General features: G+C 42.0%; 11 protein-coding genes, 1 long non-coding RNA gene and 1 other non-coding gene across 32 annotated transcripts in view; 4 read left to right on the top strand and 9 right to left on the bottom strand.

The window, feature by feature from the left end:
* The first annotated feature begins 60,567 nt into the window (after positions 1-60,567).
* Positions 60,568-62,614, top strand: nkx2-5 (NK2 homeobox 5). Of its 2 annotated transcripts, none has more exons than XM_086023393.1 (2): positions 60,568-60,898; positions 61,874-62,614. In XM_086023393.1, the coding sequence occupies exons 1-2, from the start codon at positions 60,568-60,570 to the stop codon at positions 62,482-62,484; spliced, it is 942 nt and encodes a 313-aa protein (XP_085879519.1). In that variant the 3' UTR covers positions 62,485-62,614. The 2 variants fall into 2 exon arrangements, with proteins under 2 accessions (XP_085879519.1, XP_085879518.1); XM_086023392.1 differs by having other exon boundaries at positions 60,568-60,906; positions 61,876-62,614.
* A 997-nt stretch (positions 62,615-63,611) lies between these two features.
* On the bottom strand, positions 63,612-69,727 carry bnip1a (BCL2 interacting protein 1a). The gene is made up of 6 exons (XM_086024574.1): positions 69,576-69,727; positions 67,171-67,263; positions 67,005-67,096; positions 66,562-66,666; positions 64,814-64,932; positions 63,612-64,698 (listed from the first exon to the last, which is right to left on the bottom strand). The coding sequence occupies exons 1-6, from the start codon at positions 69,720-69,722 to the stop codon at positions 64,502-64,504; spliced, it is 753 nt and encodes a 250-aa protein (XP_085880700.1). The 5' UTR covers positions 69,723-69,727; the 3' UTR covers positions 63,612-64,501.
* A 1,595-nt stretch (positions 69,728-71,322) lies between these two features.
* atp6v0e1 (ATPase H+ transporting V0 subunit e1) lies at positions 71,323-73,820 on the bottom strand. 2 transcript variants are annotated; one of them, XM_086023886.1, is made up of 4 exons: positions 73,572-73,820; positions 73,102-73,149; positions 71,631-71,732; positions 71,323-71,422 (listed from the first exon to the last, which is right to left on the bottom strand). In XM_086023886.1, exons 1-3 carry the CDS (start codon positions 73,673-73,675, stop codon positions 71,639-71,641), a joined length of 246 nt encoding a protein of 81 aa, XP_085880012.1. In that variant the 5' UTR covers positions 73,676-73,820; the 3' UTR covers positions 71,323-71,422; positions 71,631-71,638. The 2 variants fall into 2 exon arrangements, with proteins under 2 accessions (XP_085880012.1, XP_085880010.1); XM_086023884.1 differs by having other exon boundaries at positions 71,323-71,531; positions 73,572-73,818.
* Positions 73,821-74,933: 1,113 nt separating this feature from the next.
* Positions 74,934-82,188, bottom strand: rpl26 (ribosomal protein L26). Its single transcript, XM_086023883.1, has 4 exons — positions 82,069-82,188; positions 81,145-81,316; positions 80,906-81,046; positions 74,934-75,098 (listed from the first exon to the last, which is right to left on the bottom strand). The coding sequence occupies exons 2-4, from the start codon at positions 81,310-81,312 to the stop codon at positions 74,970-74,972; spliced, it is 438 nt and encodes a 145-aa protein (XP_085880009.1). The 5' UTR covers positions 81,313-81,316; positions 82,069-82,188; the 3' UTR covers positions 74,934-74,969.
* Positions 82,189-82,697: 509 nt separating this feature from the next.
* On the top strand, positions 82,698-146,158 carry ppp2r2ba (protein phosphatase 2, regulatory subunit B, beta a). Of its 3 annotated transcripts, none has more exons than XM_086023882.1 (10): positions 82,698-82,935; positions 129,379-129,476; positions 131,254-131,419; positions 132,087-132,199; positions 134,924-135,101; positions 135,221-135,385; positions 139,270-139,439; positions 142,697-142,788; positions 142,870-142,993; positions 144,336-146,158. In XM_086023882.1, the coding sequence occupies exons 1-10, from the start codon at positions 82,857-82,859 to the stop codon at positions 144,489-144,491; spliced, it is 1,341 nt and encodes a 446-aa protein (XP_085880008.1). In that variant the 5' UTR covers positions 82,698-82,856; the 3' UTR covers positions 144,492-146,158. The 3 variants fall into 3 exon arrangements, with proteins under 3 accessions (XP_085880008.1, XP_085880006.1, XP_085880007.1); XM_086023880.1 differs by lacking the exon at positions 82,698-82,935 and adding an exon at positions 116,464-117,198; XM_086023881.1 differs by lacking the exon at positions 82,698-82,935 and adding an exon at positions 126,769-126,883.
* Positions 107,159-107,457, bottom strand: LOC147152207 (signal recognition particle RNA). Its single transcript, XR_015085963.1, has one exon.
* On the bottom strand, positions 122,525-123,926 carry LOC147152206 (uncharacterized). The gene is made up of 3 exons (XR_015085732.1): positions 123,115-123,926; positions 122,914-123,030; positions 122,525-122,835 (listed from the first exon to the last, which is right to left on the bottom strand). It is a non-coding gene; the product is annotated as an uncharacterized LOC147152206 (long non-coding RNA).
* Positions 146,159-147,751: 1,593 nt separating the features above from the next.
* gpr151 (G protein-coupled receptor 151) lies at positions 147,752-152,097 on the top strand. 2 transcript variants are annotated; one of them, XM_086022988.1, is made up of 2 exons: positions 147,752-148,003; positions 150,240-152,097. In XM_086022988.1, exons 1-2 carry the CDS (start codon positions 147,916-147,918, stop codon positions 151,565-151,567), a joined length of 1,416 nt encoding a protein of 471 aa, XP_085879114.1. In that variant the 5' UTR covers positions 147,752-147,915; the 3' UTR covers positions 151,568-152,097. The 2 variants fall into 2 exon arrangements, with proteins under 2 accessions (XP_085879114.1, XP_085879120.1); XM_086022994.1 differs by lacking the exon at positions 147,752-148,003 and adding an exon at positions 150,021-150,147.
* Positions 152,098-155,178: 3,081 nt separating this feature from the next.
* On the bottom strand, positions 155,179-185,406 carry adam19b (ADAM metallopeptidase domain 19b). 7 transcript variants are annotated; one of them, XM_086024000.1, is made up of 23 exons: positions 185,137-185,404; positions 181,712-181,797; positions 181,561-181,631; positions 173,559-173,637; positions 173,308-173,384; positions 171,209-171,395; positions 171,055-171,120; positions 169,913-169,984; positions 169,632-169,798; positions 169,407-169,491; positions 166,525-166,664; positions 164,377-164,554; positions 164,214-164,303; positions 163,940-164,135; positions 162,342-162,450; positions 161,992-162,208; positions 161,804-161,881; positions 161,206-161,314; positions 161,002-161,128; positions 160,805-160,907; positions 157,443-157,712; positions 157,267-157,358; positions 155,179-156,189 (listed from the first exon to the last, which is right to left on the bottom strand). In XM_086024000.1, exons 1-23 carry the CDS (start codon positions 185,243-185,245, stop codon positions 156,180-156,182), a joined length of 2,718 nt encoding a protein of 905 aa, XP_085880126.1. In that variant the 5' UTR covers positions 185,246-185,404; the 3' UTR covers positions 155,179-156,179. The 7 variants fall into 7 exon arrangements, with proteins under 7 accessions (XP_085880126.1, XP_085880128.1, XP_085880129.1 ...); XM_086024002.1 differs by having other exon boundaries at positions 181,728-181,797; positions 185,137-185,277; XM_086024003.1 differs by lacking the exon at positions 185,137-185,404 and adding an exon at positions 182,617-182,640 and having other exon boundaries at positions 181,728-181,797.
* Positions 185,407-191,511: 6,105 nt separating this feature from the next.
* On the bottom strand, positions 191,512-197,801 carry thg1l (tRNA-histidine guanylyltransferase 1-like). Of its 5 annotated transcripts, none has more exons than XM_086024137.1 (7): positions 197,741-197,801; positions 195,797-196,000; positions 195,522-195,698; positions 195,289-195,458; positions 195,102-195,190; positions 193,666-193,773; positions 191,512-192,343 (listed from the first exon to the last, which is right to left on the bottom strand). In XM_086024137.1, exons 2-7 carry the CDS (start codon positions 195,988-195,990, stop codon positions 192,182-192,184), a joined length of 900 nt encoding a protein of 299 aa, XP_085880263.1. In that variant the 5' UTR covers positions 195,991-196,000; positions 197,741-197,801; the 3' UTR covers positions 191,512-192,181. The 5 variants fall into 5 exon arrangements, with proteins under 5 accessions (XP_085880263.1, XP_085880260.1, XP_085880258.1 ...); XM_086024134.1 differs by lacking the exon at positions 197,741-197,801 and adding an exon at positions 196,907-197,278; XM_086024132.1 differs by lacking the exon at positions 197,741-197,801 and adding an exon at positions 196,652-196,687.
* Positions 196,700-204,387, top strand: lsm11 (LSM11, U7 small nuclear RNA associated). Its single transcript, XM_086024131.1, has 4 exons — positions 196,700-197,188; positions 199,601-199,740; positions 199,818-199,901; positions 202,316-204,387. The coding sequence occupies exons 1-4, from the start codon at positions 196,705-196,707 to the stop codon at positions 202,586-202,588; spliced, it is 981 nt and encodes a 326-aa protein (XP_085880257.1). The 5' UTR covers positions 196,700-196,704; the 3' UTR covers positions 202,589-204,387.
* Positions 204,388-206,729: 2,342 nt separating this feature from the next.
* On the bottom strand, positions 206,730-228,536 carry clint1a (clathrin interactor 1a). The gene is made up of 12 exons (XM_086023867.1): positions 228,231-228,536; positions 223,461-223,565; positions 220,823-220,919; positions 220,407-220,515; positions 219,812-219,976; positions 219,519-219,702; positions 217,649-217,868; positions 217,473-217,560; positions 216,152-216,217; positions 215,405-215,703; positions 210,451-210,643; positions 206,730-208,715 (listed from the first exon to the last, which is right to left on the bottom strand). The coding sequence occupies exons 1-12, from the start codon at positions 228,269-228,271 to the stop codon at positions 208,372-208,374; spliced, it is 1,911 nt and encodes a 636-aa protein (XP_085879993.1). The 5' UTR covers positions 228,272-228,536; the 3' UTR covers positions 206,730-208,371.
* A 45,607-nt stretch (positions 228,537-274,143) lies between these two features.
* Positions 274,144-288,358, bottom strand: part of LOC147152199 (transcription factor COE1) — a 77,457-nt gene continuing 63,242 nt past the window's right edge. The window contains exons 14-17 of one of the 5 annotated variants that reach the window (XM_086023863.1): positions 285,953-286,132; positions 279,146-279,343; positions 278,849-278,917; positions 274,144-276,340 (exon numbers count right to left, since the gene is read on the bottom strand). In XM_086023863.1, the coding sequence (XP_085879989.1) occupies positions 278,850-278,917; positions 279,146-279,343; positions 285,953-286,132 (446 nt within the window). In that variant the 3' untranslated portion in view covers positions 274,144-276,340; position 278,849. Of the gene's footprint in view, positions 276,341-278,848; positions 278,918-279,145; positions 279,344-279,379; positions 279,517-285,952; positions 286,133-288,358 lie in introns of those variants that run through there. The other 4 variants (XM_086023862.1, XM_086023864.1, XM_086023866.1 and 1 more) reach the window with 4 other exon arrangements.

Genomic DNA, 288,358 nt, shown 5'->3' with positions numbered 1-288,358 from the left:
CGAGGATTAGTTTTTCAACAGCCACAACGTAACCGAGGAACATCTCTCAAGGGTCAGTGAGTAAATTTCCCTGTCAGTAACTCTGCACCCACCATTTACTACACACACACAAACAACACACCATGCTCCTCACCACACTGCGTACACTAATTTTTCCAATAAAGTCTCAGAGCTCAGCCAACTGCTGCACTCAAGCCAGCAGACAGGAACGTTCAGGAATACTTAGAGGCACATTGTTCACGTACACAACTCCAAAACACACACACACCTTTAATTTAAGTACCGAACATTGAGGGATAGAATGCTTTGAACCTAAAATCTATTTCTAAAGGCTGATGTGAGTCTTTCTTTACCTCATATTTATGTTGTCAAATGAGTTGACTACTGCACACAAAATTAAAGGATGCCTGCAACAACCCGTTCATGTCAATTACAAGCACTAGGCTGTCAAGAACTTCATGTCCCATGAGTACATCATTACCATTAGCGTGCTTGACAGATTGGATGCACTGCCATTGTAATGCAGGGGTGCCAAACTCATTCTAATTGCAGGCCACATAATAGTTATGGCTTGCCTCACATGGCCATTATGAATGTGAAAGTCTGGGGTGTCATTAGGCCTATTTTTTTTAGGCTGTAGCTAGTGACGTCCACTAGCATGATAGCAAGATAGCAACCGGTGCTTGCAAATTTACCATTGAAATTGCAGAGGTAAGATGATATTTAAAGGTTGAAATAAAGAGTCACTTTAGCAGACAGCTTGTGAACTTAGAATTTGACAGGGATGTCTACATATCAACTTGCAACACGTAAGTGCTGCTTGCATTGAAACAGAGCATATGTCTATGCATAGCCATGTATGGAGACTGAGCTGTGACAGTTGGCTGTGACGTTGATCGTCTCTGGCGCTGGAATGTAGCGCCCCAATTTGGCCCTATCTCTTGCATTTAAGAGGAGCTGCTGTGCAGCTCAAACTTTTGTTGAGAGCCACGTGAAAATATTTTTGCACCCCAGATCAGAAATACGTCATAATTTCAGCCAATTGTTAACTGTGTAGTATTTGTCCTGCTCATCAAAAAACAGAAATAGCCTACTTTTTTTTTTTTTTACTGTCAATATTCTTACTTATTTTTTCGTTTTCAAGGAAAGTAAGGTGGGGCTGTAACCCTAAGCGCCCTTGATTGACCTGCCACCACTTCAGAAGCTCATTGACTGCTAAAGCATGCATATCAAAAATAGAGTACAATTTTAGAATATACACTCCCTTGTGAAATGCAAAGGCCTGATTTTTGTATATCACCAGCATTATCCTGAGCGATTATCTTGTGATGTAGGGCTTGTTCAGACTACGGTAATTATTCCTCCCCGAGCTGCTCGGAAAATGGATCTTGACACCCCTAAAATGTGGGTGTGACCTGTCGTCTTCCGGGGGAATCCCAAGGCATTCCCATGCCAGGCAGGAAACATCGTCACTCCAGCGTGTCCTGGGTTATTCCCAGGGCCTTCTCCTGGTGGAACGTGCATGGAACACCTCATTAAGGAGGCATCCTATCCAGATACCCAAGCCACCTCATCTGGCTCCTTTCAATGGGGAGGAGCAGTGGCTCAACTCTGAGCCCCTTCCGGATGACCGAGCTTCTCACCCTCTCTCTGAGAGAGAGCACGGACACCCGCAAGAAACTAATTTCGGCCGCTTGTATCCGGAATAAGTTCTTTCAGTCACGACCCACAGCTTGTAAACATAGGTGAGGGTAGATACCCCAAGATACTTGAGCTCCTCCAATTGGGGAAGGATCTCATCCCTGACCTGGAGAGGAACTCCACCCTTTTCTGAGGATTGTAGTCTCAGATTTGGAGGTGCTGACCTTCATCCCAACCGCTTCACATGTAGCTGTGGACCACTCAAGTGAAAGCAAACAAAAAAACAAACTTAAATCACTGCAGAGTTTTTCAAGGGGAGGGGGGTATTTTAGTTCTGACATCATTTTTACGCATATTATATAAGTGAAAATGTTTAGCCCAATCAAGTGCCACTTTAACACTTAAAGTATTTTGTTGTCCCCAACCGCTTTCTGAGCATATCAAAGAAGGAAAAGTACTTTTAGCACTACCCTCACCACAGGACAATTGTTCTGGAAAATCTTTTAGAGTGACCTTTGATGGCTTTTATAGGAAGATGGGGGAGAAAACTCAAAGTCAACCAGATTATAGGACTGTGTTTTACTTGGTTAAGTGAAATTTGGAAGACAGCGTTGTAATGACCAAACAGGCAGGAGTACTCTAATTTACACACAAGTAACTACCCCTATCTGATAATCCCTGATATTGCAGGACACCATCTGAGGAAAGTAGATTTTTATACTCATTTTGTTATGCATGCCAAGTCAAACAAAGCATGAAGGGGTAACTATGATAAGAATAAACAATAATAAGAATGCAATATGACATTTTTTCACATCACGTAAACTCGAACAATGCAACGGAGAACATGTTGCTTCTGTGAAAAAAATACAATGTTAATTTAGCAATGATTTTATAGTGTCACACTCAAGCGTGAAGCCATACTGGACCTCTTCAAATCAAATACACTGTATATGTGACGTAAAAAGTTGAAGTACAGATATCAATCAGCTACCACTCCTATCCACCATATTCCTACGCCCCATGAGCCTTTGTGTGAAATATGGGTGGGACTTCTGGTATAGCGAAACAGGTGTTTGTTTACATGGAAACTGTTAGTGCGAGTCCACTTTCTATGAGAGTTACAGACTTTAACAATGTGGGAACTGCAATCAATCTCCAAAATTTACGTGAACGTCTCTAATTATGTCAACTTCAACCGCTGCAAATATTTTAACAACAGCCCTAATATTTTGGATTTTATGAGTTTAGGCGCTCACTGCATCTTAATGACAAAACCGCTTTACTGTCCATAAAATCTAAAAATTGTGGCGATCCTTCTAATAATTTCAGAGGGTGACTAATACTAAAGTGTGGTGTCTCCCACTCACCTAAAAACACTACCTGATGCTGCTGTGGCACTTAATGGCACCCGGCGAATCTTATCTGAGGTCTGTCGCAGTGCAAGCAGCAAGCACATAAGCACCAAGATCAAAGTGCGTGTTGCGGTGCCGTCCTCTTTCTCCACAAAATGAAAAAGAGCACAGGTACAACGTTGAGGTGGTGGTCTTTTCAAACGAAGACTTTCAGACTATTTTTTTCTGTGATCCTCATTCCCAGGAAATGCGCTGAAAACCCGCGCAACAATCTCTCGTCCTCATCCGGGCAGCCAGTTCAGAACATTGCTCTTGTAGACATAGATTCAACTTCTTCTGCTTGTTAGTACAACTACCGACAGCACAAGAACTTCCCAAGCCGTGCAAGATATTTTTCAATGCAATGGGGGCTTATGATCGCTCAGAAAAGGGCAGAGCAGGGCATTTTACTAAAAATTGAGCATCCATTATTCGTCATCTGTCTGCAGCGGTACCCTTCCGTTGTCCGTCATTCGCTTTTTTTTCGGGGCGGTGGATAGTACCTGTCTATAGGCCGGTCCGCCACTTGGAAGCCTCTTTACAGCCTGGTCCCTCACTCAAATCAGTCCCCCAAACAACGACAGCTCACTATTTTCCTCCCCGCGCTCGCCGCAGCCATCAAAGCCTCGCCACAAAAAATAGACAAATGACAGACTGCAGACAAATAGACTAAATAAAGGGGCTTTCGTCTATGCTTAATCCGTCCATTTTGAAATTTTTCCCGTCATTCGTCAACCGTCAGCAAAACGGGTGTCCGTCAGTGACTGATAGACCGGTCCGTCACATAGACAGAATGCCCAGCTCTGGAAAAGGGTGGTGGGAAAAAAACATTCAAATAATCCACTCAGTGAAATGAAACCCGCTGTAACCAATATCAAATTCTTACCAGAAGTTGCTAACATACTCATTTCCCCATGACAGCTCTCAGGAATAAGGTTACTCATTTTCCGTTACTGTGTAGGATCACAATGGATGATTATGATGAATGTTCTTACTACTGTTTCCATGACAGTGATAGATTTTCCTGCAGATATGATGTGGTGCCATAGAGGAGGTCTGTGGATGAAGGCATATAAAGACAATTGGGTTGTTTTTCTTGCGACAAAGGCCTTCAAATGCCCATATCATATGCCTTCCAACAGTGGTTCTTAACCTTTTTTCAATGATGTAGCCCCTGTGAAATATTTTTTTCAGCCAAGTACTACTAACTAGCGCAAAGCAGTTTTGGATGAAAAAACAAAAAGACTTAAAACAGCGTGCTATGCCATCAATGTCTGATTTATTAAACTTTGGAACTCCATTTGGAGTCATATCTATTATTAACTATTTGGAAAGCAAAAGATGTAACTTGAAAAAAAGAGAACTAACTTAAGATTTGTTCACACAAGAACAATTATCAATATAGTGTCCTCCTTTGCAATCACAGAAAGAATCCATTCTGCAAAAGAAACCTTGCAAAAAAAATGCTAGAAATAAACATTTTTTCTGATGAAAGAGAGTCTAATCTTCTTTATGCTAGCTCCCATCTCTTTATAGTCTGGAATTACCTCCCATTGGTTGTTAGGCAAGCCCCCTCTTGACTGTCCATTTTTAAAACCCGGTTAAAGACACATTTCTTTTCTCTGGCTTTTGATCAGACCTGAAATTTTCGGCTCTTTTCCGGCGTCAATTGTATATAGTGTTTTATGTTAATTTATGGCTTTATTTATTCATATTTTTATTATCTATATGTATTAATACGTGTATCACAGCCTTTTATTGTTTTTTATTTATTGTATTGTTTGTAAAGTGCTTTGTTACAGCTCTAGCTGTTATGAAATGCGTTGCATGAATAAAATTGTATTGTATAAAACACCATATTCAGTGGGCCTTCAAAGATGGGTCAAAATCCTCAAAAATGGCTGGCACTCAGGAGCTTAGCTGCGCTTAGGAATCGCTGGCATTTAGTGAGTTAAAATCCTGCTCACAGTTTTAACAAGGCAAACTACCCCTATAAAGCATTCACACATAAAGTTTCTAATGTGTTTGTCTATTATACAAGATGCCTCCCGTCTCCACAGAAGACTACCACAAAATCCTTCCCAAGATGGCAGTGCTAGAGGCAAAAATACATTGCCTCAAAGTGTTTGTGGATGTGAATGGAAAATCAGGCGATGAGACTACGCTACCAGTGTCTCCAAACAGTTGACACACGCATGCTAGCAGACAGCTAGCTCCATCCATCAGCCCTCCCTGGAATTTTCTGGCAAAGCCAAAAGTGAAGAGTTTTCGCCCAACAACCAGACCTGACCGCGAACAAATTGTTCTCATGCAAGAGGTTGCATTGACACCAAGAAATCGGTCTTGGACTTTGGCACCAGCAAGAAAAAGGAAACCATCTGATGGACAATGAAAATAAAACACGGGCATTGAACTGAGAAACAGGTTTGCCCTTCTGTCATCTGACAAGCAAGCTTTGGTGGATCACAGCACCAATGAAAGGTATGAAAGTGGACCCTCTCACCATGTGAGAAATCTACAATTATAGCATCCATCCATTTTTGGAACCGCTTATCCTCACGTGCAGGAGCCTATCCCAGCTGTCTTCATGTGGTAGGCGGAGTACATACTGAACTGGTTGCCAGCCAATCGCAGATATTAAATGATATTATTCATCTATCCATCCATTTGCTATCGCTTATCCAGGGAGAGATTGCGGGGACAGCAGCTTTAGCAGGGAAGCTCAGACTCTCCTCAGTCCACTACTTCCAGGTCGTCCCAAGGGCCTCCTGCCAGTAGGACATGCCTGGAACACCTCACCAGGGAGGCATACAGGAGGCATCCTATCCAGATACCCGAGCCACCTCATCTGACTCCCTCTTGAGGAGCAGCGGCTCGATTCTGAGTCCCTCCCGGATGACAACCTATCTCTCAGGGAGAGCCTGCAGAGGAAACTCATTTCAGCCACTTGTATCCAGGATCTCGTTCTTTCGGTCACGTCCTACAGCTCATGACCAGTTGAGCAAAGGAACCTAGATCTAATGGTAAATCACTACAACAGACTGATACAGAGCCTGCATCACAGCAGACGCTGCACTGATGCCCAAGACCCCAAGATACTTAAACTTCACCACTTGGGGCAGAATCCGGACCCGTAGCAGGAACTCCACCCTTTTCTGATTTGGAGGTGCTCCAGTGAGAGTTGGAGATCATAGCTTGAGGAAGCATAAAGTACCACATCATCTGCAAAAAGCAGAGATGCAATAGTGAGACCACCAAACCGGACCCCCTCAACGCCTTGTCACCTAGAAATTCTGTCCAAAAAGGTTATCAACAAAATCTGTAACTAGGGCAGCCTTAAATGCATCAGCTGATAGTGTTTAGACGCCTGCGGCTCAGCTTCTGCTTTGCTTGCGTTCTTTTTGCTGATAACTGCTTTGTTTTTTCTCTCTGGACTTCTTCTGGATTTTTTCAACTTTTTTAGTTGCCTCCTCACGATAACGTCAGCACGGCCTGCTAATTATCGCAATACTTCTAGTAGCAAGAAGGCTGCAGGCAAGATGCGTCCCGTCTCCACAGAAGACTACCACAAAATCCTTCTCAAGATGGCAGTGCTAGAGGCAAAAATGCATCAAAAAGTGTTTGTGGATGTGAATGGAAAATCAGGCAATGAGACTACGCTACCAGTGTCTCCAAACAGTTGACACAATCATGCTAACAGACAGCTAGCTCCATCCACCAGCCCTCCCTAGAATTTTCTGGGAGCAACGCCAAAAGTGAGGAGTTTTCACCCAACAGCCAGACCTTACCACGAACAAATTGTTCTCATGCAAGAGGTTGCATCTACACCAAGAAATCAGTCTTGGACTTTGGCACAGCGCTGATAGTGTAGTGGTACACACGCCTGAGTTGTGTGCGGGCAGCGTGGGATCGATTCCCGCTCAGTGACAGTGTCTGTGTGCCCTGCGACTGGCTGGCGACCAGTTCGGGGTGTAGTCTGCCTTCGCCCATTGACGGCTGGGATAGGCTCCAGCAACTCCCCGCGACCCTATATAGGATAAGCGGTTTGGAAGATGACATGACATGACATGACTTTGGCACAGGCAAGAAAAAGGAAACCATCTGATGGACAACGAAAACACGGGCATTGAACTGAGAAACAGGTTTGCCCAGCAAGCTTCGGTGGATCACAGCACCAATGAAAGGTATGAAAGTGGACCCTCTCACCATTTCAGATCAGCTACTGGGCCACAAACAATGATAATAGGCGATAACGCCTTATTTGGCATCAAAAGACTATGCAGCAGAAGGCACACAAAAGTTCGGTGTTTTGCTAATGACATGGTTTCTGATATTTCTGAAAAGGTCAAGAAGATTGCTGCTGAGCATTCGACTGTCAGATCGGTTATAATTCACACAGGAGCATTTGATGTGTTGAAAAAACAATCCGAGAAACTTAAACAAGACTTTGTTGACCTACAAAAAATGCAATCTCTCAATGCAGAGGTATTTTTAAGTGGACCCCTGACTTCAGTCCGACAAGGGTGTGAGCGTTTCAGGCAGATAATGTCCTTGTCAAGATGGCTGAGAAGCGTCTGTGCTTCTCATTCTGTGAATTTTATTGATAATTTTTCCATTTTTTTGGGAACGTCACCATCTTTTCCAACACGATGGAATTAATTTTAATAAATAAATTAAAATAATTTTATCAAATTCAAATTACTGACTGCCATCATTGTCCAAAGTGTGCGTCACTGGGACGTGACAGGATTTTGCCTTGACTCCGAAGGACCATCAAGCACCCTGACTACACAAAACCCGTTGTCTATGAACAACTCCCTCACAGATTTCACCGACAAAATGAACAAGCTTGTCAATATTGGAATTCAACTGACACCACTTCCATCCCCCATGTTCACACCTCTTACTCCTGATCGCCCTTTGCCCACACCCACCCTAAAACTCACCAAACAGGTATCTACCAAACTGCTGACTCCACCAAGACTCAGCAAACCGGCATTTACCTGCCGATCTCCCTCCTTGCTCATGATGAAACTTAACTCCAGTCCGGTCTGATATGCTCTGGGTCCAGACTGCATATCCGCTACAAACAATGCTTGTCCCCATAAAAAGTCAGGACCCTATGAAATTAGCAAAGCTTGTATAGCTGTGATTACAAGTGACAGAAAGCCAGCTAAAGAACTGAGAAGAAATAAGTCTAGAGCTACTAACGTAGTTAGGATATCTTGTCAACCTCTGAGCAAGCCACTGTCTCCCAATATCATTGCAAGATTAGCTCTATTTAATATTAGATCACTAGTTAACAAATCACTATTGATTTATAGCATAATTGTCTTATGATCTTGACTTAGCCATGTGTCGCTGACGAAAATTAACAGAAGGTTGCCAAAACACTATTATGAATGAGGCAACACCAACAAATGTTAGTTTCCTGAATAATTGTCGCAGTGGCAAAAAAGGTGGCGAAGTTGCTTTCATTTTTAAATAATTATTTCAGTGTAAAGAAATTTTATAGGGTGATTTTAATTCATTTGAACATCTCAGTTTTTTAGTAAAAGGTGATCCAAAGATTGTTGGAATCATTTATAGACTTCCAAGACAAAAAGGCAAGTTGATGGAGGAATATGAAGAAATAATGTCATGTCATGTCATCTTCCAAACCGCTTATCCTATATAGGGTCGCGGGGAGTTGCTGGAGCCTATCCCAGCCGTCAATGGGCGAAGGCAGACTACACCCCGAACTGGTCGCCAGCCAGTCGCAGGGCACACATAGACACTGTCACTGAGCGGGAATTGATCCCACGCTGCCCGCACACAACTCAGGCGTGTGTACCACTACACTATCAGCGGACTGCGAAATAATGTCAAATCAAATCAAATTTTATTTATATAGCACTTTTCACACATAGGATGCAACTCAAAGTGCTGTACATTAAAAACGTCAAAATACAACATAAAAGAAGAACCCGCTCCCGCCTTCCCTCCCTCCCTCACAATATACGCAAAGACAGACATCCACAAGCACACCTGCACCCACACACACACACACACACACACATATAACCCTAAAAAGCATGGCAAGGCACAGAGAAACCATATGAGGAAAGAGTACCCAAGGGGAGCTTGCCCACGCTGAGAGGGATGATAACCCATGGCTACGGGTAGCACCACCACCAAAGAGACCCCCGCGGCAGACCCTAAAAGTAGCGCATGGAGGCCAGCCATAACTCCCAGTATGGAGGCCCCCTTGAGGAAACACTGGAGGTAAAAACTGGATGAAGCTAAAAGACAATGACAATGAAGCTAAAAAGACAAAGCAATAAAAGAAGCTAAAAGCTATAAAACAATGAGATTGGATAAAAATAGTAAGAGACTAAAAACAATTATTTAAAAGATAAACTACAAGATATGTCTTGAGCTTCCCCTTAGAAATATCAACAGTATCTGCGGACCTGACGCCCTCTGGCAGGCTATTCCAAAGTTGAGGACCAAAATGGCTGAATGCAGCCTCGCCATGCGTTTTGGTCCTCACCCTAGGAATAATTAAAAGGCCGGTGCCAGACAACCTCAGGATCCGCGAGGTTTGGTGTGACAAAAGCAAGTCAGATAGATAAGATGGGCCAAGACCATTAAGACATTTATAAACTAATAAAAGTACCTTAAAATCGATCCTGAAACACACGGGGAGCCAATGCAGCAATTTTAAAACTGGTGTAATGTGCTCCCGCCCTCTGGTTCTTGTCAGCACCCGAGCGGCTGAGTTCTGCAGTAGTTGTAGGGAAGAAATACTCTTTTTGGGGAGACCAGAGAACAGGGCGTTACAATAATCTAAACGACATGATATAAAAGTATGCATCAGCACCTCCGTATTAGCCTGAGAGAGAAACGGGCGGACTCTGGCAATATTATTAAGATGATAAAAAACTATCTTGGTTACATTTTTAATGTGAGGAATAAAACTGAGCTCAGAGTCAAAAATGATGCCCAGGTTCTTTACACATTGTGACGGTTTAAAATCTGGTAATTTTGGTAAAAGTTTCTCTCTCTGACCTTCAGGGCCGATAACTAAAACCTCTGTTTTGTCCTGATTGAGCTGTAGGAAATTCTCTACCATCTATGACTTAATATCTAAAATACAATTTAAAAGGGTATCAATAGGAGACCAGGGTGTGTGTGGAGGTGCCCACCAGCTCAGGCTATTTCCCTGCCAGAGGGGTGACATTCCATGCCCCTAGAGCTAGCTTCTGTAGCTGACGATCGGACCACCAAGGTCCGGCTCACAAAGCACCTGGCTCCTTTGGCCCCTTCCACAGGTGGTGAGCCCCATGGGAAGGGGGACCCACGATGCCTCTTGGGGTTGAGCCCAGCCAGTCCCCATGGGTGCAGGCCCGGCCAACAGGCACTGGCCAACGACCCCCACTCCAGGCCTGACTCCATAGTGGGGCCCCAGTGACCCATTTTCGTGCAAGAGAAAACTAAATCAATTTGTGTGATTCATCATAAGGGGTCATACAAACCGTGTTTTGTCTGGTCCCACCCCTAGGATCTGTTAGCCATGGGTGACCCTATCAGGGGCATAAAGCATAAAGGATCACTGGGACACAAAACTCCTCCACCACGGTAAGGTGGCTCACAGAGGATTGTATTGTAGTGTATTGTATTGTATTGTATTGTTTTGTATTGTCCATCCATCCATCCATTATCCGAACCACTTATCCTTACAAGGGTTGCGGGCATGCTGGAGCCCATTCCAGCTGACTTCGGGCAGTAGGCGGGGTACACCCTGAATTGGTTGCCAGCCAATCGCAGGGCACTCACAGACAAACAAACATTCACACTCACAATCATTATTATATTTTATTATATTATATTATATTATATTATATTATATTATATTATATTATATTATATTATATTATATTATATTATATTATATTATACTATATTATATTATATTATATGATGTGGCATTTTCAGACACATGGACCAGCCACAACATTATGACCATATGCACAATGTAATATTATCCAATATTCCAATATAAGAGCCTTAGCCAAAAGAATGCAGGTCAGCCTACAATATGTCCACGCCAAAGTGTGACCAGTTCACCGCCGAAAAATGTGCCACATATCATTCATAGTGCCTAACAGCTGCTTTACGCATCAAGCAAGCACATACAAGCAATCATCACCCTCCTTAAAACTCTGGTCTGGTTTACTGCGATGATCCATCATGTTCCACATATGTAAGGGGAAATGCATAAGCAGTTATAAATAGTGACACATAGTAAATGACATTAAATAGTAAGTGCAATCAAGAATAATTTGTATTTATTAAATACAATGCACAGAGATGTATGCTGTATTTTTTTTTGTCTCACTATACCCAGAGGTGACAATCTTGCAAACATGTAAACAAAACATAAGTTGTGTGCATGTGTGTTATTGTGTTGAAATGCATGACCAGTGTTGTTAAAATGAGAGAAACCCATGGTAGTAAAGTTTGTGCATCACAGCCTACATAACACGAGCCATCACTCTGAGCCTGGCGGTGAGGTGGTGGGGTTTGAGGTTGGTGAGGTTTTTGCTAAACGGAAAAATATAGGAACATGACTTGAACATGAGCAAAGATATAATTGAGTTATGAATAACTAATTCATTAATTAAAAACAAATATCCAGCAACTTGTCTACTATGTGCGGTGCATGCAGGAAGGCTGTGGAGTATTGGACTGACCCGACGGCAGTCTGCTAGCGACTACTAGCCTTTAGTAGCTGGCCAATCGCAGTGGAGACATCCATTTCACCATTGTTTTGCTCGTGGCATAGCACTTCAGGGAAGATGCCAAAGTAGGAAATAGGCCAAAGTTTTAAGTAATTTGAAATTGCGACAGATAGCCACTGATAAAATGATGGCGCTCAGTACTTCCTGTATATGGTAGCAGAGGGCTGACTCATGGACAGAAAGAATGACCTGCCCCAAAAATCCATACAATTTAGATGGTGAAAAATATTTGCTTGGGCGAAAGTCTAGCACAAAGCACAGTATAACTGTGCGCATGAGTGGAATTTTTGTCATGTGAGGAGCGAGATTTGGACCCATATGCAGATATGGCACGAAGTTGAAGAATAAAAAGTCTTTATCAACAAAAATACAAAGAAACAACAGAGATCAAGACTGGAAGAGAGTTCGCATCCTCACTCCAAGAAGGTTTGACGTACTGACAATGTGTCAGTGTTTAACTCTAAGTGTTAAACTGTAAGACTTCAGGCCTATAACAAAAAAAGAAAAACAATCAGAAAATATGAAACTAAATCAAAACCAAAATCAAGAACAGATCAGAGAAGGCCAGACAAGAGGTTCCCCGGCGGAACCAGTCCGGTGGGCGTCCAGAAGGCCAGACGAGAGGATCTTGGCAGGACCAGTCCGGTGGGCGACCCGGAGGCCAGACAAGAGGGTCGTGGCGGGGATAATCTAGTGGCCCTCCGGAAGGCCAGACACGAGGTTCTTGGCGGGGCCAGTCCGGTGGGCGTCCAGGAGGCCAGACGAGAAGGTCTTGGCAGGACCAGTCTGGTGGGCGACCCGGAGTCCAGACGAGAGGGTCTTGGTGGGGCCAGTCCGGTGGGCGTCCAGGGGGCCACACAGGGAATGAAGGCAGCCTCAGGCCTTGCACAGCTGGAGCAGAATCCAAGAGCAGCCGCAGAGGTTGAGCCGCCAGAGCCGAGTCAGAGAGCAGTCGAAGGTCTTGCCCCATCGTAGCAGAACCCAAGGGCAGCCGCAGAGCTTGCACTGCCAGAGCTGTCGTAGCGGAATCCAAGGGCAGCCGCAGAGGTTGCTCCACCAGAACAGAATCGAAGGGCAGCCAAAGGCCTTGCGCAGCTGGAGCAGAGTCCAAGAGCAGCCACAAAGGTTGAGCCGCAAGAGCTGAGTCAGAGGGCAGTCGAAGGCCTTGCGCCATTGTAGCAGAATCCAAGGGCAGCCGCAGAGGTTGCGCTGCCAGAGCCGTCGTAGCAGAATCCAAGGGCAGCCACAGAGGTTGCTCCACCAGAACAGAATCAAAGGGCAGCCAAAGGCCTTGTGCCAATGGAGCAGAATCAGAGAGCAGCCGAAGGCCTTGCGCCGTCGTAGCAGAATTCAAGGGCAACAGCAGAGGTTGCGCCGCAGGAACAGAGTCAGAGGGCAGCCAAAGGCCTTGCCCCGCCAGAGCAGGATCGGAAGGAGGCTGCAAAGCTTGTGCCGCTGGGGAAGAGTCAGAGCCTGGTGGTGCTGAGGAGCCAGGATGGGGGCCTTCATTTGCTGAGGTGCCGGGAAGAGGGCCTGACACTGCAGAAGAGCCGGCATGGGAGCCTGTAGTTGCCGAACTGCTGGGAAGAGGGCCTGGCACTGCAGAGGAGCCGGCATGGGAGCCTGTAGAGGGCATGGCACTGCTGAGGCATCGGGTGCAGAGGAGCTGGCATGGGAGCCTGTAGTTGCCAGGGTGCCAGAAAGGGGGCCTGGCACTGCAGAGGAGCCAGCATGGGAGCCTGTCGTTGTCAAGGTGCCAGGAAGGGTGCCTGGCACTACCGAGACATTAGGACGGGGGCCCGCATTTGCTGAGGCGCCGGGAAGATGAGCCTGGCACTGCAGAGGCACTGGGACGGGCGCCGGCATTTGCTGAGGTGCCGGGAAGGGGGCCTGGCACTGCAGAGGAGCCGGCATGGGAGCCTGTAGTTGCTGAGGTGCCTGGAAGAGGGCCTGGCACTGCTGAGGTACGAGTTGCAGAGGAGCAGGCATGGGAGCCTGTAGTTGCTGAGGTGCCAGAAAGGGGGCCTGACACTGCCGAGGCACCGGGACGGGGGACGGCATTTGCTGAGGCACCGGGAACGGGGCCTGAAACTGCCAGGGGGGCCTGTAGATGCCAAGGTGCCGGCAAGGGGGCCTGCATTTGGTGAAGCACCAGGAACAGGGCCTGTAACTGCCAAGGAGCTGGCATGGGAGCCTGCCACCATAGAGGTTGGGACACGTACGAGTCACGAGGGGCTGAGAGAACAGATAGTGAGGAAGGTAAACCAGAAGAAACGTGATGAACAGGAATAGGTGAAGAAGTACGTAGTGAACGAGATGCCGAGGGTAGTGGCTTTGGTATAGGTTCGTAAAGATGTGACTTGAAAAAAAGCTGAGGAGGAACCAGAATCTCTACTCGGACACCTACGTTGGCCACCCCACGGGGGTCCCGTGTGAATGGCCAAACGGGCACCCAAAGAAGGGTCTGAAGGGAAGGGTTCAGTGGTGGACTCTAACGGTACAGGTTCGGAGTGACGCGACTTGGAAAAAGCCAACCCGGTGCCCAAGCCAGAGTCTGATGGTAAGGGTTCTAGAGTGGACACTAAGGGATCATCATCAGAAAAACGTGACAGAAAACTGACAAGGGCTTGAATAATGACTGGGGAAGGGACTGGGAAAACCAAAATCAGTATGAAAATCTGAATTGCAACCTAAGGAATAATACAAAAATTGAGGAGGGGTTGAAAAAGCAGGAAGCCCAAAATCAGTGTCGGAATCAGAATCAGAAAGGAGATTAACCAAATCATGGCCATCTTCACAGTCAGAAAAATCTGAGTCTAAAAACAAAACATCGGGTGTCAAACTAGAAGGGGAATATCCAAAACTAGGACAAGTAGATGGCAAAGATGAGAGAGGGGTGGAAGAAAAGACAGAGCTTACACAAAGGGTTTGGGGGTGGTCAGCAGGCTGAGGGCAGTGGGAGGCAGACTGGGACTTGCGACGGCTTGAGCAACCCATCGTGGATGAGCGACACGAGAGGTTCCCAGTCAAAAGGCAAACAAGCAGACTCGGACACAATCCCTCAAGCCGAAGACGTCACCACCTGCTCCAAACTATCCCTCCACCTCCAATCATCTGTCATGTGAGGAGCGAGATTTGGACCCATAAGCAGATACGACACGAAGTTGACGAATAAAAAGTCTTTATCAACAAAAATACAAAGTAATAACAGAGATCCGGACTGGAAGAGAGTTCGCATCCGCACTCCAAGAAGGTTTGACGTACTGACAATGTGTCAGTGTTTAACTCAAAACCTTTAAACTAAAAGACTTCAGGCCTATACGACATCATAAAGCACAAAGAATAAAAGAACCATAACATCTGCAGAGCAACTGATACAACACGTAAACAACCAGTTATAACAGTTTTCTTCCTTTTGGTATTTTGTTTGACTTGGGCGTAATGCGGCGTTTGTGCCTTTATGCATCATTGTGGGATGGAATGTAGTGTTTTTCCGGCCAGCCCTCGCGGCATCCCTCATTTGCATCAAAATGAGGGCAATATGGGGTGCACGCCTGACTATGCTGTGACATTGCGGAAACGGAAATTAGAGTAGCTGGAGTTCATGCATGACATTGGCACGTAAAATGCAATATCTACCCTTTTGGATGATGTAGTAGGCCGTGTGTGCGATGTGGGCAATTGGAGGCCACCTTGCACCTCTGGATCGTGCATCCATCCATGTGTGAACCCCGCGCACCCCCCAACCTCCAATAGTAACGGGGGTGCTATTAACATATTTTTGATTATAATTGGTTCAATGAATTGATTTCTACAATGATTCAGAGGGATTGCCCCATGCTTTTGTCATATTTATGAATGAAATACAATGAGGCCCACACGCACGTCCATGGAGCGGCGAACTGTCTGCCTGTGCCTCGATTAAAAACGCTCAAATCGCGTTAGACCACCTGCGCTGCAAAATAGACTACCCTTTAGCCCAGAACGGGCCAACCCGTGGCTTGCGAGTCGCATGCGGCTCTTTGGCCGGTTTCATGCGGCTCCTGGGAGCCCTTTTCGAAAATGAGCTTAGCGCAGCGTGCCGTCAACCCCATTATTGTGTATGTGGTGAGGGGTGGGGAGCACGGAATGGTGCGGTAAAAGTTCCTTGCTATCGTCCTGGTTTTGTTTCACTGCAAAATAATGAGCCGTTCTTCTTAAAATATAATTTTACTCGCAGTATGACCTTTCAGCACCTCACTTCCGGGTTTGTGTTTTATAAACTAAGCGTAGTTTGTGTTACGCAGCCAAGCGTAACCCACGTGGTAATTTGACACGTCTGAAGAAATGCACTGATGATTGGCTGACTGGTGGATGTAACAGTTCTGCCTTGGAGCTATGTAAACATAAGCCAGCTGCGTACACTCGGAGCTACAGTACATTACCTTGACAAAAAAAAAAACAGATATGTCACCGCAACGTGCCTTCGTCTGGTGGGGAGCAGTGTCCCTGGTGGAGACTTCCACTTCGCCTGACTTCCACCACTTGCCTCGGACAACACATTAGAGAGTTAAGTTGCCCTCCATATTTAAGCATTTCAGTCAGTACAGGAAAAGAAACAAATAAGGTGATTATTTTATTGCTGCTGTCCCCCAAAACAAGAACAAAGCACTTTGACAGGGGAAAAAGAAAAGAGCATACTAAATTTGGCTGGCTTACTTTAACATGTTCATGCAAGTGAAACCTTGTGTATGCCAATTAAAATACTGTGATCTGGATGGAATAAATGATGAACAGCCAGTAGGAAATTCAATAGCTCATGTTAACATTTTGTTCAATGTAATATCTAGCCCAGGGGTCACCAACTCCAGTACTTGAGAGTAGTGTGTCATTGCAGTGATTGTTTAAAGTTGTGTTGATAAGCCATCTGAGGTGGGTCCCAGCAGCCAGTGTGTGGTACTAAGGGTCCCCTTTACTGCTAACTGCCACACGTCGTGGCAGCATTAAAAACAGTGCTTCTATTTAATGAAATGGGCCGATGTCATTTCTCCCGTGGGGTGCCCCTTTAGCTCGGGGCTCTAAGCAATTGCCTTCCTTGCCTAACGTGTTGTGGCGCCTCTGCTCTTACGCCAGTGTGAGTGCTAAAGGGCCACATACAATAATTAGATGAAATATCATGGCTGATTTGTGCTGGGATCTTGTTGCACAGCCACAGAATGCTGCAGGGTGTTTGTTTCCACCCACTGGTCTCAGGTCAGGTCCATGGGCCCCAAACACATTTCTTTGCTTGGGATTTGGAGAGGCGAAAGTGATACTGTGGGTATTATTCCCCAACTTATTGATGGCGTAAATAGATGTGGAGGTTTGCACTCTTGCAGGAATCTGCAGCTCCGAGCCAATTGTCCATGTGGCGACAGTTTCAACTTCACACAGAAATGAGAAGCATGCAGCAGACAGCAGGCAGCGCTGGCTGTGGCAGCAGGCCAACCATACCAGGTGCTCTCTGGGTCCCTGATGCAGTGTGCTCGCTGTGCTGAATGTGTTCAACTCCTTCCTCGCTTGTGGGATGATAACACACAAAGATTGCCTTCGTCTCTCCTTTTATAGTTACTTTTGTATTAGTTTCATCCCAAGTAAGCTGTTCATTAATCACTCCCTTTCACGGGCATGTCAGTGTTGCTCCTAAAATGGAGGAATTTAAATGGAATGGTTTTTACTTTAACAACAGGCAGGCATCTGGTTGATGCAGCTATCCATTAGAAAGTGTTTAGTTTCACTATCTTCATTTGAGAGCTGAGGTTCTCATTGTATTCAAGCCAATTTGGAGATTAACTGTGAATTCCATTTACTGTTAGAGGACGCAAGACTTTCATAAGTAGGACAGACTGATAACTGTGCAAGGGTTAGGGTTAGTTTTCTTGTTGCCTTACATGAACAAAATTAAAGCATTGAGAGAAGTTGAGCAGTCTATGCCATCAACATTATGTCGACAACTGCGTTATGATTTTACAGCTGGACAGCAATTAGTGAGTAATTATAGAAAAAAAAGAAAGTCTTATGTAAATGAATTAGTGGCAACTCACTCTCAAATAAATATGTCGTGAAAGACAGGCTGCTTTTTAATTGCATGGCAGTTTGAAAAGACCACAGCAAGTACACTGCGTCCCTTCTTCCAACATGTCCCTTTGTAATGACATGAGGTTTCTCCTTGGGATTGGGAACTGAGGTCCAAATAAAGTTCTCTGTGACCCAGATGGGACTGGACTGGCCTTCGCTAACATCAAAACATATATATATTTTTTTGTTCTTTTAACATTAGACGGCATGCCTGTATTTAGGGATGGTCATGGTCTACCGCCACACTATCTCACAAGCAGCCTTGCATTATTGTGTTGGTGATAACCTCACTCGATCTTGCATCATCTCTGGTCCTAGATGTGCTGAAAAGTGACCTGGATGAGATGGGGATGTTCTTTTTAGTGACATCAGCAAAACACTGACTGCTTTCAATCCAGTTTTAAGTCCTCAATAGTTCTTGTTATTGCCAAATGCCCACCTAATGGATATAAGTGACTATTCTTCCGACCATATATTCAGAGTCTGCACTTTCTGAACAGTTTATAAAAGAAAATGTACAAGCAGTGCAGTGATTCTGTTTCCCTGCTTCATAAATGCTGACCTAAGCCTGGGTGTTTTTAAGGGCCTTGCTCCAAACTGTTTCTATCCATACCGTTCCCAGATTTGCAAATTCAACTCATTTGGTGAGACTAATCATCTGACATGTAGGATTAAATCAGAATGAAAACATTTGATTTCATCTTGGTTTCGTATTTTTGAATGCTGACGCTTTGACAGTAGAGTGCTGATTTAAATTTCTACTGTAGTTGCCATGCTAATAAAGTGCCTGGTTAATCAATCTCATCCAGGTGTTGTATGTGTCTCCCTTGGGTTGTGAGCACCTGTCCCAACACTGAGAGAGGGTCAGATTATTCTTTGGAATGCGTGCCCATTCCGTAGTATCTTCAAGTGGCGTTGAAGTAACATGCCCCAAGTGGTTCTCCTCCAGTAGCAAAAAGGCATCCCAATGGTACCCTAGGTACAGTATTTTCCTCAGGGACGTGGTAACAAAGGAAACCTGTCTGTCTTTTAGGTTACTGGGTATTGTCCAGGTTATGCAACCATAAAGCATGACTGTAAGCAGCAGGGCTCTAAATATTTGTCCTTGGGTGTAAATATCTGGACCGCCAAACACGCTGGTTCAGTAACTTCATTACCCCCCATGCTCGGCCCAGACGTCTGTTTACCTCATGAGCAAAGTCACCAGAAGAATGAATGTCGCTGCCAAAGTAAGTGAATCTCTTTAAACTCATAGCACCCACAGATTTAGGGCTGGGAGCAGTAACCAAGAAGTCAGTTTGATCATGTTTTATAGTGTGGCTCTCTGCGGCTGCTTACAGTATGTGATACTTTGTTTCTTTTCATTTTTAGATTTTATGTATTTATTTTTTAGGAATGTTTCTATTCCCATTTAGTTTTTAATGTAAATGTACATTTTTGCTTTAATTCGGTGTTTGCTTTGACCATGAATTAAACTCAAGACCAAGCCATGAATTGCCTGGATTTTGATCAGGACTCAGGTAATCTACAGCACTACAATCACCTTCTCATGTTCTGTGTGCAACGACTCCACAAATATCACAGCAGCATCAGCAAAGTCAGGATCAGTGAGTCTCCCTTCAGCTAACGACGCACCCACTTCAGTCCCAATTATCTATAGCTATAAATTTCATGATGAGGAATGTTTCCCAGAAAAGACAAATGATAAACAACTGTGTCAGCAATAACTCTTCTTGACCCTTGACTTTAAAAATGAAAACAACATGCAGACAGAAGAGGATTCCAGGACTGGACCTATAAACAGAATATAAAAAAGATAAAGTATGTGCTGTTGTAATAAAAGTCTCCAAGAATTCAACACCTCTGTTTGTTTTTTGAGCAGTTGACAAAGTTGCCACACAATTTTTCTGTTTTTATAGCTTACTCACACAAGCTATTTATGCAGCACTCCTGTCAAGTTTGAAGCCCCATTTCAGAATGTTATTATTTTAATTGCATTTATTTTGTATTCTGTCCAAAATGAATGCACTCCCATGTTAAATTTGGGAAGCATCACAGAGTGCGATTCAGCAAAGACCACTTCCAAGGCAAAGACCACCATTGGCTGTTTATTAATGCTACATTTTCAAAGAAGAGTCTTACTTCCAAATGGGAATTATATGTTGGATGCAATGAGCCAAGGGGGAGACACAAGTCTGGTGTTACAGTATGCTGATTCAGCTGTACGTCTTTACATTGTCTTTGAGAAAGAGCATGCTGTTGTGCTGTCGAAGGATAATGCATGGTGCCTAACTTTTGCTGTGTTTAACGACTGTTTACCATCCCCATTACGTATGGCACTGGTTCAGCTTTAAAGTCGTTTCACCATCTGGGGACAACATTAACAAGGACTTGCAACATCTTCCTCACGCAAACGCCACAGACTAAGCAATAGTAGTTGAGTGCTTAGTGCCACATAGCAGGTAAATTGTCTGTTCGTTATAGTATGTGTTTCTTCCACTAATTAGCATTTTATGAAGACTTTTTATTGAAGTAACTTGTTGGATGACTTAGTGACAAAAGCTCACTAATTGTGTTAGTGATGGCAAAGAATTATGAATAGTAACTCTACATAAAATTACAGCAATCAATATGGAATCTGCATGTGTCAACCACCAAAAAAGGTGGGTGATAACTCAACTCAACAGCAAATGCATCAACCATCAAATATGATCTAATAAAAGGATATGAAACTGTCATTTCACTCTTATCAACACCCATCCATCCATTATCTGCTGCTTATTCAAGGTCGGGTCGCGGAGGCAGCACCTTCAGCAGGGAAGCCCAGACTTCCCTCTCCCAAGCCACGTCTTGCAGCCCTTCCGGTGGGATGCCAAGGTGTTCCCAGGTCAACCGGGAGACATAGTCTCTCCAGGGTGTCCTGGGTCGTCCTCAGGGCCGGCTGCCGGTGGGACATGCCTGAAACAGCTCACCAGAGAGGCGTCTAGGAGAAATCCTAATCAGATGCCCGAGCCACCTCAGCTGGCTCCTCTTAACGTGGAGGAGCAGCGGCTCAACTCTGAGTCCCTCCCGGATGACCGATCTTCTCACCCTATCTCTAAGGTAGAGCCGGACACCCTGCGGAGGAAACCCATTTCGGCTGCTTGTATAGATCTTGAGATCTTGTTTCGCTCAAACCCACAGCTCGTGACCATAGGTGAGGGTAGGAACGTAGATCAACCAGTAAATCGAGAGTGTCGCCTTTTGGCTTAGCTCCTTCTTCACCATGACAGACCGATACGGAGTCCGTATCACAGCAGATGTTGACCGATCCGCCTGTCTATTTCCCGTTGCATCCTACCCTCACTCGTGAACAAAGGCCCCATGATACTTGAACTCCTCCACTTGGGGCTGGATCTCATCTCCGACCTAGAACGGGCACTCCACCCTTTTCCGACTGAGGACCATGGTCTCAGATTTGGAGGTGCTGATTTTCATCCCAACCGCTTCATACTTGGCTGCAAACCACTCCAGGCAGAGTTGGAGATAGCGGTTTGAAGAAGCCAACAGTACCACATCACTTGCAAAAAGCAGATATGCAATACTGAGGCCACCAAAACGGACTCCCTCGACACCTCGGCTGTGCCTAGAAATTCTGTCCATAAAAGTTATGAACAGAATCGGTGACAAAGGGCAGCCTTGACGGAGACCAAACCTCACTGGAAACAAATCCGACTTACTGCCGGCAATGCGGACCAAACTCTGACATTGGTGGTACAGGGACCGAACAGCCTGTATCAGGGGGCTCAGTACCCCCCAACAAGGCACCCCCCACAGAACTGCCCAAGGGACACGCCCAGCACAAACGCCTTCTCCAAGTCTACAAAACACATGTAGAATGGTTGGGCCAATTCCCATGCACCCTCGAGGACTCTGTTGAGGGTGTAGAGCTTATACACTGTTCCACGGCCGGGACAAAAAACACATTGATCCTCCTGAATCTGAGATTCAACCTCCCGATGGACCCTCCTCTCCAGCACCCCTGAATAGACCTTACCAGGGAGGCTGAGGTGTGTGTTTCCTCTGTAATTGGAACACAGCCTCCGGTCTCCCTTCTTTTAAAGGGGGACCACCACCCCGGTCTGCCAATCCAGAAGCACTGTCCCCGATGTCCACGCGATGTTGTAGAGGCGTGTCAACCATGACAGCCCCACAATATCCAGAGCCTTTAGGAACTCCGGGCGTGAGATCTCATCCAACCCCCAGGGCTTTGCCACCAAGGAGCTTTTTAACTACCTTGGTTACTTCAACCCCAGCGATAGGAGAGCCCACCTTGGAGTCTCCAGGCTCTGCTTCCTCAGTGGAAGGCGTGTCAGTGGAATTGAGGAGTTCTCCGAAGTATTCTTCCCACCGACCCAAATGTACTGAGTCGAGATCAGCAGCACCCCATCTCCACTATACACAGTGTTAATGGTGCACTGCTTTCCTCTCCTGAGACACCGGATGGTGGACCAGAATTTCCTCGAAGTCGTCCGAAAGTAATTTTCCATGGCCTCACCAAACTCCTCCCAGACCCGAGTTTTTGCCTTAGCAACCGCCGAAGCTGCATTCTGCTTGGCCAGCCGGAATCTGTCAGCTGCCTCTAGAGTCCAGGAGGCCAAAAAGGCCCGATAGGACTCCTTTTTCAGCTTGACGGCATCCCTCACCGCTGATGTCCACCAACGGGTTCGGGGATTGCCACTACGACAGACACCGACCACCTTACGGCCACAGCTCTGGTCGGCCACCTCAACAATGGAGGCATGAAACATGGACTCAATGTGCCCTACCTCCCCCGGGGACGTGGGCAAAGTTCTGCCGGAGGTGGGAGTTGAAGCTCCTTCTGACAGAGGATTCTGACAGATGTTCCAAGCAAACCCTCACAATACGTTTGGGTCTTCCGGGTCGGACCGGCATCTTCCCTCACCATCAGAGCCAAGACACCACCAGGTGGTGATCAGTTGACAGCTCCGCCCCTCTCTTCACCCGAGTGTCCAACACATGTGGCCATAAATCTGATGATACGACTACAAAGTCGATCATCAAACTGCGGCCTAGGGTGTCCTGGTGCCAAGTGCACGTCTGCACACCCTTATGTTTGAACATGGTGTTCTCATTATGGATAATCTGTGATGAGCACAGAAGTCCAATAACAGAACACCACTCGGGTTCAGACGGGGGGGCCGTTCCTCCCAATCACACCCTTCCAGGTCTCACTGTCATTGCCCACGTGAGCATTGAAGTCCCCCAGCAGAACGATGCAGTCCCCAGGTAGAGCGCTCTCCAGCACACCCTCCAAAGACTACAAAAAGGGTGGGTACTCTGCACTGCTGTTTGGTGCATAGGCACAAACAACAGTCAGGACCCATCCCACCACCCTAAGGTGGAGGGAGGCTACCCACTTGCCCACTAAACCGCAATGTACAGGCGCCAAGCCGGGGCAATAAGTATGCCCACACCTGCTCAGCGCCTCACACCTTGGGCAACTCCAGAGTGGAAGATTGTCCAACCCCTCTCGAGAGGACTGGTACCAGAGCCCAAGCTGTGTGTGGAGGTGAGCCCAACTATATCTAGACGGAACTGCTCAGCCTCACACACCAGCTCAGGCTCCTTTCCTGTCAGAGAGGTGACATTCCATGTCCCAAGAGCTAGTATCTGTCGCCGGGGATTGGACCGCCAAGGTTCCAGTCTTGTACCACCGCCCAGCTCACAGGGCACCCGATCCATTTGGCCCCTCCCACAGGTGGTGAGCCCATGGGAAGGGGGACCCATGTTGCCTTTTCGGGCTAGGCCCGGCCACCGGCACTCGCCAACGAGCCCCATCTCCAGGCCTGGCTCCAGAGGGGGGCGCCGGTGACCCACATCCGGGCAAGGGAAAACATTGTCCAATTTTGTTGTACATCATATGGGGTCTTAGAGCCATGCTTTGTCTGGTCCCTCCCCTAGGACCTGGTTGCCATGGGTGACCCTGCCAGGGGCATAAAGCCCTAGACAACTTAGCTCCCAGGCTTATTGGGACATGCAAACCCATCCACCACGATAAGGTGACGGCTCATGGAGGGGATCAACATCCAAATCATCACTATTATATTGTATTTTAATGATATTACCATATTATAAAATCACCCACTCCATGTACTGTGGGCAAAAGTAATTTTAAAGTGAATTTCCATTCATGCAAGACTCTGTGAGATTTACTTAAAAGTGGAACTAATTGCAAGATGTCAAAACTTTTCTATAATCTAAATTTGCGTATCATCGTTATCATTAGCTGTTTACTTAAGGAGACACTTGGGTGATCTTAACATTGGCACTTATATAATATGTTTGCGTGTAAAAATGACATCAGTACTAAAGTGCCCCCCCAAAAGACTCTGTAGTGATTTAAGGTCTTTTTTTGTGATTTGATGTACGACAAATTTCCCCGCCCACTTTCGGGGCGTGGCTTATGTTATGTTTTCGGTCTCAGCGGTCTACGTCACGGGAGGGAGCCAAGCGCGGTAATATTGCTCGCTTTGTCAGTTCTGTTGTCTAAAACGGCGACCAATCGCCAACAAAATGCCAATGCACATTACTACTCTTGTCCACTTCAACCTGTGAAAGTATAAAAGTGTTCTGCACAATAGTTTGGATTTATTGACATAAAACATGATCTCATCATGATCACCTCCACAAAAAACCAAAAATACTGTGGCGATTGCTCCTCCACTTTCACAAGCTGAAGCGAGCGAGAGCATGAATGCGCACACAAACCCGACTGGTTATATTTCGGACATTTAGCGACGCTAAACTCGTGTCAACTCTCAGGAGGGAGACGGCGGCTTGCAGCAGCAGCAGGCAGATTGAAGCTTTACGCCCAACCCTTCCCTCCCCGGCTAAAGGTAGAATAATGGGACGGCTAATAGCAACAACTAGCTTCAGGTCGTTAAAACAAAAGGTGCTAGCACAACAACATTAGCTCCTTACTCTGCGTTCATGTCGCGGGGTTGCCTCGCGGGGTTGCCTCCTAAGCAGTCGCCAAGACACCGCTTGCAGCCGCCAGAGAGTGAGGTAAGCCCTCATCGAACAAGCGTCAATGTTCAGCAAACAAAAAGTTCCAGGGAGGCTGACTCCACAACCGAGTGTGGCCGCATTGGAACGTACCTTTTCGGCTGTTTATGTTCCAAATTGGACAGCGTGTTGTCGATCGAGAAAATGGGGCCATTTGTCATCCAAATAAATGTGCATGTTTGCTCATTTCCACTAGAGTCTCTGTAAATATTCTGACTGGTGTTAAATGCCTCGCTCGTCCTAACCGTAATCAGCAAAGAAGCAGTGTTTCTTTTTTTTTTTCAAGCAAAGAAGCAGTGTACACTGGTCCCAGCCTAAATCTGTGTAGCTCTGCTCACTTTCACATGTCCTCATTCTTATATAAGTCAGCCATGGAGAGGTTAATCCTTTTTATATGTTGAAGTGGGCATTAGTAGAGATGTCCACATAAATTATGGTGCCAATTGATCGCCGTTTTTGGACCTTATAAGCAATGAAAGTACAATGATTTCCAATGGAGAGTTTGGAATCGGTTCCTCCAGTGGCTCCGACCGAACAGGGATAGAACGCTAGGGGGCGCGGCAATTCTCCTCATTAACAAGGGGCGTTATTCATGGAGTCACTTATTTCCTAGTTACTCCCAAATGTATTGATAAAAATAGAAAATGACAACTCTTTTCATTTTCCTGATCAAAAAATATATAAAATGAACTTGTTAGTGAAAACATGGCCATCGTCCCTTTAAGGTCCTCTTTCAGAATTTAAATCACACATTTTGAAATGATCTATTCCTTGATGTCCTTTTATCATTTTAGCAAGATAATTTGAGTTGGAAATGAGCAGGATGCCCTTTTTCAAGCTATTTTTATTTGATCAGAAATGTCTGTGCTTTTCAAAGGGCTGTTTTCTCACCAATCAATCCATCCATTTTCAATATCGCTTATCCTATTCAGGGTCACGGGTGCTGGAGCCTATTCCAACTGAATTAGGGCAAAAGGTGCACAACACCCTGAGGGGCCTGATCAAAGTGTGTCAATGTGTGTCTATGTGTTGCTTAAAACTCAAAAATTGATATTTCTGTGTGAAAGTTTACGTTCACAAACTCACCCAACGTGAAATGTGCCCAAACATAGCACAATTCTGGTTCTGAAATGCTTATGAGTTTATTCTTCAACTCAATATGCAAGTGCGTTATAGCCGTCAGTCACTTTTCCTTAGTTCCTGAGTGGGAGTGGAGCAACCGCAAAGTGGGTAGGTACTAGGGCAGGATGACTAATCAAAATTTAAATGGTGATTAGGGTTTTGGCTTCTCTCGATGTAACGTGCAAGCGACTGTTGATCGGGGCTTTTTAATCCAGCCCGTCGAACTTGTCCAACTAAAAAAATGAAATCTAAATCATTCAATCATTTCATCTTGTCCCTGCAGTGCCCGCATTTCCCCAGTAGATGGTGCACTGACCATTGATGGACCATTTGTGGGAGTCAAGCCACACCCACTTGCTTTCTGCACGAAAGAAATGGGCCTAGTCTCGTGATGATGTCCTTCAGTCAAGCAGAGCGTAGGCCATCACACACGCTAAATATACATTTTCGGGTCTAGAACGAGCGAGATTTGCCCGCCGCCACTCCAAATAAATAAATTTAATGAAGTAGATTCTAGCGATGGAGAGCCTCACACTTCCTAGCATGCTTGGGTTCAGCGTGGACGGGGGGACTATATCTAGGCTATGTGGAATGTTTGAGTGTATGTGTGTGAAAAGTTCTTTGAGCATACCCGACACGGTTTGATGTTGATAGTGCACTCCGTTTACCCTTTGAATCAAATCGGTTCAGATAATGGATGAATGGATATTTTGCTTTTTTACGGACTGTCGACTAACGGATTGGCGGAGCGGTGACGTTTACTGACGGAAGCACAGTTAAAATAGCATGACGGGCTGACGATTATAGTTTGGTTTGGCTTGAAAAATGACATATGACAGACAGTCCCCAGGCCGCGAAAGGATGACGAATGACGGAGCGGCAAACTTTAGTAAAATGCCCACCTCTGATATTAATAGAGTTCAATCACAACTTCTCATTTAAGTGTGTATTTAATCCATGCCGGGCACCACACTACCCTTAAGAGGAAAACACATGCAGGAACAGCCACTATTTGTTTTGTTTTTTTCCCCCATTGCTATTATCGGATTATTCTTTTTTTACTTTCGTGCTAATTTATTTTCTCCTTTAAAGTTATATTTAAAGTTGCGTTTTCAAGGAATTTTCCTTTCCTATGAGCAGATCACATAATGGATGGATTGATTCAAATTCAAGGATACAAAGATCCAAGGATTTTTTTTGTTGTTGTACCAAAACACAATTCCACATGTCATGGCATGAAGTACAATCCCCAAGGTCCCAGGTTAGCCCAGTAAGTCAGAAAATAACGTAAGATAAAATAAATATGATAAAGAGATAAGGGTAATGCTTATTCAAGGCTTCAATGAGTGCAAAGATGCAAGGCATCAAAGGTGTGGATGTAGCAGAATGAAAATTCAAGAGGCTAGAATTTCACATATTTACAATGTCATTTTGTGCTTGACAAAAAAATAGTTTTCTCAAGAATAAACTGTTCAATGTGCAGGTATGAATGGGCATTAGGCTCTGATGACAGTTTGTAGACGTTGAGTTTCAGTAGTTAAATAAATACAGTTTTGAAATCAATAAGTTTTTAAATCAATGAGTAATTGTTTTAATAATTGTGATTCTCATTCTCAATCAAAATACTATCATGATTATAATTTTTCCATACAGGTTTTTGCATTTCAAAGGCTATTGCTTGCAAATGACAAACTGTACAAATGTCAAACCTAAACCACGTCACAGACTCATTTTAACCTATGTTATGCATAAAACAGTGAGAAAAAAAGACCTTTGATGGCATTTGACTTTTACATTTACAAAGGATGTTTGAAAGGTTGGTTATCTTGTTCCTTGCCCATTTTGTTTATTGAAAACAACGCACTGAGTTAGTAACCATTCAGCACTGACAAGTTACTAACTTATCAGTTCTTTTAAATGAACGGAATCATCAGAATCAGTTCATCAAAAAGATCCGTTCAGAAGATTTGTTCACCGAATCCTGTTCACTCACTGACTCGTTCGTGAACGGGAACTTACGTCACTGATTCCTTTGTGAATGGGAAGTTACCTTCCTGATTCCTTCATGAATGCCAATATTGTGGCAGTATGTTCATAAAATCCCTCCATCTGACACCGGCTGCTGATTGGTTGTATGCGAAGATTGACGACATGCATGTGGCTGAGCTCAAATGAACTGAGAGAAGAACGGATCACTATGTTCTGTACTTGTTCTTTGCCTAAATAAAGATATATTGAAAAAAAAAAATGAAGAACGAATCCTTCTAGAATGACCCAGCACTACAAGTTAGACCAGTGGTCTCAAAGTCCAGTCCCCAAGGGCCGCGTTTCTGCATGTTTTAGAAGTTTCCCACCTGCAACTGATTCAAATGATCAGCTCATTAACAAGTTCTGGAGGGGCCTGATGATGATCCCAATCATTTGAATCAGGTGTGTTGCAGGAGGAAAGCTGAAAAACATGCAGGAAAGCGGCCATCGAGGACTGGAGTTTGAGACCCCTGAGTTAGACAAGCGGCAAAAAGGAAGGTCTGGAGCCAAGGTTTAATGAAAGCACTCGTGCAGCTAAACAGGAATGCCACAGAGCTGAACGCAGGTGGAAAAAGAGACAGGCTGCAGGTCTCTTATCAAATCCTGCTCTTATCAAAGGACTGCTGCCGTCATTACCAGAGAAAGCTGAAGGAGTCCAAGAGAGTCACACCTGATTCAAGCAAATTGCCCAAAACCACGTGCTCTATTTAAAACAATTGACTCTGAACTGAAACCCCGTCAACCGATTTGCACGGACTCGTCCCCTGAAATGTGTGCTAGATTCTTGCAGTTTTTCATTGACAAGGTTGCTACAGCTAGGGCTCTTGTTTCGAACGCCACATTTGACCCCTCTGTCCACGTTCCTTCCTCAGCAATGCTCAAGTCCTTTAAGCCGTTTTTTTTTTTACATTTTTGGACGATGTGGTTTGCCATATTAAGATGGCTCCCCTTATGACTCCGTTCCTCCACACTTCTTTAAGGAGATTCTCCCGAGTATTGTTAAATCGGTTTTGGCCATTATCAACAGCAGCGTGTCTTCTGGTGTATTCCCCCAACATTTTAAACATGCTGTAGTGCAACCCTATCTTAAAACACCTGGCCTTGATCAAGCTGTGCTATCCAATTTTAGACCCATTTCCAAGCTGACTTTTATTTCCAAAATACTGGAAAAAGTGGTGCACTCACAGTTAAGATCTTTCTTGGATGATCATAATGTTAGGGAGGTCTTTCAGCCAGGCTTCAAGAAGATGCATAGCACAGAGTCAGCCGTGTTACGTGTTTTTAATGACATCCTCTGGCAAATGGCACTGGAGACTATGTATGTCTCGTTTTCTTGGATTTGACTGCAGCATTCGATACGGTAGACCACAGTATTCTTTTGACTCATTTTCAACACCAAGTGGGCATTAGTGGATGCGCTCTAGAGTGGTTTAGATCCTCTTTGGCTGGCAGGACTTTTTCTGTAAGCCTAGGTCCCTCTGAGTCCCGCTATGCCCCTCTATCGTATGGTGTTCCACAGGGTTATATTATGGGGCCATTGATGTTCTCTTTGTATTTGCTGCCCCTGGTATCCATCCTTCGGAAACATGGTATTTCCTTCCACTGCTACGCGGACGACTGTCAAATCTATGTCCCGCTGAGCAAAAATGATGCTTTCTCCATAAGACCCCGTTTTTCTGACATCAAAGCATGGATGTCACTGAGTTTCTTAAATTTCAATGAAAAGAAAACAGAAGTTATGGTGTTCGGTCCCAGGGGCTCTTCTACATCCCACCTTGTTGACCAACAGTCTTACACAGTGATCTTAAATTGGACCAGCAAATCAGGGCTGTTGTAAAGTCGAGCTTCTTTCACCTTAGACAGCTGGCTAAGGTAAAGCCCCTCCTTTCCCATCAGCACTTAGAAACAGTCATCCATGCCCTTGTTACATTCGATTACTGTAATGCACTTTATTTTGGCATCGGGCAGTCCTCTCTCAAACGTCTCCAGTCCGTCCAAAATGCACATAACACCAATTCTGGCCTCCCTTCACTGGCTCCCAGTGCATTTTAGGGTTCAATTTAAGATTTTCCTATTTGTCTATAAGTCATTAAATAGCCTGGCCCTGGCATACCTCTCCGAGCCACTCCACTCCTACACACCTTCCAACAGCCTCTGTTCTGTGGACCATTCGTTGCTCGAAGTGCCGAGGACTAAGTGGAGCCTCAGAGGGGATCACGCCTTTTGGGCTGCTGCCTTCCCTTTGGAATGACCTCCCATTGGATGTTAGGCAAGCCCCCTCTCAGTCAACTTTTAAAACCCGGTTGAAGACGCATTTCTATTCGCTGGATTTTGATCCGACCTGAGACCTGAAATTTTTGGCTCTTTTCCGGTGTCTATTGTATATAGTGTTTCATGTTAATTTATTGATTTCACTTGTTGTATTATGGCTATTTTGTTGTTTGTACGTAAAGTGCTTTGTTACAGCTCTAGCTGTTGTGAAATGTGCTATACAAAAACATTTTTTATTGTATTGTATAGACGGACAGATCCACTTAATCCAGCCAGCTAATGACATCATCCTGGCTGACGATTGTTCTCGTATTGTTCAAGTTGGTATCCTATCTTATATTGCCACCAACTTCCACACATCATCCCGAAATGATGCTCAATCGCTAATTATCAAGCTAAAAATAATTGGGAGTTAATAATGCCATCACTGATTAAAATGTACAACACAGTTTCTGGCTAGTGGCTAGCTGCTTGGCACACGGCTTTTAACGTTTGTTCCATATTTACATTTTCCAACACTCTGTAGAAAGCAGTACCGATTTGTTACAGGTAACCATGTTTTTCCTAGCTAACTAGCACAACATTTTGAGTATTTTGCACTCCCTAATCAAAAAGTATATCAAATAACATTTCACTAGCAGTAACAGTTGCCACAAAATGCAGGCTAGTGGAGGAAATACTGTGTAAGGCAAGGCAAGGCAGTTTTATTTATATATATATATATATATATATATATATATATATATATATATATATATATATATATATATATATATATATATATATATATAGCATATTTCATACACAAGGCAACTCAATCTGCTTCACACAAGCAAAGACAACACCTACAAGCATTTACAGACACAACAGTTAACAACATTTCAAAAGTAAAGCAGAGAAAACAAAAGCAGCCAACAAAACTACTAGAATGTATGTTGACAACATTTAAGCACATTAGCAGAAAACTTTAAAAACATTTACAAAGGTAAGGAATTAAAGTAGGTTTCTAAAATATCCATCTCATCCATTATCTGTACCGCTTCTCCTCACAAGGGCGTGCTGGAGCCTATCCCAGCTGTCTTGGGCAGTAGGCGGGGGACACCCTGAACTGGTTGCCAGCCAATCGCAGGGCACACAGAGACAAACATCCGCACTCACAATCACACCTAGGGGCAATTTAGAGTATCCAATCAACTTATCATGCATGTTTTTGGAATGTAGGAGGAAACCGGAGTGCCCGGAGAAAACCCACGCAGGCACGGGGAGAACATGCAAACTCCACACAGGGAGGCCGGAACCGGGATCGAACCCACGACCTCTGAACTGTGAGGCGGACGTGCTAACCAGTCGATCACCGTGCCGCCAGTTTCTAAAATATAAAAGGTAAAAAAAGATTGAACATTGTTTAGAGGACCTTAATAAAAGGTATGAGAAAAAAGCAAAGTTTTTAACCTGGATTTAAAAGCATTTACACTCTGGGCTTACTTTACTTCTGTTGGCAGCTTATTCCTTTTGTGTGCAGCGTAACAACTAATGCAGCTTCACCATGTTTACCTTGAACTCTTTCCACTAATCGACCCAAGTCTGCAGATGTCAGAGCCCTACGGGGTTTATATTCAATCAGCATTTCATTAATGTATACAGGACCCAAGCCATTAACTGATTTATAGACCAGTAGCAAAATTTTAAAATCTATTCTACACTTAATTGGGAGCCCGTGTAAAGACTTTAGGACAGGAGTAAAATGTTCCGATCTCTTTGTTCTGGTAAGAACCCGAGCTGCAGCATTCTGAATGAGCTGCAGCTGATTGATGCTCTTTTGAGGGAGACCAGTAAGAAGAATGTTACAATAATCAAGTTTACTGGAGATTAAAGCATGGATAAGATTCTCCTGGTCTGATCGCAGTATGCAACCCTTCAGTCTAGATATATTTTTCAGCTGATAAAAGGTTGTTTTTTGTGATTGATTGAATATGATTGCTGAAAGTCAGGTCTGAGTCTATCAGCACCCCAAGATTATGGACTTGGTCTTTGGTTTCTCAATACAGTGACTCCAGGTGTTTTCGAAAAGATATCCCCCTTTCTTTATTGCCGAGAACAATTACCTCTGCCTTGTTTTGGTTTAGCTGAGGGAAATTTTGATTCATCCAGTTGTAAATTTGCTCAAGACGCAATATGCTGATTGAACTGGTGTTGTTTGGGGACATTGATATATATAGCTGTGTGTCATCTGCATAACTGTGATAGCCAACATTGGTGTTCTGAAGCATTTGACCCAAAGGTAACATACAGACTGAACAGAAGGGGCCCAAGAACTGACCCTTGAGGAACCCCACATGTCAAGGCCATCCAATCTGATTCAAAACATACAATGGTCACAGAGTAACTCCTTTCCTTTAAGTAAGACCTAAACCATTTTAGGACTGTTTCATTTAATCCCACCTATGTTTACAACCTGATCAACAGCCTATAAGCCTGATGTCGAAGAATATGAAGATACATTTTGAAAAGACTTACCATCGGCAGTTACTATAGGCCTAATGCTAATCAGTCTTTGCACTCCACAAGGTGCAAAATGAAAGTAGATGCAGCCGTGGACCGCAAGTGATGCTGAGAGTTAAAGTGTTGTTCCCATCTCAACAAATTACCTCTGCCCTCTGTTGACAACTTTGCTCTACTGAAGAAAAAAAACAGAATTACTGAGTAAAAGGGAAAATAGAGCAAATAACAGCTCTTCGAATGTTTGGATTATGAAACCAGAACATTAGTGCAAACCATAAAGGCTGGCCAAGCAACTCGCCACAACTTCACTCTCCCAGGCAATGATGTAACGCCTGCCATTTCACAAGAAACATTCGCTTGTTGCCTTCCTCAAAGGCTATTTATACCTTTCTCCGTCTACTCAGAATAAAGCAACCTATGTTTATCTTCTGCCCTTTATATAGTGAATTTGTTCAAGCCAAATGAATTACAATGCAACCAAGTTGTGGTGACCTCATACTATTATTCTATAAGACTAAAAATATGTTATTGGGTTTACATTTCTGTATTCTTGACTGGTGCAGGCAATTGAGCTCCATAAATGACTGAATTAGTGAACATGACACACAAGTCAGTCACATTTTTTGTCTGCTGAAACCTGCAATGCTGACCAATAGACTGAATTTTCAGTCACAATCAAGTCTCAGTTCACACTACCCATCAGTTGTCCCAGTCTGTAATTAAATTGGTAAAGCTCCACAGAAATGCTTTAGCATCACATGTCAGTGTTTCTACATATTTATAAAACTAAATCAGGCTGTGCTTACAGATATTAAACAGAAAAATATAATATAAAATGGGTGCAAGGGCCTGAACTACATGCCTGCCCACAACCGTCTGATGTAAGTCTGGCTATGTCAAAACCACATTTTACAGCGTGGCACACTGTGTCTTGATTGTTTTGACTTATTGTGTGAAGGCGAAGGCTCACACATATGTTATTCCTACAGTTTATTATTATTATTCCACTCCACTTTTTTGGCGTGCATCTCCTTCCACATTTTTCACCCGATTGACTTGGTTTCAAAACATTCAGCAAATTCATGCCTTCTGGGGTAGTATTTTTTTTTCGTTCCCGAAATTTACCATTTCCCCACTATTACCCATTTTTCACCCCCCAAAAAAACATTCATTTCCAATGGCCATTTCCCATTTCCACCATTCCAGTTTCAAATTCACAAGATTCAACTCATTCAACCCACATTAGTAAAGCTTTTCAACACACCCACAATTCCTACTTAACAAAAATTCAACTTATTCACCCTTAAAAAAGCCACACAAAATTCAGCCTTCATTCCCAATTGCAGATTCAACATTTCACTTTTACATCATTCCAAATTGAAAAAAAATCACAACATTCAGCTCATTCAACTCACATTAAGCTTTTCAACACACCCAAAATTCCGACTTCCCACACATTCAACTCATTCACCCTTAAAAAGGCCACACAAATTCAACTATTCACCATGTATTTCCATTGGCACATTCAACTTTTCACATTTACACCATTGCAATTTCAAATACACAACATTCAGCTCATTCAAATCACATTCAGAATTTCAACACACCCAAAATTCCTACTTCCCACACATTCACCCTTAAAAAACCCACACAAATTCCACTATTCACCATTCATTTTCATTGGCACATTGAACGTTTTCACATTTACACCATTCCAATTTCAAATTCACAACATTCAGCTCCTTCAACTCACATTAAGCTTTTCAACACACCTCAAATTCCTACTTCCCACACATTCAACTCATTCACTCTTAAAAAAGCCACACAAATTTCACTATTCATTTCCAGTGGCCCGGTGTTATTGCCCCTTGGTCTCCCCAGTGCGGCCGCCATCTTGGAATGGGACATTGGCTGGACTGGGGACACTCACCCCGAGGTTACCTTTGGTGGACAGCTGGGGTGGTCTAGTGTGATCCAGAACCTGTCTGGTGTCACGATAGCTGAAGGATAATTTTTAATCACTTTTTAAAATCAGGTGTGATGACATTAAAATATACATATTTCAGGGTACTTTTATTTTGAAATGGAACATTAACATTAAAACTTCACCTTTTTAACTTGATTTTTAATGTCAACCTGTTCCACACATGGGCGGCACTCACCCCGCCGTTGGTCGACTGGTTAGCACGTCCGCCTCACAGTTCAGAGGTTGCGGGTTCGATCCCGGCCCTGGCCTTCCTGTGTGGAGTTTGCATGTTCTCCCCGTGCCTGCGTGGGTTTTCTCCGGGTACTCCGGTTTCCTCCCACATTCCAAAAACATGCATGGTAAGTTAATTGGACTCTCTACATTGCCCCTAGGTGTGATTATGAGTGCGGATGTTTGTTTGTCTCTGTGTGCCCAGCGATTGGCTGGCAACCGATTCAGGGTGTCCCCCGCCTACTGCCCGGAGACAGCTGGGATAGGCTCCAGCACGCCCCGCGACCTTTGTGAGGAGAGGCGGTATCGATAATGGATGGATGGACATTAGATTTGGATGGGACTTCCTTTGGTGAACAGCTGGGTTGGTCTAGTGTCATTCACGACTGGACTGGTGTTGCAATGTCAATTGGATTAGGTTGAATAAAAAATAAAAACAAATTATACTTGCAGACATATTCATAATTCAAATACTCTTTATTTTTCAATGCATCTCAAGATTCAAATTAACCATTCTACATTCTCTCAGAAGTGGACTAGCTACATTATAACAAAGAGATTTCATATATTTATTTCTAACTCGAAGCATTGACGTCCAGTTAAGCGTAACGGCGTGCTTTTATTCTGAAGGGGGCTATCGCCGCTCGTCAGTGACTTATTACCGTAATGCCTGATATAAAGGAAATTAGGGGCGGCTGGCTTGACTTCATCTTTTCGAGTGGAGGCTGGCTTGACTGCAGTAAAAGAATGAGATCTGGGTCGCATTTGCCTGCGGTGTGAACATCGCCTTACTGCCACGATCCATAATCTCATGCTTTCAAAACCAGACATCTGACCGGTAACATATTGTATCAGATCTTACCCTCTGTGTGCATTTTGTGTTGGTCCATACAATCACAAAGTCATAGCGTTCGTGGAGTTTTATGACTGATGTGGTAAAAAAGTTAGAAAACCATTTTATTTATGTTAAAAAGGGACTACTGGCAGTATGTGTGTTATTTATTTAAGTGTAACATCTCTTTAATTAAGGCCACTAATGATGGGTGCTGCCGTAATCACGTCCAAATAGGTTTCATGCCTAGGCGGAACGTTTGGCCAAGCACATTCAGTCAATCACAGGTGCAACCAGTAGGCAGTCAAGTTGTTTGAACCAACACGGAAATAGGTGCAATGTTGATGCACAAAAATCTTACTAAACGGAGATATAAGCAGAGATGGGCACTTTACCCTTTTTTGCCCGGTCTGTCCTCCCTCCACGACCTGGGCACCCTTCCGTCATCGTCCCTCCCTTCTTATTCTTAAAAATAATCAACCTCCGATACTGTCTGCCCTCATCCTTTTAAAGCGCTTCCGTCCTTACATTTCATCAGTCCGTGTTACCGCTGCATCAGTCTGTCGAAGTACTTACTATGGCACATACACACAGTGTGCTGTACAGGTAAAGAGTGGACTAACAATGTACGACAAAATAATCATTGCTGTCTGTGGACTTGCACAACAAAGCCAGCTCCCAATATGAGCTAAAAAGGAGCAGGCAGCACGAGCAGAATGTGGAGCCAGGAAGATGACGTAGCTGGTGGTAAGTGTATGGATTTGTTTACATCAGAGTTGGGCATCGCCTAACCGCCACCGTGTTCCCGTCTGCATATTTAAACGACTCCCAGTCCGTCCCTCGTCGGCGACAGCCAATCGGCGTCAAGAACGGAATCTTCACGCCACATGCAGGCGCCGCACGAGCAGACACACCGCCAAACAAAGAAAAAATATCAAACAAAAACAACAGACACACACACACACACACCATGGTGATCGGTGAAATAAAAACTATATGGGGTGCATGTCATTCCGTCTGTGGGTTGTTTAAATATGTAGATGGGAACTCGGTGGCGATTAGGCGATGCCCAGCTCTGGATGACATGCAGCTGTTGAACCAAGCTAGCAAGAGTAATTAGCATTAGCCAAAGATGAAGCAAAATCCCCGTCCACTTGCTTGACTGGTGATGTTCATGCGTTGTTCATGAGATGTTGTAAACATGTAAACATTGTATGTTATATTTAATATTTATCAGCGTTTTTTCAAGAATTTTGGGGGGGTTTGAATTATATATTTTTTCCAATGTATTTCAATGAACGTCAGTTGTGCTTGGATTTTTGTTATTCATGGACCGAGACGGTCACCAACCCCCACGAATAGTGCGGGTTGACGGTCTAGAACAAATATACAAGTTGTTTAAATAGATTTAGTGCGCCATCTTCTGATCTGATCGGTGATGGGTTATAGGTTTACGGCTAGCTGAAGGAGCTACCTAGCAAGCTGGCACGAAAAGGATATTGTTGTCCCACCCAGCAAGAGTTTACCTCACCAAAACAGGGGAAAAGCCTGCCCGGGTTCCACCTTTGGCAGCAATTAAGATAATGTGACTGCTGACCGGTTGCTCAATAACTGGGCAGTTCAAGTTGTTATATAGTGGGGGAGGGTCGATATATATACTGTATCGGGCATGGCTAAAACGGGTCCAACTGATGCACTTTGGCCCCAGGCGTGTGTACATGTGTATACACGCCTGGGGCCACTTTGGCAGCATGCCCGAAAATGTAGGAAAAAAGAAATGGTGAAAAACAGATTAAAGCTACAGCTCCACAATTCGTTACTACACTATTCAGTAGGCCTACTGCATGTTTTCCACAGTTATCTTCAAATGGGTATGATGTACAGTATTCAGAAACAAATCTATGATTTCACTTTACAGTGACTTTAAGATGGACTCCAAACATTATAGAAGCCATTCTGATGAAGTCATTTGGACACCACTCAGCTTTTCACAGAAAGACAACCAAACCATCATATATATGAATAAGAGACTCTCCATAAGACTTGCATCATGTCTGCACAAATTTGGAAAAGAGTTGTGAATATTGCACACAGCTGATCGGTGCAATAGTGCAATGGGCGTCCAGAGTATAGTGTCAGCACCAGCAGTCGTTCCTATTTTTGTATTTTTAGAAAGATTGTGATTTGTTTCTTGGATATCTCTGTTATTTACAGATGTCAATGGCTGTCTTCGCTTAGAGACTTCATCTGACATGGACACATCATATCTGGAGAAGAACATGCGGAAAGTCAATCATCCCAGTAAGTTGTCTGGTTTCACTGGTGGACTTGAAATGGCTGCCAGAGAGTTTATTCCTTGCCAGGGTGCCTTTATACACCTACCATTGTATTGATTTTGGATTGTCCTTGTGTACTGTACTTTGGCTTTCCTTACTGGAGTTTTTACTTTACCCTGGAGACAGCTTTCTACTCCTAGGAGTACCCACTGTAAAACGTTTCTATTTGTTAATAATACAATTTATTTCTTTGGTTACCTATTGTTTGTTGTTTGGGTAAATAACTACTTTTTTAATTCTTTTTTTTAATCATCACAGAATCATATGTAAGCAGACAGTCAGTGTCAGTTAGTTCATTGATGTCATCCCAGCCATTGTAAAAACATTGCTAATCCGTGCAGTCCACGCATTCTTAGAGTGACTGTTGACTGCCCAATTTTTTACTTCTTCTTTTGATCTTCTCCTCCCGATCCTTGTGTTAAAACCGGCATTATGTAAGTAGCTAGTAAGAAGCGCCATGACACAGCACGGGCATAGAAAATAAAAATAAAATACTCCAATACGGATCATTGATAGAGGTCAATGAGAGTGTGTATTCTGTGTTTTTAATGCGGGGTTTTCACTTTACCGTCCCTTCAGCCTGTCTGACTTATGTCTGAATAATTGTACATTTGACAGTAGCATAGAGGAAAGGTGGGGCAGTCTCCAATGGTAGTCCAGCCTGAGATATTTCAGTCCCAGACGTAGCGCAGCTGTTTCTCCTCTTTTCCGATTTTGATTACTGCTTTTCGTGTCAAGTCTCCGGAGCTCAGCTGGGATGTCAACTGGTACATGTCCGTAGGGAGATAAGGAAGTCACAGCTGAGAGAAACTCTTCCCAACTTCCCGTGTTCCTCCTCCCATGACAGGTGGGGAGGTTTGGAAGCAGTGTTGCTATGTGCAAAGTTAGAATCAAGTGAATACAAATTTGCAGGGTCACTGGCAACTTCACGCACAAGCGGAGATTAGAAGAAATAATTGTCAAATAATCAACAAAAGCGCTTAAGTACAATGATGGGGAGGACATCTCAGTTGTGCACGCACCGCATCACTCCCATCCAATGTGGCTATGGATCCTGATGCTCATGGATATCATTCGGGGTTAGTGTTAGAGTAGGGGCCATGGTTAGAATTAGGATAGGGGTTATGTTACGGTCAAGGTTAGAGTTATTGTTAGTGTTAGATTTTCATTTAGGCATAGGGTTACATTACAGTTTTGGATTAGGGTTACAGTATCTTATGGTTACAATTACGGTTCCAGTTTAAAGGTACGGTTACGTTCAGTGTCATTGAAGCATTGATGTGTTGTGAAGACATATACATTTTTTTATGGCCCGAGTATGAAATCAATATTGACATGTGCGCCAATCACTCAGCACATCCACAAATCCCACAAACTTCCCGAAGCTCTCCTACACCCCAGCAATGAGGCCTATCCATGCCACTCCCCCTCTTTCGCTGCTACATTTTTGTCCAATCTCTTCTTTCTTTCATACATTCGCTCTCTTCATCACCGCTGCCATTCTCATTCCACTTTGTTTGCAGCTAAATGTTCAGACTGACCTCATCTCTCTGGAAGAGGATAATTACCAAATGGGGACACCATGTTTTAACAGTGATTTTCGAGGTCACTGGCTCGCTCACATTTTCTTGGTATTTTTGCCCTCTTCTTGTGAAACTTTCCAGTGTTCCTGTTCGTCCCCTCAACCCCTCCTCCTCCTTCCCTTGGTGCACACATGCGTCCATAGAGTGATTACTGTAGAAGTAATCACTGTAATCCCACAGTCTCCCAGGAGTTGGCAGGGCACCCTGCTTGTCTTGGAACATTGTGTCCATGCAGTGCTGTGTAAGTAGTGCATCGCAAACGTGAGTGTGGAGAATGTGGCATGGTTTTGAAAAATGTCACCCTATTAAGTTCAACCATGCTAAAGCTACATTTGAGTTTCAAGTGATTGGGAGAGGCAACGTTTAAAACATAATTACATTATGCATGGAAGAGGCATTTACATTTTTTAGCTGTTTACATTATCATCTTTTATTGACATGCTCTGACTGAGAAGGTCTGGTTCTGTTAATATTTGAACCAAGTTGAGTGTCAATTTCTTTCATTCACTTTGAGTATGGGGAGGGGAGGAGTTAAAACTTTCCCATATGTGTGCGTATACAGTTGAGTACGTACGTAACAGTATACTCCAAAAAGGTCAGCACAAGACTGGCTCATCTACTCAGGTCCAGTACAAGAGCTGTACCAAAATTCCTGTAGATGACCACAATTTATCGGTGTGACAGCATATTAATAACGTTCCCCCCACCTGTTGGTGGAATGTGGAATATCTACTCTTTGCACATGGATGTATGACAAATAGGAAAAGGCAGATTACACTGCGGTGTTATGACATACTGTACACACGTCGGTTAGGTTTTTGGTACTAGAGGGTGACACAGGAGTGGATTTTCACTCCCGTCCCATCCCACTCCCACAGAAAAAAAATCCTATCCTATCCTGAACCATTGTTAAAAAAAAAATGGTGTCACGTCCTGATGAAAACCACTCCCATCCCGTTTTGCTCTTGTTCAGAATGTCTCCCACTCCTGTTTCGCTCCCATTTTGGACGTCAGCTAAAAAAATAGAATAAAAAATGTTTGTCGGCTTTCTCATGGACTCTCCTGCTCCCATCTACTCCCGTGAACTTTTTATCCTGTACTGTCCCAATCCCATGATTAAAGGTAAAGTTGATTCCTGTGACGTGAGCTTTTAGTTGGAACCAATATGTTGAAGTGAGAAAATCCCAACAATGGTCACTGGAAGTGATTGAAAATGACAAAAGGAATAATACATTTCCATCCATCCATCCATTATCTACACCGCTTATCCTCACAGGGGTCGCGGGGGGTGCTGGAGCCTATCCCAGCTGTCTTCGGGCAGTAGGCGGCAGACACCCTGAATTGGTTGCCAGCCAATCGCAGGAATAATACATGTAATTACTAAAAAAAAATAACGAATGAAAACCAAGAATAATGGACCACCGCTATTTGGAAGGGATAGGCACTAAACTCCAGCGCAAATTACCATGAAGAATTGATACTCCCCTAAAACTGAAACTTAAGATTGCCTATAACTATATATTCAATTAGAATTCGGGGGCTCCGGTTGAAAAGGTTTCCCTTGGGCTAAGGGTCCGAACATCTGAATGTTTTGATTTGTATAGCCGACCTGTGAAACAAATTCAACATGTTGTCCGATGGGTGGGCATTTTACTAAAGTTTGCCGGTCCATCACACGTCATCCGTCAGCGGCCTGGGCACCCGTCCATCATCCGTCAATCAAGTCTATTTTTCAAGCCGAACCAAACTGTAATTGTTCGTAGGGCAATCCGTCATGTTATTTTAACCATGCTCCTGTCAGTAAACGTCAAAGGTCCGCCAGTCCGTTTATCGTCAATCTGGAAAAAAAAAAGATCCATCCATCCATTATCTGAATCGATTTGATTAAAATGGTAAATGGACTGTGGGCTTTCAAAATTCCCTCCCCGAGAAAAGACGAACATCTGCAGAACGTCTGGTGAACATTTCGACCTTGAATGAATACTGACGTGAATGTGTATTTTTCTACCTTCACCAACGGTCAGAAATGTTCTCCCCTAAGTTGGATAGGGGCTTTAGAGTTGTGGAGGCGGGCCTATATTTGATGTGTTAGCCTCTGGGCCTATGAGTAGCTGAAGGCAGCCCGGGCTGTATTTAATACTGAAATTACTTAATTAATTGCACTGGCTGTTGGTTGCTATACAGTCAAAGTCTGTAGTTGTTTTTGCATTCGACATAACAAGCAGAACTGGGCATTTACTGAAAAATTTGCGGTCCACTTACAGGCTTCCGCCTACAGCCGGGGTATCTTTCCGCCGTCCGTTTATCTGCCATTTTGTCCGGCTGGACCAAATCGACTATAGGCTGGTCCATCGATCATTTTAAACGGGCTTCCGTTTGCGTTTCCCTTTACAAACGTAAACCAACTTTCACTCGCAACCCCCTCCCCTTCTCGCTTGGCGATATTTGAAACCAAATTTCATCTTTGATTGATATCCCCATGAAATGATGACATTTCATTTGCCCTCCCTTTGTTCTCCTCAATGGGATCCCTGGTGGGAGGAGATAACATGTAAACAGAGCTGTGAGGATTAATGACCCAAAAGGCTGACAGAGGTTGAGGGTGAGAGAGATTTAGCTATAATCAGGGGTGTGCAAAGAGGGGGTAGAAACGGGGTGGAGGCTCAGGCCATCCAACTGAGCCGGGGCATTTACAGTCCCTGCTGAGAGGGCTTTTATGTGTTGCTAAACATATTTTGATGGTGATTGTAATGTCTTTACTTTTTTTCTAGCACTTTTTTTTATGTTTTTTTTTTTTAAATTGACCAATAAAATCTTGTGCAATGTGGATTTTAGCATGTGTTGTAAAAAAAAAATCCACCAGTTGCTGACCCTAACTTTTAATAAATATCAATAAATACATTACATATTAATTGTAGTAGTAGTAGTATGAAAATCTGATGTGCGAAAGAAAAAAAACGAGGGCAGATTTGGAATCAGCGCAAAAAAATCATCCAGAAAAGCTGCATGTAGCTCTGATTAACAAAATCAAGTAAAAGGTAGTTGACCAGCGTTATCTTTGGAAAGGCAGGATTTGTGAAATTTGTGTATTGGTTCTCCTGTGATTGTGCAAGTGGTTGTAAATGTTTTGAGCTGGCTGCTGCGTGCGAACACGTGTTTACGCCTTGCTATCATTTGATTTGTTTGCATGAAACGATCGTAACAAGGAGGTATGAAGATGGCAAAGCTGCCATTCACTGCTATGGCAGACTGAATTCAATCTGACACGTCTGGCCCGCCACTAGCCTATTCATTCCTCAATAGCACCTATCACTGCCCAAAGTGCCAATTTGAAGCAGCATTTGGGGAATATAACTCACGTTGTACGTGCCTTGGGGTTGTCACAGAAATGAAGCACATAGGTGTAAAGAAATGCTTGAGCCTCTCCATGGCTCCTGGCAGCGTGCTGGCATGGCCCCGGCTGCAGGAATGCTGTGCCCATCTGTCAACATGGAGCTGCCTTCGCTGGCAGATACCACAGAGAGGATTTTGTTACCTGGCCATGGGTGCGTTTCATAAGCTGGCCTGCAAGTAGCACTAGGGCCTTGGAGCTCCAGGAAGATTGTGAACTTGAATAACATGAAGTCTTAAATGCATGTGTGCGCACGAGGACATCTGTCTAGTAAATACCGTTGTTTACTTCAAGCAGACTTTATTGAGCTATAAAGCAACAAACATAGAGCTGTGCTGCGTGCTCATCTCACTCTCACACCTTCCCCTTCACCTCCTTGCTCCGCTCCCATCGGTCCAATACTTATCATGAATGGTCTTCTCTATGTGGGGGCCCAAATACACACACGCACATGCACGCACGCACACACACGCACACTGCTGGGGAAACAGTGTGTTGCTGTTTCAAGGCTGTGTTGCAAGGGGCAATTTGAAAGATCCTTCTCACACAGTACCCACTAATGATAGCAGAGACAATCAGTGAGAGGTGACAAGACAGAAAGCGGACTCTCACTCCCTTCCGTTGCCCAATTCATCTAATTATCTGACTGAATCGCTATTATGTCCAGAAGTACAGAATTTGGACAATGGCAAATTTCATTGTCAATTTCACGGCTCACTTATTTTCTGAAGCAAAGTCATGATTGGTCGTTATCTGAGCCCTGAGCAACTCTGATGTCATTTTCAGTTGATAGAAGTCACAAAATGGCCGCCCCCTGAGATGGACCAAAATGAGTGGATTTGACTGCTTAACTCATATTCCACAAACACAATATTAAACAGAATGCCATGTTTTGACTAGTGGGCCTGCATAGAACATATTCTTGTAAAGATTTTTTTGTGGTTGACTTCCTCTTTAAGAAATGTAAAATCACAGTGATGTGTATGCGTTGTCACAAAAATATTGCACTTACCATTTCAGAATAAAGGACATTTTGTTACAGAGTACCTCTGCTTTCAGTGAAATGACTGTTAAAAAACATCATTTTTATTACTTAGACAAAATACTGCCTGAAATATGGATCATTCGGACATTGACAAATTCCTACCAATGTTTTTCCAGGCCTTCACTGCCGCCACCTTCACGAGTGGTTGTTTCTGGATTGTGATTCCTTCACTTTTGTCTTCAGCAAGTGAAAAGCATGTTCCTTTGGGTTCAGATAAGGACACTCACCCAGTTTGAGGTACAGTAGTTTTTCAGTAAGAAACTTGTTCTGCTAGGCTTTAAAAATCAGTTTCACATATTTCCAATGAAATGGATAGTAACTGACTTCATATTGAAATACAAAAATGTGAATTTTAGGTGTACAAGCAGCTTGATACTATTTGAAAGCAAAGAAAAATAAGCATTCTTTAATTGCCAAATCAGTGGCCTAATCTGAATAGCTCAGGGGTCCCTAAGGTACCCCCAAGGACCACATGAGTAGCCTAGTAGGACAGTTCTAAAAATAGCTCAGCAGTGATGGGACACTGGGATTTTCAAAAAATGTTGCAGAAGTGATCATTTGAACACTGGCAGTGGTCTATCTTAAAATAAATAATAATAATAATAATAGTAAAGTGATGCATGTTGATGTTGATCTGTTTCCCAATTTTGAGAGAAAGTACAGATATTATGATTTTTGACTTCACATACAATAAATGAATAACATTACTCACAGTTACACACGATAATAAAATTATTCCAAGTAATTTTAGCAAATGTATTGTTTCAGAAGTATGTATCAAACTGACAGCGCTTCGCTTTAATCAGTACGCAAGAAGTATCTTTCATTTTCCAATAGTTGGTGACCCCTGCAATAGAGCATGAAGACAAAAACTTGGGGCAGCAAGCGTGACAAACAAGCAGCAAGTGATGGTGACTGCAGTAAAAAGCCTGGTAAAGCAACTCCAGAGAGTAAAAACTCTGAATTTGGCAATGTCCAAGAGATGAATTTTCATCCGAGTGGTTAAAACGACGGTTATATTTACGGTTATGTTATTGACCTTTTCAAAATGACTACCTGGTGTGCTCCTTCTAAATAACAAAGTAAACTTGGGAAAGCGTTGTCATTGTCCGAATACTTCTAGAGCCAACTGTATTAATGTGCAATGTTTTTTTTTTGGTTTTTTTTTATATTACTGTTTTATTAGGAGTCCGGTAAGTCGTGCTCCACTCACATCTTGTTGACCGTCAATGCTGTGAGTGTCCCTGGCTGTCAAAGCCTGGGAATAATGGGCTGGAACAGACTTGATTCTGTCAGACACAGTGCGTGTGCCAAGATGACGACACCATGTTCGATGTTCTAAATACGAGGGGTTGCCACCCAATTAAAGAGTGGTGAAAATGGGTGCGGAGCAAGTCAACAGTGTGTGTTTGTGTGCAGCCTTCAGACTTGATGGAAACCAAAGTGCCCATCCTTGACCAAACACGTGCACAGACACCACTGCTCAGCTTTATGTTCCCATGAACTATGTGTCAAGCCTAGCGTGGTAATCAAGCATTGTTATTACAATATGTTTGCCTTTTTGTCTCTTCGAGGTGCTCCTACCTCATTTTTGGGGGGGTAAAGTGAATCAAAAGGGGGACACTCAAATGATTGATTGGAAGAGAGAGAGAGAAGTGCTGCAGACTAAAGGGAAATAATTAATTTACAAACAGTATGTGCCATACCATTATCTGTATTATCCATCCATTTTCTGACTTTTTTTTTCTGTAACTCAAATACACACCATCACAATTTAGAGTCCTGAGAGAACTTAACATGCATATTTTGGAATATGGCAGGAAGCCAGAGGCCTGGAGGATACCTGAATCTTTGCAACAGTGAGGCTGATGTGCCAAAAAATATAGCCCATAATGCTACCTACCTCTCTTACATTCTTATTCCGGATACTTTAATTTGCAATACTTTTTAATTCCCTAGTATGAGCAGGTTAAATCTGTATATCTTTGTTGTATAAATGCATAACATAATGTACTGTACATGAACATATTTTTTCCTAATCCACACAAAGGTGTGGATGACTATATTATCTTCAATTTCGCTGCATTTGTTTTAACATAGTATAATATGATGCTGCCCTCTTGTGGTTAATGTTGTGTACAGTGTTTACTGAGCCAACACAAGACATTTCATATGTAGTATATTAAAAAGACAAGAAAAAAGGGTGTCAGACAACTGAACTGGAAAACCATAAACCACGATACAAAAATGTCACAAAAGTGGATATATAACAAGTGGGACTTTCAGCATTTCACTTTCTTTGTATGAAGCGTATATGAAATGTACACATTTGTATACGTTTGTTGTGCGCTGACGGAGTGAGGACGTGTATGCGCGCAGTTTGGACGAAACATTGTTTGGGGATTCAGTCTTTGTACTTTTACAGTTTCACTTATTGAGGAAAAAAAATATTCAGTAGTTTTTCTTTCAAATTAATTACTCACCCTCTACTCCTCATGTGTATATTTAAAACAAGTTTGTGTATGCATATCCTTTCAAAAAAAAAAAAAAAACTCTGACGCTTATTTTCTCTTTGTTCTTTGGCTTCCGACCAGCCATAAAAACTGTTTCAGTGCTGAACAAAGTTTAAACAGGCTGCTTTCGTCCAGGTAAATGGCTGAGATTAAAATTGTCTCCATCTAGTGTTCAGAAAGGGAACTGTAGATGGGGGTGTGGGGAGTGAGGGACGTTTACTTAAGGTTTTACCCGACCCTGGCACATTTCCACTAGTACTCTTCTTAAACGCACGCACACACACAAACCTTACCGTACTAAAATGGGTACAACAATAAGTAAAAACCTGCAAAAAGAGCCACGGGGCTTAAATGCTGTTTGAGTCAACATCAATTTAATAAAACGTGACTGATTGATTACATTAGTGCTCTGCACGTTTCAGCCTAACCTGGCCTCAAAACCACACTGCCAGGAAGGTCACTAAATGCCATCACGCACACTCACTAGCATCCTTTGTATTACTTTGCATTTACTTTTACTAATATGTCACACAGAGGAAAGGCATCACTAACATTTTAGTCATATTTACATTCCTTTGTACATTGTAGTTAACTTAAACAAGAAGAGGAGTGACGTGAGAAGGCTCAGCACGCACACACACATTTGTACATGATTTGTCTTCACGTATCTGTGTTGAGTGACAACCACACCAAGTCAGCGTGAGAGCAAGTTAGCTATCTTAGCAAATTTACCTTTGAAATTGTAGAGGTGCGATGAAACGTAACGTGAAATAAATAAATTGCAGGTGATAGGTTATTGGTTTTCTTTTACTTTATTGAAACCGCCGAGATGTTGTGAGCATATCGGGCCCGAGCTGGATGTTGTGCCTCTCGGTGATCGAGTATCGATTGCATTCAGGAGGAGCTCACGTGCATGTCAAATTTTTAACTCCGGACCATAAATGCGTTACAAATCAGACAACACACATAATTAGTCATCATTAACTATATACAGTACTATTTAGCCGGCTCATCTTAGACAGATGTGAATATATTTGAAAAACTATTCGTGTTATTATGAAGATTTTTCTCCTTTTTGTATTTTTTGTCTTCAAGGAAATAATGTGGTAACCATCATGTAGGGATTGGCGACACCTTAGTACCCACTTTGACTCGCCGCCATTGCAGAAAACATTGCCTGTACGTGTCGTACATGTTTCATGATGGCAATAGTTGGACATTGGAACAGATTGCTTATGACTATTCTATTATGTGAGTTGTTTCATGCAATGCAAAGCAGTTGAAATTGTACATTTGACCTAAAATGATTATTTGTATGACCGAAGGGGCATTTAAGTTTAGGTATAAATCCCTGCCGCATATCCTGTCTGCATTTGTCAACAGTTGTACAATTTGTCCCTTGAAGTCCATTCATCAGCTCATAACCTACAGTGCGGCATCCTACTACTAACCTCAAACGTCAGCTGCAGGAGGACGTAGACAAAACTAAAGCAGATGCAGGGTCAAAGTCATCCCAAGGGGGCCCAAACAACACCTTCAACTCAGCAGAGTCCTGTGTGAAGTCTTGCCAAACTATGGCCATGACCTGGCAAGTGTGTGAAAAGGATACACGAAGACGATGCTGCTGGCTGCATCGCACACAAAGTAAATGATGCACAGACAGATGGCACTTCACATAGCTGTCACAGTCCATTTTCCCTTACAACCGGACTCCAAATCAGTGGACGCTTCAAGTTACAGCAGTGCACTGTGATAAATGTTACAGTTGGCTGACTCGGGGATGACCTTTGCTGCAACACGATCGGTGTGAATCGAGGTTATGAACTTTAGGGATGCTCTGGCCCTCATCAGAATATTACAGCATTACAAAGCAAAATAATGAAACAAAGGCTGAAACACGGTAAACAAATATGTAATGTGCTGCTTGCAACACCTTCCCAATTAACTAATGAATGGATTAACTCATTCATTACCAGACTTTTTCAGACCCTCTGTGAAATGACATATAGAATGAGTTAATATGGCACTCCAGCACAGAGGTTTGCCCACCCCTAAACGCAGGGACAAAATATGGGCCCCCACAATAAATCAGGAAGGACCCTCCGTTGACGTTCGTGGAGGGTTGGGGAGGGATATTTTCCGGATGACACGTATTAGGCAACTTAACCCATTAAGGACGGGAGCGCATAACCGCGTTCGTACCACTAGAGCGCTGTTGCGTCTTTCTACCCTTAAAGCCGGGAGAGCGTATACATCATTTTCTATTTATTATTTATTCTCGATCTCTTAACCAATAAAATGCATCAGAATAGACATGTGACGGTGTCGTGAGTCGATGAAGGACATCCGGAATTTTTTCGAGCAGTAATGGCGGACGAAATTTGGGGATCTCTGAAATGAATAACGGTAGTCATATAGACAATGCGATTGTGGACTTTGAACCAGTAGAACCAATCGAACGTGATATATGGTTAAGATATATGTTTGTAGATGATGACAATATCAACGTCTTTGTAACAGAAAAGAGGATGGTAATTACCACTCGTTTTTTTTTAATTAGATATAGAGCTTCTCTTGCACTGACATTTTTTTTTTTACCTCTTCGATTGAAACAGTAAGGATGAATAAACTCGAGTCTGTGTTAAAGCTCTCAAATTCTTTTGGAATTATGTTTCTGTCTGCTACAGGGGCTGAGATATTAATTATTTTGTAGGTGTTGAATTTCTGGGAAAACTTCAGGTTTTCAAGGGTAATTCCAAAGACGACCTTAGGTTTTGGGGAGCTGTTGAGCCAGGCGTGTTAGTCCTTAAGGGTTAATGGGTTAAAGGATTTAGGGGGCCACAATTTTTTATTATTGCTACTGGGTAGCCACATTAAGACTGTGTACTTTCTAACTTGATGTACAAAAATGCCATTTCAAATTAGGAAAAATATGTACAATGTCCGTTTTTTTGTACAGAGGTGTATATTAATACTGTATATTTTGATGCTTAAATGTGCATATCGTACATAAAAATCCTCAACTACCAAGGCCTTGAAGCAAACAAAAAATAACCATATACTCTTATCACGATATCTGCCATCTAGTGGTGAAAACTGTTATTACAACCTAAAACTGCTCAGCTCCAATAAACATTTTTATTTTCAAATATTAATCGAGGGCCCCTCCATTGGGTGCAATCTGTAAACAAACAATTGGATCCTTTTCATATCAATAGGCCCCCATGCCTTGGTGTACACATCAGTTTATTTTTTTATACAACAAAATACATCTGACATATCGTGCTTGAAAACAAAGCTAACGTTAGTACATCAATGCTAATATTATGTCATCATTTACTTAGCAGTTTGATTTACTCACAGCTCTGGCCTCTCCAGCAGGTTTGATTGTGGGAATTGCACCAGTTTTAAGTTTTATCCTCCCGGCCAATCCACCTTTTTACTGGCCGAGGTTCACCAGGCAGTTATGTCAGAAATGACCACCAGACAAACAGCTGCTAAAGTGTCGCGGGCGAGGCCGGCACCTCAGCCAAAATGGTTGCGCATCGTGCCTCTTTCCCGGGCGTCCTGCTGGCTGCTCGGGAAAGTGGCCGTGTGTTTAGTCTGGAGTGTGGATACAGGGGTGGCTCTTCACTCCTCACTTTGTGATTGGGAGGGGCTGGTGCTTCGAGAGCAGGTATGACCAGGAATGGTAAGAGAAGGATGAATAGAAGAAAACACCATTTTGTTTTTGTTTTTTTGTTGAGGAATTAGCATTTCAACATGGCCAAAAGCTAAAAAAAAAAAAACAAACAAACAAAACAATATAAATATGGCTCTTTAATGCTCTACTCACAACCCTGCAAATTCAATGTGACCATTTTGCTTGTGTGTTTTACAGAGCTGGGCATTTTATTACAAATTGAGCGTCCGTCATTCATCATCTGTCAGCAGCGAGGGTACCCCTCCGTTGTCCGTTGTCCGGTTTGTCGACATGGCCGTCGTCACACCAGCATGTTCCTCCTTCTTCGCGCCCCCAAACTCCACCCAACCTGCATTAGCTGCCAATCACACTAACAATACTGGGTGCATTCTTCAAACTACCAATCAAACCCATTCAAACCCCCCACTGGCCGACATTTGAACATAAGTAGCAGAGCTGGGCAGTCCTTCCCGGGGGCGGACCGGTCCGTCCCTCTGTCCTGGACGGACGATCATTTTTGGGACGTAGTACGGGGGGCGAGAGGTGGATTTTAGTCAGGCCCAATAATCATCCCTCATGCGTGTGATGTGGTCGTGAGACAGCCAAAATTCATCTCACTCTGAACACTTCAAACCTCTGAACTGTGAGGCGGACGTGCTAACCAGTCAACCACCGTGCCGCCCATGTGTGGAACAGGTTGACATTAAAAATCAAGTTAAAAAGGTGAAGTTTCAAAGATGATTTTATGACAGCTAAGTACCGGTAACTGATTTAGTTAAGAGTCACAATTATTTATGAATTGTGGTATTATTGAATTTACAAACAAATCCATGTTTGGCTTAATAAATTACATGAATCAAAGGTTGATTTTGGCAACTGCTAAAGCAGCTGTGGTAAAGTTTACAATGATGCACCTTTATGACTGTAGGTGTAGAATAGCCTAAATTTGACAAAAGTAACAAGTACAAAGCAATTTATTAGCTTCGATAAATTTTGTGACTAAAATACTTCACACCAGGTGGTCGTCACTGGCTTTCTTTATTGCTTGCCAATAAATGAGGTGGCAGCAAAACGAATCATACACCAGCGACAGACTTGCCCAGTTATGACTCCACTTGTGGCGTCATGCGTCCTCCTTCCAATCTGTGTATGAGTGTGTGGGGGTGGGTGTGTGTGGGTGGGGGGGGGGGGTGCGTGTGTTGGGAAGAGCAAGTGAAGAAAAGGGAAAAGAGGAAAGCCATACTGGTATTCCATCTATTTCAGTCTCATAGAGCAGCATTAGGCTGCATACTGTATGTACACTCAGCCTACAGCCCATTGATTTGGTATATCTGCACAAAATAATCTCATAAGAATAAGCATAAAACCTACCTTCACAAAGAAAATACTGCTCGGGATGGCACGCTATGGTATGATTTTACACTATTATTGTCGTTGTTGAAGGGTGATAATAGGTCACCAAAAGTCAGCAATACAGGCTGCGGCTGCCCACAACCCTGAACTGGATAAGCGGTACAGAAAATGGATGGATGTATGACTATGGTTGCTTGCAGTGCGCTGCGTCACACTGAGACTTACTATATTGCACCTGTCATGAAGCTCGCATATGATGCAGCTCAGTTGTAAACCGTTGCAGATGACAACAAGCACAATAAACACATTGTTAAATGACACCTCTAAAGGAGCAAATTAAGTTGTGTAAAGGTGAAATTGACAATTATTATGTTGTGTTTTTTATATCACGTATATCTTGTGTTTCTGTTCAATTCAGGCTGCTGTTTGCAGAGCACCAAAGCCAACACTGAAGTACTACAGAGTACAAACATACCAATTTTGAACATCTTAACTGCCTTTTTAAACTGCTCCTCCCGCATCCATTTGGCTCAAGCTGCTGAGAGGTCACATGGGAAGCTAGTTGGCGGTTGCAACATGGCTACAAGCATACCTGAAGTGGAAGAAGCTCCACCAAACTTCACATCTAGCGTTAGGAAGTTTCGGTGGAAATAAAACAAACATGGCAACACATTTAAGCAGACATCACCCGATGTAAAAATAAGTGGAACCAGACAACAAGAAAAAGCACCCGTGCAACAAACTTTACCAGTGTCTCTTAGACAGCCATTGTCACATGATTCCAAGAGGGCAAAAGAAATCGACAGGGTGATTGCTCATTTTATTGCCATGGACATGCGGCTATTTTCTGTTGTGGAAAACGCCGGGTTTCTTAACATGCTGTGGACACTTGAGCCCTGTTATAAGGTTCCTTCGTGAACCTATTTTACCAGTACCGCAATTTCTGCTTTGTGCAATAAAACGAGAGCCAAATTAGCGACGGCTTTGTCAGCAGCCCCCGCTGTTGCTGTAACCGCAGACGGTTGGACGTCAAGAGCTACGCAGAGCTACCTGACTGTTACGGCACATATATATAACTGCGGAGTGGTACATGAAAAGCAACGTTGGTTAGACACGCCTGCTCGTAAGCCACACGACTGATGATTTAACCAGAAGTCTGAAAGAAGTTGTGGAGGATTGGAAGTTGGTGTGGACAAAAGCAACTACAGGTATACCTGTGACAACTGACAATGCCAGGAATGTGGTTAATGCTGTCACAACTGCTGGACCAGGGCCACAAATTGGATGCTTTGCGCATACAATTAATCCTGGCAAAGATGAGAAAACTCGTCACCTTCTTTCACAGAAGCACAACAGGAAACAATGTGTTAAAAAGAAAACAGCAGTTGCTCCAGCTTAGTGAAAACAAACTCATTCAAGATGTTCCAACTAGGTGGAACTCCTCCCATGATATGATGAAAACATACCTTGAACAGCAGTCTTCTTCTGTCTCGTCTTCCCTACTTCTGGAAATATGCCGTAGCAAACCCGCTGTGTATAATGGTTTGCTGTTATGCTTTTATTTTGAAGGCCGTGAAGTGTGAAGGAGGGCAAGTGTGGAAAATAAGTAACTTGTTCACTGTGACTTCTGGCGTTGACAACATCAGTGCTATTCCAGATATTCTTGAGCTCTGCAAGGATGACATCTTTGATGAGATGAGTTCCAAACTGTGTTTGCTTGGAGGCTTGGTAAAGCAGATATTTCCAAATGAGAAAATGGTCACATCCATTTATAAAGTTGTTGAAGTAGTTATTGCATACAAGACAATTAGCAATCGTTTTCCTAATGTGAAGAAACTTTTTAGGATGTATTTGTTGGCCCCTTTAAGTGTGGATTCACGAGAAAGATTTTCAGCGCTAGATATGAGTGAAGTCATCTAAGAAACACATTGACTGGAAAAAGATACATCAGTCCCTTAATTCTTCTCATGCACAAAGACAGAACTGAGAAACTTAATTTAATAGCAATTGCTAAAGAATTTGATGAACGGAAATGACAGAAAAATGCATTCTTTCGGGAGAGTTAAGTCTTTTTATTTTCTTTTTATCACAGAACAATACCAGGGCCTACAGACCTAGGATTATGGTGACCCTAAACACAATGTTATATGTGGCCCCAAAACACCTACACCACTGACACCAAAGCAAGTGTGTACTCAGTACGGCGCAGCACTGTGCCCTGCGCACGACCTGTGCACTTGTTGTGGCGCACATTCCTCCCTATCGGTATTAGCCTTGTTGGAGTTGTTGGTTGCTATAGGGTCACCAGGGCGCAAGCCCAATTATCAATTCACAAAAACAACTCACTGCGTGCTTGTTTTATCTTTCAAGAAGGCATCCAATATGTAAATAATAATTATAATAAAGACTTACACAAATCGATTGAATTTTCTCGTCAGTTTTCTTTACCATCTCTGAAGTACAGGAATCATACAATAAGCAGATCTGGGCAGCTTTTCCATCCTCCCAAGATGGGCGAGGGCAGAAAAGGGGCGCGGTCTAACATGCAGCCCTCACATTTATACTGTCTTCAAAATCTAAACATAATGTGGGTTGGTCTCCTCCTTGGCTGGCCCTGCCTATGGGGCTGATCTTCACCAGCTGGTCCCGTGCTCAGATCAGGGCACGCTGACTTTGAACTGAGTATGCGATGTGTAATTCCCAATTTGTTTTTGGTTAACCTGTTGGCTAATATAAAACCATTCTTAAAGATTCAGATCCTTCAGCCTATATATTTATATATTATATATTATATTTATAGTATTCACAATTCCGATTCTTTCAGGACAGGGTCAAAAAACGTTGCATGGTTTAAATAAGGGGTGTCCAAACTATCCATTTCTAGTGGCCCACATAATAGACTAAAATGAGTATTTGTCATGTTCTTTGCCTGCATTGTACTACAGTAGTACTTTCTACACTGGGTGGCAACATAGAAGAAGAGAAAAACGTTGTTCTCATCTGTCACTTCCTTGTTTTCAACCAATCACACATCATTCCATAGGGCCACTGGCCACCCTAAAATCCTGAATAAATATTGATGTTTTTGTTTATAACCCTCACAGTTCAGAGGTTGTGGGTTCGATCCCGGCTCCGGCCTCCCTGTGTGGAGTTTGCATGTTCTCCCCGTGCCTGCGTGGGTTTCCTCCGGGTACTCCGGTTTCCTCCCACATTCCAAAAACATGCATGGTAAGTTGATTGGACTCTCTGAATTGCCCCTAGGTGTGATTGTGAGTGCGGATGTTTGTCTCTGTGTGCCCTGCGTTTGGCTGGCAACCAATTCAGGGTGTCCCCCGCTTACTGCCCCAAGACAGCTGGGATAGGCTCCAGCTCGCCCGCGACCCTAGCGGTATGGATAATGAATGAATGAATGAATGTTTATAACCCGTCTGTTTTTTTAACGAGACAGTATCCAGTATAACAATAAAACATTATAGCCTTTGCCTCCTACTTTTCTATATGTGGCTCTTGGAAGAACAAGTTTGGGTACCTCCTATAGCAAATACATACTGTATGCTAACATTAGCTTGTTATTCGCATTTGAGATGACCCACAGCGACATCAATTTTGCCAATAGATTTAAGTGTTTTATTATTTTACCCATCCGATTCTGACCTCACTAACGTTCTGCGCACTGTAGGCTCGAGGCTCGCAAAACAGCTCCTCAAACATTGTACTGTTAACTTCAACAGTTGAGTAACTTCCTTTGTATAGTGTAGGATCATAATACTGTATGTGTTAAATGCTTGCCCTTTCTGCATCCATTGCAGCCTGGTCATCCTGGAAGGGGGATTCCCCCATCTGCAGCCCCTTCTCAAGGTGTCTCTTTTTTTTCCCCAGAGTTTTTTTTAATCGTTTTTCCTTTTCTTTCTGGGGGTTAAGCTCAGGGGATGTTAATATTTGTCAACTGTGGGCATGTGAAGCCCTATGAGACGTTTCTGTGATTAAGGGCTATAAATAAATTTGACTTGACTTGACGAAGTGTTGCATTGAGTTAATTGTTCATTTACTTGACCAAAGTTAAGCAACACTTTTGATCTGCGCGATGTGAACATGCATGCGGTGTGCATACTTATTCCGGTCGGCGGATAGCGCATGAAATTGAGGAACCCAAATTTTAAAATGGGAATGATTACTCCTGGTTCAGAACAATAGGGTTTTGCCAAAGTTTCTATTTTTAGAACAGCAAACTGTGCATGCACGGCAGCCATATTGCTTTCGGACAAACTTGAGACACAATGCCCAACCCAATGCTCCTGTAATATAAGTCATCCATAGTCAGTTTTAGGAGGTTGGCAAGGGATGGAGGCTCCCACCATTACCATATGCCACCTCATTTTGCCACCCCTGTTGACAGTGAATCTATCAATACTAAATTCACATTTTTATTATAAATGTTCCTTATACTGTATTCAGAGGTGGGCGGAGGTCTTCTTCTACTTGTTGTTGTTGTTCTTCTTCTAAGTAAATAAAAAAAAATTACAGTATAATGAAAATAAAATATTTTGTTGGTGCTATAATTATAAATATAATCAACAAAGAGGGTATACCTGCTCAAAATGAAATACAAATAACTGATTTCAAAGATAGCACATAGGAATGCTTCAAGCCACTAAAAAAATGTAGTGGAAATAATTATAATTATTTTATAATGATATCAAATGTAGAACAATAATCTTATAATTACAATTGTAATTATTTCCACTACATTTTTTTAAATGGCCTGAAGTATTATTATGTGCTGTCTTTGAAATCAGTTATTTGTATTTCATTTTGAGCAGGTTTGCCCTCTTTGTTGAAAGTGCCCCCTGAGGACTATAATCTTGCCCCAAACTACACGAGTTGCTTCAGCGCCTCTGCTCAACTCATCTGGGGTCTGACTCTGAGCTGTGGCACATGATACAGAAACGTCTGTGTGACCTGTCAGAATTTGTGATTCGGGGGCAAAGTTGGACGAGCTTTTTATTAGACCTGCGTTTCTGCATTAATAAATTACATGTGGGAATACGACATCTCACTTTCATTCTTTGTTGTTTTAATTTCCATATGTTTGAACACATATATGCATTGCATATGTAGAAAAATATGAATGTGAAAATCGATGTCCACTGTTTACAGACTATGTGTGAATAGCCTATACAGTATACTGCAGGCCTATGTGTGTATACAGTAGGCTTATATGTACTGTGTATACATGGCCTACAGGCTTGTAAGGTAACTGAGTAGAAAGATAGCATTTTTTGTAAAACTTTGTACAGTTCTCTATTTACAATACACCGAAAAGACAATACAAACATGTAGACACACACGCGCGCGCACACACGCACGCACGCGTTTTAAAATACCCACGCATTGGCGCAGCGGAAGTTTTTAAGCAAGCTTATCTGCATCTTTATCTGGGCTGGGGATGTGCTGCAGAAAGACAGGTCAAAGGGGACGAAGCATTAGGGATATGAAACACATGCCAGACGTTCAATTTACAGTCGCTACAACAGTTTACAAGGCAGCTAACAACTAAACGTTTCATTTTGTGCACGTCTCAAACGGATGCATGCTGCGAGTTGGCACTTTGGACGAGAGAAAATGTGGACAACGTCTCGGGTTTACTTTATTAGGCCAATTATTAGGACAGTGTTGACTCTCAGTGCGCTCGGAAGGATTCCACGTCCATTCATCAGCTGCGGAGGCGCACAAATAGTCTTTAAAACTATAAACATCGTCCAGGTCGGAGCCAGGGGGACCCATTTAGCCCGTGGCTGCGCTAAACGCTGCAGATAAAACAAACGATAATACTGTCTGTCTCCCGGCACAGTCTCCACTCGCATTAAGCAGCTTCGTACACGTAACACGCACACACACACACACAGTGACAGCAACACGTATACACGATTTACGCGTCAGTGCAAACAGCATAGCTGACTTCTCGAATCACTTCACAATTCGGACTTTTTTTAGGGATTCTAATTAATTTGTTTAACCTCAAGCCGTGGATGCAAAGTAATCTTACCTTCAGATGTGATCTGATTATTCAAAAAAAAGTTAGATGTAGCGCAATAAGCACAACATTTTCGCAACGATCACGATAAGATTTAGGGTGACCAATATGCAAAAGCAAAACACAGAGACGGTAAAACAAGTAGCACAGCACATTTACAGTAGGCATAATCAAAAATATAAATAAATAAATCAAAACAAACAAAAATATTTGAATAGCCTATACCGTTTTCTCCTATTTTCAGGCAAATTTAGCAAAATGTTGACTGGGCATTTCAGCTTTTCATTGAACTATATTCTCACAGTAACATAAATAAATAAATAAATAAATGTTCAAGTGTGTGCATATGCTTGATTTGCAAAAATACAGTTTGATTAAAAAAGGCTTGTTACAGACAACATGTAATTGTTTTTAATTGAGAAAAAAAAACGATCAGATAATGTTTTAATAATCTCCAGAGGGGAAATTCATAATTGTATCTTAATTTTAAATGTTGTGATATTGCGACTTTTATTCATATTGATTTTTGATAGTTTTTTAGATAGATTTTTGGGGAAGCTCGATAGTTAAATATTTTCTGTATCTTCAAGGATGATACATCACGATATCACATTGTGTCTCACCGCTGGATAAAAGCAAGCCAGAGGCAAATGAATTGGGGGCCCATTAGATGGTTTAAGTCGCGGGTGTCACATATAGCACTTCTTTGGGATAACTGGGCCGGCAGCGTGGGTGGGTGTGGTTGCTTGTGTGTGTGTCCAGGTTTGTTGTCGTCTGTTATCACGTCCAGATAAGGCCGACAGTGGCTCCAGCATCTTTCGGAGGCAGACGGCGGAGTGTGTAGCTCCTGGTTTCAGGTTCCGTATTCAAACCTTTTGTCTGCTCAATTTCTTGACCTTTTGGCTGCCCCATTTCCTCGTTCACGATGAGCGACGAGATGACACCCAAAGTGTGCAGACCCGCTAAACCTATCTGTCTCATTAAAGTAAGGGGGAAAAAAACAATACATGGACATTGTCGTTACAAATATTTTATATTCTGTATCTCTAATTTAGATATGTCTAGCACATAATTCGATGCTATTTAGCCCTTCACAGAGCAAAATGAAACATTTGGTCACCTTGGCCTCATTAAAACCCTAATCTTTTTTTCCAGCATGGGCTAAAATAAAAAAAGATAAAATGATGATAGTTAAAATGTTGTAATTACGTACAGTAAAAATATATATAATTATCAAGGTACGGTATTTTGGAATTAGGTAGCACAGTGCGTGGAAATGTGCAAAAGTGCAAGTAATATTTGGTCGCTTACATGTTTATTTAACGAAAATTAAGCTTGCATGGTTAAAACAAAATATATTGAATGTGTGCGTCGCATCAATCAGGCCCGTAGATGTTTACTCAATCAATACTTTCATTGTTCAAAAAAACAACTGGCGCTTAATATTCACAAATTAAACTGTATTAAAATACCCTCCCAAATGTTTCAGCCGCTTTGCAACTATGTTAAAATGTTTTATTTGGGTATAAAGTGTGGTGTGTAATATTTTTGTGCATTTACATGCAGCCATGTCCTATCATCGGGTTACGAAAGTTATGCGTACGTAAGTCACAACGCGTCTTATCAATAACCTGCATCGATGTAGTAAAGCATATCATTTAGTAAAGTTACAATATATTGTATTTCTAGGCCATGTACGTAAAACAACCAAATGGGAAAACAGCAGTAACCGCAGTAATTTAGCGTGCCTTCTTGAGCCTTGTGACGAGGCTTTCGTTTTTTGGACTGCGTTATAACCGACGACCTACAACAGAAGAGGCCATGAATGAACATAGAATTGCCCTTGATGCTAATATTGTTCACGTAAATAATTCAATTTTGTGCAGCAACAAACGGGGTTCATTTTAGGCTTCCTTTGTACTAATCATAGAAACATCTTTAATAAATAAGCAGTGTCACTGAAAACTGAACATGAGTTTACGTGAAGTTTGGCTACAGGTCTTGCATGTCATCGTGCAGGTGCGAAAGCAAGAATTGAGATTCAGCGGAAACCATTCAATACAGGTGTTTCTAATATTTGATTATTTTGGTACTTTTTCTAATTCGTTTCTTTCTTTCTTTCTTTTTTGCTATGGTAGGGGGAAATATTTCAAACAGTTCTCAGTGGACAGTCCAGCGTCATAAATTCACTAATAAACACCCACAATAATAAACACATTGGTGAATGAATATCGGGGTCATTATTGCTCTCTTTGTAAAGGCATACTATTCATTTCAACCTTAGCTTGTGCACGTGCACCTAATAAATTACCTGCTGAGTGGCGCAGTTTACTGTAGCAAGTTTCACTTCGTTTGCAGTGAATGACAACACAGGGTCCAACATGTGTCAGACCTCAATCGTGTCAGTTGGAAGTACACCACAGGGACCATCCTGAAAGGGTCCTGCATGGCCTACTCTTACCCACTCCCACATTCTCCGTGCGTCATTACGCACGAAAACGAGCGAGCGAGCGAGCGAGAGAGAGAGAGTCCAAGAAAAAACAGTATCTGCGTTTGTCGTTCAAAATGACTGAAGACTTCACTGAGGACCTGTGTGTGGTATACCAAAGAAATAGTTCCACCTGGTAAACATTGCCAGGAAGAAGGACTTGTCGTCTTCTCGTTGCTTCTGCATGACAGTTTAATAGTTGCTGGCGATGTTTCCGAGCCCCAGCACGTCTACGCCCTTCTCTGTCAAGGATATATTAAACCTAGAGCACAGCCATGAGCTCATGTCTTCTTTGGAGCTTTCTTCTCGTATGGATTGCTGCAGCGCGCCCACCAGCACAACCTCGTCCTGCCTCATGCTGGGCCGTCTCAAGCACGAGCCTCTGCGGGACATGTCCACTGGGGTCCCGCTCTTTGACGAGGATCTCCACCATCAGGACCCCAAATTCGCTGCAGCCATTTACGGAAAACCACGCACGCAGATGGACGGAGTGGTGAAGGAGGTAGCACCAGGCCTGTTCAATGACAAACATGCAAAAGGTGAGTTTGTCATAAAAATGAGGATATCTGCACAAATAAAACAAGGCGCAGCTTCATATAAGACATTTGTTTCATTCCCCCCCAAGTTTCTTACCGACTGGCCGGCTGTACAATCAAATAATGTAACAGGTCATATGTAGGTGACTTTTCATAAAACACGGTTATAAAAAAAGTTATAAAAAAAATAATAATAACAGTACATGGTACAGTGACAATACATTTAACCCTTAGTCTAATGTTTTCAGTGGGACTGGGACCCTGAGACCAATAAAATAACATGAACCCGCTGAACATATTAGGCAATTTGCTGAAAAAAACATACAGCTCTAGGGGTAAAAAATAAGAGACCACTACAAATTAAGAGTCGATGCCTATCGCCGAGATGTAAAAAACAAACAAAAGAAAACAGAACAGAAAAATAACCGCCAGTGTAAAAATCTTTTTTGTAAACGTCAATGACACAGCACAGTGACGACCATTGGCTGCAAACATTTTTCTTTAATCATAATAATGATAATAAACATAAACATATTTAATGTATCACACTTTGATAGGACTAGCCGAAAAACGCACCAACATGGTAGTTATAGAAGAGACCAATGATAACAATTATTTTCTATTTTTTTGGTCAACCAATGCTTTTTATTATTTTATTAAAGGCCTATATTTTCGTATGCTTATTTTCATCTATCCAAGCAATGCATACTGTACTGTAATCCACTAAAGTTCAGGTACACTTTATTCAATTCCTCTTATGATTATCTACCATCCATCATCCATTCTTTGAACTGCTTATTTTGCTTATATTATTATTATCATTATCATTATTATTGTATTATTATTATTATTGTTGTTGATATTATTATTACTAGTAGCAGTAGTATCATTATTGTGATTATTATGATTATTAGATATTGTTAACGAACGGCATCTTTTTTTCCTTTTTTTTCTGTGTGTCTGGTCTTTTTCAATTAGAGGAGTTGAGTCCTCCGGCCGAAGCCGCAGACGACACGAAAGCCGACGATCCGAGCCGACCGAAGGGCCGCAGACGCCGGAAGCCGCGTATCCTCTTCTCGCAGGCGCAGGTGTACGAGCTGGAGCGCCGCTTCAAGCAGCAGAGGTACCTGTCCGCCCCGGAGAGAGACCACCTGGCCGGGGTCCTCAAGCTCACCCCGACGCAGGTTAAGATCTGGTTCCAGAACCGAAGGTACAAGTGCAAGCGGCAGAGGCAGGACCAGAGCCTGGAGATGGTGGCCCTGCCGCCGCCACCGCCGCCGCCCAGGAGGGTGTCGGTGCCGGTGCTGGTGCGGGACGGCAAGCCTTGCATGGCGGCCGAGCCGAGCCCCTATTGCGTGGCTCACGTCAACCACTTCGCTTACAACAACTACCCGCAGTTTAGCGGCTACGCCAACAGCGCCTGCGGCACAAACTATGCGTGCAGTTATCCCGCGGCCGCCGTGCAAACGGCATCGTCTAATAATGGGAATTACGTGAACTTCGGCGTGCACGGGGAGCTCAACAACGTGCAGCCCACCTTTCCCACCTCCAACGGTGGAACTTCGCTACACGGCATTAGGACTTGGTAACTGGTTACTTTACAGACGGCATGCAGTAGTATTATTAGTGAGTGGGACGAAACACTTTCGTTCATGTGTTTGAGTATTTAACGATATGTCTGTTTCTGACAAAAGATATTGTCATGTTTTCTGTGGCAGAGCAAACAATAATTATACAAGTAAATAAAAAGCACAGATATGTGATACTTTTGTCAATATCCCGCGGTGGTAATTTAGGGGTGTTGAATTGTACTTTATCATATAAACAACAATTGTTGACTCACATGAAGAAAAACGAGGCAACTAAAATGTTAAGACACAGCTCCCAGTATAATTCAGTAGTCTCGTTGTTGTGAATGATGAGCGTAATATCTCATTTAAGGTTTGTTTCTGATCCCGGGATTCTAAAATTACCCCCCACCACCCCCATAAAACCCGCCTAATATCACTAGTACGTCAAGTGAACAATCCTGTGAACTAAAAGGGGCTGTCCACGCTCAGACCTCATACATATGGCTTGTGTCGAGTTAAAATGTTCAAGTGGCTATTATGAGGCTTCATTCAATGTGCTTAAATAAGGTTAAAAGGTTGTTAGTAGTTTACATATTTTACAACCTGCTGTCAGCCACATATACACTCACTCAAACTGTTGAATGGCTGCAGCCGCTGCAGAGATGCATGGCTGCATGTACACTACATGCCCTTGACTTTCAGGAACACAAATAAAAAACACTCAAAGCTCATTCTGGTCAGATTTCCGAATTATACATCTTATTTTACTTGCAGCACAATATTGGGATGTGAAAGACAAGATTTAAGTTAGGATAATAACTTTTATACAACACGCATGAGAGAGTTGCAGTGTAAAAAAAGTTACTAATCCATTGAGATGCATTCAAAGATGAACACAATAAGACACACAATTAGGCTTTGCTCATTAAGGATATGCCATAAGTTGTCCTATTACATATCGGTTCTGTGTTTGTTTTACACGCTCAGCACTATCTTGTAAAAAAAAAAGACAACTCAGACAACCAGATGCTCTGTCAAAGTGAATTTTTCTAGGAGCATGTTGGAAACCAACTGCTGCCACATCATTGAATGACGCTTAGCAGCTTCTCTGCACGTCTTCTCACATTGAATAACTCCGTGACACATTTCAAGCATCCATACAAGAATGACTATTTATTAAATAAATACGTATACGAACATATTTAAAATGACGGCAACGTGAGACTGTTGCGGCGAGGTCACGCAGCTCCTCTGGACACGCTCTCCTACGAGGTGCTGAAAAGCCAACGTCAGATAACAAATCCACACACACCAAAAATACCCCCCAGCCACATTGGAGAGGGGAAAAACGGGCAGGGCAGAGTTTGCTTTTCCGGGTCTTATCTGAAGAAAGACAGGGATGTGTGCTGTTCTGTCTCGGCCATTCACGTACGCTCCGGGCTACAAAGATATGTGCGCTTTTTCAGCTTGCAGGAGTAACAGGTGCAATGTGAGCCACCAACACAGTGAATCTTTCCAGTCTGAGCACAACACAATGAAGATTGTGTTTGAAATTTGAACACAACCCATTAAAGGAGAGAGAAACTGAAAGACCATCACTGTTGCGTGAACAACATATTCCCATGATTCAGAACTCTGAGTTACTTTTTGGATGATTCGTTTTTCCATTCAATCAATACAGTTAGTGTTATTTCCTTTTTTTTTCATAAGTTGTACTTTATGAATCTTCAGTCACCAAAGCTTTTAAGTACAGTTGTGGATTTTGTACCTACTACAGTGGTTTATGTTGGCACTACTTGACATAACAAGTCCACCCTTTTTTAGAAAAACAGAACCGGTTCTTTAAGCAAGGAGCAGCATTTTGTTCAACGTACTACATGGAGACTCGGTGGCTTCTACATTGTTAACTAACATGTTGTTAGCTCGCTGGCTTCTACATTGAGTAGAAGCCAGCGAGCTAACAACATGCAGCATGTTGGAAATCGTTCGTGCCCACTTGGGGAAAGTACTGGAATGCGTTCCTGCCGTGTGTGCCTCAAAAGAAAGGGAAGAGTCTTTTCTTCAGGATGTAGAGCACTGTGGCGAGGAAGAGGGCCAGCGCGAGGAAAATGAGCAGTTTATCAGTAAGCTCCCTGCGGTTGTACTTGGTGATGAGTTTCCTCCCCAGCTGAATGGTCCCCGTCATGGTCTTAAATTCATCGTTGGTTTCTTGGATGGTCCTGGATGAAGTTGCTAGAAACAGCAGAAGAAAACATTTAAATACAATGCAAACCACCCTGACTCCAACTCCAGGAAGTCAATATCTAATACACGTGATTAACCACCCCCCAAAGAGGATCAGTCCAACCTAGTGTCGTCATCGTCTCCTCGCTCTGATTAACCTGTTGGGCCATCATTCGACTGATGCTCATCAGATTCTTTGTAATGTCACTGGACGTCTGGGCCAGGCCTTCTTTGGTGGTCTTCCTGATTGATAAATAAATAACCATGATAAGAAACCATGATTACAAAACAAAAAACAAACCCTGCGAAACCTTCAAACACCCCTCGGGGTTAACTCCACAAACGTGTTTGGCTGCCCCGCCGCCAAAACCTGCACCGCAGCACCCCACAATGTCACCACAGAATGGTATCAGTGATAGAAAAGAGGCAATATGTGATACCCATTAAACGGGACAAAAACGTACACACGTCTCGTCACAGAAGCTCAGAAAATGTCAATAATTTGCTAAAGCAAAGGGAACCGTTCTCATGGCTTTTTACAGTGCACAGAGAAAAGTCAAACATTTTCAGTGTACTACTACGCTGTGCCGCAACATGCGCTGAGGTCTATTGTAAGACATGCAGCACAATTAAGAGCAAGAAGTAGCAGCAGAGAAGGTCCCCTATATAAGCACCAGTATTAGTACTTCTTACCAAAGAACAGAGAGAATATACGCCTGTATTGTTGTATGCTCTGTTTGCATTTGTTGCTGCTCCGTGCGTGTTAAGCAGCAGTTATTTGAAGGTTTATTATTACTGTAACATCAATGCTAATTTCCATTAGCCTGTCTATAGCATGTTACATTGAATGTTTATGTTAAAAAGTGGACTTTCCCAAGATATTATTTGGTTTGCTTTAAAAGGTTGGCATACGTTTAAATCTCCTTTTTTAAATGTGTGTTTTACAGTAAACTTCAACTGGGAGTACGAAATAAACTGCTTGAAGCAAGCACTCTTGGCCTCTTATTTGGAGAACTGTGGGAACAGGCGCTACGGATTGTTTTGAAAAACGTGCTTCAATGAGTTTCAGTGTGTTTTAAAAGGTTTAATGTGTGTAAACGTGTGAGGGGTAAAACTATTTATAGATTTTTCATATGGTCTCTCTAACTTTCATCTATCATTTTATTTTAACATAATATTCAACCTTTAATAAAAGGTCAACGTAAATATTAAAGAGTGAAATAAACTGGTGAATATAATACACTCAGTTTTAAACAATGTGCTTTAGTAGTGCTGGGCGATACGTCAGAAAAACTGTCGCAAACTAAGTATATCATATCAGTTAACATTGATTATTACTGATTTAGTTTTTAACCTATTAAAAAAAAAGTTAACTATTTTTCTATACATCATTAAGAGGACCGCCTGTAATAAATAAATAATCGGCAAATGGAAAGCAGAGGGCACGCGCTCTAACAGTAAAAGGCAGAAATGGTCATTTCATTTCAAAACAGCGGTTAACTTTTTCCCATGCATGAATGCATTTGTCATGCATGAAGTTGGCTTGTTTTCCACAAACACCCTTCTTCACATGCACACGACACCTACATCGCATGTCCTCAAAGGGACATTTTGTTTGACTTTTATTTTCTCTCATTATAGAGTGCTTAACTTATTTCTACACGCCAATAACAGACAGCAACGTTAAAACAATACAGTACTTCAAACAGTGCCTGTACAGTTGTGGACTGGCTTATTTCAAGTCAATTAAACAAACAAAGTTGGTGTTGACGTGCAACAAACTGGAGCTCAATCAATGCTACACTGTACGAGTTTCTATCCGCTCCAGCTGACTCTGATGCGTTTGTTGAAAGTGACACACTATGCCCTCACCTCTGTCTCGCGCTGCTATTGGCTCCATTAAGCAGCGCCTGCTTCTCCATATTGTCGATTGACAATTTGCTGGCCAGGTTGGACTTTCTCCAGGTAGTCTGGTTGCTGCCAGAAACACACATGTGCGCACGGACACGCACACACAGACGCGCTTTCAGAACATACGGTCATTGGCACGTTTGCAGGGGGGCAGAACAATTATAAAAAATCCCATTAATTTATTTATTTTCGTGATTATCCTCACTAGGCTCGTACGTGAGCTGAAGCCTATCCAAGAAGCGCGTTGCAACCGGCAGTGCACATACAGACAAAAAAGCACTCACACTTTTCGACAATTTAGAGCCTTCACATTAAATCAACATTCATGTTTTTGGAATATGGCAGTAGTATATAGTAATTGAAATACAGCCCGGCAGATATTTGCATTGGATAAAAAAAGTTACCTCAGCATCTGTTTCCTGTGTCCTTCCACCTGACTGATCAAGGCCAGCTTGTCGGACTCTTTGTCCTGCTCCATCGCCATCTGTTCTAAATCCTGCCACAGAGACAATCAATCAGTGTTAAGCCTGACATGCTATGCAACTAGTCAGTGCTTTGTGAACTTCTTACTTGTATGCGCAATCGTAGATTGTGAAAACTCTTCTTCACCTCGACGTTCAGTTCTGTCAACTTGCTTTGAGGACCCCGGCACTCATTGATATCCTGGTAGAACATGACACACGGCATTTTGGTAAGAGCACTATCAGCAAAGTACACCCTCATATTATCAACGATATATATTGATGTGAACACAACAACGGCCAGAGCAGTTGGCAGCAAAGGTGCACGCCATTTGCTTACCAAGATGTCGAGAATTTGTTCATGAGAATTTAACCCTCAACTTAGTATTTGGCCTGCCCATTATATCGATTTCATGGATCATTTTGTGTCCATGTTTTCCACTATATTGTGGCCATAAATAATTATATATTTTTATTTAAAAAATCTAATATCATGTGTGGGGCTCTGTAGATGTTCTTGGATCTATTCTGTGCAGCTTTTTTTTTTCTTTCTGATTTCCTTCATCCTCCATTACAGCAAAAAAAATACATTATTATAATGGAGGCTTGATTTTTAATAAACGGATAATAGTTTGTCATTTTTTAGACATGTTGCGAGTCAAACCCTAAGCATGCAGTCATTCCTAAACTGAAGAGTCCTGGGAGTCTGGGACCCAATTCTAAATCCACTAAGGCCCACGACAACCTTAAATCACAAGTCAGGAAGCTGTAGGCAGCTACAAATTTGAACTGAATGGCCACAAGTTAGCATTTTGTGTACATGTTATATTTATATTGTTTCCACAAAAATAAATACATTCAAAAACCAAAGTTCCATGTGCCCCCTTTTCAACTTTGAGCACCTTCCCTTCCAAAGGCAAGCCCCCAATTGCAAATATTGTGTAGGCTAGTTTTCATAACTGTGTTGCATAGATAGTGTGCTGTATTTGCAAAGCATCCATCCATCCATTATCTATACCGCTCCTCCTCACAAGGGTCGCAGGCGTGCTGCAGCCTATCCCAGCTGTCGGGCAGTGGGCGGGGGACACCCTGAATTGGTTGCCAGCCAATTGCAGGGCCCACAGAGACAAACATCCGCATTCACAATCACACCTAGGGGCAATTCAGAGTGTCCAATCAATCAACCAAGCATGTTTTTGGAATGTGGGAGGAAACCGGAGTACCCGGAGAAAACCCACGCAGGCACGTGAAGAACATGCAAACTCCACACGGGGAGGCTGGAGCCAGGATCGAACCCACGACCTCTGAACTGTAAGGCGGACGTGCTAACCAGTCGACCATCGTGCTGCCCCTTTTGCAAAGCAAAGAGCAGAAAATAATGAAAGCTTTCCTCAAACAAGTGGGTAGGATAAGCCTGAGTTTAGAGCACTGAGTTGACTATGACACAGGATTAAATACAGTATATTCTTAACTTTTGATCTGAAAGGGCCGAAGTACGGAGTCAGATGTCTCCCTGTCAGTGGGCTTTTTACGATAATGGATGACTGAACTTCACATTATCCCTCAGCGTCACCTATTGTCCACATTATCAACATGTAACACTTTGACTCAACTTACATGTCTTGATTGTTGAACTTTAGAGCAATTCGGAAGGTGTGACGACATGTGAAGATCAGAATGTAACTGTTTTAATGGCAGTAAAAGCCCTTCTGATCAGGCTGCCCTCCCCTTTCTCATCCACACGTTTTCTGAAACGCTTCGAAATTGATTGATTGATATTGCCGTTATGGCCACATTTGGACTTTCACACTCAACATATGGAAAGAGAGAGAGTGAGAGAGAACGAGGGAGAGAGAGAGAGAGAGAGAGAGAGAGAGAGAGAGAGAGAGGACGAGAGAGAGAACACGAGAGAGAGATCGAGAACTTTGGGGCATCAATGGTAAAGGTGTATGTGTCCAGGGCACCCTGCAACCGTTCACACTTGTACAAATGCTGCATTCGAGGAGGGTTAACTCACCAAGCATATGGAGAGGAATATGGGGAGAACATGCAGACCTCATCACACAGTAAAGCCGGTGTCGAGATTCGAACAGCCTCAGAACAGCGAGGCAGGCGTGCAAATCACTCGAACGCCATGCCCATATATTGCATATACGTATATATTTCTATGTTACGAGGCTGGGCTAACCAATTCCTTTTTAACAACAGGATAAGATACTAGTACAATTTATAGTGATACGATACTCGTTCTGGAATATTCCGTTGTTGCTGTCGTTTTAGATATGTTGTTTAATTGAACTGAAAACAGATTTAATTCCCCATGTAAAACAAATAGCTCGTTATATTTTAAATAAATAGGCATCTATTTTCCTCCACGTAGGTAGCTCGTTATCGGCTCATGCAGTAGCAGAATATTGCTTCATAAAAACATTTCCACGAAATGAAAATGTTAAAGACCACCGTATTCTGACGTTCTGACATTCTGAATTAATAAATCTAAATAAAAATTCACACCTGGATAAGAGCCTTCACTTCCAGGTCATATTTTAATATTTCTTGTTCGCATATTCGGACGTGGACATCGGAAGACGCCATCTTGCCAACGTCACTTGAGCTGGTACGGCAAGCAAAAAGGACAAACCTATTTCCGCCTTTCGTCATGACTTCTTTTCACGTAACCGCGAATGACTTTAGACAACAGCCGTGGCCAAAGTATTGAAATGAACAATATTGTTATTTCACAAAGTTTGCAGCTTCAGTAGTTTTAGATCTTTTTGTCAGTTACTACAATTAAATATATTAAACATTTCATATGTGTCATTTTTTTTTTTTTACAATTACAATAAGTTTATGCAAAGAGTCAATATTTCCAGTGTCGATCCCTTCTTTTTCACGACCTCTACAATTCACCCTGGCAAGATGTAAATTACCTTCTCGGCCACATCCTGACTGATGGCAGCCCATTCTTGCAGAATCAATGTTTGGAGTTTGGCCGAATTTGTAAGTTTTTGTTTGTCCACCCGCATCTTGGGAATTGACCACAAGTTCTCAATGGGATTAAGATCTGGGGAGTTTCTTGACCATGGACCCAAATTTTCAGTGTTTTATTCTCTGAGCCACGTAGTTCACTTTTTCCTTATTGCAAGGTGCTTGATCATGTTGGGAAAGGTATTTCTCTTCACTTAACTGTTCTTGGGTGGTTGGGACATTACTCTCAGATGATGTTTTGGTACCATTCTCTATTCATGGCTGCATTCTTAGGCCAAATTGTGAGTGAACCCAGTCCCTGGGCTGAGAAATATGCACACATATAAATGGTTTCTGGCTTTACTGTTGGCATGACACAGGACCGATGGTAGCGCTCACCTTTTCTTCCCCAGACAACATTTTTTCCAGATACCCCAAACAATATCAAAGGGCATTCATCAGACAAAATGACTCGACCCCAGTCCTCAGCAGTCCAATCCTTGCACCTTTTGGAAAATATCGGTCTGTCACCAACATTTTTCCTGGAGATGTGGCTTCTTTGCAGCCCTTCTTGACACCAGGTAATCCTCCATAAGTCTTTGGCTCACTCTATGTGCAGATGCACTCATACCTGCCAGCTGTCATTCCTGTGCAAGTTTTGCACTGGTGCTGCGCCAATCCCGCAGCTGAATTAACTTTAGGAGACAGTCCTGGTGTTTTCTGGAATTTCCTGGACACCATGAAGCCTTCTTCGCAACAGTTGAACCTCTCTTAAATTAATTTTCATGCCAAAGATGGACTTTGAAATTAATTAATAAAATACATGCAAATTGACATCATAAAAAATGATGCAGTAGACTTTGTCAAAATGTATATTTTCAAACCTTTTGCTAACAGCTGTATCTTAACATCCATCCATCCATTGTGTGAACCGCTTATTCTTACAAGGGTCGCAGGCATGCTGGAGTCTATCCCAGCTTACTTTGACACAATCATTTTTGGTTAATTAATGTACTGTAGTCTCAGCGGCCAAGTAAGTCAAGCAAAAATGTAAAGTGTGAAAAAATGTGCTATATATAAAACGTTAACATGACAAAAAGTTCAGCATTTGAAATTCTAGCCATTTTTAGTGTAGTTGGCCTGCCTATATCAAAATAAGCGTCATAGGAAAAAACATGTTGATTCAATGTTTCAGAAATGCTGTAAAGGACAGACTATGAGTCACAACAAATAACAGACAATGGCAAGGTTATTTTAACACCAGCACTTAATAGTATACATAAACCAAACACTATTAAGGTTTATATTAAGGTTTATTTTTACATTAAAGCAAACATTTTAAGAAAAGTCCTTTGGAGATTGTAATTGTACAAGGCACAGGTGTGGGCGTCAGTCTGTAAGGACACAGGGTTGAGAGTTTAAGGCATTTCGAAACTGTGGACTGCAGCATGAAGTGAAGAGAATGTGGTCCTTAACGTTGCGGTGCCGTCTGTGTTGAGAGGACTTCAGAGCAAAACGTGCATATGTCATACAAAGAACTAAGCAGTACAATTATTGCAACGTACAGAAAATGTTGGCCTCGACATTCCAAAAGTGTTTTACCTGAGCATTTAAGACCAGTGGTAGTTCAGGTACCAGATGGCATCAGTGGACAGAGATGGGCCAAACAGTGGATTCAGCTGGGCCAGAATGGCTATCAACCAGCTGATGGAAAGAACACACATGAAGATCACTGCTCATGGACATTCACAATCAACCGCTGGCTTGTATGTTGCCCCTTGTGTCCGTGTGATATGTAACAAGACCTAAGCCACAGTGATGGTAAATAATTTAGCTACACAAACATTTATAGTGTTCGGCCAGCGCGGTTTACAAGTGTCTCACAGTCCTAAGAGCTGTGCAGAACTGTGAATTCCGTCCCAGACGAACGCCTACTTTGTGGACGGTTGAACTAGAACTCTTTTAAAGAGGAAGGATTAAGAAAGGACGGATGTAAGTTTTCGTCTGTCCCTCTATTCGTCCCTAAACGGTCAAGTCCCGGCTGACGTGTTGTGTATTAAGCCCGCGAGCACATAACCGCGTTTCTACCACTAGAGCCAGGAGCGCTGTTGCGTCTTTCTACCTTTCAAACCGGGGGAGCGGATACGTCACCGTCCTTTTTTAATCCAATTCTCTGTCTCTTAGCCAACTTAATGCATCAGAATATACACGTGACGATGTCGTGAGACCGCGGAGGATGTCGTGGAATTTTTTCGAGCCATAGGTAGGCTAATGGCGGACTCGTCGATCGCTGGGAGCTCTGATTAAAGTAAGTAACGGCAATGATATATAGACGACGTGCACGAGCAGTGGAACCAGTCAAACGTGATTTGATATGGTTTGTAGACAGTTACGATATTGACGTCTTTGTAACAGAATAGAGGATGGTAATTACCACTCGATTTTTAAAAAATTAAAATAGTGCTTCTCTTGCACTGACACGTTATTTTTACATCTTCGATTCAAACAGTAAATAATAATCAATTCTGCCTGTGTGAAAGCCACACGTCTAAGCTATCTAATCAGGAAATTAGCCAGCTAATGAGCTCAAAATAATTTCATGCATGGACGCTCTTTCTTCTTTTTTTGGGGGTTGGGGGGGTGGACCGACGGAATGCGCTTTAAAGGGACGAGGACGGACAGTGTCGGAGGACGATCATTTTCATCAATAAGGACGGAGGGACGAGGACGGAAGGGTATGCAGGTGGCAGACGGATGGGGACCGGCAAACAAGGGGTAAAGTGCCCAGCTCTGATAATTAGTTAATAACATTGTCCATCATTGTGAATTGTTGTCAATAGGTGTCCGTGACCAGGCCAGGTTGTACCCAATATCATCTGTGATTGGATCTAAGGATCAGCGGTAAAAGGGACAAGTGAACGTTTTGTATTCTTAATAAAACCAACTCCTGTGAAGTATATTTGTGTATTCAAGACACATGGCACTGTATATAATTGTACAAAATAAACAAGTACTACCTAAGGATAGTGTTTGCTGTGTTTAAATGACAAAAAAAATGCCTAGTAATACTTACAACAAGTAGCAGCAAACAGAAGTTAATACCAGCATTGTGATTATCACTCTGTGGGGAAAAGACAATATTTGAGGAAAACGTCACAACAGCTCAAGACAATCATATCATTGGCCTACGTAAGGGAAGTTGCATCGTTTTTCCATAGCTGGGTTATTTTTAATTTTGCAAGAAGTATGAGAACATAATTTAAAAAACTGAAATGGTGACCTTACGAAAAAAGCCCAACATGAGGGGTTTAGATTCTAAACCACTATAAACTTGGATCAACTTGATTCTAGTAGTAGCTTTACAGTCGTAAACACCAACACTTAATAAAGCTGCTAGATGTTTATCCACCACTACAACATCCACACAGTACAAGACCAAATACTGCAAGCTTTCAATTATGATCCAAACACACACTTTAATAAACGTTCTGTCAAATTGAAGTTAGCAGCGAGCTAGTGAAGTAATAACGCTAACATACTCACCCTCTGTTTGGTCCTTTGGGGATAAACCAGGGCACCACTCCTCCCACTATGCCCCAAAATAAGGTCATCACGGACACGGCGATGACAAAACTTAATTCTGCCATGGAAGCAGTAAACTTAGATGGGACAAAGTCACACGGATACAAACTTCTCACAACTTGAAACAGAAGTCAGCGCGTCACGTGACCTTGTCACGCGCAGGAGAAGGAAGTGCCAGTGCGCATGCCCTACTCAAGACACTCGCGTGGCCATAGACACATTTAACAGATTTGTACAAGTCTAGAATCACACCTAGTCACGGATTTATTTGTTTAAAGTCCAATTCTATTCAATGCATGGAATATTTTTCATATTTTAATTTTTAGTCTGAGTTTAAAATACGAGTTGGTATTGCTATCTCTGTCCAGCAACACTTAATTTTACCTCACGGGGGCAGAAGAGGGTCATTCAGTCTCACTAATTGCAGATTCCCTCCTACATTTTAGGCAAGTTCAATAAAAAAGTTCAGTTTTTTCATTGCATTTTAAATAAAATTTGAAACAAATGCTCCAATGTCCAGTTCTGTCCAAAGTTGCTCGAGTCCATTAATGACGCACATCAGGTAAGTGTGCCGACTCCAACCATATCGCTGTTTTGTTGGTTCCGCCATGCTTAGGTGACATTACAAGTCACTCGGTACTGTATTTTTTATTATTTTTTAACAATGTTACTTTAAAGATTTGAGACGATTTAGAATCATATTATTCAACTTGTGTTAACATTTTGGAGCCATTTTAATGCCAACTAAAGCCTTGTTTTTAGATTCATGGATTCAAGAATGAATGGGAAGTCAACCCCAAAATTTTCTGTACAAGAATATGTTCCTTGCAGGCCCACGAGTTGGAACATGACATGCTGATTAATATTGCGTTTGTGGAACGAGTTAAGCAGTAAAATCCACCCGTTTTTGTCCATCTCAGTGGGCGGCAATTTTACCACTTACTGTCAACTGAAAATGAGATCAGTTGGTCAGGTAACAACCAATCATGGTTCAGCTTCAGAAAACATCTACGCCGTGTTTGGTCGTTACCTGAGCTCGAGCAACTGTAATGTCATTTTCAGCCGACAGAAGCGACAAAATGACTGCCCCCCGAGATGGCTAAAAACGGGTGGATTTTTCTGCTTGACTCATATTCCACAAACACAATATTAATATTATCAGCTTGATATTTACCATTAAAGCCAAAGTCAGACGTTTCCCTGCTTGGCAACTGCAACATTAGCTATAAAACCCCAATCTTGTGTGAACATGCACAGGGTCCATTGCAACAATTAACCTTTCTCCTTCAAATCGTATCTATCCAAGAAAACATGACATGGACAAACCATTTTATACAATTTATTGATAGCAAAAGATGTTTACTCCTGCATCTTCTCAATGGTCTCCTCCTTGTATTTGCCCTTCTCCTTTCCATCAGCGCGAGATTTGGCCTTGCGCTCCAGGATCTTTTTGCGGTCCTTGTCCAACTTTAGCCTGGTGATAACCACCTATGAGGCAAAGAAATCTGATTAGTCATCAAATCGACTTTGACAGCCCCTTGCGTTAGTATCTTCACACAGCAGAAAACGCTCTGTTGATTCCAGTCTTAAGTGTGGTAGATTAGTCTGACAGTAGAAATATTCCATAAATCAGAATTCATGTCTTTGGACCAAAACGACAACAAAAAGAGCATGACAGTGGCAAAAGATTGGGGATACATTCAACCCTTTGACAGATACAAAGATGTCAGTCTGTCAGGTGACTAACAGGTGATCAATGCAGTGGGTGTGCGCCTCTCATGCTAAATCAGCTGGAAAATGCTGCAGCCTTCCAGTGACCTTGAAATGGATCAACTGGGCAGCATTGATAAGTTGCTTACCATCCCAGTTGTGATTGGCTCCGTGAGAAAGCCTGACGGTACAAATTTACACAAATCACAACTGGCAGCATGCAACAGATTGTTCGGCAGCAGAATGACTCAGCTACGGCAAATTGCATTTTTAATGCGGCTTTCACATTTGTGTCCTTAATTTAATGTACTAATTAAAAAACATTACCTGTTTGCAAACTATTTGCTCTCCAAATGCCGGCAAGACAACATTAGACTTGATGTAGTAAAGGAAATAGTTATGAATTTAGTTTCAAACAGGTCAGCTGTAAACATACAATTAACAAATGTGATTTTTTTAATTTTCTGGTTTTGAAGAAATGCCTACTAGAATTGAGATCAGGGGTAAATACTCCTAACAGACTTCTAGGAACCATTCATGTATATCATCTTGTGATGAGAAGCTACTGGAGGCTTTTTTGATTTGTCTTTAAAATATGCACAATGTTGATCTGACTGATTGCTGCAATACAGAGACCCGTATGTGGTGGAAGGAGTAAAGTGCATTGGAAAACTGCTCCAGGCCAACATTACACCATTTTCCCTGAGATGACGGTGAAATCCACAGTGAAAACCTATCCATCTGGAATTCATCGGTTTCACAAAAAATGTACCAATTTGAATGGAATTATTCCTGCAAGCAATATGGTGTTGATGCACTGTTAACTCCTAGTGTATTGAGCTATCTCAATAAACTTATATGTAGCCGAGTCACATTGTTTACATACAAAAACTTAGTCCTTTATACATTTGAAAGGAACACTTACGTCAAGATATGCAGATGAGTATCACTTTGCAGGGTCAATTGCAGTAAAGTGGGAAAAAACCTGCCCTTTTAGTGTACCCTTTTGGGTTATTTCTTGAGTCACAAGCGATCTCTATAGCGCGCAAGTCACGAGCGATGATAGTGCACTGATACGAACAAAGTGAAAGCTTGTTCAGGTTCTCCATAGGCCTGAAATGAGACCTTTTTGAAAATTCAGAATGTCCTTGACCTCATACTTCCATGCGTCCATTGCTTGTGTGAACATCCAGCAATGAATCAGTAGCCGGTTTGCATGGAGCCACATATTCCGATTGGAAAGGATCCAAATGACCAATAGGAATGAAAATGCTCCATATTAACACCTCAATCGGAATAAAAAGGCCAAATCACAGGGGTGGTATATTCCGTTTGCCAATCAGAACGAGCGTCATGTAAACAGTTCAATCAGAATGGCGAGGCAGCGTCCGGTCTGCGACGCAAGAATTGTTTTAAATACTGCTAACTTGGTTTTATCAAGATTTAGAAGCTTTAATAAAAGGTGTTAAAACAATTGGGAATAATGTGCTAAATAAGATGAATGAACTCCACCTTGATAGATCACGTGATGTTTACATCGACCTCCGTGTGTCACAAGGCTGTAACACGGCTGATCTGATTAACGGGTGGAGCAAGGAAACGGGCGATCGGAATAGATGACGTCACATGTAAACAGGTGACACCACAGGTCTCCAAGTAAACCCGGCTGTACATCCATGCAGTGTGCACAGCTCTGAATCTAAATTTCCCCTAATATGAAGAACACGAGTTAAGTTTTACATTCCATTATCTAATAAAACCAAGTCAAAATGGCACGCAGTGCTGCTCTGCCAGGTTGTGAGGTGTACGGGCTCCAGAGGGGAGCGCGACAGCGAGGCTTCTTGCTGTGCCAGGGTGTTTCACAAGTCTGTGGCACTTTAGGGCTGAACGATTTATTGTTTTGGGACCGAAATCGCGATCTTAGACAACGGGATGGGATTTGAAGATCGTCAGACCTGCGTTTTTTCCAAAGGACTGTTATCACCCACGCTCATCAATCAGTGGCATGCTACTATGGACCAGTCACACTAATCAGCGCCTAAACTGACCTGGCGACAACAAATTGAAAAAAAAAAAAACCATGGTCCACGCCCCGCTTTCACCCATACTCCTGCAAATCATGTCTCTCGCGGCTGCTTGGCAGTGCTAGCTGCTAAGCAACCTTGCTTGCTCCGCAGCAGCGTGGACCTTATTCATATCTTATGTAAGTCCGTGCGCAGCAGCAGCAAGGAGCTGCGTGATGCTGATCCTTCCCTCCGTGGTGACAAATAAACTACCCGACTAAAAAGTTGCGCTTTCACCAATGAGGCGAACGAGCTGTCGCAAAGCATGCTAATTGCAGAGTCGGGAAAGACCCAAAATAAGTACTACAAGCTATTGATTTAGTACAGTTGGCAGTACGTCGTGTGTTAGATTGGCTGGCTTTATTAACATAAAACAAGAAAGGTGCATATCGTCGCTGTCCTGTGAAAAACACGTACCTCCAATTTTGGAAACGTTTTCAATTTTGACATTAATGCGATGTCTGTAACGCGGAAACACCATTAATGTAAAAAATAAGAAAAATGAAAAAAATGAAGATAAGTGTTTTTCACATGACAGCGACGATATGTAGAATGTAGTCGAAGAATAGCTGGTGGAGTCTGGTGGACATTAGCTGACAAACTGGAGCGGCAGTTGGCCGTGAAATGAAGATAAAGTACTGTTTATTTTCTCTTGGTTCTCTTCTGTTTTAATTAGCAACGTTGCTGCAGTGTTAAAAGGCACTGTTAGGAAAGAATCTGCTCAGGTACATACATGCACATTTACAGTTCATAATCGTTCTGTAAATGCAGTAAATACAAAAGTTTTCAACATACATAGGTGCGGCTTATTTAAAGTTTTTTTACAAAATGTTCTAAAAAATAGAGTGGGTGCGGCTTATATAATGGTGCGGCTTGTAGCCCGGAAAATACGGTACGCGTCTAGCAAAAATATCGGAAATATTTACATCTTACATTTATGTTATTAAGATCATGTACATTAGTACAAAATGTAAAATATTTTGGCGTAAAAAAAAAAAGTGTATTTACTATATTTATATACTATGACACAATTGCATATTTATAAATGATGGAAAGTAGTACAGTAGGTCTTGCCTTACTTTAACCCTTTTAAAAACCTTGAAAAAGGACGGCCTCCCTCACAAAACCTCTTTAGTGTACTTGTATTAAGTAATAGTTTTGATGTATTTGCAGGTCATTTTCTGTCATATTTATAAATGTTGTAAATGCACTGAAGCTTAATTTGAAGAAAATCACAAATCAAATTGAAATCGCAATATCTGTCAGAAAAATCGCAATACAATTTTTTCCTACAATCATTCGGCCCTATTAGGAACTACAACTAGTTTTGCTTCAAAAGGTGAAATCTCCAAGTTCCCTGCCACGGTGGTCTTGTTATGCTACTGTTACATCACAATTATTATTATTTTTTTTAACTTTTTGCATAATCCGTGATTTGTATTGAATTTGTATTGCGATTTACTGATAATGCCGGTCACTGGAAAGGAGAAGGAGTTTTGTGTTTTAGAGTTTGATAAGCATGAGATGTAGTACCCCATGCCACCTCCATGCCATCAGAGTTAGTATATTTACCAAACAATTACGAACTGTTTCTGTATGAAAATTAACACAGATATAAAAATAAATCCAAACTGGTATAACCAGCTGCATCTCTATTGCTTTCCATAGTTTGCCTTGCATCATTCAATCAGCGCTGCCTTTGACGGTAAAGTCGAATAACGGCGGTACGTTTTTAGTTTTTTGCGCTCTTCTGTCCCGCCAGTCCACAGAGATGTGAAAAATGAGCGAATTTGATTTAGTTCTTGAGGAATAGCTTCAATTTTCAGAGTTTGTCCATTTGACACTTCCCGTTCTTGTCCAGTGCACTGATTCGATGGCATCTAGGCCCTAACAGCCAATCACAGTGACTATTTGTCCAGACAACCTGACCAGATTCTACATGTTGAATTGGCCTAACACGTCACCCAGTAGTCCCGACAACGGCTCAGACTTTACAACGTTGCGCGCTACACCAAACAGACGGTGTTGTACCAACTTTACGAAGTCGGATTGGTGTGTAGAGAGGCCTTAACTGAGGCCTTGACAACCGCCGATCCTGATTGGCTTGTTCGCGTCTGGCATGAAATGGAATACCGACCGCTTCAATGTATGCTGTTTAACATTCTTTTCTTAGATTTTTGCGACAACGAAAAATCAGCAATAGCTTTCAGGAAATATAATTTTTGAGGTTACATATCTTCAACAGATGTTGAGATAAAGTGACAGACTTATGAAACATCCTTAAGTTGTGAGCACCGAGTGAAAATTAAGTTAATTTATTAGAGGAAACCACTGCTGGAATGTGTCATTTTCACACCGAAAAGGAAAGGGTAAATGGCCTAGCTGGAACTGTGTTACAGGAGCGTGAAACTAACAATGAACATCAAATTAGCAGGGTATTTCCAAATGGTGCACAGTAAGCAACAAGAGAGCTCAGAAAATCTGAAAGATTTAGTGCATTGCCGTTTATATTAACACACTGTGTTTGTGCGTGTATATGCAAACTGCATTTTGATTGTGTACAACAAATTATGCATAATACTAAAACTGCAAACAAACTGCTTAAGATGAAGATCAAATATACAAAATTAGAAACCAATGCAAGTGTTTATTTTAGTTTTCTTTAGCACAATGCATTTTCTAATTTAACTCATCTGATTTACCTACCTTCTATATACAAAAAAAGGCATTGTGCCCCAAAAAAATTTGAAATATGTTTTCAAGTGTTCCTTTTTATATTTATTGACACTTCCATAGTATTAGTGCAATTCTGCATAGATTATTGTTCTTGGTTCCATTTTTAAATGCACTCAACATTTACATCTAAACGTGTTAAGGCCATCGTCTCGCCTTTAATTGAAGTTGCTCCATCATTTACAAACAAATCAAGAAGGCTGGTACAAGCTGCAAAGTTTAATCCAAGTTGAATGTACTATCATCTTAATTGTCTTCATTATTAATTTGTAGAATACTTAAAGAATTCAAGATGCTTGCCAGTGCGATATGCCGTGATGTATATATCATCCAATTAGTGAACTAATTGTGACTACTGTTACTTGTCGACTAGCAAAAGACTTGTTTGTGGCAGCCCTAGTGCACAATAAAGTGCCGGAATTCAATTCTTGGTTATGAATGTCATTTAAGTTCTGTTATATTTTGAAATTAGTATTACATCCACTCAGAACTACTTAAAGTATATTAGAATTTATACAGTTAAATTCATTCTGAGATATATATCGCTGCCGTGTAGCAATTACATTTATACCATAATATTAGGCTATATCTGAGCCGGAGCTTTTGCAGGGATGTCTGCGATGAATTAATTAGAATATCCACAATGTATTAATCTTATTCACTTCAGATCCCAATTGGACCTCTCATATTTCCTACGGTACTGCTTTTTGGTGCATTCCCGAAAGCATCCAAGCAATCATCTCCTATGCACTTTGACACGCACAAATATTCCACAGAGAAAGTGGTCACCTTGCTGGGATGAATGCCAACATGGACTGTGGTTCCGTTGGCCTTTTCTCTCTGCACACGCTCAATGTAGATGACGTACTTCTTCCTGTACACCTGCACCACTTTACCAATCTGTTGGCCTTTGTAGTGTCCACGGACAACCTGAGAGTGGCAAAACGTTGGGAAAACAAATCAAGAGTATGCACATTTAACTTTAAAAAAAAAAAAATTTAACCAATAGTCTAGCTTCAGTTCAGTACCTGGACCTCGTCATCTTTGCGGATGGGCATGGACCTGACGTTGTACTTCTGACGGAGCTCCTTGGACAAGGGGGAGGACATGATCTTCCTCCTGATGTGTGAGGGAGCATTGAAGTGCCTCTTGCGGTTCTTGCGGCGGGAAGATGTTACAAACGGGTTCAGCTTCATGATGCTGTGGAACAAAAACAATTTAAAAAGTAAATTCATAAAGTGCTCATCCTTCAACAAAGTTTAATGCTCTCCGTATCAAAAAACGTGAATGCCTATTCAAACTGCAGAAAGCATATATAATTCATACATACAAACACCACACCATAACTGTAAACCTTTTCCACAATAGCAGTGAGAATAGTCATCATTACATTCAAATGGTCGTGAACTAATGCTGACGCTGTCACGTTTGAAATTTTCTGAGGCGACATCACAATAAAAGGGATCAAAACAGTACCAACTCCCAGGTTTCTGGTTAATATACTGCCTACAAATAATTGCAATGATTCCAAAAGCAGCTATTACAACTAACTTAGCTTTCAAATACGCCACTATGTTAGCATCGTTAGCATAATAGTGTGCCCTCAGTAAAGGGGGTAAGTGGATGAATTCCTACGCATAGTGAACCAACCCCAAACGCAGACTACGTAATTACAGCGTTACCTAGTACGAATGCAAAATCATTTTCTTGCTATCGGGAGGTTTTCGTCAAGTCAGTGAGCGTAGACATGTGGATCATTCACGGACGCTAATAAAGACGCTAGCCGCAAACGCCCGTAATCCAGTCATCTTTCATGAATTCACGACAATATGGGTCTTTATGTGATGATGGTAGGTTTTGGAGGGGTCTTAGGTATTCTATTGAGTCTAATAGAAGTTTTGTAACACGGATGGATCAAGATTCGCAAGTGAAATTGCTTGTTCAAATCTTACCCTGCCGTATACTCCTCTATGGCCGGCGGAAAAGAGGATAGCGAACTACTTCCGCTGGCATTAGTTCACACTCAGGTCTCGCGAGATGCCACGTGAAGATCTTCGTAAACACAACACAGCATTCTTCCTGATTTAGTCCACCTTTAACTTGAATTTTGTGAATTTACTCGTTGAAATGACTGATAAATAACATGTAAAAGCCGATAGATATTTATCTCATACAACCCCCCCTCTTTTTTTAAACATCGGATCGTGTTTACTTATATAGGTTTGACACGAAATATCGCCACAAGATGGAGCTAGAACGTATCAATGCACATAATAAACTAGAACTAAGTTGTTTATGAATCATCAAGTTTGATTTAGCACCTACCTGATACCTGGTCACACCAATATAACATAATGTAAAAAACGAACATCGTCAGCAGTATCTTATTTTATTTATATATATATATATATATATATATATATATATATATATATATATATATATATATATATATATATATATATATATATATATATACATATATATGCACGCACGCACGCACGCACGCACATACTTGAATAGACGGTTACACAGCAATCTTTCTCCTGCGTAGGACGTCAACCTGGGTAAAGTCCAGTCACAGTTCCAGCTCTCCCGCCTATCCGTTTCCCCTCCCGATTACCCGCAGGCAGCACCCCACGGATTCTTCTCTGGCTGGCTGTCGTGGAGGCAGTGCGCATGTGGAGCCTGCGAGCAAACACTCCACACCCGTTGGCAAGCATCGGAGAAGGAGGAGAAGATGAAATGTTTTTCCCGTTACCTTCCGTACATCTTCCGGCCGCCGAGCACCATCCTGTCGTCCACTTGCCACACCGAAGGTAGGGTGGGACACGGACGGGATGTGTAGAAAGCCTGTCAGTTGTTTACTTTGTGACACAGATTATTTGGTTATCTGTACATCATGCGTGCATAAGTTGCAAGCGACAGCGGATTTAAAACAGATGGAGAAGTTGTGGGGGACATCTTTGAATGTAAATGTGTGGAGATTCTATCACGCTTGAAAATGACTTCAATGATGTGTTTGTTTTTCGAGAGACATGGAGAGAGTTACACTTTTACAAGACAATTTAGATCGCATTTTAATAGGCTACCCCTTGTTCAGTGCTCATTTCCACAGATATGTCAGCAAGTTGGGCAAATTGAAATTGTGACCCATGTCGTCTATTGCAGAACAGGTCTTCAATGAACCTAAAGGATTGTTTGTCTAGATGTGCTCTGCAATTGGTTGGTGACCAGTCAAGGGTGCACCTCGTCTCTTGTCCAAAGTCAGCTAGGATAGGCTCCAGCTCACCCATGACCCTAATGAGGACAAGTAGTATACAAAAATGGATACAACCTAAAAATGGATGGATGGAAGTTCTTCATAGCTGGTCACTTATTCCCGGTGGTAATTGTACTTTCAGACGGTTCAGCCCGTGAGGGTATCAGTGTTTGCTATAAGCAGACGATTATTAGGTCATCATGTGGAGACTGGGCCGCTGCATTATTTAGTTTTGCATGGTTGCCCTCCTTCCAATATGCTCTGCCCTCAGGAAGGAAGACTGATACATTGCAGTATGTGGTGGTCAAAGCCTGTCGGCTACACGACATGACATTGCAAGCCATTCATACATGTTCACTCAAGAGGATGTCTTTGGGGGTTAACTTCAAGTCATGTTCATTATACATTCATCATCAACCCAACCTAGAGCTCTGCACCGTAAATGTGTAACTGACAGTCACCAGCCACACCACAAATTTGCCTGTACAATCTAGTTTTTGATTGAGACTTTGAGATAGATGTCCATTGAACAACTGACAGTGTAAAATGCATTTTGTTAATACTGGTGCATAGGACTAGATTTGGCTTGAGGATTTGAGCTATCAGAGTCATGTGTCTATGATGGTAAGAAGCAGTTGGCTGCAGAAAGCAAATGTGAGCTGTTGACTCTTATGTAGTGGAACCTTGCGCAGTATGATGACACAACAGATGACCTTGGAAATGCCCAATGTCCCCTGCACGCACACTACTCTACACTGTGTGTGTGTGTGTGTGTGTGTGTGTGTTTGTGTAAAAACATCCGCTCAAATCAGATCACGCACGTCTGTTCATTTACACTTAACTTTGGGATTCCCGGTGTGATCACACGTACCAACCTTGACAAAACTTGTAGTTTTATGCAACTCTAGTCAAACTTGTCCACCCAACCCCCACTCCACCATTTCTCAGCATTTATGTCCACTCCAGCTAAGCACAGTTTGCCCCTGGGAAGATGAGTGTGCAGTTACCATGTTAGTGGAAAATGCATTACATAATCCTGGTTGTCGACCACAGTGTTCCCCATTTATTAGGATGCCTGTGATGGTCTGGAAGCACATGCAGTCACCTGGGTTCTCAAACACACACACGCACACGCACGCACACAATATTTCTTTCTGTTCTTTTCCTCATGCTTCTCTCATTTTTTTTCCCATGCGATGGTTACGTGCTGTTGTGTATGAGTAAGGGAAAATGGGTATCCATGCACGCCAATAACTGAAATACGTTGTCATGTCTCACATTGTCCATCAGTTAGCTGAGTAGGTTCTGCCTCAATGTCTGTGCTGGGTCGTCAAAATACGGTGACACGTTACTTCATCACTACAATTGATGCAATGCAAGAAAGCTCTGTGATGACTGACTTCCATTTTTTCCGTTTTGGTGACCCACATTTTTTGGTGGTGGTGGTGGTGGGGGGGGGTTATGGGTGTGAAAATACAATGACTGTTATAATTTTCTACATAGATTTATTTCCATTTTATCAGCAATTGTTTTAACAATGAAACTTTAAAATGCTGTAAGTAACACAGAGACAGACATGCAGTAACAACTAGCCTCTATTGACTTTCCGTCCACGCTAAGGATCACATTCGATCGCATTTGCTATGATGTAAAACCCCACAGGTTGTTTTCCAAGAGCTTTATTTGGCATTGGTAATGTATTGTATTTGATCACATAGGGGTGGGCAATACGGGAAAAAAAAAAAAAAAATCTCAATATTTTTTCAAAAAACACGATATCGATAATTTTACGATATTCTACAAAAATATTTAAAATCTTGCTTCACAGACCAATTGTGAATGGACAGCGTTTGTGAACATCTCTTTTAAATTGCTAAATACAGCTTCTGCAAAACATAATGATATTCTACGACAATGTTTCACAATAAAGAACAAAAAAATGATGTATAGACTTACATTGATTTTTGGGAATATTTATGTCATAGAAATGTCTCTGCTGTTTTTCCATAATGATGTGACATTGTGAGCTGCAGTAAGTACTGGTGTACCGCTGCCAACTACTAGAGCAATCAGAAGGAGGAAAGGGTGTTAACTACAGCAATCAGAATTGGAAAAAATGTATTTGATATGTGACGTGTGACGAAGTGTCACCCAGCGAGAGGGAAAAAAAGACGTCGTCATGACAACACCCGTTCTCATATAACTGTATTGGCCACCGTATTCGGAATAAAGTTGAATAACAAAACTGCAATTTACCGAAAAGTGCATTTTCCCACTCATTCATCGCTGTGATATACTTGTGACTTTATTCATGTTTGGGTCACACTAATAAGCCGCGTACTTTGTGCAACAAACTCCTCGGGAATACAGGCTAGTTATGAATGATGCAGACTACTGAATGTTAACCGATCATCCAGGGTGCCACGTTTGACTTGCTCGCTAAAGTACTGAATGTGTGCGTGCGTGAGTAAGTGCGTGCGTGCGTTTATATTTGTTGCTTCAACTCGGCTACTGTTTTCTGAGTGTGTGTGTTTAAGCTTTTGTTTAACGTGCTTTTCCTCGTAATCCATATGGTTCGTGGTGCAACAGAATTGCTCTTCGATGTGACCGTTTTGGTACATCTAACAATGTTATTCCCACCAACGTCAGTCTTGTCGACCCCAAACCATTTACAGACTACGGACGACGTGGACTGGCGACTTGCTATTATTCCCCGCTGGACACTCCTCAATACTTAAAACATAGCTCGGCTCCAGTGCGGACAGAGTCAGTTTGTTGAATGATTATCACTTCCTCCTCCTCTGCACACTGATTTTCAGCATTTCCTCGTACTTTGCGGCCGTTGGCTCACTCGCTTTTCGAGGCAGTATTAATACTCAATAATGTAAAATTACACATCGTGAAAGTAAGATTGACGATGGTATCAATGACGATGTATATCACCCACCTCTATGATCACATGAAATAGTGCAAGTTTGTGGATGATTAGTGTGAAGTGTACGGCATGTTGTATTCTTTTAAATTCCTGTTTTCTACCCTAAAGTCATGAACTAGACAAACATTCTTGCAAGAGCTATTTATTTGACTGTAGGCCTGCTAAAGCTACACTACTCACCATGTACCTTATTATTCCAAACATTTAGACTACTCTGCAATCATGACCTCTATTTTATTTGTATCTTGGGTGAAAAAACACCAACTTGTTTTCGATTCCATGCTTAATATTTTTAATATTGCAGTAAGTGGGCCACCAGATATTTGTGGCTTTTTCAGTAGTTTTTTTTTTATTTTTAAAAACATATATTTTGATTTTCTTTTTTTTTGGTCGTTTCGGTTCTTTGGGGAATGTTGGTCACGTTGTTATTCATTGGCGGGTTCCCGCTCTTTCAGTCTTCTTGGTCACCGCCCTCTGCATATATTAGATCGTTTTACACTCTGACCTGTTGTAACCACACCTCCCAGTTTTCACACGCCACACTGTGACTCCACCATTGGAACATTATTTTCATGATCCTCCCTGCCATCTACCTCCACGTATGAAAAAAGTTTAATAAAAATTGCATATGAAAATGATCTGTTACAACTGAATTCTATGTCGATCCACTATGCCACAAAACACCCATATACAAAGTGAATAGAGTTTATGTTTTTAAAATCATATATGCCCAACGTAATACCAAAAATCTTATACATTTTGTATAGTATAGAGGAAAACAGTACGCTGAAATTATGCTAGTGCTATTGATGTTTCTTGTACAAATGTATATGGCATGCCAACATGTTCGTATACAACCAACCAAATTTGCTATTTCACAAATCAAGATAAATTACCACAATAAAAAGTATTTTAAAATGTTTTTTTAAACGGCTGGCCTGTTTTCTGAATCTGAGCCGTGATTGGTCATTGTGAGCAGTTGTGATGTCATTTTCAGTTGACAGAAGACAAAATGGCCGCCCCGAGAGATGGCTAAAAGCGAGTGTATTTTGCTGCTTAACTTATATTCCACAAACTTGAAAATCAATCACAATGCAGTGTTTCAACTAGTGGGTCTGCTGGGAATACATTCTTGAAAAAAATATGTTTGCCTTCAATTCCACTTTAATGTATGAAAGGGGCCATAATTGGTTTGATATTTTACATGACATATATAGTCCTTATAAGAATAATTCTATTCAATTTATGTAAGAAAGAAATGTGTGATACTTGGACTATGTAAACCATACAGGCTAGTCTGTCCAGCCATCCATTCTGGTTTCGCTGTAATTTTCACTCCCTCTTACAGTATGTACTGTACGTCTAGCTTTCACTCAATCTTAGTGTACTTTCCCTGCAAAAGAGACTACAGTTGAATTAATCAATAATATCTATTGACACTAGATCAAAGAAATGTGTGTGGAATGTGATATTTGCTCGCCGTGACTCATCATAAGAGAATGCTCAAGTCAGTTCTGCAGTTCGGTCTCCAGTGAAAATCTTCATGTGAATGCTGAGTAGGGTGAAACAATTTGTCGGTTTTGGATCAAAAATCAATCATTATAGACAACGCGATCACGCCATCGCCAAAGATGCAGTTTATTTCAGCACCCTTATTGCCCCGGGCTCACGATCAGGTGCAGCGTGCTACTTGGGGCACAGCTTACACCAATCACCAATAACCAATCACTCCCAGGCTGGTTAAGTAAAGGTGCGTCACCCATACTCCCTGCGTTGCTTTCCTGACTGCCTGGATACCGCTTATCCTTTGCAGTGTTGTGGCGCTGAAAGTATTTACTTTTAAAAAATTGATTAAAGGTGATCTACAAATAAGTGGCCCAGTGAATAGGAACACATAAAATAAAGAGATATTGGAATTAAAGTAGTTTTTCCATCTCGCAACATCATGATAAATAGTCAGGCAAATGCAACATTGATTTAATATTGAAAAAAATCACGGAAAGTGATTGTGTGGGCTTTGTGGAAGGAGGGTTGTCATCATGCTTGTAGTGCAGTAATGTAACTACACATGATGTGATTTTAATGAGCTCAATGTGGTATCCAAAGCCCATCAGGTGACTCTCAAGAGGGAGCTGAAATGTCCGTGAAAACACAACAACAAGGTGCCGGCGTTTTTCTCTCACGGCACTCATCTGCGGTCTCACATTTCCACAAACACTTCCTGCTCGGTCTCTTGCAGCGAGCTGACATGAAAACAAGGAATGATATGAGCAGTCTCAGTATCAACGTTGTACTGATACAATAAACACTGATTCAAGTTTTACTGTCTCTTGACCTGTCTTTCACAAAACGTGAATCGCAGAATTGGATGTTAAAATCCTCTTGATGAATTGGTGATTGAATCAACTTGACGGTGCAGCTCAGTGTCGTGATCGCCTTTGTTACATTGAGTCTGCTCCTCTCAGTAGCTATATAGTGGGACAGAGAGGCTCCTTATCGAGCCGGAAGCCTGACAGTCTGCAGCATAGACACCACCACTACTGGGAGGGAAATTTACTGTATATATAGAGCATCAGGATGTGCTCTCCCTCTCCCTGCCCATCTGTCTTAGTGATTTTATGAAAGGTCCTGATGAGGTGAGCGAGACAGGTTGCTGCTAACTGCTAACTGACATGTTTGCTTCTGCAATTAAAAAGCAGCAAATTACAATGAGGAGCATGGTAAACTTTTACAATACAGGACAAGTATTTCAGTGTAAATTTATTTACTTTGATAAGAGACAACTTTTGTTGTTTGAAATAATTTGAATTTAAGGGCAGCAAAGTGGATGAGTGGTGGAATGAGTGATCAGTCTCACAGTTGAGAGGTGCAGAGTTCCAATCTTGGTCATCTTTTTTTAGATTTCCTTAATGTGGAAATCAACTCAAACATATTTTTTTCAAGAATATGTTCCCAGCAGTCCCACTAGTTGAAACATGGCATTCTGATTAATATTGCGTTTGTGGAATATGAGTTAAGCAGCAAAATCCACTCGTTTTTAGCCATTTCAGGGGCTGGCCGTTTTGTCATTTCTGTCGACTGAAAATGACATCACAACTGTTCAGGGTTCAGGTAATGACCAATCACAGCTCGCTTGTTTTCTAAAGCTGAGTCGTGATTGGTCGTTAACTGAGCCCTGAGCAGTTGTGATGTCATTTTCATTCAATCCCATTAAATCCCAGGAATTTATTCATATTTTTTTCAAATTTTTTCAAACGTTAGAGTAAAAGTGGGTCTGAAAATGTCTGGCAGTAAATGAAGTAGGAAGTAGTCAATCCAAGCATATTTTTTTTAAGACTATGTTCTATGCAGGCCCACTAGTTGAAACAAGGCATTCGGATAAATATTGCGTTTGGGGAATAAGAGTTAATCCACCCGTTTTTAGCCATCTCTGGGGGCGGCCATTTTGTCACTTCTGTCGACTGAAAATGACATCACAACTGCTCAGGGCTCAGGTAACGACCAATCATGGCTCAGCTTTAGAAAACAGGTGAGCCGTGACTGGTCGTTACCTGAGCCCTGAGCAACTGTGATGTCATTTTCGGTGGACAGAAGTGACAAAAAGGCCGCCTCCTGAGATGGCTAAAAAAACGGGTGGATTTTGCCGCTTAACTCATATTCCACAAATGCAATATGAATGACAATTCCATGTTTAGACTAGTGAAGGCACATAGAACATTTTCTTGTCAATATATTTTTTGTATTGACTCCCTAGCTCATCTGTTTTCTGAAGCTGCCCATGATTGGTCGTTATCTGAGCCCAGAGCATCTGTGATGTCATTTTCAGTCGACAGGAGTGACAAAATGGCCGCCCCCTATTGAGATGAAACCAGTGGATTTTACTGATCAACTCACATTCAACAAACTCAAAATTAATCTGAATGCCGCGTTTTAACTGGTGGGCCTGCATAGAACATATTCTTGAAAAAAATATGTTTGTGTTGACTTCTACTTTCAGCCCTTCTAGCTTGTTAAAGCACATTGTACTTACTGAGATCACTTTGTCATTTAGCCTGTATTCTTGCTGATTTTTATGCATCCATTTGAGCTCTTATTGTTTTGCATTGAGCGTTTTACTGTCATTGTTGATTGCATCTGTGGACTGGTTTGTTTGTCTCTCACTTGCTGGCTTCACCACAAATTGTACCCTTGCGGACAATAAAGAACTCTTGAATCTACAATTGATTGGTGACTAATCCAGGGTGTACCCCAGCTCTTGCCCAAAGTCACCTTGGATAAGCACCAGACACTAGTCACGTCAAAAACAAAGCAAAACAAAACTGAAAATATCCGGAACAGATGTGAGACACTGTTGTTTGTGTGGCCCGGAGGGCCACTTACAAACCATCTAACAAGCAGACTCAAACCAATTGCAAGCACAGGAAATCCAGCACAAAGGTTTTCTCGATTGCGCTTGGGGTGCAGCTCTACAGTAGAATTGTGCTTCTCCAAATGCACAATATTAGATAAGCATATGGTCCCAGGCCCAGATGGAAGCTCACTTTCTGAGATTCCCTGGGGGAGGAAAGTCAAGGTGGGCTCAGTGTCACATCTTAGGGGGCCTGGGTGGAAATGGTCAATTTCTAATTTCTAAATGAGGGGCACAGGTGTCCTAACAAAAGCTGAACACAAATCTGAACAGTATTTCTTTGAAACAAGGCCCTGAAAATAAAACGGAAAGTGTAATTTGAAGTGAGTTAATGCTGTCAGCTTGCAAGCCCAGCTGCACCTATTGGGGTAATGGCAACATTCCATCTTGGACTTTTAATGCTTTTTTTCTCCCGAACACCGTTTTCAATCTGCCTCTGAAAATAGCCTTGCAAAGTCATCACTCCTCTGTTTGCACAGAATAACCTTAGTATAACGGGTCGATATGGATCAAGAATAAAAACATGTCCTGGAGCAGAGGTGACTACACATTGAAAGAATGCGCTTTTATAAGGCTGCCGTGTCAGCGCCATGGACAGCGTGTAGTTTGTGGTTGTGCGTTTTTGAGAGAGCAAAGATGTTACATCACTTTACATGCCAAAAACGGGGTACACACACATGATCAGTAGAGACAAATTGGAGCATTTCCCCTCCTTTGGATCATAGTCAGCAAAAGCACGATTTTCGGATACCTGCAAGATTAACCTGACCATTTCTCCTGTGGTGTTGTGTGTTTTTAGAATGATTGCCTCCCACAATCTTCTAGGAAAAAAGTTGGTGCTCGTAACAGAATTTTACAGAATTAAGAGAACTTTATTGTTAGTGTAATTTTTTATTCTGGTGTAATTTCTTAGAATATCACCCGAGTGTTTTTTTTCTAAAAAATGTACCGTTTACTTGTCATCTTTTCAAAATAAACATTTTAAAAAAAAATCAGTTTTTTGTACAGAAAATATATCGAACCGGAGTTTGTATATGTATATGTATACATATATATTTATATGTATATATATATACATATAGATATATATGTATATATATATATATATATATATATATATATATACATATAGATATGTATATATATATATATATATATATGTATATGTGTGTACTATATATATATATATATATATATACATATAGATATGTATATATATATATATGTATATGTGTGTACTATATATATATATATATATATATATATATATATATATATATATATATATATATATATACATATATATATGTATATGTGTGTACTATATATATATATATATATATATATATATATACATATATATATGTATATGTGTGTACTATATATATATATATATATATATATATATATAGTATATATTCCAATTATTTATTCCAAGGGTGAGGACCAAAATGCATGGCGAGGCTGCATTCAGCCATTTTGGTCCTCACCTTTGGAATAGCCTGCCAGAGGATGTCAGGTCTGCAGAGACTGTTGATATTTTTAAGAGGAAGCTCAAGACACACCTTTTTAGTTTGGCTTTCAACAACTTTTAAATAATTTATCTTTTCTTTTGATTGAAGATAATTCTATGTTTTGCTTTGAATGTTTTAAAGCACTTTGAGTTGCATTTTTATGTATGAAAAGTGCTATATAAATAAAATGTGATTGATTGATTGATTGATATATATATATATATATATATATATTTTTTTTTTTTGAAAAATACCAACATTTGCTTCAACTCTAAAGTACAAATTTTAAATGTATTTAAATCTAGTTTAGCAATACCTGCCTCATTTTCTGCTGTGCATACTATACTTAGCAACATATTAAACAAAAACAGCACCATGAAAAAAATAAGAACTAATACTAATACAAGTTAAATTATCTGATGGAGAAATTACCCATCTTCTGTGGTGCATTCTAAGCAACACAGTACAGTGTATTTTGCAAATAAATAGCTCCTTAGAAAATAAAAGTTAGACTGTACTTATCCTGTCAATTATATATTCAACATATTCAACAGCAACTTATTCAACAAAAACACAGCCTTAAAATAAATCAATCTTGGGTTATTGCTAAGTTGGAACCATATAGGCTATAAATGTTTTTTTAAAAAGCACCTTGCAAAAAATACGTTTCATAAAAAAAAAAAAATTATAATGTAAAAAAATACATTTGACAAATTTTAAACATTGCACTACTGTATGGTGTACAACACTAAAAATAAATGAATAAATAAACAAATGAAATATCAGGTGCAGCTATACCTGACACATTTTCTGCTGTGCATACTTAGTAAAATATTCACCAAAAACAGCACCATGAAAAAACAAGAATACTTTGCTAATGCAAAATAAATTATCTGATGGAGAAATGACCCATCTTCAGTGGTGCATTCTAAGCAACAGATTACAGTACAATTTACAATTAAAAGCTTCTTAGAAAATAAAAGCTAGACTATACTGATCTTCTGAAGTATATTCTCAGCAGCTTATTAAACAAAAACAGGGCCTTCAAATCAGTCTTGAAGGGAGCTTTGGATCATACCCATCTTAAGCTGTATATAAAACAAAAAGAACTTTCATAAAAGGCCCACTTAAAATTAAAACAGAAGTCATTTTCACTCCGTTTCCATGTTTTGCTTCAGAAAAATTAGGGTGTCCACATTTTCTGGTGACAGTAGAGATCTACTTGGTGTGACAATGTCTCACTGGAGACAGAGGTTCCAGGTACAGCCAAGTAACGTTGTGCCAACTTGGAAAGGTGAGGGTACGAGCTCTGATGTTTTTTCCACCATCTCAGTGGGTTACCATCTGTGAGAATGCAGTCTGCTGACCTGTACAAGTTCATCTCCTCCTTTGCCTCTTTGGCTGCAGACCTGACCCTTAGCTCCTGAGCCATGAACCGCCCTCCAAACAACTCCTTCGTGGCTGACTTCTTCTCTGATGGAAATGCTGATGGTGAATCTGACGAGTCTGCTGCTTGAGTGTCTGCAGAGGTGGTTGCTTCTGTTGTATGAGTGGCTTGGTCCTGAATTATATATAAACAACAAAAGCATATTTTTTTATGTTAACTATTTTTAAATTTCAAATTTTGATTCATTTAAATAATAATTATAAATTATACACTAGCAAAATGAAAATTTCTCCAATAAATAAAAGGATACCTACCGGTACTTGTTCAATGCTCACCACCATCTCTGTGATGAGGGCTCCATAGACTTCCTTTTGAGTGTCATCATTCAAGTGTCGCAGAGATTCGAACCGAGCATCCGAAGCAGTGCACTTGTGTAGGTAATCCTGAAGGGCAGGATCTGTGGTTCTCTGCTCCAGGTCTTTCTTGATGGCTTTTTTGACATCTCTCACTGCTGGGCTGTCATCATCACATCATCACGCAGCTGTATATTGCCGTGTCTCCTGATGACACAGGACCCATTGATACCTTTTTAAATTGCATTTTAGATATTAAATCATGGATGGCAGAGAATTTCCAACAGCTCCATCACGGCAAAACTGAGGTTTTAGTTATCGGATCTCAAGGTCAGAGAGAGAAACCTTGACCAAAACTACAAGATTTTTAAACCCTCACATTGTGTGAAGAACCTGGGGGTCATGTAACTATGTATGTAATGTAACTATGATTGGTTTTTATCGCCTTAAGAATATCGCCAGAGTCCGGCCATTTCTCTCTCAGGCTAACACAGAAGTGTTGATGCATGATTTAATTTCCTTTCGTTTAGATTATTGTAACGCCCTGCTCTCTGGCCGCCCCAAAAAGAGTATTTCTTCCTTACAACTGCAGAATTCAGCTGCTCGGGTGCTGACGAGAACCAGAGGGCGAGTGCACATTACACAAGTTTTTAAATCGCTGGCATTGGCTCCCTGTCTCTTTCAGGATTGATTTTAAGGTGCTTGTATTAGTTTATAAATGTGTTAATGGCCTTGGGCCATCTTATTTATCTGATTTGCTTTTATCATACCAACCCTCGCGGATCCTGAGGTCCTCTGGCGCCGGCCTTTTAATTATTCCTAGGGTGAGGACCAAAACGCATGGCGAGGCTGCATTCAGCCATTTTGGTCCTCAACTTTGGAATAGCCTGCCAGAGGACGTCAGGTCCGCAGAGACTGTTGATATTTTTAAGAGGAAGCTCAAGACATACCTTTTTACTGTGGCTTTAAAATAATTTTAAGTAATTTATGTTTTTCTTTTAATTGAGGAATATTTTTATCTTACTGATTTTAATTCTTAGATATTACTGTTTTGTCATTTAGTTTTGTTGTTTTCTGTTGTTGTTAGCTTTTAGCTCCAGTGTTTCCTCATGGGGGCTGCTCTTGCCGCAGAGGGCGTCACCGCAGGGGTTCCTTAGGTCCAGGTGACCAGGGGCCTCTACACTTTGTGTGGAGTCCACCCGGCTAGTCCGGGCCGGGGGTCTCTGTGGTGGTGGCACCCTTGTGGCCGTGGGCTGTCATTCCCCTCAGCGTGGATGAGCTCCCCTTGGGTAGGCTTTCCTCATATGGTTTCTCTGTGCCTTGTCATGTCTTTTTAACACAGTTTATCAGGTTGTGCACTTTGTGTGTGTGTGTGGGTGCGTGTGTGTGTGGGTGTGGGTGTGTGTGAGTGCTGATGTACTGGTGGATATATGTCTTTGGGTTTGTTTTGCGGGTGTTCTTTTTATGTTGTGTTTTGGATGTTTTACAGTACTTTGAGTTGCATTTTCGTGTGTGGAAAATGCTATATAAATAAAATATGATTGATTGATTGACTGATCAGACTGTGCCATAGGGTGCAAGAGTTCATTTTAAGTGAAGATCATGGATGCTTGTTGGAGATGAAGCGTCACACATCATAACTGTCACAGTTTTCAGGGTTTTCATGACTGTGATGAGATTTTCAGCCAGTTTATGGTCATCCTGAGATAGATTGAATGTTCCTCATCCTCTTGCTCACAGCACTGTTAGCCATTGCAGAAAACACTGCAGACTGCTGTTCAAGGTATGTTTTCATCATATCATGGGAGGAGTTCCACCTAGTTGGAACATCTTGAATGAGTTTGTTTTCACTAAGCTGGAGCAACTGCTGTTTTCTCTTTAACACATTGTTTCCTGTTGTGCTTCTGTGAAAGAAGGTGACGAGTTTTCTCATCTTTGCCAGGATTAATTGTATGCGCAAAGCATCCAATTTGTGGCCCTGGTCCAGCAGTTGTGACAGCATTAACCACATTCCTGGCATTGTCAGTTGTCACAGGTATACCTGTAGTTGCTTTTGTCCGCACCAACTTCCAATCCTCCACAACTTCTTTCAGACTTCTGGTTAAATCATCAGTCGTGTGGCTTACGAGCAGGCGTGTCTAACCAACGTTGCTTTTCATGTACCACTCCGCAGTTATATATATGTGCCGTAACAGTCAGGTAGCTCTGCGTAGCTCTTGACGTCCAACCGTCTGCGGTTACAGCAACAGCGGGGGCTGCTGACAAAGCCGTCGCTAATTTGGCTCTCGTTTTATTGCACAAAGCAGAAATTGCGGTACTGGTAAAATAGGTTCACGAAGGAACCTTATAACAGGGCTCAAGTGTCCACAGCATGTTAAGAAACCCGGCGTTTTCCACAACAGAAAATAGCTGCATGTCCATGGCAATAAAATTAGCAATCACCCTGTCGATTTCTTTTGCCCTCTTGGAGTCATGTGACAATGGCTGTCAAGAGACACTGGTAAAGTTTGTTGCACGGGTGCTTTTTCTTGTTGTCTGGTTCCACTTATTTTTACATCGGGTGATGTCTGCTTAAATGTGTTGCCATGTTTGTTTTATTTCCACCGAAACTTCCTAACGCTAGATGTGAAGTTTGGTGGAGCTTCTTCCACTTCAGGTATGCTTGTAGCCATGTTGCAACCGCCAACTAGCTTCCCATGTGACCTCTCAGCAGCTTGAGCCAAATGGATGCGGGAGGAGCAGTTTAAAAAGGCAGTTAAGATGTTCAAAATTGATATGTTTGTACTCTGTAGTACTTCAGTGTTGGCTTTGGTGCTCTGCAAACAGCAGCCTGAATTGAACAGAAACACAAGATATACGTGATATAAAAAACACAACATAATAATTGTCAATTTCACTTTTACACAACTTAATTTGCTCCGTTAGAGGTGTGCATTTAACAATGTGTTTATTGTGCTTGTTGTCATTTGCAACGGTTTACAACTGAGCTGCATCATATGCGAGCTTCATGACAGGTGCAATACAGTAAGTCTCAGTGTGACGCAGCGCACTGCAAGCAACCATAGTCATCCATCCATCCATTTTCTGTACCGCTTATCCAGTTCAGGGTTGTGGGCAGCTGCAGCCTGTATTGCTGACTTTTGGTGACTTATTATCACCCTTCAACAACGACAATAATACTGTAAAATCATACCTTAGCGTCTCATTCCGAGCAGTATTTTCTTTGTGACGGTAGGTTTTATGCTTATTCTTATGAGATTATTTTGTGCAGATATACCAAATCAATGAACTGTAGGCTAAGTGTACCTACAGTATGCAGCCTAATGCTGCTCTACGAGACTGAAATAGATGGAATACCAATATGGCTTTCCTCTTTTCCCTTTTCTTCACTTGCTCTTCCCAACACACGCATACACACACACACACACACACATACACGGATTGGAAGGAGGACGCATGACGCCACAAGTGGAGTCATAACTGGGCAAGCCTGTCGCTGGTGTATGATTCGTTTTGCTGCCACCTCATTTATTGGCAAGCAATAAAGAAAGCCAGTGACGACCACCTGGTGTGAAGTATTTTAGTCACAAAATTTATCGGAGCTAATAAATTGCTTTGTACTTGTTACTTTTGTCAAATTTAGGCTATTCTACACCTACAGCCATAAAGGTGCATCATTGTAAACTTTACCACAGCAAATACAGCAAATCTGCTGCTTTAGCAGATGCCAAAATCAACTTTTGATTCATGTAATTTATTAGGCCAAACATGGATTTGTTTGTAAATTCAATAATACCAAAATTCATAAATAATTGTGACTCTTAACTAAATCAGTTACCGGTACTTAGCTATCATAAAATCATCTTTGAAACTTTACCTTTTTAACTTGATTTTTAATGTCAACCTGTTCCACACATTTGTAATTTGTTGAACAATAAAACAATTATGGTTAATGTTGGATACACCTGGCTATCAATGTATTGAACTAACAACATTGATTAGGCAGAAACGATTCTACCTAAAATGAATAAATCAACAAATAAACACAAATCATTAACCATCAATTAGGAGGTCTAATGACTTCACTATTGTTAATAAATCCATACGGGAACTTTTTATTTATTTGTTAGATTTGTTTTTTTAACCAACCATTTCAGTGAGACATTTGTTCTCTGTGACCCTGCTTTGCAGTGATTATTTAGTATCAATCTGACCAATTGGATTGTTAAAAAAAAAGAAAAAAACAGTATATATACATTATACCGATTATTAGTGATCAAGGAGGCCGATAACCGATATTTGAAGCTATTCAAATATCTTGAAGCTAAGATATTTGAAGATATTCATTCGTAGAAAAAAGGGTTAAATTGGTGTCAAAATTTAAAAAAATAAAAACTCCAGCACTTGACTTGATGTTTAAATGTCTTTAAGCACATGTATATTAAAAAATGTTAGTGATTTACAACATTTTCGAGCTTTTTTAGATCTTACAAAACAGACAACTTTGTTTTCAAACAAAAAGTGCCGGGAGCTCCCAGGCTCAGATGCATGTCTTATAGTTCAATGAAGGGCTGCTAACGGCAGAGGCTTTTTAAAGATCATTAGCTGGCTAATTTACAATTCAAACCCGCTGTGGACATGCTTCAAATGCGCCAGTAGTACTTACCCAACTGCGTGTGCTTACGGGGTTGGATTTGTCGTATTGTATGTATAATTATTTGGGTCCAACAGACGGCCAGAATTCCCAGTCAACAAGTTACTTATTTTCCACACTTCCCCTCCTTCACTCTTCCCGCCCTTCAAAATAAAAGCATACCAGCAAACCACTATACACAGTAGGTTTGCTACGGCGTATTTCCGGAAGTAGTGAAGACGAGACAGAAGAAGTGCATGAACTCCACCTTGATGTGCCGGCGTCATCCTTGAGTGCTGCGCGCAGCTTGACTATACTCGTGGACACAAGTTGTTTTGAAACAGTGACGTTCGAAGTCGGGGGGGCGTCGCTTCAAAAAGACAGCGACAACAATGGATATCGTACCTGCTACAACCATTAAGGGACGCATTTAATTTTATTGCGAAAAGGATCTGGAAGGTGGCGGCTAAGGGGGAACGTGGGTGAGTAGCTTCTTTTTACACATACGCCACTGCCAAACTAGTTTGCTTTGAGGCAGCAATGAGCTGCATGCTGCATCCTCTCTCTCCTCTCCGTGTGGGAAACTGTATGTCATCGCACCATGTGACATAATGGACCAAACATTTGGATTCTTTGTGTTTTTTTTGTGATGTCATCATCAAAAACGTGTTGGCAAAATGGAGCAATAGAATGATGACCATAGAACTATAATTGGAACTTATTGTGACACAGGAAAGGGTGTCGCTGCCCTGTATATTTTACCAAGCAAATGGAAGCCTAATTAGCATGAATTAGTATGTAGCTGAAAACCTCAATTCTAACCAGCATGAAAATGTCCAGAGAGCCTTATTTGTCCGTGAGGTGTCCGGTGAGCAGTTGTAGTTGCATTTTTGGGTTGTGAGCAGGAAGACGGTAATGGAAAACCGTTTAATACTATCTCCACAATTCAATATTCCGATTACAGTGGTACCTCTACTTATGAACGTCTCTTTATACGCAAATTTGAAGTTACAAAACGCCTCACCTTTAAAATATTGCCTCTTGTTATGAAAGAAATTTCAAGATACGAAAGTTAAAGGTATGGGCTGCTACTCGCAGCTCCAGAGTTTCCTGAGCGCAGCATACTCATAGCTGCTCTGCCATTGGCTATTACCTAGCATCTTCCTGGCATCCCATTGGCTAAGAGGGACCTCTACTGCATGTGTCTATGTGTGTAGATAGACAGGTAGATAGATATATATGTGATAGATATGCCTATGCAGCGTCCTCGTTATTCACCCCTCGGGCCATGAGGTGTTCCGATAGTTTTACGTGAATTAGAAACGAGGAAAAGAAAAAAAGGAGAAAATATTTTTTTTTTCCTTACAAACAAAGCAATAGATAATAGAAAACTATGAAAAAGGAATGCGTTTGGTTGATCTTGCCAAAGAATATTACCGTAATGTATCGACAGTCACCACGTTATTAAATCAGTTCTTTACAAAACGCTAGGCAAAAAACATTTCTGAGAGAGAACATGAACCAAAAAGGGCAAAAAGCGATGAGGACATCAATTAAAAGGTAAACGACCATCATGTTTATTCTTTTCTCTATTGTTTGTTTTTGTTTTGTTTACATTATGCACAACTCTCATTTATTGTGCAGTAATCTAATTGTAACATGTATTTGTTACATGTTTTGATGCATTTTTATGCTTGCTAAATTTATGTCTGAATTTTAGGGGGCTTGGAACGGATTAGGGCATTTACATGGAAAACGCGTCTCTCCTTACAAAATGTTCTACTTAAGAAATTTCTTCCAGAACCAATTAATTTCGTAAGTAGAGGTACCACTGTACTAGTGTTTGCACATGTTGTCAGCAATTACCTCCAAACATATGCATTTGTAAACAAAGTTCTGTACATTATTATTTTGTACATTATAGGTCTTTAATTTATGTATTTTAGTCTAGACCATGGGTCACCAATCCAGATCCTATCCTGCATGTTTTCCATGTCCCCCTACTGCAACACACCTGATTCAAATGATTGGGATCATTATCAGGCTTCTGAAGCGCTTGCTGATGAGCTGATCGTTTGAATCAGGTGTGTGTTTCATTCGAGAGGGCTGGAAAACATGCAGGATAGGCTCCCCCGAGGACCAGGATTGGTGACCCCTGGTCTAGACCGAATTACTTTAGTACAAAGATGTCGCCTTTGACTTGGCAGCTCGCTATAAGAGCTCCGAAAATTTTTCACTCTAATGTGAACTTTTCCACCTTTTTTGTCATGTAATGTATTGTACTCTATGTCGTGTGGACCTGTTGTTGACCTGTTGGTTTTGTTTTTGGCCATTACATTCATTGAAGGGGATTATTGGTGCTTGATGGTTGTGGCATTTCGACAGCACGCGCTTCCATGGCTACAGTTTCTATTGAGGCGAATGTCGGCGCTATTGGACCGTTATTGCTTTTTGGCCTCAGGGTACTTCTTTTTTTTTTGTGCCTAAATGGGCAGCATTTATGCAACAGCCCCATGTTGTTTGGCGGAAATGTAGGTGCTGTTGGACTGTCTTTGATGGTACGACTGAATAGGTGGATGGCTGGAGGAACTGAGGATGAGGAGGATGTCGAGAGAGATGTGAGATGATGATGTGAATCTGAAGAGGATCTAATTGGAAGTGGAAAATTGAACCATTATTTCTGTATGTATGTATATTACTCATCAACAGATGCTACAGTTGCATGTTTACTTTCCTACTTAGCTTGTAGCAAATGTGAGAGACGTCATGCATGCTGTGATCATGGCATGTCTGATCAACTCAACCGCTTCAAACAATAAAGGAGGAGAAAAGAAAGGAGAAAAAGATTTTGTTGGTTTGGCTTGTTTGTATTGTTGTTAATGTTTCATTTATCGTGTTCTGTAAAGTGTTCGTTACAGCTGCGGCGAAAGCGCTATATAGATAAAGTTGAGTTGAGTACTTACATTACCCCCTTTGGAGAGAAATTGTTTTGTCGATCACAACAACGGATTGTGTTCGACTCTAGCAGTAACAAGGATAAATACAAATTTGTGATCTAAAAATTTGGCGTAGTCTGCCTAAGTGAGTCTTTCACAGCTAGCATCACACTCACAATGAAACGCCGCAGTTTAGAGCCTTTACTAACCTATAACGTGCATGATTTTGGAATGCGTGAGGAAGCCAGAGTGCATGGAGAAAACCCACCCAAATGAGCATGGGGTGAACTGGCTAACCGGACACAGAGAGGCCTGAGGTTACAACCCAGGACCTCAGACTGTGAGCAAGACACCAACCACATTCCACAACAAGCCACTGGGGAAAAGCATTTTGTCACAATTGTTCACTCTTTTCTGACTCTGATGTCCAGATTCACTTTATTGGTACAACGTATCTGGTAGTAAGTGTTTAGGGTATACAGTATTTTGACAAAAGTGTGCTTTGAAATGGCCTCCCAAGAGAGCAGTATACAGCACTAAAGTGATTTGGGTGACGGCACACTGGGGGGGGATATTTCACTGAGCCCATCTGGCCAACTCCAAAGTGCTACTGAGTCTACAGGCGAGATGGTCGGCCAGAGCTGAGAGAGCTGCGGATGGATGTTGGGGGAGGGGAGGAGATGAGGGGGAAGATTTAAGGGGGCAAAGAGTTGAATGTTGGGCTTGGCTGTGGCACACTGAGCTGCCTCCTTCCATATCAAGCACTTGGCGCTGGCCTAATAACACCCACCTGCTTCCTCTTTTATTTCTCTTTTTCTAGCTTTCTTTTGCTTCATAGGTTCATTCCTGATCTTCATCATTCCCTCAATCTCTGCTTCCTCACCCTCTTCTCCCTCTCTCTCTGCTCATTGACAAGCTTTTCCGGTCGTACAGAGGGTTGATGGGATAGGGTCAGGGCCTCCAGGTTACCATAGTGATACTTTGTGTCCAGATGTCATTAGTATTGACAGGGTGCAACCGGGCCAAGCTGTTCTGGCAATGGGCTTGTTGACTGTTTACACGCACTTAAAACATTCATTCAGAAGTTTGTTCATGACAATATACAGTGCCATGAAAAAGTATTGGCTTTCTTCTCAAATTCATATATATTTGCATAATTTCCATATTTTAAGATCATCAAACAAACGTACAAAGATGACCCAAGTAAACACACATACGCAGACAAGAACGATCAGGGTGTAAGGTGGTCTGGAAGTGCCCACTTCACAGCGCAGATCTGTGATCACCTTGGCCAACTTGACATATTCTGCCCATGGAGGTCTTCTTGCAGTTCCTTATGAAAGTACTTGTCACGCTTCGAGTTTTCAAACATGAGCAGCCTTTTTAAGGTCATGCCACAGCTATTGGATTCAAGTCCGGACTTTGACTAGGCCATGCCATAACCTTCATTTTGTTGTTGTTGTTGTTGTTTTTTTAAAGCCGTTCTGTATTGAATAATTGTGCTTCTGAAGAGCCCAAGTGCACCTCAGTTTAAGGTTACAAACTAATGGCCGAATATTTTCCCTCAGGATTTTCTGGTAAAGAGCAGAATTCATGGTTCAAATCAATCACAGCAAGTCGTCAAGGTCCTGGAGTAGCGAGGTATGGTGGCCCATGTGTGATTAACTACATTTAACTAAACAATCTACAGTGAATTATGAAATTTAGGCCACTTTGTCCTGCTTTTAAAAATCTGTTGCAATGATCTGACAGCTTAAGTTAGTGTGTCCTGCTTTTTAGTTCTGTGAAGCTTCACCACTGTTCCGTGTTATCCCCTTTTGTGGGTAATGTCTCTCGCCGTGGTTTCCATGAAGTCATAAAGCTTCAGAAATGGCTTCATAAACCCTTGAGAATGATAGTTGTCAATTTCTCTGGATCATAGCATTGAATTATAGCTCATTTACGCACCATAACTCCATAAGCTTCACATTCTGTAATTAAACCAAAATCAGTTACAGCGTTAAAGAGATTTAAAAGCAAAGTAAAGAAATAAAAAGTAGCTTAATGAAATTACTAAAAGAGCGTAAGAGTGCAAGAGCAAAATTTTCAAAAACATGATTGTAAAAATACTTTGAAAGACCTTAATCATCGGAATGGGAAATTAGCATAGTTTTTAACCTGGTTTTAAAAGCATTTACACTTTATTGGTATGTTTTGAATCTTTATTCAGTCATAGTCTTCACTCTTATAGCAAAGGATACCAGCAAATCGGGGGACCGTATTATACATAAGTACAGAGGAAAAACTGCTTTTTAAGGGTGATGAACCCTAACCCAATGGCTTCTCTGGGATTGCACACACAAGACAGGCTGTGCGTGTTTCTGTCAGTCTCTGTGTGGCGTCTAGTGTGATAATCCATGGTATTACACGTGTTGAACCACTAGAGGGCAGACTATACCCGTGCAATATTACTGCAAGGAGCGCACATGACGTGTCGTGCAGTTGTTAATGAAGGCGGCTCCGGGGTATCACAAAAGAGAACAGTGGTCTTGTTTTTTAAAAGAACCCAACACAACACGTAGATCGGTACTCGACCCGGTTAGGGACGAATAGAGAAACGGAGGAAAACCCACTTCAATCCTTCCTTTTTATAAGACTTCTCACCCTCTGTCCACCCGTCTACAAAATGGGCGTCCGGACGGATGGACCGTTCTGCTACTGGGACGGAATACCTGGATCATCTCAGCCTCGGATGTCTCAGAATATGTCAATACCCTTTGTGTTTCTCTGCTTTCCGGTGCGCCTGTGCCCGACCTCTAGTGTTTGCATATGAATACATGATCCTGTCCCTAAGCCTATTTATGCAGTGCCGAGCTCCCATGCCAGTCCTCAGCTGGCAGTTTTCTCCCCATGTGTTGCTGGGCATTAGTTCTGCTTACTGTGTGGCTAGAGGCGGAGCAAATATGGATCTGTAATTGATACTGCGTCACATGGTGGCTAACCAAATTATTTTGGTTGCCATAGCCCAGGAGGACACGCACGCGCGCACACACACTCACACACGCACACAGGCTATACGCTGTTAAATGTGTTGAAATGTTATCTTGTCTTATCTTGTCTTCCAGCATGGCCGCAACTGGGCTAATATTTCAGTTCACGTGTCGTATTGCCAAATATACTGTACAGTCCAGCAGTCGTAGTTTAGAAGTGTATGTTGTAATACTTATTTTTGCCAGACGATGGTGCTCCGGGATCACTTAGTTTTTGCTCAGCTGTCCCTCTTGCGACCTCATCTTTTACTATGCGCGTGTTCATGTGTGATGCTAAAAAATGATAGGATTACAATTCCCCAGTGAAATACCTCCACCCCCCCCCCTTCACCACCCCCCACTCACCAATGACTCATCTGCTGGCCAAATAATGAGTAATTTTGTTATTTATTTGATACACGCAAGTAGAATAAGGTTGTAAGAAGTTGGGTTACAGATGAAAAATGTCATTGTCATCGTCTTTCACATTATGTAAACGAGACCCCTCTTTGGCACCCCCTAGCCCCCCGCCCCTGCCACACACACATGCACACCCACGCACACACGCACACACACGCACACTCACAAACGTCCCCCGCCCCCACCCCCCCCCCACACACGCATATGATAAACTTGGGGTGGATGTTATGCTTTTTAAATATAAATATGAAATATTTTAAATAATAAAACAAATAAGAATACAACAGCAGCAAAAAATAGTTAGAATAGAAGTGTAAAAATAAATAAACAAGGAAACCCCCATCCATCCATACTCTTAATTGCACTCCAGCACATGGAAACTCCACACAGGAAGGCCCGACCAGAGAGTTGAACCTTGGACCTCAAAGCTGTGAGGCAGTCGTGCTAACAACAATCACAATCACCGTACTGCGCCTTCCATCACTTCACTGCAGCAATTGATAATGTTGTTTTCTAGGGTCAATATCAGTTGGCTTGTCATCACTTTTTTATCCACCTTGCGGCACCACTGTTAAAACGTCTAAAGGAAAATGCATTTGCTAAATGCATTTTTGTGTTTTCATTTTCCATTTTGATAGCAAATAAATTTTGAATTGCCAATTTTCTTTACTTTCATTTTTGAATGCAATGTTTTTATTTTTGTATTTTTTTGCAATTTATTTATTTATTGATTTATTCATTCATTTATTTTACCAAATCCCTTCTTAACATAAACGGAACAATAGTAATTATCTTGGCGTGCTGTGGATGTATGGGGCAATTACAAAATGTGTGGCGCACAGGGTGAGCATGACATTGTTCATCATTATAAGATACAGGCGAAAGGTTAACCCAAACAACATAACAGTCATTGGCGTTTGTATGGTGAATGTGTGCATCCTTGTGGAGTTTCCCTCTGTACTAGTCCTAGAATTGCTGTCACTCTTCCTATAGCTCTGTGGCCCAACCAGAGAGAGAGAGAGAGAGAGAGAGAAACTAATGGCCTCATTCTAAGCATCAACCACACACAGGGATGGCACTACACCAGGGCTAGGAGGACGTATAGCTCCATTAGAAATCTGTGTAGCCCCAGTTTTTATTTGATTTTTAAAAGATAGATTTATAAATCATTTTCACAGACACCCGTATGTAACGGTCAAGCCCCCCTTTAGTGCCCTCTGAATGGTTGGCCAGGCCAGGGTGTACAATGCTTCTTGCTCACAATCCCCCTCAGCCCAAATGTGGTGGATAAGCAGTGTGGAAAATGGTTAGATGGATGGTCCTCGTGGGACCCAAAGTGCTATAACTCACCTAAACCATGGCGGTGCCCTTGCCTTTTAACACAACGTGTCCTGCAACAATCTTGTGTTGTTTCCAGCTAAACATTCACATAAGCTATATCTCAGTGTTAATTTTGACAAGATATTTTAATTTAGTTTTAGTTATAGTCTTTTGACTAAAATTAATGAACGTTTTAGTCAGAAATTAGTCATCTGGTTGTATTTTAGTTTTAGCCCAATATTAGTCAACGAAAATTAAGAGCTATTTTAGTCAGTCTATGTTTTCCTTCGGCATACATTTCAACTTTTATACAGAAAGTATAGCACAGATACAATATTTGTAGCTGTATTTTAACACGCAAGACACTCATTTAACACAACTATGTCATTATGAAACTGTTTCAATGAAAAATGTTGAAATGACAATATTATGCCATCTTAAAGCTTGAAAATGTATTTTCAACTAAATAAATGTAAACAAAAGGGCTTGGGCAGCTAGCATTGTCAACTGACCAATCATGGCTCACCTTCAGAAAACAGGTGAGCTGTGATTGGTCGTTACCTCAACCTGAGCAACGGTGATGTCATTTTCAGTTAACAGAAGTGACAAAATGGCCACCCCCTGAGATGGCTATAAACGGGTGGATTTTGCTGTGTTTGGGTTGACTTTAGCTTTAACTAATTTGCACCCTAGATTCAACCTTTAAATTTAACAGTTAAAATCTGTTACAGAGTACTTTATAGTACCGCCTTCACCCAGGAGGAGGCGGTGTAGGACAAACAGACTGTGCTTTGTGAAGAAAAAAACGAGTATTTTGTGTAATGCTAAAATAATATGTGTGTTTGTTGTGAATAAAGACGAAGTTTAAAAGACTGCGTCTTGTTGTATTGCTCAGGCTGCACTGCAGCGTCTATTCACAGGCGCGATCCCACTACTGATCGGTACGGGGGCTTTGACCTGCTTCGTTTCCGACCTGGGCCGGTGCACCCCTCCTCAGACGACCTGGTGGTCCCGAGCTCCCCTGGTAGCACCATATCGATACCGAACTTAGCGCGGACACCTACTCGACAGAGTCCGCCGCAGTTCAGAAACCCTAAACTCAAACGATCCGCCAGCCTCAGCCTCCCGGTAGCGTGGATTACAGGCGCGCGCCACCGCACCCGGCGAGAAACTGACGCACGAATGATGCCTTTGACTTGATCGCATGTGACGTCACCAAGTATGGTGACACGTGCGAGGGATCGAACAAAAGTGTTTTTGCAGTGTGTATCGAGCAGTGTTGCCACAATTGCCTTGAAAAAGTAACTTAGTTACTTTACCGATTTACTGATTACTTGATTTTAAAATGAACTAAGTTATATTACAGTTTTTTTTTTATTAGTAATATTGAGCATATACCGTCATCCATGCATCCATTTTCTATACCACATATCGTCGTTGTCCTGTGAAAAACACTTATCTCCAATTTTGGAAACTTTTTAAATTTTCTCTTTAATATGACGTCTGTAACGCGGAAACATGATTCCATGCAAAATTAAGAGAAGAAAAAAATATGGAGATAAGTGTTTTTCACAAATGACAGCGACAATATCCTAACTGTACAGTCGCAGGTGAATGGAGCCTAGCAAGAGACGGGGTATGTCCTGGTCTGGTCAACAGCCAATCGCAGGGCACGTTGTAGACAAAAAAAACCCCCAAAAAACATTGATTCTTTCAAGCACACCAATGAACAATTTAGAAGCTTCAATTAACCTAGGAAGCAGGAGGAAGCCCACGTTCCCTGAAAGAGCTCACACAAGCACAGAGAACACGCACACTCTACTAAGGAAGGCTGGGGCCGAGATTTGAACCCAAAATCTAAGAACTGTGAAGCTACAAAACATTAGTTAACCATGTTGCTATAAAACCTATAACCTCTTAGAAAATAATAAGAATAAAGATCCTTAATACGAGAAGTATGAATGATTTTGTCTTAACTGTGCATTAGGGTTTGTTGCAAGTTCTATGAAATTATGGGAAATGGGTTTTATCGCTTTATTTTGTATCTTTTTAGTACAGGCCTGACTGTTACATGAGGCAATATTGTCAACAGACAGCCAAGATGACAAACACGCAGATGGACAGGCCACTACCGCAAGCAATTCTGCTCACCCTCTGCTATATTTCAAATAATCAGTCCCTGAGGTGGCTTTGCCACTGTGATCCCTCATGCCAGATCAATAACATGAGCAATAAAAATAAAATCCTTTCCCAATGACAATTTGTCTCTTTGAGCCTGTGACATGTTTCTATTAAAACAAGTGGCATTAATCACTGGAGGTGCTGGTACACCTTAAGGCATGTATATTTGTTATGTATGTTTGTATGTATAAATATTCATACGAACAGTATGTACTGTATGTGTCTGTCTATATACTGTACGTGTATGTGTGCCTATTAAAGAGAAAAGTGTGACTGGACAGCTTGCCGCCCCGTGGGTACCCAAACTACGGTCTATCTGTGATCCACGCTGGCAGATGCTTTGCCAAATGGGATTTTCTTGGAGATTACAGCCTTTAAATGAGACATGCTCACAAGTGTTAGCCTTTTTGTTGACAGAGTGCTTTTTGTAATAAAGGTTCTTTTTTTTGAGATGTGTGTATGAGAGAGTCTTGGGCCGAGGTGCACTGAGAACATGCTGTGTGGACACAAGGGACTGGTTGGAACATGTCTGAATGGCTTCAGGGAAAACCTCTCTGGCAGCTTGTCACCACTAAAAGGGGGACGTGGCAGCAGGTGTCACACACACTTTTCGCAGCATTGCCTCATTTTGATTTGTCATTGCCCTAGTTGAGAAAAGCAGAATATAAATGAGAATTAAAGAAGCTGGGATTTACATCACTGTGTTTAAAGCATTTTACAAATCTGGTGACAATTCTGTAGTCATTTGTAATTTCTCTGGCTCGGAGGATTGGCCTCTCCTCACAAGAGCGAAGTATTCCGCCCCTCCCATTATTGAACATACATGATTGCCACAGTGTACATGAGTAGAAAATAAAACAAACTAAAAAAGAGATTTGTTCGAACCAGCAGAATGGACTTTGTCAAACGCAGACAGGTGTGTACCAATTCCGTCTTTTTCCTCACATTAAAGACTTAATCTGGGTAACAAAGTGAACATCCATTGATGATTGTAGTTTTTAAGTTGTTAACTGTTCCCAACTAAACACATTCTTTATAGCACTGTGGTGATCAGAGGTGGGCATTCCGTCCTTGGGACGGAACGGACGGACACCCATTTTGTGGACGGTCGGACGGAGGACGAGAACTCTTTTAAAAAGGAGGCTGCGCTGAAGCGAACTGTCCACGGTTCTGAATGCGAGCTCGGGAGTTTGCGTGTCCATTTATGTACTGCATGGGGAGGTGGCTTTGTATTCACTCGCTAACCTGCTTAACCTACTTTCCACTCGGCCGTCTTTCATCCATCCACAGCGATAGAAGCGCTGTCGGATAAATATAGCACGCTTAGCAACATGCACAATTCGTCCATATATTCCCAGACACACAAATGGTTCTGACTATTGTCTGTGCCTTTAGCCTGAACGCATCGCTGATCCTTTGACTGATGAAACCTCATTCCTCTGAGAACATGTACTTCATATTCAGCCCATTAACCCGACCCGTATAAAACATGTTGGGACACGTTTGGGGCCTTTATTGAAATGAATATGAGCAACATAAAGACATTTTAAGATGTTAATTGTCCAATTATGGTGACAGCTGTTGTACTGCATTGCAATGCCAATTGAGTTGCAGTTTCCTAGCAACCGGAGCGGTACAATGAAATGATTTTTCTTCCCATTAAAGTGGCACCATTTCCACTCAGCATGTTGAGTGTATATTTCTACAAATCCACTGTGTGTGTGCATGCTTTTTCACCTTTAGGCTGATCTATTTGTCAATCTAAATCTTCCTGCTAATATTTAGTTGGTCATGGTGGGTGCTTGAAGCCCAAAACACTTCTTCAATTCGTTCAATTGATGAATTCTGTTCCAGAGTGTTTCATCCTGAGCTAATGATTGTACATGCATTCTTTTCAATTAATTCACTATCAAGGGAGTTGGGGGGAGGGGCTTGGGGGGGATGGGAAAGTAGAGTCAGGGGAAAAGAAATCCAATCCTGCTGGTCCGAGGACTCGGAGCAATGGAGCATTAGTCGCATGCTGATGTAATTGGAATGGCAGCAAGAGTAAAGCCTGCTGGTTTAGGCACAGCCTGTAGGCTTGATTTAAAGCCCATACCAAAACTATGCACCCCCGCCCCCATTATATCTTTCTCCTCTTCTCTTCTCCATCGTACCTCCCCCTCCTCGACTCACTCTGTTCATTCACCAGCTACTGCCGTGCATCTCCATCTGTACTCTATTAACACGACAGTATAGCAACACATCATCTCTTTTAGAAGCTAACGCACTCTCCCTTTTTTTCTTACTTGCGCCTTTAACATGATTTACACACTTGGCTGAGCGTGCACACAGGGGTTAGGTTTTAATGCTGAGTAAATATCACCGGAGCAAAGTGCAAAGCCGGGACAGGCCGAGCAGGTGGATCCGGGCCAGGGTGCTTGGTCGCTGGGCTTTGCTGCTGCTCAGTCCCCTGACAGATGGACTGGCAGGGCAATCCTATTACGCCCATGTGTTGAGCTCCTTTTAATGCCAGGGCGGGTTGCATAGTCAATGGAGGCAGCAGCGCATGTTGGCTGGTCGAATCTCGTGCTACTGAACGATAATCATCCTCATTTGTTTGAAATCATGCAATAAACCGCAGCCGTTTGTACGCTGATTGGCGCACATCTGAATATAACAGTGAACTGTTTTAGCAATATAGCTGCTAAAAAAAAAAAAAAGAAGTATACCAAATAAGCTTTCTTGACTTTTATGTTTTTGACTCTTCACCTGAAAATGCTGAAAAAATATGTTGAATTAGTTTAATGACTGGAATCAGATACTCTCGGTTAGCCGTGTAATTCTTTCATTCTTAATTCCTATTGGGATTAAGAAAGAATGTATTTATCTATGAAAATATGGCCGACCTCAGGTTTGTGGCCTGTGACCTCTTGCACTAATTAGGGTCCGAGCAGTGAATACTGCAAGGACTCTATTGTTTTCGGAGAAATTCTTGTTCTTCTTCTTCTTCTTCTTCTTCTTCTTGGAGACCACGTTAGCCTCACTGTGATGAGTCTTGGTTAAAATCTCAGTTCAGACGTTTTTGTGTGGAGTTTGCATATGCTCTTCCTATCCAGTTTCCTCCCACATTCCAAAAATGCCTGAGATTAGCTCCGGTAAAATAAAATAAAAATAAAAAAGCCACGTGTACATTTGCAGCTAATGACTCGACTGGTCAGTGTACACTCTTGGCTTTTAAATTGGTCAAGATTATTCTGTGTATATGAAATTGATTTGCTACATTATCCGGATGAAATCTTTAGTGGATGCGTGCTGTCACTGCTGATGTGCCTCCGACTTCATACAATGTGCACGTATGTTGCTTGGTATGCAGACAGCGCCCTCGCACAGGAATCCCAGAGTCAAGCAATTACCACACATCAAGGAAATCAATTGGGCATGACTAAAATATCATTGCCCTGTGATTGTCCCTATACGTTTGGACTGGTAGAATCTAATTTAACCCACTTTGTCGAGGGGAATTGAGGACACGCTTTCCAATTTTCGCGTGCTCCCCCCTGAGCATTTCCTGCAAGGGTGAAGCACGTATAGATGCGCTGTCACAGGTCTTTACCCAGCAGACGTGCAGTACAAGGAGCAAGTGAAGGGAGGGAGCAATGAGCCGTGGGATGCAGAACTTGAGGTCCTTCATGAGAAAATGGTTATCGATCTTAGGTCATGTAAGGGGGCCAATTTACGAGGAACAGCGTTATTGGTCCGAGCCACTTCCCTTTAGTCCCGTGGCCATTCTGTGGCGTCACATTCGGAACTGGCTCAAGACAAGTACAAGGGTTTGGGTGGAATCGATAAGAGGAGATCTGATTGAAATACACAGTATATGCATAAGTGCAGGGAAAGGCGGAATTGAACCCAGGCTTTAGCTTCAAGCAGCATTCCTCCCTTGACTGACCCTTTCACATGAACGTCTGCTAGGGCTGCTCGATTATGAAAAAAATATTGATCTCGATCATTTTGGTAATAATTGAAATCACCATTATTCAAACGATCATTTATTTTTTTTGCTACAAAACAAAAACAGGTTTAAACATGTAAAAAATATTAAGACAAAATTCTTTGAAACACTATAATAATTTAAGTTCCTTTTGGACCCAACAACATTTATTAAATTAATTATTTAAATGTTTTTTGAAAAGTGAAAATGTATAAATTAAAGTATGGTTTCCTTGTGTAAACAAACATTACATTGGAGTTAACTTGCTGTTCGCTTATAAATTGTGAAAGTAGTAAACTGCTTGGAGTAAGATGCCAATTTTGACAGAATAACAGCCATGCTATTTATTCATCTATACATTTAGACCTTTGTCTGAAGTCTTTTTTGTTTTGTTTTTAAAGTAATATGTACATATAGTAAATAAAGTTAAAGTAATTTTCTTCTGATAAATTATAAATAAATGTAATATGCTGATTGGGTCAAACTAATTTAAATGTTGACTGTTACATATTAGTACGTAATCTATACAATACTTCTAAATTACAGTAGGCCATATGTAAACTGTATTACAATACAATGATCAATAATATGTTTGCAAATTGCATTTGAAGCAATTTGAAACAAAAATAATCACCAAAATGTGACTTCATATTATAGACTACACAAGAAATGTAACTTAAGTCACAGTCATAATGTGTAGCATGGTTTCTATTGTTGTGCTAGTAAAAGTAGTGTACATTTGCATTAGATATGTTATTTAAAATAAATCCCACATGCCGAATGCCAAGTGGAGTTTGTGTCAGAAAAATTTGGAAGCCTTGTCCAGGCAATAGATTCTGTTGTCTTTCAACGACTGAGAATTGCGTTGTGAACGACGCCATAATCTGATTCAGTGTTTTCTGAATGTGTTTGGTTTATCATAACATCATCGTAAACCAAACGATGGTTGAATAGATTCGTCGTGTTGCCGGTGGGTGCAGGGACAACTTGCTTTTTTGACGTCTTTGCTCGCCATCTTCCACGGCAAACCCAAAATGTAACCAAATAAGCGATTTCGACTTGCCTTGCTTGTTTACAAGTCGTTCCTGTGGCGGGTCTTGTGCCATTTTTAGGTCTGTTACTCTGTTAAAACGTTCAATAGGAGCGTGTGCAGTGTGACTTGCGAGGTGCGGGCTGGCTAGCTAGCTAGTTTAGAGAGGGCGGCGCGGCGGATTAACTCGTGTGCGCATGACTCAAAACAACTCAAAATTAGTATTAATAATCGTTTTTTTAACGATTATGCCAATTTTGTAATCGTGGAGTGTAATGATCGAAATCGTAATTGAATTTCGATTAATTGCACAGCCCTAACGTCTGCCCTTGATTTGTGTGTCGCACACACCAAACCTCTCACCGCTGACAAAAATGAACCTTCCAAGTGTGTGACTCCTTTGTATCGAGCGCATTGTCTCACTCATTTCAATTCCTTTCACTTGTGCAGCTCAACTGTAACTCAGCTGACTTCTCAGTGGCAGAGTAACCCTATTGTCCTTCGAGATCCTGTTTAAATATTGATAGAGACGGGAAACACCGCAGACCACTCAGTCAGATCCGGGAGGTCAAGGATGGAAGCGTTTTTCTGCAAATTTCATTAGGGGAGCAGAGGGCTGTAGAGAGGGACGCACACAACCTCACAATTCTACTACAGCTTTCATTATTCCCTGCATGGATAATACCCCGTAATGTATTCCAGTGAAGGTGCGGGGTGATGGTGTGTAAAATAGCATATGTAGAAAGGTGCATTTTTTTCCTCTTTTTTTCTGCATCGACAGTCTGCCTTCCTCACAGCCAGATTCCCATTAGAAGTGGAGCAGAGGATCTGATGTGCAAATGGTCCTGTGGATTAGAGAGCTAATGCATTTAAGAGAGGGGGTCCCCAATCCCTTTATTGCTGCTGCTGCTGCTGCTGCTGCTGCTGCTGCGCACTGGGGGCTAGCACGAGGGGTGATACCTAGTCCCTTTGTGGAAACCAAGAGATTTAGGTTTAAATGAGTAGATAAGAGCAGGGATGCGCACACTAATGCTTCTCTCACATACACGAAGAGCCATCCAAGACTATGCTACGTCCAGGAGAAGGAGCATTGCGTTGTTATTAAACTGTAAATGAGATCTTTCTATAAAGGGGCGCAGACGGCAGCCCGACTAATCTAATTAATCGGCGTCTGGGCTCCTTCATTTTTTTTTTTATCTGCATCCTCCTTTCTTAACAAACACTTCTCTGTGTCTGCCTTGTAAGCTTTTGTGCTTACATTTCTTTGAATACACTGCCTGTACTGCAATATCAGGCGTACACTCCTCCGAAGGTCTCCGTTTTCTTTTTCTGATCGTGTACAGTACGTGTGTCTCTTAAGAAAAAGTAACACTTGCACACTGCTACTAATATTTATTCACCGTTTTGTGACTGAAGCAAAAATGAATACAGGTGCATTCACATCTTCTGCAAAATGTGAAATGAAAATGATACTCGTATCAGTGTGTAGGAAGCACGTTGTAGCTGCAGTTAAGTTTGCAAATTTTAGAACAAAAGTGCTTGGGACACAACTCACTACTCAATGTACAAATCTGACCCATTATTTACCACTGAATTTTAACTCTTATGTACAGTGGACACCAGACTGGTCGGCGAATAGTGAAAATTCGTGTATAATTGATGCCCAAGTTGCCTTCCAAGACGATCGCCTCAAAATTATTAAAAAACATTTTACAAATGTTCAAGAAAAATCTGCGACTAGGTGAATTTGTGGGTGCCGAGCTGCGAGTATGCTTGGGTGCACAGACGCATCATGCTGTGGCAATGTTGTCGTTGAGCATGTTTGTGAATTTGGTATAAGCATTACGCCTCAGTGGGTGTTCCTGTCGTGCCCCCCGGCTCATCTGCAAATTCGTTTACACAAAAACTACATTTTGGACTCGCTAAAAGCAGGTCTAACTCGTGGCGTAGGTGGTGTAACGTGATTTTGGTGTATTTGACCGAGGCACAGACAGACAAATTTGGTGCTCTGTGGATATATATGGTGGATTTCACCGGATTTCATTCATAAATATTACACTAGCATGCGACAATCCCTTGGAACCATTGTAGAAAACAATTCATTGATTGAATTATAATCATTGTTATCTGCACAGACCCTAACGGGTCTTTTTCTCTTCTTCCATCTTGGTTTTGATGCAAATGAGGGATGCCGCTAGGATTGGATGGGAAAACAGTACTTCCATCCCACAACGCCGCACAAAAGCGCAAATGCCCCGTTACTCCTTATTCTACCAGTGCAAAATCTGGCAAAATATATGATGAAAGAAAACTCCACCCATGCGCACAGCCATACTGCGCTTTGCGCTAGCCTTGCGATTGGCACAAAAATAGCACCCCTAGTCTGAAAACAAACATAGTCCAGCTTCTGGCAAGTGGACAGTACAAACACAATTTAAAGCGGCATCTCACAGAGATTATGGAGCCAAAGCCAATGTCATTAGTGGTGTTTTTATGTCATAATAATTCATGCTGTTCAAATGTTACTGGTGCATGAGACCGCATCATTTATTTCCTTGTACAAGACTAACTAACTATTGATGGTACATTTTCGTAAGAAGAAAAGCATTCATCTGTTTAAATCTTAAATTTACGCTAAACCTAAGCAGTTTGTTTTGCATTTTGTTCCCTTGCTGTACTGTATGTGAATCAAGTGAACATGAACCCAAGGTATACATTCAAGTCAGTATCACCAAAAGGTACTTTTGAACTTTTCACTCAATAAGATAAAAACCTAGAACTGTGGCTTCGCCCCTTCCTTAGATTTCCCCCATTCTAACGTTCATTTTAAATGCAATTAGCTCTTATTCAGTTGTAGAAATGTGCACTGACAGTAGTTGCCCCTGCAGAGGGGTGGAGGAAAATGATCTAACAGGGTTTAAGAGGCAACCTGCTAGCAGACCATAAGGCTGCTGTCAGCTTAACGCGCGCTATCGTGACTAGCGGTCATCAGCATATTAGATTGTGCGCGAGCGTCACATTTGCAATTTGTGCGTGCGTGTCTCCCAGCCTGCATGGGAGGGGTCCTCCTGTGCTGAAGTGCGGAGGCAGCAGCGTGCGCGCGCGCGCCCGTGCGTGCGTTTACGTGCATACACAGTGGAGTCATCTCCGACCGCGAATGAGAACAAGACGACCGTGTTCGATGGGCAGGAACTGGAACGGAACCTCCGTCGAGGTAGCGAACTTGGCATTGCAGAAGTGAGCAAACTGCGTTGACGCATAATCCCGCCCGCCCCGCTGGCTCTGGGAGGGGGCAGCAGAGCCGCCCTACACCTAAAGTCAAATCCTGGAGGAGAGATTTACGACTGCGCCGCTGCACCTTCACTTGACATTTTTCTCCATTTTTGGTCGCGCATCGTTCATCGGAGTTCAACGTAAAGCCGAGGAGGGGATTTGAAAGCATTTCGATTGAAGAAAAAAGAAATTGGTTTGATGCGTCTTGGCGTTGGGGACATCACCTGAGTGAATCGACTATTTGATCGCAGTCGTTCCACCGCAGATCTGGAGCCATGACAAGCGCCCCGCTGGTTCCACGGCCCGCCTGCTGACGGTACCTGGCCAGGATGGGAGAGAGGTCTGCCGCTGTCAGGATCTCGAAGCAGCCGATTTATCAATGGAGGAGGAGAGCGACACCCGCAAAATTAACAGCAGCTTCCTTCGCGACCACAACTATGCAACAGAAGGTATCTTGAAGCCCTACACAGTGCGTGGCTCTTTCCAATCAGTGGGACTTATGAACGAATCAACAATTACAACATTTGTGCAATGTAATGACACAAGAGAGCATCTTCAGGGAGTTGCCTGCCAGAGAATTGGAGATGACGAGGTGCGGTCCGGTCAGGTTATTTTAGGATGAGCCAAGCTTTAATCTGGGTGGACAGCCGCCTAAGCAAAGGAGGATAAATCTTCCAGTGAGTCACGTGATGCCGTTAAAGCTTCAGAATAAAGAATGACGTATTTGGCAAGGCGAGGAAAGATAAAAGTCGAAATTTGTCCCAACTGCTGTCTTTTAGCGTGACCGTTGCTTCGGTGCTGATATAATAGAGTGCGGAATCATTTGCAAGATTTTGCTTTCACAGAAAAAGGTAAATGTCAAAGGTCTCTCTCGCACTCTCTCCCTCCCTCTTTCCCTCTCACACACACACGCACACACTGATAACTGAGCATTGAACAATAGCTGTTTCTGCTTCAGACCAATAATTGCTGTTCCTTGGTGTGTGTGCGCGTGTGTGTTATCCTCCCTGACCACGCGCCAGCCTCTTGATTATCTGCCTGTTTGCTGTGTGATGGTTAATAGTTCCCTCATGTTCCACCAATCACTTGGGCAAGCTGCTTGCTCAACATAAAAACATTGATTTAAGTTCAGCATTCACTAATCAAATCATTCGTCTAGTTACGACTGCTCTGCCTCTATATTAACAAATTATGCAGATTGGTTTGTAGCTTTTCATGGCCGGGGTGGGACAGTGAAGATAATGACAATAATAATTTTAACTTGCAGCAATTAACCAAAATGGGCCCAGGGGCGGGAGGTCGGGGTAGGCAAGTGAGGCAGTGCCGCCCCCTGCTGTGAAGAGTAAAACAAAGAAAAATATACAACGACTTACAAAGTATGATTACATTAAATTATGTTCCATTTTAGTATTTTGCATCTCAAATCTCTTCCATTCACTTGCACTGCGATAACTGTGTATGGCTACAATAAATCTATCAGAACTTGTTCAACACGGATTGGTTTGTTAGAAACATCAGACATGCATGTTATGTTGCCAAGTTAATTTTATAGCGAGGCTTCCATAACATTATATATAAACGGAAGACCACATGTCTTTTCTATTTTTTAAAAAGCGAGATCAGCTAAAAAAACAACAACAATGAACTTGACCTTATATTAAATATTCTTTTTTTTTTTTTTGCCATCACATTTTTGAACAGTGTGGAACTGAATGAAGCATTTTGGCTTCATATTTTTATTTCCGACTCCAGAGGAGCCAGTCATGAACCTCGCTGAATGGACCATGTTGTCGTTCATTTTTAATAATGTTTTGAAGACAGTTGTAGCTCCACATAACATAACATACACTTTACCTGCAATATTTTTATGTTTTTAATTGATATCAACACAATGCAACTCCTTCCAATCCGACACTTTAAACACAGCATTTAGCATCGTTTTGAGTTTTGTTTTTGGCGCAGTTTCGATCAATGGATTTTGTTGCTGGCTGTGTGCAGGTTTGCACTGTGGGTCAGAGGCCACTCTGAGGCTACAAGAGCGGCAAGGGTTGAAATGCAGTCTTTTCATGTCAATGCAGTGGAGCACCGGCTGCCTGGGCTCCCACATGCACAGAGCAGGAGAATGCGAAGTGGGGGGTGCGTGCATGTGATGGATATCTTTGTTTGCGCTGAGATGAAAAACTGGAGCTTCTTCCATTTGGTGTTTCCGTCTGACTCCTTCAAATGAGTCCGCCTTTTCCTTGCTTTATCTCGTTTTAAGTAGATGAGAAGGACACAGGTTGTAAACGACTGGCCAGCCTGCGGCCCATCTGTGCTTTTCCAACACGCCAAGCCTACTTTTGTTACATTTTATTGCTTTAATTTATGATCGTCACAGCTCATATATCATGAGTGGGTGTGCATGCGCCTATTTGCCCTTTCCTCGCTTTCCCTAAGTGATATGAAGTCAGACTACAGCCAAAGATTGTAAGAGCAGGTGTCTGGCTTTACCCACGCAGTCCTCACGATTCACACACACATGTTCCATCAGGCCGAGTCCATTCAGACCACACACGTACACCCACAGAGACAGACAGGTCTGTGATGAGTGGTAAGCGAGCTTGAGGGGGATGACCAAACGCCCCCGGCCCCTCACCGGGCAGGGCTTGCCCATCGCAGCAGGAGCCTGTAATGATGTCACATTTTAATGATGTCAATGGCGCTGACCTTTGCCTCGCACCAATCCCATGCCTGGCCGAGTGTGTGGGCAGTTACACTGATGAGACGAGATGTCAGTACGTATACGTTCACGGTCACTTTAGGCGCCTCCTGTCAAAGCGTCGTCGTTATTTCAATGGAGGAAAATGACATTATGGTCTCATTTGCCAAACTCTGCAGCAGCCACCTGCAGATGACACGTCAACGGCCTAAGGCAACTGGATGGATGCTTCTCGGATTCATGACTGCATGTCTGGCTCTTAATGTGCACACTGACTTTAATGTTATGCTCTTACAACGCCCACCAGTGATCAATTTAATACTCTCGACCTGAGAGGGTAGCAAAAAAAAAAAAAAAAAAGAAGATCTAAATAGCTTCCTTGCTGTGAGGCAGGACCTAGCCTAAGTGAGTCTGCTTTGGTATTGATTTTTGCCCCTTTACGGAACACTGACCTGACGATCTCTTGGTAGCACACGTATTCCTTTCCACCATCTCTCCCTTGCCCCCTCTTTCTCTCATTTCGAGTCTGGATGCTGAGGCAGAGCCCATAACAGAGAGCTCCCAATCTTTATTGCTCCCGCTTGTGAGTGCAGCAGCAGCAGCAGCAGCTCAGCTTGCCTGGGCCAAGGCAAACGGCCCGCGGCTACACTTTAGGACCCCGGCATGAAAAGACTTAGTCCACCATACCCCCAGGTCCCATCCATTATTCACCACGAAACGTTCATAACACCTCGCCTCTCCATATAGTGCCAGTGGAATAATGTGTGTGTGTATGGGGGTGACGGGGGGACTTAATGGCAAGCTGTGAAGTTGGGGCAAGTCGCACTCCTTATCCAGCAGCTGCTTTCTTGCCCTGATTAGCTTCTTATTAAGTCTGCACCTCCATGAAAATTTAATGAGAATTTATGAAAGTGTACCCGAGGCTCTACAGCTACATGATTACAAATATATATATTTTTTTCTCCTCAGCTCTTCTGTGGTTTCTTGGTCAGTTATGCAGAGCTGCTGTGATGGCTACGCCATGTGTGATTCTTTCAAGCTGCTAGCCAGAAGGCCGAACAACGTGTGATCTCTCCAAAACCCAACAATGGCGTGCATGAGTACATTTTGATAGCAGACCATTGTGCCCGTATGGGGCAGCTCACGCAATCTTTTATATTCTGGTTGATTGTCGATGTCGAAACATGGCGCAGGCATTTCGTCTTTGATTCCTTCGCCCTTGAAAACGGGATGAAAGGATTTCAGATGGAAAGCGGGAGGCAGCTTTTGTTTTGTTGGTGGATTAAAATTCACTGTGTCCCCATTGCACCCCCGCCCCCCTTGAACGCACCACTCCTCCCACCATACCATCTCCGATTTCCATGCAGAATCATCAAAAAATGCCTTTTGGTGTTTGATGTATGCCTAAATTTATCACCGTCTTCATTCTGACGTCTGTCCTGTGTTGTGTCTGTCATTTGCCGTGCGTTAATGAAGTCGGAGAAATGAGGCGGTGACACCTATTTCACCCATCCCTCTCTGGAGCGTGGCAATTCCGAACACGCACACACACACACACACACAGGCGCATGAACGCACGCACACGCCCAAAAGGACAAAAGACGCCGTCTCGCTCTCATGGGGCTGTTGGAGGAGAAACCAGGTTAATTAGCTTGTTCACATCGGATCTTTACAAAGAGTCATGCTCCTCTCATGAAAAGAGCTGCTTTATGCTCTTTGGCTTTGTGTGGAGCTCATAAAGCGTAATAAACCCCTTCATCGTATGACTGCCACGCCAGTCAGTTAGCAGCAGGATTTGTTGTAAGTTTGAATTGATCTCTATTGTAATGTGGCCCTAAACGGAGGCTGTGATCAACTGTTTATTGTTGACAGAAAAGTAATGAATTAATGCTTGATATGCTTCATGTGTGATGAACCTTAAAGGCCAAACACAATTGGTTCCGGTATGCTGGTCGACCTCTAATCTTGGGTGTATTTAAAAGTGTACAGGCAACGTTTTTTTTTTTTCCAGCAAAGTTGAATGTGAATGTGAATGAATGCCTTGCCATTAAGGCAGTTCTGAAAAATAACACATAAAATATAAATATATATAATATAAATATAAAATATGAATAATATAAATATTGTGGCACAAATTAGATATTTCCTCACTTTTGTTGGCAGCAGTTTCAACTTGGCTCTGGCTCTGTGTGCTGAATTGTTCTGAGGGGGCTGTATATTTACACAGTTATACAAGCTGTGCACTGACGATCTTACATCGGAGCAAATTTTCATTTCTTTTGCTTCGTTTATCAAAATATGAGTGGAGTTAAGATGTTTTGAATAGATTTCCATGGTCAAGTATGTCGACAATTACTGATGGAATATTTTTTTTTCAGCTGTATTTGTCACCGATGGTATTCTGGTTCACTTGCCTGACTTCTGTGTCAGCAGCGCAGGTACTGTGTGTGCTCCGTCATTGAGTGGCGACAAGTCAAGGGTGGGGTCTGCCTTTCCTCTTAAGTCAGCTGGGATAGGCCCCAGCCTCCATGACCCGAAACAGGATCAGCCTTACAGAACATGGACTAATAGATAAAGATTACTTACAATGTGATGGAAGCACGTTGCTCTGAATACTGTAAATTGTTGTTTTGTTGCCAGCGTTGTATGGAGCTGAATCAGGCATATATGGAGGAGTTGTGTGTATGTGTATACAGTAAGTATTCTCTAGTAAGGACTCATATTTGCATTGTTCAATCTTTCCTTATAACATAATTTTCTTATGTGGGAAACGACTACGGTACATGTCCTGTATGAACGTGCAAAAATATATGTGTAACAACACAAGCAATATAATGCCCAAAGAATATTTTCCCCCAAATTTTTATTTAACAAAAACTAAACTATACAGTACAGGTATATGAACGAAATACAGTACAGTATAACAAAGATGGTCCAAATACTGTTGAAAAAATACTGTAAATACTGTAACATCAATGCAGTACAGTACTTAAGTACAGTAAACTGTACTGTGTTTTAGTGTTGATTTTTCTCAGACTTGGGAAAAAAATGAGTCTATTTTGAGTTGTTGTGTTGGCTTCATTCTTTGCTGTATGAAAATGTTTGTCTGCGTATCATACCGTTTTGTTGCTAATTGCAAGAAACTGTCCCGTTCATCATCACTGATGTCTGGGAATTCTTGTGCATACAAAAGCATTTTTCATGCCATCTCCATAGCTCTCTTGCTGGACGGCGGCTTTACATCAGGACTTTTGTCGTAGATTTGAGTTTTTCCGACTCCAAGTGTCTCCTGGATGTTTTTTACTTTGTGTCCAGCTTTGCATAATCAGATGCATTTCACTCTCTCTTTCACGGCCATTACCGTTCTTCTTCGTTCGGATGCCATGAACTACAGACGAAAATGTAAATGAATACAATTAAAATCTTTCACAATTTCAGTAAAACGTATGCCAAAGAAGTAACTTACATGTCGCCGTTTTGGATCCGATGATGGCGGAGCGGTCAGAGGTTTTCCATAGTACGAGCGGGAGCTGCTTGAGTTCTACTGTGGGCTTCTCTATGGGTTCCGGATACAGTACCGGAACTTCCGGTGGAAGTAATCGATCGTTAATGTAATACACTGGGAGAAAATTTAATGCATGTTTTTTTTCCGAGTGAGGGAATTTACATTTGATCCGATGATGGCAGAGCAGTCAAAGTTTTTCCGTAGTATAGAGCGTAGACTGCTTGAGTTTGCGCTCACTCCGGGCTTCGCTATTGGCTACGGGTTTCCGGGTACCGGAAATTCCGTTGTCAGGAATCGATCGTTAATGTAATATAGGAGTAGAACATTTAATGCATACGTTTTTTTTCCGGGTGAGGGAATTTCCGTTTGACAGAGGTCCGTAGGTGGGAATACTTACTGTACCTGAAGATTTCCCAGAAATTCAACACTTACAAAATAATCAATATCTCAGCCCCTGTAGCAGACAGAAACATAATTCCAAAATAATTTGAGATCTTAGACATGTGACTTTCACACAGACTCGGGTTTATTCAACTTTACTGTTATAATCGAAGAGGTAAAAATAAAATGTCAGTGCAAGAGAAGCACTACGTTTTATTTAAAAAAAACAAGTGGTAATTACCATCCTCTTTTCCATTACAAAGACGTCGATATTGTCATTATATGCAAACATATATCTTAACCATATATCACGTTCAACTGGTTCAAAGTCCTAAATCGCATTGTCTATATAGCTATATAGCTGCTGTTATTAATTTCAGAGATCCTGCGATCGACGGCGTCCGCCATTACTGCTCGAAAAAATTCCGGATATCCTCCAATGACTCACGACACCATCACATGTCTACTCTGATGCATTTCATTGGTTAAGAGATCGAGGATAAACAATAAAAAGAAAATGACGTATACGCTCTCCCGGCTTTAAGGGATGAAAGACGCAACAGCGCTCCCGGCTTTAGTGGTAGAAATGTGGTTATGCGCTCCCGCCCTTAATGGGTTAACACTGGTCAACAGCAAATTTTCATCAGATATGGCCTTATGTTTCACTAAACGTATTTTGGACACTGATTTAAAAAAATGTCTGTAGTGTAGCACATCAAATTTTGGAGAAATTTTCATTTTTTGCTTTTAAGTTTGACCAATAAAAGCTTGTATGAAATATATATAGCCATGACCTTCCGCAAAAAAATTTCACCTGTTGCTGAACATAATTCATGAATATCACTAAATATATTACTATTATACACATTATATTATTGTAACTATACAATTATTGTTATGAAAACCCGATGTGCTGGAGAGAAAATGAGGGCAGATTCGGAATCAGCTCAAAAAATCATCTAGAAAAGTGTACTTGGATATCTGATTAAAACATTTAGTAAGAATTTTCTGACCAGTGTTGATTCCTGCACCCGTCCCAGCTCTTAACTTTAATGACTAATGAAAAGGGACACGATAATATGCTAAATCAATAGAAGATTCTGCCTTCTGATTACAAGTGTACTGTAGCAGCTAAAGGTCTACTCCAAGGCCTGGACTTCAAAGTCTTTTCAACGTCAGGCGTCTTTTACACTTTGAGAGCTCATATGAAAGCATATGAGTGCCACTATGTAACATTTAACAATTGTCAACTCGAGCACTGAACGTAATTACCTATTTTTGCCATATTGTATGATAATTGGAAGGATGTCTGATTTGAATGGTTATTAAAACACCCAGAGACTTTATTGTTGACCCTTTGTTGGATTATTCGAAAATTACCTTTTGGAGAATCCCTCTACTCCTACGTGGCTCCATTATCCTCTTATTAACTTCCGTTCCCTCTCCTTTGTCCCAACCAGTTTTGACCAGGCAACATTTTGGTCCCCGACACACACCAGTTTTCCAGGATACCGAACAGTTTTTTCCCCCCGCGTTTGGCAGAAAAAACTCAAGAGGTTTCATTTAATATGAGAGCCAGTTTTGTGGAATCAGAACCTTCCTGCGTTAATTGTCTTCATCCAACTTGTAGTGTACACTATATCCTTTTTATTGTCGGTGAAGATGATACCATGTTTGGTATTACTATTGCAAACATTTCAAAGCCAAATCCAAACACTGTTTATGCCCTGTAGAACTGAGCTGTAAACTGGTGAATGTCAGTTTCAAGTCTTTGGGCAATTTAAGGGACAAAGTGCTTTTCCCCAAAATATTTCCAAATGGTGGAAGCTTTTGAAAGCCAAATTTGGAGGTGCCTTGCATACCTGTGCCCCTCGATAATAAGGAATAAAGGATGACATGCATACTGATGGTCGCCATAGTGAAAGGAAAGGGAGCATGACGTGAATTATCCCCACGAGTCTGATCCTTTGACGTAGGCAGCTCAAAACAAGCGCTTTAATCCTGCCCTTGTTGCGTCTATAACAAAGCATTCTCACAACTTCATGTTGCTCTCTGGATTTACATGTAGTATGTACAAAAATCACTTTCTGTGACGTCACACAATTTTGGGCTGCGTGTCTCACGCGACAATACCTATCGTGGTGGGACTGGCTCAAACCTGGGTTCGGGTTCCACCCTGGACTGGATTCCAGAGGATAGTGTTGTCAGTGTGGTCAGCCAGGGTGCGACTATTTACACCTGGGTCTGTACCAACAAACGGATCTGTACGATCGTTTACTGAGCTACTTAGTGCAACGCGCCAACACCTCCACCCATACTGATCACTCTTCCCCCTCCCTCTTCTCCATCACTAACAATTCTCCTATTGTGGTGTCCTTTTCTGTTTGCCTGATGGATGGCGCATACACTGGTGTCTATAAATACATTCAATACCCCAGCACCCCGCTTATTTTCCTGGCTCCCTATTGCATTTCGGAATCAATAATACATATCTATGTTTCCATCTAGTTAGTTGGACTCGCAAATCCAAATTGAATGGTAGGCGTGGGCGGGTTTTAGACTGGTGGACGGAAACAAGAAGAGATTTATAGCTGCTCATCAAGGTCACAGCAGCAGGGCAACGCGTTGTGTTATTGCTGCTGATGGATGTGTGTTATGTCAAGCGAGAAGCACTGACCTGTCCATGTCAGACCTGGCTGGACGCAATTTATGATCTTGATCTGCATGGTGTGTTGATCATACGTGTGTTTGTGTGTACACTATTTAATTACATGTGACGTTCAGAATCAACACTATGTTGTTAATCTCCAATGAAGCTGCAGATAATTACAAATTGGAATCAGACTTGCAATTGATCTGTCATGATTATGATTGTCAAATATTAACAAGGCCAACATTAGGCTCTCCCTGGCTAAATTATGAGTGATGTGTGCAGCTGGAGGGATCATGCGGCTGAAAATGACACAAGTGGTAAAAGACATTCTTTTAATAGTCTAAGTATTTTTTTTTTACAGTTTTACCTCGCTAATTTATGGGTTTTCTTAATATTTTTCTTCATTTAAGTGGGACCAGTCCTAAACGTTTTGAAATGTTATTTTTAGGGTACATTTTTTTTTACAAAAACCAAGCTCATGAACATTAGAGCTTGTTGCCCCCAGTGTCCCTGTTCCCTCATCGCGGGCGCGTTCGAAAATATGCTACGAGCGCATTACTTCACTCAGACCGTTCAGAAACTCAGAATGTTCAGTTATTCATTGCCATTCAGTAATTTAGAGTGCTCCCCCTCCAAAAAAAAACAAAAAAAAAACAAGAGTACCGCATCCCAGTGCGTCAGGCAGTACAAATGGAAACAGTTCAAGCACAAGCTGCTGATTATAGACTTATAGACTGTTCAGAAATGAATGTGAGAGGAGTGCGCTCTGCCTCCCACAGCACAGGAAGAAGATGAGACGTCTGTTTGCTTACTAACTACGTTAATATGTTTCTTTTTAACTTGTAAGATGTATTACCATGACCAGAATCCAGTGTCACCTTTTAACCAACGTACATGGTGGGTTAATGAGCTTTTTAAATCCTTTTTGTGGTAGTTCGCATATACTGTTGTCGTTGTCGTTGTATTCTTCTTCGCCTTCGAAATGGAAGACGAAGAAGAACTTCCCCTTGGAGTACAAGGATTTACAGCGCCGGGTATTTGTTCTTCATCTTGCATTTTACATCTATTGAGTGTAACAAGTGTTTCGAAGAGTGAAAACCGTGTGTGGGGGCTTGTGTTACAGGCATAGCCTGAGACCGCTGTGTTGCGTGTGACGTGTGCTGGAGTGGCGGGAGAAAAACCTGGAAGAGAAGGGTTGGTGTGAGCGAGAGTGAGAAGGAGAGGATGTCAGAAAATAATTAGAAGCCTGATTGCTAAGCGACATGACGCCTCGTTGTCTACCATTCTTGACTGCAGTCAGTTCGCCCCTTACCCCGGTTTGGACCTGATAGAACTGACCCAAGCCTGATAACGGAAGGTAACACTTGTAATGGCTTAATAGAGGCGTAACCGCCCCATAAAAAGTTATCCTCTACGGAAATTCACGTATCGCGGGGGATCATGGAAACGTGTGATCCATGATAAGTGTGGGAACACTCTATAGTGAAATGCTAAAAAGATGAACGCATTTTATGAGTGTTTTTTCACTTTTTTTGTGGAGCCAGAATATGGCCATTCAGCAAATAAAAATCCTCCTTAATTTCAAATTTGACAAGGTTATAAATCACTTTGGGATTCAGCCAATCAAATACGAAGTCCATCAGTGCCTGAGACAGAAAAAAACTTGTCTGCTTTGAATACATTTGCATTCATAGGAAGAAAAAACTCATTTAGGGCTTTCATCTTGAGTTTCGGCTTCACTGATTTTTGCTGTCTGTTCATTCTGTGAAATGACTGAGGGATGTATTGGTGTGTAAAGTTTCTAAATGGCGTCCATCAATTACTGTTTCTCCTCAGTGACTTAATGGGTTAATGATGAGCTGGAGTGGGGGAAGATGAGGGAAGTGAGAGAGATAGTTAAAGGCGTTGAAAGGAAAACCTTGGTTGCTAAATGCTATCTGCTAAGCTGATTCATGCACCGATGCTTTTGGCTGATTGATGTGTGTGTGCGCGTGCGTATGTGTGTGTGAAAGAGAGGTGGAGACCTTCAGATGCACATTGCACAAAGAAGGAGCTGCATTTGTCAGGGCGTGTGCCACTTGTGCAGTGCATCAGTGACTGGCTGGTCTTTTTGCAAAATGTTATTAGTTTCCTGATTGAAATGTGATTGGGCCTGGCCCCCACCTCGTGCCGACTCTGAATAGGCTTGAACAATAAAGCATGCAATTCAACAAGGCCATGCGCATTACCGTATATGAAGATATATTGTATTTGTGAAGCTATTATTCCTAGTCCCCCACTGCCCCCTCCACCATGCTTCGCAGCTTTACACGGGCACACACACAACAAGCTTGCCCGCAGGTAGTCTATTCCGATGACATCACCAATCCTATGCGTCCCTAAATATGGGAGCATATTTTCTCTCTATTTCTGCACTCTTGCTGAATTTCAGCTCCCATCAGCAACAATGTCTGAGCGCTATTGGCACACACACACAACCCCTCTGACTGCTGCTAGAGATTGAAGTGGTCTCCATAGCAACATCCCCCTCTTCTGAGAAGAAGGTCCACAGAGGGTGTGGGGAGATACCAAACAACTATAGCTCTTCTCTCGCTCTCTCTTCTGACTAAAAATAATTGTCCGTTTTAAGCAGGGAGGAAGCCTCTGCTGTGCAATGTGTACCACGCATACAGTAGTAGCTCTGAGCTGTGTAACCATCACAGCCAACACAAATATTTTGTGGTAGGAGTGGAATATACTGTACTTTAAGGTGAGGTGTGTATTATATGCCTCTGGTGCCACTGCAGATAGGATTTAAGAAGTCTAGTTAGTAACGTTTTTTTTTTTTAAATGAGTGAGTTCTGCTGCCGCTACCATGTTCATGAAATACTGCACATTTGCAGTTATCTAATTCAAAAAATAAAACAAAAAGAAAAATCTCTTTTACGAGATGATGCGTATCTTCACAGAGGGCATTGCTTCGTACTGTTTCTTCCCTCATCGTCTCCCTTTTGCCTGCTGAAGCTATAATCAACATTGGATTGGATATCATTAAAATGTGCCAAATGTGTAAGATGCACACGTGTTTAGATACCTCTAATGAAGCTGGAACTGGACTGAGATCAGGGACTCGCAAAAAAAATGGACCTATTAGTGTGACAGCAACATCCTTTACAAAACACAAGAGTACAATTCTATGACACAAATTTGGCTCTCATTCCAGAAATAATGTTTAGGATATCAGCCAGTCACACACTTAGTGTTTCTTTTTGCCCGAGGATGTCTGAGATGTGTCCTCTGCGAGTGTTCTTGGAAATTGCGCCGCTGTCTAATACACGTGTGTTTTTTACAGGCTGATACGCCTTGTGCACATCCACACTGACATTTCTCTCTCCCTTCTCTGTGCGCTACAGCTGACATTATCTCAACGGTGGAGTTTAACTCATCGGGTGAGCTGTTGGCCACCGGGGACAAAGGAGGCAGAGTGGTTGTCTTCCAGAGGGAGCAGGAGGTAGGAAATGGCAACAAAGCAACACGGAACATCAGGGTACTTCAATACACTTTGACAGCTTCAACACATTATTTTGGAATGTAGTCTGAAATAGTGGATGATGATATTGTATGGTAATTAGGTATACACACAATGCTTGTGAAGAATGTTAAATAATCAGCACCGTTTCGCATCTACAACGCTCCATATCTGAATTATCGCATTTTCAATTCCCATCAAAAGCAATCATCTATTTTTCATTGTTAATTATTGTATACTCTCACCTAACACGATGCAAGTGATGGGTCCAAAATTCTGCTTTTATAAAGATAATTTTGCTCAGTGCTCTCTCAAACGTCCCCAGTTGATCCAAAATGCTGCTGCTCGCTTCCTAACTGGAGCTCGGAAGACAGAGCACATAACACCGATTCTGGCCTCCCTTCACTGGCTCCCAGTGCACTTTAGGATTCAATTTAAGATTCTTCTATTTGGCTATAAGTCATTAAATGGCCTCGCCCGGGCGTACCTCTCCGAGCTCCTCCACTCCTACGCACCTTCCCGCAGCCTCAGGTCTGCGGACCAGGCGCTGCTCGAGGTGCCGAGGACCAAGCGGAGCCTCAGAGGGGATCGAGCCTTTTCGACTGCTGGTCCTTCCCTTTGGAATGACCTCCCATTGGATGTTAGGCAAGCCCCCTCTCTGTCCACTTTTAAAACACAGTTGAAGACACATTTCTATTCGCTGGCTTTTGATCCGACCTGAGACCCGAACTTTTCGGCTCTTTTAATGGTGTCTATTGTATATAGTGTTTTATGTTAATTTATTGATTTCACTTGTTGTATTATGGCTATTTGGTTGTTTGTATGTAAACTGCATTGTTACAGCTCTAGCTGTTGTGAAATGCGCTATACAAATAAAATTGTATTGTATTATAACTTATTTAGCTTAAGACTAATTACACAGAGGGTCGCAACATCCTGTGAAACCTTCTTTGAGAATTAACATCAATTCATGGTAATATAATATACAGGTATTCAAGGCACGTGCATGTTAGTCTCTAACACGGGAACTTGTTTTTCAAAACATGGAAATGGAAAACATATGAATCAAATGCACTGAATATCAACAAATTGATTAGCACTATTGACAAAAAAAAACAATTGTGATGGAAAGAGTTGATCTATGAATATTACCATAATGCCCAGCAAAAATTCCCATAGAAAGTTCCAAAAGTGTTTCGAGAAATTCATCAATGCAAAAGAAATTCCCCCAATGCAATGCTACACAGTACATCAGAGAGGTCAAATATGAATAAATTCTTAGCATACTTCCTTTTTTGTTTCATATATCTCTTTTGTTGATCTCATTAGAACATATTGAATATTTGCAACTGCAATGTGGATCTGCCTGTATCTTCTACTACAGAATATATTTTGCTCTGTGCAGCTTGATCAAGTGCAGAGCCTAATATATTGAGTCAAATGCAAGATGTCGATTTTTAGTCACCGGAACTCATTCTAGGGGCGGAGCCAGAACGTGGCTAATGGCTAGGTCGGGAAAAATCAGGGCACAATCCTCCACATCGGATATTCAAATAAAATGACAAACTGAATAATATGAAGTTCAGACCTTCCTGAGACAACCATAATTATGCCATTCTTAATATTCAATAAGATAAAAAACAGAAATTCAAAAATCATTTACTAAAAATGTAAAAGTATCAATTTTTTCATGAATCTCACCCAGGCCCACCCACGGCTCCGCCCTGCCTTATTCAGTGTAATTCTTTTTACTTTGCAGAGTAAGAGCCAGCCCCAGCGTCGAGGGGAGTACAATGTTTACAGCACATTCCAGAGCCACGAGCCGGAGTTTGACTACCTGAAGAGTTTGGAGATAGAGGAGAAGATCAACAAGATCAAATGGCTTCCACAGCAGAACGCCGCCTACTTCTTGCTCTCAACCAATGGTCAGTCACCGATTCTGACATTCCAGTAAAAGAAAAGGTTGATGACACTAATGTCACAGCAATGATCTTCCCACCAGCTTGCGTGAACGTGTTTGCGTTCCACTCGGTCGAGCGTGTGCCACCAACAGAAGGCTTGAAATTGAGAGTTTCATGCATGGCTACCGCAGCGCACACACGCACACACATCAAATCATATCATCTCTGCACTTGCGCTTCAACATCAGCGGAGGAGACGTCTTGCAGATTGCGGCCGTCATGCATGGCTGCTACGGAAGCGCTAGCGGAGGGTGGAGCAGATGGCGGAGGGTCCTGCGGCGATGGCCTCGCCACACTGACACAATATACACGGCGGATATTGAAAGAAAAAAAAAACAGGAGCAAACATGACTGCTGCCACCATCCTTCTCACTGGACCGTGAAGATGAGATGTAACTGATGTTTGCAATGCAGAATTGGAAAGCGCCCAGATGGCTTATTCAGGGCGGGGAATGTCGTCAACTTGTAGATTGCTTATCAGTGACATCACAACCTTCAGCGCCATTCATCATCTTGCACCCAGCTACATGTCAGATTGGGTGCCCCAACCCCCACACATCTGTCTTGGATACAAGATTGACTGTATAGTGAGACCTTGTGATTTGAAGTGATTTTTTTTTTCTTTCCTCAGATAAAACGGTGAAGCTGTGGAAGATCAGCGAGCGAGACAAACGGCCAGAGGGCTACAACCTAAAGGATGACGACGGACGCATCAGAGACCCGTCCACCATCACATCACTACGAGTAAGCGTGCACAGGAAGCTATGAAAACTCACTTGCTTTTAGTCAACATTTCTACTACAGCTACAATATTGAAACAAAAGAGTTCCTAAATATCAGAGCTGTGCGTTTTAGTAGAATTTCCCGGTCACCTTCCGTCTGCAGCTGGGGTACCGTTCTGCCGTCGGATTATCCCCTTGTCCGGCCGCAACAAATAGTAATCGCCTATCATTTTCAATGGGCTTCCTTTTGCGTTTCTGTCTAGCAACTTCGACCAACTTCCAATAGCACCCGCGGCCGGACTAAATACTCCTTTTGGGACACGGAAGCTGTCAAAAAGTGTCCACTGCAGCGAACGGGAAAACGGATGCCTCACTGCGTCCATTGAAGCCTCACCGCGAAAATAGACGGTAGACGATTACATAGACGGAAAAAAGGGGCTTTCGACGATGCTTAGTCCGACTATTTTTTTAGGTTCCCGTCTTTCGTTTATCGCCTACAAAATGGGCGTCCGTCATTGCCGGATAGACGGACCGGTCCGTCACATAGGCAGAATGCCCAGCTCTGCTAAATAGAATGAGAAACAATAAAGGGGAAATCAACCCAAACATATTTTTTTCAAGAACATGTTCTATGCAAACCCACTAGTTGAAACAAGGCATTCTCATAAATATTGCATTTGTGGAATAAGAGTTAATCCACTGGTTTTTAGCCATCTCTGGGGGCCGCCATTTTGTCACTTCTGTTGACAAAAATGAAAAAAAAAATGAAAAATTAGGTCAGCCATGATGTCATTTTCATTCGACAAAGACAAAATGGCCGCCCCCACAGATGGCTAAAAACAAGTGCATTATGCTTAACTTATATTCCACAAACGCAAAATTAATCAGAATGCCGTGTTTCAACTAGTGGACCTGCTGGGAACATATTCTTGAAAAAAAATATCTTTGGGTTGATTTTCTTTGAAGCCAAAATGTCAACGTTTACTTTGGTAAGTTGATCATAGCATATGGTTCCAAAAAGGCAGGCATCATTGCCAATGTTATTGCATTTTAGTCGATGATCTGGCCCTTGTGGCATCATGACGCCCTAGTGGTTAGCACATTTGCCCTGCAGTTTTGAGAGTTTGGGTTTGAATCTCTGCCCTGTGTGCCGTTTGCATGTTCTCCCTATGCTTACGTGAGTTATCCGTGTGTACTCTTGACTTCCTCCCTGTGAACACTTTACACCGTACTCGAATGTGAGTGTGAGTGGTCATTGTCAATATGTGCCCTGTGAGTGGCAGGCCAGCAGTCCAGTGTGTACCCTGAGGTAGGGTCCACCCGTGCGCAATGAGACGCTATGGAAAATGGAAGGATCTTGCCTTTGTTCCTCTTGCCAAAAGAGTCCCAATATTTTACAACTAACAAGGAACACATTGATTGCGCACACTGATTTCAATCATGAGGTGCTGCTGCAATTTTTGCTTTGTTTGATTTGATCTAATCTGACCTGATCCGAAAATACAGACAGCCAAAATCAAGAAATGAGTGATCGATATGTGCATTAAGGAAGACCATGAAGGGATCATCTTCTCACCCGCCGTTCTTGTTATCATCCCCCCTGCCTTCTTCATGATGACAAGGAACTCACGTAGGACAGTGTGTGTCTGTGTGTGTGTCACAGTAGATTAGTGCTGTGTTCAGCGTGTCTGTACCTCTTTGTCTGACGAGCCAGGGGATCATAGAGACGTAGCGGACAGGCCGGGACTGTGGAAATCCTGTTTGCGTGTGCGCAGGGGATGGGGGTGGAGTGTTGCTGAAATTTCATTCTATATTTGTGGCAAATATGAGTAGACAGATAATTGATGTGGTGCTGTGTTCTGCATGGCTGAGAAAACTGTAAAATATTGCTCGTAGTCTCCTAGAAGGAGGAACTTTATCGAGAAGGGCTGCGAGCCAGCTGAGCAGTCTGAGTGTCAATGTTGGAGGTCTGTGCAGGTTCATGTGCTCTACATCTCTCTGGACAGCCAGTGAAAGGACATGGAAATGAAGTGATGCCCGTGGAGATAAAAGCAACCCTCCGCATGAGCTGGCGCGGTCAGTGCCAGCGTCGGACAAGAGAAAAAGAGGGACGAAACAGGCGATTTGTTCTCCCCTACCCTTCTTCTTTGTCTGGGTTTTATCCGGCCAATGGGGAGCTGCGTTCAGACAAGGACTTGGGGACCTTTGAAGCAGCAACTGTTTATAAGCATGTCAGTGTGTGTGTGGATGTGTGTGTGTGTTTGCAAGAGCATTCCAGCTAATTCTGGACAGTTCGGTTATCATTCCTCAGCAGGACTTCTTGACACCCTTCGGGTATCTCTCTCTTTACGTTTCACCCTTTACTTCCTCTACCACATGCACACAGAAAACAGAGGAGACGATTTTAGCTTTTGTGTGTGTGTGTGTGAGCGGCAGAGATGTTCACAGTCTGATTGAGGCAGCTCATCAAACAACCCCGAGCGCTTCATTAAGACATAAATGTGGAGGAGTAAATGTCATATGAATCCCTGCAATCACAAGGTCGTGTTTCAGGCACACACACATACGCACAGCGTGTGGTCCCACTTGCACATGTGTCGCCATCTGCAATAAAAAACTAACAGATAAACAGACCTCCAGCAAAGCCAGCTTCAAAGAACATGCAGTATCAGTATCATATCAGTGATACTGGGCACATGTGAGCCTTCAGAACATTTATATTGCGTTTTTCGCTCCATCTTGCCAGGTTCCGGTGCTGCAACCGATGGATCTGATGGTTGAAGCCACAGCCAGGCGAGTGTTCAGCAACGCCCACACCTACCACATCAACTCCATCTCCGTGAACTCTGACCTCCAGACCTTCATTTCCACCGATGACCTCCGAGTGAACCTGTGGAATCTGGAGATCACTGACCGCAGCTTCAGTATCCTCTTTGCTTACAAAGTTTAGAATCCCGAGCTTCCGTGCGGCACCGTAAATTCATGCTTGACACAAAAACTCACACTTGGCAGCTGCGGTTCTTCCTTAGATCTCGTTTTTCAGACATCGTGGACATAAAACCGGCCAATATGGAGGAGCTGACCGAAGTGATCACCTCAGCAGAGTTTCATCCCCAGCAGTGTCACACTTTTGCATACAGCAGCAGCAAGGGTTCAATAAGACTTTGTGACATGAGGCAAGCTGCACTCTGCGACAAGCACTGCAAATGTAAGTACCAGCAGAGAGAATTATGGGTAAAATGCTTTGAAATGTCATACTAGAACAAAGGATGGGCCGATAATTCGATACCGATATGTATCGCGATTGACACGTGATCGATACCAATAGAAAATGCCTTCAATAAAACGTTTGATAGAAAAAAAGAAAAAAAAAAAAACAAACCCGATCGCAGCATGGTTCTTGATGTAGCAGCGCGCTTCCGCCTCCAAACATGAAGAAGAAGCGTTTAAACCAAAGAAACAGCAGCTTTTAAACCAATGAGGAAGAAGCATTTAAACCAACAAGAAGAAGCTGTTAACTCAACGGAGCATGCTCGTGGGCCCGGCGGCCGTGCGCTACGCTCGCGGGGCCGGCGGCCGTGCGCTGTGCTCGCGTCCAGCGAGCGAGCGCCGTAACTTTGCTCAAATAAATGACCACTCGACTCAGTACAACTCTTACAATTGAATTATATTATGCATGATAGCCCTATTAAAAACCCGTGGATGGAGCCATGGTGTACAAATAGAGGAGTTCTTGTCTTTGACATGCTAGCAGTAGTTAGCCTTATCCGACACCGGCATCGCACTCAAGGTAAAATCAAGCAAGTAAAATATGAATGGACTATGGCAATAATGAGTCCGCTAAAAAGATAAAGTAGTCCTAAGACGGTTGGTCAACGATGATGTATGCACTGCAAGAGTATTCGTTCACTTACATTGGATGAACATTGAATGAAATATATGTGTCAACAACTGCTTTGAGGTAGACCTAATGCAAATACGCATTTACAATGCACTGATGGAGGACAAACTGCACATTACACAACATAACAATGTACAAAAAACAGTTAACTGTTATTTAAAGAAAAGGTTTAAAACAAAATCAATAATTATCAATATAGACTGATATGAAATACTTAGATTGTGACAGCCCTTCTAAGCACATTATCTTTAAAATGGAGTTTATTTAATCTTTATATCGACCAGTTTATTTCACTCTTTCATAGTTACATTGACCTCTTATTAAAGGTTAAGTATTATGTTAAAATAAAATAACCTAAATGTATTTTTCTTCAGGTCATTATTTTCAATAGTTTAACAACAGAAAAAAAACTATATATATATTGATATCGACCAATATGAAACACTTGTATCGTGATATACTTTTCAGTCATATCGCCCAGCCCTAACTAGAACACCATCAGCCTTTATTCAATTTCAAACAATAGTAAGGACACACATACACATGCATCGGTTTACTACGCCATTCTGTTCCTATGATGGAAATGTAAACCAAATTTGTATGTAATCGTACTAAACTATGCTAACATGGTAGTAAAGGCGTAATTATAATAAATATTGTCATGAAAAACACTCCTTGGCCATACATGTAAAACAATCAATGAACAAGGGTAAGTACAGTAACAGTACAGTACAGCTGCTGAGTGTGCTTTTATATTCTTACGCTGCCACGCAAACTACCTCATTGCCTGCCGTTCATAACCTCAAAAGTACATGGTTGTGATTTTCATAAACTTATGACACCCTGTATTATTTTAAATTAAAGGTGTATTAAATACAGTAATGCTTAGTACGGTATGGATTCATTTCTATTGTCAGATATTTAGTTTGGTATTTTGTGCGATGATAATTTTTTCCATACACCTGTCAGGGCCCTATTTTTGTTCCCAGCACAAGTCTACTGTGCACATGGGTGTAGTTTTCTCTCATTTGGTATTTCGCTAGACTTTGCACAGGTAGAATTAACCTTAATGGGGTGTTTGCACCGTTTTGCGACATTGTGGGATGGAAAGGAGACGTTTGTAGAGCCATCCATAATTTGCATTAAAATCAGGGTGTTCGGAGCATAGTATGTTCGGGTATGTCGTGCTTGACACTGCGGGAACAGAAATAGACTCGCTGGCGTCCTTGCATGACAATGGCAGCTAAACTGCAAAATCTCCCCTTGCGGATGACGTAGTCGGCCGCGCACGTCTCGTGGGCAGTTGTAGACCGCCTTGCACCCACAATCTCAGTACTCAAAGATTTTGTTTTCTTTGATCAGAGAATAACTCAAAGACACCAGCCCAATAACAAAAATACCCAACAGGAAGAATGCAAGAATGAAAAAAAGGAAGAAACAGTGCAGGAATATACACAAACCTGACAACATGTAGTGAATTAGGAAGGAGATGGAGAGCAATATACAAACTAATTAGAAGACGAAAAACGGGTGTGTGGAGCATGAGTGCACACTAGGGTACGAGCTCATTGGCTAAGACGCAGCAAGTGCTGAGTGAAATGAGTAAGACAATTAACAACTTGAGACATTGGAACAAAGACAAACTCCAAGCACAGTAAGCATTCTAAATATAAGACATCATTGTGTGCGTAGTGTTACATTGTTGCTAGTAATTGTGAAATGCTAAATTGAAAGCCGGAGATTGATGGAGAAAAGCACACTTGCGGTTGCACACACTCGCTAAGTGACAGTCCATTTTTTCAGCTTGGCTTTGTGCGACTGTGACATGCAGCCTTTCCTCTGTTCAATATGCTACCACTGATAACCCATCAATAAATCCCAGTGTGTGTCTTAGACAATGAATGGCCAAGCCTCTGAGGCTTAACCAAACATGCAAGCACTTACATTGAATGAATAATGAATACATTGACATTTTAAGCGGGAGAATCGATAGCTGGAGGGCAATCACATTAGGCCTTCGTGGACACACCTTGTTGTCCAATAATGTCCATCATTTCCTCCAATGGATTGACGTGTTCGCTGGAGCGCGTGTTAACTAACGCGGCCTGTTGGGCTGTACTATTTGTTCAATAGGAAATGTCGGAATTGTGAAGATCATGGCATAACTGTGAGGCACAAAGAGCACACACACATGCACTGCAGGTGGGTGTTAGCCTCGAGTCAGGACTGGTAATATTGACCGTACGATAAAAATGCATATATAGCCTCATGAATACATGCTGTGTTTCCACGCCATCATATTCCAAGTATCACAAATAAAAAAAAAAAAAAAAGCATATTAATCGTAGTGCGCTCGCGTCCACATACGCACGGCTATAAATCACTGTGGTGAAATGAATCAGTGTGAGCAATGAGATGAATGGACGGATGAGAGCAGGATGAACAGAGAGAGGAGAATGCCAAAGATAGCGAGCCCCAGGACAGAAAGAAAGAGCTCGACCAGCCCCCTCCCTGCCAACTCCCCTGGAAGCTTATTATGTGCCCCTAGAGGGGGGCGCGGGGCAGAAGGGAAGCCAAGGACACACACACACCCACACACCCGCATATAAACATGCATCACTGACACACACGTAAATCCAGCGGGGCTCCAGTGGCCCAACACTTAGACATTGATTTGTTTTTTCTTATTTTTATCCCCTTCAAACCCCCCCCCCCCCCTTCAACCTCTCATTTTTCTATCTCTTACTCCGCATCCCTCATTAGACTTCCCACTGGCACATCACAGTACCGGGTATAAAGGGAGATGGGAGGTGGGCAATAATGGAGGGAGAGGAGAGAGGTGAGGAATGGTGGGAGTGCAAAGGAGGAGGAGGAAGAGCGGAGAACAACAATAAGTTGACAGCTCACGGTGGAATGTCTGGCTCTCATCCCCCGCGTGCAGATCAGCAGCTGCCAGAATCAATATGAATCATAACCAATATTTACCCATCATGCTGACCCATGGCTGTCTCCCGAAGCACACACACACACAAATAATCCTCTGAGGGGATGCAGCTGCTGCAGAATATTCCGGCATTGTTGTACTCTGATTGCTAGTGGCTGACGCCTCCGCAGTGAAATCGCAGCATGATGCAATGTCAAATATGCTCTTTGTTGAAAATATTTGTGCTTTTTTTTTTTGTCTTGTGTAGACTTTGAGGAGCCGGAGGATCCCGCCACTCGTTCCTTTTTCTCCGAAATCATCTCATCCATTTCTGACGTGAAGTTCAGCCACAACGGCCGCCACTTGATGACGAGGGACTACCTCACTGTTAAGGTGTGGGACCTGCAAATGGAGAACAAGCCGCTTGAGACGTACCAGGTATGCAGACGCACAACCTGGCCGACGTTGCAGTGAAATGCAATCACCACATATTGATTTGGGACTAATCGCTCAGCATAATCCTGTTTCACTGTCACGCTGCGCACACCATATTTAGCGATCAAGCCGGGAGTGTTTATTGAGCCCCCGTCCTGTGAGAAGACAGATAGCGATCATACTGTTTCAACCTAAAGGGCAAAACCTCCCACTGTAGCCGGTCGCATGGGTCACATCCGCACTGCCTGATCAGGGGGAAGCTATCTGAGGGCAGATCATGATTGATAAGGCGTGCGAAGGACTCAAGGGATTTCTCGGTGCAATTCCCTCCCCACCTGCTGCCCGTATCGCCCTCGTGACCCGGTCTGCAGGGATTAGCCGGAGTCCAGCGTGTGGACTTGCATTTTATGGGGATTTGCTTGTCCTCTTGGCAGGCAGCTCTGTGGAAAAGTGTAGACATAATTCAATTGACATGAATGCAAAAACACAAGCCAGGCACAATATACAGCTTACTTTGTAATATAAACACGTACATTGAAAAAAATGCTGTGCATAAAAGTGGTTGCACAAAATAATATAATTCTAATCTACATTGATTTTTTTTTTCAAGCAGACTATACACTACTTTAAAATGTATCTGGATACAGATTATTTTATTTTGTCATCACTAAGGAAAATAAAATTGAGTAATTTCAACCATCATTTTTTTCAGTGTACAGGTCTACTGGTCACTTTGGCTTTTCAAGACTGACACATTAATATTCACAAGCTTCTAAATTGAATTCTAGTTGGCAACGTACAAGCTTTTGAAGGACTCTTTGAAAAATGAAACATTTTCAATGACTTGAAAACACCTTAAAAGAACAGTGGAAACCCTCCATCCATCCATCCATTATCTGTACCGCTTATCCTCACAAGGGTCGCGGGGCGTGCTGGAGCCTATCCCAGCTGTCTTCGGGCAGTAGGCGGGGGACACCCTGAATTGGTTGCCAGCCAATCGCAGGGCACACAGAGACAAACATCCGCACTCACAATCACACCTAGGGGCAATTTGGAGTGTCCAATCAACTTACCATGCATGTTTTTGGAATGTGGGAGGAAACCGGAGTTCCCGGAGAAAACCCACGCAGGCACGGGGAGAACTTGCTTTTATCATACCAGCCCTCGCGGATCCTGAGGTCCTCTGGCGCCGGCCTTTTATTTATTCCAAGGGTGAGGACCAAAATGCATGGCGAGGCTGCATTCAGCCATTTTGGTCCTCACCTTTGGAATAGCCTGCCAGAGGATGTCAGGTCTGCAGAGACTGTTGATATTTTTAAGAGGAAGCTCAAGACACACCTTTTTAGTTTGGCTTTCAACAACTTTTAAATAATTTATCTTTTCTTTTGATTGAAGATAATTCTATGTTTTGCTTTGAATGTTTTAAAGCACTTTGAGTTGCATTTTTATGTATGAAAAGTGCTATATAAATAAAATGTGATTGATTGATTGATTGATGTGAACATGCAAACTCCACACAGGGAGGCCGGGGCCGGGATCGAACCCACGACCTCTGAACTGTGAGGCGGACGTGCTAACCAGTCGTCCACCTTGCCGCCAGTGGAAACCCTTAAAGTCTAAATCTACCCAAACATGCAGGCCCACTAGTTGAAACAAGGCATTCAGATTAGTATTGTATTTGTGGGAAAAGAAAAAAACACCTGCTTTTAGCCATCTCAGTGGGCGGCCATTTTATCACTTCTGTCGATTGAAAATGGCATCACAGATGCTCAGTGCTCAGATAACAACCAATCATGGCTCAGCTTTAGAAAACAGGTCAGCCGTGATTGGTCGTGACCTGAGCCCTGAGCAGTTGTGATGTCATTTTCAGTCGACAGAAGTGACAAAATGGCCGCCCCTGAGATGGCTAAAAATGGGTGGATTAAGTCTTATTCCACAAATGCAATATTAATCAGAATGCCTTGTTTCAACCAGTGTGACTGCATAGAACATATTCTTGATAAAAATATGTTTGGGGTGACTTCCCTTTAAGCACATTTTTGGTAACTATTGTCTATTTTTGGACAACTCTCCACACAAATAAGAAAACCTTTCACCAAAGTGAGGAAACATCGCTGTTCTCTTGCAAAAGCAACAACTCTTGTAAAAAAAATATTTTTGTATCAAACAATTAACACAAGACAACATATTAGTAAGCACACAAAGCACCAACTACACACTGATGGGAAGAATGGCAAACACATTTGGCTTTTGCTTTCTCTGTGCACAGCTTTTGCTTTCTCTGTGCACAAGGTAGGCTATGTTACTTTGAGGTCATACTTTTCACAGAGTTGGGGAAACACACAGGAATCCAAATTTCAAGAATTTTTTTTCAAGGACTTTACTTTACTTACTGTAAACTCACTCCAAACAAACACAAAACAGTGTTTTTCCATGCGTGTCAAAACATACGCACACACACACACCCCAAAAACCCTTGAATTTCACTGAGAGAAAGAGAAGGGGGTTGGCAGTCATTCTATGGTTGATTACAGGGTCCACTAATGTAGCTCCGATGTCATCAGTCATTTTATTTCTTACTCTCCTTCCTCCTTCACCTTCTTGTCCTCCTCTTCCTCTAATTCCCACTCTTCTCATTCTTTGTGCTCCCTCAATTGTACTCCACATGGACAACTTACAACATTCAGAAATAACTGTAATGCTAGCATACAATGTAAAACACCATCAACAGGCTAATGTAAACTAGCATAGCATTGTTGCAAACCTTCAAACAAACATCTTGAACACACTCAGTGCAACAACACATACAAACAGAGCATACAACAATACTCATAGGCCTACAGTATATTCTATATTCAGTATATTGACCTTTTCTGCCTCTTTCATTTCTCTTAATTATTCTTCCTGACACACAACTATCACCTGACCACAACTAACCAATCGGGAGCTAGCAGAATTTAGATGATGCAAGCGAATGAGAAATGAGAACAGCAGATTTAACATATCATCTAAGATACTTGCACGACACAAAGGAGAATATCAAAATGTGTGAATAATAATTCTGCAAACATTAATGAAAATATATATTTTTTTACATCTTTAACTTAAATACATGAACTAATACTTTACTGTTGAACTTGATATTTCTCAGAATAAATTCTCATTCATTTCTGAACCTTAACATGTAAATATGTATCTCGAGTGACATGGTAGTGTGCTTTGATATTTCTAACATAACTACTTTTGTGTTTGTTTTCCAGGTTCACGACTACCTACGGGGCAAACTTTGCTCCCTCTATGAGAACGACTGCATCTTTGACAAGTTTGAGTGTGTCTGGAATGGATCAGACAGGTGATTCGCTTCATCCATACATTCATCTGCCATCTGAGTGTAAAACCCACTAACACTCTTCTCTCGCTCCTCCCTACTAAGTGTCATAATGACCGGCTCCTATAACAACTTCTTCCGAATGTTTGACCGAAACACCAAACGGGACGTCACGCTGGAAGCATCCAGAGAGAACAGCAAGCCTAGAGCCATTCTCAAGCCTCGCAAGGTACAAGCAACACCTCACACCGACTCAAGTGTGGATAACCCACTTCCTTCAAAACAATACAGATACAGCGGAACCTCCAAAGTCTCACTCTGTTCAACAATCCCTAATTCCAACGCGATGTAATTGTAGCATAATAGCGCTAAAGATGTCAAATAAACATCCGGTACAATTATACGTCTTATGTATGATTTTTTTTTTAAAGAAAGAATAGACCCATTCATTGATATAATAACCCGGTCCGTAAAATACGGTGCTTAATGATGTCATGAAACATTATTCCACATAAACATGGAATAAAAATCTTACTTCAATGTTTAAAAATAAGCGTTCTTAAAAATTCAATGCAAGTGTATTATACGATACTTAGGTAAATATAACTGAACTGTGTTTGAGTAAGAAAATGTAGAGTACTGGATTCAAAGAGGAAGTCAACCCAAACATAATTTTTTTCAAGAATATATTGTATGCAGGCCCACTAGTTGAAACAAGGCATTCTGATTAATATTGTGTTTGTGGGAAATGTGAAAAACACCTGTTTTAGCCATCTCTTGTGGCGGCCATTTTGTTACTTCTGTCGACTGAAAATTACATAACAGTTGCTCAGGGCTCAGCTTACGACCAATCACAGCTCACCTGTTTTCTGAAGCTCAGCCATGTTTTCTGAAGCTGAGCCATGATTGGTTGTTATCTGAGCCCTGAGCATCTGTGATGCCATTTTCAGTCGACAGAAGTGACAAAATGGCCGCGCCCTGAGATGGCTTAAAACGAGTGGATTTTGCTCCTTAACTCCACAAATGCAATATTAATCAACTAGTGGGCCTGCATACAACATATTCTTGAAAATAATATGTTTGGGTTGGCTTCCGCTGAAAAAAAAAAGTTTAAACAGGCTGTATACATAGGTACAAGCTTCATTGTAATATGTTTGAATGTATAGCACTTTGTATGTCTTAAATGTTGTCAATTTCATTTCATCTTAATTCTGTGATTCTTTCACGTACCACTAGACCACATCTCACTCACTTTTAGAACCACTGCTTTACAACATAACTACCGGCTAGGGAAAATAATATATCTTGGGCATTACTGCTATATAGGTATCTTTTTTTTTTGGTCTCTCTAGATCACGTATTTTCACATTTTGCAGTGTGTCTGGAACATAGCCCATGCATAACATTAGTTGGGGGTTCACTGTACTGTTCTGACATAAAAAAAAGCATTATTATTGGTGTAAAAGTGGACTTTTGATACCGCTCGGTGTTGAACACAATCATATTGTTCAAGTGGTGACAATGTGGCTGCTGTAAGCCTCCTCCTCCTGATCGGCGGTGCTGTTCTGCAGGTGTGCGTGGGCGGCAAACGCAGAAAGGATGAGATCAGCGTGGACAGCTTGGACTTCAGCAAGAAGATCCTTCACACGACGTGGCACCCGCACGAGAACATCATTGCCGTAGCGGCGACGAATAACCTTTACATCTTCCAAGACAAGGTCAACTAAAGCGTGCAGGGACGTGCGGTGCTTCGGGGTGTGTTGATCTAAACGGAGAAAGCAGTATGGAGTCCTGATGTACATCCAGCACCTCCCTGGCGCTTGTCGCTGCTAACCTGATTTGCACTGAGAACGTGCAGCGTTTTCCTGGAAGTGGACGTACAGTTCTGTAATATTTGGGGACATGACAAGGGTTTCCAATCATTTAATTTATTCAGCCATGCGCCGTCGGACAGAAGGGAACCCTGCGCAACAAGATTGCAGCTGCATGAGCAACAAGATGTAGCAAGACCCTGGAGACAAAAGAGGGGGGGAGTACAATGAACAAAATACAGAGAACGTGTGATGGTGACTCGTTGTCATGTAGCAAGAGCGCCCCCTCTCTATCAATCTGCTGCGGTGCAAGTGAGGCATCAGTAGGGACGGCACAACTTGCTGCAGCAAATTCAAAGGGCAGGAAAAGAGACTGTTTTCTGCCTGTGGTCAGTCTTTCTACTTTAGTCTGTGATGTGAATGAGGCTGTTTTTAATCATTTTTATTTAATACCGGTCAATGAGTGTGTTTAGCTGCTGTGGTGCCTTCTTTTGGTATGTTTTGGTTCAATGTAGACAGTGTGAGGATGTGGGGGGTGATGCGGGAGCGTAAATGTTTTGACTTTGTGGTTTAGTTTTCTCTCCCGTCTCTCTCTTATGAACAAAAAATTGTTTTAAGATGAAGCAATGCCTGAGGCAACAAGAATGAGTACACCAACAAACCTCTCGGCAATGTGAGGTCAGTTTACAAGTGACATGGGAAAGCCACCTCATATCCCTGCTTGAAATGAAAGGGTCAAATGTACAAAGAAAAATAAGTTTGGAATTTCCTCTCAAGGGAGACAAATATGCTTTTTTGTTTTCATAAATTAAAACCGTTCCCACGTGACCAAATAACTAGTCTGCTTTCGTCAAAATGCCGTAAGAATCAAGAATTATAGCACACACTCATACCCTGTTTTTTGTCTTGCGGAAATTCAGGCTGTTTTTAGGAGCCTGAGTTTTGCCTCTAATAAGGCTTCAGGGAGAGTGTATGTGCCTGGCTGCTTGCTTCTTCTTGGTGAAGCAGAGTCCAGATTGTGTATGAGGTAATGGGGGAGCGCTTTGGGCTTCAACTTGTAGAGGCAGCAGCTCATACACTATAATGTGTGGATGTGGTGCACGCACACACCACCAAACACAAATTCAAACGTACATTTTCCATTACACTGTATGTCCTCTTTAAGAGACAAATTACAATTCTGAACGGTTGCATATGATGGAGGAAAATTGATGAAATTTTGATAATTGAACTTTTAACAGACCATCTGAAGCACTCTTGCTTTCTTAAATCATGTTTTTCTCTGATTGTCTGTCCATGCTCGTTGGTGGAGTGTGGTCTCACGTTGCAGGTTGGATTTTAGCACCTGTCGGACGTTTTGTGTTAAGAGCCAGCATCCACTGAGGTGAGCACTAAATAAAAAGGTCTAAGCAAAACTCTGTGAAATCAGGGAATTAATACTGTACATATGCTTCCTTTCAACAGTACGACTTTGATTTGTGAAACTTTTATAGCTCAGAATGTAACAATAAGAATGACCATGCAGTCTTTATGCTTACTGGACTTTCCTTTGATTAAAAAAAGTAATAAACGTGCAAGTTCAAACCAAATGTGTGTTTCTGTTTCGATCAAGCAGCATTTGGAGTCGGGGCGCCCCCATGTGGACGAAATTATTAATACATCAATAATAATGATGATTATAGTTATCAGAATCCTTTAGAATAGTGCCAATAGAGTGTAATAATGATGATTATATACAGTATGTATATTTTACCATTCTTCTGATATACACAATATGACTAAACATATTTACTGAACTTAATTTTCTTTACGTGTAAAAACAAAAATGGTGTCCCTTTTTGGGGTGGTGAGATATAGTTATGCGGAATTTTAATAATATATAACATATTATATACTTCACTAATAAATTGCACAGTATTAACACAAGTTTTAAGGACATTTATTGGCCAAAAAAGAGGCATAGTACTATTTTCATACAACAATTAACTGGTACCCTTAAAGGGACACTTGGATGAGGTAACATTGGCACTTATATAATAGGTTTGCATGTAAAAATGACATCAGTACTAAAAATGTGCGGCTAACAGTAGGCTAACGGCACGGCTAATAGCAACAACTAGCTTCAGGCCGTTAAAACAAAAGGCGTTAGCACAATAACATTAGCCCCTTACGGTCCGCCCAGCCTGCGTCTTCATGTCACGGGGTTGCCTCCCAAGCAGTCGCGTGCGTTGTCCGACACCGCTTGCAGCCGCCAGCTTCGCCGTGAGTGAAGCGGCGTGAGAGTGAGGTAAGACCTCATTGAACAAGCGTCAATCTTCAACAAAAAGTTCCAGCGAGGAAACTGACTGACTCCACAGCCGAGTGTGGCCGCATTGGAACACTCCGTTTGTTACGTTCCAAATTGGACGGCATGTTGTAGGTCGAAAAACTGGGGCCATTCCTCATCCAAATAAATTTGCACGTCTACTCATTACCACTTCAGTCTCTGTAAATATCCTGAATGGTGTTTAATGCCTCGCCCGTCCTAACCGTGATCAGCAAAGAAGCAGTGTTTTTGGTTTTTTTTTCTGAAGCAAAGAAGCAGTGTGCGCTGGTCCCAGTCTAAATATATGTAGCTCTGCTCACTTACACATTTCCTCATTCTCATATAAATCAGCCACGTAGAGGTTAATCCTTTTGATATGTTGAAGTGGGCATTAGTCGGGATGTTCACATAAATTTTGGTACCAATTGAGTACCGTTTTTGACGTTCTCAGCAACGAAAGTACAATGATTTCCAATGGAGAGTTTGTAATTGGTTACTCCTGTGACTCCAGACAGGGATAGAACGTTAGGGGGCGCGGCCATTCTCCTCATTAACAAAGGGCGTTATTCATGGAGTCACTTATTTCCTCATTTCTCCCAAATTTATTGATAAAATAGAAAATGATAACTCTTTTCATTTTCCTGATCAAAAACTATATGAAATGAACTTGTTAGTTAAAACATGGCCGTCCATCCCTTTAAAGTCAAGTGTGAAGTAATTCCAGAAAATGCCAAATGAAGTCTAAGAAAAGTAATTATTAAACATCATACAAAAAATAAAGGATGCAAAATAATAATAATAATAATAATTTCTATTTGGCATATTCGACAAAGTAATTGTTTATCCGAAGTGAGATCCTGGCGAGCGACAATCCAGAAGTAAAACGTCACGTCAAGACAACAACGACGGTGCACAACATGGAAAGTGTACAAAGCCAACGAGAAGTCGACACGGAAAGCAATATTTTAAACGAATTCAGGTGTTTGATGAGTTGGAGGAAGAGGAGATTGTTGGCATGATGTATGGTGACCACACATGTACGAGCTAGATGCTCAGGCGAGGAAACTGTCGTGCCCGAACGACCGGACATGGAGTGGAGACAAGACTCAGATATGGAAGAATGGTAGGCTATAGGCTACGTTTATAAAGCTACTAAGGGTTAGTGTAATTGTTTGAAATTCAATGTCGTGCCGTTCTGTAAATTACACATGATGGGATAACTTACTTGGTCCATTTATTCTGCTAGCACTGAGAGCCACGTACGTCATAATGGGAGTCCGGTAAAGTTAGCAACAGATTGGCACATTCGGAGTTGTCGATTCGAGTTGTAGCTCTTCGGCTACCTTACAGAGAGTGGACAAAGCCATCGTTTGCGTTGCAATGACGTTGCATTTTGGAGTTATTGAACGGACAACTCCGAATGTGCCAATCTGGTACTAACTTTACCTAACTCAAAAAGTGCGAGTGTCCCACATTGTCAAATTAGCGTTATTTCTTGTCGCATCGTGATAGTACTAGTAGCTATCTAAGGTAAATTTAATAAATCATACATACAAACGGTGCTTGCTTCTTTTTTTCCCCCTTTGTGTCACTGGTTCAAATACCCTCTCTACTTTTGTATTTTTATTTTTGAATTATGCTTACAATTCTTTGCAGCAGGGAGTTGTAAATGAGACGTTTTGTTTCAAGTGTTTTTGCACAATTGAACAGGTATGCAGTTGAACAGTTTCGATGTTGCTTAAGTTGTGACGAAACTGCTGGCAGGAAAAAACAAAATTACTGGACTGGACTGGACCCCTACAGCCACAGATGGAATGGGGTTGCCAGTAGCTTTAACACAAACTGGTCCATTTACGTGCCCTACTCTTATCTTTTGGCCACTTTAACAACTGTTGGCCTTAATGCGAACAACGCATCGCCACACAGCGCCAAGGCATTTTGCCGAAAAACGCGGTAACAACCACGAAGAGCAGTTAACGGGACAATCAACAATGCAGTACAATGGGCAACTGGCGACTCGAGCTCTTCAAATGACGTCACTCGCCGAAGATTACCGGAGATTGCAGAACATTTGCATTTTCGTTGTTAAGCATGTTGCTATATGTCTAATTATGAATTAGGGGTTGCGCCATAAAAACAAACGAAAATATGCTTAAGATAGTTTTAGCCACTTTTTTATTACTCAAACGACGGTTAGCCAAGTTTACTTCACACCTGGTCTACGGATTGGTTATATTTATCCCCAAAATTGGTTAAAGCGGAAGTCAACCCAAACATATTTTTTTCATGAATATGTTCCCAGCAGGCCCTCTAGTTGAAACACGGCATTCTGATTAATTGTGTGTTTGAGGAATATAAATTAAGCAGCATAATCCACTCGTTTTTAGCCATCTCTGGGGGCGTCCATTTTGTCTTTTGTCGAATGAAAATGACATCACGGCTGACCTGTTTTCTGAATCTGAGACGTGATTGGTCGTTGTGCGCAGTTGTGATGTCATTTTTAGTCGACACAAGACAAAATGGCCGCCCCCAGAGATGGCTAAAAACGAGTGGATTAACACTTATTCCACAAACGCGATATTTATCAGAATGCCCAGTTTCAACTAGTGGGCTTGCATAGAACATATTCCCATGCATAGAACAAAATGTTTGCGTTGACTTCCTCTTTTAAATTTGACCAATCTAGTTGGTAGTTATGTGTCCAACGGACCCTTTGGTTAAAACAACCGATCTCGGATGGTAGTGTTTTATACTGATGATAGGGCTGGATACAAATGGCTCATTTTGACCAAGATATTGGTTTATTTGCCCCTACAAAAAAAGCCAATTGCAGGGCACACAGACCAACAGCCATTCACACTCACACTAAGGGACAATTAAGAGTGTTCAATGAACCTACCTTGCATATTTTTGGAATGAGGGAGGAAACTGGAGTACCCGGAGAAATCCTCCGCAGGCACGGACGGGGTAGCTCATGCAAACAAGAAATCAAATAAAACCTGAAATACAATTGATTGAGTGCAGAAATAATCCTTATCACTATGTGTGAAGTCACGTGAAATGATCCCCACCGCTGCGGCGGCTCCTTAATTGGCCCCGTGAGAGCCGCGTCTCCCGCCTTTTCTCAGCTGGGCGCCCCAGCTGCCAATCAAACAGCATCTTTATAAGTGGCCACCCAAGCCGCAGGGACGTGTCTTGGAAATAAATCCACGGACAGACAGACAGACGCTCCCCTGAGATCACCGACGATCGATTCAACAGCATTCAGTTGGTTTTATTTAAAAACAAAAAAATTGAGGGGAATTTTTCTTGTTTTCTTTTTGTCATTTGAGCTATCGTCACATTGTCTCAATTTTCAGTGGGGGAGATGAGCAAATTGCCTGGGAGCAATTCGACGGTGATGAACAGCTCCCTCAGCAAGTGGTCCTTCAACGACGGCGGCTCCTTCCAACATTTGGACCCCGGCGAGCTGAAGGTTCTGGTGCCGGCGGTCCTGGGCATCATTTGCGTCCTGGGCTTGGCATGTAATTTCACCGCCATGGCCATCTTATTGTCCAACGCCCACAAGGGCAAACTGTCCCTGATCAACTCGCTCATCTTCAACTTGATGTTCGCCGACGGTCTGGTGCTGCTCTTCAGCGTGCCCTTCCGGGCCGCCTCCTACTCCAAGGCCAGCTGGACGCTGGGCTGGCTCGTGTGCAAGACGTCCGACTGGTTCCTGCACTCGTGCATGGCGGCCAAGAGCTTCTCGGTGGCGGTCATGGCCAAAGCCTGCTACCACTACGTGTCCAACCCGACCAAGCAGGTGAGCATCCACCTCGGTTCCATCCTGGTGGCGCTGTTCTTCATCTGGCTGTCGGCTTGCGCCGCTCCCATCCCTCACTGGCTCTTCGCTACGCTGCAACGAGGACTCCACGGGCTCATGTGCGTGCTGCGGGTCCCCCCTGAAGCACGGGACTTCATGTCTGTGTACATAAAGGCTTACCCGCTGGGGGTCTACTGCGCCCCCCTCAGCTTTTCCCTCATGTACTTCTGGAAGGCTTACGGCCAATGCCAGCGCCGCTCCAGTAAGACTCCGAATCTGCGCGCACAGATCCGGTCCAGGAAGCTCACCTTGATGCTCTTCAATCTCACCGCGGCGACCGCCATCCTCTGGCTGCCGCAGTGGGTGGTGTGGGTCTGGGAGCGCCACTCGGCAGCGGGCGCATCGCAGAGCTTCGTCTCATCGCCGCCTCTTCTCATGGCCCTCTCGGCTCAGATGCTCACCTTGTCGCTTTCGCTCGTCAACCCTCTCATCGTGCTCTCCCTCTCCGAAGAGTTCCGGGAGGGCTACCGCGGCCTGTGGAGGCGCCTCACCCTGCGCAAGCAACCTCCTTCCAAGCTCAAAGCCGGACCACACACACCCACCTCGCTCCAGTCGCCGTGCCCCAGACCAGAGACGTCCGGCCAGCAGAGGGGCGAGAGGAACCCCGGATCCTCGTCCAGCACCAAGCCGGGAACCGGCAGCGATGCCCGGCAGGAGCCGGGCCCAGCCGGAGGAGGCGACAAAGTCGACAAAGATGGGCTCGTCTTGCCCGACGTGGAGCAGTTCTGGCACGAGAGGGAGTCCGGATCGCATTTGGATGAAAACGACCCGGTGCCGTGGGAGCATCAGGACCACCGGGAGAGCAATGAACAACCAGAATGATCTTTGCGACACTTTGATTCTCTTCATCAATCGGGCTGGTGTTCTGTGTTAGTCTGCGTCCATCTTTTGGAGACAACTAAATGTAGCGCGGTACTTGCCGTGTAAGACATCGAGCATTAGTGTTTGCTTGAAAAATGTAAACTGCGTGTAAAGTAGACAGTTGTTGAAACCAGGTCCTGTTTTAACTCCACTTAATCGTTTGCCACTTTCTTGTACCCAGCTAAAGGATTTCCAGTCAACAAATACAAACATTGATTCGGGGCTTAACCGTACAATAGAGCTAGCGTGTAATTTGCCTGCAGTGAATGCCGTTATTATAGTGCAGATTTTTGGAAGACTGCTCACAGAAAAATGCTATCTTGTTCTCTTTGATATTGACCTCGCTACTCTAGGATGTTTCAGCCTCTCTCTCTTAAATGTCAGTATTTTGCAATGTTTTGCGCTTGTCTGTGATTCCAGTCACGTTACTTTTGCATTCATGTATGTGCAAGTTACTCGTATCTAGAATAAAGTCATCCCTAACGAGTGTGCCCTTTAGGCCATGTCTGTCAAACTGTAGATGACACACTAGCTGGATCACAAATTAGCGTCTGGTCCCCCGCTGACATCAGGTCATTAAACATATTTTCATAAGGGCATCCATTTGGCTTTCTAATTAGGGCTTTTCCTCTGAACTCAGATGGAGCCCGTTCAATGGACTCTCTGCTCCTCATTGATCTGCATGCAGCTGATAGGTCAAGAGCCATAAACAATATGAAAGAAAACTTCCGGAGTTGATCTGGCAAGAAGGACGATTCCTTTTTCAAATTATGCTGCCGGCAAAATGTTTACAACATTTTTTGAAATGTTGGATGGAAACATCTTTCTACAGCCTCGCCTGCTTGTGACATTTTCCCTCTCATTAATCATTGATGTTGACCTTTCTTTGCCAGAAGCAAGCGCCTCAATGAGAGCAACACTTAACTATATAAGCCACCATCAGTCCCTGGAGTGGAGACCTGGCCACAAACGCCGATTTAACCCTTTCATGCAAAGTGGACAGCTATTTAAAAGTTGCCTTCGCCTATATTAATTAATCAAAAAAATATATATTTGTATTTTAAATAATAACATTAAATCATAATTAATGCATGTAAGGGTTAAAAATATTTTTAAAAATTTAGATTAATTAATATAGGCGAAAGCAACTTTTAAATAGCTGTCCACTGTAGTGACCACTATGCATGAAAGGGTTAGTATTGGCCAGGATGTCCAAAGGGTAATAATGCAACAACAGTAGGCTACAGTTGGAGACCCATTCTTAGCACCTAGGCGCCAGTGTCTGCACCCCATTTGTCTGTAGTACAGGCGCAGATGCGGTTGATATTGGGGATCAGGGTGAATAAAATAAGCTTTAATCAGGGAGAAAATGTTTTGAAAAGGTTGGGATAATCAACACATATGCGGCAAAAACGTAATTAGGTCTTTCGGCCGGGCTGGGTCGTCTCTTTACTGCGCCCTGGCTGTGCGCCCCTGCTGCGAGAAAAAGCGGGGGTGTTTCATCCCTCAGCCAATCATCAGCTCTTATAAATGAATCGCTGCAGGAAGTGACATGCTAGTCTGACTAATTGTGTTCAGCGGGAGGCGGCGCTTGCAATTAGCAAGTGTCCCTCGAGCTCGAGTGTGCATCGCTGCTATTGAGGGTCCCTGAGTACATCATATTTAGATGTAGAAGCGTGTGTGTGGTATGCTCTTCATGTTTAGGAGACTTGATTAGAATAAATAATTACACTGCTCAACAGTTCATTTTAATCAGAGATGGCTTTATGTGTCCCTAAATTGATTTTTGACATTGGTTTCAAAATTGTCTTTTCTTTTTTTTTATAGCACGTCAGGTTTTTGAGATTAAATTGACCTATCAAAGATTATGCAATATGAATTTTTACCATGCATTGTAATTTATAGCTATAAAAAAAAATCCACCTGTTGCCGAACTTAACCCTTAATTCATAGATATTGCAAAAAAAACATGATTATATGGATAAGCGGTTTGGATAGTGGATGGATGGATTTCATTTCATATAGGGCTGTTTGATTTTGCCTAACAAGAAAATCCAGATTATTTTCTCTCAAACCCATTTTACGATTACGATTTCTTTGTAAAATAAAAAAATAATGAAAAATGAAGAGTCCCTGATAGTGTAGTGGTACACACGCCTGAGTTGTGTGCGGGCAGCGTGGGATCGATTCCCGCTCAGTGACAGTGTCTATGTGTGCCCTGCGACTGGCTGGCGACCAGTTCGGGGTGTAGTCTGCCTTCGCCCATTGACGGCTGGGATAGGCTCCGGCAACTCCCCGCGACCCTGTATAGGATAAGCGGTTTGGAAGATGACATGACACGAAAAATGAAGTATTTTGAATGTCTTTTATTTAAACTTCATTTTTCTTTCTTTGAACTCAAAATGCCAGTTAATTTAACTTAATACACACAGAACAATCCATTGGGATTAACAGCATTTTACTTACACAATAAATTTCAGATTTGTTCTTAATTAAACCAATAATGAAAGTGCACATACCATCTGAAACGAAATCATGAACATGAGAGAAGGTAGACAGTCAAGTCTGTAAACCAAACAGTCTGTCAGCAAGTCATTTTGCCAACCAGTCTTTTACCTTTCTCTCAGGTCTTACTTAAACATAAATCAATGATTAGTGCAAAATTGTCACTCAATAATACAACGCACTGTCAAGCTTAAGTACGGATGCATAGTCCGGCTGGACCAGAGGTCCGTTGTAGAGAAGAAAATAAAGGGACGACTTTCAGACGTTGAGTTACTTGCTCACGGGTTGTATTGTACATGCGGGGCACACACTACACTACAGATCTATATTTGCCCGATTTATTCACTAAACACTCACTTGCCTGAGCAAATAGCAGAATCGCCGGTAGCCATGGATGTTGTCGTTGTTTCGGACTGCGCGCTCGTGGGAGGAAGCGGAAATGCAGAGGAAACTACGGTGGCTTAGATACACCAAAAATAAAAAAAATAGAACGTGCTGATTTGAACGTTTTTAACATCGTTTGATCCAGAAAATTCGGTTTCGGTTCAATCGCTTAATCGAACAGCCCTAATTTAATATTAGTGTTCCATAATTACAATTAGGTTGTCGACTGGTTAACACAGCCGCCTCACAGTGCAGAGGTCGCTGGTTCGAGTCCGGCCCTGGCCTTCCTGTGTGGAGTTTGCATGTTTGTTTTGTCCAGGTACTTCGGTTTTCTCCCACATTCCAAAAACATGCGTAGTAGTTTAATTAATCACTTTACGTTGTCACTAAGTGTAATTGTGAGTGTGAATGGTTGTTTGTCTTTGTGTGCCCTGTGACTGGCTTGCAACCAGTCCAGCGATTCTCATGAGAATAAGCAGTTCGGATAATGGATGGGTGGATTATTATAATAATTATTATGAAAACCTGATGTGTTTGAGAAAAAATGAGCACAGATCCGGAATCAGCACAAAAAAATCTTCTGGAAAAGTTGACTTGCATCTCTGATTAAAAGACGTTGTAAAATATGTGTTGGAACAGTGTCACGTGTGATCAAGAAAACCTCTAAAAGATGACAAAGAATGTGAAACATGAAATATTTTATTGAATTCCAGTTGTTAAAAATTCAATGTTGCAGTGCCTGAGTTTGCATAGACCTTTGGAGAAGACACAATATGGCAGCTGTGTTTCCAAGTGAGAACACTAGTTACTTCCCAAAGTCTTTCATCGTATCTTAATCATGGAACTTCCCTGTTGCGATGCCTACCATTGCCAACGACGTATACGTGAAGGACAGGCACCATATAATGTTCATACACACAGATTCCACATTTGATTCAATCAAAATGATGGTGCAATCCAAGAAAGTTTAGCAGACATGGAAAACAAAAATCTCACTGCCACTACAGTGTAGTGAAGACAATATTTTACAGAATATTTACGGTATGTACAAAGGTCTTCAAATAAAATGATTTAAAATATATAATGGCCTTAAAAAATAACAGCAAAGATCACTTATCATCATCATCACATCACATTTTATTTATATAGCACTTTTCATACATAAAAATGCAACTCAAAGTGCTTTAAAACATTCAAAGCAAAACATAGAATTATCTTCAATCAAAAGAAAAGATAAATTATTTAAAAGTTGTTGAAAGCCAAACTAAAAAGGTGTGTCTTGAGCTTCCTCTTAAAAATATCAACAGTCTCTGCAGACCTGACATCCTCTGGCAGGCTATTCCAAAGGTGAGGACCAAAATGGCTGAATGCAGCCTCGCCATGCATTTTGGTCCTCACCCTTGGAATAAATAAAAGGCCGGCGCCAGAGGACCTCAGGATCCGCGAGGGCTGGTATGATAAAAGCAAATCAGATAAATAAGATGGCCCAAGACCATTAACACATTTATAAACTAATAAAAGTACTTTAAAATCGATCCTGAAACACACAGGGAGCCAATGCAGCAATTTCAAAACTGGCGTAATGTGCTCCCGCCCTCTGGTTCTCGTCAGCACCCGAGCGGCTGAATTCTGCAGTAGTTGCAGTGGTGAAATGCTCTTTTTCGGGAGGCCAGAGAGCAGGGCATTACAGTAATCTAAACGACAGGAAATAAAGGCATGCATCAGCACTTCCGTGTTAGCCTGAGAGAGAAACGGGCGGACTCTGGCGATATTCTTAAGGTGATAAAAACCAATCTTGGTTACATTTTTAATATGAGGAATAAAACTGAGCTCAGAGTCAAAAATGACGCCAAGGTTCTTCACACAGTGTGAGGGATTAAAAATGTGTAGTTTTGGTAAAAGCTTCTCTCTCTGACCTTCGGGACCGATAACTAAAACCTCAGTCTTGTCCTCATTGAGCTGTAGGAAATTATCTGCCATCCATGACTTGATATCTAAAATGCAATTTAAAAGGGTATCAATTATGACATGCCTCACATCAAAATGACATGCATCTCTTCTGTAAGGTGTCTGACTGGTCCCCTTGAGTCCAGTTCAAATCCCAATATTACCCACAAAGAAGGAGCATAACCACTTCAGCACTGGCATATTTTCTTAATGTAAGATATCCATTTACAGCCGATGCTCTTTCAGAGGCACCGTGTTTAATCGATACTGTAAACATTCCAGATTTTTCTTTGCTTTGGGAATAAATATTCCAGCAGCTTTACACTGCTAAAATCATTCACATTTCTTTCCACTTGACCACCACACAAATAGAATATAGTCCGCAGGTCCGGGGGTCAAGTATCTTCGATGACGTCATCAAATTGGTCCTCAACATCTCCCTGAGAGTCAAGATCTGGAAGGATGGAATTTAATTTTATCCATATATATACAGCCAAACTATGAAAAAAGTGTGACTTAAAGTCAGAAAAATACATTACGTTACTTTTTTTTTTTTTTTTTTCAATTATGTTGTTTGAGCTCACGGCACCAATCGGCATATTTCGAGATGTCAAGCTGCTGTTGGTGGAGTACATCTGAGCTGCCTGTTTACATTACACTTTCATCTGCATTCGTATCTAATCCAAAGATATTCGATTCCATGCGTATTTTCCAATTATGCTGCCATGAAGCAAAATCTATTTGTGCCGCAAGAGAAAAAACTCCTCAAAATTGGTTCACTAGAGCCACACAGTGTAAATGCAGCCTAAAACGTCATCACTTACCTGTTTGGCTTTCTATGTTGAAGAGATGGAGTCAAAGCGGCCTTTGCCATCGGCAGCGCATCAGTGGTGGCGAGTTGCTCTCTGGATTGGTGCTGTAAGTCACAACAAAAAGACATGCTGTTAAGGATTCATGCAGGGATTCGTCCAAGTCCAGTCGTCCACAAAATACTATTCACCGTTGCCTGTCTGCTGCCAGGACAAGGTGGCGGAGGCCTGTTGGGCGGCTCTGGTCGGGAAAGTCCAGATGAAGGTGGCAGAGGAGCCTGCTTTCGCCTCAGCTCAGGTTTAAAGGGAGTGTTGCTCAATGACGATTGTCTCCGGAGAAGACTCCGAGACTCACTTTGTGCGGCCAAAAGCGGCACGGGAGGCGGCTTCGCAGCAAGACGCACGGAAACATGTTTGGGCCGGGTTGGATATGCCTGGCTCAGATGAGGAGAGGACTTTCCCTGTATATAAAACCCCAACACATTTTACTAATGCGTGATAGATAAGAACGTAAAATGACCGGTGATTGCTAAAAAATTGTGGCAAGTGGAGCTTGTAAAAAATGCACAATCTACTATCCTCTATTATTTGCTGAACATCTCACCCATTAGCTGTTTTGGGGTTCATTCAGGCTAAAGCTGTGACTGGGGAACATTGTTGAAGTCAGGGAAGGAGCTTCACTGATAGTCCTTGTCTAGGCCTTGTCTACCAGGAAAGTGTATCGCGTTCATCTTTTGAAATCGTTCAGCAATTCCTAACCATATTGGGTTCAGTCCCGATCTCCTACGAACATCTGAACTTGCACCTTACAGTGGTGCCTTGACTTACAAGTAGACCCGTCGCGACAACAAATCCATCGACGAGAAAAAATGCTCACGGTAGTTTTTTGGGACTTGGTAAATGGTCATTTACATGCGTGTTTGTTTACATACGTCATCATCACTCAGTCGTGCTGCTTCGTTGCGTCTTCCCTGGTGGAACTTAAAGAGATTGGCGAACGGCACCAAATATCCGTTTTGAGTGCCAGAATTGACAGGGAGACCAGCGTAGCGAGTCTACCGCTGCAATGCTGGTGCATCGAGGGAGTTAACAGCTCGCTTAAAATCGTTCATACAAACGTCAGTCTATCTGCGTTATTTTAGATTTATTTATTTGGGCTTTTATTTAGGTGAGTATTGATTAGATCAGTTGGAAAATCAAGCCAAGGTGCCAATTTTTCATGAAATAAATCTCAGGGGTAACCAGCAAACAAAAATAGAAAAATGTATGAATAATGTAGTGAAATAATGAACTTGTCTACTCTCAATTTAGTCACAGGTGTATTTAAATGCAATTCAATTGTACTTCAATTATTTTTGCTCTAACAACTTAAATCAGTGGCTTTAAAAATGTAAAAAAAAAAACAGCAGCAGCAACAACAGCACGATACCATCGTTCATAGTTTCTGGGAAAATACATCGTCCAGAAAAATGTGTTGTCGTGACAGGCTTACTTACAAGTTTAATTCACCCAGTGACCACATTCGTGAGGCAAAACCCTCAAATCGTCTTTTCTCTTTGAAATGAATGGAAATGCCATTAATGCGTTCCACCACCTCATGTTTTTAATAATAAAATAGCACCCTATAGTATTTTATGTTATAAAAGTAATAATAGCATAATTTAAGCAAATGGAAAGAGTTTGTGCATCATAATTCAATGGGCATTGTGCTGCTCATTCTGGTGTGCTTGCCTTGGTCACTAGTGGGCGATACAAACTACAAGTAGATTTGATAATGAAAGAGAAAAAGACCATTGCATCTAAGCTGTAATATTTCAAGAACATATGACTGTGACTTCTGTTGTATGCATACTTTGCTACAGTTGGTGCCCAAATGTAACAACATTAACGCTAGTTTAATTAGCCTGTATTACATTGTGTGTTATCAGTAAGATAGCAAACTCAGTGGTTTGGTTAAATACACGTGTAAATCTCTTTCTTTCTGTTTTTCGGGGGGACTAAATTAAACAGCCAAACTGCTTATTTTGAAGTTGAATGCCCTAATGGCCTAGATACACCAAACCGACGTCGGAGGTCGAGAAGCGTCGTAGCGTCTGATTGCATCGTCTGATTGGTGTAGTGACCACCGTCATAGCGTCGGAGCCCGTCAGGAAGTGTCTGGTGGGCGTTTCAGCATTTTGAATCGGTGAGTCGTGACATTTGGTCACTTTGATTGGCTGTTATACCAATGCAATACCCCAGCCAGAGGCAGGCAACTGCCTGTTTGTGGTTCCTTCTTATTCAACCATAGTCTGTAAGTAACTTAGACAATTGTGTGGACCGGGAATGACCATGCAACATTTATACAGGAGCTGAATTGTGGCTGATTGTACTGTGTTGTTGACTGAACATACTAATCGCTATCGCTAATGCTAATCGTTAGCAGAGGCTCATCTTGTTCATTTCTATGAAAATACATGTTTATGTAATGCATAGATTGATTGTATTTTCTGTTTCTTGTGCATTTTCATGATATAAACAGGCAACTTCGCTGCACGCCAGGAGTCAGTGGAATTTGTTTGTGAATGTTTAGCTGTTTGGATAAGCTGGCTTAATTGACTAGCAAGGCCAGTTAGTTTGACAAAACATTAGACTTTAACCGTTTAAATTATTCATGCATTTTTAATAGCTTTTAGGATGTATCTTATGTTTCTATATGTTGGTTACAATAACATATGACATGATATAGAAGTAATTGTCATGGCTTGTTAGTGCTGACTTGTATTTATGATGTTTTGTCTCCCTCTGCAGGCGCTTTAGTGCTAAAGCGCCTGCAGAGGGAGGCAAAACATAGGTCATAAGTCAGCACTAACAATCAATGACAGTAATGTGTTAATAATTTCACACATAAGTCGCTCCAGAGTATAAGTCGCAACCCCGGCCATACTATGAAAAAAAAGGCGACTTATAGGCCGAAAAATACGGTAAGTATTTCATGATACTGTCAAGAACGTGAGGGTTTACTTCGTGTGAGAGTTCATCGTGAGCCAAGAATATAGCTGAATGCATTGTTTACGTTTTTATAATCCACCCCCGGCCAATCGCTTTCCGGTTGGCTTTTTCTAACAATGACAAATAATCACTACCGCCGCCGATGTTATGGAGAGGTATTACATCTCACAAATGCGCAGGAGGTACTTTAATGGTCAGCGTCGCTGTCTGTCGTTGCCGTGTATTTTTCCAGTGGGACGTGCAGACAGCCAGCCCGACGCCACAGGGGGTAAGCGTCGGTCACTGTTGTTCAACGTCAGATTGGTCTATCTAGGCCTAAATTTGGGTTGCAGGTAGGCTGGATCCAATACCAGATGAGTTTGGAAAAGAGGCCCGGTTAACCTTGGATTGGTCAGCAGCCAATTGCACGGCACGTTCACACAGCCACGAACACTTGAACACCAGACGTCAGAACTGTGAGGCAGGCATGCTACCCATGACATCACTGTGAAGCCTAACTGGAAGCACGATCCAGGATAATGATGTATGACTTCCAAAAGTTACTTCTGATGCCATCCTTTACCTGTTGGTCCGAGTCTTGTTTCTTGAGCAAGAATGTTGGGTTGGTGTGACCATTCACATGACCGTCTGCATGCAGAGGCTTGGCTTCGACTGGGACTGAACAACTGGCGGTCCAAACACAAGCGCATACACAAAAATGTTTGGACAAGTCAAGCTAATACAAACTAAGTATGCTATGACAATTTCAGCACTAGATACCTCGGCACTGCTGGTGGAGTTGATGTTTTAAGAGGCTGGAGTTTATGTTTATAGCAACACCACAGTCCAACAGCCAGCCCAACAAAGAAAAGCAGCAAAAGGACCAGCAGCACTGGAAGGAGGTTGCCTGTTGGAGTACAGTGCATGAACGGAGCGTAGTTCCAAATAAATACTATTCATATCTGTTGAAAGACGTGGTCTCACCGTGACTGACGACAGGTCCGCTGTCCGCACTCCCGCCCGGCCCCCTCTGGTTACACAAAGGCGGGGCCCAACCACTCTCACAGTGGCAGTTGTGGTTGTTGTTACACAGCTGGCGAGAGATGAGGAGACAGGTTTTTGCATAACTATTTCCTGTCAGAATCTTTCAGTTGTACCACATTTTCAGTCTACAGAAGCAAATTATTGGCCCACATGATAGGTGCAAACAGGAAGTGACAATGCAAGAAAGTACGAACTCGAACTGCCTGTTTGTGGTTCCTTCTTATTCAACCATAGTCTGTAAGTAACTTAGACAATTGTGTGTACCGGTAATGACCATGCAACATTTATATAGGAGCTGAATTGTGGCTGATTGTACTGTGTTGTTGACTGAACATACTAATCGCTATCGCTAATGCTAATCGTTAGCACACGTGGCATTAGCTGAGCCATTATACTATTAGAGCACCACTTTTCAAGTCCTTTTCATTATGGTCCTAAGAGATTCTGTACTTAAACTTCAATGACTCTTACTAGGCTTCAATTATTTGGACTTTTCTACCTTCAAGGTACTAAAAAGTACTTTTCACACCAAACTCACCCCATGTCCATTACATTTGGAATGGCAGTCATCAGCTTTGAGGAAAGATGCATTACGGCATTCGCCATTGAAGCAAATCTATTGAAAGTGAAAAATGAACGTCATGGAGGGACTTTTACATCATCAACTCACATTTTGATGTGAAAAGACAGACAATGCATAATGATATCCTATGATTGCAGTCTCACTGAGTCATCTCCACATTTGGTGCCAGTCATGACGAGGCCCGGGTCCAGAGTGTCTCCTTGCCCTTCCTCGTCTCTCTGGCCAGGCTTGTAAACGTGTGTTCCCATGCACTGCACCCTCGTGTTGCCCACGCTCACTGTGGTCTCGATGCGCACTGCATTGCTCTCTATTGGCTTGGACGCTGAAGACAGACACTGGATCTTCCCACATTTAGCATCTCTGGCACAAACATAGAAAAGGTGTCATCAATTGTTGAGTTTGGCTAACACAGTAAAAATTCTTTTTCAAATTAAAGCAGTGCAGCATACACACTTGTCAAAGTGCAATGTGCGTAACGCCACATGCACCTCACCTGTCCTTACAGCTCCTGTATTTCCCAAACAGATCTTTGCCACAGTTGCCATACATGTCGCCAGCTTCATTGACCTTCTTGAAACACACGTCATGGGCCGGGCGACCATCTGTTAAGGACACACACGCACATCCGTGCACGAGGTGTGTTATTCGACCACCTGATGGAATGCAGATGGCATCCCTCGCTGTTCTGTGTGGGACTTGTGTGATACACCAAAGACACCCCGGGGAAATTCTGACACGGTGTGAGCTTGGACACCAGCCAACAACAAATCCTGAGGCGCTGCCAGTGAGGATAAAGGCCCTGATACACCAAAACGAGGTTCGCCAACAGTGACAGACGCTTGCCCCCTGTGGCGGCTGTCGGCACGTCACGCTGGCAAAACACACCGCAACGACAGACAGCGACGCTGACCATTAACGTATGTAATAGCCTTCCATACCATCGGCGGCGGTAGTCACTGTTTCTCATTGTTAGAAAACTCCGACCGGAAAGCCATTGGCTGGGGGCGGATTATAAAAACGTAAACAATGCATTCGGCTATATTCTTCGCTCACGATTAACTCCCACGCGAAGTAAACCATCACATCACGTTCTCGACACGGTATTGTGAAATACTTACATTGTCAACCCTCGCTCTTGTACTTCTAAGAAGATTAAGGCAGCGGAGGCGTGCTCACTGTTTTTCCGCCTTTGTCACTTCACGTTGGTGCTCCGCGCGCTGATTTGCTAGCTAACAGCCAATCAGAGTGACCAAATGTCACGACTGGCGACGCCGATTCAACATACATAAATGCCCCAAGACGCTTACAGACGGGTTACGACACTACGACGGTGGCCACTACACCAATCAGACGACGCTTTTAGACGCTTCACGACTTCACGACCTCCGACGTCGGTTTGGTGTATCAGGGCCTGAACGTCTGACCTCTGCTACAACCATCAACAGCTCTTCATGTACTCTGAAATAATATGTAAAATCTCTCTTAATTATTATTTGTTTTTACTAAATCTTTAGAAGCTTGGCTGATCTATTTTTTTTGTCTGTGCCCTGCGATCGACTGGTGGCCAGTGCACTTATAATAATAATAAAATGTCTCCTTACTCATACAAGTTATTTAGAAAAAAAGGTTGGCAATACGGTTTTCTCAACGAAGCGACCCGTCAGCACTTATTTTGTAGTGCTGCATGTTAGGAAAGACTACAAATAATGCTTGAAATCAACCACAAGAGTGGGCTAATGCAACACTATACAAACTGGGGACTTGATCCTGTCCCAGTGGCGATTCCAAATGAACTTCTTTCATGGATTGCCTGAAAATTCAGAAAGTGAATAGTTCCTCCGACAAATGACTTCAAAACGAGTAAAGGTTCATAGTATCATTTATGTCAACGAGTGTGGAGGCAACCATTCACACGCACACATTCATACCCGTGTCATTACTCCTGTGTCTTTTGGTACAGTCGCCTGTTGCATCTGCACAGTAGTTTTTTTTCTGATGTCCAGTATACCATTGGGTGTGCCATCTTTTTTGTATCACCAAAGCAACAACATCGTACTGTATTTGACTGTATTCTGTGCAAGCTTCACTCACCTCGTCCCCAGAGTGCGCGGCACTGTTGCTCCAGCGTGAGGCACATGCCAGTGTAGCAGTAAGCCTTCCCATCGGCGCACGATGTGCCATCCACCAAATAGAAGTTAGCAGGACAAGACTCAGCCTTGCCATCGCAGTACTCGGCCAGGTCACACTGGCCCGAAGGGGCTCGGCACAGCACCCCCGGGCGCTTCAGCTTTACATGTACAACATGAAGGGGAGCTTGGATGTGAAAGGAACCCTGCTCACATGACATTGTTTATGAGGCTCATACCTTGCAGTTATGACAACAGACACCGTGGGCGCACTCAGCTCCAGCTTTTAAAGTGCAGTTGTTGGCGTTACAGCAGGGACTGGTACACTCCTGTGTAGAAAGTAAGAGGCGAGTCCTTTCATCATATAAACTAATGTGACCGCACCGAGAGCAAGACACTGACCTCCTCCTCTCCACAGTCACATTCCTCCCCATCCTCCAGGTAGCCATTGCCGCAGCGCTGTCCTCCGTACATGGCTCTGGTGTTTGGCTCATTGAAGAGACACTTTCCTCCTCCAGAGCTCAAGTAGCTCTTCAGCTCCCGCATGTTACACGTATTAAACACACGTGGAAACGGGTGCCTGCGAGACGTACAGTACAAATTAAAACTATCGCACCCCAATAGGACATTTTTCTTGGTACACCTGTACAATTAAATGAGACAGAATACAAGAGAAGTATCGCACATTCTTCTTCTGAAAAGATAATGATGAGCAATTTTGATTGCACACACTGCCAGGGAGGTATTTTGAGAACTGTGGGTTTATTATTCTAATAGTAATTTGGGTTTGTGTGTGACTGTACTGCATCACATTGGAAGCTGTTTGACATTCCTATGAATTCTAAATAGTGGCCTTTGCGCTTCTGGACGCCGTAACCTCGCTGTGTGTGGTGACCACTTGAATGAAGAACTGCCGCACCTCAAATCAAAATGTTCCTCAACACAAACGGTGCCGTAAAGGCGCAAACACCAAGCGCTGACTTTCTCTTCCAAAGAAATGTCACGGAAAAACGCGCTGAAAACAATCCACAACGGGTACACACAACATACCTTAAATGACAACATTTTATAAAGACAAAAAAGGTGGAAAAGTACTAATTAAAATGAAAAACTAGTTGGGCTTTTGGAGCAGGCTGTCTCAAAAGGTGCCATCTTTGAACTTTATTTTACTTGAACAACCAATCATGGCTCAGCTTCAGAAGACAGGTGAGCCGTGATTGGTCGTTACCTGAGCAACTGTGATGTCATTTTCCATTGACAGAAAGTGGCAAAATGGCCGCCCCCTGAGATGGATAAAAACGGTTGGATTAACTCTTATTCCACAAATGCAATATTAAACAGAAGGCCGTGTTTAGACCAGTAGAGTCTCACAGAACATATTTTTGTCAACAATTTTTTGGGGTTGAGGATAAGCGGTTTGGATAATGGATGGATGGATGGCTGACTTCCCCTTTAAATTTGAGTTCACGCTGTGTGTTACAAATGCTGCTGAATGTAGAATTCCGGTACAAAAGAAAATATTCAACACGGGAGTATAGTATTAAGTATTAAGGATTGGATGGCCGCTGACGTAGCAGGGAGTTGAACAGAAAGTTTCGGTGGGACGATGGAATCCATGCAGGACAAACACAACCGAGAAACTGATACAAAAGTATCATCTGTCCGTCCATCGATTTTCTATAATCATGTTCAGTGTGGTGCTTGTACTAGCCCACTTTGAGCAAGAGGCAGGGTACACCCTGGATCGGTCACCAGCCAAGCCCGGAGCACATCTGGACAAATCATTCAAACTAACATTCAAACTTCTGGACAATCTGGAGTCTTCCGTGAACCTAACAAGCCTGTTTTGGGGAATGTGGGAGGAAGCGGAATGCCCAAAGACAAAACATGTAAGCAAGGGGAGAACACGCAAACTCTGCACAGGAGGTTCTTAGCCGAGACTCGAACCTGCAGTACCGAAGATGCAGATGTGCCACCCACAAACTATAACCACAATAAACTGATTGTTACAGTAATCTGACAGTCTCAGTCAAAACTGATTTCTTTGCAAAGGAATTTTGCATGTTAAAAAAGATTATGCATTACGCAAAGTTATGCAATGCCCAAAATTGAATTCCCCAAAACATTATGGGTCAAAGAACCCACTGTCTTTGTGATGAATGTGTCAATGGAACGTCCACCCCCTAAAATCATAATGCACCATCTGTCTCCTCGTCATCCTCCGTGAACCAGGAAGTAGCCTGCTACCAAAACGAACTAACTTTGGAGGGAAAAAAATGTTCTATTTTTGCAAAGTTCTGCCTTGTTAGAGCTCTGTTATGGCTCGGAGCAACAAAACTGAATAAATAATGACATGATTAAATAAACAATGAAATGTGTACATAATTATTTCACTTTTCATTGAATTATTTCATGGTCTGCGCTCTACTGAGAGATACTCAGGTTAAATATGGTTGTTATATAATTGATTCTCAAAATGTTTGCATGATACTTCATTGTCGTGTATAATCCACAACAAGAAAAAAACAACAGTAAACCGAGTGTAGTTACCCTGTTGCACCTGCCATGATGCAACCGCCATCCTCAGCTTTGGCCTGGCAGCAGCCAGCGCTGTCGTGACTCATGCCGAAGTTATGGCCCATCTCATGTGCCATGGTGGCGGCGACGCCAACAGCTGACTCCGAGTGGTCCTTTTCCACAATCACAGGTGCAGAGACACATTTCAAAGTTGTTGTTTTGAACTGATGTCCCGTCTCCTCAAGAAAACACACTTAAATGCAAATTAAAATGCCAAGTCTTTATGTCGCAAAGGTGGGAGGGTTTCTTTGTCAGAAAAGTCCCCTACCCCACAGCCTAGACAGGGAGACTGTTGTCACATTGTTGCCAAAAATTCCTGCAACTCGTTTAACGTTGCTGAAGGCCACTTCACGGCTTCCCTGAAACAGTTTTCTTCGAGACTTTTCATGAATTTGGAAGGGACCTCCAGTTGTACTTTGTAGCCTTCTCTTGCCTTGATACCTTTTAATAATGATACGATGCAGCTCAGAGGTGGGAGTAAGTCACATATGTGCAAGTTACAAGTAAGCCTCGAGTCATAACCATCAAGTCTCAAGCAAGTCCCAAGTCACTGTGGAAAAAAAATCAAGCAAGTTGAGTCACCACCAAATTTCAAGCAAGTCAAGTCATTACTTGGTTCAAGCAAGTCATAAGTCAAGTCATACAATCTTGCTCAGTAAAACATGTTGTAGTGATGTTTTTTTTCACTGATACTACTACAATAAATACAGTACATTATCTCTAAAAATGTAATGAACATTTACAAATGAAAATGAAATGAAAAACAGTTAATATGAATATCGAACTTAAATTGCTTAGAGGAGTGCATGATATTTTTTCATACTAGTGAAAGTCATACGAGTGGCACACTGTTAATGTGTTGCTAAATACAGAAATGTGCTGAATCAGAGTGTAAATGTCAAAATGTGTATAATCATCCGATTTAAAAACTACATACTTTGTTTCAGATGCCAATCTGTTACCCAAACCTAATTGGCGTGTGTTAATGGATGAACGAAAGGCATTAACTTTGTATGTTGTCACGTTTGAGGTTTGACGTGCATTAGTTTAGGGGGGGCGCTGTCAAATCGAATATGGCGGATCCGCTCGCGACCAGAACAACTCTGCACAGATTCTATAGTGCTCTATGCTAGCAACATGCCGGTCACACAGGTGTCTTACGTTTTGATGAATAGAATCTACTTTCAAAGTACACAGCACCTCACCTCGTTATTAAATAGAGGGCGGGGGGAACTTTTGCATATGCAAACAGAAATGCCACAGTCAAAACAAATGGTTCGGACAGTTTTCCCAAACCATCCCACCCCTCATTACGCTACTTAGTTGTACCTAAATGTTCAAAATCAATTTTTTTCCTGGTCCCAAACCAGTATTCATATCGCTAGCTAAACTAAGGTTGGCTTACCACTCTGTAGTTTTTTTAATAATGCAGAATGAAGTTAGGCGTCGTTGTTGTTAGAGCTGGGCATTCTGTCCCGGGGGCGGAGCGGTCTGTCCCTCCGTCCTGGACGGACGCACATTTTTGGGACGGATGATGGGGGATGACAAGTTTTAAAAAAGGGAGGGACTAAGCAAGGGCGCAGGTAGATTTTAGTTGGTCCCACTAATCATCCCTCATTTGTGTGACGTGGTCGCGAGTTGGCCAAGGTTCATCTCAACCTACTCGGTGAAACGGACAAACGACAAAAATTGCCTCCCGACACTTTAAACGCGCCACTAGTTACCCAACTGCACGTACTTACTGGCATTGGGAACGCACCGGCGGGAACACTGCGCACTGCACACGTTCCGCCTGCACGGAGGGGAGAGGAAAAGGAAGGAGAAGAAGAATGAGACGAAGAAAAAAAAGGAGACGAAGATGGAGCGCTGCCGTTTGCCCGCGGGAAATTTGAAACCTGAAATGCTGCAGCCGCTTCATTCGTACACATCGGAGAGCGCGGGGGCTTTGCTTGGTAGTAGATGACAACCAGCAAGACAAAAAAATAGCCCCCATCTCTGATGCAGCTAAACCAGGGTACACACATACAGGTTATTGGGCCAATTAGCATTTGCCCTCCCAGCAAAGTGAGCAAAGGCCCCCTTATCAAATGTCTCTAAAAGATTATCCAGAGTGATTACGCTGTGGCGTTGGGTGTGTTGAGAGCCATTTTTTCTTCCCCAATCCGCTCGGAAAACAGTCGGGGCTGTCAATCGCAAATGTTGAAACGACTCAATATTTATTATTGCAAATCATTTCGTGTTTGGTCAACACAGAGATGAACGGATCCACGTTGTCTGTGGCTGTGATGATAATCGGAAAAACAGGCAAATAGAAAGAGACCTGAAGCTTGCGTTGTTGCTGAGCCCAAATAGAGGAGCAAATGGTTATGTTGAGTGATTTTATAAAATGTCTCCAATTCATTCAACAATACAAATGATAAGGAAGTTTGCAACTGCCATGGTGCTATCAAATAAAATAACAATTAGCCAAACGTTTTGTGCTTCTTCTTCTGCTACTCCTCTGTTGTTTTCTTTAAAATTTCTGTCCGTCTAGATAATTTGCTTCTCATAGGTCTGTCTTGGTACTGCAATAAATATCTGGTTTGGGTGACAGGACTCATGACAGACGGTGCTGTGTTGGTCGGTAGGTGAGCTCAAACTATAAGAGCAGTAGCTATGACCGCAAAGGCAAATCGGACAACCACCAGTCTGTTTTGAAACTGAAATGTGGCACTTGAGCATAATAAAAGTCCACGCTCGATGGAAAACCTGGTATTTTAACAGAGATATGTAGACTTTTTATATCCACTGTACTTACCGTCCAGACATTGAGTGTACATAAACATTTAGACTAGATTGTGATATCAGTTCCTCACCGTGTTCACTCCACCAGACTGGTATTCGGAGCACATGGCTTTGAGAGGTGCCAACCCGATGATGGTACCTTGGAATGACTTTCCCCTGGTAACACAAAGTGCACATTAGTTCGACAACCAGATCGTACAGAACCCGGGAGCACACAAACAATAACTTACTAACTACACATCATGATTTCAATTCTCATTTTCACGATCAAAATCAAGTTAACATCCAACACTGACGTGATGAGCTGAGCGTTGTCATTGTGGAGCGTGTGAAGTTGCTTGCGTCTCCAGGACAGGAATGCCGCCAGGGTGCTGTGCGGGTTGTCGGACACGTTGATCATATCCTGGCTGGTCCACACCTCAAGACCAATCAGCGCCACACGGATGCTCAAAGCCTTGTAGTACTGTGTGTGTGCGTGTGTGTGTGTGTATATGGTGCATTGACAGAAAGAAGAAAGAAATGAATATAAAGATGCTAACCGTACATGTAGTGTGTACACTTTACACAAAAAGGTTACCTTGTCAACTAAGTTGGCAGCTTCCAGTAATTTCAGTTGGGTCTTCTCGAGACTACTCCCATGTTTGTCAAACTGAAAACCACATACGGTTAACAACAAACCAAACACACCCATACATTCTTCGCCAAAAGGAACTTGTAAACGCCAAACAGATTACAACCTAATAATACAAGATTTGTATCAGCGCTGCCTTTAGAAAGATTATGACACTCACTCACTCTGTTTTTGATACTTTCAGAGTAGCATATTCATTGAACAATATGTTTATCATTCTGAGTGTTTTTTGCAATGGTGTAGCTAGAACTTCACTGCACTTTTGAACTACATGAGAACGGTGAAAAACAAAACAAAACTGGAAACAGCTCTGAGTATGATGCAATTCTAGTCTAATAATAAACAGTCTAGGCACAGCACAATAAATTGATCATTGTAAAAAACATTTATTTCAGTAATTTAATTCAAAAACTGATATTAGACAGATTCATTAATTAAATACATACTAACACTTTTCAGATGATCAGATCCTACCTAATTCCTACATATAATATTCTATTTTAATATTTTCTACACTAAAAATATTTTGGATAGTTTCTCACTGTATATATGAAAGGGATTTTTCATTTTTGCTTTTGTGATGTCATGCAAGAGGGCTTCAAGCAAGGTAAGAGAACTTCTCTTTGCACAAAAAAAAATATGTCTGAACACGAGAATTCCAAATCTATGAAAATAATACTTAATAATTTTTGGGTGTTGATACCAGCCAATTGGGGGACCATATAATAAATGAGTACAACCAAAAAAATGCTTTTGAAAGGCGATTTTGGGGGTGTATAATATACGAGGGCGTGTTATCCTCCAGAAATTACGGGAAGTCAATTGTTGGTTATTGGTAATGGGAGACTGTCTCTGAATGGAGCTTTGATGTATGGCCTTAGCTTTAACTAAACTAACAAACTTGTTGAGTCTGTATAATTCAATTCCACACAACCGGCCAAATTTGGCCTAATATCATATTCCAATTTTGACTATAAATATATAGGACATGATTACAGTCAAAAACAAAAGACATAACTATCACTCATGAAATCTTCTCGAGTCTTTAAATATGCACATATACACTCAAATAATGTCAGCATTCTTACCTCAGCTTTGTCTGCCACCAACAGTAGCTCCACGTATTTCATATTTTGACTGAGGTCTCTTCGTTCCTTTAATTGATTGGTATCGGAGTTAAAAATAAATCTCCAGTGTCAGTATACACAGTATTTTTTCTAGTCTAGTCCAGTTGAAACTCACCCTTAATCTCGGTGCGGATGTCATCCCATGGAGGAAAGTGCCAAGGGCCTCCTCGTTACTATAGTGCTGCAGGCAGCTTCTAGGAGGTAGATGAAAACTCTCGGCTCGGAAAATGGCGTGCTGAAGTGTATCCGTAGAAACAGGCTCAATGAGGTAGCTGACGCTTGTGTTTAGAGAAATTAGACCCCTGAGGACAGTAAAAAAGGCACTGCTCACATTTCCATCCAGCGGTTGCAAATCATTGTCGATCTGTGTTGCTAATCCTTCCTTTTACAAAGAAAAAGGATAGTTGCGGAAGCATAATTTATACCCGTACTTGTAACAATGGGGAAAAATATCTTTTTCTTCCTCTCCTGTTAGTGAGCACTGACACAGAGGCAATAGTGTGGGATGGGGGTGTATCCCCGGTACAATATTTCGATGGTCTTTTCTCTTTACATTTTATTTCCAAGAAATATGGGAACATTATTTGTTGCTGTCCTAGTCAGAAGTCATCATTTGAAACAAAGTATTTATTCTAATTCCAAGCATCTGTGTACTTCTGATTCGATTTGTCCAGAGTTTGGAGGCAAAAACAATATTTTAATGGGTCACGTACATGCCGAAGATACGCAGCTCAAGCAGCTGCACTGAACATCTGGAGAGGTCTGACACCCACCCATGTGTCCCGCCATGCCCCAGAAACTTTATTAGAATTCATCTATTCATCTAAATGGAGAGCAACAGACCGAAAAAAAAAACCACACACACATGGCTAGGCGTTCTGTCATGTGCCTTCTACTGCCTCAAACCAAGAGAAAAAAAAAGAGGATCCCCTGACTAATCTCAGACCTTCTAACCTACTGCACTGCACTAGTCACAATACACAACTGTTTCCTGTCATTTTGTCTGCTGAAGAAGGATTTCAATAGTTTCTAACCCAATTCCAATGAAGTTGGGACATTGTGTAAAACATAAATAGAAACAGAATACAATGATTGCAAATCCTTTTCAACCTACTTTATTTTCAAATGAATACAACTGAATACAATTTGGTGGGTGACTGGTTAGCACATCCATCTCAGAGTGCAGAGGTCTTGAGTTCAAATCTGAGCTCGGGATTTCCTGTGTAGTATTTGCATGTTCTGCCTGTGGGCGTTCTGCGGGTACCCCGGCCCACTCCCACATTCCAAAAACATGCATGGTAGGTTGACTGAAGACTCTAAATAGTCCCTAGGTGTTAATGGAAGTGTGAATGATTGATCGTCTATTCATGCCCTGTGATTGGCTGGCAACCAGTTCAGGGTGTGCCCGGTTATGAAAGAGCATCCCCGAAAGGCATGGATGGGGTGAGATTCACCACATAAGAACAACTGCTTAAGCAAATAGTCCAAACGTTTGACAACGTTTCGCAACAAACAATTGCAAGCAATTTAGGAATTTTATCATATGCGGTCCATAATGTCAATAAGATTCAGAGAATCTGGAGAAATCTCTGCATGTAAGCGGCAAGATCGAAAACCAATACTGAATCCCCATAAACTTTGAACAATGAAAATAAATATTTGCAAAATAACTGCCTGAATATGTATTTTACCTGGTTAATGGGACTTCTGCTCCTGAACCTCTGCACACATCATCTGCATATCAGGGCTGTAGGAAGTCACTTTCATCTTTACGCAGGACTGTGATTTGCCGTCTTTTTAAAAATGTTTGGTTTTTTTTGTGTGTAAGCGTTCATTTTACATTATCAATGCGACCTCGAGCTCTTTTGTGTTTGAACATATGCGCCCGAAAGTGACCCACATGCGCAGAAGAAGAGACGACGTCACTCACGACATAGTGTTTACGGAAGTCAATGTGGTCCAGCGTGTCGGGGCATTTCTACATCGGAGCGGTTCGGTAGGAGGTTGAAATACAGTATTTGGGGGAAATGATGATGCGAGTCTTTTCGATCTCATTTCATGGAGATGTCACGTCATAATCCCCTTGGAGTCACAATGTTCCTGTATCAAGCAATGCTCATTTACTAATTTCCTATTATGATCCATGTCAAAACATGATGATGCTGTAATATTGTGACGTATCTATAAAGCAGCTCCATCTCAGGTGGTTCTTACCTGAGACCTGAGCATGTGCTGATAGCCACACTGGAACCATTTACACCCACAACCTTTCCATGGTACAAACAGTGATTCTGGAACAGAAAAAAGAAATCCAATGTAAACATGCATCTTATTAATGCTCAACCATCTCCATGCTTGGTTGCTCCTTATTTGCATCCACATAACTGGAAAATTCCGTGTCACCTATGACTTGATTATTTGTCATAGTGATCTTTCATGGCTCACCAAAGTGTTTCACAACTTACCTTGTTAACTGGGGAGAAGGATCTGCGACTTCCATCCGGAGTGTACCATATTTCCTGATATCCAGGGGTCAATAGCTGCCTGAGGGAAGACATTTCAATTTTATTTATACTACCTGTTCAGATAGACTTATTCATCTTATTGAGCAAAGTTACAGTAAACAGCAAAGAAAAGCACCCCATCTACCTGTTCACAAAATTTCCTTGTGATTTATTTCTGTTGAACATAGTTAACTATTTGTTGGCCCGAAATGTTTTTTTTTTTTTTTTTTTTTTTAATTTCAGGGGTTGATGTCTGAGAAAGCAGGGTGGTAAACTCCTCAAGCTGATGGAACAAATGGTCTAGATCACTATTGGCAGCATTGGAAATAACGGCTATCTGCTCAACGTACGTTACAGTAAGTGCAGAACTAAAAATAAAGGGTCTCTTGCGAGATAGTGTATGTATGTTAAAAATATTATAATCTATAGATACTGAGTCAAAAAATGTAATGGCTGATAGGAAAATAGTATTTGATATTTTTACAGGTTCCGAAATGGCAACATACAGGCCAGCGTCCTTGCGCAAATGTTGTAAGATGAGTTTGAAATGATATTAAAGACCCTGTCAAGTGATTTCAGTGATTTTATTCTGAATCCATTAATAAATATCTTTGAAGAAAAAGGCAGAAGACATGCAAAGACTGAAAAAATCTGTAGCAACTTGATGGAAAACAAGTTTCAACTCTTTCTTTCCCCATTTCAGTTGTCTGGATTTTTTTGGAACGTAGCTAAAACCAAGCCTAAGTATGCACTCGGGCATTCTGACATGAGTCGGAGAACCGCCATTCCAGATGACCCAGCCGCCGATCCACTCGATAGCCCTCCAGCCCGAGGGCAAGCCATCCCACTGGCTCGCTGTGTTATGAGGACACACATAAGGCACAGAACCATGTCAGGCGGTGACTTACTGGACGACGCTGGTCAGCAGTCTGCGAGATAGCTCACTAGCGGGCTAATATGACTTTTGCATGCTAGCTCACTAGTACTACTAGGGACTAGTAGTAATACTAGTAGTAATTCGTGGACAGAGTACGCATTCGTCATTTGTCAGTCCCTCATTTCTTGTGACAAACTGAATTGTAATCGTCAGTCCGTCAGTTAAGTCTGGCAGTTAGAAGTCAGAAGTCAGTTTGCTGGTCCGACAGTTGGTCCCCCCCAAAAAATGTCAGAAAAACGGGCGTCCGTCAGTGACGGCCTGACGGGCAATCACTGGCGGACGCGGTTAGTGATAATTACACTGATGGATGAAAACCCACTTCTGTCATTCATCAGTCCTTCATTTTAAAAAGGTGTCCCGTCATTTGTCAAGCGTCAGAAAAATGTAAGTCCGTCAGTGACAAGATGACGGACCGATCCGTCAGTTTGACGGAATGCCCTTCAACGCTCAATGCTCTTCAACTTAGTATCAATAATACTGCACATCCCCTGGTGAGGAAAAGCAGTACTGAATGCAAAAGCAGCAATGAATGAAAGGATGGAAAAGAAATTGTTGACTGCTAACTAATGAAGATACAGTTGGCCCGAGCACATGTTCCGTATGCAAACCGTCTGCAGTATGTACTGTTTATGATGAGCCGTGTGCATACTAAAACAGACTGTCTCAAAGGTTTACACCAAGAACATTATACTTGTCCAGATGTTTGCCTGCAGTCTTCTTCCCTGTCTCAATCAACCCGTCCTTCCTGTTTTCATTCTTAAACCTTCCCAGCTCAACAGCTGTTTGTTTTTCTCTCCAAATAACCCAGTTCTTATTCCCCCTGTCATATAGTTTTGATAATATCCGTCAAACCATCTGTAGCTATGACGCGATGAGAATAGGCAGAGAATTGATGCTGGATTAGAGTGGGGTCTCAAGGACATATGGAACACATCCTCAGTGCTGCTCTTCCTTTTTATTTCCGATTTCTCCTTATGTGTTTTCCATAGCAGGAAGCTTTGTAGAGTCACTTCAGGGGCATATACTGTATTTTGAAATATCATTATATTCCCTTTCCTGCTTTGCCAGATGAAAAGTAGGTTGCCGGAAATGAGCATTTAGGAATTTTAGCTCTTATTCTATGTGTTCATTACTGTGTAATGGGCTTCTACATCTGTTACATACACGATACACCCTACATCTGGCACAGTCTCAACCCTTCTATAGGCACATTTTCGTCCTCATTTCAGGAGAGCAACTTCAGTAGAACCTCTCAAAACAAATTTCCTCCAAGAAAATCATTGGAATAGAATTTAATAGATTCACCATCTTAAAACCTTTATTAGTTTTATAGGCAATGTTTTAAGTAACCTTCAAACATTATTAACAGTCCATCTTTTAATTTTCTATACTGCTCCTCTGGGTCATGGCTGAGTTGGAGCGTACCACAGCTGATCCAATCAAAAACCACCATATTTGTATGAATAGAATCTGTTATTGGAAACAAGTGAAAACAAAACACTTAAGTCACAGATGTGTCACATAACTCACGTTTTAACATTCTTATTTGACACACAAGTGTAAAAAGAAGTTAATCACTTTGTCACCAAATGATGCGGACGGTCACACTGGGTGAACGGGCCACCCTGGAGTTGATCTGCTTTGAGTTGTGAAAAGTAACCTTTAGTGTACAGTACATTAAATCCCCGCTATCTTGTGGTTCACCTGTATCACAGCTTTTTTTTTGGTTATAACAGTTGTTACTCTTTTTTTACTGTTTGTAAAATATTGATGTGTTATCCATTACTCTTGCTCTCTTTAAATATGTGTTTGCTTGTACATGTGTGTATATTGTTCCAAAAGTGTTTTTCAAGACTATGCATCCATCTTATGGTTTAGGGTTGAAACCAACAGAACCACATCATCTGCAAAAAGCAGAGACGCAATACATGCGGACCTCGTGAACCCTGCTTAATGTGCAGAGCTGGTCACCAAGGAGCTTTTAAAACACCTTTTTAACCACCACGGTGACCTCAAGCCCAGAGATAGGAGCGCCTCATAAACCTCATAATGCCTTGACTCTGCTTCCTCAAAGGAAGTTGTGTCAGTAGAATTGCGGAGGTCTTCGAAGTATTCTCGCCAGGACTCACAACATCCCGAGTCGAGGTCAGCAGCACCCCAGCTCACCGCTGCGGAGTGGAAACTTGGAGCCCGCCTTCCAACCATGATTGTGCGTCCGTGTGTGTGGAAAAAAAAACCTCCCACAGTTGTGCCACAGTCACAATTATATTAAAGGTGACAATAATAATAATAGTTCAATAAATAATTCAATGAATTATCTTCCATAGTGATTCAGATGGTTTGACGCACACTGTTGTCATATTTATGAATGAAATAGGATGGCATCCACCACACACAAGTTCAGAATCTGTCAGCCTGCGCCTCCATCAAATTCGCAAAAATCACGTTACACGTTACAGCCACCGCAACTTAGACCTGCTTTTACCTGGTCTAAGGTCTACAGTCTGTCACCAAATCGTCAGGTGCACCAGGGAATGTAATGGACAAACACACTTGGTCTGCCAGAACACCCAGCCCAGCGTAGAGTGATCTGCTAAATTCCCAAACAAGTTAAACTAGACTTACAATGGTACGAAAAAGATGTGCCAGTTTTTACGCTGGGCGCACGTGTGCCTGTCTCCGAAAATAGACCTAAAAAACGATGTTTAGTGCCGCACATACGATATAAAAACATGTATTGGGTGTATTTGAAGAGGGTATTTCAAAATCGCAGATTTCACATATATGGGGGTGCTCTGGAATGTAAAACCTACGATAGAGTGTGGATCACTGTACTGTTAACCTCTTCAAACCCCACCAATCAGTCCTGTCATTGGTTCGGATTCAATGTTGCAAACAAAAGTCAAAGAAAATTGGGATTTTAGTGGTATACTTTTCCGCAAAAATGTTGGTCATGGGTGCACATCAAAGGTTCTACTGTGTTTCCCAAAAGGCATCATTTGAGTTGCTGATAAAGGACAAAGGAAGCAAAGGAGGGGATTTTTCTATTTCCTGCCATCAGAAGCCAGAAACTTGCCATCTGAAACAATGGCTGTCTGTTGATCTAATCACAAAGCAAGCAACAGACAGAAAGCAGACGTTTACGGATGACTTGGCCAACGAGAGAACTTAAAAGCTTTAGTGGTAATGAGATTCACTGATGTCACCGTCCCAGTGTAACGGGACACAACCCTCTGCCGCTGCCCTTGCTCATGAACGCTTCCTTTGGTTCTCCAAAATATTCCCAGAATGCTCTCAGCTCACATGTAACATTCTCCATTGCTCATCGTGGCAGAACTACAGGAAAAATGATCAATGATTGACTGGGTTTTAGCCCGGTGCTGTTTTCATAATCACACAGGACGGATGATCACACAATAACTCTTGCGCTCTACATTTATGATCCTCTACTGCACCTTTGGGATGGCAGAATCTGCACTACAGTGCAAGCTGTTTAAGCTGCCAACGCGTGACATATAGACACAACATGCCTCTACTAAAATTATACAATCACGTCTTGAGTGGATAATTTAATTAACATTCGGATTAAAATGAGAAAGAGTGTATTTGTCACAATCAACCACATATGTTTAACTGAGGTTTGGTTGCAATTGAAATGATTTACTGTTGTATAAAACTAAGCCAGTAAAAATATGGTCTTTCATCTGTTCCTCCACAAGGAGTCAAAAGTGCATAGCGATATGAAAACATCACAATTCATGTAAAAAGTACAACAACAAAAAAATCAAATATCCGTAGCTGCCTAACAAATAAGGTTTTGATAAACTAGCACTTTGTAATTTGTTCATTTGATTTCCTGGGGACTAGTACATAATATGTATTCATTATTAAGAGTGATTTATTTATTACATTAGTTTGTCATTTTTATTGGGTGAGTAGAACATTGGTAGATGGATAGAATGATGTTATTCAAAATGTTACCAGGAATGCTGCAAAAGATTTTCTCAAAATTGGCGGGAATATGAATACTTTTTAAAACCTCTTAAATTAACTTTTTTATGGTTCTTCTTTTTTTTTTTCATCTTTTGTCATTTTTAACTAAAACATGCTCACTCATCAAATGAGGTCATAATAATTTGGGGCTTAATATAGACTTGTACAAGGAAATATGTATATTTGATCAGGCTCATTTTTGCAAATACAGTTATGCACTCAAATGTGTGAAAGTAAAACATGAATCTGAACCAAGGATCCGTTGAATTTGGACAACAACAACGCAACTATCGAAACGAAACTACCTGTACTGTACAGTGACTGACAAAGATGAAGAAAGACAGTTTGGTTAAAAAAAAAAAAAAAAAAAAATTACCAAACACGCATTTCTACATTTACCCTCTACTTACGAAACCCCTTGAACTTGTTGTGCAACACATTACACTGAATAAAGCACATCACGCTAATCCGCTGCTGAGTCCAAACTGCCCCGTATCTAAAAGCCTTTCAGTTGAATGCTGCTGAATGACGCAAGCCCTTTTTTAATGAAGACCATAAAAAGACAAAAAGTGTAAATAAATGCGCTAGCCTTCGGGGACTTTGAAGAGTTTGGATGAGGTCCAAGATGAGGACAGACGCTGTGATTGAGGAGCACATTGCTGGCTGAATCAGGCTTGGTTGACGGTGAGACAAAGGCTTGGTTCAGCTTCTGTTGGGAGGGGGGGAGCAAAGCGAATGTACTTTGGAGATAGTGAAGGCGGGGTGAAGAGAAGAGAAGGGGACGTGGGGTAATGCATTAGGGTCAGTGGGTCGCATTCTCTCATCGTATCGGATGACATCACTGCACACAAGGAGAGGGAGGCAGCCGCAGGATGCTGATGCTTGGCAGCGGACGATTTACAGGCTTTTACGGTGCGGTCTGGCGGCCCACGTGTTTGCCATTAGGCAAGCGCGGGCGTTTGCAGGCAGACGTTTAAGCAGACTAAACATAATGTGAACCAGGGACAAGCAAAGACATCTCCTCCTCTCTGATCTCTAACCCTGAAATCCATCATGTTTTGCGAGCTTGAAGCCTCGTTTGTGTATTCAGTGAGCATTAGCCGTGTGTGTGCGTGTGGTCACGAAGCAGGACACCAGTCAACGAGCGGGAGATGCATGTTTGCCCTCGGAGCTCTGGGGAATGTCAGAGGAGAAGAAACGAAAGGCGGATGGGCTGCTCGTTTTCTTAAGAGCGACAGTGATTGAGGTCGGGAAATTGCCATCCCATTACTGTACAAAAACAGGGCATCATATCATATCGAAAGTGCAGAAAATGCACAAACATATATCATGATTCGGTTACTGGTTAGGTTTGTAACATACAATGTTAAGGAAAGGGGGAAGGACGCTACACAGCACACAGGCTGGTCTCTAGTTGGCTGCCGGCTGCAAAGTACGAGCCGCCAGCGATCGTTTTTTGTGATCGGCAATGAAAAGCATTGATCGACCTATGTGGATCACGTATGTTTCCACAGAAACTGTCCGACCGCGATCGGTGGCCAACCGCCTCCAACCGGAGCATGACTAGTTTCAAGATAGTATGAAAGACAATTAAAAAGTCTGTCATTCACTTCAAATTGTGAATTATTTCTACCCAACACCACCTAAAAAACAATTAAAAAAAAAAAGATATAGTTGCTGGACAATATATGTTACTTGACGTGCAGACTAACCAATGAAAACTGAGTGACATAGGCTTGAATAAAATCTGTCTGAAGAAAAGCGGACACACTTTAGCGTATTTACAGTTTCTTTTTTCCTTATTAATCTCAACCCTTCAAATCATCTTAATCATTCACGCACACAAAGACGCACGCACACACACACACCTTTGTTTTGTTTTTTTTAATATCCATTTTCCTGCCCTTTGAGTCATCACACTAGTCCATACCTGGCCTTGAACCAAATAACAGCCTTTCATTAAGATATAAGATCAGGCAGACACGCAAACAAAAAAAGGAAGATAAATGGATTGAGTCTGGACACTGTCCATCACTAAGTAGGAACAATTTAACAGAACTGCACGGTTGACATCCTACCCCCTATAAAACACTGCTCTCCCCAGTGCACGCCCAATTTTAAAGTGATCCCAGCAACATTGTGACCTCTTTTCTGCATTAATCCCGTGTTCTGGATTCAGTCATAACACATTCCCCACATGACTTCTCTGCAATGATCAAGTCTAACTTCAGCTAATCACATTGACGCTCGTAAAATGTTGAAATCATTCCTTTTGCTGGAAACTGATGAGAAGTTGCTCAAATTGAGTTTCAAAACTTTTCTGGCCGGTAAGTGAATAATGTAATAAAGTGAGACATGCTCTCTTTTGTTGTGCGTCCCTCCACACCCAGTAGCTACACCAGCGAGTGATTGATGAAGCATCCCTGCCTAGAAGGAAATATAAGAGTGCGACCACCTGCTGTGGAGGGAGCACATAGGGGGTAAATCGCTCAGAGGCAAGTCAGTCAGACACACTGGAGTCATGACTTGATAATTGTGTTGTGTTTGTGTGTGCGTGTGTCTGCAAGGGTGAAGGAATGAAGAATGAAAGGCATACATTAGTGGGGCAAAATGTACTTCTAATGTTCATAAAAGCCTCCTATCGCACTTGTGTGCTGGTCATCACCACACACATCTCAAGAGTGCTGACTTACAACCCAACAACCTACCACGCTGTCCATTAAATAAGACAGTCTTATCAATCGAAATATCACACTGACTGGAGGGGAAGCACTCAAAAACAACAGATTGCAGTATGTTAAAAAAACAGACTTCCTGTTAGCCAAAAGGCGCACAGATCGGGTGTCAACACAAGCCTCTGTCGTCCGTCATCTCCATCTGTGCATCAACAGAGGCCCTGACGTCATCCATGTGTCTATACGCCAATTAACATCTGGTCAAACAAATAAGCCGATTGGGACGGGGTCATTTGAGCATCTCTATAAACGCCTCTAAAGTTGCCATGCATCAGTCTATGCGAGCGAAAAGACTCACTGATTCCTCTCCAGGTGCAGCAGCAGCTCCTGGCCCTCAGCTGAGATGACAACTTGAGCCTCGGCAGGATGCTGGGAAGACAGTAGCAACAAAAAATGAGCCATTGTGTCTTTCATCATCTTGTGACGTTAACATAGTGAGACTGACTCACCCCTCTGTCGACAGACCTGCTCTGCCTGTGAGGATGCAGCCATATGGGAGTGGTGATCTCATAACTCTCCACCGTACCACTTTTTCCTGCAGAAAAGTGTATCTTATGATAGCAGCACCATACATACTGATTAGATGAATTAGTTTATGTGATAGTGGCTGATACACACAGGTACTAAATTCACTGCATTTTAGCCGGATGTGTGCATCAATGAGAATTTACCATCTTATAGGGCACTCATTGAAATGCTAGAAGAATCCAAATTTGAAACCTCAAAAGATTTTGCAGCATATTAGACAAAACAACACAACAATTAACCAGTACTCACAATCACATACGGACAATCTGCAATAAAGTTAACGTGTATCTTTTTGCAGTGTTTACTAGAGCTGACAAGATTAGTCGATGAGTCACAATGACATCGACGATCAAAATGCTCTACAATTAATTTAACAGCTGACTGGTCGTTATTAATGTATTTATTTATTTACTGCTCTTGGTGCTTTTTCTGTCCAAACTGCCTCGTCTATATGACTTGTCTGTGATGCACATGCGCAGTAATGGTAATCTGATGTAAACAGAAGTATTGTGTGTAATGCAGTGTCACGGCTAACACAAGTGAGTAATAAGAGTCAAAAGGTTCGGGCGCATTTCACAAAATTACTTAATACAATGTAAACCTTCCTTTCATGGCAGCACGGCGGTAACAAATGAGCACCTAAAAAGGAAGCACGTTGTGGCTGATGCCTGATTTCTTTACTGACACAGCCACAGTCGTGTCTGGAAGCTAGCATTAGCACACACGGGTTATCGTGTGTGTTTGATGTAACGTAATGTCCTGTTTGGTACGCTAAAATATTGTAGCGTCTTCTAACGATTATGGAGGCATTAGTCACTAAACTCACATTTATGAACAAACCAAATACAACATTTATATGCCCTTGGTTGACATCGAACACAAACGTGCTCCCTCACAGTCTCGCCCCATTCACGCGGAGTGATGCGTTTATGAACATAACGGACATAGCAGCACTCAAAGTAACACAACATGTCATATTTGTTACAAACCATCAATGACAACATCCATCCATCCATTATGTGTACCGCTTATCCTCACAAGGATTGTGGGGCGTGTGGAGCCTATCCCAGCTGTCTTCGGGCAGTAGGAGGGGGACACCCCGAATTGGTTGCCAGCCAATCGCAGGGCACACAGAGACAAACAAACATCCACATTCGCAATCACACCTAGGGCAATTTAGAGTGTCCAATCAACTTACCATGCATGTTTTTGGAATGTGGGAGGAAACCGAAGTACCCGGAGAAAACCCACGCAGGCACGGGGAGAACATGCAAGGAGGCCTGGGCCGGGATCGAACCCACAACCTCTGAACTGTGAGGCGGATGTGCTAACCAGTCGATCACCATGCCACCCAATGGCAACATATAACAATAAAACACATAGCCTAGTTCGTTACAATATACAAATTTATATTGCAAAAAAATAAAAAATCGTCTCGTTTTCATTTCAGGTGGGTACCACATTTGGATTGTGTAAATCAAATTATGCATACTAGTGAAGAAAAACAAAACGTTTTGGATAAAGGTTAAAAGAAAAACTAAATTAAAAAACAATACTCGTGTTTATTTTAGTTTTCTTTGGCACAGTGCATTTTCCTAATTTTACTCATCTGATTTCACTACCTTCTACAAACAAAAAGGCTTGGTGCTCAGGAAGAGTGACATATGTTTACAAGTATTTCGCTTAGTATTTATAGACAGTTTCACAATGCAACTATGCACAGCTATGCTTTTTGGCTCCATTTTAAAATGCACAAAATATTTACAGCTAAAAATTTTAGGGCCACCGTACCCTATCACATTCAATTTAGTTTGCTCCATCAAAACATGTCAGAAATTCTGGTTCAACCTGCAAAGTTTAATCCAAGTTGAATGCACTATCATCTTAATTGACTTTACTATTAATTTGTGCATACCTTAAAGAATTCAAGCTATAAGCTAATGATGGATAAGAGCAACTGCTTGCTAGTGCGATATGCCGTGATGTACATGTGATCCGATTAGTCGACTAATCTCAACTACTATCGGTGACTAGTCAACTACCGGTACTAAATAAGTGTTTGTGGCAGTCCTTCTGTGTACATGCAATACAACAGGGCTTAAATTGCGACTTGAACCCAGAACCTCTAAACTGTGAGGCAGATATGCCAACCCCACAACATCAATGTCACCATGCTTTATTTCAGTGCATTTAATTCAGAGTTCTTCCTTTTTAGCTCAGGACACAAATTAGAAATGTGGTGCCTCCTTGGAACACATCCATCCATCCATTTTCTATAGCACTTGTTCTCAGCTGACTAGGCAAGAAGCGAGGTACAGCCCTGACTGGTTGCCAGCCAATCACAAGACACAGATAGAAACAACCGCTTACATTAGATCCAGGTTAGACATTTGTTTCTTCCTTGGGATCCTACTTTACGAAAATATACCATGCACTGCAGTAGCATTGCCGTGTTAACGCTCACAGAAGATAAACTGCACAGTGCATTTAGTACAGCAACATTCTGAGCTTGCATTAATGATGAATACAACAGTGAGCAGTATTTCACATAGGCAATTGGCAACCCAATAAAAATGGACCACTGGTCTTTCCTAAGGTTGGGCAACCTTGAAGTAATATACAGCTATATCTTTACATTGATGTATAGGCTTGGTAAAACTAAGTACATGCTTCTACTGCTTTATGGTGAGGCATCCAATTTGATTGAAATTGAGGTTGCCAGATCGGATATATTGTTATGCACTTTCCCTGCGAGTAGATAAAACCTTTTGAAGTGAGACAACTGTCTGCTTAAGAACAAACTATGGTGCATTGATAGCTGATGTAATAGCACATCGCTTGTCTATTGTGTAGCTACTACATTGCTGGGATATCCCAGGCAGATATGATGCTACAGTACGTTTGAACCCAGTTGAGTTTGCACTTTGTTGGATTCAATTGTAGATTGTAAATAGGAGGGCATGCCGCCACTTTTGTCTAATGTGTGTTATTGACATAATAATTCAATACTGAAGTAATAGTTAAAGAAATAGTTGTCTGCCAACCTAAAACGGTAGGCTACTATTTTTACTGTATCCTATAGGGCTCCTTTGACTGTGCAAGTGTACCTTATGTTGTGACCGGTGAGTGCATATTGCTACAAGCAGCAATTTTCCATCATGCAACTTTTATAAATACCCGACCTCTTTAATGCATGCAGATGTTTAAGGCTACACAGAAACTACAGTTGGTTCATTGCTTCGTGCATTTGGAAGCGTCTGCCCAAAATGCAACGAATAATGTACGCACCTAGGAAAAAAAAATAATGAATCAGAGCTATTTATCGATGTAAACAAGCGATACTCACGGCGGCCAACAGCGGCTTGCACCGCCGGCTGAACCCAGTGGAGAAGCGCTATAAGGGACAGGAAGAGGAGAGAGGACGGCGCGCCATGGAGAGGAGGCGGAGGACGCATCCTAAACACAACAGGCTCCCACTGGACTCAGACGGGAGAGACATGTACACGCTCGCTGGGATCGCTCACATCCGAAGCAAGGAGACTCTCGGCTGGTGTGACATGGCGAGGAGGCGCCGCTCCTCTGAGGGATGATGGACATTCTCCTCTAGCCCTCCCCTTTAAGTACACGCGCGTACACACGCATGCGCACGCACGTCTAGCCAAGAAAAGACTACTGTATAGCATTCAACAAGACATCATTAGTCATACTGTCTGAACGCTGGCCCCACGACGGGCAGAGATCCTTATGTTAAACACACACACGCACGATCCCCCCACACACACACTATAACAATAAGTATACCCAGGGATGGCGCGACACTGGAAACTCACAGTGCCTGGCCGCGGCCGGACAAATTACGTCCCTTTTTGGGACCGCCAAGCCGTAGCCCTCCACTGCTGCCGCCAAGACACCCCCCTGCCCCCAAATGAGCATCTGTCATAGGCGGATAGGCGGACCGGTCCATCGGTTACATGGAATGCCCAGCTCTGGTTACAACCTACCTGTGACTACAGATAAAAATTAACCAATAGCTATAATCTGTCATAAATACCGGTATTCATTAATACCGACTGTTCCCTTATAACAGTCAGTTATTGTAGTACGGTGTCTCGCCACACGGTGGCGCCTCTTTGGTTTATTATGTCAGTTAGTCACTTCTTTTTCCCTGAACTTCAGTGCACCTTTTGTCATGGACTCGGTCGGTGTACCCGACCGCTATGTTCTTAAGTAACGCGCGGTATGCTGGGGAAGTATTGTTTTATTGCAAATTAAACAACAGTTTGTGGAATATCAAGAAGTCTTTGCTCGTTCGGCTATCCAACAACAACACCCGTCCATGACTAAGTATTCGCTCAGCTCACTACCACTAGTTACACCCTTTGAAATAATATCACTAGTCATGTCATCTTCCAAACCGCTTATCCAGGGTCGCGGGGATTTTTGCTGGAGCCTATCCCAGCCGTCAATGGGCAAAGGCAGACTACACCCCGAACTGGTCGCCAGCCAGTCGCAGGGCACACATAGACACCGTCACTGAGCGGGAATCGATCCCACGCTGCCTGCACACAACTCAAGCGTGCGTACCACTACACTATCAGTGACCCATAATATCACTAGTAAATGAATAAAAAAAATACAGTAAATAAACAAGTTTTTTTGAAATAGACATATCGTTCCATCTTGTGAACAAATTGGTGATCGTTTATCTTTTTTTTTTTTTTTTTAACTTACTGATTGGTAATCGCCCCCAAAAACCCTGATAAAACCTTTGAGTGACCGAATCGAAAATGCTCTAGAATCTGCAGACTTCTTTTTAGCTTTTGTAGTCACCATTTGCACATTTCCGGTAGTTTTTAAATCTGATGGTTATACACATTTGCATACATACATCCATACATCCATATACAGCGTGTGTTATGTTGTACTACTCTCATGTGCTGCCGGTGTACAATTTAAAAGTTTGAATTTTCAATGAACTTTGTTGAACAGTTATCACTGTTAAATGACTATTTTAGCATTTGTAGCTCGCTGTGTTGTTTAAGTAAAAAAAATACCACTGTACCTTTAATAGTACAATGAAAAAAAAAAGTAAAACGTACATTCATTCAATAGAACTACAAAAATGTGTTTGCGCAATATGTCATACCCTGAGTGGACACCTAGTACTCATTGATGAATAAATAAACATCCGGCCACGACATCAGGAAATATGATACTCCTAACAAGTTTCAACTAGCAGGCTTGATCCACTTGCCTGTTGCCACATGTCCTGCTAAATGGCCACACGTCGGTTCAGAAACTGTGTTCAGTTTAGCTGTGTCTCAATTGAAATGTCCTGAACGCAGCTGCTGTTTTTTGAATTTTTTTTATTTTTTATTTTTTAAGCATACCAGTGCAACATTCATTCACTGATCATACAGATCTGAAGCAGTTGTGGAGCATCTATTGTACATACTGTAGCTTCAGAGAGGTCATCTGACCCAAAAATAAAGCACTTACAGTTAGTGAGCCTACGACAAATGAAATACAGTTGGGTCGCTCTGCAACAGCCATTCATACTGAGGCGGTCATTTACAAGTGCAATGATAAATATGCCACGGAGCACATGTCAGGGGGATCGAGTGTACTCTGGGTGTGTGAAGGTATTCTTAGCACTGATGACAGTGCAGGCCCACAAATCCATTCACTTGTCTAAATGGCATCCTGGCAGTGAGACAAGACTGAGCCACTCCTGCCAAGCGCTTTAGTGCCTACTCCAAGCACACTGTATGAGGTGTGTGGACAATGTATAATGTCTTATGTAAAAAATAAGTATCTGCAGCACAAACTCATGCTTTAGAGACGTTTAATATGATTGGATGTGAGTGCTGGATACAGTTTATCAATAGCTTTAATGTGCTGTGGATGAATGGTGAAAAATTAGGCCTGTGAATTGCAGAGCCACAAGCTTGACTTTCAGTTGAGTTAAATGGATGTCAACCCCAAAATGTTCATTGCAATATTATGTTCACTGTAACCCCACTAGTCTTAACAAGGCATTCGTTTGTGGAATATGAGTTAAGCAGTAAAATCCACCTGTTTTGTTCCATCTCAGGGGACGGCCATTTTGCCACTTTCTGTCAACTGGAAATTACATCACAGTTGCTCAGGACTCTGGTAACACCCAATCATGGCTCAGCTTCAGAAAACATGTAGGCCATGATTGGTCATTACCTGAGCAACTGTGATGTCATTTTCAGTCGACAGAAGTGACAAAATAGCCGCCCCTTGAGATGGCTACAAACGGATGCGTTTTGCTGCTTAACTCATATTCCACCAACGCAGTACAGGTATTGCAAAATGCCTTGTTTAGACTAGTGGAAGCACATAGAACATATTATTGTCAAGAAAATGTTTTGTTAGCTCTGCGCAACTATGATGGTGTTAAACAAATTGTGTACTGTACATGCATACACACATGACTTGGTCATGCAGTCAGGCAGGAATGGCACTCCACCGGGGCAAGAGGCTGCTATAACCCTGTCAGAAATCTTTGTAGCCCCAGTTGAGCACCGCCAGCATGTTATTTGATATTTTGAATTTTATCTAGAAATTATTTTCTCAGACCCCCATGTACAAGCCCACCTTCCACGTCAGAGAAAAAATCCTGGAGACATGACTGCAGGGGACTTTTTGTGGTCATGTGAAGAGTAAAAAGCAAAAATAATGATTACATGAAATTATTTTCCTTTGTAGCATTGTCCATTCCTTTGCAGTCCCATTGCTTTGGTTGATTGATTTTCTCTCTTAATCCAATCGTGTCCATGATTTCAAAGTCAAAATTTCTGAATTTGCTTATTTTCCTGTTGAGATGGCGCGCGTGGACGACGCAGGATAGGATGTGAGGAAGCCCAAAACACACACGCAGTCACGCAATCTTGTTTTGGTATCGCTCACTTATGCTGAAATTGCATTGTGCAACAGCACCTTCCATTGGTAAAATTACTGTACTACAACAGGGGATTGGATTGGAAAGTACATGTTCTCTTCAGTTTTCACCTATTTTGTAGTGCCAATGTGGGCGTGTCGTGAAATCTAGGGGGCGACAAAAATCGGGTAAAAATCCATATTCAATATAATTACATTCAAACCAATCATTACTAGTAGTAATAATATAAAAGTCAAAGGAATGAAGAGTAAATTTAAATAAAGAAAAACAATTAAGCAAAGAGGAACAAGGTCAATTGTAATCAGGGCTCCTGTTCCTGGTGTTTTATATGCACTATGTACTGTATTGCTAATTTTTGATTGCCATTCTGAAATGTGTTAGTTACTGTATTGCTAATTTTTGATTGGCATTGAAATTTGTTAGTTATTTTCTCATTTCTCCAAAACAAATTGATAAAATTGAAAATGCAAGCTAATATCATTTCCCTGATTAAAAAAAATACATCAATTGATCTTGTTAGTGAAAAATGGATAACCACAGTCAGATCATCCCTTTAATTTGACACACATTAGGGTTGAATTAATCTACTCGTTGGTGGTTTAAAGTTAACGCTCGTGCTTTTTCAAAACACTGAATAAGGTTTAAATCAGGTGTGGGCAATAACATAACTAGGGCCCCGACTGATATGGATGTTTTGAGACAGATGCTGAGTGCGGGGCAATTATTGATATTTACGTGAACACACTGATCATGTTAATTTCTCATAATTGGGAGACAGATATCAATGTGCAATATTTTTTTTCTAGAAATGTCTGTCAGTGTTCACATTTTCAAATGATCACTACTACAACATTCCTGGGAAATCACAATTGTCCCATCACTGGGGAACGGTTTTTGGAACAGGTCTGCAGGCTTTCTGGCTACCTGGTCCCCATGGGAACCACCAAATTGGTGAGCCCGCGACTTGCTGAATCAGCACTATACCTTTCACATACAACACCAAGAGTGGAAACGTAACACTTCTGAATTTCAAGTGTCTGTGGAAAGATCCCCTGGCCCTTCCCCCATAAAAAAAAAAATCACACAAACACACACTAAACATTCAGTCGGAATAATACTGATCAATGAAGACTCTCTTTACTGAAAATAATCTCGTTAAATTGAAACACTTTTGAAAGTCAAAAGCTGATAATGAAGACTTACAGGAAATACAGGTCCTTCTAAAAAAATTAGCATATTGTGATAAAGTGAATTGTTTTCCATAATGTAATGATGAAAATTAAACTTTCATATATTTTTGATTCATTGCACACCAACTGAAGTAGTTCAAGGCTTTTATTGTTTTAATATTGATGATTTTGGCAAAAAAGTAAAGAAACCTAAAATCTCAAAAAATTAGCATATGTCATCCGACCAATAAAAAAAGTGTTTTTAATACACAAAAAAAGTCAACCTTCAAGTAATTATGTTCAGTTATGCACTCAATACTTGGTTGGGAATCCTTTTGCAGAAATAACTGCTTCAATGCGGCATGGCATGGAGGCAATCAGCCGATGGCACTGCTGAGGTGTTGTGGAGGCCCAGGATGCTTCGCTAGAGGCCTTAAGCCCATCCACAGTGTTGGGTCTGGTGTCTCTCAACTTCCGTTTCACAATATCAGTAAACCATTTACCAGTGGTTTTGGCACTGTGAGCAGGTGCCAGGTCGTGTTGAAAAATGAAATCTTCATCTCCATAAAGCTTTTCAGCATATGGAAGAATGAAGTGCTCCAAAATCTGATAACTAGCTACATTGACCTTGCCCTTGACAAAGCACAGTGGACCAACACCAGCAGCTGACATGGCACCCCAGAGCATCACTGACTGTGGGTACTTGACACTGGACTTCAGGCATTTCCTTCTCACCGGTCTTCCTCCAGACTCTGGCACATTGATTTCCGAATGACATGCAAAATTTGCTTTTATCCAGAAAAAGTACTTTGGACCACTGAGCAACAGTCCAGTGCTCCTTCTCTGTAGCCCATGTCAGGCGCTTCTGCCGCTGTTTCTGGTTCAAAAGTGGCTAGACATAGGGAATGCGGCACCTGTAACCCATTTCCTGCACACGGTGGCTCTGGATGTTTCGACTCCATCTTACCCTCTTGCTTGAGGGTGTCAATGATGGCCTTCTGGACAGCAGTCAGGTCGGCAGTCTCACCCATGATTGTGGTTTTGAGTAAAGAATCAGGCTGGGAGTTTTTAAAAGCGTCAGGAGTCGTTTGCAGGTGTTTAGAGATAATACGTTGATTCAGATGATTGGATTAATAGCGCGCGGCACGGTGGTCGACTGATTAGCACGTCCGCCTTACAGTTCAAAGGTCGTGGGTTCGATCCCGGCTCCGGCCTCCCTGTGTGGAGTTTGCATGTTCTCGCAGTGCCTGCGTGGGTTTTCTCCAGGTACTCCGGTTTCCTCCCACATTCCAAAAACATGTATGCTAAGTTGATTGGACTCTTTAAATTGCCCCTAGTTGTGATTGTGAGTGTGGATGTTTGTTTGTCTCTGTGTGCCCTGCGATTGGCTGGCAACCAATTCAGGGTGTCCCCCACCTCCTGCCCGAAGACAGCTGGGATAGGCTCCAGCACACCCCGCGACCCTTGTGAGGATAAGCGGTATCGATAATGGATGGATGGAGGTTAATAGCGCCTTTAGAGTACCTTTTCATGATATGCTAATTTTTGAGATTGCTTTACTTTTTTGCCAAAATCATCAATATTAAAACAATAAAAAGCTTGAAGTACTTCAGTCGGTGTGCAATGAATGTAAAATATATGAAAGTTTAATTTTTATCATTACATTATGGAAAATAATGAACTTTATCACAATATGCACATTTTTTTAGAAGGAACTGCAAATTGTCATGATATGAGATTTGCATGGTCGGACCAAGTGCAGGGTAGACAACTAGTGCAGGAATCTAAAGAAGTACCGGTACAGTTTTTAAAAAAAAAAAAAAAAAAAGGAAAACAAGGCATTTTGGAATAATCGAAAACACAAAATTAAACAAAAAGTCAAAGTAACAAACCAAATCTGTGAAAAACTCACCACAATAGGAAACAGACGAGACTGGCTGAAGGCAGCTGACTGGTGGACACAAAGGGCCGGGCTGAAGAAAACAGGTGGAAACAAAAACCTAACAAGTAATGCAAGACGTGAAGGAACTAACTCTGATCAAAAGAAAGTAAAAAAACACAGGTCACGGATTTTAGACATCGCAACAAATCTCACAAAAATTGTCCACAACAGGTTGGGTGGAAGGGCGCCCTGGAGGTAGGTACAGGATCCACCCATCGGGGCCAGTCTGGTTGGCGTCCAGAACGCCAGTTGGGAGGTTTTGGGTACGGCCGGCCGGTCAGGAGGCCACCTGGCACAAGGGTTTTTCCCCCACACTCACAGCCACGGTGACGTGTGTTTATTTTTCACAAGACTAGCAGCTGTCATCTTCCAGAATGTTGGAGTGTTGCTGCCAAAACTCTTCTCCTATAATGTCACAGTGGTAGGCCTGTACACTCCTCCTGCTCCGGGTCACATGCACGTCCTTCCTCTCGTCATTCACTCCTTTTATTTGTTTGGTGAGAGTTTTATCATGCTGGAACATTAAAAAAAACAGATAAAGGGTTACACTTTAAGACATATAATGGAAAATAGATTTTTAAATTACTAGTATCCAAATAGATCAAATGTGCAATTAAACAACCTTTTGCTGTTTGTCTATTTTTTAGAAAATGTGTCATGGGTGAGCTATTCTTCACTTCCAGCCTGCCATATAACAGCAGGGCTAATTTGCATCAAAACTATCCCCATACCAAGTTTCTCTGCCCATGGTATGATCAGCTAGGCTGTCTGAACATCCAGAGCCACTTTCACGCAATGTCCAGATTTCACTGTCTGAAACACTATCAGGCCGAGGCACCATCATGGAAAACCACCCACGTCCCCCACAGTTGTGACTGCAACATTTCAACGCCAAAAAGGTATGCAGAGCTGCGTTGAAACACCTTGGAGGTGCACTATGAGCATAATTGACTTTGAAATCAAAGTGCAGGATAGCAGAGCCTGAGTGGAGAAAAACTCAACTCCAAGTCCATTTTGACCTGTACGGACAACGTCTTTGTAATTTTAACGTGTTAGTAAAAGCTAGACAACAACACTGTTCTGGTATCATTAGAAAGAACCTCAACAATATGTGCACTCTATTTGCTGTGGTCGACAAATTCACAATCCCCCAAATTAAATAGCGCCAGAACTCTTCTCAACAGATAAACGCAAGGAGTTGTAAACGAGACGTTTTGTGTCAAGCGTTTATTGCAGAATTGAACAGGTATGCAGTTGAACAGTTTCGATGGTGTTTGTGACGAATCTGCAGGCAGGAAAAACAAAATGACTGGACGGGCATTGACTGAACGCCCACAGCTGGAATCGGGAGCCAGTTAATTTGAAAGCCAGTTGAACCCTAACACTGGCATGAAATCCATTCGCTTTGTGAGAACGAAAGTGGTCCATTTACATGCCCTTTTTTTATCTTTTGGCCACTCAAACAACTGTTGGTCTTAATGTGAACAACGCATCGACAAACTGCGCCGAGGCATTTCGCGGGACAATCAACAATGCAGTACAATGGGTGACTGGCGACTCGATCTCTTCAAATGACGTCACTCACACACCGAAGATTACCGGAGATTGCAGAACATTTGCGTTTTCGTTGTTAAGCGTGATGCTATGAGTCTAATTATGAATTTGGGTGGGTTGTGTCATAAAATCGAACCGAAGGTATGCTTAAAATAGTTTAAGCCGTTAGTATTACTCAAAAGATTGGCCAAGTTTATTTCACACTTGGTCTTTAACATGAAAACAGCAAAATTGTCAAGATCTCAAGCAGAAATAAACAAAATAAGCATCATATCATCTGACCTTTTCCCAGATGAGAGTTGTGCCTTTCCTGTGCATGGCCGGTTCCTTGTTGTAATTGATGTTAAACTCTGAGAACAGGATTTCATTTTTGTCAGCAGCCAAAGTTCCCTGGATGACAACACAAATGTGATAACGTGTGTTTATGCATTGAATATAAATCTTTGGTACACCTAATTTAATACAGTCTTATTATAGACTTCAAATTATAATCGTACATCTATCGCTAAATAGATTATATATATATAATCGTCAATAACTTATTTTTCTTTCACGTTTAAAGCAGTTGCAAGCATGTCACCTGTTGTCAGACTCTTAATTGCACTGCTCTCTATCAATTCATTGCGTACAGACAGTAACAGAAATCGAAAGAATTCTGGGAAAAAAAAAAAGTACGTTGCTAGAAACATAATCAGCCCCATCTTGTGCCAGAAAAATAACTGCAGATCGAAATATGGTACTGGCAGGACAAAGACTGACAATGACCAGGCTAGCAACTTCTAACAACTACAGAGAACAAACATTAAGAAATGTGTTGGTGTACCGGTATATCTTCCAAAAAATATATATATATTTTCATAGCACCAATATTTTTTATTCATGCATTGGTAAATTGCATTGAGAAAGTTGATATGCACTAGGTCGGGCACATTGGTATAGGCATTACATTTTACAGATAGGAATGGTGCATGAACTGATTTGGTCCCCTTCAGCGTGCAAGCTAAGCCACTAGGGATGTCACGATATCCAAATGTCCCGATACGATAATATCACGTTATGAACCTCACGATACAATAATTATCCCGATATTGTAGGGAGGTTGGCGATATATAAAAAGCTCACGATACTGTATAAAAGCTTCCAAAAAAATTTTTTTTTTAAAAAACAGAGCTCAGAGGAGAACTCTGTCATGAACCTGATGACCCCCCCATATTTTATATATTGTAAATATTAATACATATTTTGAATCACAACCCAGACATGAATTAAAAAGGAAGTCAACCAAAACATATTTTTTTCAAGAATATGTTCAATGCAGGCCCACTAGTTGAAACAAGGCATTCTGATAAATATTGCGTTTGTGGATCTCTGGGAGCGGCCATTTTGACACTTCTGTCAACTGAAAATGACATCACAGGGTCTCAGGGCTCAGGTAACGACCAATCACAGCTCACCTGATTTCTGAAGCTGAGCCACGATTGGTCGTTATCTGAGCCCTGAGACACTTTGATATCATTTTCAGTCGACTGCAGTGACAAAATGTCCGACCCCTGAGATGGCTAAAAGCGGGTGGATTTTGCTGCTTAACTCATATTCCACAAACACAATATTAATCAGACTGCCTTGTCTCAATTAGTGGGCCTCCACAGAACATATTCTGGAAATATAAATGTTTGGTTTGACTTCCCCTTTAACTATACCGCGTGCTGAATGGTTACCTTTAAGCGATCTTCTGCTTGAACTGTGGTTAGTTGACCTTTCTGTACAAGGGTCCAAAACACTGTGTTGTACAAATTATTTATGTGACCTGGAAGAGGAAAATAAAAACACTCTTGATACTTTCGTCCTCGTTGTCATCATCATCACCAACACGACCACCACCATCATCAGTTGTAACATACTTACAGTCCGCTTGCCTCCAGCTCAGATAGTCTTTTAGGTTGCGGTTGCTAGGATATAGTACCACACGTCCATCAAATCCTGGTGGGTAGAGGAGAGGCTGCTCTCCAAAAAACTCTTTCCAGTAAAAGACATAAGAGGACGAGAACTGCGAGGCCACGTGGGTCATCAGCTTGCTGTCAGGAGAAATTAAGTCAGACACACAACAACAACACCAGTATGATTACACACACAGTTACCTAGCTCTCCTCTTGAACCAGTTGGAGGTCCTCTTGAAAACAAAACTAAACTCGTCACTTTGTCCATAGGCAATGATAATATCCTCTAGCTCCTCCATGACTGAGTGGGCACTGCGCATCATCAGGCCCAGGGCCCTGTTGTCATTGGGTTTGGTGAACTTGTGTTGCTCTGAAAACCTGAACCACAACAATGATACGATGAAGTCGCAACAGCAGGACCATAAAATTAATTTTCCACAAAGATCACAGATGTGCATCAAGAAAAGCAGACACACTTGTGGAAGTTGCGCCCATCCAGCCTCACGACAATGTAGCAGTTTCTCAGACAGGTGTCATCTACTTCAAAGTTCCGCACATATTCAAACTTGCTCTTGGCCATGGTACTAGCGGAAGTAAACAAAGAGGCCAGGGATCTGACAACACAAGACTTGACACTGTGGCGAAGCCAGCACACATTTATAATCTGCATCAGTCTGTCCCTGCAACAAAAACAAATCCCAAATCATTAACAATTGGTGTCATATGTTATATGAACCCATTTAACCATTTGGGGAAAAATGATAACAACATATATTGTATTTTACATTTAGAGTGTGAAACAGTATGACTGAGATATCTGTAACATAAAGTGTTAAAATACGTCGTTCATTTCATTAAAACACTATACACGTTTTCATAAGGCTCTGCAATGAGATCCACTTGTGTATTTGCGTTTATTGTAACAAATCGACAATACAATAACAAACTAAAATTACAAAAATGTCAGTAGTCAGTATGCACCATGATATACCAGTGTTCATAACAGGGAGCAGGCTTACCACACTTGAAACAATGGAAATCTTTCAGACAGATGACAAGCAAAACAATAACTTTAAAACAACCCACTGCTCGCTGTATTATTTTGACAGTTTAATTGGTCCTCTTAACTACCTTAGACATTGTAATAATCTACAATAACGAAGGGCAACTCCGACGTTGGTCCGTCAGTGTGTACGGTCGTACTGATAACACGGTCATGGTTACATATCGTTCCGGATTACAAAAAACGACTTTTAAGAAACAGACATAAAACAACACTTTCACCGCGTGTAATATAAAATTATAATTCAATGAGTTATAGAATAGCTGACATTTTTCGGCGTGAACTGTCTAGCTTCAGAGTTGATAAATTTCCCATGATGCTATGCGATATGTGTTCGCCTGCCTGCGGTTGTTTCAAACAAATATGGAGGAGAAAGAGAGGGACAGGCGAAAGAAGAAGCCAGATCGTCGAGAAAAAGATTCCGCTTCCAGCTCTGGTGCCTCATCGGTGCCACGGGACGACGAGGCTTCTAAAATAGACGTATGTTCTGACAAGTTCGACCCACTTTTGGCCATATACTCACCCGCAGTGCCTCTGCCGTTTCCGAACATCAAATGTTTCAACAACGTCGCCGAGTACGAGGGCTTCCTGAAGGGGGGCCGTGGTAGAGCCAAGCCGGAGAATATGGAGAAAAAGCGGCTCAAGGCCATGAGAGGGGTCGCCGACCCGGAGCGCATCGAGAGGCTTAAGAAGCTCATGGTGACCAAGAAACCAGTGGATGAGGAAGACGAGGGAGGAAGCAGCAGCCGAAAGCCGCAGTCACGGAGACACAAGCCTCAGAAAAATGTGCTGACGAGGATGACCCGTAGGTTCAATACACAGCATGGATAATACATTTTGAGTAAAAGCCACTTCACTATTGTGTGAAACATAACAAACACGCCACATATAAGCAGGACCGTCTTTACCTACTCATCGGCCCCGGGGCAAACCATCAAATATAGGCCCCCCTCCCCGACTCTAATGGCCCTATCCCAAACATTTCCAACTGTTGGTGAAGGTAGAGTTCGTTCCAGGTCGTAAATGTTAGTCAAACTGTCATTAGACGTTCGTCAGACGTTCACCTATACTTTGCTTGTTGCAAGGGAATTTTGAACATTTTCATAATTTCCTTGCGACAAGAAAAATCTGTACAACTGTTGCCGAACATTGAACAAACCCTGGCGAAAACTCTGATGTGAACGCAACATTTGCTGCCTGCGAACATGCTACAATTGTTCGATGCTCAGTGCAGGCATAAAGGGCTTTTCTGAGATGCTTGACTCGTTTTTAACAGACAAACACATCAGCATGCATATTTATGCATTTTAAAAATGTTAACAATTAGAATAGCCAACAAATTAAAAGGTTCACTCACCATAGTTGTTATAAAGCAATAGTGCATCACCTCTATGAATTAAAAAAATAGATTTTCATGGTCACAGTGGTCGACTGGTTAGCATGTCCGACTCACAAGGCCGCGTGTTTGAATCTGGCACAGCCTTCCTGTGTGGAATTTGCATGTTCTCACCGTGCCTGTGTGGGTTTTCTCCGGGTACTCCGGTTTCCTCCCACATTCCAAAAACATGCTCAGTAGGTTAATTGGACACTCTAAATTGCTCCAAGGTGTGATTGTGAGTGGGAATGTCTGTTTGTCTCAGTGTGCCCTGCGATTGGCTGGCAACCAGTTCACTGTGTACCCCACCTACTGCCCGAAGACAGCTGGGTTAGGCTCCAGCACGCCCGCGACCCTTGTGAGGATAAGCGGATTGGATGATGGATGGATGGATGTATATATTTTAACCGTATTACACTGCACAACTGAAGACACAAACAACAAAATGCTCTGCGCCAAATACAAACAACGCCACACTTTGACAACGGTAGACAAGGAGCAAAAGAAGGGGCGAGCATTTTAAAGGATTCCAAAAGAAGACAGGCGCACTGCTCCTCTTAGCCCGCTGGTCGCTCTCGCTTCCAGCGCCGGGGTTGCGCAGGCGAGCTCCCAATCCATCCACAGGCATTACGGCGAGCGCCGCGTTTCTTATGCCCTCCGAGCGAGGCCGGACAGCCGCCAGATAAGCCTAGCCCAGTCCTGGCTCCGAGGCAGCCTGCATAGTTGATCCTGCTTGTATGCCTGTCTAAAATCGTAAGGCCATACGGGGCCGTAAACCCGGGCTTTGTAAACGTCCGAGATAATTTCGCTTGAACTCTCCAGTGCATCTGCTGTTGTTGAAAAAGCACTCCTGGTGCATCTTTGATATTCCAACCTGTCCACTCATTATGTCCTTTTTATCAAAGTGAGATGCGTCTTCACTTGGACAAAATATTGACTGATTAGGTGTCGCCAGCTACGGCCCTGTCTCCTGTTGAGTACTGTGAAATATACAATCTGTTTAAATAGATATATTGCTCCATTGTCTGATCGAGTCGGTGATTGAGTATCATTTTTTTCTAACCTTCTGCTCACTAAAATCTAATGGACATGCATTACATATTTATTTTAACCCATTAAGGCCTTAAGTGCCTGGCTCAACAGCTCCCCAAAACCTAAGGTCGTCTTTGCAATTACCCTTGAAAACCTGAAGTTTTCCCAGAAATTCAACACCTACAAAATAATTAATATCTCAGCCCCTGTAGCAGACAGAAACATAATTCCAAAAGATTTTGAGACCTTGGACATGTGGCTTGCTCACAGGCCCGAGTTTTTTAATCTTTACTGTTTCAATCGAAGATGTAAAAATAAAGTGTCAGTGTAAGAGAAGCACTATTTTTAATTTTAAAAATCAAGTGGTATTTTCCATACTCTATTTTGTTACAAAGACGTCGATATTGTCATTGTCTACAAACATATCTTAACCATATATCACATTCTACTGGTTCTACTGGTTCAGAGTCCACAAGCGCATCGTCTATATCACTGCCGTGACTCATTTCAAAGCTCCCGTGATCGATAACGTCCGCCATTATGGCTCGAAAGAATTCCAGAACATCCTGTGCGGGCTCACGACACCGTCATGTGTATATTCTGATGCATTTCATTGGTTAAGAGAACAAAAATTGGATGAAAAAAAGCAAATGACGTATATGCTCTCCGTGCTTTAAGGGTAGAAAGACGGTTATGCACCCCCATCCTAATGGGTTAACTCATTTCACAACACACAAACCTGGACAAAGATGCTTGTCCAACGTACCTAACTCCACAATGTCACTGATTAAAGTGACCTTTTGTGTGCAGTATGCAAAGGCAGTCCTTTGGGCGAATTGCACAGATGTGTGGAACAGAGGATCAGAGTCAAAGTTCACATCAGGACCTTCAAAGGACTGAGGGGCGTGTGCTCTGGCTTCGTGGTGGCCTTCGACAAGTTCTGGAATTTGGTGAGTGCTTGGATGTGTTTGTGATTGTGCTTGTGATTGCGATGAGAGTCACTTGCTGATTGTTGTCACGTCGTCAGGCCATGGTGGACGTTGATGAGACGTACAGAGAGCCCCTTCTCGGGAAGGCCTTGTACCACGAGAAAGCCCTCACGATTTCGCGGGTATGCCGTTTACTCCTTTGTGATTATGTGTCTGATTAACTCCCCTTCGTATAATGCACGACTACTCTTATGCAAATTATCTTTCAGAAGGAGGAATTTTAGATGTTGTATTGGATATCCTTGTCATAATAGAATGCATTGCGTTGGTGGCAAACTTTTCTGTAAGTTAACAAGTGAGGCTTTACAATGACACGCTACATGAACTGTAAATACATGACAATATATAAAATAAATATTGCTTATGATATTGTTTTAGGAAAGTATGCTTATATTACCAGCAAATTATGATTATTTTGCTGTATGATGAAATACATTTGATTCGTACAATGCTCCTGTCAGGTAATAGACCACCTCTCCCAGAAAATTGTGGCAATTACAAATTCTTCAGTGTTTGTTCCTTTTGTTTGCATTGGAACAAAAGACACACAGAAAAAACATGGCAATAAAAGCCAAATGTGATCATTCCAAACAGAACTCCAATAGTGGACTGGGCAAAATTATTGGCACCCTCGACGTAATATTTGGTAGCACTAACTTTGGGAAAACAACTGAAATGAAAGTGTTTCATGAAACAATAAAACCATTTGACAATATAACAAATACACACTTGGTTTTGCAATTGTATATAATCAAGTTTTAGTTCTTAAGTTCACATTGTGATTGGCAGCAAATAATTTTCAGTGGGGCAATTCAAACACAAATATACATTTCAGTTTAACCTTAGTATTTCTGAATGGGTTGTCTTTTAGCAAAACTAGATTGATTTGAAAAAGAAGGTAAGATCTATTTCAATGTAAATTTGTAAGCATTTATTATGCTGATCTCAAAAGTCAGAATCAAAATTTAGGACTACAGTGAAAACAAACCAATAGCATTACTGACATTATAAATACTCAATGTAGTTTTTAAAAATACTTTTAAAGCTGAAGTCAACTCAAACCTATTTTTTTTCAAGAATATGTTCTATGCAGGCCCACTAGTTGAAACGGGCTATTCTGATTAATATTGCGTTTATGGAATATAGCAAAATGCACCCGTTTTTCGCCATCCCAGGGGGCGGCCATTGTGTCACTTGAGTCGACTGAAAATGACATCACAGTTGCTCAGGTAACAATCAATCACAGCTCACCTGTTTTCTGAAGCTGAGCCATGATTGGTCCTTACCTGAGCGTTGAGCATCTGTGATGTCACTTTCAGTCGACAGAAGTGACAAAATGGCCGTCCCCTGAGATGGCTAAAAACGGGTACATGTAGCTGTTGACTCATGTTCCATAAACACAATATTAATTAGAGTGCCTTGTTTCAAATAGTGGGCCTACATAGAACATTTTCTTGAAAAAAAAAAAAGTGTTTGGCTTGACTTCCCTCTCAGATTGCCTCGACCTCCCCTACTACCTGTGTGTAGGTGACGTAAGAACATTTTACCCTAGTATAGCAGAGTAATGTGCTTTCTCAAAGGTTACGGTTTGGGTCCACTGGACATTCTCTCAGGAGTTTGGCTTCTCCAGGTAAGTTTGCAAAGTCCAGCCTGACTTTTTTATGAGTCTGTGTCGGTAAAGGGGTCCTCCTGGGTCTCCTACCATAGCGTTCATTTTCATTCAAATGGCAATGGATTATTCCATCTGACACTGTCGTGCCAGCAGGTAAACTTGGATTTGTTTGGGAGTGGATTGAGATCCTTCATCCACCATTTCAACAATCATTTGTTGCAATCGTTCAATTTTTCTGTTCCGGATTGGTTCCAGTGCCGTGGGCTGTGAACCTCTTGTGATGGTGCGTACAGTAGCCACAGGAAGAGCACCTTGAGATTGTCCATGCGTTTCCACAATTTTGATTTTAAAATCCTCTTTCAATTCTTTGCCCCTCTTTTCTCCATGCTCAGTTTGGCACACACATACACAACATCAAGGTTGAGTCAACTTTTCCCCATTTTAACTGGCTACAACTGTGATATCTGACTTGCCATCCCCTTACTTGCCACGGGTGAGTTTAATCAGTTACAAATGAAAGGGGCACGGTGTGCTTGCAATACAATTATTTCTTAGAATTTTGATAAGGTGCCAATAATTTTGTCCAGTCTATTTTGGGAATTCTGTGTGGAATGATCAAATTTGGCTTTTTTTTGTGCAAAAAAAAAAGTAAAAGTGAATACCAAAGAATTTGTAATTGCTACACATTCCTGGGAGAAGTTGTGATTTTGGGCCTCGACTGCAGGTAATAACTGCTTTGGTCCAGTTTCAAATAGGGAGTTGGAACATAACATCAACCAGACGTTTCTTCTTGAAGGGTGTTTATTAGAGGCGAGGCCATTATTTTGGGAAATTCAGTAGATGTCATTTAGGGGAATTGCAGTATACTGTGGGAATGTTTCACGTATGTTCACTCATCCCAATGCGGTTGACATTTTTGCGTAGCTCTTTGAGAAGCTGAAGCTGCAGGAGAGCTTAGGAGGTGAAGGAGCAACAACCAAACACTGTTCACCTTCAAACCAAAAGGTGACGTCGGAACACTCATCTACTGGCCCTGCAAGGCACAGAGGTGACGACAACTCATCAGAGCCACTGAAGGGGACAAAGGCAGGTCGGCAGAAAGAGTGCAGGGCTCACGGCAAGGTCCATACTCGCCACATCAACCAGCTTTTCATCAGGGGAGAGAATGTTCTCCTGATCAACCCTCAACCGCTCTGACAGCCCCCGACTGCATTTCTTTTCGTGCCAGCTCATCTAAAGGCCGATAGACCAATCCGACGTTGGCCAACTAGGACCGACACTTACCCCCTGCGGCGTCGGGCCGACTGTCGACACGTTGTGCTGAAAAAATACACTGCAATGACAGACAGCGAAGCTGATCATTAAAGTACCTTTTGCGCATGCGTGGGATTTATACAAGTATAAAAATACATCTTACCTGGTGTAACCAGCTGTGTCTCAATAGCTTCCCAATAGCCTTGCATCACTCGATCGGCGTGGCCTTTCACGGCTATGTTGAATAACGGCCATCTTTTTTTTTGCGGGTGGGGGCGCGCTTCTGTCCAGCCACCCATTATGTCCATAGAGGAGATCTGAAGCGAAGTTGATTTAGTACTTGAGGAAAAGCTTTGATTTTCACTGTTCGCATGTCACTTCCCGTTCTGATCCAGTGCCCTGATTGGCTAGCTAACAGCCAATCACAGTGATCATTTGTCCCGACGGCCCGACCCGATTCTACATGTTGAATCGGCCGTACACGTCCCACAGACGCCCCGACAACGGCTCCGACATTACGACTTTGCGGGACACACCAAACAAACCGCTTGTACTGACTTTCCGACAGCCGACATCGGATTGGTGTGTCGAGATGCAACAATCGACATCGGAGGTCGTGAAGCGTCGTGGCGTCTAATTGCACCTTCCGATTGGTGCAGTGACCACCGTCGTAGCGTCGTAACCTGTCAGGAAGCGTCTGGTGGACGTTTCAGCATTTTGAATTGCCGTCGTGAGTCGTGAGATTTTGTCACTCTGATTGGCTGTTAGCTAGCGAGAACGAGAAGTGACAAATGCGGATAAACAGAGAGCACGCCTTTGCCGCCTTAATCTTCTTACAAGTACAAGAGCGAGGGTTGACAATGTAAGTATTTCACGATACTGTCAAGAACGTGATGGTTTACTTCGTGTGGGAGTTCATTGTGAGTGAAGAATATAGCTGAATGCATTGTTTACGTTTTTATAATCTGCCCCCGGCCAACAGCTTTCCGGTTGGATTTTTCTAACAATGGCATAGCATACCTGTCAGCTTGTACGTTTTCCTCGTATTTTATACGTTTTTTGATCATTTCAAATTGTGTACGCCGTATAACAATTTTTGTATGGGGAAAAAAAAAAAAAAACTCGGTTATTGTTAGACCGATCTCAGCTTGCCCATTTTGGCTCTAATCCGGAGCGTCCGTTAGCGATTCCGACTGCAAACTTGGGCCGACTTTCACGAGCAAAGTCACCCCCCCGTTGAGCAATAAACACTGTGTAAGATTAAAAATAGATACTGTGTAAGATTATATGCAGAAATGTACAGGCAAATTACAACTTTTGTAAGATTCAGCACAGCCCGGGGGTTGACAGGTATGAAATAGTGACCCCCCCCCTTAGATGGTATGGAAGGGTATCTCACGCGTGCGCAAAAGGTACTTTAATCGTCAGCATTGCTGTCTGTCATCGCGGCGGTGTATTTTTCCATCGTGACGAGCCGACAGCCCGCTCGACGCCACAGGGGGTAAACGTCTGTCATAGTTGGCCAACATCGGATTGGTCTATCTAGGCCTTTAGAGCTACGTGTTACCATCCGCTTTGATAGGAGTTGAATGCTGCTGAGGAACTGGCAGTGATCTCTGGTTCTAGTTGAGAAAACAAGACAGAGTTGATCATACTTTATATCATGTTGATATGTTAGATTTGCATTGTGTTCCACAGAAATCAACTTGTGGTTGAGGAATTAAAGCTTGTTGCTTGTTGCATTTGGTGTCTTTTTTTTACATGTCACACCATCTTCCACATCAGAACTCGGTAATGCGCAAGGCCTCTGCCGAGAACAAACAAAACTAATTTGCATCAACATGAAATAATATAAGCACGTCGCACGCATGGACACAAATAAATCCAGTGGATGGATGAGGGTGCTGTTTGAAAGTTATTGACCAATGGTGGAATTGCCGCATCTTATTTTTAAGGATCGGAGGGTTCACTGTTGCAGAGAAATGCAAAAGGGGCCACTAGCTGTTTGAGAGTCTAGTCTGCTTCCTGCTCTTGAGCAAGGCACTGACTTGACCCTGCCCTCCCAACACAAGAGGAGCTTTACACTAACACTTGCATGCCGGCATGTGAATGATCTGGTTCTCTGGGTGGTGTAAGGTGGTGAAATTCTCTCAAAGAGGTCATAATGAGAACTGTATAATAAAATAACTACAATGGAATTGTATTTTAATCGAACCGCACATGACACCTTTTACAGGACATGTTCAAAATAATTGCAGCAAAATAAAATATACATGAGTAGAGACTAGAGAGCATGGATATTATCTATTGACAATGAACCACTAGTCCATCCATGAACAGTACTATAGATTCTATCATTCTCCACAGTGAACGAGTTCACGTGGCAGAGAAGTATATGTCGTCACATGGCACAAGCATGCTCAGTTACCGCCGTACTTGTGTTTTTTCCATTTGATTTTTACATTTTTTTTCTTGTGGCCTGGTGTGTTTAGTACAATTTCCTTTGTAATTGTGACTTTACTTCCTCGATTAAGACTACGGCGCGTTCCAATTTACGCACAGATTATGTCATCGATGTAAGAACGGTTTTCAGTCGTAAATCGCAGACCCTTGACAAATTATTTGGTGGTGACCCTCGTGTGACCTGTTGGCCATATGTGGTCCGATGGGTTTTTTAAGTATGGCCCACTGAGCATGTACTGAGTTTATTCCTTTAATTTCACTATTTTCCCCTCAAAATGTGTTAATTAAACGTATTTATGTTTTATTGTTCATTTATTTAAAAAACAGTATACAATAATTGGTTAGTTGTTTATTGTAAATAAAATAGAAGAAACACTTATTTGATTAAATAATTGGTTGATTACTTATATTTAATTCTGAATTAAATATAAAATGAATGATTTTATTTTTTAAATCAAAATATACAATTTTACATACACCTTTTAACTTATTTTCAACTTCCTTTACAAATGACCTGGCCCTGTGTCTATTTTTATTTTATTTATTTATTTATCTATTTTTTACATGAAATTGGTTCGTTGGTGGCGCGTGGACCACCCATCCATAAAGTTGGGCGGTAATCGTCTTCCCCCAACTCCCATTGGTGCGTTCTCGCACCATCCAGCAGGTGTCAGCATACACACGGTGCTTCGGATGGGGCCACCGTCTCCAGCTTGTCTCTTGATGTTGCTTTTCCAGTTAGTTTGAACAGGAATGACAGCGCGGTCTCAGCGGACTTCATAAATGCATTATGAATAATTGAGTTTGCGATGCTTGAGATTGCAGATGGCACTCAAAAGCTGTCATTTGTCTTGACGTCTCAGATTGCTTTTACTCTTTAATGGGCACATTACCCATAAAAGCACAATTTACTGCATCTCGTGGCCTTTTTTTGTGGCAGAGGTTGCTCATCGCCTTACTGATTTTTGTGTATTTTTCAAATTTTAATTGGTGTGCAATGAAAGTAGGGCAGTTGTCTTATTTTAAACCAGACGCAGTTTTATGAGTTGCTTTTAGAATCAATTGTACTTGAACGTTTTGTGTCGTACAATCACGCCTACTTTCCGTCATAGCGTTATGTGTCCTCTAATTACAAAATAAAAAAACCAAAAATAAATGAAAACGTTGTATTTTCTCTATAAACACAGACTCGGTATTTGCCTTCCCTCTTAGCCCAAGCAGGTGTTCTGTAGTCATAACATAAAACTGTCTGCAGTCATCTTGTCTAGAACAACCAATTTAGCATAAAATGTACGATAGCAAATTGCACTTGAGTGACGCCATCTACTGCAAGACAAAAAAAAATCCTCAGGTGTATAATGGTTTATTTTGGTCTAAAGGTCGAGTACATGTAAGGTTATAGTAGCAGCGTTTAAAACTTGGGGTAGACAGTTAATACTGACTACTTGATTGTTTGACATGCTATTGTCATGGCGAATTAATGGCAGCATTTATGATACTTTTGATCACGTTTGAATCAACTAGAAGCAATTGCCACAATGAATACAATTCACTACGTGCTTTTGAAGCTCTTTCCAATGATGCTAATGACACAACGCACCAAATAACACACACCATTAAATCATTTCAATCAACTGTTTAATGTTGTAGATAAGCAATATTGCTGTGTAAATCAAAATGGGAATAATGCAAAATTTCTCAAAGGACTTTCTTTTTGCTATTTGCATAAACTAGTGTTTCAGTAACAACCCCCATTCTTACAGAAGATCAAAAGTAGAAAAAAATAAACTTGCATAAAACAAACTGATGAAAGAAAACAATAGATTTTGGTCATTGTAATGCACCAGACTTAAAAAGAAAAGGCTACAATGTATCAGTGGGCAAGACCCCGAAGAGCTACAGGCCCCCAAGGCTGTAGGATCCACATCCTCTGGCGCGTGTGAATTATTAATAACATCATTGGCAAAAAAAAATAAAAAATCAGGCACCCAAGATTGATGTAATATTACAGTTACAAGGGTCAGGAGGCACTTGGTCCATCCAGCGGGGAGCACTGCTTTGTATGAACACCCGACAGGTCAGGACCACTGTGAGTCCTCTCGCTCATTTCTCTCAACACCTGCTTAGTCCTAAGGGAAATGCACGCACATACGCACTCGCTGACAAATACTGCATGTGAGCTGTTGGAAATGTGAAAATAAGAAGTTAAACACAAATGTGATGCAATCGGCAAACAGTCTGCGCCAACAGAATGACACAAGGGGAGAGAGGAAGTCAAGATGTTTAAGTGAACCAATTAAGACAACTGCCTTTGTGTACTGACAGTTTACTTGGCTTGAGGCACGAGTACAAACGTACATTATTTGTACATGGTGTGGTTGCTGCCTTCAATACTTGCATGGTCACATTGTCTTCTTTATGGAAGTTAACAGAAGAGAAGAGAAAAGGCAAAGGTCTTGCAGGCACTCTGGGTTGTACTTGGGAGGGGGGGAAAAAGAACTTTCCCCAAGTATTGATTATCTTCTTCAAATGCGACGTGATTCTACTCTTCATTAGAAGTAATTTATATATGTACAGCAACACGAAGAGCCATCACATTGTAGCAATGAGAAAGGATGGTGTGGCTGTGGAAAACGGCTTTTGCAGCCAAGAGTGATCAGGCTTGTGGAGAGAAGGTAACAATGAGCTCTTAATTCAAATCACCTTTGTGAGGATGACGCAACTGTTGACATTGTTACCACCTGACTCACTCACTCGCTCGCTGCAGATTAAAGTTCTTTCTATCTTACACGAAAGAGACGTCGATTTCTATTTACAGGCTAAAGGAAGACAGACGACAAAATGAGAGGTAACTTGATATATTAGAGCGTTAAAATGGCTGATCATCTTCTCCAAACGCGTCATTCGATAGCAGGCATCTCAAAAAGTGATGCATCTATCGATATATATGTATATACATTTTTGCTATTCTGCTGATTCCGTTTGATTGAGGTTATAAAAGCAAACACACCTGACATTCATGACCAGCAAGGCACACAATTTACAGTAGCCGTCTGAAGACCGCACCGATCATTGGTTCAAACTACATACGCACGCACACGCATCCATGAAGATCCGCTTCACTACACAGCATTATTCGTTTAAAAGAAAAGAGATTGCAGAGTGTTGGTATTGTGAGAGTTGACATTATTCAAGTACTCTTTGTTTGAAGCTCGGGACAATCCTTCACCAGTGACCCCTTGGCTCATCTCTGCTCTTCTTCATCACTTCCCAAAGTTACCAAAGTCAGCAAAGGTGTCATGTTTGGACTGCTGAACCATTGCCGGGTTCATTCCCATTCCCATGGCAGCGGGCATCGTCATTGTCACCCCTCCCATGTGCATGCCCATCCCCATGCCCATTCCCATCATGCCCTGGTTGGAAGCCATCGACATCCCCATCATTGGCTGGTTGGGGGGCATCCCCATGGCCATCATGCCAGGGGTGGGTGCCATTGCCATTCCAGAACTGGGGTGCATCATCGTATTGACAGGCGCTCTGACTGCTGAGGGTCCAAGGTTCATTGTCGAAAATCCCTGTGACAGCATGCTGGCGCTGGCCTGGCTGCCTGCAATGGAATCAAGAAGTTACATTTAAGGGCGCTCTTTCAGGGTTCCATTTTATCTTGGTCGCGTTGGAAAGCAAATTGTTAGCCGTGAATCCTTCAGCATGACTCAATGCTGGCCACCAAGTTCATTTGCTTGCATTGTTCATCAGTAAGAAAAATACATCAAACCTCCAGAAATTCAACTAACATTTTCATTGAAAGAAATAAGCGTCGGTGGGTTCCTTAAAGGCACAATATAAATGGAGGATATTATTACAAATATCACCATATTGTACGGAACCTCAGCTCAGCAAGAACCGCTGGACGCCGGTTCAGTAAGCATCAAGGGAATCACTGAATTTGCGGCGTATTGCCTTATTTCCTTTGCTTTGTGGCAACACGTTATTCAAAGTAAGGGATTTACTGGAAGACAGGCAACATTCAAAGCAGTAAGATGTCAACATAAGATCCGCATATTCCTTTCAAAACTAGGTGTGTTGTTTTGAAATGTTATCATGCAATGTTCCCTCTAAGATGCGAGCGCACGCAATAGCGCATGGTTCTCACCCCCTCAGCGCACAGCAAATGTATATACGGCACATAAAAATTAAAAACCAGAGCTGTATTGACATTTCGCATTTTTATATTGCCGTCATACAAAGAATTGAAAAGTTGATTTGGCTCATGTGGTTGAGCACACTTTGATGGCTCAGGGCCGTAGCTACAGGGGCATCGGCCGATCTCACTCATGCGTGATCGGTATCGGTGTCATCCCTACTTTGAATATTAATGTTCATCATCATCTAATCTAAAGAGTGTGAATTTGAGAAAATGATCAGTTTTGGACAGGTGTTTTTGGCTGTCATGTGCATTTCTGATGTTGCTCACCGTGGTCCAAGGAAGCCTCGGGGAATGTGTGTGAATGCTCAGACAGAAAATTCACAAACAAATGGAAAATTAGAGGGAACATTATTGTCATGTATTGACAATTGATTGGTTGAATTCAAATACAAACTTCCTCCACTAGTTTGGCAGTTAAATCTCTTTCACACTGGCCATTGTAGCAGTCATCTTTTTCCCGCCTTGCTGTCCAGTGTTTTGAGCACCGCTTCGGGATTGCTGGGTTGCGTCGACCCAGAAATTTGCCATTCTATCTCCGCGTGTCACGCGGCTGTAACACAGATGATCTGATTAACAGGGTGGCGCAAGTAAACGGCTGATCGGAATAGATCAGGTCACATGTAAACCGGTGACCAGAGAGCTTCATTCGGAATGAAATCATTCAAGTCTCCAAGTAAACCAGGCTATTGTTTGTACATTTTGCTAATAGCAGGGGTTACATATTTGTACACGTGTCTGACCCTTAAGAATGTCAAAATGTTATTTTTGTTTCTCTCTCCATCTCTGGAAGGGATTAGAGGTTCCGCTGTTGATAAATCCAATTAATTACAAGCCTGGTTGTTTGCTGCCACATTCATTAGGACAACATTGCCAAAACAGTGCCAGATTGACAAAATTCTTAATGATTCTGAATGATTGATTATTTATGAGCATCTTCCTAGTTAACCTACTTGTGAGTGCATAAGCCTTTCATGTTGAGGTTGAACCATGTGGTTCCGCCGACAAAGATGCAAATTAATTCCTTGTTGAATGCAAGACCATGCTGCACTGTATTATTGACGGGGGGGGGGGGGGGTGTTTTAAAAGCAGCTAGGTCACAGAGTTAGAATTCATGCAAGGGACGTCTTCCTGTTACCTTGTTGAAGTGTGTTGAGGGTGGGTTGACTCTGCTTGGGCGCCTGCATGCCGGGTCCCAGCAAGTCGAGGCTGATGTTTACCGAGTGGTCTGACCAGGTGGAAGGGAGCGACGCTTTGGCTGCAGCACCCTGAGAAACGACTCCCTGCTGAGCAGTCTGCGGTTGGAGAGGCGCCCCAATGTTCTGTAGGGGCTGGCAAAGGCATAAATCAAAATGGACCTTAAAAGTGCTCTGCCAAGACCTTTGTAATAAATAAATAAATATGAGCTTTTTACAATACTGAGGAAATCTTGATACTATGTAAGCAAGAGTAATATGTTACAAGTCTTTAGTTATTTTTCTTTGTCCTTGGCAGAGAAAGTAATATTCATATTAACTCATTCACTGCCAGACATTTTCAGACACTCTTTTACCCTAATGTTTGAAAACATTTGAAAAAATATAAAGAAATTCCTGGGATTGAATGTGTGAAAAGACGAGTAAATTTGTCAATGGCAGTGAATGAGTTAAGGGAGAGAAATATTCTATGCCACAATCACAGTAATATATGCTACAGCAGTGTTTTTCAAACTTTTTGGAGTCAAGGCACATTTATTTCATTGAAAAAAATCCCGCGGCACATCACCAGCTGAAATTGTGGGGAAAAAATCTTATTTTAGCAATATAAGCGTTATATTGTTTATGTGAACATTTTTTTAACATTGAAGAAAGACGTTATAGTATAACGTCTTGAATAAGAATTAAATAAACACAAAGAAAAAAGTATTTTATAATGTTTCATATTGATACTTTGTGTGAAACATGGGCCTGTGTGGGTAAACATAAGTCACTAATTCGCTTGTCTCTAAACAAAGACAATTAGCTATCTGCTGCTGCTGCTACCTGCTGGTATGGAAGAGTACTACAATGTAATAAAGACAGGATTACGCTGCCAGGCGCTACACCGCACAGGCACACAAATTAAATCATTTCCCACGGCACACCTGACAATATCTCGCGGCACACTGGCACACAGTTTGAAAAACTAACAGTACTAACAGATGACGAAGAGCTGTAGGTCTGAGGTCTGATCTTAATTAATTTGAAAGGAGTGGTGGTTGTCTCCTTTTGTTTAAAGGGGAAGGCCGCTCCAAAAATGTCTTTAAGTAATATATTCTATTTGGCCCCAGGAGTCTAAACATGGTATTGTAATGAATATTGCATTTGTGGAATATGAATTTAGCAGGGGCGGCACGGTGGTCGACTGGTTCGCACGTCCACCTCACAGTTCAGAGGTCGTGGGTTCGATCCCGGCCCCGGCCTCCCTGTGTGGAGTTTGCATGTTCTACCCGTGTCTGCGTGGATTTTCTCCGGGTACTCCGGTTTCCTCCCACATTCCAAAAACATGCATGGTAAGTTGATTGGACTCTCTAAATTGCCCCTAGGTGTGATTGTGAGCGCGGATGTTTGTCTTTGTGTGCCCTGCGATTGGCTGGCAACCAATTCAGGGTGTCCCCCGCCTACGGCCCGAAAACTGCTGGGATAGGCTCCAGCACGCCCGCGACCCTTGTGAGGATAAGCGGTATAGAGGATGGATGGATGGATGGAATTTAGCAGGTAAATCTACTCGTTTTTATCCATCTCAGGCAGCCTTGCTGTCAACTGAAAATGACATCACAGTAGCTCCGTTTTCTGAGTTTGGTCATGTGACGTTCACAAGCTGAGCCATGACTGGCTACTTGGTTACCTGACCCTGAGCAACTGTGACATCATTTTCAGTCGACAGCAAGTTTCGAAATGGCCGCCCCCTGAGATGGATAAAAACGGGTGGATTTTGCTGCTTAATTCATATTCCACAAACACAATATTAATCCGAATGCCGTGTTTAGACTACTGGCGTGTATAGAACATATTACTGTAAAGAACATTATTGAGTTGACTTCCCCTCTAAGTAGGTCAAGGACCTGTTTAAAAGAACCACAGCTGACAGCCACAAACATATGTAGCATTTTTAAACACCGTGTAAAGCCAGTTGTCCAAATTTGTGGGAGCGCGGCTAAAAACAGTTCCTGGCATGAATCGGCACACCCCCAATATAGAAGTACAGAGCGCCCTCATTTCATCTGTGGCCGCCGCAGTTGGAAGTTACTTAGCAATAATAAATTGGCATTTTCTCATACTCCAGCGTGCAGTTTGTTTAGGAAGCTATGCAAAAGAAACCCATCTTTCCTAAAGTTTTATGTGTTTTGTGTTGTTTGGCTTGCTCGTCTCCGTTGAAAGTATGCACGCGTGGTGCGATGTGTAAGTTGGTGGAGAACGCTGGGAGCTAGCAGCTACCTAGCATGTTAGTTCGCTTTCTTTCTCGCAGACCGACGGCGGGGCCGTCCAATTCGCCACCACCTCGCTCCGTGTGCCGTGCGGCGGTCCACGCAAAATATACCACAGGTGTCTAAGCCAAGGCCCGGGGGCCAGATCCAGCCCACAAGCTCATTTTATGTGGCCCGCGAAGGCAAATCATGTGCGTCAACTTCACGTTTCTTGCAAATTGTTTTCACTTTTAACAACACTGAGATATGAGATACTGCAATGTGTTATTTGTTACCAATCCTCCCCTTCAAAATAAATTGAAAAATAATTGAACAATTACTTCCGGCTTCTAATTTTGAAACTCGCTATCCATCAATTTGTTGTGTATGTGTCATCATATAAGGCGATCATACATTTATTTATATGGGAACACAGTCATAACGGCGCTCTGAGGGACACCATAACTACGATGTGGCCCCCGACAAAAAATGAGTTTGACACCGCTGACATAGACAATTCAGGGAAAGTAAATTGTTTATTACACTAGTTGATAGCTAGCTCCTGAGCTAACAGGCTTATGGATGCCGCCACCACTTTACAGGATCTTTGAATGTAGTTTTTTGTATCTCAAACCTGGTGTTCTTATTCTTTGTCAGTAGTTAGAAGACTGCAGGGTTTAAAGCGGGTGTCCCGTTTACCCTATCATCGAGGTTGGCGTCTACATTTCAATGACGAGACATGACTTTATCACACACACGTGTGCCTTGACTAATGTGCCCAAAAAGCAGCATGTAACATAATTGCACAAGAGCTTTCTTGTTCTATAATGAGTGGTGACAAACATTTCAAAATGCCAATTTTATATCGCAAAACATTCATCATTACTTTTAACATCGGAAATACACTCAGCATATTGCTTAAAGGGGCAGTTCCCCAAGTGTCTTAAAAATGTGTAATGTCTGCGACATTGTGATTGTACTATTATTGTCCTGCAATTCAAAGTTTCAAACTATCCAAGAATCAAGAAGTATAACATAATTTTCGCCTCACTGAAAATGGGCTGTTTTTGTGGGGGAGATGCTGTCTCATTCAAATGAGCCGCTGCTTACACCTTCCCCGTACAGTGTCGAGTATGGCTTTTGTTATCGGGGCATGAGAGCAAAGCTAAGGCGTAGCACGAAACGAGTGTCTACTTGCTCTCAAGCGTCCCAGAGCCTGATTAGAAAAACAAGCCCCCCATAGAGAGAATTTCAAAATGTATTTTCACTTGTGGAAGCAGCACTTCTTCACCAAGCCGGCTAATTATACTTGTCAACTTGTGCACGGGTCAGTGTGTGTGACACAACAAATCATGATTCAAGTATGTGCTGGTTATCAAAAACCAATACTGATACCACTGTTGGAAAAAGCTTATCTTTGCCAGCAATGTTTACTTATTGGCTTTGACATGACAACTTCAGTGGAGCCATCACTTGAAAAAGGGTTATTTTTGCCCAGTTTAGCTGCCGAGCCACATTTGGAAAAAACTGTGTAAATGTGACTTTACAATTCTGCAAAATTCCTAACATCATGGTTACAGACATTTTTTTTGTAACGGGCTGCCGCCTAACAAAATATTTATTTGGTTGTATAATTTGACACTTGATCTGTGGGCACTCCGCAAACCCAACTAGTTGTACACAAGCAATGAAAAGTTTAAAAAAAAAAAAAAGTATATTCCCCCCGACATAGAGGAAAGGCATTTTGTGTGTGTGGGTGTGTTTTTTTTAAGTGCTAACAGTTTCAATATTATTTAGTAAAAAGTATTTGGAGTGTTGATGTTTTTTCTAAATTTGATGTATTTACCTTAATTTCAAGGCATGAATACATTTTCTCACACCCTATTTACTTCATTGTAGGTACACTTTGTACTAGACATAATTATCACCTTTGATCATATGACTGTGTTGAAGTAATTATGTCTTTTGTTTCTTCACTGTCATGTTCTCTTGATCATGTTCTGTCCTTTCTTTTTGGAGTTGGGAAAAAAATACTTATTGGCAAAATGATGAGTCTCCAGAGGCAACATTGTTTTAGCAATTTCGACAGCAGATGTCACAAAAAGTCATGTCTCCTGTCCTAGTATTTAATGCCGAATAACAGTTATCCCTGCTTAGGTTTTGCAATAGCTAATTTAAACGTACAACGCCAAACTCCACAAAGAAGTGAGAGAAAAGGTTTTCTGTTTCAAAATTAGCTTCCGAAGTCAATATGTTGTATGTTGTCTGTTTGATTACGTCAAACCTGTGAGTATCCATTAGCTCATTTCATTTTAAGTTTTCTTTTTTCTTTTTAAAGAAAGAAAAAAAACATTCACAAAAGGCTTTATTTTCACGAGGTTATAAATAAAGAGTGTATTTATCAGCTTATATGGCGATTCTAGCACAAATGTTATGGAGTGACGCTTTCTTTGGTAAAGTACTGTGATTGAGTATTGCATATTCTCTACAACGTATGCTCTCTAGTCCCTTTTGAATCGTACACGTCATATCAGCCATGCAACATTAAATGATCATATCAGCACTCCAAACCGAAAATGTCAGCATGAAACTGATGTCATGTAATTCGAAGCATATTGATAAATTATGAAGAATGGATGCATTGGCGTATGAGTGCAACCATGCATACCTGTGACCTCGACTGAGGCAGGCCTGTGGTGCTCATGCTCTGTGAGCTATTCATGCTGAAGTTGAGGCTCTGAGACGAAGTAAATGTCTGAGTCGGCCCCATCAAGTCAAACAGATCTGCCGAGGACGAAGTGGGGCCCGCAGCGGCGACTGGGGCCGGGGCAAGAGAAGGACCGGCTCTCATGGCTCCAAAAAGGTCACTTCCACTGGTGTCTACAGGCTGAGCAGATGCTGGCATCTGGCCACCAGGGAATGCATTCCACTCTCCAAAGTCTGCGTTGTTGCTGGAGACCGGTGCAGCTGCAGGACGAAAGAGCAACAATTAAAAAAGTCATTTGTGGGAAGTTTGCTGTGATATTGATATAAATGGAGTATAAATAACTGTCACATTCTACAAAGAAATCAGACCTGTCCTGGCAAATCAACAGTTGAGTGTGAGTCGGCTCAGTCCATTTTTATGGATGGGATTCTCAGTGATAACTGATGCCCCATTTTAAAATTTAATGGAATTGATTCTGCTTGTTGTCTCTCCGTCTCAACTTCCGCTCCACCCCCATCCACCCCCACCCTGTCTTCCTCCGTCCCTGTCTCCTTGTCATCCATAACTGGAGCTGATGTGTGTCTGTTCTTGTTATGCAGAGCAGGTAGCATGCGCCATATGGCCAGCTTTCCTTCTGAATATTCTAGCAGCATGCCGGGGTAGCTACAATGGCACAACGCACACTTAAAAGAAAGCCTTGAATCCTACCAGATCCAGCGGAAAGGCCGGCAGAAGCAGCAGGTGAAGAGAAGTCGGCAAATCCACTCATCAAGTCTGCAATGAGAAAGTCATAAAGACGTCCATTTGAGAGAAGAGCTCCAGGTGCTCAGCTGACAGTTGGCATTCCTTCAGTGTGTTCAGGAGTGTTGGGCAGAAAGGAGGGGTGGTGACATCTGTTCAGTCCTCCCGCCCTCTTCACTCACCAGGGACTACTCCCCAAAACATCTGGTGCACTTAGTTCCTATACATTAGCCCCCTCCTACAACTGTCCCGAAAATCTGACGCTAGCGCCAGCAGATGCACGTTGTGACAAGTGCGCAACTGTCGGTTTGAAGCAAGCTATCTTGACAGTGAGCTTGTTAGGCCATCAGATCGGCATTTCCTATTGCCTGGAAAAGCCAGGTGCACAGACTCAACAAATCAACTTCATTGTATGGACCTGGATTGATTTTGTGGCACACAAAGGCTAGGTAATGATAAAGGCATTTCATTATTATGCGGGGAAGCTTTGCGTAATCTGATGGAGATTATTTGTTGTAAATCACTGTGATGGTTTCAGGTGCAATTTGCATCCTGAACAGCCACCTGTAGAGGCTTGAATCTTTCAGTCCTACATCGCATGGAGAGAAATCTGTCACTGCGACTGCTTCTCTGAGCCGCCACAGTGTCATGCAGAGGATGGACTTCATCACCATCCTCATTTCACTCTCCACCAATACTCCTACAGAGTCCACCTTCCTCCCCTGCTGCCTTCTTACAAGTACAAGAGTGAGGGTTGACAATGTAAGTATTTCACAATGCCGTGTCAAGAACGTGAATTACTTCACGTGGAGTTCATCGTGAGCGAAGAATATAGATAGCTGAATGCATTGTTTACGTTTTTATAATCCGCCCCGGGCCAATAGCTTTCCGGTTGGATTTTTCTAAGCATGAGAAATAGTACTACCGCCGCCAATGGTATGGAAGGGTATTACATCTCACGCGTGCGTAGAAGGTACTTTCATGGTCAGCGTTGCGGTCTGTCATTGCGGTGAATTTTTCCAGCACGACGTGCCACAGCGGGTAAGAGTCACTCACAGTTGGCCAACGTCGGATTGCTTTACCTAGGCCTTTATCGAGACGGCGCCCTTCCCTAACTAACTTGACCACAGCTATTTTTTGGACACACCCTACAAACAGCATGTACATTTTTTTTTTTTTTTTTTAATTGGTGCGTCAGTGGTGACAACAGCGCCAGACACAACTAGCTAAACTAACACCAATATTACCCAATAAAACCCAGTTTAAAAAAAAAAACGGCAAATTATACCAGTGGAAGGAGGTTGTGAAGGTGTTGAGTCCACCATTAATAGGTCAACTAGTCCACTACTCGAGGGCTGTGTTGCTGCTGATTGTGGCTGCAATAGAGAATACAGATAGATCAGAAAAGGGGCATATGCTACTTACAGCCAGATAAAGTTTATCTGATGTGGATTCACACACAACCTGTTTGGTGGTAGCGTTTGGGCTCTTGTCTCCTGTGTACTGGGCTGCCGCCCCCAAGTCCACTTTTTTCGATGGGACGCCTCCCCTCTTCCGGGTGGCCGTAGTCTCCGTTGCCTGGACTATTTGTACACTCTTGGTGGTAACGGTCTCTTCTTCATCTTTGAACTCTTTGCCCGATTTGCCATTCTGAGACGAGCGGCCTCGGTCCTCCTCGTTGTCACTGATCAAGGAGAAATGAACAGATGACAGAAAGCCTAATGCTCTCTGCTTGAGATATCTTCATATTTTGAACACTGTACTGAAGTCTGTTAGCCCTTATGCAAGTGATGACATACAAAACCCTCGAGGTGGCAGAAGATATCAATCTTGGGCTACAGGTATTTGTTTTTTTGGCCACGCGCCTGCTGAATGTGCGCAGTGATTGACAAGTATAAATCGGTGCCGAAGTGCAAGTGAAAACCCAGTTGATACAGTGTCAAGCCTGCCACTTGAGCGCAACTAGTAACTAGCAAGTTCCTAGCTCTTCTCCTGGTCATCTTGGTAACGCAAAGCTGCACTTGTCTTGTTACGCCGCATTAGAGGGAGGCAGAGTGAGGAGGGGCTCATTTGTATGAGGTATGATTACCCCCTCAAACAAGCTGATTTCAACATGGCTCTGCAAACATGGGTGGGAAGTGTGCTGTAATTCCTGTCCTTGGGGTAGTTTAACAAAAGCATGTGCCAATTTTGCTCCTACACAACACTTGGGAACTGTTTAAATTTGGTGAAAATTAGCACAATACATCTCCTTTGAACACATTACAAAATTTAAGTCCCTTCATTCTTCATTGTAAATATTTGTTCTTTTATGGTCTGACTTCTCATCAGCATTTATTTATCTACCGGTGTGTGAACCTTCAATGAGGTCAAATTCTTATCACTAACAACACTTCAGTTGCAACAGTTTGTGCAGAGGGATTGAAGCTTTCTTCAATCAAATGTAACACTTGGCTTTATTTTGTACCATCAGAAAAATTCGAGTATTTTACATGCTACTCGGCATTCCTCGAGAATTCTACTGTGAAGTTTTAACTCGCCACGGTTGGTGTTTTCATATTTAAAGATAAAGAAAAACACCATAATCACTACTCGATTTTTAACAAACATTTTAAAAAATATATAACTTGCTACTGCTAAATGAAGTTATGCATTGTTGTTTTTCTTGATAAAACATAGGACACATCACAGGATCATAGTTTAGTATTTGATACTTGTATGCTTAATGTGTTTTTCCTTATTCATTCAAGTGACTTGCAGTGGAGACAACTGATGGGACAAGCCAAAAGTCACAATTTCTATATAGCTGATCTCCTTCCAATATACTGTATACTTATGCTGTGCAACGATATGACCACTGCGTGACACTTTGGAAAAAAAAATGTAAAAATATAAAGACATACACAGTTCTCACCCCCCTTGTTGAAAAACAAGCCTAGTTCCCACTATTGCAAGATAATGACTAACCACATTAGACTAAATATGGACTGCCAAAAATAAAACAAGGCAACATAACGGATGACAGAATCTTAATTTCATTCATCCTCAAATTGTGATTTACATTTTCTAACTGGTGACGTGTTAAAATGGTCAGCCGTTTAATGCTCCCGATATATTATTAAAATTAAAGATATTCAAACAGTAGAGTCGTGTACACTATTGTGGGAAATTGAAATGCTTAGAAATAATAATAGTGAGAAGAATTTATAGATAATTTTTTTCAGAGTTTTCAAGACATTTTAAATTAGCCTTACTATAGTGAATGGTGTGTGGGCATCCATAGATATATTTGGTAATTGTTGGTATTTGGGACATTGCCACTCACTCCCCCTACCTGAAACGGTCTGGTGAGTCATCTCTGTCCTTCTTCCTAAACTTATTGATGGTATCGTCAATCGTGCTTCCAATCTTGTCGCTGATCTCTCCCAACTTATCGCTGAAAGGGAACTGCCCTTTGTTACTCTCCCAGTCATCATCCCACCGGTGATGTGTTTCACTGGAGTCATACCTGTCCCCCGCTGGAGGAAAGAAAGCGCAGCAGGAAGTTTAGGTGAAATCATTGTTTTTTTTTTTTTTTTTTTGTGGAAGGGACTGAGATTAGTTTAGATTTGCCAAGAATGCACTTACAGTAACCTCGATATCCTCTACTGTCAGAAGACACACCAACATATTTATCTTTATTTTTCTTGGCTTTTTTCCGCTCTTCCCTCAGCCTTTCATCATCCTGGACAAACTCCACCATCTCCTTCACCTTCTGGCGCACATTCACTCCTTGGTCCTTCCCATGTTCATCTAGGAAGAGTACATATATGCAGCATCACAACATGGATTGATTGGAAAAAATGCTACTTTGTAGTGCTGATGTGCATACACTGATAGCTCTATATATAACCATTGGTGAGCAGAAAATGGATGCTCTTGCACCTTAAATACACACACGGCTGAAAATAATGAAAGCAGCTTTAGGGGACTGTGTGTGTGCGTGTGTGCGTGCGCGTGGAATTGTGGAATAAGCAGAGCTTTCATCATAGCTCACACTAAAGCTTTTGTTAATTAACATTCTGTTCGAAGAAAGCCTCTCATTATCAAAGCAGAACTTAAGAATTAAAGTGACAATGAGTTGTGGTGGCTTGACATGCTACCGTATGCACGCCTCTTCCAAACTGCAAAGGGAACTATTGAGTAAACTTGAAGTGCGGGGGGTGGGGGGGGGACCACTTACCAACAAAATGGTAGCTTTCTAATGATCTGAGGTCATAGAGATGTTCTCTGGCACTTGTGACAACCCGCTCTGATCCATTCCTGATCAGATGAGCAAGCAGCAGTAAGGACTGCAAGGCAGGACAGATAAAACTAAGAGTATTAATTCTGAACCTACATATTGCAGTACACAACCCAAAATGATCAAGATGGATTTTTTTTCTGGGCTGGTGCAAACAATTCAATTCACAATTAAAATGTTAAAAATGGCAAACATGCTATTAGTTTCCTTTCTAACCATATCGTAGGTGTGTTAAATGAGTATAATATAATCTTTGCTACATTATTAAATGGGTCTATCATTATGTGCCCATGGGTCTTTGCCCTGATTACCATACTGTATGTATGCAAAGAGTTTGTTGTACATGGCCAGCAGACCTTGTAGACTCTCCTCCAATTCTTCTTGTTATCTCTCAGCATGCGGGTCCACAGCATGTTCATCACCTCTGGGAACTGCTCATACATGAAGGTTGCTCTGAACATTGACACATTTACAGAGGCGAGAAATAGGTAACATATTCAACATTTTATCTGGAATTCATCTAATCCAACATTTTATCTGGCAGGTCTAGTAAAATTGTTACCGGGCAAAATGTTGCATTCACTCAAATGATCTCGTGTAAGATTCTTGCAAGCATAGGATCAATAGTATAGATGGAAATTACGGCCCGACTGCTATTGATTTTTTTAGGCTGATAACGAAAAAAAAAATGGATTAACGGTTATTATTAAATTGTTAAATTATTTTTAAAAACACATAACACCTAAAATAACTTCTTTTTTTGGTCCCCTATTTTTGTAAATTAATAAATTAAATGAAAGTCATAAAATATATTTTGAATAGAACACACAAAATTAATTTGAAAAAGAAATCCATAAAATGAAACATAACTACCCAGTGGCCAGAAAAAGTCCCAAACAACATTGCACACCTTTTTTTCAAGGAATACAGTCAAGTGCAAAGAATGAAATAATATTTAGGAATACCTACCATTTAATGAGAGTTTTAGCAACACAATTTGTCATCTTGTTAAAGGCCCACTTTTATTCAATTGTGGTGTCTTAGTCGTTTTTTTTTTTTACATATTTAAATGATTATCAAATATAAAGCTCAAGTATAACAACCAATACAAATACAACAATCATTCAAGTAAAAGATGAACAAATACAGAGGGAAGGAAAAAATTTGAGGTAGAAAAAATACAACAAATACAAAGAGAGAAAAAGGTTATGCTGCATCATGCCAGGGGCATGTGGGTTTATATAAATACTAGGGCTGTCAAAATTAAAGCATTACTATGGAGATTAATTTAAATTTCATAACGCACTAAAAAAAATTAACTCAGTTAACTCGGTTTTATTTACTTACTGTAGCAGTTGACCTCTGCTCACTGTGCAGCCAAACTTAGAGGAGAGTCACTGTCTCAAAGACTGACATGTATGTAGTTTTACTTCAAAAAAAAGTTGGAGAAATCCAAAATAATTTGCACACTTTGCACAGCCAAATTCAAATACCCTATTAATTGTACATCTTTGTTGTATCGTTCGACTGTTGTATTTTACAGGAAAAAAAATGTATTCAAGGATCAAAGAAAGCTATTAGAAGAGTCTTTGAATTGAAATATACTTCTATTTTTTTTCCACATTAATTCCAAGATTTTACTCAAGTATATAACGGTTCCAAGCTTCGTCAAAAATTGTAGTTGAAAAATACGATTAGTCGCGATTAATTATGGAAGATTTGACGATTAATTAGTTAAACAATTTTATGCGTTTGACAGCACTAATAATTACATTTAAAACATTAGTCACAGTACTTGATTGAAAGAATGTATTGTAAGAAATGAGCACACTGCATCACAATGCATTGAATTATGGAAGTGACAAGGACAGTAACCCTTGCCATGTTTTTGTGTTACCAGTAGTCACTATGTTGTTGTTTTTTTAAACACTTTCAGTTGTGTGTAAAATAGTGACGTTCAAGACAGTCAATTCCGCTGGATGAATTGCAGAAATGGTTGTAAAAAAAAATAAAAAATAGAAAAATAAAAACAAAAATCAAGGTTCATGACTTACCAATTGACAGCCCCATCCAATGACTGTATTTAAATGACACATGTATACCGGTACACATTGCTGGAATTAGGGCTGCTCGATTATTAAAAAATATTAATCACAATTCATTTGGTAATAATTGAAATCACGATTATTGAAATGGTCATTTATGTTTTGGTACAAAACAAGGAAATATTTAAATGTAAAAAATAGAAAGACAAATTTCTTTGAAACACTATAATTATGTAAGTTCCAAAAAAATACGTAAAATTAGTTATTCTAAAAATTTTAAAAGGTTGTAATGGAAATGTCATGGAATTCAAGTATAATTTCCTTGTGTGTAAACAAACAGTGCCTTGGATATAAAAGCATATTTATAATCATTTTTTTACAATTATGCCAATTTTGTAATCGTGGAGTGTAATAATCGTAATTTTAATTCAATTTCGATTAATTGCACAGCCCTAGCTGGAATCAAAGTTATAATATTGTTTACTATGTGTCTATGAGATCACTATTATTTGTGCACAACATTATAAATTGTGAGGGTACAGGGAGGGAAATACAATTGGCCAACATCAGCCAATTTGCCGATGAATCGGCCGATTCATCAGTCGGGCCCTAAAGTACAGTAAATAACAGTGTTTTTAAAACTGTAATAATTTCGATTGATGTGACAGTTTTGATTAATGCATAAAATGGGATGAACTCTGTTTTACTTTAATATACCGTATAACCACAGTGGCGCGGCCATCCTCGCCTAATGTTGAATTTATAGCATGATTGCTAATGCTTACAGACTGATGCAACGTAGCAAAACCTTACTTTTAATGATCACACCTCTTGTCTCAGTCAATATATTAGAGGTGTGAGAAACACACAATTATGCTGTTTCAAAGTAAAATGGACCAGCAAAACAATAGGCACAGCAAACCCTTAACATTGTAGACTGTGAGCTAACCTTGAAATTTCACTCATCAGTTGTCCTGATGGTCCCCAAGGGTCATCATTGGTGGCCTCTCTGACTTTAGACTCCACCTCTGAATAGTTCATTACCACATTAGTTCTGTGGAGGTGAAAAAAACATTAAAAAGGGGAGTGAGAGAGTGAGAAATAAGACACAAATCGTACACATGAAATGTTGGTTAAGTGAAAATTATGTTCCGTATTTAATATCCAAATTACATAATTTCTGTTTAAAGAAGGAGCAAAAAAAGTCATTAATCCCAAACCCACACACTCTTGTTCTTCTAGTCTGGACACTGGGACAAGGGGGCGTTGCTTGGGTGAGCTCTATGGATGAACCCAGTGTCTACCCCCCCAGTGTCTATTCATATAAACTCATTCAGTACCAGATTTTTTTCAGACCCATTGTGAAATGACATAAATATGTCATTGCAAAAGAATGAGTTTTTAATAATAACAATAACAACAACAACAACAACAACATGAAGTTGAACAGGCAAAAGCAAATTGTGTTCGTATAAGCATGAAATGGTCAATGACATTCTACGATACATGGGGATGCTAACACCTGCATCCCTTGTGAAAGCTAAAGAGAAAGAGAGAGAGCGAGGGCAAGAGAGAGAAAGAGAAAGAGCGGGCTCTGGTTTGGTGACATTTAAATAAAGTTAAAATGTAGGTCAGCAGAATATGATTTGGCTTGTCCAACTGTAAATGTAAATACAAAAACAGCAAGGTTGGTAGTGAAGCATGCATAATGTAATTAATGACAGAGGTTCAGCCATCTGTAAAAATACTCTGCCTGTAAAAAATCGTGACGACAATACAAACTGACGCCATGTGTTGCATTGATCCAAAAGATCCCTCAGAACAACATGATGCAACTTCTGTTTATGGTTAGAGTGTGACCTCATTGAACACAAAATGGCACAAAAATGCTGACGAGTATGTAGAGATTAAACCACAAAAGAATAAATGCTTGTAAAAAACAATGTGGGGCCATCTACTGGGGGGGTCCACGATCCTCCATTTTGGAAACTGACAAAAAGTTCAGACAGAGAGGTGACCTCAAAAGTCTTCAGTGAAACTTCAAGAGAGACATCAAAAATAATAAGCAAGACTTGTAAAAATCTCATGAGACATGACCTCAGTGAGCATCGAACACACTCCACACTCCATTTTGCTTTTTCGTGTTTGGGACGTCGACAATGATATTACTGCAAAGTTGTTTATGTGAAGACTAACCTGGAGGCACACGTCCACTTTCACTGCGTCACGTCAATCATGTCATACCAATGAAAGGCAAGTGCACAATTTATTGTTTCAAAGTTTTGCTACACAACAGTAAATTTCCTATTACACGTAACAATGACAGTCAACGTTAGAAAGAATCATCCACACCGACAACTCACTTTCAGCAAGCCTTCCTTTTCGTTCAGTCACATGTCAAAATGTAAGTGGTTTTACTCATTTTTATTGCTCAGCAGTTAACTTCTTTTTACACTTGAGTTTCTTAACTCATTCAATACCAGACTTTTTCAGACCCATTGTGAAATGACATAAATATGTCATTGGGATAGAATGAGTTAAGCTAGTGCCTGTACCGTAAAATATTTATTTTAAAATAGTGATTCAATTATATATAATAGAGGGAGAAACATCCATCCATTATCGATACCGCTTCTCCTCACAAGGGTCGCGGGGCATGCTGGAGCCTATCCCAGCAGTCTTCGGGCAGTAGGCGGGGGACACACCGAATTGGTTGCCAGCCAATCGCAGGGCACACAGAGACAAACAAACATCCGCACTCACAATCACACCTAGGGGCAATTTAGAGAGTCCAATCAACCTACCAAGCATGTTTTTGGAATGTGGGAGGAAACCGGAGGACCCGGAGAAAACCCACGCAAGCATGGGGAGAACATGCAAACTCCTCACGGGGACCCGAAGCCGGGATCGAACCCACGACCTCTGAACTGTGAGGCAGACGTGCTAACCAGTCGATCACCGTGCCGCAAGAGAGAAACATTTTAATTAAAATCAATCAGTAGTACACTGGTATTGCTGAAATGTTTGTGATGGCCTACAAATATATAGAGTTCAGTACTCAATACTGTTCTCATATTCTTCGAGTCAGTTAAGCAACTTTGTTTCTCAAGACTGCAGAATTGTAATTCAAAGAATAGTACAGTAGAACCAAACATTTTACTACTATTAATTAATGAACTTGCAACTGTTCTTCAGCGAAAACATGGTGGGGGCAATGTTTGGATTCAGCACATGCTCACTTGCCTCATGCCACCTCATCATGAGGCCTGAAAGAGCAGCATTGATTTGGTAGTAGTTAAACCGGGACACACCCTTTTCTGTGGTCAGGAAGACAGGCTGGGTCACTACATCCAGCTGCACAGGATTCTAACACTTGGAAGACATAGTGTTCCTTGGAGGAGTAAAAGAAGCCCATGGCAACAAAATAGTAAAATACTGGAGTGTCATCCTTACTAGTATGGCAGGTTTTCTTTTCTACCATAAAAAGTAGTCCATGTTTATCAATGGTTTCCTTGGAAAAACTCGATGGCAATCAATTTCAAGTTCTTTCTGTATGTTCTATCATCAGGATGTATCCTCAGTCACTTTAGGACACTTTACAACATCTTGTATCCTCTAAAGGCCCTGATACACCAAAACGACGTTCAGCAACAGCGACAGACGCTTACCCCCCATTGCGTCCGGCCGGCTGTCGGCACGTCACGCTGGAGGAAAACGCCGCAACGACAGACAGCGACGCTGACCATTAAAGTACCTTCTGCGCATGCATAAGATGTAATACCCTTCCATACCATCGGCGGCAGTGGTCATTATTTCTCATTGTTTAGAAAAATCCAACCGGAAAGATGTTGGCCGGGGGCAGATTATAACAACGTAAACAATGCATTCGGCTATATACTTCGCTCACGATTAATTCCCACGCGAAGTAAACTCTCACGTTCTTGACACGGTATTGTGAAATACTTCCATTATCAACCCTCGCTCTTGTACTTGTAAGAAGATTAAGGCAGCGAAGGCGTGCTCACCGTTTATCCGCATTTGTCACGTCCTGTTGGTGCTCCGCGCGCTGATTTGCTAGCTAACAGCCAATCAGAGTGACCAAATGTCACGACTGGCGACGCCAATTCAACATACCGTACGTAAACGCCCCAAGACGCTTATAGACGCGTTGCCATACTACGACGGTAGTACACCACACCAATCAGACGGCGATTAAAGTAGCCACGACGCTTCACGACCTCCGACGTCGGTTTGGTCTATCGGGGCCTTTAAAGGGGGCACTGAGAAATGATGTGGTGATGCAATGCTTTATCTCTTCACTGGCGCCCATTGCATTGATGTATGATATATGATAAGTGGAAGTTGCGTTACTCACAGTTCTCACAGTGATGCACTATCACATACATTTCCGTCGTGAGTCATAAGTTTGTAGATTCTCATGAGCGCAAGTGTTCTACTATTCACACACCCAGCCATCGCCATTGACATGTACAAACTAAACAAACAAAAGCTAACCAAAGCACGCAGTCATAAACGTGTTACACTAATTATATAACATCACTTTGAATGATGCAGGACACACACTTGATTCTGTGTGTTAATAGTAAATAGTCTTAGTCTGCAAATTCTGACCCCCAAACTGTACAATAATAGATGAATTACTGTGTCTGTCAAGCTACTATAAGATAAACGAAAATCTTGAAATGTAAAAAGAAAACCAAGTTGCTAGAGTTCGAAGCTAGTATATTTACTTCTATCTTGTGCTTAACACACAACTCAACTGACATGAAAATGGACTGACATCTAAGAATCACAGTGTAAAGCGGAATCATTTGCATAGGCTTGTTAAATCATTTCGCTTGCTAACAGCTTGAATTGACCTGATGATACTGAGAAGACAAACGGCTTGTTAGCGGAAATGACTTTTAAAATACGCTGTTGGACACGCTTTTAAAAACATAAAATAATATAAAGAACGTTATAGTACAGTGAATTAGCGTCCCTCCATCTCTTTATCATTTCATCTTGTTTAGTTGTTCTGTTTTCTACGTTCGCAAGTATTATGACTTACTGGGCTAACCCGGAACCTCGTCTACCGTATTTCGTGCCATATTATGTGGAAATGTGTGTTGGAGTGACAAAATTACCTGAATCATTGTGTACAGTCAAAGATTCCCCGATTCGGTCTTGTTCGACATCAGACACAGACGTTCACATACTGTACATTCATACAGTGCATCTTAAGTGAGCGAAACTTAGAACAAGTAACATAACTGCCACGTCGCACAGTGAGTTTGTGCATTTAAATAATATTCTTTCAAACTAGGCGTCGAGCTTGTGCCACAGCAACGTTCTAACTTCATTATCCGAAGCTGTCAAACTAGCTTAGCTGGCTAGCCTGGTCAGTTAGCCACCTAGCCAGTACGCTAAGAAATTAGCATGTCGGCTAACTTTCTTAGCTGCCTTGACCTGTCAGGAGAAACACCAACAACGCACTTAAGTGCCGCGACGCTACAAGCTATCAGCAGAAACTATAGTAACACCTACATATACACACGATATATGTGAAACTATTGGGTGTTCTCTGCGGTCTATGGTTAGCAGCGTACAAGCTAGCTAACTTGTTCGAGCAATGTGACGTCAAAGTTTTTGATACGTGTCTCTTTCAAACAGGTAAACTCCGGTCACAAACAAGGCGAACGATCTGCGAGATACTCACGCTTTGTCAACCAGCTCTCGAACCTTCCACATGTTCAGCATCTTGGCTCTGTGAAAAGAAGCTCACCGCCTCGCTCAAACGCTTTAGTGGAGCCCAACACCGATACCAAACCTTGAAATGGGAAAAGTAAAGTGTCGTTACACCTCTCGTGCAAGACAGGAGGCGCAAACGCACCACCAGGCCGCCGGGAAAGGTTACTGCGGGAAGTCGCTATTTCAAATAGCTTGATGCATTATTGTAAAACAAAAGTACAGACCAACTAACTGACCTCACACAGCATTGAACTTATGAGGCAAAATGTGATCATAAACGCTACATTATCATAGCCTTCCTCATTATTACTGTACTATTACGTTTAGATGACAAATAACCAGAGCAACAGTGAATAAACAATTTTGCCCTTTTAAAATGTGCTTCTGCTTTATTATTATACAACACTCGAGGGGAGGGGAAGTTCAACTCACACTCTATATTTGTGCTGCATACGACACAGACACAGATCACACATGAATTGTAGGCATGCAGTGAGAGGGGCATGCACTGCATGCCATGCAGTGCTGCACATTTTGAATGTTAAAAAGGTAGATATTGCACCTTGTTCAAGAACACCTCAACGGTAGTCAGGAAGCAGCCTAGCATTACTTGAAGCTACAGCGCAACTCTTCATAGATGAGTTACTTCCACCCCAAATGAATTAATACTTTAAATGAAAAGGGAGAGCATGCATGGACTGTACATTGGCACTCGTTTCTTCTTCTTTTTTAAATTTAGATAAAGTCATGTATTTATTTAAAGCGTTTTGTTTTGATTCTGTATCCTCATTGGTTTTTTTCTTGTTGAAGTTTTTAACTGTCATCACAAAAACTAATGAATCAATTTTAATGCCGTTTTGTGTCCTGATAGATTAGGGATGCGCAACTTAAAAATTAAAAATATTTTTAATTTTGTTTAAGTAATTTTTTGTGGGTTTCCTCTACTACGGTGGATGGTTTTACCTTTTCTCTGATTTAAAATAATAAAATACTTGCAGGAAAGGTGTGCATCCTCACCTAATGTACAGTTTATTTTCACTGCTGCTAAAAAATTAACAGAATTGTCAATTGCTAAAATCATTTTCTGTCATAGCTAATACAAAACCGAGTACACGATGTTCATCGAGATAATCTTTTTAGTGCTAAAATATAGTAATTATTGTTATCCACGAATTGTTAAATTTACTGTTAAAAAATGTCAAGTTTATTATTTCTTGATTAAGATTCTTAGTTATTCATAATAAAGTATTTCTTTGTCTTTCTGAGCAGAAAAAAAAATGCTTTAATGATTGAACTTTATGCTTGATTTTCAATTCCTGATATCTCAGCGAGGCAACGTGAGTTGGCTAAAAGTAAAGTCAAATTTATTTATATAGCACTTAATCACGAAAGAGTGTCAAAGAGTTTCACAAACCAACAGTTGACACATATTAAAACGTCCCCTTATCTTAATCACACATAGGGCAGGATGCCTTTGAAGAAGTGGGTCCTCCTCAAAACCTGGCCCGGTTGGTCAATACAGAAATCTGCATGGCGACGTCTCAGGTCCACCTCAGATGTTGACCCGGTCGGTGCAGAAATCGTACAGCAATTTGGTCAAAAGTCACCAAGCCCCCTCTCCAAGCCAGGGAGGAGGGGGCAGGAGAAAGAGAAGAAGAGGCAGTCAAACAGATCAACATATACGTAGTTCAATTAAATGCAAGCATATAAAAATATGTCTTCAGTTGTGTTTTAAACATTTCTATTGAGATACTGGCTCTAATGTCCGTGGATGGGGCACTGGAGCACTGGAGCCCGAATAGACATTGCTCTAGAACCCACGGACTTCTTTTTGGCTCTCGGGATCACAAAAAGACCAGTGTGCTGTGAACGAAGTTTTCGGATAGGAACATACGGTACCATTAAATCAATGAGATAGGACAGTGCTAAATGGTGTAATATTTTATAAGTAAGTAGCAAAACATTGAAATGGCATCTCAGGTAATAGCAGTACATTTATCAAGACTCAGAGTGGTGTACTTGAACAGGTGCCAAAGACAAGCGGGGCCAATAATCAACATCTCGATTTTATAAGCATTAAGAAGCAAAGAATTGAAAGACATCCATTGTTTAATCTCAGCGTTCTCCCCGTGCCTGCGTGGGTTTTCTCCGGGTCCTCCGGTTTCCTCCCACATTCCAAAAACATGCATGGCAGGTTAATTGAACCCTCTAAATTGCCCCGAGGTGTGATTGTGAGTGCGAATGTTTGTTTGTCTCTGTGTGCCCTGCGATTGGCTGGCAATCGAATCGGGGTGTCCCCCGCCTACTGCCCGTAGACAGCTGGGATAGGCTCCAGCACTCCCCGCGACCCTTGAGGATAAGTGGTATAGATGATGGATGGATGGATATATATGATATATGATCATCAGCGATGGCTGATCTGCCATCAGGATAGCAGTTGAACCTCCACCCAGATCAGGTTGGAAAGTACTAAACTAATCTCTACCATTGGCTGGATGTGTAGTCAAAATTAATGTGATTACAGCTACACAGTGTCACCACCTGTTATATTTTATTGACACTGTAGCCCCACTGTATCAGGTGGGTGCAAAAGTAGGTACCGGTATACAGTCTGATCTTTTTCTCTCCTTTTTTGATTTCTATTTATCTGAGGGAGTGCAAAAGTAGGTACAGTATACAGTTCTAAAAAAATATAAACTAGAAAAAAAATAAAAAAAAATAGGTCAAAATATACTACTGATTACCTACTTTTGAACCCACCTGTATTTTTTAAAGATGCAGCCTTGGTTTATTCCTATTCGAATGCATCAGTAATCATTTTGGCCAGGTATAATAATTACATCATGTGTCTCATTAGCCATTTGGTTGGTGCTACAGTATAAAAGACATTTATATTTCCACTTCATGAGAAACAGTGTATTTTGTATAAAAGGGAAAAGGCTGTTTAAGGTGAGGCTTATTGGGTTGATTTGTTCAAGTGAGGCATTGAGGCAGGATGTCAGTAAGAGCTGATGCCATGACTTGCAAGTTGAGTGACTGGTCTTGTTGGAGGTCTGCACTCAATGGAGTAGTTTTCAGTGTGTTTTTGTAGCATCTCGACAAACTTCTCACGCTCTGCAGTCAAATCCAAACCTTTCATTTGTGTCCAAATGTGCTCCAGCCACATGAAAGTGAGCAGGTCATGGCTACTGTGCTCTCTCACTCCCTCCTCATCTAGCATTCAGGCATGCAATGACCAAGTGATGCTGTGTGACAGGCCAGCTAGGGCACTGGCTGTTTGTGTCAATCCAGATCAATCACTCCCTCTTCTGGACAGACGACGTCATCAACACACACAAAGGTCACGGGGGCGCTCTAAAAGCCAGGCCTGATGTGGCGAGCAGCGAGGTCAGCGTGGCATGTGAACACTTGACTGACTTGAGTGTCAGCTTAGATATAGAGGAAGTTCATGAGGAGGAGGAAGAAGAAAATGACTGGCAGGAGATGTTTGGTCATGTTTTTAAATACGCATCCGATTCTCATGTGAATTGCGTGCTTATAGAAAAAACAGCTAAAGCCTTTTTGTCTTATTGATTAATATAGCACTGGGATAGAAGGCCGACATCCAACAGGATCCTCCAATGATACGCGTAAATCGGCCACTGACTTAGACTTCGAAAGGAGAGCAGGAGGAAACAACACAATAGGCCAAAATACAAGCCTTTGGAGGGAAGACAAACAACAAGAAACAGCACTTAACGGCCCAGAATGCACTGCACCCGTGGGAGCAACCTCAATTACTGTTACACGTCCGAAGAGCAGAACTCTCGGAGAAGTGATTGCTGAGATGGAAATGGCCGTGTGTGATTGTGCATGTGTGAATGTGTATTAGACGATGGATAGAAAGGCACTCAGTAAAAAGATCTTTCAGGAACACTTTGCCTCTGTGACGTTGACGCGAGCTGTTGATTGACGTGCACTTCTCGACACGAGCCAGAGCTATCAAGCTATCTGCCACGCATTAGGCATGGCGTGCTCCTTTGGGAGGGGCCTAAGTGGTAAATGATGTTGCTCGAGAGTCCACACGCTTTCTGTCAACAATGTGTGTGTTTTTTCGACTGTGTGATTGCTGAGGAGAGCAAAGTATTCAATCAAAAATTTGATTGAAAAGCCCACGTGTCCTGAAACATCAGAAATCTGTCCACTGACGTGTGGATAGCGTAGGTGGATGTGGAAAAACAAGCCTACTTGTGATGATACCAAACAATATCGGGCTATTAGAGTTTCACATTAGTAAAAATAAAAACTAAATACACTTTACACTCATCTAATCTCATGTGACACAGGATATTCCAATTAAGTGACAACATTTCTGCTTCCCCTGAAATAAATGAAATACTGTACTTTAAAGGCAAACAAATGACATGTAATAATTATATTGGCAGCTAGGGGGCACTCAGACTTTTCTGAAAGCCAGATGATTGCCCTGAGCACGGTGAGCAGATACATTGGGATTCGTTTGGGTAAGCATATTAAAGTACAGTACTGTAAATGCCATTCAGTGTAGAAAGTCCAAGCTGTGTGTCTACATTTCTAAACCTCCAATAATAAATGTGCTTGGAAACATGCTTTTAATCATCTCAACTCAGAAATGTGCAAGGAAATTGGCACTTTTGTGACTATTATTTTTCTACATTAAAGTGGAAGTCAACGCCCAAACATTCTTTGCAATAATATGTTCTATGTGCCTTCACTAGTCTAAGCGTGGCATTCTGAATAATATGTGTGTTTGTGGAATATGAGTTAAGCAGCAAAATCCACCTGTGTGTAGCCATCTCAGGGGGCGGCCATTTTGTCACCTCTGTTGACTGAAAATGACACAGAGTTGCTCAGGGCTCAGTTGACGACCAATCACGGCTCACCTGTTTTCTGAAGCAGAGCCATGATTGGTCGTTATCTGAACCCTCACCAACTGTTATGTCATTTTCAGATTTGTCTTGTTTTCCTTACATTAGCTGTAACAATTCTGTTTCTGTGGGGCTCAACTTCCATTTTGTCCATGTGAGTGTTCTTTCTCCAGCGTTGTACTCTGTGCTGTTTTTGTTGGCCCCTTTGCAGCTTCAGTTAGATCTTAGGTCCTTTTCCCAAGCGATATAACCCCTACACACATCAAGCAGTATCTGACCCCTGTCTCAATGACACATGACAGGTCCACTGTGGTGTGTGTGTTTTTGTGTATGTGTGTTTTAGGGCATGTGAGCAAGCATTGTTTTAGTCAAGTTCTCTTGTAAATTATTACTACGCTTCACACAGATATGTACCCAATTATACAGAAGATAGCTATCTGAGTATGAAGAAATGAATGTGCCTAAGAAATCAGCCCAGTTGTGACATGCTCAAAGTCACACACACAGACACACGCACACACACACGCGCACCCCCACACACGCACACACGCACACACACCCTCACACACACACACATCCTGCTGTGATCTTAAACCGCACACACAGATGTTCCTAATGGGACAAAAGCAGCATTCCCATTCCTGTGGATAACCAGTCTGTTTATTTTTCTCTTTAAACTAGACTTGACTGCCACTTTCTCTGGTGAGAAAAAGGATGAGAGATGATAAAAAAAAGTGCAGAGAAAGTCTCCCACCACAGTTTAGGCTTCCAAAGTCAGCTGACAGAACTATAAACTGGCAAAGCTCAGCATTTGTGATTTAAAGGGGACACTCATGCATTGTATAATGGAAGCTGATACCTGGGCAGATTTGTGCGTTTTCCAACATGAGGAAATGAGCTTGTTGTAATGTTGAAAGCTTATATTTACGAGTGGCCATATTACACTAAATCCTGTTTCCTTGAACGAGGCCGAGACATAGGAAGCCACGCAGGTACGCTCAAATCCAGAGAGCATCTGCTCCTTTACTACCAGATTGAATTAGCAATTACAGAGAGTAAAAAGCAGAACAAAACATCTGGAGCTGTAAGGAGTAGAGGTTATAAATCTGAGCGAGAGGACGGGGGGTATGAAAATGAGCCAAAGTGAAATTCTCAAGGACAGTGTCTCTGATTGGTCCTTTACCATGGCAGAGGTGTCAAAGAAGGACCTGAGGCGATGAAAGAAATTGGACAGAGCACAAGGCTTTAGAGGGCATCGAAGAAATACAAGTGAATGGAGTGGTGCTGTACAGTGCCAACGCCACTGTGATATCTGGGCTGAAGAGATACACAATATTGACTGTCCTTACAGAAAAGCATCTCGATAATTGGAGAGGGGAAAAAAAAACAAGGTAGGGAAAATACCTATCCAGGGATTCAAAACAATGTGATCTTCATTGGCATAAGGAGGGGGAAAAAAAACAAGGTAGGGAAAATACCTATCCAGGGATTCAAAACAATGTGATCTTCATTGGCATAAGAATGAATGTAGATGCACAGGGGCACGTCCCATTAAAAAAGACATTGTCAAATGGGTTGACATTTTGGTGGATAAAAGCTGTTGCATGCAGGATTTTCTTTGACACCTTTGTAAACCTTATGCCAGACACTATCACTCAAAACACTCCTCAAGACTTACCTATTCCGTCATGCTTGTAACATCTCTTCATCTTTGCTACTTTTTGTGTGTGTGTATTTGTTTTAACTGGAGGTTTTATTTATTTATACATTTATTCTTGTCGTAAAGCGTCTTTGAGTGTTATGAAAAGCGCTTTAAAAATAAAATGTATTATGTGTTATCATCACATTTCCCCCCAAAATCCGGAGAAAATTTCAAGAATAATCTGCAATAGTCTACTGTGTAAAAGACCACAACTATTGCTTTGTTGTTTTAATAACCTCTACTGTAGTTTAATGTCATTTTGCCATAGGTAAGACAAAAAGGGAAGCCCGACGGTAATGCGGTTCCATCTGTCATGCACACAGAAAGAAAGTTCCAGATTTAAATCTGCATTGGCTCAGACTTTGGAGTTTGCATGTTCTCCCTCTACTTTGGTGGGTTTCCTGCGGGTACTCCAGCTTCCTCCCACCATCCAAAATGAGGCATGTTAGGTTAATTGAAAATTCTAAATTGCCCGAAGGTGTGAATGTGAGTGTGAATGTGTCATGTCAGCTCGGATAGGCTCCAGCACCCCCACAATTATTACAGTAATAGAATCGCACACCAGGTTAGCAAAAAATGAATGTAAAAAGGAGAACTCACTGACATTGCAATCAATGAAGTAAGACACATCAGCCTTGGTATAAAATTGTGCCTGTCATGATTCAACAACTATAGCCTATTAATGCAAGCGTACAGCTGCAGAATTACTATTGAGGATCCCCTGTAACATCAAACCAATGGTTGTTGGTGAAAAAAATCCTGAGAAAGCAAAAAGAGGACAATCTGAGCTAAAAGAGCCTGACACAAAAGTAAGTGTTATTGTAGGACAATATCAAATGCCTCATCAATTAAAAACCTGTGTTTACATCTCCAAGGCCAGACACATGGTGGGTGTTTCAAATAGGTCAAGGTTGAAGTGAAAACAAAAGTTAGTCGATTAGCAGTCGAGGTGCGGCGTTCCTAATTTGTATGCTAATCTGGTCGATCATGGCGCAGGCCCCGCTCACCAGTCTACATCTGCATGCACTCATTTAATTATCCAAACACAATTCACAAAAGTCACTGGAAACAAACCAAACCAAAATAAAATCATTTGCATATATTTAAAAGAGCAGATAAACTCCCTGGAGGTTGGTTAATATTTTAGAGGCATAATAATAATATGCTAACTCATTCACATTTTATCCAGCACCAAAACAAAGTGTCTTTGTCGATGTAATTAGGGTGTTTTAGAGTTGAATCACCCTGGCAAATGACCATGTTTTTCTCTCTGGGAGATCGCTATGTGAACATAGCTACACCTCTCCCCACGTCGGTGCGTGTGTGTGTGTTTGTGTTGTATTGTCATGGCTCTCCTCCATGTGCGTGCAGTCTTAGAAAAGGATTGATTAAAGAGCGAGTGTCTGTCTCGGAGCAGTTAATGAGGTTTAGTCCCATGAGCTGTGAGGATTTCACCGTGTGTGAGTGCAAACGCGTGTGTGTTTGCGTGCGCACGCAGACCGAGTGGAAGACGCTGTTAATTGGCTAAGACTTACTTTCAGCAGGGGGATAGTCAAGGGCACAGTGACTTCACATTTGTGAAGCATGCAACATTTGCAGAGCACAGTGTATTTTGTTATTTTCACGTCATTCGATTATATGTAGTATGTTTGCATGCTTGGATAAAACATCAACATGCCCCCTTTATGTGAATGATACAGAAAACAAAATGCTCATTGAAAAGTGAATGGGAAATCATTTGCTGCTCTGGGTTTTACCTGAAGCTTTGGATGTGAATGAAACATATCCATTGCCATCTCTGGGGATGAGAATAAAAACAACAAAAGAGGAGATTAAAAGAAGAAATTCATCAACAGAAGGCAGCACGAGGACGAACGGCGAATGGAGCAGAATAGTCAGAGAGTGGCCAGGGCGGATGGACACCACGTTACCTGTTTGGATTTCGTCACACACCTGTCCATCGACAAGAATATAAAGACCTGTATGTTCCTTTGCAGTGCAACACTCAGCTAGTCTCAAACAACGGGGAGCATTGATGCTTTCAAGTGGAGCACAGCTCAAAGTAGAGCAAGACTCTGCGCGTGTGTGTGTGTGCGCGCGCACGCATGCGTGTGCACGTGTGTAAAACCCAGGCATTTCCCCCCTTGGGACCCGCACAAACACGCTTCCCATCTTTCCTTTGAGTTTTACATTCAAAGGTTCCACTCGTTCAACTGTCAATCATCCTCTCAGCCAATCAAGGCCTTCCCTTCTCAGTCTGTTTATAGATCAAGGGTGGTTTAAGCGTATGTATGTGATGTGACTGGAATTTTTACTATGACTAATACTAATAGTGTAAATATTCATATTTTTTAGACCTCACCAGTGGTGTCAATCAAAATCAACTCGATTGTGTCATACTGAGAGCACGCTGGAACAATTTTTATGACTTCAAGCTCTGGCAACATACTAACAATAAATCTGAAAGGAATCTGGACCAAGAGAAATATGTTTAAAATGACTGAATGAGGTAGTAGCAAGGATGCATGAAGCAATAGCAAGAACATTCTGTGCACAGACGGAGGTTATTAAAGACATATCTTTCTGTTTATTAAGGCTGGTGAATGTGTGTGTTTGTGTGTGTGTGTGTGCGTGTGTGTGCGCAGACTTGTGTAATCAGTGGTGTGTATAGCATTATTCTGTGTACAGGGATATCGCAACCCAGATATGTCATGCTTAATTTAGTGGCTGAGGGGACAAGAGAAATAACTATATCGCATAGGAAATTTACAGAATGGTACAAAAGTCTTATTTCTTCTTCTTGCGTTGCTCCAATGATCATATTGAAGGCTGTTAAGGAAGTATTAACAAAAATGCAACAGTATAGCACACTACTGTCCTGTTGGACAACGGTGAATATACAAGTACTCGAATGGCGAAAACAAATTCCTACATGTGCAACTTTAATCCGATTCTGATCATAATTTCAATTATGATCACGACATCTTAACATTATTCAAAAATGACCGTGCTGGACAAAACGTAATTCAATCAACAATGCTAATGACGGCCTCAGACTTAAGCACGCTGCTGTGTACTGTGTGTGCAGGTACATCACAATTGCACATGGAAAGCTAAGAGTGTGATAAACAAACAGAGCAGCCATCAAGTGACAGCTGGCATCACCTCAGATTGCCATCTATTATGATGGAACAATAGTTTCCTGTGGGACATGCTAACGACATGCGTGTATCTGTGTGTGTGTTTGGTTGCGTGTGCGTGCGTGTGAGCAACAGGGGAAATTAACTCAGCTATACTTTGCCTGCTTTATGCCAGTAGGGAAATTGACAAAAGAGACTGGGCATGGTGGGAAAAAGACGGACTCGCTCACACACCTGTTATTTGGTGAGTTCGACAGCTGCCATATGTTGGTACCTGCCTGCCATGCGTGGGAATGAGCGGTGACTTGTACATACCAACAGAGGGCAGCAGAGAGCTTCTGAGCTGATTTGGCCCTCTGAGGCCTGCTGGAAAACTTAGGTTTGATCTAAACTATCTGAAGTTACTGTAAATGTCCCCTCACAGAAGAAAGCCACTCAACCTTTTCTGGTGCTTAATTTAAGTATAACTGATGAGCTGACGCCGTTTGTGCGTGAAGCAAAAATCGGTTCATCACTGCCAGATTGCCGTGGTGGGATAACTTTGTTTTTGTCACCCTTAAGTGTTTCGCCCCGGATGAAATGAGGTGGCAGTTAAGTTTGACCTGCGGGCCACCGGTAATAGCGGACTGTGTGTTCATAGCACGTCTCAGTGAGGAAGTAGCTCGATCTATTCACACAACATGCAGCAGCGCCGTGGCCTCCAGGCTTGGGTTCCTGCTTGGGTAATGATTGCGTTCCCCAGTGGAATGTACAACATTTTCTCTCCTCAAATGAGGGAGACACACAAACACATGCACTTCAATATGCAAGAAAGACACAAGGCTGTTAAGGTGTGCAGACAAAATATGACACACACCCACACGCACACACACCCACGCGTGTGTCACATACATTCGCTGGACAATATCAGAAGCAATGAATTTGACTCCTTCTCAGGCTTGCCGGGCTCTGTTGTGTTCAATCGGTGATCTTATAGCCCACAATGTGTGGCAGCTTGTATTGCTCTTTCTCCCTCTTCTCCAGCGATCATAGAAAATCCCACTCCGAGCAAGCGCAATGCACATTCATGCAATTTTAATGACTCTTAAATTAACCATCATATTTTTTTGCTTCACTTCTTCACTGACTAAATCGCTTAATATGCATCAACGCTGGCCTCACTTGTGGATTAGCCCTGACATTTTTATAATTCCTTTGCACAGGCATTGTGTTTATTTATGAGTGTGTAGGCTTTTTGGGCTGATAAATGGCACAATTAAGCGGCACTGAGACACTTGAGCAGGCGTTTCAGGCTGCTGACAGATTTTTAGTGTCCTCTTCCTTGGCTAACGATGAAAGTAAATAATGCTTTAACGAGGTTGCCGGAGCAGTTGTTTTAGGATTCATTTTATGCCTTATATGTGCTTTGAGCAGCAGCGGTTGTTGAACACGGCACAGACGCAACCCAGATTTTGACACTTTAAATTGAATTTAAAAAGCTTGTTAACAAAATCCCCTTATAATCACTTCCAAGTTTACAAGTGAACTTGGAATTTTGGTCACATTTCAACATTTTTCTCACTGAAGACAAATTGCATCCTTTATTCTTGCGTCTCATTTTCCACAACTATATTTTGGATTCCTTGACCTGTGGGAGCATTTCAATAAGCTCTTGTCACTTCCAGTATGCGCTATTGAAAGGCCCCTATTGGCTGCTGCGGGTTTAGAGATGAAAGCAGCCTGACGCAATACTTTGCAACTGTGTTTTACAGTATTGTTTTACAAACTATCGTAAAGCATCGGGAGGACAAGGGAGAGTATGAGCCCGCTACCTGGGAGGAGGAGGGGCAGCTTTATGAGCCCTCTGAGGACGACCGGGGAGCGCCAGGGCTCCTGTGTGCTTAAGCAGTGGGCTGTGGCCCTACAAGCTGCCCCCACATTTACAGGATGCCCTTGGACGGAGTGTGCGCCTGTGAGAAAGAGTGCGGGGCATGCATGCTTATGGGCTAATGAGTGCATGTGTTAATGCCTATGTGTGTTTGCGCGTGCACGTGAGTGTGCACGGACGAGATGTTGCTGGGTTGAGTCAGTCTCCAGAGGGAAGGAGAAGGACAAATGCTCCTTAAAAATAGCCCCTGGGCAGCTGGTGTACACAGTCTATCAGCAGTCCGTCCCTGGGGCCAATGAGGGAGGGGGATGGAGAGACGGGATGGATGGAAGACAGAGAAGCGTAGTGAGAGAAATGGAGAAAAATAGGCTAGAGTATGAGTGCAATTGAGTGAAAGGAGGAACCAAAGAGGTAGAAGAGGAATGACCCAGCGTTCGCGCGGGGGGGGGGGGGGGGGGGCGTAAGGGCATTAAAGTCAAAGTGAACAGAACAAAGTTGGTGGTCAGTGAAAGAAAAAAGGATGGAGAGCACGTCCTAGTCGCAGCAGAGGTCACAGCGCAGGCGAAGGATTTTAGACAGCGGCTTTGTCCCCAGACGTCTTCAGTTACTAATATACCAGTGTGCCTTTCTCTAAATCGCTCCCAGTCGGCGAGAGTCGAGATCCACAAGACCCGCTGAGACCCTTTGTGGAAATAACTCCACTCCATTTGCTCTCCATAACGGCCTCTAACAACCTGCTCTTACTGTACAGTATGTGTGTGTGTGTGTGTGGGTGTGGGTGTATTTGAATTCGCTGCTCACTGTGAGCAATGGCCATGCGCTTATTAGGAATTTTGATGTTTTTCAATTCTCTGCAGCAAAGTTATCAAGCTATTAGATATTTACGACACTGGAATGTTTCAGATTTGAAGGCTCCGGCGTGTGCTTTATGCAGAGAAATGATTAAACCCAGAGAGATAAGATAAGACTCTCCAAAGGAATATCAGGTAGAGTACAGTGCGTCTGGGAACATTTGTGGGTGTATTTCAACTTTAAAATGAGAAATAAGGAAGTGGAAGTCATTCTGTTTGCCTGAAGGATCCCACACTCACAGTATCATCTCCACACCAATTAGAGCCCCAGACTTGGGAAGGATCAATGCACTTCTGAGTGTGTGTGGGCGGTGTATGTGTCTTTGGATGTATTTCGCTGGTTCCTCCACCGAGCTAATTGAGCTGTTTTTTTTTTTCGTTCCCCCCACCAGTTGGGAGCTCTTAGGCTGCGGACAGATGCCCTTGGGCACAAGGTGTGTATGTGTTTGTCCCAGTGGTCATGTGTTCCGCCCCTCCAGAGTGATTGTGAGTGTTTGTGCATGCATGCCAAAAGGAAAACATGCGTGCGTGTGTGTGCGCGAGGTGTTTGTGTGCATGGCATGCAGGTCGTTGGTCTGTCACTGGCGTATTTAGCGCTCTCGAGACATCATTAGTAGGCCGACTGTCACATTGGACTGTCTTAGCTGAGCTCTTTATAACGCTTTGTTTAGAATACTCTGGCCACATGTGCTCCATTGCGACTGATGAGCCTTGAGCGGGTGCTGACGGAGTGTGTGGGTGTGTGTGTGCGAGGGGAAGTGGGGTGGTGATGGAGCAAAGCCATCCTGACTGAGATGTTACCCAGCAGCGGCATCCTGTGCCACACACACACACACACACACACACACCCACACACACGCACACACACACACACACACATACGCACATACACTCACACACACACAAGACCCCCCCCACACACACACAGACACACACACTCTAAGTTACTCTCAAACAACCTGTGTCTCAATGTCATAGTATCAGATTTAACTTAAGAGTAAGGGGCGCTTGTTGTTGAGCTAAAAATGTATTCCACTCAAACCAGAAGAGACAAAAACGTATTCTGATGGTCAATCTGACATCATTTATTTTGATACTATGAGCATTAAATATATATATATATATATATATATATATATATATATATATATATATATATTTTTTTTTTTGGGTTACAAGTTAGGCTGATATCGCTAAATGTAATTGCAATTGACACGCTGCTGTGTGTACACTTGCAACCGTGTTCCTTTCGTTGAGTGCTCCAAAGTACCATCAAAGTAACATTTTTAACTGTGAAGTTAAGTTGTTAAGTTGTATTGGAACAGCATTCCCCCACTATATAGAAGTTCGCCCCTGCGCTACCCCATTTCCACCTCTCACCCTGACTGATCAACGACTCTTATTACTACTTAGGATCGTTCACCTTACGCGCTTTTTGATTGAACGAACACATTAGCGTTTTTAATTATTTTTATTTTTTTTTAAATACTACAGATTTGTTTTTTAAGACTGCTGTTCAACACCCAATTTAGAGTTGCGTTCCTTTAGTGACCACTATGTGCTGCAACATGCCCAGCGATATTGAGGTCAACTGAAAGAGATGCAGTGTAATGAAGCATAAGAAGCAGAGGACATAGCATAGTTATAACTTATATAGAGTTATAACATAGTTTGGTTGGACATTTTGCTGTTAGTTAACTACCTGTATACAATCTTTAATTCTCTTTTGTTTTATGTGTCAGTTTTACAGTAAACTTCAACTGTGAGTGAGAAATAAAGAGCTTGAAGCAACCGCGCTCGGCATCTTATTTGGCAAACTGTGCAAGCTAGGTGATATGAATTGCAGCAGTTTTTCATGAAGCAAATCTAATACTAATACATTTAATACTAATACAGAAAATGTATGATATAGAACATATCAATATAAATTATTTACATTGCTTCATGAATTCACATACTCACAGTGCTACAGAAAAAAAACAGTAAAATACAAACCCAAAGATCAACCAACAGGGCTTAATATTGTTGAAGTTTTGCAAGAGCAGCAACAGTTGCAGTAGACACACTCGCAGGTTCAATAACAGCAATTCCCTTGCTTGTCTTTTCCTCTAAACTTTAATGGGATAACAGTAGGCGTATGCCTATTGCAGGTTGCTTATGTAACCTGCCCAATATAAAAATTTAATTTGGAAAGTCTGCACGCTGCCTCCGAATTGTCTATTAACTTTAAAAGGTGTTCAAATTGTACAGTTATTTTTCAAGCTCCCTTTTTCACCTTAAGTGCATGTAGTTTCTCACTAGCAATGCTCTCTCGTGCTTTCTTGTCTCTCTGTCGCTCCAGATTTGTGTCTTCAATGTGCTGCATGTCTGTAAACTCCCTCTTCTCCCTTCTGCTTAGTCCAAACACACAGACGCCACCACACAAAATCACATACAGCTTTAAAAGAAGAAAGACAGGGGAAAAACAACAACAACACCGGCTATCAATCAGGACCCGGCCATTGTCATTCACTTCAAAGAAGGTTTTTTAAGAACCAGGTTGGTCATAAAAAAAAAAAAAAAAAAAAAAAAAAAGAACATTCAGACCACTGTTATCATTTTTGATAGTCTCTTTTTTGGGAATAATAGCTGCTAGAGGTGCCGGAAAAGTCACTCAATAGAGCGAAAATAGACAAAAGTCGTAGCTCTTGCTGGCTACCTCGCTTGTACCAACGTCCACACATGTAAACATAAGAGCTTTCAGAAAAAAAGCACCACATATTTTATGTTTTATTTGGACCTCATGGTCACAGTGAGGGCAAGTCAGAGACTGTGGGCGGGCCGAATGTGGCCCCCAGGACGTGCTTTGCCCAGGTCTACTTTGAAAGATGTATTTCAAGGGCGGAGATTGACAGACTGCACACCCAGTGAGATTCATGAAAAAATATATACTTTTACATTTTTAGTAAGTTATTATTAAATTATTTTTCAATGTGTGTTTTATTGTTTTTTTATTTTATTGAACATTAAGAATGGCATAATTGTGGTTGTCTAAGGAAGATATGAACTTCATATCTTTCAGTTTTTCATTTTATTTGAATATAAGCTGTGTCGGGACAGGAGGACTGTGCTCAGTGAGAGAAATATTTAGGCCCACCCTGATTTTTCCAGGCAGACCTATTAGCCACATTCTGGCTTCGCCCCACTGTATTTGAATAAGTTTAACTTTATTTGAATCATTTTAAAGCCCTTTTCACACTGCACTTGGTTTTCTTGGTGTTCACCATGGAGCAGGGCGCACGAACATCTTATTGCTGGTATTTGGAAGTGGTTGCCTTCATCCATACTTTTCCTGAAGGTTGTTGTACTACTACAAAGAGCCCAGTTCTGCTAGTACTCTGAAAGCACTTCGCTTACTCCCCCTCCTATTGGACGTGCCATCTGATTTCACAGTAATGCCACTCCGGAGTTGAATATTTTTTAACTGGAGTCCACACCCACCTTGCTCCGTCATCACGCCCTCGCAGCACATATACACAATGAATGGGTTCGTGTCCTGCTAAGTGCAGTGTGAAATAACCTTAAGTGTGTTTGACGTGGATTAAGGTAATACTATCTTTCAATCCCTTTTCTGTAGCGCTTATCCTTTTCAGGTTCACGGGGGGGCTGGAGCCTATCCCAGCTGACTTCAGGTGAAAGGGGGACTACACACCGGACTGGTCACTATGGACAACAATTCACTCTCACATTCACATCATCACTGGGTGGGAACTGAACCCACAGAGTACACCTGAAGTCAGGTGAATGTCAATGTAAAAAATGGTGTGTTGAATTGACTCTTTTATGTCCTTTCAGTGTACACTGAAGAAAAATACTGTGCATTATTTACTCAATTTTATTTTGTCAAGTGTTTGCACAAAATAAAACCATCTGTCCAGATACATTTTTTAAGTGGATGTATAGTCTGCTTAAAAATTCTACGTGGATTCACATGATTTTATTTCGTGCGACCACTTGGCAAAATCAAAATGAGTGAATGATGCACGGCATTCTTTTTCAGTGTATAAATGCTTTTGCAGGGATTGTTTCAATACACAGTGCACTAATATTACATTACAACAAGCTACACTGAAAAAAAAGCTGTGCATAATTTGCACAATTTTATTTCGTCAAGTGGTTGCACAAAATAAAATCATCTGAATCCAGATAGATTTTTTAAGCAGGCTATACATCTACATTAAAAATGTATCGGGATACAGATGATTTTATTTTGTGCAACCACTTGACAAAATAAAGTTGAGTAAATTCAACCGTCATTTTTTTAAGTGTACCTACTACCTCGATTGTCACTCACAAAAGCAAAAACACATTTGCTCTGAAACTGATGATCAAGTTTTTCTATGAAGAACTAAGTGTCTTCTGAATTTCACTTTGAAAATAGCGCGGAGACAATTGAGCACTAAAGGCAAAGATACACTCATGACCCTGGAATGGCAGGCTTTGGTTACCAGCATCTGGTTACTAGCATCTGTCAACAATATGTTTCTTAAGGTGTAATGACATGAGTTAAGACAAACTGTTAGCAAGAAAAGAGTTGAAGCTGGCATTTTATACAGTATATATGCATGATCAACCACAATAATAAACATACTGTTAAAGAAATATCGCTGTCTGTCTGTCAAACTAAAGTGCATTATTAACATTGTCAAGTCGCATTTTTCTTTCATATAGGATCTCGTCATGGGATTGTATTCGTTTAGTTCATCATTTGAAAACTACGGCGTAACGCAGAGTTAATCAATAGCTTATCAAAAATCAAAATGTCGCATACTGTGTGCAGTACAGTGGTGTACTACAGTATTTTACATGAATGTTGTTCAGCCATAGTTTCCACGTTTAATGCAACACAATATAAATTGCAACAAGATAAGCGGTTTGGATGAATGGATGGATGGGTGGCAGATTGGTTGCAAAACATTTGAGATGCATTTAGCGAACTAATCCAGCTCTTAAGACAACAATTTTATTTATTTGGTTTATTTTTCATTGGAATACATTTGGTGACAAAAAGCTTTGATCTGACCGCTATATGTGGTAGATTGAAGCATCCGTTGAATCAACAAGTTGTCAATGTCGTTTTGGAGCTGGTGTTTGCTGTCTCTCTTCACCACAGCAGCTGCCTCTGATGGTTATCTCTCATTCATTTTCAAACAGACACACACACACACACACACACACGCACTCCTGCAATTCACCCACTTGCACACACATTTCTTTTCTCTTGCATTCTTTTTTGATAACTTCCATCTTAACTTCCAGTCCAAATGCGCCACTCAGTCCTCGGGCGTGCATGTGCTGTTACTTTGAGATGTACACGGCAATAGCGTCTAACTTTCTACCACAATTCCAGTCATAGGGTTTCTCTCCAGGGACCCCCAAAATCAAACTTACTTTATTACTTTTATACTTACTTTATAAGATCTATGAATATTTTTTGGGGGCAGAATTGAAGCAGGAGTTGTGAGAAAGCTATCCTGTGTGAAAGGCTACGGCTCCGTGAGCTAAATGACAAAGTTAGTTTGGACCTAACAGATCTTCAAACTCCCTTGGGTCACACTTCCGCTCCGCGCTGATTGTGTGTGTGTCAGATGTTTGCTACCTGGGCTAACAGAGGCCAGTCCCTCAGGTCCTTCTGTGGAGCTTCTCAGGTCCGGTCAGTTAACCTCCATCTTTCTCTTTGATCGCCGCCGCTCAGACGACCCGCTGGGATAACAACACAAACCTCCGTCAAATGTCTTTGAGCACACACACGCACACGGATCCAGTACTCTTCTGTGATTCACTACACACACACACACACACGCACACAAAAAACTTAAACATGGACATATGCCAATGCCCACCTCATTCGCACATCTAGACTAAAGGGGTAATGCTATACAGGCAGTGTTAGTGAGCGCGGGGTACTTAAGGTGCTATTACACTTCCATTACCTTTACTCTCATGTGCAATCAGGGAGAGGTGATGGCCCGCGCTCTGGCAACTCTTTCCTCTGCTGACAAAACTCGGGCCTGTCGCTCCTCGACAATCAAAAGGCAGGCTGGAGGAGAGGATTTCATCAGACGTGTGTATGTGTGCGTCAAAGAGAGAAGGACGGTAGTACAGCGAACGGAGAGAGGCCTTAATGCACCAGTGATGAATGGAATGATGGATACGCCAACTTTCATGCGACTGTGAATTCCCTTCATGAAACATATGAAAAGAAAACAGATTCCCTCCCATCCTCCCTCTCTCTCTCTCTCTCTCCCTCAACTGGTCCTAGATAGTTTTGCCCACCCCACCCCCCACCCATGCTCCTCTGGGACCCCTTCTCTGTGTCGTTAATCAGAGCTCCTCTGCTCAGCTTCCCTCTCTTTTTCTTTTTCCAGCCAACACACGCACACACTCACCCGGCGCACACAGACACACACACACTCACACACACACACACGCACACACAGTACATGCACATGTGCAGTCTTCTAGCCTCCCCCACCCTCCCATGCATCCATAGCCCCATCCATCATAAAACAGCATTGGGGAAGGTGGGCCTATGTGCGTGTAAGTGTAAGTGCGCATGATATCGTGTGTGTGTGTGTGTGTGTGTGTGTGCGCGCGCGCGCACGCAGGCACACATCGCCGTGTCTCCTCAGCAAAAATGAATTGAGACTTTACAAGAAGAAAGCAATTAGGCCGGGGCTCTGCCCTATCATTCACTGGCTAATGTATCAGAGGCAGAGTGAATATTATTAACACACAGGGAGGGGTAAGGCTCTGTGGGTTTTTACAGCCAGAAGGTAGGACAAGAAAAGACTAATGATTGTGATGAAGTAACCCTGAGTTGACGGGTTTTAATCACTTGTAGGCTTTGTGGCTTCGCACTTGATGTGCTTTATATGATAACTGCATGGCTTCCAGCTCCATGTCCCTGTCATTCGCCACAGCACTGGAATGGAAGAATCAAAAGAGTCATTATCAAACATGGACAAGGATGACTGCCTGCTATGCAACAAGATTACTCATTCATCAGGACATGTGAGAGTGCGTGTGAGGGCCACGGGGCTCGTGAAAAAAATGGAAAGCAGGAAGAGGAGCAGTGGCATCAATTTGGGCTTGGTAGACTGTCAACCTGTAGTATTTGACTGGCCATTGGTCCAGGAGTCACCACTTCTCACCAAAGCCAGTTACGATATCACAGAATAGATTGGGTTGGGAGGTTCTGCTGTAGATCAGAGTCCGACTTCGGAGCGAGTCACAGCCCGTTTGTTCATATAAATATGACGTAAACATCAATGCAATACAGTGATCTCATCGTTTTGCCCCAACGACATTGCAGATTTTTAGCCAATCGTTTTCTAATGGGTTCATCTGTTGCACTTTTACCTCACTATTTTGCAGGTTATCTTCAGACTTTTCTTTCTTGTAAGTCAGACCAGTGAAAATATGTCATTTTTTTTTTGGAGGGCAAATGTGTTTTACGAAAAACGAGACCATGAACATTAGACAGCTCGTCGCCCCAAAATCCCCGTTCCCTCATCATGGGTGCATTCAGAATTATGCTCCAAGGACACTGCTTCAGTCACTGTTTGGAAACACGGATCGTTGTTCAAATGTGCTGTTCCGTTATTCAAAGTGCACCCAAAAAACGAGTCTACTGCAGACAATAAAAGGTAAATGAATAGTTGCTTTCAGAAATTGGAGCGCGCAGCCTCCAACAGCACACAAGGACGACCAAAGTTTTTCTTTTTATCTTAAAGTGTCTTCCTCTAACCAGAATCCAGCGCCACATATAGCCAAAGGTGGAATTCCGGTGGATTAATGCGCCTTGCAGAAAATCAAACCAAGTTGCATGACTTCCATTCCGTACTTTCTGCAAAAAGTTGTTTCTTCTCCGTTTTCTTGCAGAAGAAGAAGAAAAACGATAGTCATGGCAACTTGGTTTCGGTTTCCACAACAATGATTTACAAGGCACATTAGTCCACCAGGATTGTACCTCCAGCTAGAATGCAAAGCAAGATTCTGGTTAAGGTAAGCCATTTTAAGATAAAAAGAAAACTTTAACATATTTATTAAGCGGATGTTTTGTCATCCTCTTAAGAGCACGCATCACTCGCTTTAATTTCTGAAAGCAGGCTATAATCAGTAGCTCGGTATTTATCACTGTGTATATTGAAGAGTCTGTATCATGTAAAATCTACTTTATTGAGCTTTTAGCCTAGTTAAAATGCTAATCCTGACCAAATTCGCCCTTTTCAGAGGATTCCTGCTCATTCCTGCTCTCCAAGCATAAGCCCCTCCCAATCCAAGAAAACGACTGGGTCCTCACTTTTGTACGTCACAAAGTGAGGAGCCACCCCTGTATCGCCCAAACACACGCCCACTTTCTTGAGCAGCCATCAGGAGGCCCGACAAGCATATCCGGGAAAGACGCCCTATGAGCGGTCACCTCAACCACGGATGCCTGTTTTGCTGACGTTTTTTTGGGCGTGCGGGTGAGGGTGGGGGGACGGACAGGCAGACCGACAGACGGACCGACGGACCGACGGACTAACTGATGGACTAACTGATGAACTGACTGACGGACTGACCAACTGATGATTACAATTCAGTTCTTGAAAAATAACAGACTGACAAATCACGGACGGTTACTCAGACCACTGATGAATGAGGAATGACGGACCGGCAAAATTGAGTAAAATGCCCACCTGTTGTTACTACAACACAAAATGTTATCAATTTGAATTTTTTTTTTTTCCCCCCTACCGGACAATCAGTTAAAAACAAAACAACAAAGTGATAAACTTACCTGTTCAGTACACATGTTGCTAATTACGATTATAGTATGTGTTTGTCTTAATTCCAACAGTTGGAAAATGAGGCATTGGCTTTTTTTTCAGGGGTGGGGGGGGGTTGTTTTATTTACCATATTTACCACGTTTAGTTTCAGCAAATTTCCTGAAGTTTAAGGAAACAGATCAGTGCAAAGTTGCAGGGGTTTCCCTCTGAGTGCACAGCAAATGATTGTCATGATAGTCATACCTTCTCTCTCTGATTGTTTGTTTTTCCTCGAACATGGTAGTTTCATACGAGTCAAATTAGAGGTACAAGGTGGGATCAGAGAGCAGATTTTTTATAAACAGATCATTTTATTCCTGTACCACTGTCAGTTCAAACGGACAGTTTTAACAAATGTGACAAAATTGAATTGAGGGAAAATTGAAAAAGAGTTATAGTTAACATTACATGCTATGCTTGTTTCTGTTAGCCCATCCATGGCATTTCACATTATAGCATTGAGATAGGAAGCAGAGGTGATTTTACAGGTTGAGCATTATGGTGTTTAAATTTACAATATTGAATTTTCTTTTGTGTCAATTTTACAATAAATTTGAACTGGGAGTGACGGATGAATAGCTTGAAGCAACACACAAAAGCTCGTATTTGGACAACTCAGAGACGGACAAAGAGGCGCAAGTTGCTCAGATATGATTTTAAAAGTGTCTTTCAAGAAGTTTAACTGTATTTTTTAATTGTGGAGGAGGGTAAAATTATTGCAAATGTTTTAATTTTCAGTTGTTTGTTTATTCAAGATTTTTAATTGGAATGTATCCCTCTTGACAAACAGCGTTTACAGTACAAAATAGCCATTGTCCCAGCCTTTGAAACCTCACAGCAAACTTTGACTGACGAGGACTCCTAAGCAGGTGTTTTGATTAGAACACGTTCTGCGAAAATACGACTACACATTTGTTTCTTCCTTTGAAATTGCGCTCCCCCTTTGCCCTCCTCACGACACGCCGCTATTAAAGTGAGGAAGAGACAATGCTATAAAGGAGACAGAGGTGACTGGGGTGGAGTTTTGATGGACAGAGTCAAGAAGGATCAGGCAGGGGAGAGAGAAGGTGAAGGAGCAGTGTTGGTTCACTGATGCGTAGAGACAAACCATTTGCACCTCAGCAGAGTGTCCCTTTTCTGTCCATGTGTGTGTGTTGGGGGGAAAACTGGGTTGAGATCCAGGATAGGTCACAGACTAATGGCGAGTTTTTTTTTTTTTTTCCCCAACAGCGTTTCAGTCGAACATCTCCGCAGCGGCCTTAAATGTCATGCATTTTAAAAAGTCAGGGCTCACTGGGGACGTGCTGACATGGCTGTGTGCGCTGTCTTCAAACGGGAACCTGATTTAAAGCAACATTTCATGCTCTCTGGTTACATTTGTTGACATCACTCAGCTCTTAACAGCAAATGTGATATGATAACTCAATCAGGCAAAACGCTAAATATTGAGATAAGCCTGTCGTGACCCTGAAGAAAAATAGGAGGCCCATGTGTTCCAGCCTGTTTCTGTGTTACAGTCACAATTACTGGAGATTACGGCTAAATCACTTCCACATGCTCTCAATGAAAACTTTACAATCTCCCACAATACATGGCCAGGTGACTCTGTTTGGACAGGACCAGAGGAGGAGTGGATGTGAAGGAAATAAAGCAGAAAGCCTCTGTACAACAGGGACTGCACGACCTGGCCTCGGTTCAAGATTTTACATGTGAACCATCATGCAGCCATCATTCACTCTCCCATGGATGTCTTTTCCAAAATCAAATCAAATTGAAAGCAAATGTGCCGGGTCAGACCACACGAGAATAAAACACATTCTTGTTGTTTCACAATCTACCACCAGAAAATAGCGGGCTCAAAGGAGGACTAAAAAAGAATGAGCAAGCAAATGTGAAAATCAAAATCAGCTTGAACATCAGTGAAAGCAGAGAGGAATGCTGCAGAACGGAAGCCCTTGAAATATATTTGTTTTTCACAAAGAAAAGACAGGAGTCACAAAGGCTTTTTAAGCAAAAGTGTTTCATTCAGAAAGCTGGGAAGATTTTCTTTTCACTGAAGCTTCACCAATACCATTCCAAATTCGTATTTTATCATACATTAATTTGGTGAGCTTTACGACCAACGTTTAGGTGGGAGGCATAATAAATCTCATTGGCAGCGGAAAAATGGGGTGCACCAACCACAACATACTTGGAAAACACTAAGCTATCACAAACAGTATAATTTCAACAGAGTTGTAAATTTGCAAAGACAACACAAAAGAATTCACAATTTATTGTGAAATGCCAACATTAACATAATATTGTGATTTAACTCTCCACCACGTATAGACCAACACAATGGCTCAGATTTAGTTTCATGTCCACTTGTCGTCAGGCAGAGTTCATCGGGCTCAATCACAACTGTCCTACAGGTCAATGAACGCATTGGCTCACACCAGCTGCACCGACGAGGCTCTTAATGAACTATAACCAATTACAGACATAAACAATGTAAAAGAAAAAGCTTTCTCAGGATTCCGAAACACGTTTTATGCATCGCATTAATAAATTTGGTTTACCTCTGATTTGCATGCATTTTCAAAGTAACATTTTAACACAGGAACCACAAAAGCCGAATAAAAAGCAAAACACATGCAGAGTTGAACCGAAGACGCTCTGAGCTGAGGCGTGGCAGTTCAAATTTTGCTTGACTTTAGAGGCCCTAAAATCTTTGGTTCTGTTCTGAATTGAACAAGTTCAGAGGTTCCACTGTGTGTAAGATGGATTTTATTCATTCAAATTTGTGTTGTCATGGCTGTGTATGAATTAATATCGATATAAGATTTGTAATAGAAAAAGACAAACAGTGTCATCCAGTGAGTCGTCATTGGTCTTTGTGTTTGAAGCCCGATACACACTACAAAAATTCCGTCTTCATTACCAAAGTTAATGGACGGCTGTCAGCGATTATTCCATTGATATATACAAAGTTTTAACTAGGTTAAACCATCTTTAATTCCCAGTGCATGTTGAGTTATCATTCAATGGAAATTCAAGCAATTTAGAGCTTTAATATCATTTTTATGTGTTGGGGTTGGGTGCTACAATTTTCCTCTCACTTGCAGCTTCCAAAAAGCATCAATTACCAATGCTTGCCTTTTTATGCTCCTCTCCCCACCCAATCATTTTATATAGTCTCTATGTCAGTAAAAGGAAGGAGGCGATAGTTAAGAAAAGGGAAGTTATTTCTACTTTCCCCCTTTTAGTCCATAAAGTCAATGTGTCGGAGTGCTTTCAGTGTAAAAAAAAAGTGAAACAATGGTGGGTAAAGTCAGAGCATGCGCTCTTTAGCTCAGGCTGGCATACCTGTCTTGCTTTTATAGGTGGCAAAAACTAGTAATCCTTCAGTCCAATATTTATTTAGTCCAAGTTTTGCTTTCCTGGACCCTTGCTATGCATCTCCTCAGCTCACTGCTTATATATTCCTGGCCCTTGATGTATTCCTGGCTCAGGAAACAAGTTTTAGTGGCCCGCAAGGGCTGAGTGAGAATTGACAGTGTGTGCCAGAGTGAGAGGGAGACGCAAGAGGGGGGGGGGGGCTGTTTTACTTTGTAAGGTCACTCAGAGTACATCTGTATGGAGTGGGAACTCACTCGCTTTCACTGTCACAACCACTCACAACAGCCATCTGTAATGTTGTTATGTGGAGCACTGTGTCCCTTTGTCCCCTGCACACACACACACATGCATGCAGGAAAACACACAAGCGCGCACTTCAAAAGGTGAGCGTACACGTGCGTTGACCTCCAACCTGCATGCTGCGTCACTTCTTTTTTTTTTTTTTTTTTTCTTACACCAACGCAAATGAACCAAGCGCGAACACACATCGTCATCATCGCGCCGACTTCTAATTGCAGCGCCATGTGTTTCTCATGAAAAAGTTGTTTTAGGGTTTTATTCCGCTCGGCTGTCAAACAATCCAGCCGTGTTTTGAAATATAATTGTGGGGACCGTAAGAGTTTCAACCCCAAACCAAAACATCGTGGCGATCCTGGTTTCTAATGTTTCTAATTTGTTAAAATATGCTGAGTGAATGACAAAAGTAGAAGTCCGAGCTGCCAAGAAAAACATATCAGAGGCCGAGCTGCGTGGAAATACAGAGTCTCTTTTAGAAACATGATCAATGTAACCTTTGTTACAGGAAGGCGAGGGAGAGCGAGGGGCGAGTGGGAGTGAGGGGGCCAAAGAGACAACTTACACAGACACTTGTGTACATGTTTATTTATCACCATATCCTCCGTGGATGCAAGGGTCAAAGGAATCCTCCAAGTCGGAGCTGCCTTTTGGGTAAGTATGCGGCATGCAGCCATATACGCTGCAGATGTACACATGCACTGTTGTGGTGAAGCCAATTGCGGGGCGAATATGTTAGAGAGCAATTTTGGTGTGTCAAAGTGTCAAAAGTGGAGTGGAAGAGGAGAGAGGTCTAATCATTCGCAGATGGGAAGTGGATCTTTTACTTCTCATTTATGCTTGTTCGCTCCCAGGCCGGACCACAAAGGATGTGTAACACACACACACACACACACCCACACACCCCCACACACACACCCACACACACACACACACACACACACACTTCCAGCCCTCACTATTCAACCCAAAACTAACATACAGCCTGGAAGTGATGTGTGTGCAACGGAGAGAGAGAGGGAGAAGCACATTCAGATGGTTGCAACATATCTCCTCCACCCCACCCCCGCTGCTTTCTGTTACTCTTTCCCTCGCTCTCTCGTTCCTTCCCCGCATATCTGTTTCGCTGAAGAATAACATACAAACCCTCTGTGAAAGGATTCATGGTTTATTAAACCAGAGGTCCTTTTCCTGTTTCAACATGGACAAGAAAAAATAAATACCAGCGTTTGCTTTCTCTCCCTTCTTAGCCATATAGCTGTCAGGGTTTTTGATTTTTTTTTTTTTTTTTTTTTTTTACCTCCGCCAAGGAAGTTATCTTTGCTGTGGGTTTATTTGTTGTTTTTGTGGGTGTACAAACTCCTGTCATGGGTTTTTGATGTATCAACCTGTATTTACCGGAGCCAATCCAAGAGTTGGGAGGTCATCGTGAGTGTGTGTTTATTATCTCCTCCAAGCGAATGACAACCCATTTGATTTGGCAGCAAATCCGGATAGAAATACTGATATAGGAATTGATTTTCTCTTTTTGCTGTTGAAGTGACAATGGATTTGCTCGCCTTGCACTAGGGTGCCATTGGTAGAGTCCAGTACTCCTCAGGGTTGGGGAGTAATGGAATAAATGTGCCAGGATTACCTGGTCAGGATACAAAAAAATTTAACTGTATTCCGCAAATCACATTCTCAGATTACAGGTGCATTTATTTAAAACTGGGATTATTTCAGATAATTACAATTTCCCTGCCGACAAAGAGAGGACACCCAGGTGCCTAAGCCCTTGGAAGATTTAAACCAGGTGGAGCAATCTTTATAGCATTGCGACAAGTGGTTACATTTTCATAACAAATGAAGGGGCGAGAGAAGAAGGGAAGTGACATTAGGAAGTGGTTGTTCTGTTGTACCCCCAAACACGGCCAGTTGAAAAGCAACATGGAGGAAAGGAGAAGTGGTGACTGCTGTTCACATTTTGGAACATACTCATTGAGGGACTGGGTTATCTCAAGTAACATTTACCTTGTGAGCTGCTGAGCTAGATTGGAACTTGCGACACCGGTAACATAAGATCAAGTTTTACCTGACCGTCACAACCCAACCACAGATTTACTATTTAAAGCAAAAGTCATCCCCAAAATGTTCTTGCCTATAACATGGTCTTTGTGCCTCCACTGTCAAAACACGGCATTCTGATTAATATTGCTTTTGTATGAGCTAAGCAGTAAAATCCACCCGTTTTCAGGGGGCGGCCATTTTGCCACTTACTGTCAACTGAAAATGACATCACAGTTGCTAAGGGCTCAGGTATCGACCAATCATGGCTCAGCTTCTGAAAACAGGTGAGCGTGATTGGACGTAACCTGTCTTAGTAAATGTCTCATGTTTCTCAGTGCATAATTGCAAATGGTTATGCACAAGTTAGACGTGTAACGGTTCACAAAAGTCACGGTTCGGTACGTACCTCGGTATGGGGGTCACCGTTCAGTACGGGTTCGGTACAACAGTAAGTCTCAATCGCATAAGACAAGGTTTATTTATTTATTTATTTATTTTTTTTTTTTTTTAGTTTTTCCCTGTTATAAAAGCACAAAATAGAATAAAAACTTGTGCATTAGGGTTGTTCATTAATAATAATAATAATAATCAAACACAGGAAACCACCCTTTCTTGTATGGATAGAATGAGGTTGCAGATAAAGTCAGGTAGCACTTACCAACTAGTAACTTTTAACTTCGTTCTAAGAGTTAGGGCGCAGCAGTGGACAGCTCATGCTCCGCCACGGCTCTTGTGCGATTGTATATGACAGGGAGCGCGGTAGTGATGGTCATAACAGTTCTTGTAAGTGAACTGAATCATTAGAATCAGTTCATCAAAAAGAATCGTTCAAAAGAATCGTTCACCGAATCATTCAGCAAAATTGTCCACACCTGATGTTCTACTTATTATAATTGGTGCCTTTGGATTATCGTTGCTAACAAAAACCTATGCGTTTGCATTGATGTACAGTACTGTAATCATGTCAGGCAATAGTCGTATTCGTGTTTGGTGATAATGCACCGGATTTAAAAAAAAACATTCAAAAAGAAGTTGTGATGTTAACGTACGATAAAATTTAAATTTAAATTTAAAACCATTCTCATAACCATAATAATCATGGTTATAATAATGGTGACAAATAGCAGTATTTATAACAACACCAATAATCGAATCATTCATAGCAAAACTCAGTTCACTCACTGACTGCATGGAGTTCTCGTTCACGCGAACTGCGAACAAATGGCAGCGACACGTTCACTCACTGAATCGTTGGTGAACGGGAAATGACATCACTGATTCCTGCAGCGAGACGTTCACTCACTGAATCGTTGGTGAACGGAAAATGACATCACTGATCCCCGCAGCGATACGTTCACTCACCGAATCGATGGTGAACGGGAAATGACATCACTGATTCATGCAGCGATACGTTCACTCACCGAATCGTTAATGAACGGGAAATGACATCACTGATTCCCACACGACACTTTCACTCACCGAATCGTTGGTGAACGGGAAATGACATCACTGATTCCTGCAGCGACACGTTCACTCACCGAATCGTCGGTGAACGAGAAATGACATCACTGATTAGTTCGTGAACGGCAATAGCGTGGCAGTATGTTCAGTAAATCCCGCTTACATCTGACGTTGGCTGCTGATTGGTCAATCGCGAAGATTGACAACATGCGCTTGGCTGAGCTCAAAAGAACTGAGAAAAGAACGAATCACTTCAGGAAGTCATCCATTCACTCACGTTCACTGAAAAGATTCGTTGTTTTTGAACGAATCGTTCGCAAACCACCCAACACTAGAGCGCGGCTCCAGCATGTTTCATAAACGTTTGAAGCCCGGCTCCTTGACTGGCATATGGGCGCATAGATGTTGCTATGTATATGACGATTGCTTCAGTAATTACGAATATCGTTGGGGTCTGTCTGCTTTCACTTCTCCAGGCTGCTTAAAAGTAGCAGGGATAAGTTGGTGTTGAGCGGGTTTCTTCTTTTCTAGCCCCGCTAACTGTATTGGGGTGATGTTAGCATGTTTGAAGGGTTACCTGCAATATACTGAACGGAGGCGGTCCAACAACGCCGACACACAGCTCTTTTTCGCTCCATTGCTCGCAGCCTTGCAACTCCATCGCCGCCGTACGGAAGTCGAAATGTTCCCGGCTGATTGTACTATATGATCCTATACAAATGGCTGATTGTTATAGTGCAGACAGCTCCTCTAGCTCCATACTTTCTCCCGCACTCACCATTTTCGTTCTACATTTGTTTTGATCTATTTCTTCTTAAGACGGTAGCTTGGTCTCAGGTGTTGACTTGCTTTTGCCGCTACTGCTGTTTTGGTCTTCAACAAGACCAGTGCGAAAACACAACAAAACCATGCTGGTCTTTTTTTTTTTTCCAGTTTTATACAAAATTGTATTCTGTTAGTTAGACCGCTGCCGTAGTGACAAAACATCTAGGCATTTTTGTCATTGTTTTGGCTCTGATTTTGTTAGTTAGTGGAAGCCGTTCCCTTCAGCGGCGCACATGTTCGCATTGTAATTACCGGGGTTTAACCATGCCTTGTTGGGTTATTTGGGTTATTATGGTTCATAGCTGCTTTGCCTAGCTAGCGTTTGTGGGTTGTAAGTATTTTTGGTTTGTTCGTCATTTTTGACTGATTTTGGTTTTCGGATTAAACCATTCTGTTTTTGTACTTTGGGTGTCATATTTACCTTTCCGTTTGCAAGCAACTTTTTGCTGGTATTCGATTATTCCTGTCTTTGTCCTCCCAGCGATATCTGTTACACTTTGTCGATACATCGTTTTTCTGTAATAAATATCTTTTAGCGAGATTTGTCTGATTCAACATTTTTGGGATCCGCAAACCCTCTGCCCGATTTCCTGACGTGATAATTTTGACTTGCAATGCTTATGCAACACCATAGGCACAATGCATATTCCGGTGACTGACTATTTATATAAGAAAGGAATTTCGTTTTGACACATGGGTGCTGTTTTGGGAGAGATGTGAGCTTTTGTAGGTGATCCATGGTGTTGTGCTCAACCATCCAACTTCTTTTGGCAAAAGCACTAAATGAATGCAATAGAGCCAAGGCAATTGAGAAGGATCTTTGCAATTATGGTGGCTCTGACTCATTATCTGAGAAAGGGGTCTAGTTTGAAGAATGCATGAACAGTTTTGGGAGGGATATGAGCTGTATTGTTGTGCGCAACTGTAACATTGTTTGGCTAAATGATCTTTTAGTTTTAAGAATGTCCTTTCTGTTTCAGAAAATGAGCCAAACCAACACAGAAAAACTGTAATAGATGGCACTTGGATTACATTACTAATACTGTTAATCTTTAAAGTAACTCTCTCAACCTCCCTGATAATCCCAATGTCTTCATTTTCCACCAACCAGTCAGTAGCCTGCTTCCTCAAAAATTGACAAACTCAAATACTCCACACATTTTTCACTGTTTGAGGAATCTATTTGTTCTTCTGGCCATGGGAATAGTAGAGCCCCACCTGTTGAATCCAGTTATTTTATATCACATTATGTCCATGAACGAAAAAGCAATTTATTTGTTCCTCCGACAGTCAGACTAACACAATTCAGAATGAAATATGAAACACTGTTTTCCGTTTATTCACAAATGGTTTCTCTCTCATAAAGATTCTAAAAAAATATATATATATATATTAATGATATAAAAAAAATGCATTTTTTAAAATGAAATACCGTAATCTGTGTTTGTGTGGACATGGCAAGAATGCAAGAAAGATAGTTAAGTCCCAGGTTCTGACCAAATTATAAACAGATGAGTACAATCAAACTTACACTGTCATTTTATAAATACTCTCCTTGCCACAATCAAAAAATGCATGGCCTCATCATCTTACATCATCTTCCATAAACCAGGAAGTGGTATTTTAACATGCAAAGAGTTAGGGAAACATTTATACCCCCATTTTATAAGCAATTAATGTCTGTGCTCTACCGATTGCTATTTTATTTAATGTGTATGGAAAAAAATACCCAATGCCCTGATGGAAACTTTGCAAAGGAGTATGGCATGGGCCAATGAACAATCCATTATTTTTGGGCTCAAATTCAGATGATGTCATCAGTGTTTTTGTCATCTTTTTTTAAATCTCCAATATGGAAGAACCAACAAATTCTTTAGTACTTCTTTAATTGTTTGGCAGTTGTCTGCCGCTTTGTTGACAAGACTGCAGCGAAACACTGACCACAGCTCGTCAATATTTTTTTTGTGATGGCTACATGTTCTTCTTTTTCTCCTCCTCCTCCCAAGATGTTATTAGCATAGGGAGATAGACGTTTGCAGGGGCATGCAGAGACCTTTTCATGGACATGGGCTCATTGTTAAAAGGGGGCACACGGATCAAAAGAATTTAGCACCTGATATAACTTTGCTTCTCTGCTGTGGTTTAACCACAGTGCATCAATACATGTTAATTACAATGAAAACCTTCTCACCAATGTGGCACAAATATCTGTACAGTATAACACCTTAATACCCTGGTTTCAATGTTCATATACGGCGTAGCTACGCTCAATTATGAAAACTGCCGCATCTTGATTTTCGTGCCAGTCCAAACCTCATTTGTCCTGTTTGCAGAGGTGGGCACTTTACCTTATTTTGCCGGTCCGTCCTCCGTCCACGAGCTGGGGGAACACTTCCGTCAGTGTCCCTCCATCCTTATTCATCAAATAATCGACCTCCGACCCTATCCGTCCACGTCCTTTTAAAGCACTTACGTCCTTGCATTTCAGTCCATCCCCCCCGCCAGAAAAAAGAAAAAAAAAACATCTGTTCATGACGCCATGGGAAGAGGCTAACGGCTGAGGTTTCATAATTCATAAACTTTATTTATATATCATTAGCTGGCTATTTTCCTACTCAAATCCACTTACTGGCTGGGAGTATCTTGTGAGTTGATTGAATTGTTTACAACTGTTTAAGTGTCAACCAAGATAGCATTTAGCTACCAACACAACCACCATCAGTCACCAGACTAACTGGCGATGTGGCAACTTTTTTTGACGGAGGACGGCTGCTCCATTATGGAGCTTGCCAGGGGACATCACGAGAATATTTAAGATTGCGTTACAACCTTAAAAATGTTGGGTCAGTTTAATAAAATATTGGATTAAAATTGGAGTAAATTATTAAACCATCCGTTGGGTGAAAGATGCTCCGATGAACTTGTCGGCTGCTGGTAGCAGAAAGTACAAGGGTCTAGTAACACCGCATTTTACATTAATATAATATAATGTGCTTTTTGTGATGCTAGTTGCATGTTATAACCCTTAAACAACCACGGCGTAGGCTGGAATCGCGGCAACAACGGCTTGTATAAACCGAAAAGAATAGAGCGGGGTTTTGCAAGGGATTAGTCCGCCCTGAGTGGTTGCTGACCGGCGACGGGGCACGACCAGGCCGTGGAACACGTTGTAAAATTAGACCTTGGAGGTGGAGTGGTGTGGCCGTCGGGCCAGTGAAATGTGAAATTTCATGAACTGGTTCATATTTTGGGTGAACATGAACAAAACGTATTTCTTCTCTTTGAACTATTTTATGAAGGCGTACAATAGGGCCCAAAGGAGCAATATATGTATGCATGCATAACTATGCTGTGGCTCTTTGCAGTAACAATCAAAATTGTGGATCTTTGCCTTGGGAATAATTTGATTTTTTTCTTTTTCTTTCCTGTTATCTTCTTCAACCTGGAACAAACCTGGTTCAGTACCTGAGCACAGCAATGGAGTACTCATTTGTTCTTACGTTTGAGGAGGAGCATCAGTACTCACAAGCATGATGTGCTAATAAATGGGGCAGCTTTGGCGCACCCATTTCTTTTGGGCGAAGTTGATCAAAAACATTTTATGTATTTGATATATATTACCCCAATCCATGCTGCAGAGGTTTGGGAAATTATTCAGAATGTCATCTTCCACATTCTAGGACAGCAATCAAATGCAGCGAAGTTGATGAGAGCCCAATTTGCAACAATGTAGTAAACTCACATGTAGAAGTGACTTAACGATTAATTGTTTAGACATTTTTCAGATTACATTTGAAATTACTGTTTATTCTTTGATTGATTTAAAATATTAAATAGTACAATTCCTCTCATTTTCATCCTCTTCTTATTAAATATTCTTAAAATTCTGTTGTCATCAGTGAAAGCAGATTGATTATTTTTGGTTTTAATCAAAACTAGACATTTGCAAATGTCTGCTATAGGTTTGGAAAAATAAACAAATTTCCCATTTTCATCAGATTAAGGAATAAAATGTTACTTGCAGCCTTCCTCACATGTAAAATAAATACAACATTGGATGGTGTTTACTTGTTGGGTGTAATCATTTAGTTGTAGCATTTTATGTAATCATTACAGGTAGGAATGCAAACTCCAAAACACTTTTCATGAAATGACAGTGTGGACTTGCTATGTATTATGTTTAGACTACCAGGGGCCCAGAAAAGTGGGGATAATTAATTTTATAATTGTAATTAATAATATTGGGGCAGCACGGTGATCGACTGGTTAGCACGTCCACCTCACAGTTCAGAGGTCGTGGGTTCGATCCCGGCTCTGGCCTCCCTGTGTGGAGTTTGCATGTTCTCCCCGTGCCTGCGTGGGTTTTCTCCGGATACTCCGGTTTCCTTCCACATTCCAAAGACATGCATGGTAAGTTGATTGGACACTCTAAATTGCCCCTAGGTGTGATGGTGAGTGCGGATGTTTGTCTCTGTGTGCCCTGCGATTGGCGGGCAACCAATTCAGGGTGTCCCCCGCCTACTGCCCGAAGACAGCTGGGATAGGCTCCAGCACGCCCCGCGACCCTTGTGAGGAGAAGCGGTATAGATAATGGATGGATGGAATTAATTATATTTCAGACTACTTTTGGGGTCACAGATGATGTGGTACTGTTGGCGATCTCCAACTCTCGCTGGAGCGGTTCGCAGCCGAGTCTAAAGCGGTTGGGATGAAAATCAGCATCTCCAAATCTGAGACCACTATATCCTCACTCGGAAAAGTGTGGCGTGGACCCCCACGTTGGGGATGAGATCCTACCCCTAATGGAGGAGTTCAAATATCTTGGGGTCTTGTTCACGAATGAGGGTAGGATGGTGCGGGAGATCAACAGGCTGATGTGGCATCTGCTGTGATGCAGACTCTGATTTACCGGTCGATCTACGTTCCTGCCCTCACCTATGGTCACGAGCTGTGGCTAAGATCCCGGATACGAGGGTGTCCGGGATCTCCCTGCGAGATAGGGTGAGAAGCTCAGTCATGCGGGAGGGGCTCAGTGTCGAGCCGCTGTATGAAATGCGCTATATAAATAAAATTGTATTGTATTGTATTGTTTGTTGTTTGCTTCAACCCCTTTGTTGTTGGGTTAGGATAGTGGATAATTTCATACTTGCATTGGAAAATGTATTATTAAAAAGGAAAAAAGAGCAGGTATTTCACACCTATTTCGTCCACATTTAAAATAGCATTTTTGTCATACCTCTGGTTGGGAAGTGTGCAGTCCCATGCGCCCCCCCACAGTAGCACTGATGAAAAATTATGGCCTCCTCCAGCCCATGCTTGGCTTAAAGTGTTATAATACAGCCACACGATTATTATTAGTTTGCCTATTTATGACATTTTGCATTGTTTGTTAGCATTAACTAAAGAGACTTTATTGAGGAAACGTTATGCGGTTGTTCAAAATATACAACATCCAATTATCTTTGTTTTATGTTTAGTTTGATAGTAAACTTCAACTGGGAGGGGCATTAAACAGCTGGAAGCCTCTTTTTTGAAAAATAATTATCTAGGAGTCCAACAACTGTTTATTGTGTAGTGAGTTGACTTGAGTTCACTGCTACCGTACAGTGCTCTTATCTTAAATTTGTGCTTGCATGTCAAAGCAAAAAAACAAAAAAGCTTGACGACTTTTATCTCAAAAAAACCTTCACTTGCATTAAAAACCGTTACATTTTTGGGGATGAAATCGTCAGATCAGTTTGTGATTGGCTGAGTGGAACCTTAACACATTTTGTTTTACTCGGATCCAAATGAAATTGTGCCTCTTTTACTTCCATGTAGCTATTACGATCCTCGGCCAATCTTTGATTTTACAGGGGAAGAATGTGTCAGCCTTGGAGAGTGTTCTCTTGTTTTCGTCCTCAACTCTCCTATAGTCGTGTCGCTCAATCTTTTAACTTAGCTTTTTAATTGTTTTGAACCGCCCGCTCGCTAACGTTGTGTTGTCAAGTGAACTTTTGTCTTTGGGACACCAATCAGGCACACAGCCCCATTAAAGCAGAGTGTGTGACCGTTGAATGGGTCCCTTTGGTTTACACGCTGTGTCTGCATGGCCGCCGCGTGTGTTAGGCTGGGCCACACTAGGATAACTCAGGCTAATGTATTGTCCTGAGCCTGCACCCTGACACTTCCCCCTGCTGGCGCCTGCCCATTCATTACTGCTAATTTGACATGTTTACGGACCCCCCTCCTTACATTACATACTTAAGGCGATCGACTGACCTTAAATGGAAACACCTACAGCCGCGCGCCGCATCAATACCACATGAAGATGTTTGTGGCTGTGTTCGCGCACGCTCTCATGTCCGCGCGTAGCTGTGACGCAGTGCATCAATACTGAGTTAGTTATTAGAGGATAATCTGGAGGAGCAGCTAAGTTATGTCTTGCAGCATTATCGCGGTAAGTGTGCATAATGCGGCTAAGAGGTCATCAATTCAAAGTGATTCAAGGTGTGTGTGTGTGTGTGTGTGTCTGTGGGCGTGTGCACGTGTGTGCATGTATTTGGATGGGAGGAAGATCCAGAAGATGTGAAAAGCTCCAGATAAGTCCCAATTTCTTTTGTTTGCATTTTCCCATATTCAGCACTTAAATACAGCGTTGTGTCATTAAATGAGCAATCTTGCGTTGTCTTTCAGTGATACACAACATTAATCACCAATTAGCTCGTCCTGCGAATGGCCACCTCTCTCATTAGAATATGATCGAAAATAATGGTACTTAATGATGCTTAGGAAACATAATTAAATGAGTGAGCTGTAGAACATGTGGACGGAGCGCGGTGCATCAATCAAAGAGGATCCTGTCAATCCAGCGTTCATCGAGAGCGCACAGACTTTAAAAAAAACAATGTGCCTGCATTAGTGTGCGTGTGCGCCAAAACCCACTGGCCTCTATCACGACCTCATTAGGGGAAAATGAAGGCTGGATGTGTCCCCATCACAAGATAGCGTTGGTGCTTCAAAGTGTGAATGACATTAATATGTGCCTCAGTCACTTGGCCTATCTAGCTGTACTGGAACAGACGAAGAAAGAAAAAAAGAAAAAAAAAAAAAAAGGGCGTATCTCTCTCTGAGGTAGCTGCTTCTAGCCCTAATTAGCATCTGAATAAATGGAATAAATAATCTACATTATTTATGGATTTGCTTTTATCATTAATCAACATAACAAAAAGCGTGTCTAATGTGCTCGCTGAGGGGGATGCGTATGGGGATGAGATCGAAAGAAAAATAGTTTTTTGCTTTAGTAGAACAATAAAGATAAGTGTCCTAACATGCTTGCTGAACACACACACACACACAAACCCACTTTGCAGGCCTCCCCCTCTCGCTCTATATATACGATAAAATCTATCTTTGTATCTCTATCGCTCTAACATCCATTACACACCTCAGCCCTTCACCCTCCCCACTCATTAGACCACTGCGCAGTAAATTAGCAGCAGCAATTACAAGGCGTATAAAGCATGTGCTCTGCCGGCTTCCCTCTGACAGGTACCACACAGATCATAGACAGACACACAGAGTCACCGCCATAATTACTGTGGGAAACGACCACACACCCTCCTAAGTGAGAGCACAAACCTCAAATGTGAGTGCACGCTCATCCGCCGCGTAGCCGCGCAGCTCGAACGTACTCTGTCTTACTGGCAGCCAGATGTAGAACGGTGTTCTGTGCACCTGCAAAAGCACCATGTTCAGTAGCCACAAATGCACATTAGAGCCATGTCCCTACAGTGGCAGAAGCAGTGCACGTGAGTTCTGGCAACCACAGTCTGGTTCAGAATGCTAAACTTTCATCTGGTATTGGCGTGTAGTTGGGAGGGCAAGCAAAACAACAATTGATGATCGTGATAGCAATCGTTCACATTGACCTTTTTTTTCCTACTGAATCCATAAAGAATTATCTCGCCTTAGGGTCACTGATTAAAATAATGTCAAAAGTCAGTTGCTTTAAACAATAAATTACCTTGGTTCATCTATCTATGACAGTGACATATAGTGACAAGCAGAACAATTAAATGTCCGTCCACTCGACGGCGAAAGGTACATAATTAACCTGTGTATCTATTATCCGTGACATTTTTGTTTGGTGGTGTGCAGTGAAAAGCAGATTTAGGATAGGAGGGTCATGTAATCGAACAATCACTTGTACTGATATTGCTACACAGACCAGCCCGTGATGGTATAGGGAATTTTAAAGTCCCGGCAGCAAAAGTAATACAGTCATACCTTGCGATACGAGTGGCCTTACTTACGCGTTTTTGAGATACGAGCCGTCATTCTGCCATGTTTTTGCGTTGACTTCCGAGAGTAAACTTGAGATATGAGCCCAGTATGGTGGAAGTGAACTCAACTCAACAAGTTATCAAAAAAAGGCTTCAAGAAGTTTAATGTCACTCTCAGTTGAAGTTTACTGTCAAAGCCAATTCCACTTTGTGCATTCAAAACAATCCAATAGCTGTGCCTTAAGAAAGGCTGCTTAGCTTCATGCTAACAAACAATGCAAAAGGCCCTTGACATGCTAACGGTTAACATTTAGGCAGTAATCGCTAGGGGTGTAACGGTATACGTGGGTGTATTAATACGTTTCGGTACGGCATGTTCGGTTCGGTCCACTTGCGTACCATTTCTGATCAGTTTTTAGTATCATACAGTACAATACAATACAAAAGACTTTTTAAAGTTACTGTATTTTTTTCACTATGAAAACAGTTTTAATATAGTTAGCTATAATTGTAATTGTTAGGTATTATAGTACACGGGTACTGTAATGACAACTTGTCTTTAACTTGAATACTTATATATGTTATGATATGATGTCATAGGCTGTTGCTGCTGAGTGTTCAAAGATTTCAGTATCTTAAAAGTTTAGAAAATTAAGAGATCTTTATTGTTAGTGTATTTTTTATCCTGGTGTAATTTCTTAGAATATCACCCGAATGGTTTGCTTTTATTTCTTTTTTTTAAAAAAAACTTGTCATCTTTTCAAAATAAACATATATTTTTTTAAATGTAGTTTTTTATACCGAAAATATACGTTTCCAAGAAACTGAACTGAACCGAAACGTGATTTAGCGTACCGTTACACCCTTAGTAATCATAGTTTTAGAAGCAATGGGTATTTGAACACAAACAGTGGAGCAAGACATGTAGACAGATAATATAACAATTCTCACATGCATAAATTCTTAATCCTCTAAGAAAGAGGACTAATTATTACAGCATGCTAGTGAGCCACTTACAGTAGTGGTAGAAGTAGTAATTTTCAATATGAAATAAATTTTAGTTTTACAGCAGCATAGTGGGCAGTAGCAGCACACAAGACAAGAACAATTTCAAATTAAAATAAAAACAGACCGAAAAACAAAATTTTGCAAAAATTATATTTAAAAAAACGATGCCGGCTCCTGACAAACACAAGTGATTTTCTTTATCCCTCTAAACCAGGAGTCTTCAATCCTGCAAACCGCCTGCTCTAAATGAACCCAACAACTTCTGTGATGCCAAAAAGTGTAAACATTATAGTGGTGGCAATTACAGAGTAACGTGCATATTAACACAATAATTTGCCACCCTTTTGGTGCATAACTTGTTTTTTTTACCCCATCTCAGGCTGTCCACATTGTAGCAGGGAGGCAAGCTTTGTAATACGTGTTGTTTCCTGGCTTGGTTTGTCACGTCGTGTTGCCACCTTGTGTCTGAAATGGTGATGTATCATCACCAAAATTCATATGCAAATTCCTAGTAAGAATTTTGAACGCTATTTCTTTCCAGCCAGAGATTCAGCTCAGCGTCGTGGTACGAGTGGGTGTCAATTTCGAATAAACAGGTCATTGACATTAAGCCACGGAGGTCAGCATGGCGAAATTTCCGTGTTACAGTGTGGCGCGCGCTCGCTAATAAGTGGCCACTTTGAGAAAATGGACTTTGAAAAATTCGGATGACCGGACTCTCAGAGCGCATAGTTTTTGCCTATCTTGGTCAAAGAAAACAGACAGACTTAACAGACACTGCACGTAAGCTGCTCATTTCTTGCACTTTTAAGTCAGTCATGGAAAGGCCAATCGCTTTGTGATATTTTCAAAGGTTGAAGTGGGCCTGAGTAGGGATGTCCACATACATTTTAGGGTTGATTGATCACTATTTTGACAATATTAGTGAGGTAGTTGCAATGATTTCAAATGGACAAATAGTCTCCGGTCCCTGCCATGACTCCCACCAAGACATGGAGAGAGGGGCATTTCCAATGGCCGTTTTTAATGGCGTTAGTTATTTTATTTACTGATTTCTCTAAAACAGCACGTCCGCCTTACAGTTCAGAGGTCGTGGGTTTCGATCCCGGCTTCGGCCTCCCTGTGTGGATTTATGGAGTCTCCCCGTGCCTGCGTGGGTTTTCCCCGGGAACTCCGGTTTCCTCCCACATTTCAAAAACATGCATGGAAAGTTGATTGGACTCTCTAAATTGCCCTCAGGTGTGATTGTGAGTGCGGATGTTTGTTTGTCTCTGTGTGCCCTGCGTTTGGCTGGCATCCAATTCAGGGTGTCCTCCGCCTACTGCCCAAAGATAGCTGGGATAGGCTCCAGCATGCCCCGCGACCCTTGTGAGGAGAAGCGGTATCGATAATGGCTGGATGAATTTCTCCAAAACAAATCAATAAAATTGAAAATGGAAGCTTATATCATTTCCCTGATAAAAAAAAAGATAAATTAAGCTTATTTGTGAAAAATGCCGGATAATCCTTTTAAATTTATAGCTGCTGTCCAGTGAAAAATATGTATCTCATTCATTGGATTTTGTCCAAAACACTAAGACAATTTGTTTTGGTTGTCCATCCATCCATTATCCTCACAAGGGTCGCGGGCATGCTGGAGCCTATCCCAGCTGTCAGTAGGCAGGGTACACCCTGAACTGGTTGCCAGCCAATCGCAGGGCACACAGAGACAAACATCCGCACTCACAATCACACCTAGGGGCAATTTAGAGTGATCAATTAACCTACCATGCATGTTTTTGGAATATGAGAGGAAACCGGAGTATCCGGAGAAAACCCACACAGGCACGGACAGAACATTCAAACTCCACACAGGTAGGCCGGGGCCGGATTTGGACTCACAACCTCTGAACTGTGAGGCCGACGTGGTAACCAGTCGACCGCCGTGCCAACTTTGTTTCAGTTGTGTTTCTTTGAATTTTTAAGTATATAAGGCTCAGTGAAAAATATCAATAAAAGCTATATTTTTCACATTTTAAATTCATAACATATTAACTTAAATAGCCGGCATGTCTGTTCGACAACTTTACATACCCTTGGACAGTAGCTGATGCTAGTGTATTGATACTGTACCACAAGGGAATATCGAGCGCCATATTGAGATTTTCCCTTTTTATTTGTTATTTTATTGTCACTTTCTGATAATTAATGACCAATTCTATTGCCAATTGCATACATGCATGTTTCGTATTACCGATTTACATTTAGTTGTCATTTGCAACCGCGCTTTCTTCCTCTTTTTGTTCACATTCACATCTGCAATCACTGTACATAGTAGGGTACTGTATCTTGTTTGTATCTATTCACGTATAGTTGACACTCATCTGCTGCTAATTAATACTGCTGGTGTTATTTCATTCTGAACTGCTCAAGTATAGACTGTGAATATATGTATAGTTTGTTTGCTACACACACAATGCTTCTCACTATGCTTGCTGCTGCTCACCTTCCATTTTCTGTAGCGCTTGTCCTCATCAGGGACATAGGTGGGCTGCAACCTAACACCCTGATTGGTCACCAGCCAATCACAGGGCACATACCATACAGCCAAAGCAGCATTTACACATTCACACCTATATGGACAGTTTCAATGAACTGAACATGCATGTTTCCGCAATGTGGGAGGAAGCTGAATTGTGGTATCTACGTATATATCGTATGGTATCTAATTATTCACATAGTTTACCTTTCACATCTGCATATACAGACACAGCGCTGCTCTCATTGCCTGATGTAATATGTATATGGAATACTGTATTGACTTTGCTGTAAAACTGGAATTCGCCCATTTGCAGGACTGTTAAAGGCTTATTTGATTGAATGGATCGTAGTCGATTGTATATTACTCTTGACAAACTGTACTGTACGAACCTCAACCTGTAACCTGGACTGCCTCATAACAGTTATTAAGTGTGATGAGGAATGCGGCTCTTTGTCCATTGCAGCTATTTTCCAACACTGAATATTATTAATATTCATTCCTTGTCTTTTTGCTCACTGACTAGCTCTGCTTCCATTGTCAACCCCCCCGCCTCATTCCACCCCCCCCCCCCCCCTCTTCTCCTCTCCATTTCTTTCCTTTCTTTATGCGGGATCCCCATGGGGGAATCCTGTTTTTGCTTTCAAATACGCCTCTCCACTACCCTTCCTCTCTTCATGTGTCCATACAGAGAGGGGAATGTGCGAGCTGGTGCAGAATATGTGCATTAATATATTTCATTAGGATACTAGTAGCACAGAAACTCCTGAGCAGCACCACTCTTGATGTGCGCTGAGGCTGTTGGCGCCTCTAGTTCTCCAGGAATAGTGCCTTTGAATACAAAGTCTCCAGAGGCTGCTGAGGTCTGCCCCGGGCCTCCCACTACTATTGTCCTCCTCCACACTGACCACTCTATCTGGGCCTGCAAAGCTGGAGCAAAATTGCATCACCTTTTGTCTTGGTATATTTATGATTTATGTGTTTGAATGTGGTGTCTGCTCAGATGCTGTGTGCAAGCGTGTGTGCATTTGGGAAGTCCCTTGAGCGGCGTGTTGATGCTCGGCGCGCTAATCAAAAGCATTAGGCTTTTCCTCTGCATGTAGTCACCTCTGTAATTCAATATTCTACCTCTTACAGCTAAATCATGCTCACACTTTCCTGTTTGTCAGCAAACTATCAACTCTCATATTAGATGTACAGCTCTGCACAATTATAAACCTGCAAGCGATTAAAGAGGTGCACGCGCTGTTTACAAATCCTTCATTCTTCAGTACTTCCAGGTTACCCTATCTGGGCGCTACCGAAGCCTCCGGTTACCACAGAGACCCTGCAACACTCGGAGGTCAGCAGAATCCCAGGATCCGCTAAGGTAATCCAATCGCGGCCTCCCTAAATTACATATGCAAAAATAAAAAATAAATTAATTTTCTGCTGATTACCGGGTATGCAAATGACGACTCAATTATGGTGGGCTGGTGCGTTTGCAATTAATAACCTTGGAGTCATCATCAAGTAATATGTTTAGGAGGAAACTTGTCAGGCTAACCATGTTCACCATGCCATCGCTAATGCATTAATGAATTGGATTCATTACGGGTTGTGGGGGAGGGGGTGCAGACGTGTTCTTGACTTGAGGAGTTACGTAGTGCCTGCAACTCCTCTTCCTGTTTGTTAATCTGATTTAGCAGATGATTGCTCCCCTTCAATGCATAGAAAATACCATGACAATTGACAATAACAAATAGAGATCCTTGTTGGCGCGGCAATTAATTGCATTATTATAGCACTGTATGGAGCAAGGAACCATACTTAGTAACATCATGACCAGAGCTGGGCACTTGACCCTTTTTTTGCAGATCTGTCCCCCACCTGGGTACCCTTCCGTCCTCGTCCCTCCGCCCTCATTCATAAAAATGATTATCCTCCGACCCCATCCGTCCTCGTCCTTTTAAAGCGCTTCCGTCCTTGTGGCACCAAAAAAAAGAAAAAAATGCCTGTGCAAGACGCCGCAGGAGAGATGCTAACAGCAGAGGTTTATGCAAAGCTCATTAGCTGGCTAATTTACTATTCAAACCCTCCTACCTTATGGGCACCCACTTCTGGGTTAACGGTTTGACGAACCGCTTGACACCACACGTTGTATGTGTGTAAGGAGACGAAGTGAGCGAGTCGAGAGTGGTAATGTAACTGCTTTATTTCACAGCAGTCATTTTTTATATGTCAATGCAGCGGATGTGAGAGAGGTCATTTAAGTCTGAACGGATGGGCAGAGACGCCCAGTCCAGGGAGCGCTTCCATTGGACAGCCCTTCGGGTTGCTGATGGGCTCACCGGTTTCTGCTCCGCTTCCGGAGCGCCGACTGGAACATCAGTCCATGTGTGGAAATTGACGTACAAGCATCGCATGTGGAGAAACAAATCGCACAGGAGCAGTTTCGGTGCTGCTACGTCAGGGGCGGAGCCAGAACGTGGCTAGTGGGTGGGCCTGGGAAAATCAGGGTGGGCCTGAATTTTTCTTTCACCGAGCACAATCCTCCTGTCCCGACACATTGTATAATCGAATAAAATGGCAAACTAAATAATATGAAGTTTAGATCTTCCTGAGACAACCATCATTGTCATTCTTAATATTCGATAAAATTAAAAAAACACAACAAAATACACATTTAAAAAAAAACATGTAATAATAATTTAGTAAAAATGTAAAAGTATATATTTTTTTATGAATCTCACTGGGTGGGCAGTCTGTCAATCTGGGTGAGTCTGTGCACACCCAGGCCCACCCATGGCTCCGCCCCTGTGCTACGTGTGTCCACTTGTCCACTCATAGGGTAGCTGTCTTACACAGTGAGCAGATCTGAACTCTCAGTTAAAGGACCCTTACACAAAACAGCAAAAATAATTTTAAAGACTGAAGGAAGTGGGCAAAATTGACCCCGTTTGACTGAATGTGTGCAGTGCACAATGTTCCCACCGGGGCGTTCCCGATGCAAGTAAGTACGTGCAGTTGGGTAACTGGTGGCGCGTTACAAGCGTTCGGAGGCAATTTATGTCGTTTGCCCATTTCGCCGAGTAGGTTGTGATGAATTTTGCCTGCCTCGCGACCACGTCACAAGCATGAGGGACGATTAGTGGGGCGGACTAAAATCCACCTCCACCCATGATTGAAAATTTGTCATCCCCCGTCCTCCGTCTCAAAAATAGGCATCCGTCCCGGACTAAGGGACGGACCGTTCCGCCCCAGGGACGGAATGCCCAGCTCTGATAATGTCGATCATAAAAATAATAACCAATATTTATGTAGCATTCTTAGCTGAACAAAATATCATAAGCCTCCGTGAAGAACCATTTAGAGTTTTGTATTTTTTGTTTTATTTATTCATTTTACGGATGTGCTAGTTTTCCAGATTTTTCTTTAGGGCACCTAATCTTCATTAGCACTTTTTAAACTTTAGGCACAATAAAATCAATGAAGAAAGCTTATGGTCATAATTGAAATAAAGTACAATGATGCAAATGTACTCATATGCCATTATAAACGTAATAATAATCCATGCATCCATCCATCCATCCATCCATCCATCCATCCATCCATCCATCCATCCATCAATTTACCATTCTGCTTATCCTTTGTGGGTGGGCTGGAACCTATCCCAAAACCCCTGACTCTGAAAGAGAGGCGAGATACACTTTGGGCAATCATCACACAATCATTCACACTTACATATTCACACCTACGGACAATTGAGAATTTGCAGTGTACTTTAAAGGGAAAAATCAACCCTAACACATTTTTTTTCAAGAATATGTTCCCAGCAGGCCCACTAGTTGAAACACGGCATTCTGATTAATATTGCGTTTGTGGAACATGAGTTAAGCAGCAAAATCCACACATTTTTAGCCATCTCTGGTGGCGGTCATTTTGTCACTTCTGTTGACTGAAAATGACATCACAACTTCTGAGGGCTCAGGTAACGACTAATCACGGGTCAGGTAACGGCCAATCACGGCTCAGCTTCAGAAAACAGGTCAGCTGTGATTGGTTGAGCAGTTGTGATGTCATTTCAGTCGACAGGTGGCACGGGCTAAAAACGGGTGGATTAACTCTTATTCCACAAACGAAATATTTATCCAAATGCTTTGTTTCAACTAGTGGGCTTGCATAGGACATATTCTTGATAAAAACATGTATGGGTTGACTTTCCCCTTAAGTGCCTATTTTTGGAATGTGTGAGTAAGTTGGAGTAGCCACAGGTAAGATTCTATCCTCAGAAGTGTGAGGTAGACACGCTAACCACAAGAATGCCAAGGTTCAAATCTATTCTTGCGATTTCAACGCATAGACTTACCAGTGTTGTATTGTGTTTAAGTTTATTTGTATAGCCCTTAATCACAAAAGAGTCTAAAAGAGTTTCACAGGCCCACAGTTCACAAAGACGGACGACATCCCCTAGTCTAAACCCCAGGAACCCCCCCCCCCGACACTAGACGAACGCCCCATCCCCCCGCCTACCCCAGCACCACCGCCCTCGTCCGAACTGGGCAAGGAAAAAATCAAAAAACAAAGTTGGGGGGAAAAAAAGGAAGAAACTTTGAGAAGGGACCATCATGAAGGAATTCCCCTTCCAGCTGCAATTGATGCAGCGTGGGAAATTTTCATCACATAGTATGGTGCTGTACAATGTTATTTTAAGCAGCACGATGAGCATTCTGTTTCAAGTCGTAACCGATGCAGACATACAAAATTAGCTCATGACAAATAATAATAAAAATGCGGACCAAGTCACAGACAAGAGGTAACTTTAATTCAACATTGTGAGTCCAAAAGTTATCTTACAGCTCATCAAAAACAATAACAATCTATACAGTAGACTTTTTTTCTTCTCTTAGAGCTTTTGAGTGTATTTGCAGTCCAAGACAAAAAAAAAAAAAAACAAAAAAAAAAAAACAAAGAAGAAAAAAATAGACACCGGCTATTTGGTTTGCATCTGTCATTTTCATTGTACAAAACTTGACCAATAATCATAATGGGGATGAAGTTTCCAAAGAAGCCATTCATTTGTGTACGACAATAGACCTCTGTGGTGTGTTTGTGAAATAGATATGGCGCGGCCCCTCACGCAGAACAACAACACAAGCGCCTGAAAACACTCGTCTGTCAGCGGGTGTCCCTCTCTTCAAATACTCCTGAACAAAACCAGAAAAGCAGAAAGAAAAGCCCCATTCTCTGTCAGTCTGTCTGTCCAGCAACAGCTTGAACACACACAAACACACACCCACACGCACACGCACGCTCACTAAATACTCATAAAAAAGACTAGCGAAAAGAGCTCCTGTTTAGCTTGTAATGAAGCCACGTTGTAGAGTGGACATGTGGTGTTTATGACGCAGGGATTGGCTACTTGGGTCTGGACTGTGATTCCGTATGTGTGATAAGATTGTGCTGTGGCAGCGCTCCACTGTGCTACTTACAGTTAAACAGCTCAATAAGGTCAATGAATTTCTTGAAGCAAACCAAGACATGCCATTGCTGTTGTATTTTTTGAATGTTTTTGAATTATGGCTCTTTGTGTTCTTGTGTGTGTGTTTGTGCTTTGTCCACCAAGTTCCCATGAATTCCTCTGTGGCAAAGAGACAATTGTGGCGAGGCTAGAAAACTGTACACGTGATTGAATGAAGAATGGGATTGCATTGTTAAGGCATCTAGACTGCTGGTAAAGATTACAGTGACAGAAAACAAGAGTGGAGAGATACAGTATGTAAGCAGGAATACATAACATGGGGAACGAAAGCAGAATGTGTGTGCGCGCACACACACGCACACAAAGACAGTGCCACTCAAGAGAAGAGCCCATGCATATTAACAGTATCAATCTGGAAAAACAAAAAGATATATCTTTACAGTATATATTAATGTGTGTATATATTCTTTAAAAAAATCTACTTCAACCCAATACTCTGAATAAGATGCTACTTTTTGCCATACAATAAACATTTTCGTAAGGAAACAAACAAAAAAAAAAAAACAACAGACACATTTTATTAACTTATACAAAAATAGACAATGGCGTGTTGGTGAGTCCCATACAAAACCAAAAGAAGTCACATTTAAATAGTGAGAGACGACAGTGAATCATGTAACAAAACACGGTGAAGTATGTTCACAACACAACCAAACAAAGGTGATGTACAAATACACGGGATAAATACAGTATTTATAGCATATCTTACACAACCCCCCTTTTTTTTGTATCCAAATCCTTGTTGTATCTCTAAATCTTCTGTACTGAGAAGCTGCCTTAAGACGTTTTTCAAACTAGAGCTATTGCAAAAAAAAAAGGAAAAAAAAAAGCCAAATGAAAAAAAAGGTCACCTTTTTATATACAAAAATATATCAAACATTTATTCTAATGTAACATTTCCTTGACTCCTTCAGTACAGTGCTGGCTGGACACACGTCATCGGACTTTTCAAGTTTTTACAAACCCTTTTTGGCTAAATAATCACATCAGATTTTTTGAAACTCCCGTGACAAGCCCCATGGTCACAGTTTTAGTAGAATTCAAACAGCATAAATAGAATAGGATCACGATGTTATGCTCTTTTTCCATTTAGGTTTATTTGTGTGTGTGTGTGTGTGCGCGCGCGTGTGTGTGTGTGTGTGTGTTTAAGCAAGCAAGCTGAACACTTAACTGTTGTTTGTGCACATTACAGTTGGCTTCTCCAGTAATCAAATAAGCAAAGATACATCTCATGAATATGAATCCCCAAGCTACACTAAATCAACCAAAAGGGAAATGACATGGCAAAGGTTGTTCCGTCTTCTAAATCCCAGTGGAGTGGAAAGGCCTGAGTTTTGAACAGAGTTCGTATCGTCACTTCAGCTCCGGAGTCCAACACGCACTCGTGTCTTGTTCCTCTCAACATTCTTCTTTTCCAGATCCTCTACATGGGTGGAACAATCATCCCCGGGATTGCTGCTTGTGGGAAAAGAGGGGGAGGAAAGCGGGAGAAAGCGAGTTGGGGGGCGGGGGGGGTAAAGAAAAAGAGAGCGAGAGGTCAGTCATGTGATCGCTGGGTTTCATCTGTCATCACAACAGCGCCATAACCCAAATGTGCTGCAGCAAGGACACGTCTCCCTCCCTCATTATCTGCTCAAATCAAAACATTTTCCTGCGAACTCGCCACACAGGGACCACATCATTCCAGTCTGGCACAGGCGTCTCCCCAAATAGTTGCATGCGAGCACTGCCGCTGCTAATTGTTAGCAGCTACGCCAAAGTGTGTGAACAAAAGCAACATGGGTGACGGAGGCCATGAGATTATGTTTGACTCGTGGAACTGAATCATGAGCCTTCCGATGCACTCGGCATTAGAGCGTATCGTCACACTTGCATTGGGTGCACTTGCGTGCTTGCGCAATGTCAGAATTATAGCACAAATATCGTGGCAAAGAGGCAGCACATCTAAATCTTTGAAAAAAAAAATCAATAATGACTGTGATGCAGTGGGCCAGACTGCCCCAAATTTTGCCCCGGAAATTTGAGACAGTGAAACTACATTTTTCGTCTATTCGCGCACGTGTGACCTATACATTTCCTTTTTTTTTTTAGATTCTTCGAATACTTTTTTTTGTTGCTGACAAACTTCTGCTCCACCCTTTCACCGATTCATCAGTAATATAGTGAAAATGAGTGGAAATATGAACATTTACTTTGTCATTTTGTGATTCATGTGCCCTCCTACAACTTTTAACTGTGCCCCTAAAATGTCAGTTTAGGGGCTTCTGTGGTGATACTTCCAATTTTTAATCCCTTTAATGCCAATGTCACCTCCAAATTTGTGCAGCAAAATTTGGCAAAATATGCTCCGAAAGTCAAACAAGGACTTGAACCGAAGGCCGAGTAATCATCATGCCACAATAGATTTCAACAAATCTAAGTGAGCATTACACCAAGGGTGGGAAACGTCATCCCCGCAAGAGGTTATTTCAGTTTTTGTAAAGCCTCCTGAGTGCCATACTAAACTTAGGAAAAAATTGGACTCAACAAGTGAACAAATGTTTATTATTATCTATTTTGAGCATTTGTGAGCCAGATGTTTACATATTATTTTCATAACAGCTCTTCTGGGGCCTTGTGTAGAATGTTGTATCCAATAATCTTGCAAGTTTTTTTTTTTTTCTTTCTCTTTTTTGGACACACACTTGTTAATTCTAGCTTTCCCTATAAGACGCCACTAGGTTGCAGTACCACTACGCCAACACCTTTCCTGTTCCCTTCCATTATGTGGGTCAATTGTCTTGGAAGGTTTGAGTAGTTTTACTTTAGCTTAATTTCATGACACAGTGCTCGACTTCTCTTACACTTGTATTATTATCCTCTCATCATGTTAATATGTTCCTTAAAAACATTGCTTGTAAAATTATTTATAGCAGACGCAGTTTATGAGTTTGGAACAAATGAATTCACTTCATATGAAAGTAGAATATCTTGAAAGTCACCTAGCTTCATGAAACATATCGTGTTTGACTTTGGAGGTTCTCATGTAATTTACAGTATAATAAAGGTATCCAAGTGTAACATATTGTTTCCTTTTGCAGAATATATATTTTTTCCATTGTACATTTATTCATTTCATTGTTTCACTGCATCATTATGAGGCATGTGGCACAGAATTTGTTTCACGTTACCCAATTTTGTCTCTTTTCCTAGGAAGGGTTAGATCTATACATGACTGGCTGAGCATTATTATCTTTGTAAAGGCAGATTTTTTTTTTTCGTACTGCTCTCGGATGGTGCAGGTGTACCCAATCTGGTCTATCACCAGTCATGCTTCACTCCTTAAGCCTCCCCCCAGTTTTACACATAAGCCATCACATGGTAGACTTTTTCATATACGATATTGACTTCCTATTGATTCCTCTCTCTCTTCAATCCACTAATTCCCGGGTTATTTCCTAAATGCGTTCGTCTTGTTGGGATTAACTGAATGATGTGTGTGTATATCTATGTGTGCGTGTGTGTGTGTGTCAGTATGATCAGCGCGCAGTGGCCCCCGGGTCACTATGTTCAGTGCTCATCAACGCCGACAGAGGAAGTGAGGAAGTGCTTAGCTCGGGGCTCTGATAAAGATTCCCATCCATCATTTCTCTGGCTCGGGATCTCAACACCATACAACATCCTGCTTAGACGGGCCGACTATGAGCCGTGTTGGATGGAAATGGGAGAGCAGAATGACCCCTGGTGGCACGGCGCACACCTCCCCACGGACGGCGGACACAGCACAAGGCAGGAAACAGGAAGTGAAAACAGGAAATGGAACACATATGCGTTCTCACTGACAAGTGGAGCGTGACAAATAAAAAAACGAGGAGGAAGGGCAGGGCAGGATGAGCTGCTGCTGTGAACGAGCTGGGTGGGACAGCGTGGGATGGAAAGAAACAGAAGAATAGCGGTCAAAAAAAGAGAAAGAGCGGGGTAACATACTTCAGGAGAAGGCCAGGCCCTGCAGGGAGCTGGCTGATGAGTACTTGCTAGAGTCCACAAAAGACTGATCTGAAGTCAGGAGGGACAGTCAGGGATCAAGGAGGGTAGAGCAAGAAATAAAAAGGGTGAAGTGGAGGAAGAAGGGGGTAAAAAGAGGAAAAGGAAAAGGTGGGAAATTGTTATTAAAAGGAGGTTAATGTAGCGGCACCGGTGCTTAGCAATTCATGGGCGGTAGATTGTGTTGGGCAATAAAGGGTTCAGTGTGTACACTTGACTTGTCAGCCAGCCCATTCTTACCTTGCAGGCTGTTCGCGGTGGCGCTGGTGCACGTGGGGGGTGGCGAGTTTTGGGGTCGTACGACGGGGGCAAAGGCGCTCTTCTGCTTGACGGCGGCGGACACCATGTTAGCAGGGGAGAAGGAGAAGATCCCGGAGGAGCTGCTGCAGTTGGAGGGCAGGCTGGTCGACGACGCCATGGTGGGGCTGGACGGGACGACTGGGTGGCGCGCAGGGGGGAGGGGGAGGTAGGACCGGGGGCGAGAGAAGGGGGTGGAGGGGGTCAGGGAAAAGAGATGGGGAGGAAAGATGAAGACGGAAAAAAGGGGAAGAGACGGGGTTAGAGAGAGGGCCGAGGGCAGAGGACGGGCAGACGGGACGTACAGAAGGGGACTGGTCAACGGGTGATGGCAGGAGGGATAATAGTTCAGATATCTAGCTCACATACCTTACACAGAGACACTCATTCATTACTGTACGCATTCAAACAAATTCATCATTCATGCTGTTCACCTCCTGGAACATGACAGAAAAACAATATGTGGATCCTAAATCCTGCCTTGACAAAGATTATAATGCTCGCATTTAATGGAGTCATTTCCGGGCACTGGGAGTCAGCAGCCTATTCCAATAGTGCCCACTCACTTTGTTTCTCGCTCCTTTACTGTATTCCCCCCACCCGATTGGTGTTTCCTGTTTTTTGGTCCAAGATGTATTGTTAGTGAGTGTCAACACTATCAAACCTTTTCCCCCTCTTGTTTGCAATGCTTAACCTACAACCGCAAGAAACTCTTGCCAGCTGGCGTCCCCTCGGCGATGAATGTTATCCTGGAGGGAGTTATGCCGAGAGACGAGAGCCGGCGCTGAAGTGAAGTACAGTGGTGCCTTGAGATACGAGTTTAATTAACGAAACTATCAACTCAAAGTATTTGTATTCTAAATCATCCATTGAAATGAATAGAAATGCCACTAATCCATCCCAGCCTCCACCCGCCCCCAAGAAAATAGGGAAAAAGAGCACTCTATACTACAATACGGTATACAAACGTAGCATAATAAGAATTAAATAGAGTGTAAAGTATAAAACAATTTGTGCATCACGATTTAATGCTGCAATTCAATTCATTGTGCTGCTCCTTCTGCCATGCCCGCCGTGGCCACTGGGAGGCAGTATAATACAGTCATTTAGACACAAACGAAGAACCCCTTCTACGAGTACTATAAGTGAGATGCTTTAATATTAGTCATTTTTCTTAGATCACCAACTTAGGTCGCCAACATGGCGGGCCTGCGGTCACCCGGCCTGTTTTAAGAATAGATCACCAATGAGACACTCACTTATGTGTGTTGCTATTTAAAAAAAAAAAAAAGCACCCCATATCAGAAAGCTGCATCTAACTTTTTTGTTGCTATTATTTTTTGGAATTGGTGTACATTTCGGAATGAAAATATTAAAATAAATGAATAAAATGAAAACTGAAGTTTCAGGGTCATTGAAGTGCACGACCAAACCAGAGCATTCGTCGAGTGAGACACTGGCAGGCACAATGACGTTGAGATGATTAAGCCCCGAAGAACATGACAAATAAAAGAACGAAAACATATCATTTTCACGCAGAATGGGAGAATGAGTTCTTTGTTACGACTGTGAAAAAATGTTTGTTTGTGGGGCAATTGTGGCAACAGAAAAGCAGCACAATGTGGAGAGACATTTCAAAATGGCAGAACATTCCAGGTACTATGGGAGGAGCGTCGGCTCTGTAGTTGTGCGACTACACACAGAAATCCAATGTCTCAGCAGGGGATGGATTTTTTTTTTTTATCACTTTTGAGAGAGATCTAAGAGTTCATGCAATCCAAAGGTGAAGCCACCTTGCCGCTGGAGGACACTAAGTGGACACTCGACTTGGCATTTTTAACAGACATGACTGTGAAACTGAACCACTTGAACTGTGAGCTACCAGGAGAAGGTGGCTGTCGCTGACTGTGCTCTGAATGCGTTTAAAGCGCAGATGAACATTTTCTCTGTGCATTTACAGAGAAAAAATTTGCAGCACTTTCCCTCAGCTTGAGCCATGCGTGTTCATTTCCAATCCTTTTAGGGATGTGGACACAATGTATATTGCTGAACAAGTGAGTGCAATATTCATCTTGGATGCTGGACAAGTGGCGATTGAAATTGTAACATTACAAAATAACCTGCACATCAAAGCCCATCAGGTTGCACCAAACATTTGGAGTCTTGTTGCCACAGAAAAGTACCATGTTTTATATACAGTACAGTAGCCTGCCTGTTTGGCTCATCGTATCCATGTGAATCTGCATTTTCTGAAAGGAACGTAATCAAGAACAAACACAGAACACGCCTCCCCGATGCACACTTGCAAGACTCAATGAGATTTGCTTTGTCAGTTTACACCTCAGATTACCGGTGAACAGCATGCAGTGCAAGTAACAGACAAACAAACACATCTTTGTCTCGTCTCTGTGGCAACACGACAGTGTCATGGTAAAACTGAGTTCAAATATTGAAAAATTGTACTAATTGTGTTACGACATCACCGTGTTGAAAATGCTGCGATTGGCTGTTAGCTAGCGAATCAGCAAGAACAGGAAGCGACGGATGCGGATAAACGGTAAGCGATGGAAAGCCTTGAGAATCCGCCTTTCCCGCCTTAATCTTCTTCTAAGTACAACAGCGAAAGTTGACAGTGGAAGTATTGCACGATTGTGTGTCAAGAACGTGAGAGTTTGTTTCGCGTTTGTTCCGTCGTGAGCGGAAAAAAATATAGCTGAACGCATTGTTTACGTTTTCATATTCCGCCCCACCAATAGTTTTCCAGTTGGCTTTTTCTAACCATGAGGAATAGTGACTACCGCCACCAATGGTATGGAGCGGTATTACATCTCACGCATGCGCAGAAGTTACTTAATGGTCAGCGTCGTTGTTTGTCGTTGCGGTGTAGTTTTTCAGCGCCGCATGCCGGTGGCGTCGGCCCGACGCCACAAGGGTAAGCGTTGGCTCATAGTTTGAAAAATCCGTGGGGTCAGGTCACTTGTGTCTCCCAGATAGTATCTCAAGGCACCATTGTAATGTGAGAGATGACAAAACGCGACAGGAGATTTGAACCGATCTTTCCATTGATCATCATGGGGAATGTGAGGTAACTCACCAATGGGCTATCAGCTATGTAAAAAAATATTATCCTTTTTTGCAACTTATGCCTGCCCATTTTTTGCATGCAGATATTTTGTTAGAAAGTTATTCAATATTTGTAAAGGAAATTATCCACTCATGGTAGTGTTTTCTGTTCTGTAAACCAGAAAAAAAGAGGATATTTTACACAAAATCATTTGGTTTAAGTCCAATTTTCTAATTCATGGAAGACCATCTTATTGGTAACAACTTGTGCATAACGGTATAATTTTTTGTTAACAATATTGTGAGTGAAAATAATGGCTTATGAAGAATCTGGCGCCATATATGGTCCGGTTTGCGCAACTCATGGAAATGGTTAAAATGAAAAGGAAAATAAATCGAACAATATACGGCTTTAATTTAACAACAAAATCACTTGGGATATTCTGTCCGTACAATGCATGTAGGAGGTGTTTTGATTGTCCTTTACCCTGGGACAGGATATTTAAGCCAATTTATAATGTAGATGTATAAAACAACTCTGGTTTCCTCCCACATTCCAAAAACATGCATGGTAAGTTGATTGGACTGTCTAAATTGCCCCTCGGTGTGATTGTGAGTGTGTGTGTTTGTTTGTCTCTGTGTGCCCTGCGATTGGCTAGCAATCGAATCACGGTGCTCCCTGCCTACTGCCTGAAGACAGCTGGGATAGGCTCCAGCACGCCCGCGACTCTTGTGAGGATAAGTGGTATCGATAATGGATGGATGGATGGATGTATAAAACAGATATTTTCAAATTAAAGTTGCATGTGATGTTTTCAACAAAGAAAATGTTACATATTTGGAGATTAGTTGAGTCTAATGAATGCTGTTTTGGTTTCACAGAATCAGATTTGTACAAACACACAGATTGTCACTTAACATTACACATTTTTAAAGTTATATGAGGCGAGATACAGTAGAACATGGAGCCGTACGTGGGTGAAACAAACAATGAAATTAAGAATTATGTAAGAAGATGGGAACTTTATGTTTGGGTCCAGATCAAGACTAATATACAGCCGCGGAAAAAAGACCACCCTTTTTTCTTTAGTTAAATCTTCATTTTAAATGCATAGTACAACTAAAGGTAACGTTGTTTGGACCAATATATCAATGGCTACGTTTACATGGATAAAATATCTTTAATCCGATCAGCGTTTGGATTAAAATTATGATCGGATGCACTGTTTTCATGGACAATAAAATTAGTGATCCGTTTAAGACTTGTGTGTTCATACATACACTTTTGATCGGAACAAATTATTTTGACATGCGCAGACTGACCAAATACACCGGAAGTTGTAGTAGGAGAAGCTACAGCGACTTCTGTGTCAACAAAGCATTGCTCTGTCCATTTCTACTTTAAACGTTAGCGTTATTTTGCGTATTTTTCACTTTGCGCTGTTATGTCGAGTTAACACTTGATAATGGAGCTGCAATGTATCCAATTCAGTCTTGTGGCCGCCATGTATTTTGCTCACTCTGCTTCTACTAGCTTGCAGGAATAATACAAACGCGTACACTAACGTCACACACACGCGCTATAAAGACGCTTTGCTCCGAAATTTCGGAATAAGTGTTTTCATGCACGCAGATCGTGTTATCAATCGACAAAAAACACCCCTCTTGTTCGGAATAAAATGGGTTTGATCGGGTCAGAATATCTCGAATGGGAAATGTACATGAAGCATTTTTATTCATATCAGGCGTTTAATCCGAATAAATGTGTCCATGTAAAAGTAGCCAGTGAAAATAAAAACAGCTCATGAGTTTATGAGCTGATCGAGATATGTTCCAAAGTTTTTTTTTTGAATTTTTTTTATAATGACCAAAATCGCTTCTTAAAAGGAACTCAACGCAAACATTTTTTTTTCAAGAATATGTTCTATACAAGCCCACTAGTTGAAACAGGGCATTCTGATAAATATTGCGTTTGTGGAATAAATGTTAATCCACTCGTTTTTAGCCATCTCTGGGGGCGGCCGTCTTTTCTTCCATCGACTGAAAATGACATCACAACTGCGCACAACGACCAATCACGGCTCAGATTCAGGAAACAGGTCAGCCGTGATTGGTCGTTGTGAGCAGTTGTGATGTCATTTTCAGTCGACAGAAGACAAAATGGCCGCCCCCTGAGATGGCTAAAAACGAGTGCATTTTGCTGCTTAACTTATATTCCACAAACGCAAAATTAATCAGAATCCCGTGTTTCAACTAGTGGACCTGCTGGGAACATATTCTTGAAAAAAATATGTTTGGGTTGACTTCCGCTTTAAGTTGTTACATAAATGGCTTTCGCATTGTACTGCCAAAAACGGTGCTTTATGCATTCCACATTTTCATTTGTGTTAGTCACTTGAACCACTTTTTGTGGAACCAGACATTAAAATGAACAATTGAAGAAAACATGGTGGTCTCTTCATTTTTTCCATGGCTGTAGATGCCCTGGACTTTTATCTTTATTGAGACATATGTACACTACAATTTTTGTTGTTGTTGCTCTGAGTGGGTTTCTGTAATGTCGATTGTTTTGTGTATAGTGGTTGTGTTTTGGTCTGTTTTTCGTTTTTGTTATCCTTGTTTTTGCTCCTGTTGCAACCAAAGTTGAGCATCATCAGTTAGAGCAGTGTTAAACGTATTTTCTCAAATTGTGCAGGGGAAAAGTATAAGTATCTTATTAATACTTATAAAATGCAAGTTTGGCTGCAATTGTCATCCTGAAATCAATATGCCTTGACAAAGATGCTCACATGAAAGTAATTTTCACAGCTTTGAATGCTGTTGTGTGAAGATTTCCGTTAGAAAATAGTAGCAGGGTTTGTGAAAGGGGCTCCAATGTAAAAATGGAGACTTTATAACAATGGCTATTAGCTGGATTTACTGTACATGTATGGCACCAGCTTCCTCAGCCAAATTCTGTCTCTCCTACTGACATCATCCCATCTATCCACTTTTCAAGGGTTTGTCTTTTGTCTGCTAATACACTTAGAGCATTTTCCCCCTCAGTGATTTTACAATCAGCCAAGTCGTATTTCACCTGCCCTCTGATATCTGCTTCTGCCTTTATTGTTGTTATTATCCAACACTTAGGTTTTATGGCCCTTCCTGCCAAATCCTTGCAATAAAGTCATAATCCATTTATGAAGGGGCCTAACTAATCAATTAATGAAAATTGGACCTACAAAGGCAGGCTGAGGGGCCATTGATTGAAAGTGTCTGTGTGGGGCCGATGAGCCTGTTAAAATACTTGTTAACACCCAGGAATCAAAGAGCCGAAATGGAATTGCTTCTCTAGCAATTAGTTTATTGATTTAATCAAGGGTCTTTAATGTAGAGAGTGAACGTGTGTGTGTGGGTGTGTTGCATGCTAGTATTGTGTGTGTGTGTGAGTGTGTGTGGGGAAACGCTAAGGTGATCTGCTCCCTTTGCCAATAAAGAGAGGATTTGTGTTTGACTCTGTTCTTAAAGAAATAGATGAGCCAGCTAAACTGCTCAATTTGCTCCTCGTACGTCAAATTTTGTGTCCACCTCACACACCTCATGCTGTTTAACAGCCAAGAGGCTCTGGCTCTGCTTTTGCTACCTCCTCATCTGACTCACGTGAGGACTGATCGGTCACAGACTCGAAGATGTGTTGAATTTACTCACTAGCATACGGTGAGTTGCCTGCGGATCCATTGAGGAAGTTGGGCGAGGTGCCCAAGGTTGCCATGCCAGAGTTAGCGTAGCCATTCATGCTAGTGGAGACAGAGCTGTAGCTACCCTGCTGGGGAGTGGAGCTGGGGACATAACCATGAGGGGATACACTGCTTGTAGTCCTACTGAAACCTATGGACAGGGAAAGATGGAGAGGCAGAGGAGAAGGTAGAAGGGAATAGAAGAGAGAAAAGGTGTTAAGGATATAGAAGAAGGCAGACAAAAATAAATCCATGCAACGCTGCCTTTGAGAGAGTATGCATAACACCGGAGAGGCAGACGTCTCTGCGATCAAACCCCCTGAGTGGCAGAAAGTGTTAGACATCACACATTTCACAGGAGAGCCACCATATTGTGTAATTGGCTGTAATGAGGAGATAGAGAGGCGACTGAGATGTTGTCCCTAGTTACTTTTAGCTTAATGTTCCTTGAATTTAAATAGGTAGCTTATGGCGCTGCTCAAAAGCCACTAATGCATGCGAAATAAAGGGGCATACCGGTAGTTGGGTTTGATTTGGCACAATTACAATATTGTACCCCGGAGGTCTAATTATTGAGCTCCAATTTTACAGTGAGACTTCTAAAGTCAAATGCCCCTAAAGTCGAACAAATGTTGTACAATTCTGTACAATTGAATTGTACAGAATTCAGAATTCCACAAAGGCCATCAAGCCTGACGACACACAAGATGTCGGCTGTCTCGCTTGATCTCAGGTTGGCAAGTGCCGCGGTATGCCATGTGTTTGCTTTTGATTTGCTTTTCTGACACTTTCCAAAAGTAGAACCCGCCTCATCCAGTGGTGATTAGTGAAGGGCATGAAAAGACAAGAATATACACCTGTAATATTGGCGGACAATCAGTAAACCTACAGTGTCATATCATCAAAGTTAAGAATGTTTTATTGATTTGTTATTATGATTATTATTATAATTATTATTATTATTATTATCATTAGTATTACTATTATTATTAGTAGTAGTATATACATTTCAAGGGAATCCCGTATATTCGTGGTTTAGATTTTTTTTTTTTGTTTAAATTCACCTATTCACAATTTATTTTCGCACACTATTGTCATTTGCGTGAAAATGCTCTTCTGTGATTTTCTCCAAATTGGCATTAAAAGTCTGACCATTGTCTTTGTATTTCTGTGGCAAGATACCATTTACAGACATCTATTGTATTGTAGTGTCTCTTTATTTGGGACAAAGAACGGTGACTGTTGGCCATAACCATAAAAACAAAACAAAACAAAACTGGATTAGGTCTAAATTTCACTAGAGAAAGACTCACTCACTCCAAATTTTAAAATAAATGTTTTTCATTGTAAAAGTTTGTAACCTTTCCTGGAACTAAAGGCACCATTTTGTTCATCAGCTGTCAAGGGTACAAAAGCTTTACGTTTATAGGGTACAACGCCATTGCACCTCGAAAAGTACAATGGTGCACTACAGCTGAGTTTATGCAGCAATAGTGCTGCATGACACAAAGGATGAAGATGACTAATTGTGTAGCACTCTATACCTCGTACACGGATAATGGCCATTGTGATATATGCCAAAAGAAATGTTGGAACAGTTTTGGATGGCATATGGCACGATGAGATGGCAACGTACAGAATGGAGGAAGAGCAATAAAAGAGTGATCCAAGTACTAAAACAAAAGGCCTTTAACCGAACTGGCTCTTCTCCAACAACAACAAAAAAACATACAGTATATATTGATAAGGCAATTCCTATGAAGAACTTGTGTAACCTCCTGGAAAATGTGAAGATGTCTGTTCTTTATTCTCAACGGGCTGTAGGCTACGAGGCGGTGAACAATATAGAGCACAAGATAGAAGACTCCGACTATACATCCCGGGTAGAAAAAATGCTGACACAGCAGAAAAAAACACCTGGAATTCATCACTAGTGTACTCTCTAGTGCAAAAGTGGCTGCACTTACCCATCAAAGTAGCCTCTTTTAGCATAATTAGCACATATCGCAGTAGTATATAAACCCTAAATCAAGAGTTGTTTTCCTCGGCGCAGAAAGACATTTTTGGATGATGCTCATTGGAACTATTGAGACACATCCAGTGGGTGATCCATCCACCCGATTTTCTCTCCTTCCTTAGATCCATGTGATGAATCACTCCAGACTGCACCCACATCTCTCTCTGTCAGACGAGGACTGACCCCAGTCTAATATACACACCCCTAGGACCCACTCATATTTCTCCATCGTGCCTCATCCGTGACTTTCTACTTCTGCCAGTCTTGACAATGTCTCAGTCTTTCTTGCCTCATCCGCGCCTTCCACTTTTTGTTGTCACTGCCACTCCTCGCGTCTTGGTTTCCCCATTTAACTTGTTT

Source organism: Filicampus tigris, chromosome 2 (genome assembly GCF_054856515.1).
Source record: "Filicampus tigris isolate MCC_2025a chromosome 2, RoL_Ftig_1.0, whole genome shotgun sequence".
Classification (NCBI taxonomy): Eukaryota; Metazoa; Chordata; class Actinopteri; order Syngnathiformes; family Syngnathidae; genus Filicampus; species Filicampus tigris.
This window is presented reverse-complemented; position numbering and strand designations above follow the sequence as displayed.

Bases quoted from the DNA above. Each gene is read 5' to 3' on its own strand.
- nkx2-5 (XM_086023392.1), top strand. From the start codon at position 60,568: ATGTTTCCGAGCCCCAGCACGTCTACGCCCTTCTCTGTCAAGGATATA. The intron at 60,907-61,875 runs GTCATAAAAATG...TTTCAATTAGAG, and splicing joins AACATGCAAAAGGTGAGTTT to GAGTTGAGTCCTCCGGCCGA.
- bnip1a (XM_086024574.1), bottom strand. From the start codon at position 69,722: ATGACGAAAGGCGGAAATAGGTTTGTCCTTTTTGCTTGCCGTACCAGC. The intron at 67,097-67,170 runs GTAAGAAGTTCA...TCTCTGTGGCAG, and splicing joins ATCTACGATTGCGCATACAA to GATTTAGAACAGATGGCGAT. The intron at 64,933-66,561 runs GTGAGGGCATAG...TTTATCAATCAG, and splicing joins AATAGCAGCGCGAGACAGAG to GAAGACCACCAAAGAAGGCC.
- lsm11 (XM_086024131.1), top strand. From the start codon at position 196,705: ATGCGATATGTGTTCGCCTGCCTGCGGTTGTTTCAAACAAATATGGAG. The intron at 197,189-199,600 runs GTAGGTTCAATA...TTTTGTGTGCAG, and splicing joins TGTGCTGACGAGGATGACCC to TATGCAAAGGCAGTCCTTTG. The intron at 199,741-199,817 runs GTGAGTGCTTGG...TCACGTCGTCAG, and splicing joins TCGACAAGTTCTGGAATTTG to GCCATGGTGGACGTTGATGA.
- atp6v0e1 (XM_086023886.1), bottom strand. From the start codon at position 73,675: ATGGCAGAATTAAGTTTTGTCATCGCCGTGTCCGTGATGACCTTATTT. The intron at 73,150-73,571 runs GTGAGTATGTTA...TTTTCCCCACAG, and splicing joins CCCAAAGGACCAAACAGAGG to AGTGATAATCACAATGCTGG. The intron at 71,733-73,101 runs GTAAGTATTACT...TCTTTCCATCAG, and splicing joins TCTGTTTGCTGCTACTTGTT to CTGGTTGATAGCCATTCTGG.
- rpl26 (XM_086023883.1), bottom strand. From the start codon at position 81,312: ATGAAGCTGAACCCGTTTGTAACATCTTCCCGCCGCAAGAACCGCAAG. The intron at 81,047-81,144 runs GTACTGAACTGA...TGCCACTCTCAG, and splicing joins GCAAAGATGACGAGGTCCAG to GTTGTCCGTGGACACTACAA. The intron at 75,099-80,905 runs GTGACCACTTTC...TTTGCCTCATAG, and splicing joins TTGGCATTCATCCCAGCAAG to GTGGTTATCACCAGGCTAAA.
- adam19b (XM_086024000.1), bottom strand. From the start codon at position 185,245: ATGCGTCCTCCGCCTCCTCTCCATGGCGCGCCGTCCTCTCTCCTCTTC. The intron at 166,665-169,406 runs GTGAGGAACTGA...ATTGTGGAAAAG, and splicing joins AGTCTGGTGGAGTGAACACG to GACCACTCGGAGTCAGCTGT. The intron at 161,315-161,803 runs GTGAGTTTGGTG...ATCTCTCGCCAG, and splicing joins CCAAATGTAATGGACATGGG to CTGTGTAACAACAACCACAA.
- clint1a (XM_086023867.1), bottom strand. From the start codon at position 228,271: ATGCTGAACATGTGGAAGGTTCGAGAGCTGGTTGACAAAGC. The intron at 220,516-220,822 runs GTCTGCTGGCCA...CCTGCCTTGCAG, and splicing joins ATTGGAGGAGAGTCTACAAG to TCCTTACTGCTGCTTGCTCA. The intron at 208,716-210,450 runs GTAACAGGAAGA...ATTCCATTGCAG, and splicing joins CCTCAACACACTTCAACAAG to GCAGCCAGGCCAGCGCCAGC.
- ppp2r2ba (XM_086023882.1), top strand. From the start codon at position 82,857: ATGAAATGTTTTTCCCGTTACCTTCCGTACATCTTCCGGCCGCCGAGC. The intron at 131,420-132,086 runs GTCAGTCACCGA...TTCTTTCCTCAG, and splicing joins CTTCTTGCTCTCAACCAATG to ATAAAACGGTGAAGCTGTGG. The intron at 139,440-142,696 runs GTATGCAGACGC...TTTGTTTTCCAG, and splicing joins AGCCGCTTGAGACGTACCAG to GTTCACGACTACCTACGGGG.
- gpr151 (XM_086022988.1), top strand. From the start codon at position 147,916: ATGTACGAGCTAGATGCTCAGGCGAGGAAACTGTCGTGCCCGAACGAC. The intron at 148,004-150,239 runs GTAGGCTATAGG...CTCAATTTTCAG, and splicing joins GACTCAGATATGGAAGAATG to TGGGGGAGATGAGCAAATTG.
- thg1l (XM_086024132.1), bottom strand. The intron at 195,699-195,796 runs GTGTGTCTGCTT...GTTGTGGTTCAG, and splicing joins GATGGGCGCAACTTCCACAA to GTTTTCAGAGCAACACAAGT. The intron at 195,191-195,288 runs GTAAGTATGTTA...TTCCTCTTCCAG, and splicing joins GAGCTGGAGGCAAGCGGACT to GTCACATAAATAATTTGTAC.